The following is a 256,477-nucleotide window of genomic DNA, read 5'->3' as shown; positions in this document are numbered from 1 at the left end:
AGCTTAGGTTTCTCCAACCCGGTCAGTGTCTGCTGAGGTGTTAAGTGGGAAAACTTGCTCATGGCAACCACTCACAGCTCAGCTTCTTTTTGAACAGCTCTGGTGAAATGAAAGATGCTTTGTAATTTGGTTGGTGATACACACATAAATTCAGTTTTATATATAGAGACTAGCTGAAGAGCCTGGTGCTGCCTGGGCATAGTAAGCAACTACAGTTATAAAAAATTATATCTATATATATATATAGCAGAGTGTAGATCCCCACCGACTTTACATAGCCAAATTCACTGTAATATCCATCGTCCCTTCAGCCAGAGCGACCGGACTACTACCCCATAATATCCCACATCATCCCGTCAGCCAGAGCCACCAGAATACTTCCCCTCCCCTAATATCCCATGTCAGCCAGAGCCACCGGACTACTACTAATATCCCACATAATCCCATCAGAGCCACCGGAATACTATCCCTAATATCGCACATCAGCCAGAGCCACTGGACTACTACCCCTAATATCCCGCATAATCTCGTCAGCCAGAGCCACTGGACTATCCCCCTAATATCCCGCATCATCTCGTCAGCCAGAGCCACCGGACTACTACCCCTAATATTTCACATCATCCCTTCAGCCTGGGGTCAGAACCAGAGCGCTGAGTGGAACGGTCCTAACTTCCATACCGGGGATCCCTTTATTAAGAGAGGCCTGGCGCCAGAACCAGAGCGCTGAGTGGATTTGCCCTGACTTCCATACCAATGATCCCTTTTATAGAAGCCTGGGTTGAGAATCAGTGCTGAGGGATTTACCTTAACTTCCATACCGGGGATCCCTTTAAGAAAGCCTGGGATCCGAACCAGAGCGCTGGATGGATTTTCCCTGGCTTGCATACCAATGATCCCTTTAATAGAACCCTGGGGTCAGAATTGGAGCGCTGAGGGATTTGCCCTAACTTCCGTACAGGAGATCCCTTTAAGAGAGCCTGGGGTCAGTACCAGAGCATTTGAAGGCAATTGCCCTGACTTCCATACCGAGGATCCCTTTAAGCGAGACATGGGGTCAGAACCAAAGCACTGGATGGATTTGCCCTGCCTTCCATACCGGAGATCCCTTTAAGAAAGGCCTGGGGTCAGTACCAAAATGCTGAGTGGATTTGCCCTAACTTGCATACCAATGATCCACGGGAGGAGAGGATTCATTTCTGTCATGTGCTCTGTACTCCTTTCTGGGGGGCAGACAATGGCTGGGAGCTTATGTTCCCGGGGATGCTAGATTTCTCCCACCATGTTAGTGTCTGCTGAGGTGTTGTCAAGTGGGAAAACTTGCTCATAGCAACCAATCACAGCTTGGCTTCTTATAACCAGCTCAGGTGAAATGAGAGATGCTTAGTGATTGGTTGCAAGGAAAACTGTTGCTCATAGCAACCAATCACAGCTCAGCTTCTTTTGAACAGCTCTGGTGAAATGAAAGATGCTTCGTGATTGGTTGGTGATACACACACACACACACCCTTCGCAAGCACAGATTCAGTCGTGTTTTTTTTTTTATGCACTAATGCTACGGCGGTGCAGCTGTACAGGGGCCCGTCACCAGCGACGACTACTTCGGTTTGCTATGTGTCCTCGGATGCACATTTAGATGAAATGTATTGCAGAGAACCAGTCACCTCCCTGCATTGCAATACACACTGCTGGCCGATCAGAGGCCGGAAGCTGACGTCGGCGTGCACCTGACTGGGGCGCATGGCAGTGATGCTTTGTGCCATGATGGGGATGCAAAGTCTACTGCCAGCTCCCACAAAGGCTGTAGAAGAGGACGCATGGGGAGGGTGAACAGTATTTTGTTTTTAATGTATTACAAAACAGGTCACATTATAGCAGGTTGTGGGACATTTATATCAGGATGGGGGGGCATATATTCCTAGAAGGAGGCAAGGGTGAGATACGTTATCCTAGGAAAGGGCCCAGTATGGGGGATATTGCTGGAAGGGGTGTCCCTTATGTATCATCCTCTCTAGTTATTTATTGGGCAATCCCTTATTATGGTATTTTGTGTACAGTGTCACACATGGTACTGTGTAATAAGGGATGGCAATATACATAGAGTAGACTATTCTTCAAGGACTTACATCACCGAGCCAAGAAGTCTCAGTGACTCGTATCTGCCATACACCTATATACATACATCATGATCTCATGGCACACAGAGGCTGTACTGTAGTCTTTGTATGTTGCTTTAATGACTCACTGAACATGGCTCAGCATTGTGCACAAAAGCAAAGCCAACCCTCTGAATTGCTGAGGATATGACACCAGGTTCTGATGTCCGATATCTACAATATGACTTTAGGATAGGTATATACAGGCTGGAAAATTAAAATTTATGGGAGCTGCCCCATAGATTAATAGTCTGAGTGCTATGCAATGTTTTATCACATAGCACTCATCCGTACTCCTCGCAAATGTGACCCCGGCCTAAACCACAGTTACCCAAATTTCTGAAGAGCACAGACCCCATATTCTCTACCTCCTCCTCCTTGGTGCAGCAGGAATCCTGAACCACTAGTAGTTGAACCTTTCACATTCTGGCAGTGAACATAAAAGTTGTCCTGTAAATAAATGGAAATTTCATATCCTGGTGGTCTGATCTTTGAAAGGACAGGCTGCTGGGACCATTACCCATCACTGTTCCTTTCACTGCCTTTAAAAGTGAATGTACTCTATTCACACAGAATTTTGGAACCTCTGTACCCCAGCAATCGTATATTTTCTTTCTAACCTGTGAATTGTTTATGGGACAAACCCTTTAAATCCTGATGGTGTTAGTTAGGGATTTAAGTTTTCTATTTTTCTGTAGGTCAACTATAACGTCACCATTTTCCTACCAATATCAGTGAGCAAAAAAACTAGCATCAATTTATAGTCGAGGTGTTGGTGCCAGGAAAGTTGATATTGGTGGCTGGTTATCTAATTCCATGCTGACTCTTGTTATTTGGACATGACACTTACAACCACGGTCATGGCACACTGAGCCGTCGGGTAAGGCCAGGTTCATACTGCGTTAAGGCAGCTCGTTCCACGCATAGCGTTGACGGGCTGCGTTAACACTATAGCATAGCGCGATTGCATTATACTATACCGCTAGCGCAGATGCTTCATCTGTGCTAGCGGTGACGGAGCCCCAGACTCTGCAGCCCGCGTCCGAGACTCCGTCACAGAATGATGGCACATCGATTATGTCATGCGATAGCGATGCACCCGATAATGGGGGTTAATGGCAGCGTTAACCAACTGCGTTACACCGCGTTATACCGCCGTGTAATGCAGTCCGTCTAACGGACTGCCATAACGCAGTGTGACCCCAGCCTAACATTTCATTTTTACACCTCCCAGTCAGTACGGGATGTTGTCATAAGGATAGACTCGCAGTGTTCCCCAACTCTAGTCCTCAAGAGCCACCAACCGGTCATGTTTTCAGGATTTCATTAGTATTGCCCAGGTGATGGAATTATTGCCTGTGCAGGTACTGCAATTATCACCTGGGCCCTACTAAGGAAATCCTAAAAACATGAACTGTTGGGGAACAACGGATAGAGTATAAATTACACTTGGGTAAATATTAAGTGCATTAGTCCTTAATACTTATTGTGTTACCCTGTTTACTTGAATTTGCCGATTTGTCTTCCTTCCTTAAAGTACCGTTACACTAAGTGACGCACCAGCGATCCCAACAACAATACGACCTGGTAAGGATCGCTGGTGCGTCGCTACATGGTCGCTAGTAAGCCGTCAAACAGGCAGATTTACCCAACGACGCAGCAACGATCCAACGATCTGTATAACGACCTCAGCGGGTCGTTGGGACCTTGTCACACAGCAGCGATTCTGACGACTCCCGCCCAGGACAATCAAACAGGATCAGCGACATCGCAGTTGGGGCCTGGTCGCCGCTACGTGTCATACGTAGTGAGATCGCTGGCATGGTCGCTGTTGCATCACAACATCGGTGACGTTTCAGCGATCTCGTTAACGATCTCGCTATGTGAGACGGGGACTTTAGAATAATGCTGATCCAAATATCCCGTGTCTTCATGTTGTTATCGCTGGTAATATGATATCCCCACAACCTTAGCTAATATATTACAGAAATTAATGAGACTCTGCCACCAGGTTTTTGCAACCTCATCTGAGAGCATTTATTAGTGGGAGGAAAACGGACAATGTAAAAGGGTCCCAAACGTGAAAACCTCCATAGGTTATAATGGATACGTGTTCTGTTAGTGAAAATCAAAGCTAGAACATGTGCATGAAAAACGCATGCCTGAATGAGCCCTAACGATTATTTTTATGGTGGCAAAAATAAATATATTATTATTTTTTATTAATGATCTTTCATCAATACAATTAAGCCCCCGTCACACATAGTGATCTCGCTAGCGAGATCGCTGCTGAGTCACAAGTTTTATGATGCAACAGCGATCTCACCAGCGAGGTCGCTGTGTGTGACAGCTATCAGCGACCAGCCCCCCTGCCGGTATCGCTGATCGTTGTTGGAAAGCCCTGGACATTTTTTTGATCGCTGGTCTCCCGCTGGCCAGCACGCATCGCTGCGTGTGACAGGCGGGAGATCAGCGCGCTGGTAACTAAGGTAAATGCAGGGTTTCTGCAGCGCGCGTCGCTTAGAAACCTGTGTACCTTAGTTACCAGCGCGCTGATACAGGGAGCTGGTAACCAAGGTACACATCGGGTTTCTAAGCGACACGCGCTGCTTAGAAACCCGATGTTTACCTTGGTTACCAGCTCCCTGTATCAGCGCGCTGGTAACTAACATACACAGTGACACACCCGCTCGGCGTCGCTGATCGCTGGTGAAGCTTTCTGTTTGGCGGCTCACCAGCGATCCTGACAAGTTGATATCGTTGTCGGGATCGCTGGTGAGTCGCTATGTGTGGCGGGGCCCTTAGACTCGTTGCATATTTTATATACAGATAAATGCTACAATTCTGGTTTGGGTAAAACTCGTGACGGCTGCGGGGAATCAGTAGTTTCCTGCTCAATCACTAGGACATGCAGCACCGTCAGTGTCCCTCCCCACTTCCACTATTGTGCTCTCCATTTCTGCCTAGTCATGCCGCTCTTGTCATCTGTGCACTCCCCGCTGAGTCATGATTACATCCAGGAGTGAAGAGAACCTCTCATAATTGTGCAAAGAACCCAATTTAGGCTACGTGCACACGTAGTTTTCGGTGGTGCGGAATTTTCTGTGCGGATTTTGTAAAAACCGAAGGTCAAAAAGTCCTGCTGTTTACCTGCAGTTTCACACCTCTACAATGGAGGAGATGTGAAACCGCAGCGGATTCCGCACAAACAATTGACATGCTGCAGATTGTAACCTGCAGCAAATCCGGGCGGAAAAATCCGCAGCAGAATCTGCACCGTGTGCACATAGCCTAACTGCCACAAAATGTTTTCACGCCCTAAGGCGAGTGCAGGACATCTCACGAAGATTCCATAGCTGCATTATTACACAGCGGTCAGTGATTTATTATAATCCATGCTAGAAATCGTCTGTATATACAGCTGCTTCTCACAAAATCAGAATATCATCGAAAAGTTACTTTGTTTCAGTTCTTCAATACAACAAGGGTCTTGCTCGGGTCGGGAGAGCTGCGGTGGTCCGCACGTCTGCGGGAGCCCTGAGACTAAATCCTAACTGCCATGGCCTTTGTCTGTTGGATTAATATAAAATGGCAAGGTAAAAAAAATCTGTGACATCAGGGACACACGGATGTCCAGTACGGCCCAATAAAAGTGCACGGATGCCATATTATGACTCCCAATGTTTTGGGGTTTTTTTTTTTTTGCCGGAACCCAAGAGGAAATTGGCTTCTTTATTTTTAATAAATCCGCATAACGTCAATTTCTGTTCCAAAAACGCAGGTTTTGTGCTGCAGATTTTTTCCCTTTAATTTAAATAGGGATTTAAATTTTGTTGAGTCTCCGGAGGGTACAAAAAAAAAAGTGCAGAATAAATGCTTCAGATTTCACCTTGGAAGATCTGCACTGAACACACAATGGATAATAATGAGACCTGACATTTAAGGCTATGTGCACACGTTGCGGATTCCGCTGCGTTTTTTCCGCGCGAAAACGCAGGTAAAACCGCAGGTAAAGTGACCTACGGTTTTCCTGCGGTTTGGTCTGCGGTTTTGCCCTGCGGTTTCACATTAGCGCTTTTTAAGCGCACGCACGGCCGGGGGTAGCTCCGCCCCCGAGCCGGCTCTCTGCCCGGCGTGCCCGCCCCTTGCTTGTAGCGCCGCCTCCTAGCGGACAGCGGCGCCTGCGATCGGCGCACCCTATCTTTAGCATAGGGTGCGCAGATCGTGCGCAGGCCGTGCGCTAGTTGCGCTTTGACCTGCGCTGCGCACTTTTGACGGTGCGCCGTGCGCGCCAAAATCAGAAAAGTTCGATTTTGGCGCGCACGGCGCACCGTCATGAATGAATGCAATAACAATAATAATTAGTATTACAGATTAGGGGATTGCTAGTCATGCACTTTCTTGCAATTTTGTAAAGCGTTTGGAAAAAACTCTTGACTTTCAGTAATGTGACCCTAGAAATGTTCCCTTAGGCTGTGTGCACACGTTGCGGATTCTGCTGCGTTTCCGCATCGTTTTTGCCGCTGTGGAAACGCAGCAGTTCCGTTGACCAAGTACAGTACAATGAAACCCTATGGGGTTTCAAAAACGCTGTGCTGACGGTGCGGTTTTTTCCGCGCGGTTTTGCTGCGATTTTCAAACCGCAGCATGTCAATTGTTTGTGCAGTTTCCGCAGCGGTTTCACACCTTTAACATAGTAGAGGTGTAGAGGTGTGAAACCGCAGGGCAAAACCGCAGACCAAACCGCAGGAAAACCGCAGGTCACTTTACCTGCGTTTCCGCGCGGAAAAAACCGCAGCGGAATCCGCAACGTGTGCACACAGCCTTAGGTGCCTGTGTGTGACCCCAGCTGGCAGAGGAGGGAGTGTGCACGCCGCCTGCAGGACGCTCCGCCCGATCTCTGGCTGTGATTGGCTGCACACAGATGACGTCACTCCCCTCCCCAGCCTATAAATCCCGAGCTCCAGGGTGCGGAGAGCAGACGATCCCTGACTCTGAGCAGAGTTCTTGCGTCAACAGTGCTTGAACGGAACCCTCTCCGAGTCCTCGGCTCCAGACTCTCAGCTCTTCAATACCTGAAGACTTTTGCAACCTTTTTGCGCCACTAAAACCACCAAGAAGCAGCAATGGAATCCCAGGTGCGCCAGAGCTACCACCGCGACTGCGAGGCTGCCATCAACCGCATGGTGAACCTGGAGCTCTATGCCTCCTACACCTACCTCTCCATGGTGAGTGCTCTGCATCGTCTCCTGTCCATGGTGCCGGCGTCTTCTCTGCATCCGTAGCATAGAGCGGCCATTACTGAGCTTCCCCTTCTCTCGTGGTCTCCACCTCTCCCTCTGTCCTTGTGTTGCAGCCATTGTAGTAAGTCTCCGTTGTGCTTCTAGTCCTCTCCCTCCCCAGAGTGATGAGCTCACTGCTGGGTTCTCTGTACACTCCCTCGTGTGATGCACAGCAGTTCTGTACATGATGACTCCATGGAATCTCCTCTCTACAGTTCACAGTAGCTGTTCTGTAAACCCTGAACTAATCAAGGAACATTGTAACAATCTCTGGGGCTTCTACTAAAGCTGTTGGGTCCTTTCTGCAAAATAAGAACACCCCAGTAGTCAACTGCACATTATCCTTACAATATGTGCACACGTTGTGGATTCTGCTGCGTTTCTGGCCCTGTGGAAACGCAGCAGTTCCGCAGACGTGGTGCAGTACCATGTTGGCCTATGGCATTTCAAATCTGCTGTGATTATTTCCGTGCAGTTTTCAAACCGCAGCATGTCAATTGTTTGTGCGGTTTCCCACCTTTAACATAGTAGAGGTGTGAAACCGCAGATCACTTTACCTGCAGATCCGCGTGGAAAAACCCACAGGTTTAGGTGTTTTTGTTTTGTGCCTCTTTGTCCATTAATTTTCTGCAGGAAAAACACTGCAAATAAAAATGCATGCTTTTTTTTTTTTTTTTTCAAACACACATTCAAGCTAATGCAAAAATGCTGAAAGTGACATGCCCTGTCCAAAAAAAAAAAGCGGCAAAGCACAATCCTGATGACAAATAACTGTGTATGAGATTCTGGAAATCTCATATGGCTCTGCTAGTACTGTAAAAATTGGCATAAAGCCCAGTGTGAACATGCCTTAATAGCTTCACACGAACATGTAGTCCTCTTCTCCATGAGTATGATGCAGTTGTTAGGCTGTGCACATTGCGTCTCTTCCCGAGTGGAAATGCTCTAAAAATGCAATGGATTACTTAAAGCAACGATAATAAACGGCATTCCTAAATTGTGCACATGCTGCGGAAACTTCCGTCTTTATTTGCGGCGGTTTCCACCTACTGACTTCCATTGAGTCACTCAGATCTGCAGCAAAAAACGCAGGAGTAAGGCTATGTGCACACCCTGCGGTCCCGCTGCGGCTTTGGCTGCAGCAGTTCTGCTGACAGTAGCATTTTATCCTATGGGACTTACAATCTGCTGTGCACATGCTGCGGATTTTTAACTGCGGAAAAGCTGTGGTTTTGAATCCGCAGAAAGAATTGACATGTCAATTGATTCTGTGGATTCTGCTGCGGTTTGCCACCTATTCCATTGTCCAGGTGGCAAAACTCAGGCCATTTTACCTGCAGTTCCGCAGATAAGAATCCTCAGACCAATCCGCAGTGTGCACATAGCCTAAAAGGCTTTTGGATTTGATGCCAAAAACGCAGCAGACTTGTCAAAGGAAATGATGTCAGGAAGTGTGTGTGTGGCTGGATAACATAGAATAGTGCCCATCTTGGTTGATGCACATCAACAATGAAGGCTGGGTAAGGAAATGACTTTTCTTTTTTATATACTTTATTTAGCTAACATCCTCATATAAAAATGCATGGAAATTCCACTGCGTTTTCTGCCAAGAGATGCAGAAATTTCCACAATGTGCGCACATATCCTTGGGGTCTGTTCCCATGGTCGGTAACACTGCAGGTTGGACGCTGCATACATCCGCAGCGTCCAGATGTTACAGCATAGTGGATGGGATTTCAAGAAACCCCATGCTCACTATACGTGCACTCTGGCCCACGGAGTGGGACATGTGGTGCGCTTCCAGACCCCAGCATGTCAGACAGACTGTTGCTCACCACTCTCTTCTTTCAGTCCTTCTACTTTGACCGTGACGATGTCGCCCTTCACCACGTGGCTAAATTCTTCAAGGAGCAGAGCCATGAAGAGAGGGAGCATGCGGAGAAGTTCCTGAAGTACCAGAACAAGCGTGGGGGTCGCGTTGTCCTACAGGACATTAAGGTGAGATTTTGTGCTCATCTCTCCTCATGTAGAAAGTAGACTTAAACCTACACTAATATGTATTAATTTTGTCAGGAATGGAGCCTCGTTCTCGAGCTACAAGAGGTGAAGTGACTTTTGAGGATCATTTTGTCTTTTTCTGTCTTAGAAACCTGAGCGTGATGAGTGGGCAAACACCCTGGAGGCCATGCAGGCTGCTCTGGAGCTGGAGAAGACTGTGAACCAGGCTCTCCTGGATCTTCACAAATTTGCTTCTGACAAGGTTGACCCTCATGTAAGTGCTGCTGGAAAAACTGTCTGCTATGGAAGGTGGACTACACCGCCCTACCCTCTGATATGGTGTGTCCCCTGTTGTACTCCTCGTGTATGCAGCGCACACAACAACCTGTATATTCTGCACACTAATATTTGCTACTACAGTCTTAGAATGCTTATGGCCGAAGCTTCCCATTTCTATACTTGCTTCATCTTGTAGTAAAACTTCTCAGTTCAGTATTTGAAAAGCATGGCTGGTTAATTCTGAACTTGGTGCTACACTGGTTTTGATATTGTTGTAGCAGGGCTCTATTGAAGTTGATTAGGATATTGTAGCCAAGACTAATTCATCTGGACAATTTGGCTTTTTTGACAGCAGACAGCTGTGTATTATCAACTTGAGCTATATTGTTCCCATAATGGGGCTAGTAATTGCATATGAATGACCGACCTCTTCTCTTCCAGCTCTGTGACTTCTTGGAATCTGAATACCTGGAAGAACAGGTGAAGGCTATGAAGCAGCTTGGAGACTACATCACCAACCTGAAGCGCCTTGGGGTACCCCAGAATGGCATGGGCGAGTACCTGTTCGACAAGCACACCCTGGGAGAGAGCAGCTAAGATGTCTCCTTCCTGGATACCACCAGTCTAGTCTGCATCTCCTTGTCCATCTGGAATAACTAATGCCCCCTGAGATGCTGGGCTTCTCAAACCTGATGTGATCTTCGTTCCCCGATCAGACATGACTGTGCTTGTCAGCAAGCTTTCCAATAAAATCTTTCTGCATTTCAGCATGTGTCAAATCTCTAGTTTATGCAGAGGTAGCCTTCAAATGTGTGATTATTAAGCACATTGGGGGGGGGGAAGGGGGTGAAGCAATTGATCAGTGATTGGGGAGGGGTTTTGCTGCCAGAAAAGTCAATGGCAAACGGTTGGCACATACCCTAAGGCAAAGTTCACATGAGTATATAAAACAAAAAAAATAAATATCCAGAAATGCTCACAATTGCTTAATTTTATACATCAGTTATTTAAAACCAGCTGAGGAGCCCAGCGCTGCCTGAGCACAAACAACTACGGTTAGTTATAACAAATTATGATTATATAGATATAAAGCTGATTGTAGAGCGCCGCATTCACTATAATATCCCACGTCAGCCCGAGCTACCGGACTACTACCCCTAATATCCCACATCAGCCAGAGCCACTGGACTACTACCACGAATATCCCACATCCCGTCAGCCTGGTGTCAGAACCAAAGCACTGGATGGATTTGCCCTGAATTCCATACCGGAGATCCCTTTAATGGAACTCTGGGGTCAGAACCACTGAGCTGAGTGGAACGGTCCTAACTTCCATACCAGGGATCCCTTAAACAGAAGCCTGGGGTCAAAACAAAAGCGCTGGATTTGCTCTGACTTCCATACCAATTATCCATTTAAGAGGGAAGATGTGCCTGCATGGGATAGAGGATGTGTGAGGTGTGTGTATATGGGCACGGGAGGGGGGATTCATTTGTCATGTGCTCTCATCCGTTTTGGGGGGCAGACAATGGCTGGGAGCTTATGCTTCCAGGGATGCTAGATTTCTCCCACCCAGTCAGTGTCTGCTTGTAGAGCCCCATCCACTTTACATAGCCACATTCACTATAATATCCCTCATCGTCACTTCAGCCAGAGCCACTGGACTAATAACCCACATAATCCCATCAGAGCCACCGGAATCCTACCCCTAATATTGCACATCAGGCAGAGCCACTGGACTACTACCCCTAATATCCCGCATCATCTCGTCAGCCAGAGCCACCGGACTGCTACCCCTAATATTTCACATCCCTTCAGCCTGGGGTCAAAACCAGAGCACTGAGTGGAACGGTCCTAACTTCCATACCGGGGATCTCTTTAAGAGAGGCCTGGCGTCAGAACCAGAGCGCTGAGTGGATTTTCCCTGACTTCCATACCAATGATCCCTTTTATAGAAGCCTGGGTTGAGAATCAGAGCGCTGAGGGATTTATCTTAACTTCAATACCAGGGATCCCTTTAAGAAAGCCTGGGATCTGAACCAGAGCGCTGGATGGATTTGCCTTGACTTGCATACCAATGTTCCCTTTAATAGAACTATAAAACATAACCTTTAATGATTCCTTAAAAACCATGCATCAAATCTAGACAAACATGTGCCAAAGTGCAATTGTGTAGTGCTCTATTTAAAAACAAACCGTTATGTACTTTATGAGGTACCATATGGCCCTAGACATTATCGTATTTCTTGTCCAAATATTTACCTGGACTCTCCGACCATATGGGCCTTATACATATATATTCATATGCCAAAGGGCCTTTATGTCATCAGAATTATTACTTGTTAGACATATACTCAGCCCGTATACAAATAGCATAGCGTGTGTACAGCACCGGTCAAATGCATAAACATAAAATCACCTCATCAGCAATTTATATCTATTTATGATACCACTGTAGAAACTGAAACCGCTGTACTTATCTTTGGACGCTTCTATAAATAGCGGATGATCAGGTAAGGTCCATCTGAAAACCCCAGAATGCATGCAACAAAATAATTGAACAAATTCCACATTATACATAATTTGCAGATGGTACCCTGATTATTTTTCTTTTTCTTTTTTCTGTTTCTTTCCCTACGATGGGGTAAAGAATTTGTTTTTATTCACAAGATAATCCTTGACAATGTCCATAATATGGGTGTTGGCGTTTTGTACTGATTCATAACGCCTATGCAATCATAAAATGACTTAATAATTCAGATCCCGTATAAGTAATGATAGGGGGACGCAATCAACATTTTGTGATTGAGTAAATGAAGCCGCACTATTAGATTGATGTAGTAAAACAAAGTGAGCGGCTCCTAATGGTACGTGATGGTCAGGTGACTGCGTAGACCAATCACGCAATATTTTGATATGCAGACCGACAGGCCCGGTTACGCCCAGGAAGTGGGGCAGGGTAGGGTCGGTTCCTGTCCCAACATGACGCGCGGCGCCTGTTTAGGAAAACCCAGGAAGTGGGGCAAGTTTCCTGAGCAGATGCCGGCGTCATGCGCAAACCGGAAGTACTGAACGGGGCAACCGGAAACGGCAATAAGCCGCGGTATGCCGCGATTTATAAAAGGCAGCTATTTCACAATGGGCGAGCTATGCGCCAGAAAAAGATGTCACAATACCCCTGATGAGTCAGACATTGATGAAACGCGTTGGGTGACAATTCTGGAGATCGGGTCATGATTCTGGGGTTTTCAGATGGACCTTACCTGATCATCCGCTATTTATAGAAGCGTCCAAAGATAAGTACAGCGGTTTCAGTTTCTACAGTGGTATCATAAATAGATATAAATTGCTGATGAGGTGATTTTATGTTTATGCATTTGACCGGTGCTGTACACACGCTATGCTATTTGTATACGGGCTGAGTATATGTCTAACAAGTAATAATTCTGATGACATAAAGGCCCTTTGGCATATGAATATATATGTATAAGGCCCATATGGTCGGAGAGTCCAGGTAAATATTTGGACAAGAAATACGATAATGTCTAGGGCCATATGGTACCTCATAAAGTACATAACGGTTTGTTTTTAAATAGAGCACTACACAATTGCACTTTGGCACATGTTTGTCTAGATTTGATGCATGGTTTTTAAGGAATCATTAAAGGTTATGTTTTATAGTTCATGATATACCAATTTGCTACCTCTAAATATCTGACATTGGTTTTGAGATACCCCTGCTATATATTTGTAATAGTTGGACATGGCAGGATTTCTTGTTACAGGAATAGACACCAATCAGTGGATCAATGAAGCGAAAGATGTATTTTCAGATGGTACCTTTACACAGAAAAAGTACATACCCTCTTTCAGTGCTGCTTTTAAAGAGTTGACCAAGGTTTATAAAGAACAGGTCACTTCGTGGTGGGAGGTACAGAGCTTGGAAAGTTATATAAAAGCAGGAATAGTTCCCCGCCATCTTAGAATATCAATTAACTTTGGTTATAGATATAAGAATACAACACTATTGGCCAAATTAGAGAAAGAAGCAACGGATAGCTCATTGAAACTTATGAAAATACTCCTTGAGGAGGAGAAGTGTATGTTAAATAACATTAATGAACGTTTGAGAGAGCAGATAGAGGTTACGAAGAAATTTTCTGCAGAGGCCGAGTTTACGGTGAAAGAATCTAGTCTACAAAACATTATAGAAAAATTTCAATATCATCTGAAAGAAAGAAAGCATAAATATTTTATCCGGGATTTACAAGAATTCAGGGATAATAAAGTATATTCAGTGTATTACGGAAAAACCAACAGATCGCAGGAGACAGATATATCATCTTCAGAGGCTGAGTTTTCTGATTCAGAAACGAGGTACAAACCTGGAAGAGGGAGAGTAAGGGGAAGGGGGAGTTTACGTGCGGGGAGAGGATCTGGTCGAGGTTCCCCACAGAGGGATCATTTTTTAGACACAAGCTACCCATTAAGAAACAGGTTCAACGGCAGGAACCCCGTATAGACAATCATATAATTAACCTTTCCTCGAAATCCCTAAGTAAAGAACAGATGGCGGTTCTCAGTAAGGGGATGTCTTTTGTCCCAACATCAGATCTTGAATGTTTTGAAACGATTAAGGATTTACAGCTCTTCATTCGTAAACTTAAGTGGAAAAAACATTTCATTAATATGGATAAAAAAAGCTGCACTGAATTGGGTATAGAGGGAGACCTACTTAATGATGTGAGATTTTTGTTCAATTTGGGGGATATGAATCCCAACGATTTGGGTGAGGGACCATTCACACAATTAAAAAATAAGAGCAAACAAATGCCACCTATTAGCAACGATATAGGGGCCCTTGACATATTTGCCAACCTGGTATCTAGAGATATCAAGGAATTGGATAATGGGAAAAAAAGACGATTCCATAACCTTACCAAGTCTGAGATGGATGGGCTTCTGGAGCTAGAGAGAGATGATACTATAATAGTGAAGCCCGCAGATAAAGGGGGAAATATAGTATTGATGGATGTAGCACAATATAAAACCATGTGCTACTCATTGTTAGATAGATCTATGGGATATGAAAGAATGGAACATAACCCCACTAACACTTTCTTGAATGATCTTAAGAAGTTGGTGAATGGGGCCCTCCAAGCAAAACTCATTGATAAAAATGAGAAAGAATTTTTGATTCCACAACATCCGACTGTGGCAACATTCTATGCTCTGCCTAAGATTCATAAAGGCCTTTCGCCCTTGAAAGGCCGACCGATTATATCGGGTATAGGAAGTCTAACCCAAAATCTGGGTATATATGTAGACAAAATTCTAAGACCATTTGTTACATCACTTAGTTCCTATACAAGGGATACCACCGACCTTTTATTGAAACTCGACCACATCGAATTGGACACCGATATGATATTGGGTTCAATAGATGTAGAAGCCTTGTACTCATCCATTCCCCATGATAAAGGTCTGATGGCTGCGGACTATTTCCTAAAGACAAGGGGCGTCCAATGTAAGAGACATAACCTGTTTGTTATGCAAGCCTTGGAATTCTGTCTCACAAAAAATTTTTTTCTTTTTGATGGCAGGTTCTTCCATCAGCTCAGGGGCACTGCGATGGGCAATCCCTGTGCGCCATCGTACGCTAATTTGCTCCTGGGCTGGTGGGAGGAAAATGTCGTTTTTGGTGAGCAGGTTGATGTGGCGGAGGACAAAATAGTGCTATGGCTCCGCTACATCGACGATGTATTTGTTATTTGGAGAGGTGATGAGAACAGTTTCAGAACCTTTGTGAAAGATCTTAATATAAATGATATTGGTCTTAGCTTCACATGTGAGGTTAGTGTGAATAGACTACCCTTTCTGGACATAGTCATTAAGAGGGGAGAAAATGGCCGTATAGTTACAGAAACATACAGGAAACCTACCTCTACGAACTCCCTTCTAAGATGGGAATCCAGCCATCCAGTCCCCCTGAAAAAAGGTATTCCTAAAGGCCAGTACCTACGCATGAAAAGGAACTGTACTGAGCAGAGAGACTTTAAGAGACAAGCAGATGATCTTAGATCTCGTTTTCATGAACGAGGATACCCAGATGACATTCTTAAAGGGGCTTATAAATCTACGGTAGAGAAGGAAAGAAAAGAACTACTTATACCCAAACAGCAAACCAATGAAGACAATATCATAAGGTTCATCACCACTTTTTCCAATGGGGCAAATGAGCTGAGAGCCATTATGAACCGACATTGGCCAATTCTATGTATGGACAAAGATCTTGGAGGCTTGATCTCGGATAATCCACAAATTACATTTAGGAGGGGCCGCTCCTTGAGGGATAGGTTGGTCCGCAGTCATTATACCCAGAGAACCTCATACAGCCCAACATGGTTAGGTACACAGCCGAAAGGCTGTTACAGATGTGGTAGCTGTAAATATTGTACCTCTATTCACCAAAGTAAAGAATTTCAGAGCAATGTTACAGGAAAGATCTATCGTATTGGTCAATTCATTAATTGCAGATCAATAGGAGTGGTATATAAAATCACCTGTAGTTGTGGCCTTGAATACATCGGCAAGACAAAGAGGGAGTTGAGGGTGAGGGTAGGTGAACACCATAGAGATATAATTCTTAAACGTGATACACCGGTAGCCACTCATGTCAATCAAAGACATAAGGGTGATGTGAAGGCGGTCAGTTTCATGGGCATAGAAAAGGTCCCCCAAAATCCAAGAGGAGGTGATTGGGATAAACGTATACTCCAAAGAGAAGCATATTGGATTTTCTCATTACAATCTGTATATCCCAAAGGACTTAATGAGACACTATCCTTTTCTTCCTTCTTGTAGGGAGTTTTAATAGGGCTTTTTAGCTCAGGGAGAGCCGACGAGGAGTGGGGGCGCCATTGCGCAGGAATTTAGGGTGCCAACCTCCGCGTGAGGTAGGGAACAGTCAGTTAGGGACATTTAGGGCCAGATCTAGTGGGCACCCTTTCTATAATTCCTACAGATACATGGAGGTTGGTGGTATCCCCTATTATGCATGCAACAAAATAATTGAACAAATTCCACATTATACATAATTTGCAGATGGTACCCTGATTATTTTTCTTTTTCTTTTTTCTGTTTCTTTCCCTACGATGGGGTGTAAAGAATTTGTTTTTATTCACAAGATAATCCTTGACAATGTCCATAATATGGGTGTTGGCGTTTTGTACTGATTCATAACGCCTATGCAATCATAAAATGACTTAATAATTCAGATCCCGTATAAGTAATGATAGGGGGACGCAATCAACATTTTGTGATTGAGTAAATGAAGCCGCACTATTAGATTGATGTAGTAAAACAAAGTGAGCGGCTCCTAATGGTACGTGATGGTCAGGTGACTGCGTAGACCAATCACGCAATATTTTGATATGCAGACCGACAGGCCCGGTTACGCCCAGGAAGTGGGGCAGGGTAGGGTCGGTTCCTGTCCCAACATGACGCGCGGCGCCTGTTTAGGAAAACCCAGGAAGTGGGGCAAGTTTCCTGAGCAGATGCCGGCGTCATGCGCAAACCGGAAGTACTGAACGGGGCAACCGGAAACGGCAATAAGCCGCGGTATGCCGCGATTTATAAAAGGCAGCTATTTCACAATGGGCGAGCTATGCGCCAGAAAAAGATGTCACAATACCCCTGATGAGTCAGACATTGATGAAACGCGTTGGGTGACAATTCTGGAGATCGGGTCATGATTCTGGGGTTTTCAGATGGACCTTACCTGATCATCCGCTATTTATAGAAGCGTCCAAAGATAAGTACAGCGGTTTCAGTTTCTACAGTGGTATCATAAATAGATATAAATTGCTGATGAGGTGATTTTATGTTTATGCATTTGACCGGTGCTGTACACACGCTATGCTATTTGTATACGGGCTGAGTATATGTCTAACAAGTAATAATTCTGATGACATAAAGGCCCTTTGGCATATGAATATATATGTATAAGGCCCATATGGTCGGAGAGTCCAGGTAAATATTTGGACAAGAAATACGATAATGTCTAGGGCCATATGGTACCTCATAAAGTACATAACGGTTTGTTTTTAAATAGAGCACTACACAATTGCACTTTGGCACATGTTTGTCTAGATTTGATGCATGGTTTTTAAGGAATCATTAAAGGTTATGTTTTATAGTTCATGATATACCAATTTGCTACCTCTAAATATCTGACATTGGTTTTGAGATACCCCTGCTATATATCCCTTTAATAGAACCCTGGGGTCAGAATCGGAGCGCTGAGGGATTTGCCCTAACTTCCGTACAGGAGATCCCTTTAAGAGAGCCTGGGGTCAGTACCAGAGCATTTGAAGGCAATTGCCCTGACTTCCATACCGAGGATCCCTTTAAGGCTAAGTGCACACGTACCAGAACTCTCGCGGAAATTACCGCGAGAATTCCGGAATTCCAGTCCGCGGGAAAATCGCAATTTAAATTCCCGCGGAAAAACTAGCATTTTGCAAGCTTAATTAGCTTGCAAAATGCTAGCGTTCTCCAAGCGATCTGTAGCATCGCTTGGGGAACTGATTGACAGGTAAAAAGTGTGACCAACTTTTTACTACTGAGGCCGCCTATGCGGCATCAATAGTAAAAGATAGAATGTAAAAAAAAAATAAAAAATGGTGTTATTCTTACCTTCCGACGTCCCGCGCATCCGTTCCCAGTAATCCTTTGCGAAAATGCCCGCGATGACGTCAGTTCTCGCGGGATCGCGACGTCTCGCGGTAATTCGCGATGACGTCGCACGAATGACCGAGACTTCGCGATCCCGCGAGAACGGACGCCATCGCGGGCATTTTCGCAAAGGACTACTGGGAACGGGAGCGTGGAGAGAGGCGGGAAGGCTGCGCGGGACGTCGGAGGGTGAGAATAACAATATTTTTTATTTTAAATTCTATTTTTTACAGGGATATTGTACCCAAAGCCCAGAGGACAGTCTCCTCTCCTCCGGACCATGGGTACCATCCGCAATTGTTCTGCTTACTTTCCGCATGGTGGGCACAGCCACATGCGGAAAGTAAGCGGAACAATGCATTCCTATGGGTGGGGGATCGCCGCGATTCCGCAAATTAATGAGCATGCTGCGGTTTTTACCGCGAAGCGATTCCGCCGCGGTAAAAACCGCAGCATTAGTACAGCATTGCGGAATCCCATAGGAATGCATGGAATGCTTATTTTTCGCATTTTCGCTGCAAAATTGCGCGGTTAAAACCGCCGCGGAAACACGAAAAAAAGCCACGTGTGAACTCAGCCTAAGCGAGACATGGGGTCAGAACGAAAGCACTGGATGGATTTACCCTGCCTTCCATACCGGAGATCCCTTTAAGAAAGGCCTGGGGTCAGTACCAAAACGCTGAGTGGATTTGCCCTAACTTGCATACCATTGATCCACGGGAGGGGGGATTCATTTCTGTTATGTGCTCTGTGCTCCGTGCTCCTTTCTGGGGGGGCAGACAATGGCTGGGAGCTTATGTTCCTGGGGATGCTAGATTTCTCCCACCATGTTAGTGTCTGCTGAGGTGTTGTCAAGTGGGAAAACTTGCTCATAGCAACCAATCACAGCTCGGCTTCATTTAACCAGCTCTGGTGAAATGAGATGCTTAGTGATTGGTTGCAAGGAAAACTGTTGCTCATAGCAACCAATCACAGCTCAGTTTCTTTTGAACAGCTCTGGTGAAATGAAAGATGCTTCGTGATTGGTTGGTGATACACACACCCTTCGCAAGCACAGATTCAGTCTTGTTTTTTTTTTTTTATGCACTAATGCTACGGCCGTGCAGCTTTACAGGGGCCCGTAACCAGCGACGACTACTTCGGTTTGATATGTGTCCTCGGATGCACATTCAGATGAAATGTGTTGCAGAGAACCAGTCACCTCCCTGCATTGCAATACACACTGCTGGCCGATCAGAGGCCGGAAGCTGACGTCGGCGTGCACCTGACTGGGGCGCATGGCAGTGATGCTTTGTGCCATGATGGGGATGCAAAGTCTACTGCCAGCTCCCACAAAGGCTGTAGAAGAGGACGCATGGGGAGGGTGAACAGTATTTTGTTTTTAATGTATTACAAAACAGGTCACATTATAGCAGGTTGTGGGACATTTATATCAGGATGGGGGGGCATATATACCTAGAAGGAGGCAAGGGTGAGATACGTTATCCTAGGAAAGTGCCCAGTATGGGGGATATTGCTGGAAGGGGCGTCCCTTATGTATCATCCTCTCTAGTTATTTATTGGGCAATCCCTTATGGTATTTTGTGTACAGTGTCACACATGGCACTGTGTAATAAGGGATGGCAATATACATAGAGTAGACTATTCTTCAAGGACTTACATCACCGAGCCAAGAAGTCTCAGTGACTCGTATCTGCCATACACCTACATACATACATCATGATCTCATGGTACACGGAGGCTGTACTGTAGTCTTTGTATGTTGCTTTAATGACTCACTGAACATGGCTCAGCATTGTGCACAAAAACAAAGCCAACCCTCTGATTTGCTGAGGATATGACACCAGGTTCTGATGTCAGATATCTACAATATGACTTTAGGATAGGTATATACAGGCTGGAAAGATGAATTACTGCAACACTTTAACTCAGTTGGAAGAACTTCTCCAAGGCTGGAGTCGCACTAGCGTATGGCATCGGATGTAATATGCTAATGACCCTCGGCTCCTGCTCTGCCGCGAGCGGAAGCTGAGTGTCTTGCGACTGTGCTCCGAGCCTCTCGCACAGAGGATTGGAGCACAACTGCAGAGAAGGCAGAGAAAAGAATTTCTCTATCGCCTCCACTTTCGGCATACAGCACTTAGATGATATCCGAGTGTGCTCTGTCACTCGCACCCATATGCTTATATGGGTGCAAGTGCGCCAACACTCGGCCGAGTGTTGGTGCAAATCGGAGCATGCTGCGACTTCACTCGGATGCTGAAAACGGCCGAGAAAAATAACATTTATGGGAGCTGCCCCATAGATTAATAGTCTGAGTGCTAGGCAATGTTTTATCGCATAGCACTCATCCGTACTTCTCGCAAATGTGACCCCGGCCTAAACCACAGTTACCCAAATTTCTGAAGAGCACAGACCCCATATTCTCTACCTCCTCAGAGAATGGTTGGTTGCTCAGGAATCCTGAACCACTAGTAGTTGAACCTTTCACATTCTGGCAGTGAACACAAAAGTTGTCCTGTAAATAAATGGAAATTTCATATCCTGGTGGTCTGATCTTTGAAGGGACAGGCTGCTGGGACCATTACCCATCACTGTTCCTTTCACTGCCTTTAAAAGTGAATGTACTCTATTCACACAGAATTTTGGAACCTCTGTACCCCAGCAATCGTATATTTTCTTTCTAACCTGTGAATTGTTTATGGGACAAACCCTTGAAATCCTGATGGTGTTAGTTAGGGATTTAAGTTTTCTATTTTTCTGTAGGTCAACTATAACATGTCACCATTTTCCTACTATTATCGGTGAGCAAAAAAACTAGCATCAATTTATAGTCGAGGTGTTGGTGCCAGGAAAGTTGATATTGGTGGCTGGTTATCTAATTCCATGCTGACTCTTGTTATTTGGACATGACACTTACAACCATGGTCATGGCACACTTAGCCGTCGGGTAAGGCCAGGTTCATACTGCGTTAAGGCAGCTCGTTCCACGCATAGCGTTGACGGGCTGCGTTAACACTATAGCATAACGCGATTGCGTTATGCTATACCACTAGTGCAGATGCTTCATCTATGCTACAGGGCTGTGGAGTCGGTAAGCCACAGTTGCGACTCCGACTCCTTGATTTTATCAGGCTCCGACTCCGACTCCTTCATAAATGGCCAATTCATAACAACAAATTTACTGTTGTAAAATATTAAACATCGTGCTTATTCAGTTTCTCACCATCATATAAGTAATCAGACCACTTAGAGCAAAAACGACATTTATTAGATTACAATTAGAATATAACAAATAACTTTTATAAACTTTTCTAAACTGTAAGTAAATATGCAATAAACACTTTTATGCAGTTAATAAGAAGAAATCTATAAATTTGTCCTCAGAAAAAGTATTGCCTCTGTCAGATCCTCCTTCATGGATGCCCTCAAATCTGATCTAATTATTTTGAGAGCAGAGAACAACCTCTCTACACTAACTTGTGTTGGTGGCAAAGCAGTAACCACTCGGGCAACATCTCTGACAATGTCAGGATACAGAGGAATCGCTTGTTGCACTGTTATTTTTGATGAACGGTCAAATTTCTCAATTTCTTTTAGTGCACATGAAAAATTCTGCTGAAATGTACTGGCTATGTTCCTTGATGGGGATGACTCTTCTTCTATGCGGGAACGCTTTGCACGGTCCTTGTGATCCAAATATTTTTCGAAATTAAATTCTTCATCAGTTGATGATGAGGGTGAAGATGTGGCAGGACGACCAAATTCTTCTTGTTCCTCCTGACTGTTCTGCAACCCTTTCATCCTTACTGCTATTTCAAACAGAGCTTCTTTTCCTTTACTTAGCTATTGATCATCTAGAAGAATCCGATGCATTGGGTCTACATAAACAGCTGCCAAAAGAATGTTATTTTGTAATAGTAGCTCCTCTCTCCGTTTCATTGATGTAGCAATGCCACTTGCAATTAACCCTCCTCTTTGGGACAGGCGAAACATCAGGTTCTTCCACTCCTTTAAGAAAATACCTGGAGTTAAGTCCTCTGCTTGTAATTTTTTAGTCACTGTAAATGGGTGCTCTAGCAATTTTTCCAGCTCAGTCACCTGATTCCACTGACTTTCATTTAGCGTCAGTTGAGGGTAGCCATGTCTACAAGAAAGGTTTTCAGTTCAACCAAGCGCTGAATCATTAAGTAAGTACTGCCCCATCGTGTGGCTTGATCAATAATTGCCCCTTTTCCAGCACGTCTTTTCAAAATTGAGTCAACTTTAGAGGTTCTGGCAACAGTAGCCAATTTTCTCACCTTGCCAATCAGTGCAGCAGTATGTCCTTCTTGCAGACTGTCTCTTATAGCCAGCTGTATCGTATGCACAACACAGCGCATGTGATGAATGAAAGAACATATTGACACAGTTTCAACAAGATCATCTAAACTATCATGTTGCTGTTCATCTGAAGCAACTTCAGTTTGCTCCTCAGTTACAATACTGTGTTCCTCTATTTCAAACATTTCTGTGTCTGTGGACCCAGAATGTTCTTCTAGCTGCTGGTCACCATCATTACTCTCATTCATTAGCTTAATAGTACTTATCATATTTGAAGCATTGTCAGTTACGACAGAAAGAACTTGCTCTTTTTTAAGTTCATAGTCTTGCAGAACCTTTTCCACCAAGACCTGGAGAAACTCACTGGTGTGATGAGCTTTGGTGTCTTTTACTGCCAATGTCTTGGTAACTATTTCATTTTTGTCACAAACAAATCGGACATTGATGGCAAAATAGTTCACTCTGTGACGTGTGCAGGATCCATTTTAAGAAACAGAAAGCGTCCCTTGAGAGTTTTTTTAAGTTCTTCCTTTTGTTTAAAAGCTTCTTCGATTACTAATTTTCTAATACTCTCTCTCTCCAGAGAAACACCAAGCTTGCGGGCCATTTCCCCATTCAGACACATAAAAGCTGGTCGTGAAAATAATGAAACAGGCACACTATCCTTTACAACAAGCTCTATGATCTGTTTTTTAAATGTATCTACTGTCATTGTCACAGTAACTTTGTCACTGACAAAATATCTTGCAACTGATGGCTGCAAAGTTCTCTGCTCCTTTGTTTGGCTGGAAGAGCTGGGCACTGGTTCATTGGTTTGGATGCAGTCTTTCTCATCCACTGCTTTCAGTACTTCTGGATGAAAGCGCTGTAAATGTCTCTTTAGATTAGAAGCTCTGGTAGGAGCATTTTTATCTTTGCCTGAATATGCACTCATCTTGGCTTCACAGCATTTGTTTTCGTCTGGATCATTTGTCATACACTGACAGACATAATGTTTTCTATCTTGAGTGATGGTGAAATGTTCAAATACAGCTGATTTAATGTGATGCTTCTTTGACATTCTCAGGTTTTTAATTCTGCATTCACAATCCAAATGACAATTGTTTTTCCTAAAAACAATTGTACAAAATTATTGCCAGGTCGTACAACTGATATAGTGGTCAGTAATACTGTTATTATTCCTCATGTACTCACAGTTAAATGACGCAAAGTTTGTTGAAAGGATAATACTTCTTACAGTCTTCCTCTTCTGAGTAGCAGGCAGCTGTGAGATGCTTGGAAGACGCACACCTAGTATGATCTAGTCTAGAGGAGGAGCTTTACTACTAAGAATTTGCAACACATTTTCACTTTCAGTTTCATACATTGTAAGTAGGGGGGTTGGGGCAGCATGAGGTTAACCAAGTATAAGATTAGATAAGGGCAGTGGAGAACAGTGACACACAAGAAGTAAGAAATGTCTCTATCTCCAGCAGAACTGATTATCACTGTTCTTCATAGTTTGATAGAACATATATATTTGAGTAACATTTATAAAATTCATATGAAAGTTCAATTATGAAATATTAATACATTTTTTTTTAAAGCTGGAGTCGGTACATTTCTTCCGACTCCAACCAAAACTAACTCCGACTCAGACTCCGACTCCACAGCCCTGCTGTGCTAGCGGTGACGGAGCCTCAGACGCTGCAGCCCACGTCCGAGACTCCGTCACAGAATGATGACACATCGATTATGTCATGCGATAGTGATGCACCCGATAATGTGGTTTAATGGCAGCGTTAACCAACTGCGTTACACCGCGTTATACCGCCGTGTAATGCAGTCCGTCTAACGGACTGCCATAACGCAGTGTGACCCCAGCCTAACATTTCATTTTTACACCTCCCAGTCAGTACGGGATGTTGTCATAAGGATAGACTCGCATTGTTCCCCGACTCCAGTCCTCAAGAGCCACCAACCGGTCAGGTTTTCAGGATTTCATTAGTATTGCCCAGGTGATGGAATTATTGCATGTGCAGCTACTGCAATTATCACCTGGGCCCTAATAAGGAAATCCTAAAAACATGAACTGTTGAGGAATGGAGTTGGGGAACACTGGGATAGAGTATAAATTACACTTGGGTAAATATTAAGTGCATTAGTCCTTAATCCTTATTGTGTTACCCTGTTCACTTGAATTTGCCGATTTGTCTTCCTTCCTTAAGGTACCGTTACACTAAGTGACGCACCAGCGATCCCAACAACAATACGACCTGGTAAGGATCGCTGGTACGTTGCTACATGGTCGCTAGTAAGCCGTCAAACAGGCAGATTTACCCAACGACGCAGCAACGATCTGTATAACGACCTCAGCGGTCGTTGGGACCTTGTCACACAGCAGCGATTCTGTCGACTCCCTCCCAGGACAATCAAGCACGATCAGTGACATCGCAGTTGGGTCTGGTCGCCGCTACGTGTCATACGTAGCGAGATCGCTGGCAAGGTCGCTGTTGCATCACAACATCGGTGACGTTTCAGCGATCTCGCTAACGATCTCGCTATGTGAGACGGGGACTTTAGAATAATGCTGATCCAAATATCCCGTGTCTTCATGTTGTTATCGCTGGTAATATGATATCCCCACAACCTTAGCTAATATATTACAGAAATTAATGAGACTCTGCCACCAGGTTTTTGCAACCTCATCTGAGAGCAAAATAATGTAGGGGCAAAGGTCTGGATTGCAGCGATGTGTCACTAAGCCTCTTTTTAGTAGAGGTTAGTGATGAGTGAACGTGCTCAGATAAGGTGTTATCTGAGCACGTGCGTCCATTAATAGAGCATCGTTGGCGTGCTCGAATACTATGTTTGAGTCCCCGCAGCTGCATGTCTCATGGTTGTTCAACAGCCGTAACACGTGCAGGGATTGCCTGTTTGCTAGAACAGCAGTGAGACATGCAGCCGCGGGGACTCGAACATAGTATTCAAGCACGCCAAAGATCTCACGCGCATGCTCGGATAACACCTTTTCCGAGCATGTTCGCTCATCATTAGTAGAGGTGTCTCTAAGCTTCTCTAGTTTTCTAGGCATGCACAGAACTCAAAAAAACAATTGCAGCCTGCAACAAAACATTGCAAATATTTCCAAAAATGTTGGATTTTCAGTCTCGACATCAACGCAAGTCACATGCGTCTGCGATGTGGGTGCGATTTGGCCTTTTTTTAATATTTTACAGCAAAATCAGAGCTTTGAAATAGTCACATGACAGCAAGTCGCAGACAAGTTGGATGGATGTTTTTGATCATATGACCTGTCTGAGAATTGCTGTCACACGACACACATCGCCATGTAGCCCCAACCGGAGGTGTCCGTTTTTGTAATTTTTTTTTTCATCTATGAAACTCACTGATGAAACATTGATGGTAAAGACTGCAAACACTGATGACACTAGTATAATTTTTTTGCACAGGTGCAAAAATCACCGATGTCTGAATGAGACTTAAGGGCTGATTCATAAGTCCTATTTTTACATACTAGTGCAATCCGTGTTTTTCACAGCTACCACCCGTACCTTTGACTGCCTATGGGGCCATTCACATGTCCATGATTTTTTGTGGGCAAAGAGGTCAGCAGAAAATCATGGAGACGTGTCCGATTTTGATCCGAGGGTCAGATTAAAATTGGCAATGCTAGTCTATGGGTTCGTGAAAAAAAATCGGACGGCACTCGGATGATAATTGAGTGTGGTCCGATATTCACGGACTGACAGAATGGAGAAGATGGAGACTTTTTTTTTTACTGTTTCTCTACGTAAGAGAAAAACTGATAACACTCCGGACCACAGTCTGATTAGAATAATTTGTCCATTTTTCTCATACGTGAAAAAAATCAGACGTGTGAATGAGCCCTAACAGAGAGATTTTTACTTGTGACTTTCCCCAGGTACAAATTTGGTGTGATGCTATTTTTGCAAGGTTGTAAATGTGCCCTCCTCCCTCCCCGAAAACCCTCACTGACCCTTCTAAATAGGCCTTAGGCTGAGTGCACACTTTGCTTTTTTCCGCTGCGGAATCGCCGCGAAAAAGCAAAAAAAACCCATCCCATGCAATCCTATGGGATTCCGCAATGCTGTGCTAATGCTGCGGATTTTTCCGCTATGCGATTCCACTCATTCTATTTGCGGAATCGCGGCGATTACGCACCCATAGGAATGCATTGATCTGCTTACTTTCCGCATGTGGCTATGTCCACCATGCGCAAAGTAAGCGGATTAGGTGCGGATGGTACCCAGGGCCTGGAGGAGAGGAGATTCTCCTCCAGGCCCTGGGTAGCATAATCCTGTAGAAAATAGAATAAAAATAAAAAATAGTGATATACTCACCCTCCGGCAGCCCCCGGAGTCCTTCCCATCTCTCCCCACGCTCCCGGCATCTTCCGATCCCAGTAATGCTTTGCGCGAATGACCGCGATGACATCGCGCTCTCGCGAGCGAGACATCATCTCAGGTCCTTCGCGCAAAGCATTACTGGGACCGGAAGATGCCGGAAGCGCCGCAGAGCAGATTGGGGGCCGTCATAAGGTGAGAATAACAATATTTTTTTTATTTGTTATATTATTTTAACATCCTACCGATCACATTCCAAGCGATGCTAATCGCTTGTAATGCGCAAGCTTTCCGCAAGCAAAAAACGCTTGCAAAACGCTTGTTTTCCATGGGAAAACGCATGCAAATTTGCATGCGTTTTACCCGCGGCGGGAGTGAGGAAATGTTGCAGAAATTTCCGCAGCATTTCTGCTACGTGGGTACATAGTCTTAGGCCGGAGTCACACTGGCGAGGAATACGGGAGAGTGAGAGGCGCTAAAAGCACGCATTAGACACGGACAAATGATTCTCTATGGGGTCACTCGCACCAGGCGTATATTTCTCCTCCGTATCCTACGCTCCGTGCCACTCGCAGCATGCTGCGATTGTCAGCGTACTACGCCCGTAGTACGCCAATGCAAGTCTATGGGTGCGCAAAAAATACGGATTACACACTGACCACACGTGTGACCTGCGAGCAATACGCAGGTCTTTTGGCTGGTGAACAGGAAATGGGCCAATCCATCATCAGGAAGCCTAGACATGCAAATGAGCTCAAAAAGCGCTCCAGACATCCAGGAAGTACGCCTCCACGGAGTACAGCAGCAGCATGGCGTCCACATATATTAATGTAGAGATGCTCATTGTGCTGGTGCAGGAGCGTCCAGAAATATGGGACCCACGCGACGCAAACTATGCGAACCGCACAAGAAAGGAGGCGCATCTGTCGCCAGATGTACCATGACTTTGGTGACAGACCACGTGATGAGCAGCATAAAATTCATAAGTGCAACCATAAAAATATAATTAACGTTAGCGCGCGCTATAAAATGAATCTACAATCAGCCCCCCCCCCTTCCTGTGCATGTACTTTTATTAGCCTCATGAGGCCGTTACATTAGGATGTGACACGTGGCTTCACACAGCCATAATTACGGGTTAGGCCACAAGCTCCTCATCCTCCTAGCCACTAAAATTAGTTTCAGGTGAGCTAATGAGACCCTGGGTATCGGCCCAATTACATATGCCACCATGGGTAGAACGCACACCCCATAAGGCCCCATGCCTAGACTACTGTTTGAAAATGTGACCTCTCAAATATGTGATTTTGACAATCTTTCCTGTCACATTGCAGTGGAAGATGTGATGAAACGGTGGAGAAGCATCCGGGACCAGTACCGCCGGGAACGCCAGCAGCGGTCCAGGAGTGGGGATGCTGGCCATGTAAAGCGCAAATATATCTACTATGACCGGCTGAACTTCCTCGCCCCAATTCTGGCTCTGAGACCGTAAGTACATACCTCACACCACATGACACAAAAACATTACACAAATACTTTACAGGGACAAAAATATTGATGTATTTTTGCCTCTGTTCTATTTCATAACAGAACTCAATCCAACCTTACGGATCGAAGAACGGCCTCAGAGGCAGAGCCCATTATAGATCCTGTAGGGGATGAGGTGGCTGGCCCATCTTCTCCCCCTACAAGAAGGATGGCTGAAGAGGAGGCATCACCAGAACACACAATGGCTGCTCTACACAACACACCACCAGGACGGTCTGCAGCTGCAACCTCACCCATCCTGGAAGAGATGGGCAACTTGAGCAGCAGCCCAACTGCCCAGATCAGGCCCTCCCCACAGGCTGCTCTAGCATCACGGCGAATAAGAAGAAGGCGCCAGGTCACCATTCAAGAGAGCAGGACCAATGTGGACACTGGGGTGCTGAATTACTTGTCCAGAGTCACTACAGATGATGGTGAGGAGGCCTATGCACGTAGCCTCACCCTTTATCTCCGTGCCCTTACCCGTGAGGTCAGGCTCCGTATTAGGGGATGTATTCAGATCCTGCTTGATGCAAGCACCCCCCCAATACCCCATATGAGGTGTTTGAATTTCTGGAGAGGTGGCAGCTCTCACCAAGAAATTTAATGCGCATGAGACCATCCACACAGATGCTTGCTCAAGCAGGGTCTGAACAGCCCCTAATACGTGGGCCAACACCTCAAGCCCTTCCTCCCCCTACCCATCCTTCTATTCCGCAGCCCCAAATGTCTTCCTCAAGCCAACCCCACCAATATGGCCACTTGTACCCACCCAGTGTTGGAGGCTGGTCCCAACCTGGTTGGGGACGATCTGGCTATCTTGGTGGGTATGAGCCACGGGCCTACCATAGCCCACAAGAAGCCCCTCACCATCATCATTACTCTGGCCAGTATCACCAACAGGCCCAGGAGGCTGGACAACAGCATCATGGGCAACAGTATGGCCCCACACAGGGCGATGTTGCCCACAATGTCCAGCAGCACCCACAGGCTGTTCCTCCCCGTTCCCCTTCCCCTACATATGAGGATTTATGAATCAAAAATTTGGAGATGTCCAGTTACATGTAACTGGTGCTTCTAATCTAGACAAAAAAAACAGGTGTTCTCCTTCACCAACATTTAGAACATAATTTAACACTCACATTTTTAAACAATGTTTTCCAAACATATGAAACAATCCATCATGACAGGCAACGCTACCTCATGCCTTTCACACAGATATTACATGTGTGTATAAAAGAGAATATTTAAATGCGCTATACTGTTACCTGAAAGGATGAAAATACACTAATCACTTGTTAATGCATAGGAAAGGCGTGCTTGCCTTTAGTTAAGTAGTCAACTTTGTTATTAGCATTCTCTAGTAAACCAACTTGAGGCGACCAGCATTCACAATATCACGCTCTCTCTATGTCTTAACAAGTGAGTTTTATATTTTCATCCTTTCCAGTATAGCATGCTTAAATATTGTCTGTTCTACAGACAGGTAATATCTGTGTGAAAGATGTGAGGTAGCCTTGCCTGTCATGGTGGAATCTTTCTATGTTTGGAAAACATTATGAGGAAATGTGAGTGTTATCTTATTGACTATATTTAGGTGATGGAGCTCACCCTTTGTTGCCTAATCAAGGTTAATGTAGGCATGCAGCAATGTTGTTATTGCATAATGTTTTTTGCAGTTTTTTTCTGTAATGTTAATGTTGCACCAAGTTAAAGAAGGCACAAAGGGTCATTTTGGCCATTGCCAAATTTGTGTTATGGCAAAATTATGTTTGCCTTTAAGCAAAACAAAAAAAAAAAAAAGGCAAAACTAAAAATTTGTCTACTCTAGTTAACGTCTCTGTGTGATTTTACACTATCCCTCACAACATACTAACAGACACCAACCAATGCAATGAAACACTCATAGAATCATAAAGGCTTGAGTAATATATATTTAGACACACTTTTAAAAAAACAAATTATAACATAGACACAGCATTCTCTTGCCAAGAAGTTGCCCCCTCAGGTGAGATAAAGTAATTTGTGAATATATCACGCACTTTGAGGCCAGAGAGCGGTCTACGTTGAGGGATGATAGGTGGTCTCACCCTGCGCACATTGTCCGGCCTACGCACAACACCATCAGAGGAGGAACAATCATGTATCCTGGTGAAGTTATGCAGAACAACACAGGCTTTCACAACTTCATTCACATTTTGCTCACTCAACTGAATGGCAGACTGGAGTACCCGCCATTTGGCACAAAGAATCCCAAAGGAACACTCCACCAGTCGCCTAGCACGTGATAGGCGCAAGTTAAAAATTCTGCGCCTGTGGTCAAGGTTGCTCCGGGGATATGGCCTCATGACATTACGTGATAACTGAAAGGCCTCATCTGCCACAAGGACATAAGGGACTGATTGTTCGGGGGAGCCTGGTAGCTGGCGTGGTGGTGGTAGATCCAACTGGTTGGTGCGTAGCCGCCAACCCATTATGGAAGTATTGAAGACTCTAGAGTCTCCCGTCCTTCCATAGGCCCCAATGTCAACAATTATAAACTTGTATTGAGGGTCTACCAGAGCCAACAATACAACAGAAAAGTATTGCTTATAATTGAAGAATTGGGAGCCTGAGTTCGGCGGCTTACGCACCCTGATATGTTTGCCATCCAGGGCCCCAATACAATTTGGAAACTGGCAGTCCTCCTCAAAGTCCCTTGAAATCCTTAACCAGTCTTCCATCCTGGGCTCGGGTAGGACCACCTGATGGAGTCTTGTCCAGATTTCTGCACATGTAGACCTCACTATGCCTGAAATGGTTGACTTTCCAATGAGAAACTCATGGTGGAGGGCGGCATAAGACAGGCCAGTGGACAGGAAGCTGTAGAACAACAGAAATAGTACAGGTTAGAATGACTAAAGTAAAAAAAAATCAGTTACATGCCGACCAAACTTGGTAGGAAATGAGAGAGAACAACACACACATATTTGGTGGCACAATGACTAAGTGATATGCAGTACATATTAGATGTAACATTCTGCTGTGTCAGGTGAAACATATTTTGAGTAAGATGAGGGTATTAAACTTTGTCCAAGAAGGCCAGAAAACATAAATTAACACACACATTATGAACATAGAGAATGTGGTTGTGTAGTACATACCGTATTGTGAGTAGAAGTCGCTCCTCTGCAGATATGGCTTGGCGCATCCTAGTGTCCTGAAATGTGATCCCAGGGCGCACTGTCTCCAAGAGGCGATCAAATGTGGAAATGCTCATGCGACAGTACTGATAAAATTTCTCCGGATGCTCCCGCAGAGACGAATAGAGGCGGTGAAAATGACCTCTTGTGAGTCGTTGCCTCAAAAGTGGATGTACCCACATGCGTCTCCTCCTCCGCAGATCCACTATCACAGGATATGGTTGGCCAAAGCGCCGTGACAAAAGCCAGGTAAAGAGAACCTGCTCGGTTGTATTGAATGTCAGACCCTCTGCCATGCTGCACAAAACACCAACACACCTCGTGAAAGCAAGGTGCCAAATGTACAGAATGTAGGCATCCACCTGTTTCTGAGTGTCTAAATAGGGTGCAGGCTAATGATTTAAATTGTTTGCAGGCCTCAAAACCGTTAAATGTCCATTTTGCAAGGCTGCGAGAAAATCTCGCCATACGGATGCCACACGGATTACATACGGATGCACACGTGCGCAAAATACGCGACCTCACCTTGCTTACGGATGACCTACGGACCACTATTTAGTGGTCATTCATCCGTATTACGCAAGTAAAATACGGAGCGTATTTTGCGCAGGTTAGTGTGACTCCAGCCTTAAGTTATAATTCAGGAAGACAACTAATATGGGCCGCCATCTCAGCTTTCACAGAAACTACAGTATATTTATTTTTCCCAAAACCCTGAAAACATGTACGCCAGCTGTCCCAAATTTGCTGGGATTGTCTCTGAGGTGTCCCAAATCTATTTGCCATTTTGGCAACTATGTAAAAACAAAACTTGCTTAGCTTTATAGAAAGTGGCGTAACTTGAAGCTTGTGTAAAATCTCGCACAGGGCCCCAAATATCACTGGACTTTAATAGCATTGGTATTCTCATATGGGCCAAAGGGACCCTTTGGGGCCCCTAGGCTTAATGGCCCTGCACCCACTTTAGTTATACATGTAGGAACACCAGTTTGTTGTTTAGGGCACTAGAAACATTGGGTAACAACCAGTGTGTGAGCTGTCATGACGGACAGAACAGGACAGAAGATGGCGATTCTAGGACTTTTATTTACAGAGAATTATTTTTCTAAATTCCCATTAACTTGTACGATTAGACCAGTCGTATTTCTGATATATAGAAAAATGCTGCAATTCACGTTTGGTAAAACTTGTGACAGGCACGGAGCAGCAGCTGCTAGGCCTCAGTTTCTTCTTAGTCACCATGACAACCAGCTCACGTCAGATCCCTTATTATGTCCTCCAGTTCTGCCTAGTCATGCTGGCAGAGCGCTCTGCACACCACACACTGTTCCCGGCTGCGTTCTGTGCTCCGTCTGCTGAGTCATGTTTACACTGATTGTTATGGAAGTCCACTAGTTGTTAATCAGACTCCCTCATAATCAGTGAGGCCCCTCTGCCTCCATTTCAGTGGGTCACTTATTCAGAACAGACAAATGGCATGACCAAACTGACATGTGAACAGAGCCTAAGAGAAAGCACTACATACTTTAAGGTCAGTCACATGAACGACTTTAAAAACGAATTAAAGAAAAGTATTTTTTTTTAAATATAACACATTTCCTTGGGGGATAGGGGGTTGAATAATGGACTGCTAAAAAGGGCTCAGGGAATGCTAATGGTCTAAGGAGCACAGGATATCTGCATTAGGCCGGGGTCACACTTGCGAGAAACTCACGTCTCAATACCCGGCACTCGGGACCGGAGTGTGCGGCTGCATGTATTTCTATGCAGCTGAGCTCTCCGGTCTGAGTGCCGGCAGCAGTGCCAGGTATTGAGACGCAAGATTCGTGCGAGTTTCTCGCATGTGTGACCCCGGCCTTACCCTAAGTGCTGGCAACCCGCTGGATGCCACTGGATGAATATGAAATAGCAAGGAATACTGGGTCGCCCTCCCAGGGCTGTGGGGTACTCAGTACCGGGCCCGATGAGCTTCAATGGAAGATGTCACGGCAGCTGGGACCCGGCCTGTGGCCCTGGGCGCCCACTGTAACCAAGGGGGAAATGTTCAGTATGCTTATGATGATTAAAGTTTATGAATGAATGAGTTGTGACGCCACCTGTGGTGTTCGGCAATGAAGGTGTTAAGCCGACGCTGCAGACAGATCCTCTGGGACAGATGGTGGGGTGCAGCAATGATGGTGTAGCCCTCCACAGGCAGGGCTGTAGTCCCAGGGCAGTGAGATGAAGTGACACTTGTGTAGTGTCGGGCGCAGGGCTAGACACAAGGATGTAGCAGTGCTGGGTGTGTTGACGCAGGAATAAGTGGAGGACACCAGGGCATGTAGTTCCAAAGCTTTACTCACAGTCTGTTGCAGGTACAGGTGCCCACCTCGGTGCCGTGTCCGGGGCTCAGCCAACTTCCAGGCAAGATGAAGCACTCCTTTCCAACACTCCGCCAACATATATGCCTTTTCTGAACGTCTCTGTCTTAGCGCCTTTAGTGAAGTACTCACAGTACTGAGTTACACTGGAGTTCCTCCTGTCAGATGTTCCTATGAACTCTACTTGTACGGCAGACAGCTGTAGCATGCTTCGGGGACTCCTTACTACCTAGTCCCGGCTCACTATCGATGCTGTTGTGCCCCCAAGTCTGGTGTGGGAATAAAGTGGTGACAACTTCTATTCCTCCGGTGTCTGCTGCAGGACCATTAGTATCCATACAACCTCGGGGACCGGACCTCGGCCTCGCGCTTAGAACTTGGAAAGGTTCTCCTCTAACCCTAATCCTTAGTTCTCTTCTTCTCCTCACGTTCCATACTAATCCTTTAATTCTTATGGAGAGTCAGGCTTTCTATCAAAGTTCCTTTCCTGTGTGCCAGCGGACCGAGGTCACTGAGGTCGGCTGCAGCACCTCCTTCATCCATCCCACTCAGGGGATCTTCACTCTTCCTCTGACTCTGTCAGACTGACTAAATCCAAAACTCTTCCCGTTCTTTTGATGCAACCTAAACTCCACCCGCCTCCCAGAACGCTTCGTGTTCCAAGCAGGGAGCCACCAAAGGGTGCTTTGCTACACTACTGTGTTGTGTGGGATGCATGTGTTGGAGCGTGGTCAGGTGTCTCCACCTTACCTGGATGGTGGGGTACCACACCTCAGGAGGAGGTGCAGTACCTCCGTGGCGACTGAAACCTCAGGGGCGCCACAATAAAAATCTCTATGAAATCAGAGACACACAGATAGACTGTATAGCCTATAGCATATTATGGCTCCAAACTGCTCAAAGGTTGTACGGAGCCTTAAAGGGTTGTCCTTAGGGATGAACGAACCCAAACTGTAAAGTTCGGAGTTCATGCTGGACACCTAGAATCCAGTTCTGAACTCCAAACACAGACTCTTTCCAGGAAGTCCATTTTGCTGTGAAGGTTCGGTGCCGAATAAAGTTTGTTGAAAATCTGCAGCACAGCCAATCAACAAGCTATTAGACTGTGGGCACTTCCAAAGCCATCAAAAACTGGCCGATGCAACACGTAACCAGACCTGTATAAACACCGAATCCAGGTTGGCACCACCATTGTACTCTGATTAGAGTAGGGAACATGAGAATTAAGTCATTTAAAAAATTACATGGGGTCCCCCTACTTTTAATAACCAAGGGAGAGAAGACAGCTGTGAGCTGGTCTTATGCTGGCAAGGGGACAATATACTGACGTCATCGCCTGTGAGACATGACCACCAGTAACCTATGAAGCATCATTCTCAGATTGACGCTTCATAGGTTACCGGGAGGAATAGTTGGACGTCGTGGGAACCACAATGAATTACGTCGAAGCTGCAGGGATTATTTTTTAATAAGAAATGGTTAAACCAGGGAATGTGTGGAAGAATCTTTATTCAAATAAACTTCTTTTTCCTGTGTGTGTGTCTTTTTATTTTTAAATATCGAGTTAGTAATGGGGGTGTCTAATAGACACCGCTCCATTACTAACCCCTGGGCTTGATGTCAGCTGAAATCAACCCAAAAAACTATCACCCCAATTGCCACTGCACCAGGGAAATTGGTAGAGATGAGGCTAAGCACCAGAATTGGACCATGGACCTTCCCAGCGTATAAATATTAGCCCCCAGCTGTCTGCTTTGCCTTAGCTGGTTATAAAAAATATGGGGGACCCTACGTCATTTTGTTTTGGGTTCCCCATTTTTAATAACCAGCCATGGCAAAGAAGACAGCTGGGGACTGATGTTAATAGGCTAGGAGGCTCCATGGATATTGGCCTTTTCCCAATCTAATAAGATCAGCCATCAACCTCCCAGAAAAAGGCACAATTCCTTTCCCAACATAATAAGACCAACTTACCGCTGTTTGCCTTTCACTTGGCTGGTTATTAAAAATAGAGGGACCCCAAGTTGTTTAATTTATTAACAAGTACATTAACTACAAACACAAGGCACTGCTCTACTCATCCACTTGGACCTCCGCCTCCTGGTTTAAGCTTATTATTTTTTCTATTTTGTAATCTACGTTATTTTAAGTCATTTCCCTATTTATATTTGTTTGCAGGGCAATTGTCCTGCTCCTGCTCTTACCCCCATTTTTCTTCCTTTTGCAGCTCCCTAGCCCTTACTATGACAATTTTAAAGCCATTTTACAGCACCAAAGTTCAAGTCCCCATTGACTTATATGGAGTTTGGGGTCAAAATCTTGTACCTGAACAGAACTTTGGACTAAAATTCGTCTGAATCTGACTGACCCGAACATCCAGAGGTGACTCATTCCCCGTTGTCCGGTCTATTGATAAATGTCTACAGTCACACTGTCTCACTGCAGGCTTCCGAATCCTCACGGCATGCGCACTGTGTGCTGTGAGGATTCTCCGGTGTTTAGGGCTCATACTCACATGCGTGAAACTCGGACGAGTCTCGCACGTTAATACCTGGCACTGCCGCCGGTACTTGGATCGGAGCGTTCAGCTACTTGCATTTCTATCCGAGTGCCAGCGGCAGTGCCGGGTATTGACGTGAGAGACTCGTCCGAGTTTCTCGCATGTGAGCATGAGCCCTTAGGCTGAGAGTGGGCGGTCATGTGACCGCATGTATGCGTTTTGCATACTTCTGGCCACATTCCAACTAGACGTGTTTGAGTTCACTCGTATTGAGCGAGGCCAAGCACATGACCTGCAAAAAGAAATGGATGGCACTTGGATACCCTCCATATATAATATGAGTGCTGTCTACTTTTTACTGTTCACTGGATAAAGGCTCGGTTTTTTTTTTATTTGATAATAAAATGATTGGAAAAATAAACACACGGACTTTAAATGGCTGAAATTTGGATTCAGCACACGGTCCATACTTTTATCGTATGCAAAACGAAATAATAAAAAGAAATGCATGTCTGAATTAGGTTTTAAGACACAAATACATAATAGACTAATGACAGCAAAACCCAATATTGCCAAGTTGGGCCGACAATCTAATATGTATGGAGGCTCTAGACAATTGATTGCCAGAGAAGTTAAAGGGGCCGTACGGCCTTAGCCTATGTTCACTGTTCACACTAGGCGGTTTTTTCAGTGTTTTTTTTCTGCAGCAAAACTTACTCTCTTAGGGCAGTTTCACACGTCAGTGTCTCCGGTACGTGTAGTGACAGTTTTCTCACGTACCAGAGACACATTCTCAAGAATGTGTCTATGCAGGTGTCAGCGTGTTTTCACAGACCGTGTGTCCGTGTGCAAAACACGCTGACATGTCCGTTTTTGTGCAACAGCACGGATCACACGGACCCATAAAAGTCAATGGGTCCGTGTAAACACGTACCGCACACGGATGCTGTCCGTGTGCTGTCCGTGTGCAATCCGTGTGCGTTTCTAAAAGTCAAAGGGTTAACATTGAAAATAAAATTTCAAAAACACGGACACGGACAGCACATGGATGGTACACACGGACATACGGATACCACACGGACACACGGACAAGGATAGCTCCGGTACCGGAATTATCTGGACGTGTGAAACTGCCCTTAGCAGTTAAGAAGCTGCAGAAAAAGGGTTTTTTTTGTTGTCATGTTACATTTGTCTCTTGTGCATGCTGATAAAGATTAGTGCAAAAAAATATCTGACTCTACTTCATCAAGTTTTGGCACAAAACAACACTGCAAAACCTGATACCTGCGTTTTTCGCAGTTTTTTTTTCACCATCCATTACTTTCAGTGGATGAAAAACACTGAACAAAACACTGAAAGAAGTGACATGCTCTATTCTGCAAAAACAAGCAAAAGGACAAAATACTGAGGAAAGAACACAGCTCTGTGCATGCTACTGTAAAACGTTGCTGAAAATTTGCATTAAAAAATGCTGAAAAAACACTTAGTGTGAACATAGCCTTAGGCCGGGGTCACACTGGCGAGGAATACGGATGAGTGAGAGGCGCTAAAAGCACGGATTACACACGGACCACACGTGACTTGCGAGAAATACGCACCAGGTGTCTTTTAGCAAAGCCGGCAATTCAGTGCGCTATACAGTAAACTCACACTGACAGGTTTAATAAAGAAACGAAAGAATAGATATATACACATAGAATACATACATATATATATATCAAATGGTGACATTAACCCTTTGTTAGATTAACCCACTCGCCACCACTATAGGGCAAAGGGAAGCCCACGCATTTTTTAACAACGAATTAACCCCTTAACCCCTTGCACACAAACCCTCATCTAATTATTAGTCAAGGACATATTAAAAAACATGAAATGCTTTACTGAATGTAAACCATGTGTCATTTCATGTCGGGTTGGGGAAGGATTTCATAGAAGCTGGCAATTGAAAAAGCGGCTATTCTGCTATGAAGAACTCTGTGTCTCAATGATTTGTGTGTATGTGTATATATATATGCATTCTATGTATCTATTATTTCGTTTCTGTTATAAACCCTGTCATAGGGCTCCATTATATGTCCATTTTGCAAGGCGGCGAGAAAATCTCGCCATACGGATTACATACGGATGCAGACATGCGCAAAATACGCGACCACACCTTGATTACGGATGACCTACGGAGCACTATTTAGGGGTCATTCATCCGTATTACGCATGTAAACTACGGACCGTATTTTGCGTCGGTCAGTGTGAACATAGCCTTAGCCTTAGGCTTCAAGTCCCCAGTCCCTCTGTATGCTGTGAGGACTCTCCAGTGCTGATGCCAGGAGCGGTGGGAACTCTACTGCAAATATGTCTTTGCATACCTGCAGCCACCTGCCGACTAGATGGACCCGGCTCGCTTAATGCAGGTGCACTGAGGGAGACTGGACACGTCTAGTCAGATTGTTGCCGAAAGTATGAAAATGAAAATCACATACCTGTGTTCACATGAGCGCTCGCTCCCGGAGCCGCCACCAGAGAATCCTCACAGCCCACAGAGGGACTGGGAACTTGAAGCCTAAGGCCGCACATCCCCTTTAACGTCTCTGGCAATAAATTGTATGAGGTTGGACATCCCCTTTAAGGATCCAGAAATTCTAATAGTGGACTGTCTGAAGATAAACAGCTGCCAGACATCTCTGCCAAGATAGCCGATGGTGGAACGATCATTCGGCTGACAGCCATCTTTACTCTGTACCAGCTGTATTTCTGCAATATACAGTTTGCTGCAAAAACATATGGAAAATGTCAATATTGCAACATTTATTAATCTCCACTTATCTCAATAGCTCTCTATGGCACAGAGACAACCTTGGTAATAATAATACCTATAATAAATGTGACCCTAGAAATGTTCCCTTAGTGCCTGTGTGTGACCCCAGCTGGCAGAGGAGGGAGTGTGCACGCCGCCTGCAGGACGCTCCGCCCGATCTCTGGCTGTGATTGGCTGCAGACAGATGACGTCACTCCCCCCCCAGCCTATAAATCCCGAGCTCCAGGGTGCGGAGATCAGATGATCCCTGACTCTGAGCAGAGTTCTTGCTTCAACAGTGCTTGAACGGAACCCTCTCCGAGTCCTCGGCTCCAAACTCGCATCTCTTCCATACCTGAAGACTTTTGCAACCTTTTTGCGCCACTAAAACCATCAAGAAGCCGCAATGGAATCCCAGGTGCGCCAGAACTATCACCGCGACTGCGAGGCTGCCATCAACCGCATGGTGAACCTGGAGCTCTATGCCTCCTACACCTACCTCTCCATGGTGAGTGCTCTGCATCGTCTTATTCAGCTGGAGGACTATAGGTCCCATCCTGCCCAGGTGGCTTAATGCATTGTTCATGGCTCCCCCATGTCTCAGCATTCCCAGATGTAACAAGGTGACTTCTTGTAGCTCCATAGCAGATATCTGGCCAAAGGCTGTGCTCTTCTGTGGGGCCTCTCCGGCCTCCATTGTGGCTGTAGTGCTCCCAGCTATCAGCTCCCTGCAGAGATCTCTAGCACCACACCCTGATGTGGCAGCTCAGCTGATCCCTGCACCCTGGAGTATAAATGTGTTACACACAAGCCCTTCTTATGCTCTGGGGAGGAGACCTCCTGATCATCGCCCTCACAGCTGGCAGAATGTAACAATGTCTACTGAACAGTTACAATGTTGCAGAATGTAGGAGGCTAGAGTTGGTTTATTTTCTTCTGTCTAGGTGTGTGTGGGGGTGTTTTTTTTTTTTTTTTTTTTTTTTCTTCTTAGTTTTAACAACAGAAACCCCCTTAAACATAGGTTACTTATTCAAATGGCCAAAATCGACTGCCCACTCTGCCAGTTCTGATGCCCAGAACCCATTTGGACCAGGCTGGAGAGACCTGGGTTTGATGTGGGGTCCCCTGTTCTATATGTCTGCACTGTGGTATCAGTGGCCCAAAGTCACTTAACCCTTTCATTAATGCCTGTTGGTGCCCATTTTGGGGCCAGATTTATAATTTTTGTTGCTCTTTAAGTGTATTCACATCAGGACACCTCACTGCATTATTATTGTGATGGGGGGGGGGGGTGGTTTGTGTTAAACCTATAAGGGTATGTGCACATGTTGCAGATTTGGCCCTGTGGATCCGCAGCAGAATTAGCTGCATTGTACGATACCATTATAATCAATGAAAAACAGTGACACGCTGCAAGTTTTTCCATGTGGATTTTGTGCGGTTTTAAATCCGCAGCATGTCACTTCTTTGTGCGTTTCTGCAGTGTTTTGACACCTGTTCCATAATGGGAATCGAAAACTGCACACAATCTGCAGGAAAACACAGGTCTTTTTACCTGTGGGTTTAGCTGAATCTGCAATGTGTGCATGTACCCTTAGAAACCAAAATTGGCCTCGTGCAAGGTTTCTCTGTTCCTATTTTAATGTTAATCTCCCCCACCCAAAAAAGTGCGTATATATATATATATATATTAGTCCTCTTCCCATAGTGATGTAATTACACTTCCTTATCTTTACAAGCTAGTAATAAGGGATGTTTGCCACTAAAACTTTTTTTTTTTTTTTTTTTCAGTCCTTCTACTTTGACCGTGACGATGTCGCTCTTCACCACGTGGCTAAATTCTTCAAGGAGCAGAGCCATGAAGAGAGGGAGCATGCGGAGAAGTTCCTCAAGTACCAGAACAAGCGTGGGGGTCGCGTTGTCCTACAGGACATTAAGGTGAAATTTTAGCTTATTGCACAGGCTAGATATACAGTATACTAGGTCTGTGCCTAATGACCGATGCAGGAGATATCAACCATAGGGACCCAATGTTTAAGGGAGGGGGTGATTTGTATAACTGACTTGTCTTGACATGTAGGCTCATATAAGAGGGCGGTAGACCACTGAAGGACTCGCTTGTGTAGATGTGAACATTTTGCCATGGATAGAACCTCAATCTTGGAGTATGTGCACATGTTGAGGTATATTTGATGCAGAAATTCTTTACTTCTTGGCAGGGGAAAATTGCTGTGTAAAAAGCATGCGTGTGGGGGTGTTTTTTTTTTTTTTTTTTTTTTTTTTTTTTTTGTGTTCAACCTCCCCCACTCATTATTATGAGTGAAAGCTGTGGCAAAAAAAAGCTGAAAGAATTAACATGCTGCTGACTCGAACCTGCAAGTCAAAGATGAGTAAAGTGTGCATGAGACTTCAGGATTCTAATTCACTTTACTGGTGTTAGGAAACCATCCAGGCTTTGACCTCCAAGTCCCCTAAACTTCCACATCTCATGAGTGATTCTGAAGACCACTTTGATCTTTTGTCTTTTGCTTAGAAACCTGAGCGTGATGAGTGGGCCAACACCCTGGAGGCCATGCAGGCTGCTCTACAGTTGGAGAAGACTGTGAACCAGGCTCTTCTTGATCTTCACAAATTAGCTTCTGACAAGGTTGACCCTCAGGTGAGTATCCCTTCAAGCCTTGTATCTTTTTTATATTTTTTTTTTTTTTTTTTTTTTTTTTTTCCCTGCTTGAATTTAAGTCTTCAATTTTAGAGCTAGTAATGACTTATCAGTAACTGACCTCTCCTCTTCCAGCTCTGTGACTTCTTGGACTCTGAATATCTGGAAGAACAGGTGAAGGCTATGAAGCAGCTTGGAGACTACATCACCAACCTGAAGCGCCTTGGGGTACCCCAGAACGGCATGGGCGAGTACCTGTTCGACAAGCACACCCTGGGAGAGAGCAGCTAAGATGTCTCCTTCCTGGATACCACCAGTCTAGTCTGCATCTCCTTGTCCATCTGGAATAACTAATGCCTCCTGAGATATGTTGGGCTTACTTAACCCTGGTGTTCCCTGATCAGATGTGACTGCTTGTCTGCAAGTTTTCCAGTAAAGTCTTTCTGTATTTCAACACACGCTTAACTTGTGTTTATTTACTCTTGTTTGCTTTGTAGCAGTAACCTATAAAGGGAGTCTTTCAGCACAAAACGACTGTTCAAACCAAGAACAGACACCTGGGGCACCAATGGTTCAGTGCAACTTCCCTCCTACTTGTCTTCCATCTTGCTCTACCCTCTTTGCTTCACAACTCCAGCAATTGACAGGAGCCAGAGGAGGATGGAAATGGATGCAGAACAATTGGGTGGGGAGCCCCTGTGCTTGGTTTGAACAGCCAGTTTTAAACACAGGGTAGGCAGCAAAAAAGCTGCTAAAATCAGTGCTGCAGCCATATAACCTGGGATTTTACTTTGTGGCTTAACTACAGTTCACCTAATCTAGGTGTTACACGTCAGAATTAACTTGGCTACGTATACCGAGAATTTATAGCATCACAAATTGTCTTGAGAGCCGGAAGTTGCAACATAGAGGGGAGGGGGGAGGAAATATGGTCATATAGCCATTGCGAGAAGAAATAGGAATCGGTGAAACAAGGCAGAGAAGTTGTACAAGCTATACGAGTGTAACAAGTTGCCATCTGCAGTTTCTGATGTTGGTCCTTCCACATCAGTCCTGCTGTAGATGTCACCTCTTTAAGCTCATAAATCTATAGTCAGGCTGGGAATTGCGGCTATAATGCAGCTTTAAGGGAATCTGTCAGTACAGAACGACTGCTCAAATCAGGTGTCTGCACTTTATTTGGCCATACCGTGATGGAGCACCTTCCCACCTGCTTGTTCTCGGTCTCTCTACACTTTCCTGCCTCTATAAAGCCAGTGCTGTCAATGCAGGGAGGGTGAAGATTCAGATTCCAGTTTTGTGTAAGGCCTGTTTCACACTTCCGTTTTTTCAAATCCGTCAAAATCCGTTGTTTTCCGTAAAAAAACGGATCCGCCATTTTTTGCAGGATCCGTTTTTTTTGTCCCATAGACTTCCATTACAGTTACCGCGGATCCGTCAAAAAAACGGATCCGTTTTTAAAAAAACGGATCCGTTTGTATCAGTTTCCGTCAAAAAAATGGAAACTGATCCGTTTGGCGGACACAAAAACGGAAGTGTGAAACAGGCCTAAGGAAGAGACTAGCCGTCAGCTATTACAGAAGCGATGGTGTCAGACTGCTGTCATATCTTCCAAGTGACTTGTAGAAGGATATAACAATGTCTCTCCGTCAGAAGATCATCTCCTCCACCCCCCCCCCCCCACCACATCTCACCAAACTGTTTGAGTATAGTAGTCTTTGGCATACTTCCCCCCCCCCCCAGTAACAATGATTTTCAACTCTTATGGCAGTAACTATATCAGGTATACAAATAACCAATGGAAACCACCTACTATAGATCTGATCTGTAGGGGAACACCACTGGGACCCCCTACTAATCACAAAGAATAGGGATTACAAAGTCTCTTGCATGTCTGACCACCTCAACATTCACTGTCTGGAAGAGTGGTGGTGACGCATCCCCAGCAATCGTATATTCACATTCTGGCCTATGGATGTTGTGAGACAAGCCCTTAATCATTAGTCCATTATTGTGCAGTGTGTGGTACTGGACTGTAGTTTGGGGTTTAAATTTTCTAAGCCTTAAAGGTGGCCATAAAATATTCCCACAAATATCATTAAGCAGAAATATCACTTTATATTCAAGCTGTGTCAGAAAAAATTGGTATTGGCGGTTGGTTGCCCGATTCTGTCCTGACTTGGGCAAGACAATCCTGGTAATGATGCCCTGGGGTGACATTACCTCTTCACACCTACCAACCTGGACGCTGCATTGTTACAATAATGGCTACCCTTGTTAACTGGACTCCAGTCATGTAACAACATTTTGAAGTTCATTATTCTTGTTTTGAGGACTACTTACTTGGTCGGCCATTTGATTCCACTGCCAGCATTACATAGTAAGTTTCAGGACACGGACCACCTGACTGTTTGGCTCTAGATACTAAGCAGTAGGGTAGTCTATGGCTTATCCCTTAACACACAAACCATTTTGCTGACAGACTTCTATAGATTCCCAAATCTTTCGTAACAACCATGAACATTACATATAATACCTGAGGAAGGATGTAGGTGTTAGAAACTTTTTCCCTTCATCACTAATCCAAAAGATGGAAGGAGTGGTATAGAAAGCCAGGAGTGACTAAACACCAGCTAGAAGTGAAGTATAATTGCTGGTTGGATAACAAGATATTTTCCCTTCACCCATGACAGCACACTTTTATATACGGGTGCTGTCATGGGTTCCGGGAAAAACCGGCTACCCGTAAGTAACCATGGTGGTTTCACTTTTTTTTTTTTTTTTTTTTTTTTTTCCCCAAAGGGTTATTCCTATCAACATTCAGAATTTGCAAGTGCTATGCTCTTTGCTTAGGAAACCAGACACCACCGATAGACTTGGCGTAAGTCCGATATAGACGGGACTGATCGAGGACAGTGGTAAATATCTAAACTAGCATATCACTAATTGCGATATGTCCCAGGTCCTTAAGTGCATAAAGTCCTATAGTGCAAGACCTTCTATACCCATTATTCACAGTATGAAGCCGATGGTTAATGGTCAATAACCTAAAAGGCATATGGTGCTAGTAAATGACATGACTAAAGACAAAAGTGCATATTATCCTATGGTACAGCACCTTTGATTCTTGACATGCGTTTCACCGTGGCTTCTTCAAACTGATGAGTTAGGGTTAAATATGAGGAAAAATGCAGTTTTAAGAGTCTGAGTCACAACTTAAACATTTGACGAGTAACTAAAAAAATATCCAGAAGTTTCTCAATGTCCTTCAGGAAATATTCGGGAAAGACATCTGATGTTCTCAATAATTCCCGACAGACTTTACTTCTGTCTGTTACTTTTTATTCTTTCCTTAGGTATTTGACACCTCTGACCTTCCAGTAGGGGTAGTAAACATACTTACCGGTGGACGGGACCATTTGTCCAAATACCTTGTGGAGCACCAAGATATACAAGCCATGTAGTACTTTGGATCTGAGCAGGTAATGCACTTTATTCTTCTGTCTTTTTCCATTCCATCTTGTGGTATTCACCCCGGTGTCATAAGTTCTGTTTATACCGAAATCATGATGGCAATTCGAGATCGATTTTCTAAATGAGAGATGGTTACCCCTACACATCAGGGGGACATATCTGCGATGGTTACTTCTCCACACCAGGGGACCATATCTGAGATGGTTACTCCTCCACACCTAGAGGTCACACCTGAAATTGTTACTCCGCCACACCAGGGAGTCCTATCTGAGATGGATATCCCTCCAGGGGGTTATATCTGAGATGTGTAAAATAAATTGCAGAAGGCACTAGTCACTTCCATATTTTATATGACTCACTCATTCAAGTCTATGGGTGACGAAAGAAAATTGCATCCCATGTGGATCATCTGTATAGTATATACATTGCATTTATTAAAATAGGAAACTGTATTTGGTCTTGTACATTATAAATCCTGTCTGCAGCAACCAGGGTCATATTCCTGTCCAAACGCTACAAAAATGCCTCCACTCTGTTCCAGTCATTGCACCAGTTCCCCATCCGCTATAAAATACAATATAAAGTTATCACTCTCACCCACAAAGCTCTCCCCTGTTCTGCTCCACCCTAGATCTCCTCCCTCATCTCTGTCTACGCCCTACCCATGCGCTCCATTCAGCTAATCACCTAAGACTAAAGCCCCCGTTACACACTGCGATATCGCTAGCAATATCGCTATAAAGTCACCGATTTTGAGACGTTGCAGCGATATTGCTGCATGTGATACTTACCTCCGACCGGCTCCCCCGCTGGTTATCGCTGATCGCGTGAGAAGCTGCTGGATCATTCCTCGTCGGTCACTTCCTGCGGCGCTTCCTGCTGTGACGACGAGCGACGCGTGGAGCCGGGCGGGAGGACGCAGGATCGCCGCGTCTGACAGGTAAGTAGCGATCCCTGTCCCCAGCGATGTCGCTAGTGAGATCTGCCTGAGTGGCAGCTCACTAGCGACCACCTAGCGATGCACCAGCGATCCTGACTGCGTCATATCGCTAGTCGGGATCGCTGGTGCATCGCTAGGTGTAACGGTACCCTAATATCTTCCGAACCTTCCACTCCTGTCTCCAAGAATTCTCTCATGCTGCTCTAATTCTCTGGAATGCACTACCCTGGAAAATTTGATTCTTATAATGTCTGATATTGTCTGCCCATGTCCCCTCTGAAAGGTCTGGTGCTATAGGAATAAAAATGATTACTATTATAAACTGTTCATGTATATAAATACGGATGTCCCACGGATGTAAAATACAAACACACAGATGACAATATGGTTAAAAATCTTGAGGTTTCTTTACCAAAATTGGACAATTTTTCATATCCTTGTTTGACCCCAACCAAAATCTGTATTCTCCTGTCCTCAATCTTCTGCCTCCAAATCGAAAGTGGTGCAAAACTGTCTTATTTAACATGTCATTAATGGACTTTTGGTTTATTGTATGGAAGATATTATGAAGTTAGTGTAATGGGAGGAGGGTAGGGAATAACTTGCTGATAACTGATGGTTCAACCATTTGGACCACCAGTGATGCTGAGATTGGAGCTTTGTAATCCCATCTTGAATAGAGAAAGGAACATGCCTGATTTCAGCTCTTTTCATTGACAATGAGACCGCTAAAAATAGCAGACTGCTGTACAGTCATGGCCAAAAGTTTTGAGAATGACACAAATATTAATTTTTACAAAGTCTACTGCTTCATTTTTTCTAATGGCAATTTGCATATACTCCAGAATGTTATAAAGAGTGATCAGCTTAACAGCAATTACTTGCAAAGTCAATATTTGCCTAGAAAATGAACTTTATCCCCCAAAACACATTTCAACATCATTGCAGCCCTGCCTTAAAAGGACCAGCTAACATCGTTTCAGTGATTGCTCCATTAACACAGGTGTGGGTGTTGATGAGGACAGGGCTGGAGATCAATCTGTCATGATTAAGTAAGAATGACACCACTGGACACTTTAAAAGGAGGCTGGTGCTTGGCATCATTGTTTCTCTTCTGTTAACCATGGTTATCTCTAAAGAAACACGTGCAGTCATCATTGCACGGCACAAAAATGGCCTAATAGGGAAGAGTATCGCAGCTAGAAAGATTGCACCTCAGTCAACAATCTATCGCATCATCAAGAACTTCAAGGAGAGAGGTTCCCTTGTTGCCAAAAAGGCTCCAGGGCGCCCAAGAAAGACCAGCAAGCGCCAGGACCATCTCTTAAAAGTGTTTCAGCTGCGGGATCAGCCACCAGCAGTGCAGAGCTTGCTCAGGAATGGCAGCAGGCAGGTGTGAGTGCATCTGCACGCACTGTGAGGCGGAGACTCTTGGAGCAAGGCCTGGTCTCAAGGAGGGCAGCAAAGAAGCCACTTCTCTCCAGGAAAAACATCATGGACAGACTGATATTCTGCAAGAGGTACAGGGAGTGGACTGCTGAGGACTGGGGTAAAGTCATTTTCTCTGATGAATCCCCTTTTCAAATGTTTGGGACATCTGGAAAACGGCTTATTCGGAGAAGACCAGGTGAGCGCTACCACCAGTCTTGTCTCATGCCAACTGTCAAGCATCCTGAAACCATTCATGTGTGGTGTTGCTTCTCAGCCAAGGGAATGGGCTCTCTCTCAGTCTTGCCTAAAAACACAGCCATGAATAAAGAATGGCACCAGAATGTCCTCCAAGAGCAACTTCTCCCAACCGTCCAAGAGCAGTTTAGCGATGAACAATGCCTTTTTCAACATGATGGAGCACCTTGCCATAAAGCAAAGGTGATAACTAAATGGCTCAGGGAACAAAACATAGAGATTTTGGGACCATGGCCTGGAAGCTCCCCAGATCTTAATCCCATTGAGAACTTGTGGTCAATCATCAAGAGACGGGTGGACAAACAAAAACCTTCAAATTCAGACAAAATAAAAGCATTGATTTTGCAAGAATGGACTGCTATCAGTCAGGATTTGATCCAGAAGTTGATTGAGAGCATGCCAGGGAGAATTGCTGAGGTCCTGAAGAAGAAGGGTCAACACTGCAAATATTGACTTGCTGCATTAACTCATTCTAACGGTCAATATAACCTTTTGTTACTCATAATATGATTGCAATTATATTTCTGTATGTGATAAAAACATCTGACAAACACACATAAAAACCAGAGGCCAGCAGATCATGTGAAAATATAATATTTGTGTCATTCTCAAAACTTTTGGCCATGACTGTACTTGGCTTCCTCCAGCAGTCCCTTAGACAATGAATGAAGGAGGGGGAGGGTGCTGGTGAGGAATAATCCTCAGCCCCCAAGTAAAGAAATGGGTCAAAGACTAGAGGTCACGTTACATTTAGCGATGCACCAGCGATCCCGACAACGATACGACCCGGTCAGGATCGATGGTGCATCGCTAAATGGTCGCTAGTGAGCTGCCAAACAGGCAGATCTCACCAGCGACGTAGCGATGCTCGGTGGTCGTTACTTACCTGTCAGATGGCAGTGATGATGACGTCTTCCGCCTGCGTCCATGCGTCGCTTGTCGGCGCCAGCGGGACTCCAGCGAGAAAACGGCCCAGGACGTTCTCGCGCAATCAGCGATATCCAGCGGGGGGGGGCGGTCGGAGGTGTCGCATGTAGCGAGATCACTATTGCGTCACAAAATCGTTGACGCTTTAGCGATATCGCTGTGTGTAAAAGGCCCTTTAGGTAACAGGTCCCTAACGCCTCACCTCTCCTGCTCTGGTGGCTACTTCCACTAGAATTATTACCTTTTTCACCCAAGAATACCAGCAAAATTAAAAAGTGGAGTATTTTAGGAGTGAGGCTCAACAAGAATGTGTTTTCAAAGATAGATATAGAATTTTTCATTGATTGCAGAACATTTACACAATATGAGGGACAAATAAAGACATTCATCCCTGACATCCTATATTTTAAATTTCAGACTCAAGGATGGTCATGGAAACTAATATACCTTAATTATAATGGTGGCTGTTTAGTTTCAGCCAAGGTGTCCAACATTTGGCTGTTATCCTAATGGAAACTAAACAGACCCCATTATAGAGAAAGGGATACATCTGATTGCTTTTATGTCCCTCTTGCGACAAATACAGTTTGCAACAAAACTGGTGGTGGTTCTGGTGCCATATTCCTGTACAGATAGTGGTTCTGGTGACATATTCATGTATGGATAGTGGTTCTTTTGATGTATTCATGTTGTGGTGGTTGTTCTAGTGATATATTCATCAGCAGAACCATCATCAGTACGTGAATACAAAACCAAAATCATCATCAGTACAGAAACAGAACACCAGAGCCATCAATAGTACATAAAAATGGCACCAGAAGCATCATCAGTAAATAAATAGGTCACTAGAACCACAATCAATACTTGAGTACAGCCTCCGAACCACCACCAGTAGATAAATACATCCCAAGAATCACCATCAGTACATGAATACATCATCAAAACCACTATCAGTACATTAATGCATCACCAGACCCTCCATCAGTACATGACTGCATCACCAGAACAATTACCAGTACACAAATACATCACGAGAACCACCATCATTAAATACAACATCAGTATCATCATCAGTTCATGTAAATGTTACCAGAACCACCATTAGTACAATCAATACATCACCAGAGCCACCATGAGTATGTGGTAATAGCAGGTACACAGGATGCAGTGACGAGACGCGAGAGAGATATGACTTTAACCCCTTTCTGTCATGTGACGAACTATCCCGTCCATGTGCCCTGGGACTTAATTCCCAGGGACGGGATAGTACGTCACAGCAATCAGCAGCGCCCACGTGGTGAGCGCTGCTGATCGCGGCCGGGTGTCAGCTGATTACCACAGCTGACACCCGGCACAATGTGTCATGGGCGGTCACGGACCGCCCCCGACATGTTAACCCTTGCACACCGCGATCAAACACGATCGCGGTGTACCGGAGGTTAAAGGGAAGCATCGGCAGGGAGGGGGCTCCCTCCGTGCTTCCCTGAGTCCCCCCACAGCAGCGCAATGTGCAGCATAGTGATGTGTCGTTCATGAACGATCCAATTCAAAGTGCCGGCTCCCTGCTGTGAACGAAATGAGCCGGCTCTGCAGGGAGAAGGAGCCGTTTTTTGTTTTTTTGTCCTGGCGCCTCAGCAGCTTATCAGACCCAGCTTACTGAAGCCTGACTGTGACTCATCTGGGGGAGGAGCAGTCAGGAGAGGACTGTGAATAAATGCAGGGGAGTTAACCCTTCAGTCCCAAATATACACTGCCAGTTCCTCCATGGCATGGAGGGACTCAGCACATTGTCCATCTGCAATGACCTGTGCATTACCTTTAGTCCCGAATAAAGATCTACTTTACTGGCCCCTCATCCATGGCGTATACATACAGTATATGGTATGTGTTTGGTATATCATCTTCTCATAGTGTTAGGCCAGGTTCACATTGCGTTAATGGCCCTGCGTTCAACGGGATCCGTTACATAGCAAGCGGCACTAACGCTATGTAACGGACGCGTTAACGCACCCATTGGCCGCAATGTTACTAACGCATCCAAACGGATGCCAAAATCGGCATGATGCACTACTTCACGACGCACCCACAAATGCTGCAGACCGCATTCCAGGGTACGTCATGAAGTAACGCATCATGCCGATTTTGGATGCGTTAGTATCATTGCGGCCAAAGGGTGCGTTAACGCATCTGCTACATAGCGTTAGTGCTGCTATGCAACGGATCCCATTGAACGCAGGGCAAGGAGGATTCAGGACACTACAGGGAGGAGGATAGACGACGTCAGTTGTTGCTGCTAAGAGCTCTTACTCACTAACGAGAGAGTCGCACCAATTCTTGTGCATGTCTCTCGCATGGAAACCTGGCACTGCCACCAGCACTCGGACCGGAGCGTGCGGTTACATGTACTTCTATGTAGTCACCCCCTCCGGTCCAAGTGCCGGCGGCAGTGCCAGGTTTCCATGCGAGAGACTCACACGAGAATCACGCGAGTCTCTCGCAAGTGAGTATGAGCCCTAAGGGTAGCGTAAGTAATATAAAGTGATTTTAGGCAAAACCTGTGGAGAGATCAGGTCCAGCTCCAATCATTATATAGGGTTAAGCTGGTATCACACTTGCATATTTAGAATGCACACGGATCCGTTTTCGTCTCCATTGACTTTCAGTGGTGACGGATGGGACTTACATGTGCATCCAGTTGTCACCGTTTTCCCACACATCCGCATATCTGCATATTTTATCAGATGCACAAAAACGCAACTTGTTGCAGTTTTGTGTCATCTGAAAAACATACAGGCACAGGGAGACGCACGGACGTCTGGAATTAAAATGGAGCTCTATGGAGCACGGATCCAGGACAACATGGATCCATGTGCTTCCGTGTGCAGGAATCCGTTTTGCGGCACTGAGCATGCTCAGAAGCGAGGGATGTGCTGTATGGGACCAGTATGCAGACATAATATAGACTATGTCCACATGCTGCTCTGTCATACAGTGATCTTTCCTGCCTCACTAGAAGGGCTTGTGCCCTGTGTTATAGTGTGGTAATGATAATAAAATGTATTGGGAGCATGTATATAACATGGGGGCACCTGGTTAGGGGCTGCACGAGTGGGGCTGCGTTCACACTAGCGTTGTGGTACGGTGCGTTGTGAAGCGTAGCAATCCTGATCCAGATTAGATCTCTATACTTAACATAGGGATGCACGGACCTGCGTTTTCATCAGGATGCATCATGTGCACCGACACATATCACAGCATTTACTAATTCACAAAGCACATGAACAAAAAAATGCCACAATACATGGTAAGGCTACAACTGAGGAGCCGGGGCCTGATCACAAGAGCTGACAATCTGAGGACACAGCAATGCTGAATAACAGTCTACACTGCATTAATAGATCCTTATACAGGGGTATAATGAGGCCTCACTGTACAGGACAGCACGGAGCGAGGAGCCGGGGCCTGATCACAAGAGCTGACAATCTGAGGACACAGCAATGCTGAATAACAGTCTACACTGCGTCACTAGATCCTTATACAGGGGTATAATGAGGCCTCACTGTACAGGAGAGAGCGGAGCAGAGGCCTAATCACAAGAGCTGACAATCTGAGGAAACAGCAATGCTGAATAACAGTCTACACTGCATCACTAGATCCTTATACAGGGGTATAATGAGGCCTCACTGTACAGGAGAGACCGGAGCGAGGAGCCGGGGCCTGATCACAAGAGCTGACAATCTGAGGAAACAGCAATGCTGAATAACAGTCTACACTGCATCACTAGATCCTTATACAGGTGTATAATGAGGCCTCACTGTACAGGAGAGACCGGAGCGAGGAGCAGTGGCCTGATCACAAGAGCTGACAATCTGAGGAAACAGCAATGCTGAATAACAGTCTACACTGCATCACTAGATCCTTATACAGGGGTATAATGAGGCCTCACTGTACAGGAGAGACCGGAGCGAGGAGCAGGGGCCTGATCACAAGAGCTGACAATCTGAGGAAACAGCAATGCTGAATAACAGTCTACACTGCATCACTAGATCCTTATACAGGGGTATAATGAGGCCTCACTGTACAGGAGAGACCAGAGCGAGGAGCAGGGGCCTGATCACAAGAGCTGACAATCTGAGGAAACAGCAATGCTGACTAACAGTCTACACTGCATCACTAGATCCTTATACAGGTGGAGAATGAGACCTCACTTTACAGGCAAAGACCTAGAACGATGACTGTGGAAAACGGATTTCTATTTAAAAAAAGAGCCGTTTAAAGAGCCAAAAGAGCCGGCTCTTTATGGTGAGCGGAGCCGAATGAGCCGGATCACCAAAAAGAGCCAACTTCCCATCACTAGTGCAGCGCTGCTGCGGGGGGGGGGCTCTTTCCCTGCCGGTCCCCAGATCCAAGATGGCGACCGGGGCCTGCAGGGAGCTGGCTTCCTCAGTGCCTGCAAAGCGCAGGCAAGGAGGAAACCTGCACACTGCCTGTGACAGGTTGCTGATATGTCACAGTGATCTGTGATGTGACAGATCAGCGATCTGTCACAGGACAGTGATGTCCCACCTGGGACAATGTAATAAAGTTAAAAAGAAAAAAAGTGTAAAAATAATTTTTTAAAAATTGCTAAATAAATTAAAAAAAAAAATAAAATTCCCTAATAAATTCATATTTTGGAAGAAATAAAAAAAAACAATAAAAGTACACATATTTGGTATCGCCCCGTCCATAAAGACCCGCCCTATAAAACTGTCCCATTAGTTAACCCCTTTAGCGAACCCCTTAAAAAATAAAAATAAAAAACGAAGCAAAAAATGATTTATTGTCATACCGCCGAACAAAAAGTGCAATAACGCGTGATCAAAAAGACGCATATAAATATGCATGGTACCGCTGAAAACGTCATCTTGTCCCGCAAAACACGAGCTGCCATACAGCGTCATCAGTGAAAAAATAAAAGTTATAGCTCGCAGAATAAAGCGATGCAAAAATAATAATTTTTTATATAAAATTGTTTTCATTGCATAAAAGCGCCAAAACATAAAAAAAGACCTAAATGAGGTATCGCTGTAACCGTACTGACCCGAAGAATAAAACCGCTTTATCAATTTTACTGCAGGTGGAACGATGTAAACGCACCCCCCAAAAGAAATTCATGAAACGCTGGTTTCTGTTCATTCTGCGTCCCAAAAATCGGAATAAAAAGCGATCAAAAGATGTCACATGCCCGAACATGATACCAATAAAAGCGCCAACTCGTCCCGCAAAGAATAAGACCTCACATGACTCGGTGGGTCAAAATACGTAAAAATTATAGCTCTCAATATGTGGTGATGCAAAAACTACTTTTACAATAAAAAGCCCCCCCGTTATCACCCCCTTAGTTAGGGAAAAATAATAAAATAAAAAAAATGTATTTACTTCCATTTTCCCATTAGGGTTAGGGCTAGGGTTAGGGCTGAGATTAGGGTTAGGGGTGTGTTGGGGTTAGGGTTGGAGTTAGAATTGGGGGGTTTCCACTGTTTGGGCACATCAGGTGCTCTCCAAATGCAACATGGCGTCTGATCTCAATTCCAGCCAATTCTGCGTTGAAAAAGTCAAATGGTGCTCCTTCCCTTCCAAGCTCTGCCATGCGCCCAAACAGTGTTTTACCCCCACATATCAGCGTACTCAGGACAAATTGGACAACAACTTTTGGGGTCCAATTTCTCCTGTTACCCGTGGGAAAATAAAAAATTGGGGGCAAAAATATCATTTTTGTGGAAAAATGGGGTCACTTGTGGGGAGTTTCAATAGTTTAGGTACATCAGAGGCTCTCCAAACACACATGACACCCACATAACATTCCATCAAAGTCTGCATTCCAAAACGTACAGTAGTTTTCTCCCACATATGAGGTATCAGTGTACTCAGGACAAATTGGACAACAACTTTTGGGGTCCACTTTCTCCTGGTACCCTTGGGAAAATAAAAAAAATGGGGACTTAAAGATCATGTTTGTTGAAAAAATACGATATTTTTTCCTTTTGGTCTAGTTTCCAAAATGGGGCCACTTGTGGGGGGTTTCCACTGTTTAGGTACATCAGGGGCTCTCCAAAAGCAACATGACACCCGCAGACCATTCCATCAAAGTCTGCATTCCAAAACGTCACTACTTCCCTTCCGAGCCCCGACGTGTGCCCATACAGTAGTTTTCTCCCACATATGGGGAATCAGCGTACTCAGGACAAATTGGACAACAACTTTTGGGGTCCACTTTCTCCTGGTACCCTTGGGAAAATAAAAAAAATGGGGACTTAAAGATCATGTTTGTTGAAAAAATACGATATTTTTTCCTTTTGGTCTAGTTTCCAAAATGGGGCCACTTGTGGGGGGTTTCCACTGTTTAGGTACATCAGGGGCTCTCCAAAAGCAACATGACACCCGCAGACCATTCCATCAAAGTCTGCATTCCAAAACGTCACTACTTCCCTTCCGAGCCCCGACGTGTGCCCATACAGTAGTTTTCTCCCACATATGGGGAATCAGCGTACTCAGGACAAATTGGACAACACCTTTTGGGGTCCAATTTCTCCTGGTACCCTTGGGAAAATAAAAAAATTGGTGACTCAAAGATCATGTTTGTGGAAAAAATACGATTTTTTTATTTTCACTCCCGGGCGTTATAAACTTCTGTGAAGCACTGGGGGGTTCAAAGTGCTCACCACACATCTAGATAAGTTGCTTGGGGGGTCTAGTTTCCAAAATGGTGTAATTTGTGGGGGGTTTTCACTGTTTTGGTACATCAGGGGCTTTCCAAACGCGACATGGTGTCCGATCTCAATTCCAGCCCAAAACGTCAAATGGCGCTGCTTCCCTTCTGAACTCTGCCATGCGCCGAAACAGTGGTTCCCCCCCACATATCAGGTATCAGCGTACTCAGGACAAACTGCACAATAACTTTTGCAGTCCAACTTCTCCTGTTACCCTTGGTAAAATAAAAAAAAATTGAATCTAAAGTATTTTTTTTGTGAAAAATAGTTAAATGTTCATTTTTTTTTTTTAAATATTCAAAAAATTCCTGTGAAGCACCTGAAGGGTTAATAAACTTCTTGAATGTGGTTTTGAGCACCTTAAGGGGTGCAGTTTTTAGAATGGTGTCACTTTTGGGTATTTTCTATCATATAGGCCCCTCAAAGTGGCTTCAAATGTGATGTGGTCCGTAAAAATAAAATGGTGTTGCAAAAATGAGAAATCGCTGGTCAACTTTTAACCCTTATAACTTCCTAAGAAAAAAAAATTTGGGTTCCAAAATTGTGCTGATGTAAAGTAAACGTGGGAAATGTTACTTATTAAGTTTTTGTGTGCCATATCTCTGTGATTTAAGGGCATAAAAATTCAAAGTTGGAAAATTGCGAAATTTTCAAAATTTTCGCCAAATTTCCATGTTTTTCACAAATAAACGCAAGTTATATGAATGAAATTTTACCACTAGCATGAAGTACAATATGTCACAAGAAAACAGTGTCAGAATCACCAGGATCCATGGAAGCGTTCCAGAGTTATTACCTCATAAAAGGACAGTGGTCAGAATTGTAAAAATTGGCCTGGTCATGAACGTGCAAACCACCCTTGGGGGTTAAGGGGTTAAACGTTAACTTTTATAGATAAATGCCGTTAGGGCTATTGTTACGCAACCAACAGAATAACAGTAGTTGTCCTCGCAGGGAGCCAATACACATAAACAAGGATTGGGAGAACACGACTAATCCGGCAAAGACCAGTCACTATAGGGCCGCGGAATGGCCGACTACGGGTCCTTGGTCACTATGTATCACTTTTCTGTCCTGACGTCCCTCGGCGTTCTGTTCCGCGGTGTGTCTGCGTCGCAGTCACTGGGCCTAGCCACTGAAGATCTGGCGTAGTCTTCAGGCAATCCGACGCCCAGGAGGCGCAGGGGCACAACAGGTCCGCAGAGAGTTCTTTGGCGGGATGTCCCCCAGCGGAGGCAGTGGGATACCGCCTGGGAGTGGGAGAGTGGAGGTCGCAACTCCCTGACAGGGACTGGTAGCGGCGGAGATAAGTGGCGGTTGATAGGCCACAGGCGCAGTCTGAGGCCGCACTGGAGGATCCGCAGCGGGCACAGGCCCAGTCCCTACCGCGGACTGGAGCGGGGCGGGTGGCAAAGGAGGAGTCACCGCCGTGGTCGGGAGTGAAGCGGCGGTGGCTGCGGGCAGCAGCGAGGAGGCCACAGCCACGAGCTGGAGTGAGGCGGCGTCGGCCACGGACGGCTGCGAGTAGGCCGCAGCCGAGAGCTGGAGTGAGGCATCAGTCTTCTTTTGTCGGTAAGCTCGGTGCCGTCTCCCTGCGGTCCACCGAGAGTCTCACTCCTGTCGCTGTCCTCCTCTCTGGTAGCTGCTCGTGGCTCTCGCTCTCTGGCCCTCACCAAGTCTCCACCTCCTTCTCCCTCATTCTGCTGACTCACACAGTCTGGCCCTCTCCGCCCCTCTTCTCTGGACGCCTCCCCCAGCTGCCTTGTCAATCTCAGCGGTCCATCCCCTAGCTCTGCTCCCTGGAAACAGATACCCCAGGAACCTAGAAGACGGTCCCCTCGATTCCGGCCCAGGTACTCGGCGGAGGCCTCTCCTCCTACAAGTACATGACTACGTCACCAAGCTTAGTATAGCAATCAGTTGTAATGTCAAGTCAGGCCCATACACATTTGTACATCACGAAGCTACAACTCCAAATATGTCTTTAACAATGGTAAGGAGATGCTGAGAATCATTATAAGTCACTCTCAGACTGGGGACCATACAGGAACCACAGTACTGATGAGACATCGTCAGTATCAACAAGTAAACATTTACATCCGGGTACCATATAGGTGACATCTCTGATTGAGTCATTGCTTTTTTTCTTCTCCATCTTGTCCAGATGCCATGATGACTTTTCACATCTGCAGCTCGTCTCTGCAGACTTCCCTCTTTTCTGCTCTTCTGCAGCAAAACCCCAACACAGTGCCCTTAAAAATAAAAGTGCTATTAAAATGACCTCACAGTCAGCCCCTCTTGTAATGTCCCCACAGTCAGTTGTTCATAATGTCCACACAGCCAGCCCTTCACAATGCCCCCACATATAGCCCCTCATAATGTCCCCACGGTCAAACGCTAATAGGGTCCCCACATCCAGACCCTCAAAATGTCCCCACAGCCAGACGCTAATAAGGTCCCCACATGTAACCCTCATAATGTTCCCACAGCTACACCCTCACAATGTCTCAGCCAGCCCCTCATAATGCCACTAAATCCAGTCCCTCATAATGCCCCCACAGTCAGCCCCTCACAATGCCCCCACATCTAGAAGCTCCTAATGTCCACACAGCTGGCCCCTCATAAGGTCCCAACATCCAGCCCCTCATAAGGTCCCCATATCCAGCCCCTCATAAGGTCCCGACATCCAGCCCCTCATAAGGTCCCGACATCCAGCCCCTCACAATGCCCCCACATCTAGAAGCTCCTAATGTCCACACAGCCGGCCCCTCATAAGGTCCCAACATCCAGCCCCTCATAAGGTCCCGACATCCAGCCCATCACAATGTCCCCACATCCAGCCCTTCATAAGGTCCCCACATCCAGCCCCTCATAAGGTCCCCACATCCAGCCCCTCATAAGGTCCTGACATCCAGCCCCTCATAAGGTCCCCACATCCAGCCCCTCACAATGTCCCCATATCCAGCCCCTCATAAGGTCCCAACATCCAGCGCCTCATAGTGTCCTTACAGCCAGCCCCTCATAAGGTCCCCACATCCAGCCCCTCATAATATCCCCACAGTCAGCCCCTCATAGTGTCCCCACAACCAGCACCTATTGTGATGGTCCTCATTTATTGACATAAGATAAATAAAAAGCTTGGCTTCCCTCTTCTATATGGTAGAGCAGTGAGTGGTGGATGTCGCAATCACTACAATGCGCCATCCAACGTCCCCTGGGTATGCCATCTCCTTCAGTGTGCAGGCCAGAAGCAGCCTGTGTTCTGCTGGAGTTCCCGGCAGAGCAGGAAGTTGTCACCACAGCTCCTCTGCTCCTGTCCCAGACAGCACTCACAGCAATTGTATTCTCGTCTGACAGATGCAAGTACAATTGAGTGCAGGGAGGCAGCGACGGCAGGAACGCAAGCGTAGAGAATGGTGAGCGGTGTCAGTGACTGACACTGGTCCCCCGTGTGCCTGCGCCCTGGCCGTCAGTGTGCTGAATGCCTGCGGTGGGACTGGGAGGTGCCAGGCGGCTGCAGGCATTCAGCAATGTTATAGTTCTTTTTTCCAAAGGGCGCCTTCCTCAGAGAGGCAAGAGGTAGCACCCTAAGAAGGTGCCTACCCCTTGTCCTGGCCCTGATTAGAAGTATACAGTCTGCTGAATTTTCGGAGCCTGCAGACTTATAAAATGCTCATCCTGAAAATATTATTACTAAATTATAACAACCTAGTGGTCACAAATTTTCCATCAAATCATTATTGATACAGATGAGGCCACCAGTGCCCTTCCACAATGTGCATTATTCCGGGGCTTCCACCTCTTTTCTTGGGCGGCTCTATCAATTAACTTTCATGGAATTTAAGTTAAGTCAACCACAGTTTATTCTCAGACAAGAAAATAGGTCTTTTATTTTTCACAATACAAATGTGATGGATTCTCACACAGACACATGTAGCATAAACAGCACCCAACAGAGAACCATAATTTTTTTTGTTTGTTTTCATACAACACTCATTTATGATAGGTGAGCCCTATACACATGTCCATTGCAGATAACTAATTAATTATATAAATAGAGGATGGTGATTCGCATATTCCTCTATGAGAAAGAGTTATTGTAGGACTTTCTGTTATGTCACAGCACATACAGCATACAAAGGTGATGAGAACACTGGTCAGCATCTCAGATGCTCCCGGCAGCATCTCTCATCAGACAGATCAACACAGGACTGGATCTTAGTTCTCTGTTGAAATTTTGAGTTATGGGAACATGAATTCTTTACTGCGGGGAATTACCTATGACCTTATGTCCTATGCTAGGTTCTCATAGCACATTTTTTCATTTGTACTAAAAAACTAAATGCACAGCACAGACACCAGATGGATCCCATTAGAATCTTCAGACGTGCCTCCTCCAGACAAGTTTAAGCCAACTGATGAAATCACCTTGTGAGTAACAGTACATAGAAAGCTACAGAAACAGTCTCGCAAGCACCCCACACATGCAGCCTAGTTATGAGTGTCAATGTACGTAGAAAAAAGCAATCGGCACAGCTGCTCCACTACCATATGTCTCAGACTCCCTGAATTTCACCCACAAACAGACGCTGAGTAAGCCCAACAGAGCTCTGCCTGTGGAGGGCTATACCACCATTGCCGCAACACACCATCTGTCCCGGAGGATGTCTGCAGCGTCGGCTTAACACCTCCCTTGCCGAACACCACAGGTGGCGTCACAAACTATTCATTTAATAACATTCAAACCACAACATCTTCCTATTTACTTGGGCGCCCAGGGCCATGGTCCGGGTCACCTCCACTGCGACACATCCCCCTGATACCAGCCCGGTACCGAATACCCCGCAACTCAGGAAGGGCGACCCACAGCGATCTCACAAGATCGCTATGTGTGACGGGGGCATTACACCTTCATGTAAGGAGGCACGTAGTACAAGAGGTAATTTAGTGATTATAATACACATGATGATGGTCATGTAGATAACAACAAGGAATCTGTTCTGTTTATTTTTCCTCTGTGATAAAGGGTTATTTTTGATTACAGGACATTCTGCTGAGTCACTTTTACAAGGTTTCTGCTGAGTCATGGATTGTACAGTATACATAGGGCATGAGAACGCCGGTCACATCTCAGATGCTCCTGTCACCATCTCATATTGGACAAATCAAGAAAAAACTAGATCTCTGTCTTCTGTCCAAATTCTGAAAGGGGTTGTCCAGGCTTAGGGTTCAAATCTGCAGTCATCTTACAGTGGGTACGGAAAGTATTCAGACCCCTTTAAATTTTTCACTCTTTGTTTCATTACAGCCATTTGGTAAATTCAAAAAAATTGCATTTTTTTTTCTCATTAATGTACACTGTGCACCCCATCTTGATTGAAAAAAACAGAAATGTAGAAATTTTTGCTAATTTATTAAAAAAGAAAAACTAAAATATCACATGGTCATAAGTATTCAGACACTTTGCTCAGATATTCATATTTAAGTTTTTTTTTTAGTCAAGATGGGGTGCAGAGTGTACATTATTAATGAGAAAAAATTAACTTTTTTTAAATTTACCAAATGGCTGCAATAAAACAAAGAGTGAAAAATCTAACCCCTTTCTGCCATATAATAATAATAATCTTTATTTTTATATAGCGCTAACATATTCCGCAGCGCTTTACAATTTGCACACATTATCATCACTGTCCCCAATGGGGCTCACAATCTAAATTCCCTATCAGTATGTCTTTGGAATGTGGGAGGAAACCGGAGAACCCGGAGGAAACCCACCAAACACGGGGAGAACATACAAACTCCTGACGTACTATCCCGTCCATGTGCCCTGGGACGGCCGGGTGTCAGCCGATTATCACAGCTCACACCCGGCATTATGTGTCAGGAGCGGTCACGGACCGCCCCCGACACGTTAACCCCTGGCACACTGCGATCAAACACGATCACAGTGTACCGGGGGTTTAGGGAAGCATCGGCAGGGAGAGGGCTCCCTCCGTGCTTCCCTGAGACCCCCGCAGCAGAGCAATGTGCAGTGCTGCTCCGGGGGCCTCCTTCCCTGCAGGTCCCCGGGTCCAAAATGGCAGCGGGGGACCTTCAGGGGCCTGCAGGGAGCCGGCTTCCTCATGCCTGCAAAGCGCAGGCACGAGGAAGCCTTCTGCACTGCCTGTGACAGATCGCTGATCTGTCACAGCGATCTGTGATGTCCCCCCTGGGACAATGTAATAAAGTTAGTTAACCCCCTTAGCGAACCCCTTAAAAAATAAAAATAAAAAACAAAGCAAAAAATAATGCTTTATTATCATATCACCGAACAAAAAGTGCAATAGCGCGCAATCAAAAAGACGCATATAAATATCCATGGTACCTCTGAAAACGTCATCTTGTCCCGCAAAAAAAGCCGCCATACAGCATCATCAGCGAAAAAATAAAGTTATAGCTCGCAGAATAAAGCGATGCAGAAATAATTATTTTTTATGCATAAAAGCGCCAAAACATAAAAAAAAACATAAATAAGGTATCGCTGTAATCATACTGACCCGAAGAATAAAACCACTTTATCAATTTTACCGCACACGGAACGGTGTAAACGCATCCCCCAAAAGAAATTCTTGAAATGCTGGTTTTTGTTCATTCTGCGTCCCAAAAATCGGAATAAAAAGCTATCAAAAAATGTCACGTGCCCAAAAATGGTACCAATAAAAACGTCAACTCGTCCCGCAAAAAATAAGACCTCACATGACTCGGTGGGTCAAAATATCGAAAAATTATAGCTCTCAAAATGTGGTGATGCAAAAACTATTTTTACAATAAAAAGCGTCTTTTAGCGTATGACAGCTGCCAAAAATATAAACCTGCCACAAATAGTAAATCAAGCCCCCCTTTATCACCCCATTAGTTAGGGAAAAATAATAAAATTAAAAAAATGTATTTATTTCCATTTTCCCATTGGGGTTAGGGCTAGGGCTGAGATTAGGGTTAGGGGTGTGTTGGGGTTAGGGTTGGAGTTAGAATTGGGGGGTTTCCACTGTTTGGGCACATCAGGTGCTCTCCAAATGAAACATGGCGTCTGATCTCAATTCAAGCCAATTCTGCGTTGAAAAAGTCAAATGGTGCACCTTCCCTTCCAAGCCCTGCCATGCGCCCAAACAGTGTTTTACCCCCACATGTAGGGTATCAGCGTACTCAGGACAAATTGGACAACAACTTTTGGGGTACAATTTCTCCTGTTACCCTTGGGAAAATAAAAAATTGGGGGCAAAAATATCATTTTTGTGGAAAAAAATGATTTTTTTATTTTCACGCCCGGGCGTTATAAACGTCTGTGAAGCACTTGGGGGTTCAAAGCGCTCACCACACATCTAGATAGGTTCCGTGGGGGGTCTAGTTTCCAAAATGGGGTCACCTGTGGGGAGTTTCAATAGTTTAGGTACATCAGAGGCTCTCCAAACGCACATGACACCTGCAGAACATTCCATCAAAGTCTGCATTCCAAAACGTCACTACTTCCCTTCCGAGCCCCGACGTGTGCCCATACGGTAGTTTTCTCCCACATATGAGGTATCAGTGTACTCAGGACAAATTGGACAACAACTTTTGGGGTCCAATTTCTCCTGTTACCCTTGGGAAAATAAAAAAATTGGGGACTAAATGATCATGTTTGTGGAAAAAATACGATTTTTTTATTTTCATGCCCGGGCATTATAAACTTCTGTGAAGCCCTTAGGGGTTCAAAGTGCTCACCACACATCTAGATAAGTTCCTTAGGGGGGTCTAGTTTCCAAAATGGTGTCACGTATGGGGGGTTTCCACTGTTTAGGTACATTCGGGGCTCTCCAAAGGCAACATGACACCCGCAGAGCATTCCATCAAAGTCTGCATGCCAAAACGTCACTACTTCCCTTCCAAGCCCCGACGTGTGCCCATACAGTAGCTTTCTCCCACATATGAGGTATCAGCGTACTCAGGACAAATTGCAAAACAACTTTTGGGGTCCAATTTCTGCTATTACCCTTAGGAAAATAAAAAATTGGGGGCAAAATATAATTTTTGTGGAAAAAATATGATTTTTTTATTTTCACACCCGGGCGTTATAAACTTCTGTGAAGCACTTGGGGGTTCAAAGTGCTCACCACACATCTAGATAAGTTCCTTATGGGGTCTAGTTTCAAAAATGGGGTCATTTGTGGGGGGTTTCCACTGTTTAGGTGCATTAGGGGCTCTTCTAAGGCAACATGACACCCGCAGACCATTCCATCAAAGTCTGCATTCCAAGACGTCACTACTTCCCTTCCGAGCCCCGACATGTGCCCATACAGTAGTTTTCTCCCACAAATGGGGTATCAGCGTACTCAGGACAAATTGGACAACAACTTTTGGGGTCCAATTTCTCCTGGTACCCTTGGGAAGATAAAAAAAATTGGTGACTTAAAGATCATGTTTGTGGAAAAAATACGAATTTTTTATTTTCACGCCCGGGCGTTATAAACTTCTGTGAAGCACTGGGGGGTTCAAAGTGCTCACCACACATCTAGATAAGTTCCTTAGGGGGTCTAGTTTCCAAAATGTGGTCACTTGTGGGGGATTTCCACTGTTTAGGCACATCAGGGGCTCTCCAAACGTGACATGGCGTCCGATCTGAATTCCAGCCAATTTTGCATTGAAAAAGTCAAACGGCGCTCCTTCCCTTCTGAGCTCTGCCATGCGCCGAAACAGTGGTTCCCCCCCCCCCACATATCAGGTATCAGCGTACTTTGGACAAATTGCACAATAACTTTCTCAGTCCAATTTCTCCTGTTACCCTTGGTAAAGTAAAAACAAATTGGACCTGAAGTAATTTTTTTGTGAAAAAAAGTTAAACATTCATTTTTTTTTTAAACACTCAAAAAATTCCTGTGAAGCACCTGAAGGGTTAAAAAACTTCTTGAATATGGTTTTGAGCACCTTGGGGGGTGCAGTTTTTAGAATGGTGTCACTTTTGGGTATTTTCTATCATATAGACCCCTCAAAGTGACTTCAAATGTGATGTGGTCCGTAAAAATAAAATGGTGTTGCAAAAATGAGAAATCGCTGGTCAACTTTTAACCCTTATAACTTCCTAACAAAAAAAAATTTTGGTTTCAAAATTGTGCTGATGTAAAGTAAACATATGTGAAATGTTATTTATTAAGTTTTTGGTGTGCCATATCTCTGTAATTTAAGGGCATAAAAATTCAAAGTTGGAAAATTGCGAAATTTTCTAAATTTTCGCCAAATTTCCATATTTTTCACAAATAAACGCAAGTTATTTGAATGAAATTTTACCACTAACATGAAGTACAATATGTCAAAATAAAATAGTGTCAGAATCACCGGGATCAATTGAAGCGTTTCAGAGTTATTACCTCATAAATGGACAGTGGTCTGAATTGAAAAAATTGGCCCGGTCATGAACGTGCAAACCACCCTTGGGGGTTAAGGGGTTAAAGGGGTCTGGATACTTTCTGTACCCTCTGTATGTGACTGCAGATGTGTGAATCCTCAGTGTGTGTTGTCCGGATTCTCTGTCGCCATCGCCGGGAGCACAAGTATGCGATTTGCATGGATGCGGCCACATGCAGAATAGAGAGGCAGTACTGGGCCGCAGGCCTTAAAAGGAAGGCCGACATGACAGGGTTGAGTGGGAATATAGTGAGCTGGAGTTAGGGATTAGGATGGCACTACGGGGTTAATGTATTTGGATAAGGTGGGGGCTAATGCTGGGATGAGGGGGAGGCGGGGAATTATCATTATAAAGACAGTGACCATCTTAGTGTGGCAACCATTTTAGGTTCCCCACATAGTGACAAGAAGCTGTGGGGTCTCTTCTGTAGAACCTTAATTATGGAGGTGGAAACAATGCTGCAACAACCGAGGTATGCTGAGGAGTCGCTGGGTGCTAGCTGGATGCAAGCTGCCTTCCAAGGCTTGCTACAGGGAGCTGTGACCGGGTCACCTCAGGCACTGCAGGATGGATGTCGGCCGCAGAGAGCTAATTCTCAAGCATACCTTAGTCCGCAGGTCCCCTTCTGGTTCAGCACTGCATCAGGAGCCCCTACTGGGACCCTCCGGCTCGGGGTGTGAGCTGTAAGCCGGCAGCTCACGTTACGAGAATCGGGAGGAATCCGATTAGGTGGTGGGGCCTGCAACGGAGGACGAGTCGGCCTCCCTCTCTACATCGTCACAGAAGGCTTACGGTCCGGGTGCGGCGTGTAGGGTCGAGCTGGACCGGGCTGGGGGGTGGTCCCTCTGTGTACCGCGCAGTGACGTACAGACACAAGATGGAGGCAAGTTTCGGGTGCAACAGGTCCAAGTTTATTCTCTTGCCGTCCACCTGACGGCCTCACAGCACACCACGATCCTCTTCAAGGCTCTCCGGTTACAGAATACATCAACATACCATACTTTTCGCCGGGGACGTATATTTACGCACCATCCATTTACACTTAGTGACGCTCTGGCAGCTCTGTCACCGTGGCTGCCTTAGGCCTGTACACCAATGGTAATTTTACTGATCAAACGTCGTTCCTTATACGGTACCCTCCACCCGGAGCCTCATCTATACTGCGGTACTTCGTGTCAGGACCACCCCCCTGACTTCCTTTCTCCTCAGTCCCCTGGTTAGGTTCTCCTCACAGTGCACCAACTGTCACAGTCTCCTCGTCACTTGAGCTCCCCCTGGGGACTGGAATCTTCTGGAACCCTCCTGTCAAATTTATAACTTTCCCGGTTCCCTGTAACTCCGCCCCCCATGACCAACTGTTTCTTAGCCCTAAGCTGATGTCAAGTCCTATGCTCACACTCCTCCCTGCCCTCTAATGTCAATTCCAGGTACTGCACGTCACCTACACTTTCCTAGCTGTTTTCCCTTCTGTCATGACTGACATCCTGCCTGACAAGTGCAAACCCCTTTGAGTCCGTCCGGCAGGTCACCTTCCCTACACGGCGGACGCCCTGTCGGGTGGCAGATCCGCTCGGCATGGTCAGGAGGATACAGTGAGAGGGACGGGGACCTGGTACGCAGGCCCCTCAGCGAGGATACCATCGCGTGCGGCAGCCAGCTGGCACCACCCATTCAGTGGCAGAAGCGGCGCTTCAACAAGATGGCGGGCAGTGTCAGGCTGGCCTGGGGGCAAAGAGCAAAGGGGAGCCTGATGGAACATGCAGGCAGCAGATCGATCACCAGGATGGCATGAAGCATTAGGACACCGCAAAATTTCGTGGACCAGCACGAATAGATTCAACCGGATTCAGGATCTGCGGCTGCTGGGATCACAGCACCCAGGCAGCCAGGTGAGACTGATCATTTTTTCCTTATTCATAACCCTTTGCTAGCCTTTTATGAGTGTATGTGTTAGAAATTTTGTTTTATTAAGGGGGGCTAGCAGAGGCATAATGTTTATTTTGCATGGGCTACGGAAGTTTGTCCGGTTATAGGGATCTGGGATCCATACGGTATTTAGTCAGGTTATGGGGATCTGGGATTACTGCGGGTTATGGGAATCCGGGACTCCTCAAGGCAGGGTAGTGCTAAGGATAGGTGTTTTTAAGGCGATATGAGTGGATGAGATACATAAATCCAGTTCAGCATGAAGTGTAGCCCATTTGTGAAGGCAGGAGGCGAGGAGGAAAGAGTGGATTCATTGCTATTAGATGAGTATGCTAAGGGTGAGGTTTGTGTTTGAGGGGACTTTGGGGGTGCACTTGAAAGATGGGTTAGGGGACACGATTTGGAAAGTACAATATGTTGAGATATTTTCATTGCTTCAAGTGGAACGTTTTAATTTAGACAAGGTGAGGTGAGGATAAAAAGAGGGTTAATTTAATTTGGACAATCTTCTCTAATGGGTACAGTTATCCACTATACTAGCTATCATTATTTACGAAAGGTCCCCGGAGAACTGCTTGGGATTTGTGGTTACATGAATGTGATTGGTGAGGTTTTTTTAGGCTAAATATGTTGAGCAGTTTCGGCAGTGAAAAGCAGGATAAGGGCCCCGGGTAGGCTGGGGCATAGGAAACAATCGTTTCCTGTATGCACCAGGACTTTGTAACAGTCAGGAGACTCGGTGGCAATGGAGAAAGGGTCGTGTTTATTATTTAAGTAGGTCATGGGGTGGTAAAGTGTTTCATGGGAAGAAAGCAAAGGGGATAATGATGGAATTGAAAAAAGGGTCGAGGTCATTGTGTCAGGAAGAGAGACTTCCTAAATAGGTGTCTTAATAAGACGGCAGTCCACGGGTAAGAGAGGGTTTTAGGGACGGTTTTCAGGATTCCTCTTGTTGACGTTAAAATTTGGTTGTCTACCGAAACTTGAAGTGGGATTTGCTTTCTAAACAATTACAGTGGGGAAAAAAAGTATTTAGTCAGTCAGCAATAGTGCAAGTTCCACCACTTAAAAAGATGAGAGGCGTCTGTAATTTACATCATAGGTAGACCTCAACTATGGGAGACAAACTGAGAAAAAAAAATCCAGAAAATCACATTGTCTGTTTTTTTTTCATTTTATTTGCATATTATGGTGGAAAATAAGTATTTGGTCAGAAACAAGCAATCAAGATTTCTGGCTCTCACAGACCTGTAACTTCTTCTTTAAGAGTCTCCTCTTTCCTCCACTCATTACCTGTATTAATGGCACCTGTTTAAACTTGTTATCAGTATAAAAAGACACCTGTGCACACCCTCAAACAGTCTGACTCCAAACTCCACTATGGTGAAGACCAAAGAGCTGTCAAAGGACACCAGAAACAAAATTGTAGCCCTGCACCAGGCTGGGAAGACTGAATCTGCAATAGCCAACCAGCTTGGAGTGAAGAAATCAACTGTGGGAGCAATAATTAGAAAATGGAAGACATACAAGACCACTGATAATCTCCCTCGATCTGGTGCTCCATGCAAAATCCCACCCCGTGGGGTCAGAATGATCACAAGAACGGTGAGCAAAAATCCCAGAACCACGCGGGGGGACCTAGTGAATGAACTGCAGAGAGCTGGGACCAATGTAACAAGGCCTACCATAAGTAACACACTACGCCACCATGGACTCACATCCTGCAGTGCCAGACGTGTCCCACTGCTTAAGCCTGTACATGTCCAGGCCCGTCTGAAGTTTGCTAGAGAGCATTTGGATGATCCAGAGGAGTTTTGGGAGAATGTCCTATGGTCTGATGAAACCAAACTGGAACTGTTTGGTAGAAACACAACTTGTCGTGTTTGGAGGAAAAAGAATACTGAGTTGCATCCATCAAACACCATACCTACTGTAAAGCATGGTGGTGGAAACATCATGCTTTGGGGCTGTTTCTCTGCAAAGGGGCCAGGACGACTGATCCGGGTACATGAAAGAATGAATGGGGCCATGTATCGTGAGATTTTGAGTGCAAACCTCCTTCCATCAGCAAGGGCATTGAAGATGAAACGTGGCTGGGTCTTTCAACATGACAATGATCCAAAGCACACCGCCAGGGCAACGAAGGAGTGGCTTCGTAAGATGCATTTCAAGGTTCTGGAGTGGCCTAGCCAGTCTCCAGATCTCAACCCTATAGAAAACCTTTGGAGGGAGTTGAAAGTCCGTGTTGCCAAGCGAAAAGCCAAAAACATCACTGCTCTAGAGGAGATCTGCATGGAGGAATGGGCCAACATACCAACAACAGTGTGTGGCAACCTTGTGAAGACTTACAGAAAACGTTTGACCTCTGTCATTGCCAACAAAGGATATATCACAACGTATTGAGATGAAATTTTGTTTCTGACCAAATACTTATTTTCCACCATAATATGCAAATAAAATGAAAAAAAAACAGACAATGTGATTTTCTGGATTTTTTTTCTCAGTTTGTCTCCCATAGTTGAGTTCTACCTATGATGTAAATTACAGACGCCTCTCATCTTTTTAAATGGTGGAACTTGCACTATTGCTGACTGACTAAATACTTTTTTTCCCCACTGTATATAAAGATGTGGCTTTGGGTAAAAGGGCTGGACTGTTTAAATAGGCTCTCCTTCAATAATTTGAGGGTTTCAACGATTTGTGTGGTGGTAAATGGAGCGGCCTAGTACATTTAAAGAAATTCATCACAATTCTTTTACGTAAAGGTCATCGGTAACTGAGGGTATCGACACTCAGTTGGGTTTGGTGTTGTACACTTCTTTTGTTGCTGCTATGGATTGGGTACGGTTGTGTTGAAAGGGAACTAGGCCAAAATGGATAGTATGCATTGGTTGGGTTGTTTTGGGGGATTGGGTCTCTTTGTTGATCATTGTCTACTTATGGGGTGTCCCCTTTCATGTTCATATTCTTGTGACGCTTGGTTTGTTTTTTGGAATGGTCGCTTACAGAGATGTTTGTTTTCAATTCCTCTATTCATTAATTGGATTAATTTTTGGTCGCTGGTTTGGCGCAGGATCCTGATTGCTCATTCTATTACGGACAATGGAGAGGATGGCCAGGAAGTTTCGGCCCCTTAATTGGCCCAAAATACGGTGGGCCCTGTGAAAGTATTGAGTTTTTCTTGGGTATCAAATTGATACAATTTGCGTTGGACGGCAGGTCGCCGGTTAAAATGATGGTTGACATGAAGGCAGAAGTGAGTCGGGTTAATGATTTGCAGATGGTGACATTGCGTGAGGCTCAATCTCTACTGGACAAGCTAATTTTGCCTGTAAGATTATGTCGTTGGGCAAAGCGTTCTGCCGTTGGCTATCTATGGCGACAGTGTCTACGCATTTGTTTGCCTCAAAAGAGAGTTGTATAATAGCAGGTCCATCTGGATTGCACTGGTGGATTTAGGTCCTTTTGTTGGCTTGACGGGTCAGCATGGTTTCGGTTTGTAGATTTCAGTTTGGGTGGTTGGTAGAGTCAGGGCCAAATGTTGGGAGTAATAATGGTCTGGCGTATAATCGGGTTTGGTGTGGTATTCCCAATCATTGTGGAACTATCATTGTAGGTTAATGGAGTTCTTTTCAGGGTGGAAGATTCGGTTTGGTTTTGATTTCAAAGGTTTGGGAGGATAGGCCCCTAAAATTCCTTACCTCCTCCTGAGCGGCCGTTGGACAGGGTGTTACAGCATTTGGTTTGGTTGGGCCTAATTTGACTTGTGGTTATCAGCTGAGGTTGGGCGCGGCGTGAGATAGGGTCCCGTCACACTTAGCAATCTCGCTAACGAGATCGCTGCTGAGTGACAACTTTTGTGACACAACAGCGATCTCACCAGCGAGATCGCTGTGTGTGACAGCGATCAGCGACCGGCCCCCCTGCCGGTATCGCTCATCGCTGCTAGAAACCTCTGGACATTTTTTTCGTCCCTGATCTCCCGCTGGCCAGCACGCATCGCTGCGTGTGACAGGCGGGAGACCAGCGATCAGGTGTAAAATAATAAAAAAAATAGCGACCACTTAGCGATGCACCAGCGATCCATATCGTTGTCGTGATCGCTGGTGCATCGCTAAGTGTAACAGTACCCTAAGGGTATGGGACAGAAGTTGGCCGGTGTTTTATCTTGTACTTACTGATTTTGTCAATCAGCTAGTGGATGTCTGTTCCTCTTCACAGGAGTTACCTCCTTTTCAGGGCGCTTTCCCGGCAACCTTATTTGGGTTTTTTTTTCAATTGAGGGAGTTAGTCAGTCCTTCTAGATTTCGGGAAGGAGTGCTGTAGAAATGGGATGCGAATGGGTTTGAGAACAGGGGGACGACATTTATCCGTACCTCCAAAATGGATGTCGAAGGCAAAGGTTGCAAAGTAATGTTGTTTAAAGTGGTTGGTTTTCCTTATATGTCCAGTGGATTTATAGGAAGAGTTCTTTCTGTGTATAATTGGCACGTTGGGTGCCCTGTTATTGGTACATAAAAAACGGCTCGTTTCTGTCACATTTTCAAAAAACCAATGTCGTAGACAAAGGTTGCAAGGTAAGGTTGTTTGATGTGGTTAGTTTTCCTTATATGTTAAGTGGATTTATATGAAGAGTTCTTTCTGTGGATAATGGGCGCGTTGGGTGCCCTGTTATTGATACATAAGGATGGTTATTTTCTGTCACATTTTCAATTTGAGGCAATAAAAGAGGTGTTTGGACTAGGAAGTTATCCTTTCTGAGGATTACAATGGGCATTAACTTCTGATGGGAGCAGCCATAGAGACAGTCAGGAGAGGCTTAGGCTGGGAAGTGACGAAGAGGATCGGTCGTTGGGAGTCTGTGAGGTTCTAATAGTACGTTGGTCCAGCGTTGATTTTGTTTAAGTATGGATAACTGCGCTGGTGGATTATGGGACGTTCATTTGTCTTCTGGGCAGCATTGAGGGCAGCGGTCTGCCTAGATAGTTGGCAGCTTGGGTGCCAAGGAATCTAGCGGTCTCACGGTGGATCAGAAGGTGGGGGGGATGGTTTATAAACAGCTACGCTCCGAATTTCAAAGATTTGTTTGCTTGGGTCCAAGCTTCAGATGTACTGGCAATACATCTAGGAAAGATTGGTTTTTGGAAAAGGCCCTACAGGGATGTGATTAAGGATATGAAGTTTAATATGTTGCAGCTATGGCTATGTCTCCTAAGTTTTGGTGGTAGGGTATGATATCGTTTTCGGAAAGGTGTGGCATGGAGCGAGGTCTGTTCAGTGAATGAACAAATCTGGGATCAAGGTGAATAAAGCAGTGTCCTGTCTTTCATGGCAAGGAATGGGGAGGTTGTGGTGCACCACACGGATTTGGAATTTGGCAAACGGGGTATTTTGGAAGAGGAACAAGATCCGCCTAAACAGGGTCCGTTTGGATACGTGGCATTTGGTGAAACCAGAGGACATTAAAAAGAGTCTCGGAAGTGTGGAGGGGCATAAATGTTTGAGGGATCAAAACATTTATGTTGGTGGCGTGGGGGGGAGGTCCTCGAAGTTGGTGGTGCTGGTAAATAGCGGTTAAGGGGGGGGAATCTCAAGAAGTCCTGGACTCCCCCCTGGGTGGATTCAAGTGGACGGGTAATTGAATTATCCCGCGGAAGGGATTAAAGTGGACCCGTGCTTAATGGTAATGGAAACTGGCCAGGTGGGTTGATATGTGTCTCTGAGCTGGTGCTTAGCGGCTAGAGGCAAGACTCGACCTGGGGACCAAGTTGGGAATATCAAATCTGAGTTTTATTGTTTGGGGCTTCGAGGACCACCCCTTCTGGGACGTTGTGTTTAAAATGTTATGTTATATGTTTAATAAAAGGCTGCTGTGGCCAATTTATCCAAATACCTCTGGAGTGTTCATTTTGTTGGTGTATAAATCGATAGGGTTGGGTGCCCAATAAGAGATTTAAATAACTAGGTACGGAAGCTCACATGAATCACGAATACCCATTTGTCAAGACATGCATGGCATGGCTCAATACAAGTTAATTGAGTTAGGCTGGACACGTCTATTTGGAAAGTGTCCGAAAGTATGAAAATCGCTTACTTGTCGTTACATTCCCATTGCTGGCACTGAAGAATCCTGACAATGCGCAGTTAGGATTCACAAGTCTGCAGACTCGTAGAGTAACTTCGGACTTGAGCTCCAAGTCTGGACAACCCCTTAAAGTATTGCAAACATATTTACTCCAGTGTAGGTACTTGTGCCGACTGGGGGGTGGTCCCTTTTTCGCCGCAAACAGACTGGAGACAGAAACCGATGCACGTTCAACAGGTCTTCTTTATTGGTCGTCCTCCCGACGACCACAGCAACACAACAGCCTCTGTACACACAGGCCCGAGTACCTTTTACCTCCTTCTCTTTCCTCAAATTGACGTCCTTCGCGGCTCTATCGCTATGGCTGCCCTAGGCCTACCACCACAGGGCTTCACCTGTCCGAGTCTGTCCGTCTGGTACCCCTGGGCTTCCTCTGTCCCGGGCCACCCCCCTGACCGTCTCTTCTTCCAGTCCCCTCTGGAGCTCTTCCTCTTTCTGTCTTTTCCTCCTTCAGTCTCTTCCTTTGTTCAGCTCCTCTCCCTGGACTGGCTCCCTTCTGGAATTCTCTCTCCCTATTTATTTCCCTCTCGAGTTCCCGTAACTCCGCCCACCATGACTAGCCTTAAGGCCCCGTCTCACTAAGCAATCTCGGTAGCGAGATCGCTGCTGAGTCACAACTTTTGTGACGTAACAGCGATCTCACCAGCGAGATCTCTGTGTGTGACAGCGATCAGCGAGCGGCCCCCCTGCCGGTATCGCTGATCGCTGGAAGAAACCTCTGGACATTTCTTTGGTCGCTGGTCTCCCGCTGGCCAGCACGCATCGCTGTGTGTGACAGGCGGGAGACCAGCGATCAGGTGTAAAAAATAATTAAAAAAATAAAAAATATAGTTATTCTCACCTTCCGATGTCCCGTTCAGCCATCCCGCCTCTCTCCACGCTCCGGTCCCAGTGATCCTTTGCATGAATGACCACGAGACTTTGTTATCCCGCGAGACTGACATCTCGCGGTCATTCGTGCAAAGGATCACTGGGACCGGAGCGTGGAGAGAGGAAGGATGGCTGAACGGGACGTCGAAAGGTGAGAATAACTATATTTTTTATTTTGATACTATTTTCTACAGCGATAGCCAGCGATGCCGGGCGCTCGGCATCGCTGTGCTGATCGCTGGTGAAGCTGTCTGTGTGACAGCTCACCAGCGATCACATAGCGACTTACTAGCAATCCTGACACCTTCATATCGGTGTCGGGATCGCTGGTGAGTCGCTTAGTGTGACGGGGCCTGGGTACGTGCACACGCTGCGGATTCCGCTGTGTTTCCGCAGCGGTTTTGGCCGCTGCGGACCCGCTGCGGTGTACAGTACCATTCAAATGAATGGGAAAAAAAACCGCTGTGCCGACGCTGCGGAAAAATCCGCGCGGATTTGCTGCGGTTTTGAATCCGCAGAAAGAATTGCATGTCAATTCTTTCTGCGGAAACCGCTGCGGGTTCCTATCTCCACCATTGTGGAGATAGTGAATCCGCAGGACCAAACCGCAGGCAAAACCGCAGATAATCCGCAGGTCTTTTGACCTGCGGATTATCTGCGGTTTTTGCAAAATCCGTGCTGATAAATCCGCAGCGGATTCCGCAGCGTGTGCACGTACCCTTAAGCTGCTAAGTCCTTTTCTCACAGCTCCCTGCCTCCATCTTGTGGCCAATCCTTAGTACTGCACCGTCTCCTTTTTCTGCTTTCCTTTGTCTCCCCCTAGTGGCCAAAACCCAGTACTTTACCATCTTTTCCCTGTTTCTAGCTGTCTCCCCACATATTATACACCAGTTCACATCAAGTACATTTATTGTACATCTTGTATTCACCTTGCTGCTGCAGACAGGTCCATAGGTCAAGTGTGAACATAAAAAATGAACAGCATCCACTCCGGGTGAAAAAACTCCAAAGTTTCTTTATTCTGCCATCAGTACGTCAGTACAATGTTTCGACGATAGCGTGGTCTTTTTCACTTTCATTTTTTATGTTCACACTTAAGCTGTTGGTCCTGCTGGGTCCCGGGACTTTGGAGCGTGCATCCTATTGTGAAATCTGTGTGCTGTCGGCTGCATTTACATGTTTAAGGTCCATAGGTCAGTCCACTTCCCTACACCAGGGATAGATGATAACTTTCCAATTGCCAGGGTTCTGAGGGATCTCAAGAACTAGGGCTCTGAATAGTCCTGTGTGAAAGGAGTAGGGGTCGATCAGGAACCCTACGGCTCCATTCATTCAATTGAAGCAAACGGTCCTGGATATTGATAGATGACATGGTGACTGCGCGTCACTATGTGTTAGATGTTCATACCTGAATAGCAAAGGGTTCCCTACAGTAGTAGTTAATAATAAAAGATAGCACGACGCCCTGTAAGCCATACACCAATCTTTTCTTCATGACCTGACGTGTTCCATGAATTATTGATCATGGATAATCTGACGTCATGTAATACAATGGGTGTTACATTAACTATTTCTTTGCTTACAGATCGGATAGTAACACTGAATTGTAACTCACAGAGCTTTGCACACAGTATTATGACATCCTCAGCTTCCCTTCATCCATTTCATTAGTTAAAGTGTATCTGTCAGTTTACTTTTTATTTCATAAAAAATACACGAGAGGATAAGGAACTTTGTAATGTATCTTAACAAGAAATCTGCTTTTTTCTCCTCCTGGACTCATCTTTCACTCCCAATATTTTAAATTCACGGGCATAATCTGTCTTCAGTGAATGTGGATTATCCAGATTTTTCCTATTACTTAGACAGGAGAATGCAGCTGGTGCTCATGATGTTCTATGGAGAGGAGCTAGAGTTCTCCTGAAACGATAATTACACTTTATATTAATAGACATTATTACACTACAAGATTAGTGTAATAACTAAGATTAGAATTTGGTCATCATCAGAGCTCATGTTAATGAATTATTTTTAAAAAGTGGATACTTATCTAGGTTTTGTATTCAACGCATTTCAGGGGTATCACACACTTCCACTTTTCCTGGGGAATAAGCTTAGGCATAAATATTTATATGCACACTGATATGGAAAAAGAGTTGATGTTCTATGGTTTATTATCTCTGACAAGGAGGTAAATGTGTGATAACCTGAAGCGCGTTGATACAAAATATTGTCTCGTATTTCCTTTATGTATTTAAATTCATTGCCCTGGAACTACAGCGACTGATAAAGTCTGAGGTCAGGCTGATCTTTGAAGTTACAGTAACTAATTTCTTTTCAGGCCAAAAAAAATTTTTAATAGAGGAAATGGAAGGAGGTAACAGCAAAGCGTTGTCGGTAGGTGAGCCAACTAGGGGGTGGTCCTCTTACTGCCGCGAACAGACTGAGACAGAGACTGACGTGCGTCCAACAGGTCCTCTTTATTGGCTGTCGTCTCGACGACCCGCAGCACCACACAGCAGCTGCTCGACTCTGCACACAAGCCCGGGTACCTTTCACTTCCTTCTGTCTTCCTGTATGACGTCCCTTGCGACTCTTTCACTGCGGCTGCCCTAGGCCTACCACCACAGCTCGTCACCCGTCCGAGTCCATCCGTCTTGTGGTAACCCAGGCTTTCTCTGTCTGTGGCTTCTCCCATCAGGGCCACCCCCCTGTCTCTGTTGTCAGTCCCTTCCGGAGCTCCTTCTTTGTCCACTTCTCCCTTTGGTGTCTCCTCTCCTGAGCTCCTCTCCCTGGACAGACCTTCTGGAACTCTCTTCTCTTTCTTATATATCCCCTCTCTGGGAATTCCCCTCTAGAGCTCCTGTAACCCCGCCCCCATGACTTTGCGGTTTCGTAGCCATAAGCTGATGTTAAGCCCTGCTCTCACTGCTCCCTGCTCCCATCTTGTGGCCAAACTGCAGTACTACACCTTCCTCCATTTCTGCTGTCCTTGGTCTCCCCCTAGTGGCAAAAACCCAGTACTTCAATATCGTTCTCCTCTGTCTAGCTGTCTCCCACCTTCATATACAGCAGTCCATGTCCAGCACACCGTACATTAACCCTTCCACTGCAGACAGGTCCATAGGTCAGTCCACTTCCCCTACAGCATCATGGTCCCAAATTTTATCACCATCCGTAAATAAATAGGGGTTATGCCAGTCTGCATAAAGCAATAATAGACATTAAAACAAACACTATGCATGACTCACTCAATGTTGTGTGTGCAATGATGACAAGAAGGTTGTTGCAGTAGTCTAGGTGGGAGATGAAGAAGACATGCAGGAACAAATTTATTTTAACACAACATTCAGATGTGTACACAAAGTCATCAGCCATTGTGTTATCCTCATTCATCCTTGTTTCTGTTCCATGAATTATTGATTTCTAGATTCTTGAGTAGTCCAGTAACACAGAAGCCGAAATACTATCATGCAATGTGATACCACTTGTCATGGCGCTGTGTTACATTGTTGTGTAACCTACTATAGAATATCACAGTTTAATATGTAATGTTACAAAACATCACTCGCCCTTTATGCGCAGTTTTGCCGTCCAGCCTCATTTACTTGGATGGGGTTGAGGTGTAGGGCTAAGGCTACACAGTGACTAGTGGCCGTATAACATATGATCACAATGCCGGGCTGCTACACTGCAAGATAAGAAAATGAATACAATAATCCCAGGGCAGTGGGATATTCTCAACATTGCGGCTTCCCGGGTTTTGCCTTGCCAGGAGCTAGCACGCGCGCGCTCCCTCAAGGTTTTGCCCAGTTAAAACAAGTTATTACGTATTTATAGGATGGGTGACAACTTACTGATTAGTGGTGGGGGACAACAGGTTGCCCCTGAACCAATCAGCAGAACGAGGAAAAAGGTTTCCCCATTCTGCTGATCGGAGCAGATTCCGGTGGTTGAATCTTCACCGAACACCAAATGTGGACAATCTACTGTAAGCAGTGCAAGGATAAGCCACCGGGATCCTGTCCTTTGGACAAGTGTCCAAGTCTGCAGTGACGTCAGAAACATCATGAAGTGACCTCATCATTCTGCTGGATGCTGGGGCATGGAGCTGATTGGTTCTCAAGGACTAAATCATTTTTTTTACTATGAGCCCACAAAAATTAACATGCAGGTAGTTGCTAACTAGTTGGCTTAGAGCGGTCACTGACCGCTCCTTCTGGTGATTCAGCTGCTCCATGTCAACAGACCAGCTCTTCTTATTCCGGGCTGCACTGTTGATGGAGCTTGACTGCCGATGTCATGATTGACAGCTGGTTCCCCGCAGTTATGCAGTGGGGAGCCGGCTGTCACTTAGCATGATGTCATCAGTAGAGTTGAGCGAAACAGGTCGGTCAGATTCAAAAGCCGCCGACTTTCGCCAAAGTCGGGTTTCATGAAACGAAACCCGACCACAGTGTGAAGTTGGCCATGCGGTTGGCGACCCGAGCGCCAAAGTCGGGTTTCGCCGAATGCTTGCACGTGACTTTTTTCAGCCAATGAGAGAAGCGTAGCGTAGCGGGAGCGTAGCTGGAGAGAGAGAGAGAGAGGTAGAGGGAGGAGAGAGAGAGAGATTTCGCCGCCTCTAGGGTTAAAATTCATGCCAGGTGTGTTTACAGTCCTCCACTCACTGCCGACTTTTCTCCCCATTGACTTGCATTGGGTTTCATGTTTCACAACTTTTCCCGACTTTTCCCTATGGTCGGCCGATTTCGTTCGACTCGACTTTTGAGAAAGTCGGGTTTCATGAAACCCGACTCGACCCTAAAAAAGGCAAAGTCGCTCATCTTTAGTCATCAGCCATGTCCCGTCGACAGAGCAGAGTGGAAGAGAAGCTGACCGGCAGAGATCTGTGCTGGGAAGAACAGGCAGGAAGTTATAGCTCTTAGGCCCATCATAAAAAAATGAATATAATCCTGGATAACTCCTTTAAATGTCTCTTTTTAGCTGAAATTCTGCAGTGTATTGAAGTAAAATATTCCTGGTTAAAATGATAGATCCCGTGTCTGAGTCATGCAGCCCATGATTCAGGCAGAATGTATCTACTGTCAGGTTGCATCTAATTGTAAATAGTACAAAAATCCTAGCTAGTAGATTATATCCCTCAAATGTTCAATGAAACAGATAATAAGTCACAAAATGTTGGGGTGGGGAGTGGGGTCTTTGAAAATGTGCAGCAAGATGCCCACATACAGTATTTTTCACCAATTATAGTCACTTACTTGGAGACACCGGATGGTGACGTCGGTCTTGGTCGTTTCGGCTGGTCATGTCTGCGTGCATGCCACCCTGCCTCATGGGCATTTAAAGGGCCTGTGCCCCTAAAAATGTTTTTTTTTCTTCTTCTTTCTCTGGGACCCACCAGGCATTTCGTCGGTATCCCGCCAGGCCAGTCCGACACTGGTGGGTACAGTTTGGTCCCAATGTTGGCAGCAGTTATTAGTTGGGTCACTTCACGTTGTCCATGCTTTGGCTGCATTGACATGATGTCTGTATGGATTTCAATTCCTGGACCGACAGTGGGTCTTCTGATCCGAACTAACAACCTTATATATGTAGTCTACTACTGGACTCTTCTAATGATGAGGACCCTGCATTGTGAGCCTCCAGTTTGAGGGCATTTATGGTACATCCATTCGTCTATGGTACATCACTGGAGACAATACATCCCTATTAAAGTGAAACCTCCACCAATACATACAAATACATACTAGGGGCTCATACGCATTTCAGAAAAATACGGACGAGTGCAATCCGATAAAAAATCGGATTGCACTTGGACAAATGTTATTCAATGGGTGACATCTCATCTGCGATTTTTTTCTCAGCTGAAATCGGACTGACAAATAAAATTGAAGCATGCGGCGTATTGCTGCGTATCTCGGATGAGACTCGCCAATGCAACTCAATGGATGCGAGAAAAAAAAATATATATGTGTGTTTGTGTTTTGAAGAATATATAGTTTTAAAATGATGTATAAAGGACATACTGCTGTATGTAAAAGCTCATGTTAAAATCGCATGTCACACGGATGTTTCATTTAAAAATTGCACAGAAATCGCATGACACTTGTCCATTTTTTCGGTACAGAAATCGGACCTTTTTTTCTCACATATCGGTATGAGCCCTTAGAAGGAGTGTCTGGATTTGTGGTAAAAGTCTGTATTCGCTTTATTTGACTGCAGACTTGAGAATCCTCACAGCGCACAGTCAGGATTCTCCAATGGCGGGAGCTGGCAGGCATGTAACCGCAAGTATGTGATTTGTATACATGCAGTCACATGCCGACTAGACTTGCTTAATACAAATAAATTGAGAGAAGCCAGAAACGTCTAGTTGGAATGTGTTCAGAAGTAAGCAAATGGCATTCATGTATTTGTGGTCACAAGTTGGCAGCAGAGAAACCTCACTGTGCACAGTGCGCACTGTAAGCATTCACAAGTCTGCCGTCACATAGAGTGACTGCAGACTTATACCCCAAGGCCGGACAACCCCTTTAACACAAACACATCATAGGCAAGCAAAAGCAAACATTAAAGGTATACAATGTATGTAAAATATTGATGTAGTCACCAAGCCTCTAGAAGGATACAATGAGAAAGCGGGGACAATCTGCTGCCAGATGTCTTTTCAACAAATTATTGGGCATGATGACATCCAACATGTCTAATACTCCTTATCACAGACAGGAGAGGGTCTGCTGTTCCTTATACACACGAGATGGTCAGCCAAGCTCGCAAGAATTGAAGGAAATTTACCCAACGTATCAGGGCTTTATAACTTTCATTTTAAAGCAGTTTTCTGGACTGTAAGGAAAAGTTTGCAAATTTGTGAATTGTGACAGTGTGCCAAGCGCACACACTGTTATGATTCCGCTGTATTACAAGCATAAGATGCCGGTCATATGGCCACTTTTATGCAATTTTGAGACTTGTGGTCATGTGCCAACTAGATTCTCCTACAATTTTCTCAATGTTTCTTTTTAGCTCAGAAAACATCTCTAATAGAGGAAATGGAAGGAGATAGCAGCGAAGAGCTATAACTTCCTGCCTGTTCTTCCCAGCACAGATCTCTGCCGGTCAGCTTCTCTTCCACTCTGCTCTGTCGACGGGACATGGCTGATGACTAGAGATGAGCGACTTTGCCTTTTTTAGGGTCGAGTCGGGTTTCATGAAACCTGACTTTCTCAAAAGTCGAGTCGAACAAAATCGGCCGACTATAGGGAAAGGTCGGGAAAAGTTGTGAAACATGAAACCCAATGCAAGTCAATGGGGAGAAAAGTCGGCAGTGAGTGGAGGACTGTAAACACACCTGGCATGAATTTTAACCCTAGAGGCGGCGAAATCTCTCTCTCTTCTCTTCTCTCTCTCCCACTCCCACTCCGCTTCTCTCATTGGCTGAAAAAAGTCACATGCAAGCATTCGGCGAAACCCGACTTTGGCGCTTGGGTCACCGACCGCATGGCCGACTTCACACTGTGGTCGGGTTTCGTTTCATGAAACCCAACTTTGGCGAAAGTCGGCGGCTTTTGAATCTGACCGACTTGTTTCGCTCAACTCTACCTGCAGCCGATCCTATGCATTGATTGCTGTGACCTCCATGGATCGGACTTTGTTTCCAACAGATCCCACAGGTACTCAATCAGATTTTGATCTGGGGAACTTGGAGACAATGCATCACCCTAATCTCACTCTCATAGTCCTCCATTACTGAACAGTTTTGCAGTGTGTGTTGTGGGCAGTAACCTAACAAATGGCACTGCCATTTAAGTGAGGCAGTCACTCCCCTCCTAAAGTTCAAGTTAAGCACCATACAGTGGCTCAGTGGTTAACACTGCTGCTATGCAGCTCTGGGGTCCTGGGTTCAAATCCCACCAAGGACAACATCTGCAAGGAGATTTTATGTTCTCTGTGGGTTTCCTACGGATTTTCTGGATTCATCCCACAGACACACTGATTTGGAATCTAGATTGTGAGTCCTAATGGGGACAGTGATGATGGTGTCTGCAGAATATGATGGTGTTTTATAAGGAATGCATAATAAATAACGCCATGCCAGGATTCTGATGTCCAGTATGTGTTCCAACGCTTTGCAGGATGGCTTGTCATGAACCTAGATTAGGTGAATATATAATGTTTATTATTTGAATTAAAATGTGTTGGGTCATTGTAAAGTGTGGGTACCCCTCATATATTGTAGGAACTACTGTGGGGGGGGGCCCTCATACATTGTAAGGATTACTGTGAGGCCCCTTTATGCAGTGTGAGGACTACTGTGGGGTTCATTATACTATAGGAGAGCTGCAGGCCCATCACACCGTGTATAGGGGAACTGTGGGCCCATCATACAGTGTATAGGGGAACTGTGGGCCCATCATACAGTGTATAGGAAAGCTGTGCATAAGGGGACTCTAAAGGCCCCTTTACATTTAGCGATCCGCCCAGCGATACGACCCGGTCAGGATCGCTGGTGCATCGCTAAATGATCGCTAGTGAGCTGCCACACAGGAAGATCTCACAGCGACGCAGCGCACGATACTTACCTTTCACACACAGCGATCCAGACATCCTCCCGCCCGCCTCCACGCGTCGCTCGTCTCACACAGCAGGAAGCAGACGATGAGAAATGGAGCCGCGCGATGAGCGACAGACAGCGGTTGAGCCGGTCGGAGGTATCACACATAGCGATATCGCTAGCTATAACGTCACAAAATCAGTGATGTTTTAGCGATATTGCTAGCGATATCGCTATGTGTAAAACCCCCTTAAGAAAGCTTATCAGCTTTCAGTTCCTATACTGATGTCTACCACTATATGTCACCATATAGCGGTAATATTAGTGTTGGTCTTTCTATAGAGATTATTTTCAGTAACAGCGCAGTCATCTGCTGAGTTTCTCCTAATTCCACTATTAAGGTGCGTTACCCAGCTGTAATCAAGGATACCTGGTTAGGGGCCCACTCAATGTTTTGCCGCCTCTGAGCTGAACCTCTAGCTACACCTCTGATTCAGGGTAAATAAGCAAGGACAAATGTTCTGAAAATTTAACCAAGTGTAACTCATCCTCCTTCCTAATTGCGACAGTGTAGCGCCCTTGTTAAAGATGTGAAGAGGGAATGTCACATCAAGGCTCAGGACATCATTACCAGGATTGTTTTGCCTGAGTCAGGACAGAATTGGGCAACTAACCACCAATATCAACTTTCCTGACACCCCCAGCTTGAATATAAAGTGATACCATTTCTGCTTACCGATAAAGGTGGCCATAAAATATTCCCACAAATAAGGCTTGGAAAATGTAAACCCCCAGCTACAATCCAGTACCACACTGCACAATAATGGACTAATGATTAAGGGCTTGTCTCAATATCCATCACCCATCCACAGGCTAGAAAATGAGTATACAATTGCTGGGGGTACATGACCACCTCTTTTCCAGACAGTGAATGTTGAGGTGGCTGGACATGCATGAGACTTTGTAATCCCTATTCTTGTGATTGGTAGGGGTCTCAGTGGTGTTCCCTGTTGTGAATTCACTTTCTGGCCTACCTCTGGTTACTACTGAAGGTAGTGGAACTGGTCAAATTGACAGAGGGGTTGCGAGTTCTCTTTCTGGGCTCCCTCTGGTGGTTACTGGAGGTAATGGAGCTGATCTGATTAACAGAGGCTTGCCACCTGATGAGGATGACGATTGGAGATCTGGGGTTTCAGACTGGGATTTAAGACAGCCGACTCCCTCTATCCCTGCTGGTGATTTTCTTCCTTAGTTTCCAGCTCAGTCCCTGCATGTTCAGCTAAGTGTTCATTTGCTATTCTGATTACATTTGATCTGGTTTCATCTATCTCAGTTTTGTGTGGTCAGCCAGCTCTGGCTGGGGCTGTGCTGAATCACCATCCATATGTTACTGCTTGTGCCAGTTTGTTTTTGTCCCTTATTAGATTGGTCTCTTTTTGCTGTGCTTTCAGAATATACCAGAGTGCTGATATAGTGGGCGAAGTCGTGCGACTTCAGTATTCTTTGCATCAGACGTGTTGGACTTTTTTGCAGGGTTTTTTGCGTGAATGCAGACAGTGTCTTTCCTGTCCTGTCTAGTCAGTGTGGGCCCCATCATTTGCTCAGTCTATTTTCCTGCCTGCATGTCAGGATCCTGTCAGCGTCGGCAAACTGCCACGGCTGAGCAGGGTAACTTACCCACACTACGGGAGGGCCCGGGGTCCGATACTGCAGTGAAAGTTCAAGCAGACAGGACCTGCGACACTGAAAGTAGAAAAGGAGTACAAGGACCTACGATCATGTGACTGCAGGGGGCGGGGCTTAGCGTTCTACTGCTGCAGACGATGTAATATACTTACTTCAGGGATACGCAGGTCAGACAGGGAGAGGTCATACACTAAAAGGGTGGCGCGGTAACAGGAGGGACGAGCAGAGAATGGTCAAGTCACAGGCAAAGAGTCATACACAGAGAGGGTAGCACAGTACAAGAGGGACAGGCAGAACCGGATCAAAACCAAACAAGCAACAAGTTATCAGGCACACGTACGCAAGGGTCAACTAACTCAGCCGAGGGCAGGAGTATAACTGACACAGGACCTAGGTTGAGTGGCCACTAAATAGCCGCCCTCTGCCAGAGAGAGGCAGAAACAATTAACCCCTCTCTGACCAGGACAGGCCAAAGACAAAACCCATCCTGGATTATGACACTGCGTTTGTGTTTTCATCTTGTCTCACCGACAATATATGTTTGGGGGGGGGGGGGGCGCGTGCCATCTATTCCTTTGGGGCAGTTTAGATTTCCCCTTTCTAGCTTTAGGCTTAGTTAGCTCTCCGGCTGTGCCGAGGCGTCTAGGATCATCATGGGCACGCTCCACGGCTACTGCTAGTAGTGTGGATAGGATCAGGGGTCTGCAATCTGTTTAGTTACCAACCTCTCTGGTTTTCTGTGGCTTAGCTTGATCTTGCTGTCCTCCTCGGTGACCTAATCGTAACAGTTCCCCCTACAGATCAGACCTATGGTAGGTGATTTCCATTGTTATTAGTACACCCGATATCGTTACTGCCATGATAAGAGTTGAAAACCCATCGTTACTACTAGTGGTTCAAGTTTCCTGCTACGCCATTGATTCTCCAGCGGGAAGAGAGAATGAGCCAAAGAAAACTATACTCCAGCAATTTGGCAAGATGTGGTCTAGGGGGAGATCCTGAGAAACATTATTATATCTTTCTACAAATCACTTGGTAGATATGACAGCAGTCTGCCACCATCACTTCTGTAATGGCTGAAAGCTAGTCTCCTTCATACACATCTCATTACTGCACCCTACCACCGATCAACAGCCTTCTCCCCATTACAGGTTGCCCATCAGCACAGAATGATTGTTCAAACCAAGCCCAGGCACCCCAGCTTCATGGTGTGGACAGACATTTAAGTACACCTTCCCACCTGCTTTTTTTGTCCCTTCTATTTTTACCCCCCCCCCCCCTTTGACTGACCGCTCCAGTTTGATTTATACCAACCCAGCCTTGTAGTTGAGCCACAAAATAAGATCCCAGGTTATATGGCTGCAGCACTGATTTTAGCAGCTTTTTTGCTGCCTACCCCGTGTTTAAAATTGGCTGTTCAAACCAAGCACAGGGGCTCCCCTGGTAAATCAATGCATCTTCCCACCTACTTGTTCTGCATCCATTTCCATCCTCCTCTGGCTCCTGTCACTTGCTGGAGTTGTGAAGCAAAGAGGAGGGTAGAGCAAGATGGAAGACAAGTAGGCAGGAAGTTGCACTGAACCATTGGTGCCCCAGGTATCTGTTCTTGGTTTGAACAGTCGTTTTGTGCTGAAAGACTCCCTTTAAGGCCCCGTTGCACATAACAATGTCCCAGCAATCTCACCAACAATCCGACATGGATGGGATCACTGGGACATCGTTAGTTTTTAAAAGGGAATACATGTTCACTAAGTGTCTGTATATGCCTTTGTTTATTTTTAAGTTTGATATGACATCGTTAGACAGCCCCTCCAGCGATCAGGACCAGTGATTGAGCTGGTTTCCAATGTAAACATCAGGTATCCAAGAGCTGCGCGGCTCTTAGTTACCCAATGTTCACGTTGGAAACCAGCATCGCCCATCTCTCGCTGCCACATGCAGCGATGCATGCTGGTCAGTGGGAGACGAACAAAAAAAATAAAAAATAAAAAAAACAAAACAAAACAGCCCTGGATGATTCTGCACAATCAGCGATACCTGGCAGGGAAGGGGGGGGGGGGGGGGTCGCTGATCCCCAGTCACACAGCGATATCGCTGGAGAGATCGCCGACGCATCACAAAGTCAGCGATCTCGCTGTGTGACGGGGCCCTTATAGGTTACTGCTCCAAAGCAAACGTGAGATTAAATAAACACAAGTTAAGCGCATGTTGAAATACAGGAAGACTTTACTGGAAAACTTGCAGACAAGCAGTCACATCTGATCAGGGAACAAAGATCACACCAGGTTTGAGAAGCCTAACTTCTCAGGGGACATTACAGTTATTCCAGATGGTAAAGGAGATGCAGACTAGACTGGTGGTATCCAGGAAGGAGACATCTTAGCTGCTCTCTCCCAGGGTGTGCTTGTCGAACAGGTACTCGCCCATGCCGTTCTGGGGTACCCCAAGGCGCTTCAGGTTGGTGATGTAGTCTCCAAGCTGCTTCATAGCCTTCACCTGTTCTTCCAGGTATTCAGATTCCAAGAAGTCACAGAGCTGGAAGAGGAGAGGTCGGTCATTGATATAGAGTTACTAGCCCCAAAACAGAAAATGTTTAAAATCAAGCCCAACATAAAAAAGATACAAGGCTTGCAGGGATACTCACCTGAGGGTCAACTTTGTCTGAAGCCAATTTGTGAAGATCCAGAAGAGCCTGGTTCACAGTCTTCTCCAACTGTAGAGCAGCCTGCATGGCCTCCAGGGTGTTGGCCCACTCATCACGCTCAGGTTTCTAAGCAAAAGACAAAATCATTAAAGGGATGGTGCCATCAAAAAAAAAAAAAATAATAATGTTTCAAATTCCATAAATGTTATCAGCAGTTTATAGTTTAATAAATATGAAGAATTTTAGAAGTTTAGCATTTCCACTTTTAAAGACAATTGGGAGCAGCCACTGAAGTGTGACACAAAAACCTAGTATACAACTAGCTCACATAAGTGCACTGCAGTAAATATGGGCTGAATCTGATGACATTTAGGAAAAGTAAGGAGCCATTTTGTTGGTGACTGCAAACATTATACTAACAAGTAGACAGTCAGAATGGGAGATATGGTGGAGGGAGCAAGGTGACAGCAGCACAGTATTCCAAGAGAGCAGTGTAATGGCCTATGAAATGCTCTGTGCCATTGACACCCTCTACAAGATAGCACATTCCTCTGCTGAAGTGTGGTCATGTGGTTGGTTTCATGCAGCAGAATACAGAGGTGCTGGCTTTACAGCAGCCATCATTTATGATGGGGGGTGAGGAGATCATCACGCAGACCATGGAAATCCTAGTCTATGAAGCTTCTGTGACAACATTGACCGACTCAGGTTGAAGCAGAGGTCATGAGGTCGGTGTTGGGCACTCCCACCATGAAGGGTCACCTCTGAGGTCTTGTTCTAGATCAGGGCTCTTGTGTGGCCTCAAGAAGTGCTCTGCCCTGAACAGGATGCAGCAGTGTGATGATCTCCCTGCTGTACTCTGAACAAATCAGCAGTGAACGGTGATCACAGCCTGTACTGTAGTACTAATTACAGGCTGCGATCACCGCTCCTCGCTGCAGATACTTACCCCAGACCCTCACTTCTCAGCAGCTTCTCCCCAGCAGCTCTTGCCACTGCACACACTGAGCACGATGACAGGGAAAAAGACAAAATGGCCACGATCTCCTCCCACAACTGTGACCTGGACACCCCAAGTCACAGCCAAGAGGAGCAGCCTCAATGCAAGAGATGCTGTCAAGTGTCAGATTGCATTCTCTTACGCCCATGTCTACCATAAGTGGGGTGTGCAAGTGTTGTGCTCAGACACTTACGCCACCACTAACGGAAGTGGCAGCCCCCAGGGGCAGGAAATGGGGGGGGGGGGGGGAAACAAAAAACACCCCCACAAGCATCCACAAACATTTCTCCCTGCCAAGAGATAGAGATTTCTGTAGCAAATATACTTCACATTCCCCAAGATTGAGGTTTTATCCATGGCAAAACATTCACATCGACACAAACAAATCCTTTGGTGATCTGCTGCCCACTTATATGAACCTACATCCCACCTTAAATAAACCAATTATACAAATCGCCCCTCCCATTGGGTCCCTATGGTTGATGCCTCCAGCATCTGTCATTAGGCACAGACCTAGTGTATAGCTAGCCTTAGCAATAAGCTACAATCTCACCTTAATGTCCTGTAGGACAACGCGACCCCCACGCTTGTTCTGGTACTTGAGGAACTTCTCCGCATGCTCCCTCTCTTCATGGCTCTGCTCCTTGAAGAATTTAGCCACGTGGTGAAGGGCGACATCGTCACGGTCAAAGTAGAAGGACTGAAAGGAGAGAAGTTTTAGTGGCAAACGTCCCTTATTACTAGCTTGTAAAGATAAGGAAGTGTAATTACATCACTGTGGGAAGAGGACAACTTGTTCTTGGGGGGGGAAAAAAAAAACCCACACTATATGGGTGGAGGAGATTTTACCAACATTTACACAATAGGAACAGAGAAACCCTGCACTAGAACATTCTGTTTACTAAACATTGTTACAAAGTTGCAGATGTGAGAGGTAAAGAGTGAGCGATGATCAGGAGGTCTCCTCCCCAGAGCATAAGGAGGGCTTGTGTGTAAGGGCAGTTTCACACGTCAGTGTCTCCGGAACGTGTAGTGACAGTTTTCTCACGTACTGGAGACACATTCTCAGGAATGTGTATGCAGATGTCAGCGTGTTTTCACGGACCGTGTGTAAAACACGCTGACATGTCCGTTTTTGTGCAACAGCACGGATCCATATAAGTCAATGGGTCCAAGTAAACACGTACCGCACACAGATGCTGTCTGTATGTGTTTTTGAAAGTCAAAGGGTTAACATTCAAAATAATTTTTCAAAAACCACAAATAATAATCTTTATTTTTATATAGCGCTAACATATTCCGCAGCGCTTTACAATTTGCACACATTATCATCACTGTCCCCGATGGGGCTCACAATCTAAATTCCCTATCAGTATGTCTTTAGAATGTGGGAGGAAACCCACGCAAACACATACAAACTCCTTGCAGATGTTGTCCTTGGTGGGAGGACCTCCGTATGCACACGGACACAGATAGCTCCGGTACTGGAATTATCTGGACGTGTGAAACTGCCCTAAAACACATTTATACTCCAGGGTGCAGAGATCAGCTGAGCTGCCACATCAGGGTGTGGTGCTAGAGATCTCTGCAGGGAGCTGATAGCTGGGAGCACTACAGCCACAATGGAGGCCGGAGAGGCCCCACAGAAGAGCACAGCCTTTGGCCAGATATCTGCTATGGAGCTACAAGAAGTCACCTTGTTACATCTGGGAATGCTGAGACATGGGGGAGCCATGAACAATGCATTAAGCCACCTGGGCAGGATGGGACCTATAGTCCTCCAGCTGAATAAGACGATGCAGAGCACTCACCATGGAGAGGTAGGTGTAGGAGGCATAGAGCTCCAGGTTCACCATGCGGTTGATGGCAGCCTCGCAGTCGCGGTGGTAGTTCTGGCGCACCTGGGATTCCATTGCGGCTTCTTGGTGGCGCAAAAAGGTTGCAAAAGTCTTCAGGTATTGAAGAGATGCGAGTTTGGAGCCGAGGACTCGGAGAGGGTTCCGTTCAAGCACTGTTGAAGCAAGAACTCTGCTCAGAGTCAGGGATCATCTGATCTCCGCACCCTGGAGCTCGGGATTTATAGGCTGGGGAGGGGAGTGACGTCATCTGTGTGCAGCCAATCACAGCCAGAGATCGGGCGGAGCGTCCTGCAGGTGGCGTGCACACTCCCTCCTCTGCCAGCTGGGGTCACACACAGGCACCTAAGGGAACATTTCTAGGGTCAAATTACTGAAAGTCAAGAGTTTTTTCCAAACACTTTATAAGACTATAGGAAAACGTATGACTAGCAATCCCCTAATCTGTTATTATTGCCTAGGTTGTCTCTATGCCATATGGAGCTATTGAGATAAGTGATTAATAAATGTTGCATTATTCTGGCATTTTCCATATATTTTTGCAGCAAACTGTACAGATCTACATTGCAGAAATACAGCAGGTACAGAGTAAAGACGGCTGTCGTTTGAGCATCAGCTATCTTGCCAGATATCTTTGGTGGCTGTTTATCTCCCGGACAGTCCAATATTAGAATTTCTGGATCCTTAAAGGGGTTGTCCGACCTTATACGATTTATTGCTGGTGCCGGCATTGGGAGCGAGCGGTCCTGTGAACATAAGTATATAATTTACATACTTTCGGCAACATTCCGACTAGACGTGTCCAGTCTCACCTCTGCATTAAGCTAGTCGTTGTCCATCTAGTTGGCACATGATCGCATGTATGCAAATGACATATTTGCAGTCGAGTGCCCACCGCTCCTGGCATCGGCACTGGAGAATCCTCACATCGTGTACAGTGAATGGAGACTTGAAGCCTAAGGCTATGTTCACACTAGGCATTTTTTTCAGCATTTTTTTCAGCATTTTTTTAAGTGCTTTTTATGGAAATTTTCAGCTGTGTTTTACAATAGCATGCACACAGCCTGTGATTTTTTGTCCTCAGTATTTTGTCCCTTTGCTTGGTTTTTGCAGAATAGAGCATGTCACTTCTTTCAGCGTTTTGTTCAGCGTTTTTTACCCACTGAAAGTAACAGGTGGTGAAAAAAAATCCAGAAAATACACAGGTATCAGGGTTTGCAGCGTTTTTTTGTGCCAGTAGAGTCAGATTTTTTTTTTTTGCACTAAACTTTTTCAGTATGCACGAGAGACAAATGTAGCATGACAAAAATGCAGCAAAAAATGCACCAAACAGCAAAAATGCAGCAAAAAATGCAATAAAAACCAAGCAAAAAACTGAAAAAATGCCTATTGTGAACATAGCCTAAGGCCATACAACCCCTCTAACCTCATCTGGCAATCAATTGTCTAAGGCTGGAGTCACACTAACCTGCGCAAAATACGGTCAGTATTTTACATGCGTAATACAGATGACAGACCCCTAAATAGTGCTCCGTATGTCATCCGTAATCAAGGTATGGTCGCGTATTTTGCGCATGTCAGCATCCGTATGTAATCCGTATGGCGAGATTTTCTCGCAGGCTTGCAAAATGGACATATAATGGAGCCCTATGACAGTTTTAATAAAGAAATGAAAGAATAGATATAGACACATAGAATGCATATATATATATATATATATATATATATATATTCCATGTGTCTATATCTATTCTTTGGTTTCTTTATTAAACCTGTCAGTGTGAGTTTACTGTATAGCGCACTGAATTGCCGGCTTTGCAAAAAGACACCTGGTGCGTATTTCTCGCAAGTCACATGTGTGGTCCGTGTGTAATCCGTATTTTTTGCGCACCCATAGACTTGCATTGGCGTACTACAGGCATAGTACGTTGACACGGAGCGTAGGATACGGAAGAGAAAAATACGCCTGGTGGGAGCTGCCCCCATAGAAAATCATTTGTCCGTGTGTAATGCGTGTTTTTTACGCCTCTCACGCTCCCGTATTCCTCGCCAGTGTGACTCCGGCCTAAGGGTGTATGCGTTGCAGATTCTGCTGTGGAATTTTCCGCCCAGATTTTGGTAAATCCGCAGGTAAAATGACCTGCGTTTTACCTGCAGATTTAGGCCGGTTTCACATTTGCGCTTTATAGCGCAGCGACAGCCTGCGCACGGCCGCCGCTAAGCCCCACCCCCTGCCGGCTCCCTGCCCGCCCCTTCCGGTCATCGCCGCCTACTAGCGCACATGGACGCTTGCGATCTGCGCACCCTATCTTTAGCACAGGGTGTGCAGACCGTGCGCTGTCCGTGTGCGCCGAAATGCAACATGCAGAGAGAGAGAGAATTTTTTTTTTTTTTTGTCCGGCACCCAGAAAGAATTTCGGGTTAAATTAGTGTCTGGAGGATCCGCCAGAGAAAAAAACGTTGCAAGCTCCGTTTTGAAATCTTTGAGGATGGTGACGGACAGCAACTTTTGGCGGATCCTCAAAAAAAACGGATGCAACGGACAGCAATCCGTCACAATCCGCCATTAATGGAAGTCAATGGGGAAAAAAAAAGGATCCTCAAAAGAAAATTGAGGATCCGTTTTTTTCAAAACCTGGCAGATTGTGACTGTAAAAACTGAAGTGTGAAAGAGGCCTAAGCCTCTTTCACACTTCAGTTTTTTGCCATCAGTCAAAATCCGCCAAAATTTGAAAATGGCGGATCCGCAAAAAATGTGTAAAAACGGATGCAAGCTGATGGAGCGGATCCGTTTTTTTAAGGATCCGCTATACCGATTTTAGTGCGGATCCTCAACAAAACTGATCCGTTCCATCAGCTTGCATCCGTTTTTCACATCCGTTGGATCCGTTTTCTTGCGGATCCGTTTTTCCTCTCCTCCAAAATGGGATGCTCCCAAATATGATTCGCTCTTGGAAAATGCTCTCAAATGTGATTGGATACTGGAAACTAGGGAGAAATATATCTAGGGTGTTGTGATACAATTTCTTTGAAAGGTTTTAGAGCTAGTGGCAGCGATGGAAGGAGTTAGTGCGGGTCTGGAAGGAGTTATTGCGAGTATTGACAGCTTCTGTGTGGAATTGGATCTTCACTTGAATCGGTTGGCAATTATTGCTCTCCAGAGGGAGAAAAGAAGATTGCGAATCCTGCGTATGAGGAGACGGCGCCAGTGGATTCATCCCATTAATGCGCAGAGGTTCACCCGTGGCGTTTTTTCCACATTGTACCTGGAATTGAGGGATAATCCGGACAAGTTCTTCAACTACGTGCGCATGCGGCTGGAATTCTTTGAGATATTGAGGATCGTGTTGGAGAACAAATCCGGAGAAGGGACACACAAATGCGGTTTTCTATATCACCGGCGGAGCGTTTGATGGTGACCCTTCGGTAAGTTATCTACCTTTTAAAATGTTTCAGATTCTGCAGGATTTTATTGTTATGTTATGGCTTGTAGTTTGTATTAATTTTACTTTTTTTCCATTTTTTTAACAGATTCCTGGCAACTGGAGAATCCTTCACCTCCCTCCATTTCCAGTTCCGGATTGGGATTTCAACTATTGCTGGAATTGTACAACAGACCTGCCGGGCATTGTGGGATTCTCTACAGGAGGAATACATCCCAGAGCCAACACAGGAGAGGTGGCTGGAGATTGCCGACAAGTTTCAACAAATCTGCCAGTTTCCAAACTGCATCGGTGCCGTGGATGGCAAGCATATCAGGATTGTGAAACCCATGGGATCTGGTTCACAGTTTTACAACTATAAGAAATACTTTTCTATTGTGCTTATGGCCATTTCGGATGCAAACTGCAAATTCATTGCCGTGGACATCGGTGCATACGGTCGTTCTAATGACTCTCAGGTATTCAAGATTTCCACCATGGGCCGTCGCTTGTATGGAGACAATTTTGACTTCCCACCTCCAAGACCACTCCCTGGAACAACAGGCCCACCAATGCCTTTTGTGTGCGTTGGCGACGATGCTTTTCAGCTTTCTAAACACCTACTCAAACCATACGGTAGTCGTGGATTAACACACCGGAAAAGAATCTATAACTATCGTTTAACCAGAGCGCGCAGAGTGGTGGAGTGTGCGTTTGGAATTTTAACTGCCAAATGGAGAGTCCTGTTAACGGCCATGAAAATGAAAACAGAGACTGTGGATGAGGTGGTGAAGGCCTGTGTAATCCTGCACAATTTTGTCCTTTCAAAGGAACCAGTTTCCATCGATGAAAATCTGTCTGGAACCACCTTCTGGGATTATGAGCAGCAAACTTTTCGGAGTACTGGCTCAGTGGCAAGAATCAGGGACACCTTTGCAGACTATTTTGTGACACCAGAGGGACAAGTGGCCTGGCAAGGTGACATGATATAATTTTCTATACCAATTGTAACTTTTTTTTTTTTTTTTTTAAACTGAAATTTTACCAAGTGTTTGGTTTTCCCAAGCATTGTTACCATTTGTTTGGTTTACCAATTTTTTTTTTTTTTTTAAGTTTTACACTTTGCAGTGTTACCAATTGTTGGGTACCAAGCGTAAAGTTTTACCAGTGTTACCAATTGTTGGGTACCAAGCATAAAGTTTTACCAGTGTTACCAATTGTTGGGTACCAAGCATAAAGTTTTACCAAGTGTTGTTTTGCACTTACAAATGTTACCAAGTGTTGGGTACCAAGCGTAAAATGTGACACTTTGAAATTTTACCAAGTGTTGTGTACCAAGCGTTTCACACTTTGAAATGTTCACATGTGTTGTGTACCAAATGTTGTGCTACCAAGTGTTTTTTTGTACCTTGTACACCACCGGTGTACTGTGAAATATTGTTGTGTGTTGTGTTACCAAGTGTTGTGTTTACCTTTTACAACACTGGTGTAATTTGAATATTTCAAAAGAAAGAAGCAAAAAAGAAACACAATAAAGTTTTTTGAAAAAAAAAAACAGTTTATTTCTGAATTTTTTTTTTTGGTATATATTACCTTTTTTGTAACTTTTTTTTGGTATATATTACTTTTTGTAACTTTTTTTTTCTTGGTATATATTACCTTTTTTGTAACTTTTTTTTTTTTTTTTGGATAACAAAACATTTTGGATAACAAAACATCACAGAGTGTGATAATGTTGGGTGGAGATAGTATTGGAGGGGTTAACAGGGTCGACCACATCGAGGGGGGGGTAGAGGACTGGGGAGGGAGTTGGTGAGGACCAGAAGTGGAAGGGGGGTTTAACACATGTGGTTGGGACGGGAGTGGATGGACAGACGAGGTTTGTGGGTACATTGAAGGTGTATGTGGGGGTGGGTATGGTGAGGGCATTGGGGTATAATGCAATGGGGAAGGAAGGTACTGGGATGAATGGAATGGGGAACTAGAGAAAGGAGAGGGAGTGGTAGGAGGAGGGACGGCTGTATGATGGATGGTGGTGGAAGGATGGACGGGGGAAGGATGGACAGAGGGAGGATGGACAGGGGAGGATGAGATGCTTCAGCAAGCACTTCCACTAGAGCATTCTGACAGGCTTGCATCACAGGCATCTGCTGGTGAGTACTTAAACCTTCCATTTGCCGGACAACAGATTGAAAAAAGGTATGTCTCGGTGTCTGGTTTGATTCTAAATTCATCTGTTCCATGTATCTTCTGAGTTCCATGATACTTTGATCATGGTCATCCCAGAAGATAACCGTTCTCCATAAGTGTGGAAACCGTGCTGGACAGATGAGTTTAGACTCAAACAGTCAGACAAGGTCATCCTTTCCTGACTCCTCAGACGCTGCCGGCCAGAACCAAAAGTTAGTCGAGATGTTGCGGCAGTGTCTGAGGGGTGGGGAACAGGGAACAAGTCGTCACCAGCAGCTTCATGTGATGAAGTCTGCCCTGCTGCTCCAGTGCTGGTGGAGGGGATAGAGGGATGAGACAAGAGGGTAGGTACAGAGGGGTCGGATACCTCGATGTGGTCACCGGTGGCGGTCTCACTAGGGATCACTCCAGAGGGACGCAACTCTGATGCAGACTCCCGAGTGCTGCAGATGGTGCTAAAAAAAAAAAAAGGAGAAAAAATATATTAAAAATATTGATATTTAATTTAAGTCTGCTGAAAAAAAATTTGGTTAAACATTTCTACTACAAAAATGGTTTGGGGAATATTTACCTTCTGCACACCATTGTTGATCGCAGGAACGCCAGGGCTTTGTAGTTTTTGTACTGGGGTTGTCGGCGTCCTCCCGATCCACTCGGGGTCTGCATCTCTTTGTTGTAGTCCCTCTTGAAGCGATCCCGGAGCGACCGCCACCGTATGATAACCCTGTCACCTGTGAAGCAAAAAAAAAAAAAGGGGTTTAGTATTCGACACTTCACATGCTGGAATATAAGTTACTGAAGTTGTAATACTTACGCACAAATTCCCTGTCCCTCGCATTGAGTTCCTCCCAGTTCTCAATAACTGAAGAGCAGACCTCATCCCAGAGCCGTCGGGTGGTTGGTTGGTCGGCGTGTAGACGATTTGCCATGTTCCACTGCGGCTCCCGGTTTTCCACCTCACGGATGAGTTCGTCAGTATCAATAATGATCCCCTCATCCATATATCTCCGGGGAGCACGCTGTGAAACCTGTGAAGATAAAAAACAAAACAAAACAAAAAAAATTACATTCTATTTAAACACATGATGTTCATTTAAACAATTATCCAAATAGGGTTACTTACCTTTTGCCGACCAACAGATGCATCACCTTGACGACCCTGGGATGTCCTGGGAGTCACTCTAGTGCGGGCACCGGATTCTGAAGACTGTGGTAAACAAAAAAAAAAAATTTGTTTGGATGGATGCGTAGTTATTGTGTGTGCACTGTGATGAATGTTTGTGTTGGGTGTAGCATTATGTATCTGTGTATGTGCACACCCCCTCCTTGCGTCTCTCCACCCTGCACGTCTCCTCCTGGAAGCTCCTCTGAATCATCTTCCTGTTAAAACATAATACATGGATAGTGTTTTTAACCCAAAAAAAAAATTTTTTTTACCTCAGCTCGCTGATGATGTGAGGGGGAGCTTTCAGGAGAAGACATTATGGTTTGGGGCAGCTGCGTTGGCAGCTGCGGTGCTTCCTGAAGTGATCTGCAAGTATAAAGACACTTGTTAAGCTACTATACAAAGGATCATAATAAGCTTTCAGGCCTTTATACTTACAAGGAAAATAAAGGTTGGCTGGCCGTCTCTGCTGCGGCCTGTCCGACCATCTCCGCTGCAGCCCGTCCGACCGTCTCCGCTGCGGCCTGCCTCACCGTCTCCGCTGCGGCCTGGCTGGTGGTGCTTGCTGAAGTGATCTGCAAGTATAAAAACAATTGTTAAGCTACTATACAAAGGATCATAATAAGCTTTCAGGCCTTTATACTTACAGGGAACCTAATTGTTGCCTGTACTCTGCCGCGGCCTGGGTGTTCGTCTCTGCTGCGCTCTCACCTTTCCTCTCTGCTGCGCTCTCTTTGAACATCCCTTCTGCGGTCTGGCTGGCCGTGTCTGCTGCTTTTTTGGTGCCTCTTCATTATTAAGTGATCTGCAAGTATTAGGTGTGCCATGCGCGACAAAATGCAACATGCTGCATTTGGCGCACAAGGGCACACCTTCAAAAGTGCACAGCACACTGTAAAATCCTGCCAGCGCACCATCTGCGCACCCCATACTAAACATAGGGTGCGCAGATCCCATGCGTCCATGTGCGCTAGTAGGCGGCGATGACCGGATGGGACGGGGATTAGCGGCGGCCGTGTGCGGGTCATCGCTGCGCTATAAAGTGCAAATATGAAATCGGCCTTACACCACACAATCACAGCATAAAAAATACAATATAATTACAGTTGTATGAAAATAAAATGCAGTACACATGCAACAGAAAAAAAATAAAAATGGAAAAAAAAAATAAAAAATGCATTACACACACACACACAGGCCATACATACACACACACACACACGCTCCAGGGGTCTTGCAGGTGGTAGACTTGCAGCTGGGCAGGCAGGTTTTATAGCTCTAGTTCAATCTTCTATCAGGCTGCAGTCAGATATCTTGCTTGGTGTCTTCAGTGTTGCTGGTGCCGGATTGTCTGGGCCCAATTACACCACATACCATACACCACTCAATCACAGCATAAAAAATACAATATAATTACAGTTGTATGAAAATAAAATGCAGTACACAAGCAACAGAAAAAAAAAGTATGAAAAAAAAACAGACATGCAACACTCGCAGACCACACACTAGCAGGCCATACACACACACACAGAAATGTCATAAATAGGTATACTCACACTTGTAGGTGAGCTGGTACTGGCAGGCTTGGTGGGTGTCCTCTGGCAGAGGCTTGGTGGGTGTCCTGGCAGGCTTGGTGGGTGTCCTCTGGCAGAGGCTTGGTGGGTGTCCTGGCAGGCTTGGTGGGTGTCCTGGCAGGCTTGGTGGGTGTCCTCTGGCAGAGGCTTGGTGGGTGTCCTCTGGCAGGCTTGCTGGCTGACACTGCATGTCTGGGCCCAATTAGCCCACCTTATATAGTTTTGGGACTGTCTGGAAAAGTATCTTTTTTCTGGGCATGCCCAGTGCGATTTTGCGGATCCTGCCGGCGGATTCCGCAAAATCGCGGATCCCGGCGGATCCGCCGCCCATAGGCGCCCATTCTACCGCATGGCGGATTACGGCGGATCCGCCGTCATCCGCCATTTTGACGGCGAAAAAAAACGTTACAAGCTCCGTCCCCCTCAGACAGAATTTTGCGGATCCGCCGAGTATCGGACGCAACGGACGACCATCCGTCAAAATCCGCCACTAATGTATCCCAATGGGGAAAATGGCGGATCCGCAACAAGAAAAAGCGGATCCGCCATTTTCAAATTTTGGCGGATTTTGACTGATGGCAAAAAACTGAAGTGTGAAAGAGGCCTTAGCTGTGTCCGCCTGTTGTGCCTCAGCCGTGCTCGCCTCAGTCGTGCCCGCCTGTCTGTGCCTCAGCCGGACCAGCTAGCCAGTGCCCCAGCTGTGCTCTCTGTGCTTCCTTGCACTCACGCTGTCCTTGCACTGTGCATTGCGTGCCCTCCTGGCACACGCAGGCCTTAGCCAGCTCCTTGGCATACCTCCCCGTGCTTCTCTATAGCACACGCAGGCCCTGCCATGAACCCTGGCGTGCCTCCTAGCATGCACAGGCCCTAGCCTGTACCCTGGCGTGCCCTCTAGCATGCACAGGCCCTAGCCTGTACCCTGGCGTGCCCTCCTAACACGCACAGGTCCTAGCTTAAACCCTGGCATGCCTCCTAGCATGCGCCCTGCCTTGAACCCTGCCTTGGACCTTGGTGTGTCTCCTACCACGCATCCTGCTTAGAACCCTGCCTTGGGCTTTGGTGGGTCTCCTAGCACATATCCTGCTTAGAACCCTGCCTTGGACGCTGGTGTGTCTCCTAGCACGCATCCTGCCTTGAACCCTGCCTTGGACCTTGGTGTATCTCCTAATGCACACCATGCCTTGAACTCTGGCGTGCTTCCTTGCCTGAGCCCTGGCTTGCCTGCCGGATGCCCGGAGCCTGCCGATCGCTGCCAGAGGTCCGGAACCTGATGACTGCGGCCTGATGTCCAGAGCTGATGTCCGCAGCCTGATGTCCGTAGCCTGTCGATCGTTGCCAGATGTCCAGAGTCCGATGCCATCTAGCCCTTGCCGGAACCCTGGCGTGCTACCTAGTATGTGCCGTGCCTTGGACCTTGGCGTGCCCTCGCACGCCCCTTGCTATGCATCACTTTGTCCTCGTAATTATGTCTTGCACCTGTTGTTACCCTGAAACCACGCTTTAATGAAGATATCCTGTGACCAAGCTTTGTCTTGTCTTGTATCCTGCATGTTCCCTGTTGCCAGAAACTCGCACTTGTGTCTTCCTTGAGCCGGTCGTCTGGTTCCAGCAATCGTGGTGACTCACCCCCTTGGTCTTGCCCCTGACACTCCCTGTATAGGGGGTGGTTCCTCACAAGGACAGCTCACCCTAGGTGGGTGGGTGCCACGACCCAGAGGGTCCACTCTAGAGATCGACTCAGCAGAAGCTGACTCAGTCCCAGGTCAAGGGTTGGCTTTTTAAGGATGGGCGTGATTGTGACATGTTTGAAAGCAGAAGGGAAGGTATCGGACGTTAGTCATAGGTTGAAGAGGTGGGTTAGGGATGGGATAAGTGTGGTGGTGAGGTTGGGGAGGAGGTGGGATGGGGTCAAGTGCACAGGTTGTGGGGTGCGATTTGGAGAAGAGACGATTAAGTTCCCCTTCAGTGATGTTGGAGAGGGAGGTTATGGGGTTTGGGCATTGGTCTGGTGTTCAAAGGGGTTGTGGTGGTTGAACAATGAAGACTTGCCTTGTTTGGTTGATCTTATTTTTGAAGTGTGTGGCAAAGTCTTCAGTAGAGATGAGGGAGATTGGAGGGGGCAGTGATGGGTGGAAGAGGGAGTTGAAAGTTTTGAATAACTGTTTGGGGTTGGAGGTTAGGGAAGATACAAGGGTTGTGAAGTAGGCCTGTTTAGGAGAGGTGAGGGCAGATTTGAAAGCGAGTGTTGCCTGTTTGAATGCAGTGATGTTGTCTTGCGAATTTGTTTTCTTCCAACGCCACTCTGCAGCCCTGGACCCTAGCCGGAGCTTTTTAGTGGTGTTATTGCGCCAGGGTTGTCTGTTGGTACGTTGCATTCTGCCATGAGCGAGAGAGGCGACAATGTCAATAGCTGATGCGAGAGTGGCATTGTAGAAAGTAGTGGCAGTGTCTGTGTCGTGGAGTGAGGATATGGATGCCAGTGGTAGAGTAGAGTCAGAGAGCGTGTGGGTGTCTAGGTGTGCAAGGTTTCTGCTGGGGTGCGCATGTTGCTGGACATGGGTGGCAGGAGAGGACAGGGATGAGAAAGTGAGTAGATGGTAGTCAGAGGGAGATAGGAAGTGGTGAAGTTAGAAAAAGAGCAGAGATGGGTGAAGACCAGGTCTAATGTATGTCCATCTGTGTGGGTGGCTGAGGAGGACCACTAAGTAAGTCCAAAGGATGAAGTAAGGGACAGGAGTTTGGAGGCTGCTGACTGAAGGGTATCAGTGGGGATGTTGAAGTCACCCATGATGATAGTGGGGATGTCAGTTGAAAGAAAGTGAAGAAGCCAGGTAGAGAATTGGTCAATGAAGGCAGTGGTCGGGCCTGGAGGTCGGTATATGATGGCCACTTGGAGGTTGGAGGGAGAATAGATGCGGACAGAGTGGACTTCAAAAGAGGGGAGGATTAGGGAGGGAAGAGGTGGGATTGGGTTGAAGGTGCAGTTGGAAGAAAGGAGAAGACCCACTCCTCCACCATGTCTATTGCCAGGGCGAAGAGTGTGGGTGAAGTGGAGGCCACCGTAACACAGAACAGCAGGGGAGGTGTTGTCAGAGGGTGACCTTTAATGCCTGCTTGCGGTCATCTACTGCAACATTTCCTTTAATGGTATACAACAGTGCCTACTGAATGTTTGCTAAATTCATCTGTTGCATTGTACTCGATACTTACTGCTGAAAATCCATGTTGGGGCCAGTAGAGGACTTTGCCACACACTTCAAAAATAAGATCGACCAAACAAGGCAAGTCTTCATTGTTCAACCACCACAACCCCTTTGTACACCAGACCAATGCCCAAACCCCATAACCTCCCTCTCCAACATCACTGAAGGGGAGCTTAATCATCTCTTCTCCAAATCGCACCTCACAACCTGTGCACTTGACCCCATCCCACCTCCTCCCCAACCTCATCACCACACTTATCCCATCCCTAACCCACCTTTTCAACCTATCACTAACGTCCGGTACCTTCCCTTCTGCTTTCAAACATGCCACAATCACGCCCATCCTTAAAAAGCCAACCCTCGACCCAACCGCTATGTCCAGCTATCGCCCAATATCACTGCTCCCATTCGCTTCCAAACTCCTGGAGCTGCACGTCCGCCCTGATCTTTCCTCCCACCACTCATCTAACTTGCCCTTTGACAACCTACAGTCTGGTTTCCGCCCCCATCACTCCACTGAGACAGCCCTGATCAAAATGACTAACAACCTACTTACAGCCAAAGCAAACGGACAATACTCTATACTCCTACTTCTAGACCTGTCCTCTGCATTCGACACGGTTGACCACTGCCTACTACTACAGATCCACTCCTCCTTTGGCATCAAAGATCTCGCTCTATCCTGGATCTCCTCATACCTTTCCAACCGCACATTCAGCGTCTCCCACTCCCACACTACCTCCTCATCCCACACTCTCTCTCTGTTGGAGTCCCCCAAGCCTCTGTTCTAGGACCCCTACTCTTCTCAATTTATACCCTTGGCCTGGGTCAACTCATTAAGTCCCATGGATTCCAGTACCACCTTTATGCTGATGACACTCAGATCTACCTCTCTGGCCCAGAGGTCACCTCTCTGCTGTCCAGAATCCCAGAGTATCTATCAGTCATATCCTCCTTCTTCTCCTCTCGCTTCCTCAAGCTCAATGTGGAGAAATCTGAACTCATCATCTTTCCTCCATCTCACAGATCTTCTTTACATGACCTATGTATCACAATTAATGACATCACGCTTTCCCCAGTACCGGAAGTCCGCTGCCTTGGAGTAACCCTTGACTCTGCCCTGTCCTTCATACAGCACATCCAAGCTCTTTCTACCTCCTGTTGCCTCCAGCTCAAAAATATTTCCAGAATCCGTCCTTTCCTCAACCCTCAATCTATTAAAATTCTTGAGCATGCCCTCATCATCTCCCACCTCGACTACTGCAACATCCTTTTCTGTGGTCTCCCTGCTAACACCCTTGCAACTCTGCTGCCCGACTAATTCATCTTTCTCCTCGATACTCCTCCGCTTCTCCCCTCTGAAAATCTCTTCACTGGCTCCCATTCCCTCAGCGTATCCAATTAAAATTACTAATACTGACCTACAAGGCCATCTATAACCTGTCTCCCCCATATGTATCTGAACTAATCTCCCGATACCTTCCCTCACATAATCTCCGGTCATCCGAAGACCTCCTTCTCTCCTCCACACTTATTCGCTCCTCACCCAACCGCCTCCAAGACTTCTCCCGATTAGCCCCCATCCTCTGGAATTCTTTGCCCCAACATGTCCGACTATCAACCACATTCGGATCCTTCAGACAGAACCTGAAAACCCACCTCTTCAAGAAAGCCTACAGCCTGCAATGACCCTGCTACCTCCTTACCACTACCGGAGATATCACCTCAACCAACACCGGAACTGCTGCATCCCACCAACCCACTGTCTCCTTCCCCACCATCCTGTAGCATGTAAGCCCGCAAAGGCAGGGTCCTCTCCGCTCTGTATCAGTCTGTCATTGTAAGTTTGTTTACTGTAAGTGATATCTGTAATTTGTATGTGTTACGGGCTGGCGGAACGCACCCAATAAATAAAGATGAAGTAATAGAAGAGGTGCGTTCGCAGCCCAGGCCCACCGTGCAGAGGTGACTAACTGCTGCTGAATAATGAGGGAAAGGCGTGTAGGAGGAGAGCCGGACACCAATGAGTAACCACTGAGTCGGTGCTAGCAGGCACGAGCTCCGTTACTTTGCGTAACACGTACCAACCGGCAAACAACCGCAACGTGTTAGTGTCACAGGTCAAGGTGGTGTGAACCACTGGTTGCAACGTGTGCAGTGTCCGCCCTTATGGACGCCACTAACCAGCCTAACAACGGTGCTGGAAAGCTCACACACGGCGCTACTGTAGCGCACGCTGCAGTAGCAGTGGCCAAGGAGGCCTATACTGGCCGACGCCGGAAGCACTAGCGGTAGATGTGGAGCAAGACTGCGGTGCTATGCAGTGTTAGAGCTAATGTGCTGACTCTAATTCCTAACCCTAACTCATACATAATATCCAAGGAGGGGGGAATTATAATGCGTCAGACACCAGGCTCATTCATCCATCACCATACATACACTAAATTCATTAGCCTCAGAGTCTATCATAGCGCATAGCTGGGCGGCCATGTGAGCCTTTTATAGCTGTGCCCTTCCGGGACCTTCCTGATCCTCCAGATTGACCAATCAGAACTGGAGAAGGACCTGAGCATGTGACTCCCAATCCCCAATAGGAGATCGTCTCATGAGCATGCTCAGTAGACTGAAGGAAGGACTTAGACTCTGGAGTCTTTTGATGCTGGACAGGTTGCATTGCCATAACTGGACCAAAGGTGGCAGCAGCAACTGAGCTTACAATGCTGGTGTGGGCAGAATGCCGAGATCGTGGATTCTGCTGAGCAGGCTCCACTGCGGCCAGAGGGGAATAGGAGACCGCCGACGGCAAGGCTCGGTATTCCCGCTGTGCAGCGCCCGGAACCTGACGCCTAACAGTATGTAACCCCTTCTCATGTACCGCACCATGGAATCAATGGTGCTATAGAAATAAATAATAATAATAATAACAGAACACAAATAGGAGGCTAGGAGAAAAAAAATAATAAAGGCCCCCTTAGATGAAGGGATTGAGGGTAAACTGATTAAATTTGCTGATGACACAAAGCTAGGAGGGATAGCTAATACTAGAGAAGAGAGAGAGGATTCAAAAAGATATAAATAAACTGGAGCAGTGGGCAGCAACGAACAGAATGGTTTTTAACAATGAAAAATGTAAAGTACTACATCTGGGCAATAAAAAGGAAAAAAGCATATACAGAATGGGAGGAATAGGGCTAAGCAACAGCACATGTGAAAAAGACTTGGGTATACTAATAGATCACAGACTGAATATGAGTCAACAGTGTGATGCAGCAGCAAAAAAGGCAAATGCAATTCTAGGATGTATTAACAGAAGCATACAGTCTAGATCACGTGAAGTCATTATTTCCCTCTACTCCTCTTTGGTCAGACCTCATCTGAAATACTGTGTCCAGTTTTGGGCACCACATTTTAAAAAAGACATCAACAAACTGGAGCAAGTTCAGAAAAGAGCGACCAGAATGGTGACGGGTCTGCAAACCCTGTCTTATGAGGAAAGGTTGCAGGTTGTGGGAATGTTTAGCTTGCAAATGAGAAGACTGAGAGGAGACTTAATAGCTGTCTACAAATATCTCAAGGGCTGTCACATTGTAGAAGGATCATCTTTATTCTCATTTGCACAAGGAAAGACTAGAAGCAATGGGATGAAACTGAATGGGAAGAGACACAGATTAGATATTAGAAAAAACTTTTTGTCGGTTAAAGTGATCAATGAGTGGAACAGACTGCCACGAGAGGTGGTGAGTTCTCCTTCAATAGAAGTCTTCAAACAGAGGCTGAACAGACATCTGTCTGGGATGATTTAGCGAATCCTGCTTTGAGCAGGGGGTTGGACCAGATGGTCCAGGAGGTCCCTTCCAACTCTACGATTCTATGATTCTAAACAGTTTTTGAAGGCACTCAACAGTGAGGTTGTTCCAGGCCCGGATTGGTAATCTGCCGAGGCGGAAAGATTCCTAGTGGGCTGGCGGCTCTGTAGTACAAAGTTGGCCGCCGGTCCTTTAAAACGTCTTACAAAAGACCCTGTGTGCATGCGCTCCCTCGCTTGCATGTGGCTGCGGCCCTTGTCAGCGCGTGCACTCGTGCGGCTGCAGCTTTTATCAGTGTGTGCTAGCATTAAAGTGCACTGCGCACATGGGTCGCCCTCCCAGGGCTGTGGGGGTTACTCGGTACCGGGCCCGTTGAGCTTCAATGGGAGATGTCACGGCAGCTGGGACCCGGCCCGTGGTCCTGGGCGCCCATTGTAAAAGGAGTTGTTGCAGTGTGCTTATGGTGATGAACACCTGTGGTGTTCGGCAATGGAGATGCAAGCCGACGCTGCAGACAGATCCTCTGGGACAGATGGTGTGGTGCAGCAGTGATGTTATAGCCCTCCACAGGCAGGGCTGTAGTCCCAGGGCAGTGTAGGTGAAGTGACACTTGGATGGTGTAGTGTCAGGTGCAAGGGATGTAGCAGTGCTGGGCTGGTTGGCGCAGGAATGAGTGGAGGACACCAGGGCATGTAGTTCCAAAGCTTTACTCACAGTCTGTTGTACAAACAGGTGCCTGCCTCCGTGCCGTGTCCTCCGGGTCAGGGACTCAGTCAACCTCCAGGCCAGATGGAATACTCCTGTCCAACACTCCGCCAACATGTGCCTCTCTGAACGTCTCCTCTTATAGCGCCTTTAAATGAAGTACTCCTAGTACTGAGTTACACTGGAGTTCCTCCTGTCCGATGTTCTTATGAACTCTACTTGTACAGCAAACAGCTGTAGCCTGCTTCGAGGACTCCTTGCTACTAAGTCCCGGCTCACTATCCAGTTGCTGTTGTGCCCCCAAGTCTTGTGTGGGAATAAAGTGGTCACTACTTCTATTCCTCCGGTGTCTTCTGCAGGACCATTAGTATCTATACAACCTCGGGGACCGGGCCCCGGCCTTGCGCTTAGAACTTCTAGGAAGGGTTCTCTTCTAACCCACGTCCTCTGTTCTATTTTACTCCTCACGTTCTGTACTAATCTTGCTTTCTATGGAGAATCAGGCTTTCAGTCTATGTTGCTCTCTCTTTTCCTTGCCTGTGCCAGCAGACCCAGGTCACTGGGATCTTCTGCAGCACTTCCATTGATCTATCCCTCTCTCCGGGGGATCTTCTCTCCAACTCCCTAACCAACTAACCTCCAATCCTAAACTCTTCCCGCTCTTTGTAATGTAAACTCCACCCACCTCCCAGCACATTTCGTGTTCCAAGCAGGGAGCCACCAATGGGTGCTTTGCTATACTCCAAGCAGGGAGCCGCCGAAGGTGCTTTGCTGCACTACTTTGTGGTGTGGGGTGCAGGTGTTGGAGTGTGGCCAGGAGTCTCCACCTTACCTGGATGGTGGGGCACCACACCTCAGGAGGAGGTGCAGTACCTCTGTGGCGACTGAGCCTCAGAGGCGCCACATACACAGGCCCATCATTCAGAAATGTGAAAGTTTGAAAGGACAACCATGGTGCACACAGGGCTCTTCTGTCTGACGCTGGCCAGTACCAACGTCAGAGCATCCCTTTTTGTTTCGTGCTCTACTCACCAGTCCCAGCCAGGGATCTGCTCTTCTGCACACCCGACGATGGACTCACCTCAGCTATTCATCCCCCCCCATCTCAGGGACCTGGGTGAGTCCCAAAATGGAAACTTTTTTTATATATGGGACATTTTTAAGCTATTAATATGGGCATACAGGTAATAGAATGGTTAGAATAGTCCTACCTGCATGCTCATAGCTGCGGTCTTGTGGAGAAATTATCTTTTATTTCTTTATAGTAATGAGATCTTACAAGCTCTGGGGCATGCGGTGTCTGCTAGAAAACTCTGCATCCAGTGATCATTTGTGCACCACCCTCCCACCATCAGCATCACAGTGTCCTGTGAGGTATACTGGTAGCCTAGGAATCCCACGCATGCGCCCTGCAATAGCGTGATTATACTTACCTTTTCCGCCATTCTATGGGCATTGGCTTCATTGTTCTTCTGCGCCGGCGAGTGACTTACACTTCAGTCCTGTATATACTCTTGACCTGTATGTATACACTGCACATTACCACTCCTCCTGTCCTGTATATATACACTGCACAGTACCACCTCTCCTGGCCTGTATTTATACACTGCACAGTACCACTCCTCCTGTCCTGTATATATACACTGGACAGTACCACTTCTGTCCTGTTGTTGAAGAGGTGACAATGGACTTTGGGAGGGTCAATATTAGTTTAGTATTGTAAGGGGGTGAAGTACAGGAAGAGCCGGGGGAGGGTTGCCTCCTGTGCTCTGTGCACGGAACCATTGCGCAGGACAGCAGGTTCCCCGGGGGACACTAGATGAGCCGGGAACACGAAGGGAGCAGGGCAGAGAGCAACTGACAGGAGAGGACGCTGACACAGATGGGGAGATAGAGAGATCTCCCGCTCACCAGAGACCGAGGGACCGCGCACAAAGACTGCAGACCGTGAGTACGTGAAGCCGGGAACTGCAGTGTCAGCAAAGTTGCACTTTGATCCCTGCAATAAGACTGTGCCCTGCCAAGACACTGCGCTCTGTGATAAGACTGTCCCCTGCAAAGAGACTGCAAGGCACAGTCTCATCACAGAATGCAAAGAGATTGCCTTCCATGACAAGACTGTCCCCTGCAAAGAGGCTGCGCCCGCCGACTGGGTTGTGACCTGTTTAGAGAGACTGTCCCACCAACAGAGTTCCGTTAACCTTGGTGCAGGTGCAGAGCCCCTGATTCCGGTGAGAGAGCATCGCTGCGGAGTTGGAGAGAAGGATTGGGAGCAGAGGGGATCTCTTTTGCCTCACGCCCCTCTGGCTCCTGCATTAACCCCTCATAGCTCGGTTGGACATTGTTAAAGACACAGGATAGAGAGTACTACAGACTACAAGCACTGCTGGTGATTCGGCGCCAACGTGGGAGAAGAGTGACCCTTCAATCAAGACGCCTTCAGACTGATTAGTTCCTTCATAGGAAAACTGCTTCTAATGCTGTTTTATACTGTTTTATGCCTTTTGCCTGTTTCCATAACTTGTTCTCATAAAATTCATCTTTGCACTGTTATTTCGTCAGTGTTATCCTCTGTAAATAAACCTCCCTTTAACTGTTGGGCCGTCTGTTCCGTGGTGACACTCAGCTCCTGCACTTTATTACACTCGGCGTAGTCAGCAGGATGTCACACGAAGGCGCGGAAGGGGCGGACCAAGCAGTCAGGGATGGCCACAGGACTAGCATTTCTATGGGAGCCATATTGAATAATCTGCCGAGGTTTACTGGAAACAATGTGATGTTGTGGAGCTGGATGGAGAAAATTCAGGGGCTGTTGCGGATGCACCCTCTGGCACCAGCATTAGAGGCAGAGATAGCATTGAAGGCCTTAGAGGGGGAGGCACGAGACTCTGTCATGCATAGGCCCCCCCAGGAAAGAAACACTCTGGACAAGGTGCTGCGCATACTTGAGGAGACACGTGGGGACCCCACTGACGTAGGGGAACTTCGTATGTGACTGCTTCACTGGGTGCAAAGAGAGGGGGAGACCGTGACTCAGTTCATCAATGCCCTACAAGAACTCCATACTGCTATTAAACGGAAGGACGGGGTAGGCATAGGGTCAGTAGCCATGGTGCTCAGGGATCAGATGAAGCAGGCTATGCGAGAGCGCCTGCAGGTAAAGCCAGACATGACCTTCTGTGAAGTTGGTAGTGAGGCGCGCACGTGCGAGCAGGAACAGGAAGTGACAAGTCTGGTGGAAAAGGTGCAGAGTGGGGAGGCAACCACCACCGCAGACAAAGTCCTCCGATGGGTAGAAGACCTAAGAATGGAAATCAGCCAGTTCCGTGAAGAAATGGCGGCTTCAAGGAGGGCCCCGGCAGAGGCCTGGTCCATTGGTGCGCGATAGAGGAGCTGTTCCCCAAAGAGAAGTTGCAGCTACCCAGAGGAGGCATCCCCTCACATGCTATACCTGTGAAGAGCCCGGTCACATTGCCCGGTGGTGTCCCCAGCGGAACCGACCATCCCCGCGGCCGCCGTTAAACTAGGTGGCTCTGAGCACAAGGGACACCGCCCGGAGCGTGAAGAGCAGAGGAGGAGTGATGAGTCCCACCAACCTTGTTTCCACGTGCCCCCTGGTCTGGGCCGAAATCAATGGGGCGAGCAACAGGAGAAAGCATTTCAAGCCTTGAAGAAAGCCCTGACAGAGGCCCCTGTGTTGGCCTATGCTGACTTAAAACAGCCGTTCATCTTGCATACCGATGGGAGTCTACAAGGACTTGAAGCAGTGCTTTCGTAAATGCAGGACGGGAAGGAGCGCGTATGTATTCTATGTGCGAGGTGCGCGGAGCAGAGCCGCGTGTGTACGAGGTGCGCGGAGCGGAGCCGCGTGCGTACGAGGTGCGCAGAGCAGAGCCATGTGTGTACTGAGTGGAGCTGTGTGTGTGCGAAGCATACAAAGCGGAGCCGTCTGTGTATATGAGGTGTGCGGAGCCGTGCGTGTATGAGGTCAGTGTATGGTGGGGAGCATTCATATCTCCCAACAGTCCTGGATCCAATGGGACAGTCCCGATTTTGAGAGTCTGCCCCGCGGTCCCGGCTGGGAGCTTCCTTTTCCTGCAGACACAGGAGTACACGGCGGGGCCCCAAAGAGCACTTTAAAACTCACGTGTTGTTTCACTGGAAGTGACGTGCTGGAAGCTGACTGGAAATTAGGTAATTTCGGGAGGAGATTGTGACAGAACCATGGAGGCACTTCAGGGAATTCTCCAGATCCATCACCGTGTCCTCCTCCGACTGTGCAGACAGCGGGATCGCCTTGGAATCGGGGATGCCGGCCATGTGAGCGGATCATGATATGTCCTGCACCGGGAGGCTCAGGTGGGCACTACAATGGGAGTCGGGCTGCTATAGTATCTTTATAGAATCTTTCTTTCTCTGTTTCTTTCTTCTGTTCTTTCGTTCCCTCTTTAATCTTTCTTTCTCTCTCTGTTTCTTTCTTTCCCCTCTCTTTCTCTGTTCTTTCTCTCTCTGTTCTTTCTCTCTCTCCTTTCTTTCTTTTCTCTCTCTGTTCTTCTTTCTTTCTCTCTGTGCTTTCTTACTTTCCCCTCTTTCTTTTTTCCTCTTTCTTTCTCTCTCTGCTCTTCTTTCTCTCTCTGTTCTTCTTTCTCTCTCTGTTCTTTCCCCTCTCTTTCTTTCTCTCTCTGTTCTTTCTCTCTCTGTTCTTCTTTCTCTCTCTGTTCTTTCTTACTTTCCCCTCTTTCTTTCTCTCTTTGCTCTTTCTTTCCCCTCTTTCCCCCTTTCTTTCTCTGTTCTTTCTTTCTCTCTGTTCTTTCTTTCTTTTCCCTCTTTCTCTGTTCTTTCTTTCTCTCTCTATTCTTCCTTTTTCTCTCTCTGTTCTTTCTTTCTCTCCCTGTTCTTTCTTTCCCTCTTTCTCTGTTCTTTCTTTCTTCATTTCTTTCGCTCTCTCTCTCCTTTCTTTCCTCTCTTTCTTTCTCTCTCTCTGTTCTTTCTTTTTTTCCCCTCTTTCTTTCTCTGTTCTTTCTTTCGCTCTCTGATCTTTCTTTCCTCTCTTTCTTTCTTTCTCTCCATGCTCTTCCTTTTTCTCTATAGATCTATCTATTATTTATCTGTCTGTCTGTGTAAACATTCTTCACTGGAGTAAGTAAAATAAGAGGTTGGACAAAGAAATTATATTACAATTCATTTTTTTTTGTGAAATAATAGATCTTTATTTAGGTTACAAAAACGCATACAAATCCGCATGAAAATCTGCATCAAAAACGCACCAAATCCGTGTGGATTTTCTCATGTGTTTTCTGCCAAGAGATGCAGAATCCGTGCAGAAAATTCCACAGGCAAATCCGCAATGTGTGCACATACCCTTTTTGTAGAATCTGACACACTGACCATACACCAATGGCACGATACCATTTTTTCAAGTAAGTGTTTAAACACGGACATATGAATAAGGCCTTATTCAGAGACTGGGCAGTAACAGAATAATAAAATCCATATTGTAATCCCACAATGTCTGCTGAACATGGTATGGGGAGAGTTTATAGTTCAAGTTAGTACACAGACACCATACTTCTTGCTGTTAACCAGTTATTGCTTTCTTGTCCACCTCACTGCAGTGTCAAAAGAGGAAGACAGCGAGACAGGCAGCAACATCGCATCAGAGAGCTCTTGACTTCGAAATAGAACATCCTCAGATCCTGGTATTGTGACATAATATTAAGAATAATATTTATTCATTGATATTATGCTATTAAAGGGAACCTGTCACCTTGCTTTGCCGCTATAAGATGCGGCCACTGCCTTTAGGGGCTTATCTACAGCATTCTATTATTCTGTAGATAAGCCCCCGATCTAACCTGAAAGATAAGAAAAACAAGTATTATTATACTCACCCGGGGGTGGTCCGGTCCGATGGGTGTTGCAGCGATTTTTGCCATACGCGGCAGATCCTGCAGTATTTCCACATCTGCCACGTAACGGAACACTTACAGCAACACTGCGTTCGGCCTCATTCATTCCCTATGGGACTTGCGAACATGTGCTGCACTTGCGGTTTTCCACTTGCAGTGAAACAAAAAAACACTGCTAGCAGCATTTTTTTCCGTTGCTGCAAGTACAGCATTTGCCGGATGGCAGCAAGTGCCGCAAATGTCCGCAAGTCCCATAGGATGCGGAAAAACTGCCGGATCTGCCGCGAATGGCAAAAATCGCTGATTTGACAGTAGCCTAAGTCACTGACGACAGTGTCTGCATTAGTCATACTCACCAATGGAGAAGGCAGCACTAAAAGTGTCTAGGGCAGCACAAACTCTAAATACGGCCCTGGATCCGGCCCCACAGAGCATTGATCTCACATCATCCAGTCAGTATTGGATTACATCAAGGATTTGCACACATAACATCCACAGAAGATCTGGGGTTAGTTCTCCAAGATGTTTGGAACAACCTCCTTGAAGTTCCTTCAAAAACTGCATGCAAGTATCAAGAATAAGTGATGCTTTTTGGAAGACAAAGGGCGCTCCACCAAACATTGATATGATTTTGATATCTCTTTTGTTCATTTATTTTGCATTTTGCTAACTGAACAAATAGTAAACTATTAACACTTCTATTTTTCATTAATTATTCTGGACCTTTTTTTCATCATACCTGCTGAAAACTTTTGCACAGTCCTGTATATGTAATGCCTGCAGCCCATAACCCTCCCAGCCTGATGAAAGTTGACATCACCAGATCATGTTTCCAGCAATATATCGCCATACACATCTGCTAACGTATCTGACATGTAGATCTTGGAGTGATTACACCGGCCACGTGAAAACAGCGAAAATGAGCAAAGATTAACCGGAGATCAATGCTTCAAGGGCGCCTGCGGTGCAATAATAATAAATATTGGAGCGGACACTACTTTTCCATTTGAGAATTAATCTCTAATCGATTCAGTTTCACAAGCAACAGAGTCGGGTAACCCTTGTTCTGTTTACACTGGAACAAGACCAAAAAGGCACCAATGTGAACTGTTCTTAAAGAAACACTTCTGGAAAATCTAATACACAAGTATATGTGTATTATTTTTTACCTGGAGTGCTCCATTAAAGGAGTTATTTCCATATTGGAAATAGATGATATTGCTGGATAGAGCTTGTAAAAACAATCAGTTTTGCAATTTATTGTTTGTTAAAATTTGCAACCGTTCTTGAGATATTAAAACTTTTCTTTTGTTTCCAAGTTGTTGCCTAGGAAACCGACCACTGCTGCTGTCTAACTTATAAGCATTGAGATGAAGCTGGCCGGAATTAGGACTTTAACCACAGGCTTCAGCGATCCTGACCAGCTTCAAAGTGATGTTTTCAAGTTTAAAATAAAAGAGTTTGTAAGCACTGCACATGTTCTGTTATCTAGCAGCGGTAGTCGGACTCCATGGCAACCAGCTGGAATCAAAAGAAAAGTGTTAATATCTCAAGAACGGATGAAAATTTTAAAAAGCAGTAAAATGCAAATTTGCATGTATTTACAAGACCTATCTGACAAATACCTATTCATGAAGATGGAAATTACCCTTTAAGTAGTATGACTTTTTTATACAAAGGTCCATTCCTGAAATCTATATATATAAAATTGAATGTATGTGTGTATCACCAACCAATCACGAAGCATCTTTCATTTCATCAGAGCTGTTTAAAAGAAGCTGAGCGGTGATTGGTTGCTATGAGCAACAGTTTTACTTGCAACCAATCACTAAGCATCTTTCATTTCACCAGAGCTGTTTAAAAGAAGCTGAGCTGTGATTGGTTGCTATGAGCAACAGTTTTCCCACTCAACAACACCTCAGCAGACACTGACCTGGTGTGAGAAATCTAGTATCCCCGGGAACATACTGTAGGCACCCAGCCATTGTCTGCCCCCCAGAAAGGAGCAGAGAACACATGACAGAAATGAATCACCCCCTCCTTCCCATATACCCATCACACATCTTCCATTCCATAGGCACATCTTCCCTCTTAAAGGGATCTCCGGTATGGAAGTCAGGGCAAATCCATCCAGTGCTTTGGTTTTGACCCCAGGCCTCTCTTAATGGGATCCCCGGTATGGAAGTTAGGACCGTTCCACTCAGCGCTGTGGTTCTGACCCCAGGGTCTCTTAAAGGGATCATTGGTATGGAAGTTAGGGCAATTCCACTAAGCGCTCTGGTTCTGACCCCAGGCCCCTCTTAAAGGGATCCCCGGTATGAAGTTAGGACCGTTCCACTCAGCGCTGTGGTTCTGACCCCAGGGTCTCTTAAAATGATCACATTGGTATGGAAGTTAGGGCAATTCCACTAAGCACTCTGGTTCTGACCCCAGGCCTCTCTTAAAGGGATCATTGGTATGGAAGTTAGGGCAATTCCACTAAAGGCTCTGATTCTGACCCCAGGCCCCTCTTAAAGGGATCCTCGGTACGGACATGAGGGCAAATCCACTCTGCGCTTTGGTACTGACACCAGGCCTCTCTTAAAGGGATCTCCGGTATGGAAGTTAGAGCAAATCCCTCAGCGCTCTGATTCTGACCCGTCTTCTATTAAAGGGACCATTGGTATGGAAGTCAGGACAAATCCATGCAGTGCTTTTGTTCTAACCCCAGGCCTCTCTTAAAGGGATCCCCGGTATGGAAGTTAGAGCAATTCCACTCAGCGTTCTGGTTCTGACCCCAGGCTCCCTTAAAGGGATCCCTGGTTTGAAAGTCAGGGCAATTGCCCTCAATTGCTCTGGTACTGACCCCAGGCTCTCTTAAAGGGATCTCCTATATGGAAGTTAGGGAAAATCCCTCAGCACTCTGATTCTGACCCCAGGATTCTATTAAGGGATCATTGGTATGCAAGTCAGGGCAAATCCACTCAGCGCTCTGGTTCTGATCCCAGGCTCTCTTAAAGGGATCCCCAGTATGGATGTTAGGGCAATTCCACTCAGCGCTCTGGTTCTAACCCCAGGCCCCTCTTACAGGGAACCCCAGTATAGAAATGAGGGCAAATCCACTCTGCACTCTGATTCTGACCCCAGGCCCCTCTTAAAGGGATCCCCGGTATGGAAGTGAGGGAAAATCCACTCTGCGCTTTGATACTGACCCCAGGCCTCTCTTAAAGGGATCTCCAGTGTCATGATCTGAAGTTATCTGACAGTTTTAAAAGCACAGAGTGAACTTTTTTTCCTTTTGGCAAGTTGCAAGGTGACTTGACTGTCCCTGGTGGTGGTTAGTGGTATTGCACCTTAGGTTTTCAGTTTAAAGTTCTCTGTAATTATGATTCAGGTGTGGGGCTCTATAAATGAGTCTCAGGGTGTGTAATCACGGCTGGTGATACTGATTCATTCATTCATTGATTCTGAGTTGGTGAGAGCCTGGTGGAAGGATGGAGCTGAGGAGGAGTCCTGCGCAGCTTAGCCAGGGGGGACGTGTGTCAGCTATGGTGTCTGGACGAAGGGCTGGCATGGCGTGGTGGGGTCGCAGTGATGGTGACGGCAGGAAGTGTCTGCATGGACTGGTGGAGTGGCGACTATGGAGAGTGGCACTCACCATGTGGGACTTGGCTGCTGAGCTGGACTCAAGCATGCTTGACTTCGTGTCAGAAGCTGAACTCATCCTTGGGACTCTGTTACTAAGCAGCAGCAACTGGTGGTGGACTCTGCTCCAAGGCTGCACTTTGGTGAAGGATCCTGTTTATGGTGATGGATCCGGGTGGAGGAGAAGACGCACGCAGGTGGAGGGCTCTGTTGCAGGAGCATAAGCACAGAGCATAAAGCTAAGTGGTGTCCCCCTGTATTGTTTTTTTCCCTCATGTGTGTTGTTAGTGCAGTGGTGGGATTAGTTTCCGCACCGACCAATTCCCTAGTGAGGGTTTAGGGTCAGGGCGAGCAAGGGCGTTGAGGTACGCGTGCGGCGCCCGGTGCGGAACCGGCATAGGGAACGTTAGGAGTGCAGGGACACTGGCTCAGGGGAGCTCAGGAGGTCTCCAATTCCCTTTTCCCTATCGCAGGGCCCACCATTGTTGATGTTTCCCAGGTCCCCCTTATTATTTAAATTCGCCGTACTGGAGGCGGAGTTTCCAGAATTTATATTAACGTGTAATACCTAAATTCGCCAGGTGGAGGCGGTGTATCCATCTGCACGTTTTATTATTTAAATTCGCCCCACTGGAGGCGCTGTATCCAGGGTCACGTGTGTTATGGGTTCGCCGTGCGGAAACATCTGCGTCCAGACACGCGTGACCGTGACATCCAGTATGGAAGTTAGGGTAAATCCCTCAGCACTGATTCTCACCCCAGGCTTCTATTAAAGGGATCATTGGTATGGAAGTCAGGGCAAATCCACTCAGCGCTCTGGTTTTGACGCCAGGCCTCTCTTTAAGGGATCCCCGGTATGGAAGTTAGGACCGTTCCAATCAGCGCTCTGGTTCTCACCCAAGGCTGACGAGATGATGTGGGATATTAGGGGTAACAGTCCAGTGGCTCTGGCTGACTGGATGATGCGGGATATTAGGGGTAGTGTTGGGGAGGGCTGAATTAACCCTTCATGGTTGACCAAGTGATTTCCAAATTAATCCACAAGATGTTGCTAGCAACTGAGAATGACCAGATTGAGACGTGTGCATCTGTATGGGAGGATCAAGGCAGATCGCTAACCCCATTTATTATGTCACCTCTTTTATAGTATTTTGCTTAATTATGCAAAGTACACAGCTACCAATAGCATCGTCGTAACACATTTACTTTATAAGCCAACAGTATTGCAAGAAAACCGGAAACTACATTCATGTCCCTAGCTACGTGACATAGAGAATAGAATAGCACATTCATCAGGGTCCAGGGGCTGGCTGGCACTTTTCAGCCTGGGAGGCAATCACAAGGCAGTGGCCCTCCAGTTGCGGTGCTTTTGCCCTGCTTATCTTTGGCCGCTGCATTAAAGAAGCAGGGATAACAGGCTTTAAAAAGAGGGTGGTACATAGATATGGGAACAGAACAGAGCTAGCTGCATATATATGGAAGCAGAACCAAGCTTACTGCCTACATAGATACTGTAACAGAAGCAAGCTGACTACATAGACACGAGACCAGAACCAAGATTGTTAAGTTTGGTGTGGAATTATATCCAATTTGGCTTTAGGACAATTCTTTTTGTGTTTTTTCATTTAAGACAAATTAAATGAAGATAATAATAACAAAGAATTTGTGTTTGCAATAATTTTCAGGAAGAAACTGAGTATTATCTGACAGAATTGCAGGGGTGTCAATACTTTTGGCCACAACTGTAAATAAGGAAACGGACTGGAGCTTACTACAGAGATATGGGAGCAGAACCAAGCTTACTATAGAGATATGGGAGCAGAACCGAGCTTACTACAGAGATACGGGAGCAGAACCAAGTTTACTACAGAGATATGGGAGAAGAACCAAGCTTACTACAGAGATATGGGAGCAGAACGGAGCTTACTACAGAGATATGGGAGCAGAACCAAGCTTCCTATAGAGATATGGAAGCAGAATCGAGCTTACTACAGAGATATGGGAGCAGAACCGATCTTACTACAGAGATATGGGAGCAGAACAGAGCTTACTACAGAGATATGGGAGCAGAACCAAGCTTACTACAGAGATATGGGAGCAGAAAAGAGCTTACTACAGGGATATGGGAGCAGAACCGACCTTACTACAGAGATATGGCATCAGAACCGAGCTTACTACAGAGATATGGCAGCAGAACCGAGCTTACTACAGAGATATGGAAGCAGAACCAATCTTACTATAGAGATATGGGAGTAGAACCAAGCTTACTACAGAGATATGGCAGCAGAACAAAGCTTACTCCAGAGATATGGGAGCAGAACCGAGCTTACTCCAGAGATATGGGAGCAGAACCGAGCTTACTCCAGAGATATGGAAGCAGAACCGAGCTTACTACAGAGATATTGGAGCAGAACAGAGCTTACTGCAGCAATATGGGAACAGATCCGAGCCTACTACAGGGATATGGGAGCAGAACTGAGCTTACTACAGAAATATAGGAGCAAAATGGAGCTTACTACAGAGATATGGGAGTAGAACAGAGCTTACTACAGAAATATAGAAGCAAAACGGAGCTTACTATAGAGCTAAGGGAGCAGAACTGAGCTTACAACAAAGATATGGGAGCAGAACCAAGCTTACTGCACTGATATAGATCAGAATGGAGAATGCACCAGAGATATGGGAGCAGAACCAAGCTTACTGCACTGATATAGATCAGAATGGAGAATACACCAGAGATATGGGAGCAGATGTGGGGAAGGTGACTTGACAGACAGACTTGACTGGAAGTAGGAGGGGACGATTTGTGCACTACAGACGGAGATTTGCAATGACAGAAACGTAACAGCAGGGAAAGACAGAAAAGGGAATGCAGTACCGAAATTTGACCACAAGATGGCAGGGGGGAGTGTAGTTCGGGACTTAACATCAGCTTACGGCTATAGAAACTGCTTAGTCATGGGGTGCGGGGAGATAGGAATCCAGGAGGGAAATTCCCAGTGAGAGAGGGGATAAATAGGACAGGTTGGCGTTCCAGAGGCTAGGCTAGTCCCGGGAGGAGCTCAGCAGAGGAAGACTCAGAACAGAAGATGGAGAACGGTGAAGAGCTCGACCAGGGAAGTGACAGGAGAAGACAGTCAGGGGGGTGGCCCTGACACGACGTACCGCCAGACAGACGAGGCCCGGGAGTACCAATTGGACAACGACCTCGGGCAGGTGAAGCGCTGGCGGTAGATTGGTCTAGGACAGCCCCAAGGAAAGATCCACGAGGGACATCATCACGACTAAAGGAAAGGTGAAAGGTACCTGGGCCTGGAAACGGAGAGCTGTAAAGGAACTGTGGTGCATGGCTAAGGTTGTCAGGAGGACGGCCAATAAACCCGGATCTGTTACAACTGAATTCTGCCTCTGTCTCGTCTTTGCATCGTCCGGTCATGGTAAGCAGTGGAACCACCCCCCAATCCGGCCCCCTACTACATAGAAAGGAGCATACTACAGATATATGGGCGCAAAACCGGGCTTACTACTGAGATATGAGAGCAGAACCGAGATTACTACAGCGGTATGGGAGCAGAACCAAGCTTACTACAAAGATAAGGGAGCAGAACCTAGCTACCTACAGAGATTTGGAGCAGAACCAAGCTTACTACAGAGATATGGGTGCAGAACCAAGCTTACTATAGAGATATGGGAGCAGAACCAAGCTTACCACAGAGATATGGGAGCAGAGCAAAGCTTACTCCAGAGACATGGGAGCAGAACCGAGCTTACTCCAGAGATATGGAAGCAGAACCGAGCTTACTCCAGAGATATGGAAGCAGAACCGAGCTTACTACAGAGATATGGGAACAGAACCAAGCTTACTGCAGAGATATGGGAGCAGAACCAAGCTTACTACAGAGATATGGTAACAGATCCGAGCCTACTACAGAGATATGGGAGCAGAACTGAGCTTACTACAGAAATATAGGAGCAAAACGGAGCTTACTACAGAGATATGGGAGTAGAACGGAGATTACTACAGAAATATAGGAGCAAAACGGAGCTTACTATAGAGCTATGGGAGCAGGACTGAGCTTACTGCAGAGATGTGGGAGTAGAACGGAGCTTACTACAGAGATATGGGAGCAGAACCAAGCTTACTACAGAGATATGGGAGCAGAACCGACCCCTATGAAAAAATAATGGAACCTGGGTGCCCCTATCACTAACTAATAATGTCCCCATTTATAACAAATAATGTCCTCTCAGTGCCCAAAATGCTCTGAATACACAGAATGATGGCCCTACATACCACAAAACACAATACGATGGTCCCCAAAGCCCTTTATTATACATTGAGGACCCAAGATCTCCCTATATATGGTAAAATGGCTACATAGCCCCTATATAAAATAAGATGTTCCCATTGCCCCTAAATATAGTATGATGGTCCCCAATGACCCTATATACAGCATGAAGGTCCCCACTGCTCCCTGTATATAGTATGAAATCCCCACTGCCCCCTATGTATATACAGTTGAAACCAGAAGTTTACATCCACTATATACTGTATAAAAACACAAATCTGCATGTTTTTCTCTATCTGACATGAAATCAAAATAAATCTTTCCCGATTTAGGTCATATGTGTCTTTTTATATAGTGTATGGGAACTTCTGGCTTCAACTGTATAGTATGATGGCCCCTCTGCCCTGTATATATAGTATGAAGGTCCCCACTGCACCAAATAAATAGTTTGGTGGCCCCAGTTGCCCCCATGTATATAGTAGGATGGTCCCAGTTCCCCCATATATATATATATATAGTATGATGACCCCAGTTCCCTCATATATAAAGTATCATGGCCCCACAGCCCCATATATATATAGTGTGAAGGCACCAGTTCTCCCCATATATATAGTAAGACATCCCCAGCTCACCCCATATATATGATGACCCCAGCTCCTATATATATATATATATATATATACACTCACTGGCCACTTTATTAGGTACACCTGTCCAACTGTGTGTTAAGACTTAATTTCTAATCAGCCAATCACATGGCGGCAACTCAGTGCATTTAGGCATGTAGACATGGTCAAGACAATCTCCTGCAGTTCAAACCGAGCATCAGTATGGGGAAGAAAGGTGATTTGAGTGCCTTTGAACGTGGCATGATTGTTGGTGCCAGAAGGGCTGGTCTGAGTATTTCAGAAACTGCTGATCTACTGGGATTTTCACGCACAACCATCTCTAGGGTTTACAGAGAATGGTCCGAAAAAGAAAAAAAATCCAGTGAGCGGCAGTTCTGTGGCCGGAAATGCCATGTTGATGCCAGAGGTCAGAGGAGAATGGGCAGAGCTGATAGAAAGGCAACAGTGACTCAAATTGCCACCCGTTACAACCAAGGTAGGCAGAAGAGCATCTCTGAACGCACAGTGCGTCGAACTTTGAGGCAGATGGGCTACAGCAGCAGAAGACCACACCGGGTACCACTCCTCTCAGCTAAGAACAGGAAACTGAGGCTACAATTTGCACAAGCTCATCGAAATTGGACAGTAGAAGATTGGAAAAACGTTGCCTGGTCTGATGAGTCTCGATTTCTGCTGCGACATTCGGATGGTAGGGTCAGAATTTGGCGTAAACAACATGAAAGCATGGATCCATCCTGCCTTGTATCAACGGTTCAGGCTGGTGGTGGTGGTGTCATGGTGTGGGGAATTTTTTCTTGGCACTCTTTGGGCCCCTTGGTACCAATTGAGCATCGTTGCAACGCCACAGCCTACCTGAGTATTGTTGCTGACCATGTCCATCCCTTTATGACCACAATGTACCCAACATCTGATGGCTACTTTCAGCAGGATAATGCGCCATGTCATAAAGCTCGAATCATCTCAGATTGGTTTCTTGAACATGACAATGAGTTTACTGTACTCAAATGGCCTCCTCAGTCACCAGATCTCAATCCAATAGAGCATCTTTGGGATGTGGTGGAACGGGAGATTCGCATCAGGGATGTGCAGCCGTCAAATCTGCGCCAACTGTGTGATGCCATCATGTCAATATGGTCCAAAATCTCTGAGGAATGCTTCCAGCACCTTGTTGAATCTCTGCCACGAAGAATTGAGGCAGTTCTGAAGGCAAAAGGGGGTCCAACCCGTTACTAGCATGGTGTACCTAATAAAGTGGCCAGTGAGTGTATATATATAGTAGAATGGCTCCAGTTCCCCCATGTATATAGTAAGATGGCCCCAGTTCTCCCATATATATAGTATGATGACCCCAGTTCCCTCATATATATAGTATGATAGCCCCAGTTCCCCCCTTGTATATAGTGAGATGGCCTCAGTTCCCACACATATATATATTAGGATGGCCCCAGTTCCCCCACATATATAGTAGGATGGCCCCAGTTCCCCCACATATATAGTAGGATGGCCCCAGTTCCCCCACATATATAGTAGGATGGCCCCAGCTCCCCATGTATATAGTATGATAGCCCCAGACGCCCCTGTATATAGTATGATAGCCCCAGACCCCCCCTGTATATAGTAGGATGGCCCCAGTTCCCCCATATATATATATAGTAGGATGACCCCAGTTTCCTTATATATAAAGGATGATAGCCCCAGTTCACTCATATATATAGTATGATGGCCCCAGCCCCCATATATACAGTATGGTGGTCCCAGTTCCACCCCATATACATAGTAGGATGGCCCCAGTCCCCATATATACAGTAGGATGGCCGCAGTTTCCCCCCATATATACAGTAGGATGGCTGCAGTTTCCCCCCATATATACAGTAGGATGGCCGTAGTTTCCCCCCATATATACAGTAGGATGGCCGCAGTTTCCCCCCCATATATACAGTAGGATGGCCGCAGTTTCCCCCCATATATACAGTAGGATGGCCGCAGTTTCCCCCCATATATACAGTAGGATGGCCGCAGTTTCCCCCCTATATATACAGCAGGATGGCCGCAGATCCCCCCCATATATATAGTAGGATGGCCCCAGTTGCCCCCGTGTATATAGTAGGATGGCCGCAGTTTCCCCCCATATATATAGGATGGCCGCAGTTTACCCCCCATATATATAGTAGGATGGCCCCAGTTGCCCCCATGTATATAGTAGGATGGCTGCAGTTTCCCCCCATATATATTGTAGGATGGCCGCAGTTTCCCCCCCATATATATAGTATGATGGCCCCACAGCCCGTTCATATAAAAAATAATAAAGTTTATACTCACCTCATCTTGATTCCTGGCACCGCGGCCTCCGTGTCCTCTTCTGTACTGGAGCGGCGCGAGACAATGATGTCATCGCGCCGCCTGCGTGCACATCACAGTCTGTCTCATAAGCCGCAGACCGCGGCCAGCAGCAGCTCAGGGCTGACATCAGTGTACCACTCAGAGTACGCTGATGTCTCAGCCGCAACTTGTGAGTGAGACAGACTGTGATGTGCACAGCCGTGTCATATCACAGCACAGCAGCCAGTCGGCTGCACGCAGTTCACTGTGCAGGGCCATCAGGCAGCCGGTCCTGCACAGCTGCTGGGGGAGCAGCCCGGGGGGGCATATGCCTCCCTGCCACCCGGCCCAGCCCGCCCCTGTCAGTCTTGTTCGGACTGGGACAGTCAGGTTTCACTACAGCCGTGAAATTTCTCCTAGTTACAAAATTTAACTTGTAAACAACAAAATGGCGTCGCAAGCACAAAAATGGAGTGTTTGAGAACAAGATGTCCCGTAAATCTAAATACTGTACTTCACAATCCCCCTAGATAAATTTTGTTAACTAATATGCAGCATCAGAGGTGCTATCCCAAGCTAGCAGCTTGAGGGGTACTGGTCTTCACATGGCTGATACCGTGTTATCAGTCATGCTGTTGCGGCACACCCATCCCCCTGTATACTACAATTTACGAATAACAATTTTTGATGACAGTGGTGGAGATCTTTTGAAGGTACCATGCGCTTGGCTTCAACATCTTCATCAAGTAACCGTTTGAGATCAGTGTAGAGAATAGCAGGGGCGACGACGCCTTTGGTATCATCATTAGCTGTCCTAGTGCAGAATTTCCTAATACATACAGAAATACACCAAAGTTTTAGTATCACATATGCAACAAGGATACAGGCAGCAATGTGCAACAAGCTTTGTAAGATCCCAGCTATCCAGCCCCCAATTCCCTTAAACCAACTGGCTGGATTGAGAAAGGAGAAGGTGTCTGACCACCAACTGTCCTTATTACGATCATTGTCTTTATCATATTGATCTCTGAGCCTTTGAATATCTTCTAACTTTAACTTCAACTTTTACCAATAATAATATGGAAAATGCAGAAAACCAAAACATTATGCCCTCATTTTTGCTATTGGCTTGTTGGGTGATGAGGAGGACTTGATAGGTACCGTCATACAATGGTTCTAGTCCGTGCTTCCTGACATGCCTTTTCATGACTACCAAATCATCAGGCTTCAGGTTATAACAGGTGTCGGTTTCTGCTGAATCTGGAAAAGAAGAGGAAACGAGAGCATGGGTGTTAGCAAGATTTTTACTAAGCTGAATAACATATTGAACAGCACGGTCAGTTTCTTCTGATAACTGCTGAGGCTGGAAATTTGCAACTGGGGGCCTAGAACCAAACAATATCTCATATGGGGACAGGCCATGTTTTGCAATAGGCGTAGTACGAATGTGGTATAACACAATGGATAGGAGCTCTGGCCATGGAGCCGTAGTCTCCTGCATCATTTTGGTCAATTGTCCCTTCATTGTGCCGTTCAGCCTCTCAACTTTCCCACTGGATTATGGATGGTATGGAGTATGGAGTGCTACAGTGGATCCAAGCATTGCCAGAACTTCTTGCACACATGAGAAGAAAAGGCCAGACCTTGATCACTTTCAATAACTTCTGGAACCCCATATCTGCATATGACTTCCATCACCAGTTTCTTCGCTGTGGTTTTTGCAGTCATGTTGGTAAGGCCTCTTTCACACTTCCGTTTTTTACAATCAGTCAAAATCCGCCAGGTTTTAAAAAAAAAAAAAAAAGTCTCTCTCTCTCGCAGCATGCATTCACATCAGTTAAGAACGGATCCGCTTCTCCGCCTTTTTGGCGGATTTTAACTGACACAAAAAACTGAAGTGTGAAAGAGGGCTAACAGGGAATGCTTCCGGCCAACTGGAGAACATGTCAACAACAACCAAACAGTATTCATACCTTCCAGACTTAGGTAATGTGATATGGTCCACCCGGAGCCTTTGGAAAGGATAGTCGGGCTTAGCAAGATGCTTCGGGGGTACACGTTGAAGTTGACCAGGATTGTAGGTCTGACAGATATTACAGGCACGGTTGAGCGCTGTCAAAACTGTGGAAATTCCTGGGGCCCAGTAGAATTTTTGCACCAGTGCGAGGGCCTGATTCTTTCCTCGATGTGTAGGCCCATGTGGCAATAGCAGGGTACATCCGCTTAGGGAGACACACGAGTTGGTCCTTTTTCCAGAGACCATTATCCATTCATGCCCCATCAGTCTTCCATTGCTTCACCTCTTCCTTTGGAGACATTCTCTGCATCATCATTAAGCGGTCTCGTGGGGTCCGACTGAAAACTTCAGTCTGTTGTAGATCATCAGGTTCTTGTAGCATCAATGCTTCTTGTAACTGTTTACGCTGAGAGCATGTGGTCACCATAGCTACTATGGTTGGTTCAACAGGTAAAAGAGCGGTGTCTTTTGCTTGCATATCCGCAAAAGCGTTGCCAACAGTCTGTGGACTGTTCCTAGGACCGTGCGCCTTAACTTTGATAATGGCCACCTGAGTAGGTAATTTGATCGAATCAATGAGGGTTTTAACAGCTTCAGTATTTTTCACTGGGGTTCTGGCAGTAGTAATAAACCCTCGATTGGCCCATAGAGCCCCAAAATCGTGACCAATACCAAATGCATACCGTGAGTCCGTGTATATATTAGCCTGTCTGTTCTTGGCCAAAGTACATGCAGTAGACAGAGCCTGGAGTTCTGCTTCTTGTGCTGACTGTGAGGGCAGGAGCACAGCTGCTGCACTACAGTGTCCTCTGTGGTAACAGCGTATCCCGTGTGGAATCTACCAAACTCATCAGCATATCTTGTACCATCCGTGTATAACACCAGATCAGGATCTGGGAGTGGATTTTCGCTGACATTTGATGGAGTAGCTGTTTCTTCAGTCAGAAGTTGGGAACAGTCATGTTAGAAGTAATCCTCATCACTGCCATCTTTCTTGGGGACCGGCAGTAAAGTAGCGGGGTTGATTGTAGTACAGTGATGCAACTTGACATAGTCAGGCAAAAGGAGTGAACACTGCAGCCGTAAGTGTCGTTGCACAGTCAAATGTCTTGGTTGCTGAAGGCTCAGTATTGCTGCAATATCATGCGGGGCAAAAATGTGCGTTTCATGTCCAAGAATTATGTCTGCAGTCTTGTCAAGCAACGAGTGAGTGGCGTGAACTGCCCTCATGCAACTTGGTGATGCTCGGGCCACAGGGTCAAGGCGGGCCGAATAATAACCCACTGGTCGTTGCCTATTGCCATGTGATTGTGTAAGTACCCCTGCTGCGTGTTCTTCATTCTCAGACACATACAAATGGAACGTTCGAGTATAGTCTGGGATGCCCAAGGCAGGGGCGGAAGCAATGAGCCGCTTTAACTCAGAGAAAGCGCGATGGAGGATTTCCATACAAACCGGTGATCTTTCCTTATAGCTCATTATGCCGTCTTTCAAGGCGTTGTAAAGGGGTTGCATTATGCGGGATGCATCCGGTATCCACTGACAATAATAAGTACATAGTCTAAGAAAACGCCGGAGTTCAGTTTCATCTTTTGGGAAAGGAAGGGAGCTGACAGCTATTTTTCTTTCTTCTGTGAGGTGTCCGACACCCTGAAGGAGACAGTGACCCAAGAATATCACTTGACCAAGGCAGAACTGAAGTTTCGAGGCCGAAACCCGACAGTTCATATCTGCCAGATACTTGAGGAGGCTAAGGGTGAGTGCAGATGGACTTTTTAGCCCTGCGGATTTTTCCGCGCAGAATGGAAGAAATCCGCAGGTCAAATGACCTGCATTTTTCCTGCGGATTTCTTCCATTTTTCCTGCGGTTTTCCACTGCGGTTTTCCCCCTGCGGATTTGGTGACAGGGGAGATGGAAAACCGCACAAAAGAAGAAGTAACATGCTGCGGATTTTGTACCGCAGGAAAACCGGGCGGAAAAATCCGCAGCGTCTGCACAGCAGGTTTTTTTTCATTGATTTTAAGGCTACTGTACAACACAATGCGGATATGCAACGTTTCTGCGCAGTTAAATCCGCTGCGGATCCGCTGCAAATCTGCATGGTGTGCACACATCCTAACAGTGGCAGCAATGGCTTCCTGCTCTGTTCGTGCACACAACAAAAGATCATCCACATATTGAAGCAGTGTGACCTGGGGGTGATTTAACTGCCAAGGCAAGAGACACTTGCTCATGTTTTTTGCAAACTGGTTGGGACTGTTTTGGGCCCCTTGTGGCATAACTGTCCTTATTAACTGTCGTTCCTGATAAGTGAATGCAAACAGAAACTGGCAATCTGGGTGTAACAGAATGCTAAAGAAGGCATTGCTAAGGTCGATAACTGTAAACCAAGCAGCATCCTGGGGTATTTGGGACAAAAGAGTATGTGGATTAGTCACCACTGGAGTTTCCAGAAGAGTAGCTGCATTAACTGCCCATAGATCTTGAACCAGCCGGTACACGGGGTTGGCCAGGTGGGGTCTTTTTCTTAACGGGAAACAAGGGCGTATTACATGGAGAAACACAGGGTACCAGAGCACCGTTATCAAGTAACGTTTGTATTTGTTCCTGGAGGCCCCGCTCCTGGTCATATTTCAAAGGATATTGATGGACTTTGGGAAAAGGGGCACCAGGTTTGAGAAACACTTTTACTGGTTCTACAGGCATTTTCCCTATATCATTTGGCCCTTTTGACTAAAGTTTATATTGTATCTCTGAGAGGTATGGGGTGAGTCGTTGATCCTCAAGCAATATTGGGGGTGGATCTGAGCCTATCAAGGCCATCATAACCGTGGAAACGGCATGCAAAATACAGATTTCCTCACTGTCTTCATCTGCATAGGGATTATGTAACACAAGAACCATCTGACCATCATTTTGGAATTGTATTCTGGAGCGGAACTGCGATAATAAATCTGTTCCTAGTAAATTTACTGGACATATGGGAGAGATGACGAACTGAGCAGTAACCTCGGGGAAGGGTCTCGCAGGGATTGGTTTTGTAAGAGTATGTTTATTGAGTCTGCCATCTAATCCGATTAAAACAACGGGGGTATGACAATCTCTCTGTAAGTTGCAGACGAGAATTGGCGCGGCGGAGCTGGGGAGTAAGGTTCCCAGTCATAGGATTGGAAGAGATATTGGAGTAGGGAGCTGAGTTTGCTGTGTGTGCCACTGATAAGATACAAGCTGTGTGTTCACAGCTGCGGTGGGGGCTGAGATTGGAGGGGGAAGTGGTGGGGGCTGAGATTGGAGGGGGAACTGGAGCAGCTGCAGCTGCTGGTTTACTTTTTTTTCCTGCTAATGCAGAGTGGGTTAAATTCTTCTGAGAACTTTTTTCTACTTTTAATGCATTGTCTGGAGTCTTTCTGGCACATTACTCTGTCACTTTCTCAGTTCCACAGTCACTTACTTGCACCACAAAACATCCAGTCCTTGTCATAATAATAGACAATTTTCCTTCTTCAGCATAGCAATAACAGAAACAATCAGAATTCACTTCCTCTGTTCTTCCTAACACCTTCATCACACAATTCATGTGCCAAGCCACAAAATTCTTCTTTTTCTTCCACGGAAACATAATTCTCTCCTTTAGAGCTAAATATCCTTACTTCAGTTGTGCACAGTACTGGAGTGGCCGTTCAGTCTGTTCCACTGGGTCTATCCCCCTCTGGGATGCCCAAAATTACAACGCGGCACTCAGTGAAAGGAGGAGGGTGTCTCAGACTATCCCTCCGGACACTCTGGTTATATATATATATATATTCAATTCAAAGAAAGCCCAGATGAACGGCACCAAGGCTCTAATCCACCAGCAACAAGTCGAGGATCAATCACAGGCACACAGTGTGTAAAACACTGCTGGGAATAATGGTGCTCAGCATCAGAAAAAACATGCTAAATTTGTAAAAGAAGAAAAAAGATGCGGCAATCACCCAGATTTGCAGTGCAGTGTTTCTTTATTCAACCACTAAAGGTCACACAATAAAGGACGGGCAGATAACATGAGGCATGCGGGGAAAAAGACGGACGACAGCCGTTTCGCGTACACAGATGCTTCAACAGGTCCAGGTCCAGGATATTTTGACTATAAAGAGAGTCACAATCACTGGTCAATCCGGGGTGTCTGTCCCTTATGAGGTACGGTTCGAACGCTGGGCCCCCAACAGGACTGCACCTCTATATAATTCCACCCAAGAATCACCCCACCATCAAGGACAAACCTCAGATCCTTTTTGCAGCAACAAGCACAGGAAAACCACACCAAACGGTCAGTCTGTACAGTATAACTGCCAACTTACCGTGGTTGTCATGGGGGATGATCAGTCCCAATTTTCCAGCACCTGTGTCCGGTCCGAGGGTCCTTTGTCTTGTTGTCCTCCGGGGGCAGAGGCGTCCCTATTCGGGGGCCCCCACGTTGGGCAGCCAGCTGTGAGGGAGGGCTAAATTAACCCTTCACGGTTGACCAAGTGATTTCCAAATTAATCTAAAAGATGTTGCTAGCAACTGAGAATGACCAGACGGAGAGGTAGCCTCTGTATGGGATTATCAAGGCAGATCGCTAACCCCGTTTATTATGTCACCTCTTTTATAGTATTATGCAAAGTACACAGCTACCAATAGCATCATCGTAACACATTTACTTTATAAGCCAATAGTATTGCAAGAAAACCGGACACTACATTCATGTCCCTAGCTACGTGACGTAGAGAATAGAACAATAGCACATTCATCAGTGTCTCATATCTTATATCTTGTTCGGACTGGGATAGTCTGGTTTCACTACAGCCGTGAACTTTCTCCTAGTTACAAAATTTAACTCGTAAACAACAAAATGGCGTCGCACGCACAAAAATGGAGTCTTTGAGATCAAGATGTCCCGTACATCTAAATACTGTACTTCACAGTAGTATTCCGGTGGCTCTTGCTGATGGGATGGTGTGGGATATTAGGGGTAGTAGTCTGGTTGGCTCTGGCTGACGGGATGATGTGGGATATTAGGGGTAGTTGTCCAGCGGCTCTAACAGAATGATGTGGGATATTAGGGATAGTAGTCCGGTGGCTCTGACGGAATGATGTGGGATATTAGGGGTAGTAGTCCGGTGGCTCTGACGGGATGAGGTGGGATATTAGATTAGTAGTAGTAGTCCGGCGGTTGTGACAGGATAATGTGGGATATTAGTGGTAGTAGTCCGGTGGCTCTGACGGGATGTGGGATATTAGGGGTAGTAGACCGGTGGCTCTGACGGGATGATGTGGGATATTAGTGGTAGTAGTCCGATGGCTCTGGCTGATGGGATGAGATGGGATATTAGGGGTAGTAGACCGGTGGCTCTGACGGGATGATGTGGGATATTAGTGGTAGTAGTCCGATGGCTCTGGCTGACGGGACGATGTGGGATATTAGGGGTAGAAGTCCGGTAGCTCTGGCTGATGGGATGAGGTGGGATATTAGGGGTAGTAGTCCGGTGGCTCTGGCTGACGGGATGATGTGGGATATTATAGTGAATGTGACTATGCGAGGTGGGCGGGGCTCTACACTCAGCTTTATATATATATATATATATATATATATCATTATAATTTGTTATAACTAACCGTAGTTAGTTACTATACCCGGGCAACTCTAGGCTCTTCAGCTAGTATTTAATAATCATAGCTAATAGTGGCTATAAATATTAGATAAAAGCTGACATCTGCAGGGTTAGGCTTGCCATGTAGCTTATATAGCTGATGACTCAACTCTCAGTAGCGTAAAAAAGGGTTTAATAAAATATGACATTGTGACCATTTATTTTGCTCAAGATAAAAAAATTGCTTACTAGTTTGGTTCCTTTAATAAGTCTCTGCCAGATATAAACCAGCAGAGAAGAGCTCAGAATACAATAGATAATAATAATAATAATAATCTTTATTTATATAGCGCCAACATATTCCGCAGCGCTTACAGTTAAACAGTTTCAAACACAACAGTCATAAGTAACAACGTTAACAATACAATAATTAAAGCGAAATAAGACGACCCTGCTCGTGGGAGCTTACAATCTACAATGAGGTGGGGAAGAGTCTTGAGGAGATCATTTGCATATTCCCAGTGCCTTCTGGGATAAGTGAAGAGTCTCCGCGAGCTCAACGATCACTGGGTTTTGGCCGTTGCAGCTGAAAAGAGGAAATCGGAAAAACCGCGCGCCGTGGCTCATCTTTCATCGTTTTTAAGAAATCTCAAGATGGAAGAGGCCAGGAGCCATTTGGTGAGCTGCATTTCTTGCTACATGTTCACAGATTTACCAGTGGAAAAGCCAAACTTCACATGCCACAAATGCAAGCTTGTGTCCCTGTTGGAGGAAAAGTTGCAAAATCTCGAAGAGAGGTTAGCTACGTTGAAGATCATTAAGGAAGGTGAAGAGTTCTTGGACAGAGCAGAATTATCTCTTCATGTTACAGAAAGAGAAGAAATTCGAAGTGCACCTGAAGAAACAGAGGAATGGAGACATGTGACCCAGAGAAGCAGGAGGATCAGGAGGCAGTCAGCACCCATACTGCTCAGAAACCAGTACCAGGCTCTCACGCAGGAAAACGATGAAGAAATACATCAGGATAAGACTTTGCCAACAAACAGCAACCTTGTACGCCCTCAGAGTCCTCCTGGATGGAGAAAGAAAAATGTTGTGAAGAAGAAACGGAGAGTGGGGGTCATGGGGGATTCCCTGCTGAGAGGAACAGAGGCCGCTATCTGCAGACCGGATATAACTACAAGAGAAATGTGCTGTCTTCCAGGTGCAAAAATTAAAGATGTGTCTGACAGGATATCAGGACTCTTCAGACCTACAGATGACTACCCATTCCTGCTACTACATGTGGGGACAAATGACACAGCAAGAAACGACCTGGAAATCATCTGCAGAGACTTTGAAGACTTAGGCAAGAAAGTGAAAGAACTGGGAGCGCAGGTGGTCTTCTCTTCCATCCTCCCAGTGGATGGCCATGGAACAAGGAGGTGGAATAAGATTCTGCAGGTGAACAACTGGCTACGTCGATGGTGCCGTCAGCAACGATTTGGATTTCTGGATCACGGAGTGAACTACTTATACGATGGACTACTTGCTAGAGATGGGGTGCACCTTACGAAGACTGGAAAGCATGTATTTGGAAGTCGCCTTGCTACACTTGTAAGGAGAGCTTTAAACTAGAACAACATGGGAAGGGAAGCAAAAGACCAGAAAAAGCCATACACCTGACAAATGCTACCGAGAACTCTGCTATTAGAAGTGGAAAGGAAGAACAAAGACGAAAGAATCTAATTAATAAAAATAGTGGAGAAAGAGAAACCAATCACAAACTAAAATGTTTCTATACTAATGCACAAAGCATGGGCAACAAACAAGGAGAATTGGAACTACTAACACAGGAAAAGAAATATGATGTCATTGGAATCACTGAAACTTGGTGGGACAATACACATGATTGGAATACAAGACTAGAAGGATACAACTTATTTGCAAGAAACAGACTTGATAAACGAGGAGGGGGTGTCGCATTGTATGTTCGAAACGCGTATATCTGCACAGAGATTGAAGCTTCAGAGACTGGGAGTTCTGTGGAAACTGTTTGGGTAAGAATACAAGGACAGAACAATGGAAAGGACACCATTGTAGGCATTTACTACAGGCCGCCTGTGCAAGCCGAAGATATAGATGAACTCTTTATGCATCAGATGGCCAAGTTCTCCAAAAAATATGACATAGTTGTCATGGGAGATTTCAACTATCCAGACATTTGTTTGGAATCTCTCTCTGGCAAAACTAACAGGTCAAGGAAATTCTTATCCTCTCTTGCTGACAACTTTATCTTCCAAAAGGTAAGGGAGAAAACAAGGGGAACTGCTACCTTGGATCTAATCCTTATAAACAGGGAGGAAATGGTTGAGGAGGTAAAAGTGGCTGGGACCCTAGGAGGTAGCGACCATGCTATTTTAGAATTTTGGATAACTAGAGGTGGAAGACCTGTGAAGACTCAGACGTCAAGGTTAGATTTCAGAAAGGCAGATTTTAAGGGATTCAGAAAGAGAATTGGAGGGATCCAATGGCTGGATATCCTTAAAGACAAAAATGTCCAGGAAGGATGGGAAATCTTGAAAAATGAAATTCTCAAAGCACAGTTGTTAACAATTCCGAAAAGAGGGAAGAATAGGAAGCATTTAAGGAAACCAGGATGGATGAACACAGAACTTAAGCACATGCTAAAAAGGAAGAAAAAAATGTTTATAAAATGGAAAGAGTGAGGCATATCTAAAGAAGAATATAATGCTGTCTGCAGAACCTGCAGGGCACAAATCAGATTATCTAAAGCTGAAAATGAACTGAGGCTTGCAAGAGATGTCAAAAGCAATAATAAAGGATTTTGGGGATATGTCAAAAGAAAAGTCAAAGATGCTATAGGATTTTTACAGGATGAAAATGATGAAATGGTAAGACAGGATGTTGAGAAGGCTGAACTTTTAAATTCCTATTTTGCATCTGTTTTCTCTCAGAAAGGAAATGCAACATCAACTGTTATTCACTGTCCTATTAAGGGAATAGAAGAATCCAGGATATCTATAAACAGAAAGATAGTGAGGAAACACTTAGCTAACCTAAATGAATTCAAGTCTCCAGGTCCAGATGAATTACACCCCAGAGTACTGAAGGAGATAGCAGAAGAAATTTTTGAACCCCTCTCCATAATCTTTGAAAATTCTTGGAGAACAGGAGAAGTGCCAGAAGACTGGAGAAGAGCAAATGTTGTTCCTATCTTCAAAAAGGGGAAGAAGGTGGACCCAGGCAACTATAGGCCGGTGAGTCTGACTTCTATACCAGGAAAGATCTTTGAACAAATTATTAAACAACATGTATGTCAATACCTGGATAAGAATGAAGTGATTAAACAGAGTCAGCATGGGTTTCTAACTAATAAGTCATGTCAGACTAACTTAATTTCCTTCTATGACGGTATCACTGATTGGGTGGATCAAGGAAATGCTGTAGATATAGTATATCTTGACTTCAGCAAAGCATTTGACAAAGTCTCTCATACAATCCTTATTGAAAAAATGACTAAGTATGGAATGGACAAGGCAACAGTTAGGTGGATTCATAACTGGCTTAGTGATCGGACCCAAAGAGTGGTCGTAAATGGCTGCACATCCAGTTGGAAGAATGTCTCAAGTGGGTACCACAGGGCTCTGTCCTGGGCCCTGTATTGTTCAACATCTTTATCAACGATTTAGATGAAGGAATTGAGGGTAAACTGATTAAATTTGCTGATGACACAAAGCTAGGAGGGATAGCTAATACTAGAGAAGAGAGAGAGAGGATTCAAAAAGATTTAAATAAACTGGAGAAGTGGGCAGCAACTAACAGAATGGTTTTTAACAGGGAGAAATGCAAAGTACTACATCTGGGCAATAAAAATGAAAAAAGCATATATAGAATGGGAGGAATAGGGCTAAGTGACAGCACATGTGAAAAAGACTTGGGTATACTAATAGATCACAGACTGAATATGAGTCAACAGTGTGATGCAGCAGCAAAAAAGGCAAATGCAATTCTAGGATGTATTAACAGAAGCATACAGTCTAGATCACGTGAAGTCATTATTTCCCTCTACTCCTCTTTGGTCAGACCTCATCTGGAATATTGTGTCCAGTTTTGGGCACCACATTTTAAAAAAGACATCAACAAACTGGAGCAAGTTCAGAAAAGAGGGACCAGAATGGTGACCGGTCTGCAAACCCTGTCTTATGAGGAAAGGTTGCAGGATTTGGGAATGTTTAGTTTGCAAAAGAGAAGACTGAGAGGAGACTTAATAGCTGTCTACAAATATCTAAAGGGCTGTCACATTGTAGAAGGATCAACTTTATTCTCATTTGCACAAGGAAAGACTAGAAGCAATGGGATGAAACTGAATGGGAAGAGACACAGATTAGATATTAGAAAAAACTTTTTGACAGTTAGAGTGATCAATGAGTGGAACAGGCTGCCACGAGAAGTGGTGAGTTCTCCTTCAATGGAAGTCTTCAAACAGAGGCTGGACAGACATCTGACTGGGATGATTTAGCGAATCCTGCTTTGAGCAGGGGGTTGGACCAGATGGCCCAGGAGGTCCCTTCCAACTCTACGATTCTATGATTCTATGATTCTATGATTCAGATACAAAGCACAGGTTTGTATTTACAATGATGTATTTACAATGATGGTCCAGTCATCTTCAGGGGGTGGGGGTTAGATGGAGATAGTGAATGGGCTACACACACACAAACATAACATGACTTTGATTACTGAATGTGATAGGCCGCTCTGAACAAATGTGTTTTGAGCGAGCGCCTAAAACTATGCAAATTGTGGATGGTCCTAATATTTTGGGGTAGAGAATTCCAGAGAATTGGCGCAGCACGGGAGAAGTCTTGGAGTCGGGAGTGGGAGGTACGGATTAGGGCAGAGGTTAGTCGAAAGTCATTTGCAGAGCGCAGCGGTCGGTTAGGCCGATAGACAGAAATGAGGGAGGAGATGTAAAGGGGTGCCGCACTGTGGAGAGCTTTGTGGGTGAGAACAAGTACTTTGAATTGTACCCTGTAATGAATTGGCAGCCAGTGTAACGACTGGCGAAGAGCGGACGCGTCTGAGTAACGATTAGTCAGATGGACAACCCTGGATGCTGCATTAAGGATAGACTGGAGAGGGGAGAGTCGAGTGAGAGGGAGGCCAATTAATAGAGCATTACAGTAGTCCAGGCGGGAGTGGATCAGGGCGACAGTGAGAGTTTTTGTTGTTTCCATGGTGAGAAAAGGGCGGATTCTAGAGATTTTCTTTAGGTGTAAGCGGCACGAGCGGGCAAGAGATTGTATATGGGAGGTGAAGGAGAGATCAGAGTCAAACATAACACCCAGACAGCGCGCCTGCTGTCGGGGTGTTATTATGGTGCCACCCACAGAGAGGGAAATGTCAGATTTAGGGAGGTTGGTAGATGGTGGGAGCAGAAGAAGTTCAGTTTTGGATAGGTTGAGTTTCAGATAGAGAGCAGACATGATGTTGGAGACTGCAGACAGACAGTCAGTGGCGTTCTGTAGTACAGCGGAGGTAAGGTCAGGGGATGATGTGTACAGTTGTGTGTCATCAGCATAAAGATGGTACTGAAAGCCAAATCTGCTGATGGTCTGTCCAATTGGGGCCATCTAGAGAGAGAAGAGAAGGGGGCCAAGGACTGAGCCCTGAGGTACCCCAACAGTGAGAGGAAGAGATGAAGTGGAGCCAGAAAACAGAACACTGAAGGAGCGGTCGGAAAGATAGGAGGAGAACCAGGAAAGAGCAGTGTCCTTAATGCCTAGTGACTGGAGCCTAGAGAGTAGGAGAGGATGGTCAACAGTGTCGAAAGCTGCAGAAAGGTCGAGAAGAATGAGCAGAGAGTGGTCACCATTACGTTTTGCTGACAGAAGGTCATTGGTCACTTTGATGAGTGCAGTTTCTGTCGAATGTAGGGGGCGGAAACCGGACTGTGAAGGGTCTAGGAGGGAGTGAGTGGAGAGGTAACGGGTAAGGCGGGAGTATATCAGGCGCTCCAAGAGTTTAGAGATGAAGGGGAGATTGGAGACTGGTCTGTAGTTGTTTGTGCAGGATGGGTCGAGGGTGGGTTTCTTTAGTAATGGAGTAATGATAGAGTGTTTGAAGGAGGAGGGGAAGATGCCAGAGGAGAGGGAGAGATTAAAGATTGTAGTTAGGTGAGTTGTGACGACTGGAGAGAGAGACTGGAGGAGATGTGAGGGAATGGGGTCGGTTGTGCATGTAGTCGGACGAGAAGAGGAGAGGAGCCTGGAGACTTCTTCTTCTGTGATGGGATCGAATGTGGAGAGTGAGCCAGGGGAAATGCAGGGAGGGATGGGAGTCACTGAATTTGGTGATTGGGAGCGGATTTCCTGACGGATATTGTCTATTTTCTCTATAAAGTGGGAGGCAAGGTTATCAGCGCAAATGTCTGTGATAGGGGCTTGTGCTTTTGGACTGAGGAGGGAGTGAAAGGTGTCAAAAAATTTCTTGGGGTTGTTGGATAGTGAGGAGATCAGGGTGGTGAAGTAGGTCTGTTTGGCGAGGTGAAGGGCAGAGTTATATGTCCTTAACATAAATTTGAAGTGTATGAAGTCTTCTGGTGTGCGTGTTTTCCTCCATAAGCGTTCAGCACACCTAGAGCATCGCTGGAGAAATCGGGTTTGCGATGTGAGCCAGGGCTGTTTCACTCTGTGTTTGGAGGTTCTGAGGGTGAGGGGAGCTACTTGGTCAAGGGTGCTTCTAAGAGTGTCAATGAAGTGATGTACAGCCAGATCAGGACAGGACAAAGAAGAGATTGGGGACAATGATGAGTGTAGGGAGTCTGAAAGTGTATGAGGGTTAATGGCTTGTAGATTTCTGACTGAATGGTAGGTAGGAGGGTGCTGGGATGAGCGAGGATTTGTGAGTGTAAAGGAGAGAATGTTGTGGTCAGAGAGGGGAAGCGGTGAGTTATCTAGGTAGGAGATTGAGCAGAGCTGGGCGAAAACCAGGTCCAGGGTGTTACCGTCTTTGTGTGTTTCAGAGGTTGAGAGCTGAGAGAGGCCTAGAGAAGTGGTTAGTGATAGAAGCTGGGATGCAGATGTGGAAGTGGGGCTGTTAATGGGGATGTTGAAGTCTCCCAGGATAAGGGTTGGTAGTTCTGAGGACATGAAGTGCGGCAGCCAGGCAGAGAAATGGTCCAGGAAGTGGGTGGGTGAGCCTGGGGGCCGGTATATGACCGCTACTCTGAGGGAGAGGGGACGAAAGAGCCTGATGGTGTGGACTTCAAAAGAAGGGAATGAGAGTGATGGAACATGGGGGATGACCTGGAAAGTGCATTGTGGGGACAGGAGTATGCCAACTCCACCACCAGGTCTGTTTGTCGGTCTCGGGGAATGGGAGAATTGTAAGCCACCATGGGAAATGGCAGCAGGAGAGACAGTGTCAGAATCCTGAATCCAGGTTTCCGTGAGGGCCAACAGATTCAGAGAGTTTACCAGAAGAAGCTCACTGACAAATCCTTAGTTAACTCATTCTGCAGCGCAATGCAGAAGTTATAGAAGGAAAAGGTGCAACATTTTTCATGAAAACCCTTTTGCAAAATATTTTTCTGGATCAGAATACATATATTTATATAAAATTTGCCTCCAAAGGTGTTAATATCCTTAAAGGGGTTGTCTGGCGAAAGCAAGTTATCACATATCCACAGGATTGTGGATTGCCTGTGGGGGTCCGACCACTGGGCAGAATGGAGAACATTTATCTGAGTTACTACGGAGGGGCAGTGCGCAAGGGACCATTTGACTTTTTCTGGCAGCCAGATAGAAAATGAATGGAACGCTGATTGGGAATGTAATAAAGAAAAAAGTGTCCCATCAGAGATAAAAATTCGCCGATTTGCCGATTGATGCAGGTCCCAGCGGTTTTGTGAGTAGGTGATACACTTATTTAAGTCGGACAGCCCCTTTAAGAGAAAAAATGCAGTGCCAGTGATGACCACCAGATGGCGAGAGACTCAATGCTCACTGAACCTTCTTACACAGTATAATATAAAGCTTTTATCTTTTATGCCAATCATGTACCCAAAGAGGTCTTAAATTTAATCTGAAAAGTAAAAGTGCAGCGGTCAATAGAAGTTTCTTTTGAATAACTATCAACTTTAATTTTTGCATTTTTTTTACTCTTCTTTGGTAACCCCTCTATTAAATTTTGAGCAAAGATGGTTATATTTGAACTTTTCCTAAAAAAAAAAAAGAAATCAAAAAGAGAGAACAAAAATGTATTTTTGCTCACAGCTTCTTTTTTTTATTGTCATCTCAAAGAGCATAATATGTTTGAAACTTTTTATAAATCTGCTTTTACATGCAAGATATTCTAGGCGTCATCAAAAGAATGAAATTATATGGAAAAGTGTCCAATATTGTGATCACATGAGCGCAGTGATCAATCGTCATGTATCATTACAGAGGTCTGATGCCAGAGGGTTAGGCTGAGGTCACACTTGCGGGTGTGATGTTAGAAACTCACGCACGAGTCTCGTGGCTCTATACCCGGCACTGCCGCAGACACTCGGGACCAGAAATACATGCAGCCGCACACTCCGGGTCCGAGTGCCGAGTATTGATGTGAGTTTCTCGCATCACACTCCCAAATGTGACCCGGCCTTAAGATTTAACTCTTTCCATATTGCACAGAGTCCGGTGAATATTCTCTTTAATGTCCGTTTACTAAACTACAAGCCAATCCGAACAATATGAGCTAATGAAATGGCTGGATTGTGATTTTGGAGGACTCCACCCAGTGAGTGTATAAACAGCCAGGGAGCAGCAGCTTGTGCTTCAGAGCAGAGCGCCCTAGGAGTTCCTAGTTCTTCCTGCAACAAGTGCTTGAACGGAATAGGAATCCTCTGTGCTAGACCCACCGTACTCCTCATCTCCGGAACTTCATCTTACTCACTGTGAAAGAAGCAACTACTACAACCATCATCATCATCACCATGAGCTCCCAGATCTGCCAGAACTACTATGAAGAAAGCGAGGCTGGCGTCAACCACACCGTCAACGTTATTCTTCAGGCTTCCTCCACCTACCTGTCCATAGGGAGTATGAGCACGCTCTCTTGAGCTGTTGTGGAACCACAAGACAAAGCATGCCGCATTGCCAGGGCTTGTAATTTCTAATATATGGTGTCTGTAGACTCCAAATTCCGTGCATGACTAATGTGATTCCCCAGTGATTACTGTCCCTCTGATTATAGGTGCAGAACTAAGTGACACAATATACTGTAGATGGAAATGTAGCTTCTTTCCCAGTTTTTCTGATAACACTTCCGAAACCGTCCTGGAGGACCAGATTTAGGGCCCCGTCACACATAGCGATCTCACCAGCGAGATCGTTGTGTGACAGCGATCAGCAACCGGCCCCCCTGAACATTTTTTTGGTTGCTGGTCTCCTGCTGGCCAGCACGCATTGCTGCGTGTGACAGGCGGAAGATCAGCGATCAGCTGGTAACTAACGTACATATCGGGTATCTAAGGGATGTGTGCCCGATGTGTACCTTAGTTACCAGCTCCCTGCATCAGCGCGCTGGTAACTAATGTACACAGCGACGCGCGTGCTCGGCATCGCTGTGCTGATCGATGGTGAAGCTGTCTGTTTGACAGCTCAGCAGCGATCACATAACGACTCACCAGCGATCCTGACACGTTGATATCGTTGTCGGGATCGCTGGTGAGTCGCTATGTGTGACTCCATCCAGGGCCGGTGTCAGCACCTGGGCAAATGCCGGGGCCCTGGCTCACGCTGTCTGGGAATCGATACCCGCGGCCGCCGCCACGCCCCCCCATTTACCGAGCTCATCTTCACCCTGCCAGAGACCCCACCGGCCACCGCAGCCCTGATAAATCCCAGCAATGTCAACGCTCCTGCTGGGTTCTCTGCAGCACAGGACCTGCGATGAGGTCACATGATCAGGGTATGCAGGATTTGGCTGTGCTGGTTGCCATGCTGCTGGATGAGGTGAAGTTTATTATGTGTGGGGTCAGAAGGGGTTTACAGGGGGATGTAGCAGAGCTGTGTGTGTATACAGGGTGTGGGGAGCAGAGGTGTGGGGAGCGGAGCAGAGCCATGTGTGTACGAGGTGTATGGAGCAGAGCCATGTGTGTCTGAGGTGTACAGAGCGGAGCCGCGTGTGTCCGAGGTGTACAGAGCGGAGCCGCTTTTGTACGAGATGTGGGGAGCGGAGTCGCGTGTGTATGAGATGTGGGGAGCGGAGCCGCATGTGTACGAGGTGCACGGAGCGGAGCCGCGTGTGTACGAGGTGTGGGGAGCGGAGCAGCATGTGTGAGCGGAGCCATGTGTGTACGAGGTGTACGGAGCAGAGCCGCGTGTGTACAAGGTGTGGGGAGCGGAGCAGCGTGTGTCTGGGGAGCAGAGCCGTGTGTGTAAAAGGTATGGGGAGCAGAGCCGGAAGTGTACTGAGTGGAGCCGTGCGTGTACGAGGTGTATTGTGGGGAGCATTCATACCTCTCAACCGTCCCAGGTCCAGCCGGACAGTCCCGATTTTGAGAAAGAGACAGCCCCAGCCGGGAGTTTAGTTTTCCCACGGACCCAGGAGTACACAGCGGAGCCCTGAGGAGCACTTTAAAACTCGCACGTGACTTTCTACCGGAAGTGTCGTGCTGGAAACTGACCGGAAATGAGGTTTTGGGAGGAGATTGTGACGGAACCATGGAGTCACTTCAGGGAATATTTCAGATCCATCATCGTGTCCTCCGACAGCGTGAACAGCGGGATCGCCTTGGACTCGGGCATGTCGGCCATGTGAGCGGATCATGATATGTCCTGCATCGGGATGCTCAGGTGGGCACTACAATGGGAGCCGGGCTGCTATGGTATCTCTATAGAATCTTTCTTTCTCTCTGTTTCTTTCTCTCTCTCTGTTCTTTCTTTCTCTTTCTCTCTGTTCTTTCTTTCCCTCTGATCTTTCTTTGTTTCTCTTTCTTTCCCCTCTTTCTTTCTTTCTCTCTATTCTTTTTGTCTCTCTCTGTTCTTTCTTTCCTCTTTCTCTTTCTCTTTTCTTTCTCTCTCTGTTCTCTTTCTTTCCCCCTCTTTTTCTTTCCCCTCTTTCTCTGTTTTTTCTCACTCTCTGTGTTCTTTCTCGCCCTCTCTGTGTTCTTTCTCGCCCTCTCTGTGTTCTTTCTCTCCCTCTCTGTGTTCTTTCTCGCCCTCTCTGTGTTCTTTCTCGCTCTCTCTCTCTCTGTCTGTTCGTTCTTTGTTTCTCTTTCTTTCCTCTTTCTCTCTCTCTTTTCTTTCTTTCTTTCTTTCTTTCTGTCTCTCTGTTCTTTTTCTTTCCCCTCTTTCTTTTTTCTCTCTCTCTGTTCTTTTTTTTTTTTTCTGTCCACTCTTTCTTTCTCTCTCTAATCTTTCTTTATTTCTCTCTGTTTTTTTTTCTCGCTCTGTTCTTCCTTTATTTCTCTGTGTTCTTACTCTCTCTCTGTTCTTCCTTTCCCCTCTTTCTTTCTCTGTTCTTTCTTTCTCTTTCTCTCTGTTCTTTCTTTCTCTTTCTCTCTGTTCGTTCTCGCTCGCTCTCTGTTCGCTCTCGCTCGCTCTCTGTTCGCTCTCGCTCGCTCTCTGTTCGCTCTCGCTCGCTCTCTGTTCGCTCTCGCTCGCTCTCTGTTCTCTCTCCTTCCTTTCTTTCTCATCTTTCCTTCATACATACACTACTAATCAATAGCCTCCTTCACATGAACGTGTTTTGCCACTGAGCGTGTGTCTTTGTGGATCACATGCGTGTCGTGTGATCCACACGGAAACAAATCCGTTTTCTGGCCAGCACCACGGATGCCACACGGCATGAATCGTGGTATGTGTTAAAGGGGGCCCACTGAGACTCTTTCGCCCGGGGCCCTCAAAAACCTGGAGCCGGGCCTGACTCCAGCTATAGTTCTATCTGCATTAGGCCTCTTTCACACATCAGGTTTTCGCCGTCAGGCGCGATTCGGCGCTTTTGACAAAAACCAGATCCGGCGAAATGCAATGCCAGATTCGGTTTCCCCCCCATTGACGTGCATTTGCCCCGGATCGCGCCGGATGGCCATGCGTTTCATCCGGTTTTCGCCAGATCCGGCAATGTGTTGCGATCCGGCGTCTGGAAAAAACGGCTACTGTAACATTTTTTGTCTCCGGCGAAAAAGCCGGACACGCCGGATCCGGCGTGTCCGGCTTTTTCAAACAATGAAAGCCTATGAGCGCCGCAATGCGCCGGATCCGGTTTTTTTGGTCTGAGCATGCTCAGTAGCTCTGCCCACAAGACACATATATAAAAGCATGACAGTGGGACCCTCAGCCACACCCAACATGCCACCCAAGACAGCAACTAGGCGCAGGAGAAGGCAGGAGACCACTGCAGCAGCACCATCAGCACCACCCCAAATGGAGCAGCATGCTGAACAACGGGAGGGGAGTCCAGCAGCAGATGAGAGACGGTAATTATCAAATCCCCCATTCCTCCAAACTAGGGCCATGGAATATCAAGATATTCATTGCCCCTTTGTTTCTCTTTATTCAACAGACGCCCAAGAGATGCAGCAGCAGCAACAGTGGCAGCACTGGAAGCACTGGCAGCAGCAGTACCACCACCCACAGGCATGGAGTCTGGCCAGCAGGAAGACAGCACATCTTCTTCTGGGAGCCCTCCCTCACATCGTCAGCGTTTGACGGTAAGTTTTTATTTCCAAAATCCATCATCTCTGTAATATATGTCTATTCATTGCCTTTTATTTCAAAACAGGAATCACAAGATGAAGAGGAGCTCCCAGAAGAAGAAGGAAGGGGTGGACAGACACTTGGAGTGGGCTCACAATTGGTAAGTTTTTTGCATCAAACGCAGAAACACAACATCACACTACACACAACACATAGAAAACAATGTTCTGCAGACCACACACAGCAAACAAATGCCTACATCCAAAGACATAACATTTTTTGTTTTCTTCTCTAGTCTTCCCAATCTGGTGCTCGGCCAAGAGGTCCTCGCAGTGCCTCCCAGGGTCGTCGGCGACAGCAACGCGGCGGTCACCAGCGTGTAAGTATAAATATTTTTGCTTCGTTTTTTTGCACTTTTTATTTCATTTCTTTTGTGGAGGCTAATTATGTTATTTTTGTCTTTTTCTTTAACAGCCTTCACAGCGTGCTCCCGACTCTGACGGTGAGGATGGAGGGATTGATGTGGACCACCTCATCGATCTCATCAGAGAAAGGGAGCCGCTATGGCTAAACCAGTGTTTCCCGAACTCCAGTCCTCGTGGTCCCCACGGATCATGTGTTCAGGATTTCCATTTACTATGGAAATCCTGAAAACATGACCCCTGGGGACCATGAGGACTGGAGTTTGGGAAACACTGATGTTGTATACTAACCACTCCTTTCTCGTTTCAGGGGACAGAATTGTGAAGCGGTGGCGGTCTGTGAGGGATCGTTTCAAGAAGGAGTTCAATAAAGAGATGCGGGCCCTGAGTGGATCTGGAGGACGCAGGAGCAAGTACAAGTACGCACGAGCCCTGTCGTTCCTCCGGGAAACAATGGTCACTAGAAGGTAAATATTACACACCACATGTGAAAAAAAATGTTTAGATGTAACTTTTTTTTTTTCAGCCAGGGCCATACCATGTCACTATTTTAATTGTTTTTTTTCTCTTTATTCCACAGCACGGTGAGCAGCACTCAGGAGCCTGCACGATTGGACCCTTCTGAGGCGATCCCTGAGGAGACCGGCACCGAGGGACACTTCGACCGCCCCGGTACATCTGCACCTTCCCAGCCTTCCCACACATTCGACCCATCTGTCCCATCCACCAGCACAGGAGCATCGTGGCCGCCTACATTACATGAAGCTGCTGGTGAGGAGATCGATTTCCCTTTACCCCACCCTTCTGCCCCTGCCACCTCTAGTACACCTGCGGGTACTGGGCGGCAGCGGCAGAGGGGTCAGGAAAAGACTTATGCGCCAGAGTTCTTGCATCTGAATGCATCTTTCCAGAACTGTCTAAAAGTCTTGTCAGAGCAAATCTCCGCAGGCTTTCAGCAGATCAACTCCAGCATTCTGGAGGTGAAGACACTTCTGCAAACCATGCATTCAGAAGCAAGATCTTCGCCAAACCACACCTTTTTCAGGTCTGTTGTGGAGCGCATGGAAACGCTCTCTCCTACCCAGCAGATGCATGTAATGCATTCATGCCACGCTGCTCTCCAGCAAGTTACCTCCCAACCTCCTCCTCCCACCACAGTAGTTCCTCCACCTGCACCCCCTCCAGCCACTTTCCATCCTCCCCCTCCTATTACATACCATCCTCCTCCCCAGTACCAGACATCGCCCCGTACCAAACTCCTTCCCCGTACCAAACTCCTTCCCCATACAACTTGCCATCAACATCATCTGCTCCTACAGTCCCTGCCCAACCCTCCACTCCACCGCCCACCACCTCTTCTGCCTCCCACATGTCCACCCATTCTGTAGCTTTTTCCACACCTTCACCTCTAACTGTTCCTTCCCCACCACGATCCCAGTCCTCTCTCCACACTCCCAGTGTCGAAGTGTCCCGCAGCCCCTCCAGCAGTATTTCCACCCCACACTACACCGAGTTATAATGTTTTTTGTTGTAATAAAAATGCCCATTTGGTTGGTTTCAAACATTTATTAAAAAAGTTTTTTAAACTTTAAAAACATTTTCCAAAAAAAAAAATATTTTAAATAAAAGTTAAATTATCGTTTTACAATGGTTGTCTGTCATTTCTTTCTGCGGCGAACTATGTTTAAAAAAAAAAGGTTAAATACAGGGTATTTCAAAGGTAAAAAGGTATATAACTGTGGGTAAATTTTACCTTTTTGCCACAGTTGTGTTCCTGGTTGTGTTTGAAGCAAAGTATTTCACCTAAAAAGTTGTGTTTATTGTTGGTGATTTCCTAACAATGTACACAACTTTTGTTACAAGGTGAAATACTTTGCATAAAACACAACCAGGTACACACCTGTGGCCTAAAGGTAAAAATAGTAAGACCATGACAAGATAGCCAACTTTGGTTGGCAAAGGTATATACTGTTGGTACAGAAGGTGCACAAATCTTTCACACTCTGTCATCCTGCCAGTGTACTCTGCCTTGAGGTGACAAAGTATAGTGCAAAATTGTCCCTCATTACTGAAACCGTCACAGAACTTCTAGTGGTAATGTCATGGTAATCTTGCAAGGTGGTTTCTTCAGAGGTGTCCTCAATGGAAATGGGTTCCTTGCAGATAACAAAATTGTGGAGTACCACGCAAGCTTTGATCACCTCGTCCACAGTTTCTGTCTTGAGGTTGATCGCAGTCAATAGGACCCGCCATTTGGCTGTCAGAATACCAAAGGTAAATTCAACCATTCTTCTTGCTCTTGTGAGGCGGTAATTAAAAATGCGTTTTGTTCTTGTCAATCCTCTGCTAGAGTACGGTTTCAAAAGGTGTTCTGACAGCTGGAAGGCTTCATCCCCTACACAGACAAATGGCATAGGTGGACCAGATATTTGCGGCAGCGGTCTAGGGGGTGGGAACTGGAAGGTGTTTCCATACAGACAGTTTGAAAACTTGAGAGTCATTGGAGCGGCCATAGGCCCCAATATCAACAGCAATAAATTTGTATTCCGCGTCAGCGATGGCCATGAGGACAATTGAAAAATATTTCTTGTAATTGAAATATTCCGATCCCGATCCGGCTGGCTTTACAATGCGGATATGTTTCCCGTCCACAGCGCCCAAGCAGTTCGGAAACTGACATATCTGTTGAAACTTTTCTGAAATTCCAATCCACCTCTCTGTTGTGGGCTCTGGTAAAAACTCTTCAGCTAAGGAGTCCCACAGTGCACGGCATGTGTACTTCACTATTCCATATATGGTGGAAATCCCGAGTCTGTACTGGAAATGCAGTGACGAAAGGGATTCTCCAGTTGCAAGAAATCTGTGGGGAATTAAAAAACAATCAATTAGTTTAAAATCACAGCTTTACATACCAAAACTCAGCTATAACACTTGGAGATACAAACTACCACCAACAAGATTGCAGTGAAAGTGTGCTCTGATGCAAGCACATCCAATAAATGTGGCTTACCTTAAAGTCACCATCAGACGCTCTGCGGGTGAAAAAGAGAAGCGGCAATAGGTGTCTGCTTTTCTTATGAGGTGTGCAATGCGCTCCACCAAGTAATCAAAATTCTCCATTTTCATCCGAACATATCCAAAAAATGTATCCGGGTTTCGTCTAAGGTCCATGCAGAGTGTATAATAGACCCCACGCGTCATTCTCTTGGCTGTGATGAGGTGGATCCACAAACGTCGTCTACGATGCCTGATGCGCTGCTGTCTCGCTCTCTCCTTCTCCAGAACAATCACCCTCAAACGATTCGCCTCCGCTGTAAAATCCGCCAAATTCTTCAAAATATTTCCAATCACAACATCCATCTTCGCCAGTAACTTGCTCTTCTCTCCAACCTGCACTTTCTCCTCTACAACCTGTCAAAGAAGGGCTGTAGGAACACGCTATATATAGTTTTTCAGTAGCCAATCCCGTTCGGAAGGCCACAAGGGTCAATTTTAAAAACCGGATCCGGCGTAATCCGTCAAAAAACGGAACAAAAACCGGATTAACCGGATGAGACGGATCCGGTTTTGTCTGTCAAGAACAAGACGGATCCGGCAGAAAAACGGATCCGTCACATCCGGTTTTACGAAATATTTGCCGGATCCGGCGCTCCGGCACGACGCCGGATCGCGCCTGACGCCGAAAACCTGATGTGTGAAAGTAGCCTTACTGACCTCCTTACATTTTCCTTTTCTGGCAGTAGTGCCCATACATCCATCAAGATCAACTAACTTAATGTGTGCTCCTTATTAGTGAGGCTGGAAGTTCCACTCACTTGCAAGAAAGTGTCTACAATGCATGATCTCCACATTTTGGTTCCTCACAATGTCACATTTTCTAATTCTGCTCTCAAAGAAACTCTTCCCTTTTTTTCATAGGGATTCTTTTTTGACCGGGACAATGTGGCATTGACCAAGTTATCGAAGTTCTTCTGTGAGCAGTCTGAGGAAAAGCGAGAACAGGCTGAGAAGCTTCTGAAGTTCCAGAACAAACATGAAGGACGGATTGTTCTTCAGGATATCAAGGTAAGAATGTCTGAGACTTGTAGACCTTGTGGGATAGATATATGTATTTTCATTATTCCCAGCAGATGTTTAGTCCTCAAAAGCCACCAACAGCTCCATTGTTTCAGGAGTTTCTTAGTATGGCCAAGGTGATAATTGCATCACCTCACACAGACAGTAATTTCATTACCTGGGCAATTCGAAGGAAACCATTATCTGTTGGCTCTTGAGGACTAGAGTTGGGGTACACTGATTTAGATAATAACACTTATTCTGTATTATTATTATTATAGCACAAACTTGGCAGAATTTACCATGGAGGGAATATAACATTTTGGAATGTTATCCATGGCTAGAAGTTGTTTGGCCATTAATGGAATATTTTGTTGTTCATATTTGCTTTAGAAACCGGAGGCTGATGAATGGGGCAATGGCACCCATGCTATGGAATATGCCCTGAAACTTGAAAACGGCGTCAATCAGGCTCTTCTGGACCTCCCACAAGATTGCTACTGACCACACGGACACTGCTATAACATACATAATACCACACGTTCATTTTAGTAAATATTCTTCATGAATGAACAATCCATGGATCCTCTCACCTCCATATTGTGCAGTTCTTGGAAACATATAACCAACCAACTACTCTGTCACTCCATTCCCCCCCCTCTTTAATGGGGTGTGTTCCAACACAAGCTACATATTAAGGTGGTGCCCAGTCAGCGCTCACTGTCACATTATTGGAAAGGAGAATGGTGACAGTTGTTAAATTGGTGTGCCGTTCTTGTGCATCTAAGACAGGTTTTTACAAGGGGTCTTAATATTTTCAGAAGGATGTTCACATGCTAACGCTATTTCCATAAACCCCCTTGGTATGGCCACGTTACAGTCTTTATGGCAAAAAGTCACTTATTTATTTTTATATATAAACCTTCCATAAAACATAGGAGGGAAGCCTGACCCAATTGTATTTGGGCTGTCCTGCACTTGGCTCCTCCATCTTACATTACAGCCAGCCATGCTGCCTGCCAAAATTACCCCCTCGAGAAGCCATCAACAGGGCCGGTTTTAGGCAAAGGGGGGCCCTAGGCAAAGTTTAAAATGGGGCTAACATATTTCACATCACACAGAAGCATTTCAATTTTATTTACATTCGCTGAGTTCAGGACACTAAATGAGTGTGATCAACAAAATTTATGTTGTTCAACACTAGTTTCCCGGCCTATTTCTACCATCTGAGAAAGAATGATGGGGACAGAATAATCACTAACGGATCAATAACGGATCACCATACAGTATCATGTTATCAGCAGCACATCTATAGTTTACGCCCCATAGTCCTCCATATAATATAATGTGCCCCATAGTCCTCCATATAGTATAATACACTCCTCAGTCCTCCATATAGTATAATACACTCCCCATAGCCCTCCATATAGTATAATACACTCCTCATAGTCCTCCATATATTAAAATACACTGCTCAGTCCTCCATATGAATGTCCTCAAGCGATGTGAGGAAACAGTTTTGTAAACTAGCCATTGGCAAAGCAGCTGGGCCTGATGGCCTCAGTCCACGTGGCCTAAACGTGTGTGCAAACCAACTGTGTAATGTCTTTCAGCTCCTGTTTAACAGGAGCCTACAATCCCAGAGAATACCAGTGCTGTGGAAGACCACCTGCCTGGTGCCGGTTCCCAAGATCACCTTTCCAACTTCCCTACATGACTATCGTCCAGTGGCCTTAACATCGCATGCTATGAAGTCGTTGGAGAGAATAGTACTTGCCTACTTGTGCCCGAGGGTGAGGGCCTACACTGACCCCCTGCAGTTTGCGTACCGGCAGAGATTGGGGGTGGATGATGCTGTAGTATCTCTGCTACATACAATGCATTCATTCTTGGACAATAATGGAACTGCAGTGTGCGCCATGTTCTTTGACTTCTCTAGTGCTTTCAACACCTTACAGCCGCTCTTATTAGGAAAAAGTCGACTGATATGGCAGTGGATGAGGGGATGGTGAACTGGATAAGTGACTACCTGACGGACAGGCCACAGTTTGTAAGGATGGGGGAGGTGGTATCTGGCAGTGTACGAAGCAGTGTGGGAGCCCCTCAGGGTACAGTGCTGTTACCCTTCCTCCACATTGTATACAGCTGACTTTCAGTATAAATCCGATCTTTGTCACCTCCAAAAATTCTCAGATGACTCAGTGATTGCAGGGGGTATTGTGGGGGCAGTGATTGTAGGGGGTATTGTGGGGGACCGGGGTGAGGAGGAATATAGAAGGGTGGTTTCTGACTTTGTGGATTGGTGCCAGACTAGCTGTCTAGAACTAAATGTAAAGAAAACCAAGGAGATGGTGGTGAGTTATAGAAGGAGAAAGGGTGATTACTTACTGATCACTATTGCTGGCCAGGAGGTGGAGAGGGTTGAGACCTACAAATATTTGGGGGTTCACTTTGACAGCATACTTGATTGGAGGTGTCATACAGAGAAGATTAAAAAGAAGGGAATGAGCAGACTGTACTTTCTGCGGCAGGTCAGCTTGTTCAATGTGTGCAGTAAAATGCTGGAAATGTTCTACGAGTCCGTTGTAGCAAGCGACATCTTTTTTATATCATCTGCTGGCGCAGCGGTGTGCGAGTAGCTGACGCTAATAAGCTCAACAAACTTATCAAGAAGGCAAGTGCAGCTGTTGGCCTCCATCTTGACTCATTTGAGGAGGTAGAGGAAGATAGGATTCAGAAGAAGTGCGGGGCTATAATGCACAATAATACACCCCCACTATACGGGCTGTTCTTGAATCAGAAGAGCACATTCAGCAGCCGTCTAATCCTACTAAAGTGCAAGAAGGAGAAATTCAGGAAATCGTTTGTGCCTACTGCTATGGGGATGTATAATAATTCACTAAGGGTGAAAGATAGCTATGACCTAGGGCTGGCACACTAATGGAAATGATCAGAGATTTGTGTACCTTTGCTTGTTACGTATTGTGGTTAGTCATGTGCAAGATCTGTGTCTGGTAATTACTCTATGTAATGCTGTTTGTAATGTAGTAATGCTGTTCTTAATGTTTTGTTTGTAATGCTGTTTAACGCTGCTGTGATACCATAATTTCCCTCGGGATCAATAAAGTGTATCATATCGTATATAGTATAATACACTCCTCATAGTGCTCCATATAGTATAATACACCGCCAGTCATCCATGTAGTACAATTTATTTCCCATAGTATAATGCACCCCATAGTTCTTCACATAGTATAATGTATTCCCCTTAGTGCTCGATACAGCATAATGCAGCCCACATAAAGTGTAAGGCAGCCACCCCATAGGGTATAATGCAGCCACCCCACAGAGTATAATGCAGACCCGCCATACAATATAATGTAACCATCCATACAGTGGAAAATAATGCAGCCCCCGGTTCTTATAGTATAATGCAGCCACCCCACAGAATCTAATGTAACCCCCATAGAATATAATGCTGCCCCTCCATAGAATATATGGCAGCCCCCTCACAGAGTATAATGCAGCCCCCCATAGTATATAATGCAGCCCCTTATATAGTATAATGTAGCCCCTCCATAAAATACAATGTAGCCCTCCTCATATAGTACTGTGTAATGCAGCCCTAATAGAATATAATGTAGCCCCCTCATAAAGTATAATGCAGCCCCCATACAATATAATCTAGCCCCCCCATAGAATATAATGCAGCCCCCCCATAGAATACAAGGTAGCCTCCTCATATAGTATAATGTAGCCCCCTCAGAGCATGATGTAATCACTCCTATAGACTATAATAAATATAATACAGCCCCCCATAGAATATAATGTAGCCCCGAATAGAATATAATACAGCCCACCTTCCCATAGAATATAATGTAGCCCCCCATATTATATAACACAGCCTCCCCCATAGAATGTAATGTATAATGTACCCCCCATGGTATATAACACAGCCACATAGTATATAGCACAGCCGCTTAGTATATAACACAGCCCCACATGGTATATAGCACAGCACCACATGGTATACAGCACAGCACCACATGGTATATAGCACAGCCCCACATGGTATATAGCACAGCCCCACATGGTATACAGCACAGCCCCACATGGCATATAGCACAGCCCCACATGGTATATAGCACAGCCCACATGGTATACAGCACAGCCCCACATGGTATATAGCACCCCCTCCCAGCACAGCACCATGGTATACAGCACCCCCCAGCACAGCCCCATGGTATACAGCATCCCTCCCCCAGCACAGCTCCATGGTATACAGCACCCCCCAGCACAGCCCCATGATATACAGAACAGCCCCCCCAGCACAGCCCAATGGTATACAGCACGCACCCCCCCAGCACAGCCCCCCCAGAATGGCCCCACGGTCCAGTACTCACTGTTGCATTAAAAAAAGACAAACAAAACTCTCCTCACCTTCTCCGTGTCCGCGCTGCTCTCGGCTCCTGTCTCCTTTCCTGCTCTGCCTGGCACACAGTGAGCGTGCGATGACATCATCGCACACCTGCTGTGTCAGAGGCAGAGCGGGGAATGATGGGAAAGGGAGCGTCGGCTGACGCTCTTTCCTCCATCATTGCTTTGAACTGTACCGGCAGTCGCCGGTATAGTTCAATGCGGCAGCGGCGGGGGGGGGAGTCGGCGCCGGGGGCAGGCAGGCCGAGGCCCCATAGCGGCTGCATGATGTGCCGCTAGCTGGGGGAGCGGGGGGGCCCTAGACAGCTGCCTGGTCTGCCTGCCCCTAACGCCGGCCCTGGCCATCAGCCCAGTTTGTCTGATCCATGTTAGTACCTGGGCCCAAACATCTAGGAAGGTTATATGATCCAACATCCTTCCATATGACAGTTCTACCCCTGTTGTAAGATATAAGTGGTGGACTGCCTTATCCGAGCACACTCGCTCATCACTAGACTTCTACTCTCTGAGACTTTTAGATCTTTCCTCAGTTCAGTTTCCGTTGCATTGATGTTCAGCAGATTGGAAGATGTTGTGGTTCAGGGAAGCTGCTCAAACGTCAGACTTTGTCTATGACACACTTTTTTGGGGACAACTGTTCCATTGGCTGTTACCAGTGACTTCACTATGTAATAAAATGTCTCCTACCCATTCCCCACACAGATGTGTGATTTCTTGGAGGATGAATATCTGGAGAAGGAAGTGGAGCTGATGAAGAAACTGGGAGATCACATTACTAACCTGAAGCGCATGAAGGCAGCAGAATTTGGCATGGGAGAATACCTGTTTGACAAGCTGACCTTGGTTGACTAACATGTGGTCTCCTTTACAAGAGCTGTAGTGTGATAGCCGGAGAGAGGGATGGAGGCTTTGCAGTGAGAGACTCTCTAAAAAGTCAGAAATAATAATTAAAAAAAGTCCAGCAAACATTGTCCTGTGTGGTGTAAAAGCTACTTCTTCAATAGGGCACATCAATTTGGAAACTGCTGGGGAACCATGAGGTGTAACACATAGGATGCATGGATGTAACAGTTCTGCCATGTCTGGGTGTTGTGTGGAGAGAGGCATTTTATAAAGAGACTAGCTGAAGAACCCGGCGTTGCCTGGGCATAGCAACCAACTGTGATTAGTTATAACAAATTATAATGATTATATTGCACATAAAAACATTTCACATCATATATTCAACACTACAGATTTGCAACACAAATTAACTAAACGATTACCCAAGTATTGATAGTATTTTATTTTCAACTCATTCAAGAGCCTTTTGATAAACAACATGTGTATCTAACCCTATCCTGTGTGATGTCCGCTGAGCTGTGTACCTAATTCTCTCCTGTGTGATACTTTCTGCTGAGCTGTGTATCTAATCCTATTGTGTGTTACTGACTGCTCAGCCGTGTATCTAATCCTATCCTGTGTGATACTGACTGCTGAACAGTGTATCTAAATCTATCCTGTGTGATACCGTCTGCTGAGCCGTGTATCTAATCCTATCCTGTGTGATACTGACTGCTGAGCTGTGTATCTAATCCTATCATGTGTGTTACTGACTGCTCAGCCGTGTATCTAACCCTATCCTGTGTGATACTGACTGCTGAGCCGTGTACCTAGTCCTATCATGTGTTACTGACTGCTCAGCCATGTATCTAATCCTATCCTGTGTGATACTGCCAGCTGAGCCGTGTATCTAATCCTATCCTGTGTGATACTGACTGCTGAGCTGTGTATCTAATCCTATCCTGTGTGATACTGACTGCTGAGCCATGTATCTAATCCTATTCTGTGTGATACTGTCTGCTGAGCCACGTATCTAATACTATTCTGTGTGATACTGTGTGCTGAGCTGTGTATCTAATACTATTCTGTGTGATACTGTGTGCTGAGCTGGGTATCTATTCCTATCCTGTGTGATACTGACTGTTGAGCTGTGTATCTAATCCTATCCTGTGTGATACTGACTGCTGAGCTGTGTATCTAATCCTATCCCGTGTGATACTGCCAGCTGAGCCGTGTATCTAATCCTATCCTGTGTGATACTAACTGCTGAGCTGTGTATCTAATCTTATCCTGTGTGATACTGACTGCTGAGCCATGTATCTAATCCTATTCTGTGTGATACTGTCTGCTGAGCTGTGTATCTAATACTATTCTGTGTGATACTGTGTGCTGAGCTGGGTATCTATTCCTCTACTGTGTGATACTGACTGCTGAGCTGGGTATGTATTCCTATCCTGTGTGATACTGACTGCTGAGCTGTGTATCTAATCCTATCCTGTGTGATACTGTCTGCTGAGCTGTGTGTCTAATCCTATCCTGTGTGATACTGTCTGCTGAGCCGTGTGTCTAATCCTCTGCTGTGTGATACTGACGGCTGAGCCGTGCATCTAATCCTATCCTGTGTGATACTGACGGCTGAGCAGTGTATCTAATCCGATCCAGTGTGATACCGTCTGCTGAGCCGTGTATCTAACCCTAGCCTGTGTGATACTGACTGCTGAGCCATGTATCTAATACTATTCTGTGTGATACTGTGTGCTGAGCTGTGTATCTAATCCTATTCTGTGTGATACTGTCTGCTGAGCCATGTATCTAATACTATCCTGTGTGATACTGTGTGCTGAGCTGTGTATCTAATCCTATCCTGTGTGATACTGTGTGCTGAGCCATGCATCTATTCCTATCCTGTGTGATACTGACTGCTGAGCTGTGTATCTAATCCTATCCTGTGTGATACTGACTGCTGAGCTGTGTATCTAATCCTATCATGTGTGATACTGACTGCTGAGCCGTGTATCTAATCCTATGCTGTGTGATACTGACTGCTGAGCCATGTATCTAATACTATTCTGTGTGATACTGTGTGCTGAGCTGTGTATCTAATCCTATTCTGTGTGATACTGTGTGCTGAGCTGTGTATCTAATCCTATCCTGTGTGATACTGACTGCTGAGCTGTGTATCTAATCCTATCCTGTGTGATACTGACTGCTGAGCCATGTATCTAATCCTATTCTGTGTGATACTGTCTGCTGAGCCATGTATCTAATACTATTCTGTGTGATACTGTGTGCTGAGCTGTGTATCTAATCCTATTCTGTGTGATACTGTCTGCTGAGCCGTTTATCTAATACTATCCTGTGTGATACTGTGTGCTGAGCTGTGTATCTAATCCTATCCTGTGTGATACTGACTGCTGAGCTGTGTATCTAATCCTATCCTGTGTGATACTGTGTGCTGAGCCATGCATCTAATCCTATCCTGTGTGATACTGACTGCTGAGCTGTGTATCTAATCCTATCCTGTGTGATACTGACTGCTGAGCCGTGTATCTAATCCTATGCTGTGTGATACTGACTGCTGAGCCATGTATCTAATCCGATCCTGTGTGATACCGTCTGCTGAGCCGTGTATCTAACCCTATCCTGTGTGATACTGACTGCTGAGCTGTGTATCTAATCCTATCCTGTGTGATACTGTGTGCTGAACCATGCATCTATTCCTATCCTGTATGATACTGACTGCTGAGCTGTGTATCCAATCCTATCCTGTGTGATACTGACTGCTGAGCTGTGTATCTAATCCTATCCTGTGTGATACTGTGTGCTGAGCTGTGTATCTAATCCTATCCTGTGATACTGACTGCTGAGCTGTGTATCTAATCCTATCCTGTGTGATACTGTGTGCTGAGCCATGCATCTATTCCTATCCTGTGTGATACTGACTGCTGAGCTGTGTATCTAATCCTATCCTGTGTGATACTGTGTGCTGAGCTGTGTATCTAATCCTATCCTGTGATACTGACTGCTGAGCTGTGTATCTAATCCTATCCTGTGTGATACTGACTGCTGAGCCATGTATCTAATACTATTCTGTGTGATACTGTGTGCTGAGCTGTGTATCTAATCCTATTCTGTGTGATACTGTGTGCTGAGCTGTGTATCTAATCCTATCCTGTGTGATACTGACTGCTGAGCTGTGTATCTAATCCTATCCTGTGTGATACTGACTGCTGAGCCATGTATCTAATCCTATTCTGTGTGATACTGTCTGCTGAGCCATGTGTCTAATACTATTCTGTGTGATACTGTGTGCTGAGCTGTGTATCTAATCCTATTCTGTGTGATACTGTCTGCTGAGCCGTTTATCTAATACTATCCTGTGTGATACTGTGTGCTGAGCTGTGTATCTAATCCTATCCTGTGTGATACTGACTGCTGAGCTGTGTATCTAATCCTATCCTGTGTGATACTGTGTGCTGAGCCATGCATCTAATCCTATCCTGTGTGATACTGACTGCTGAACTGTGTATCTAATCCTATCCTGTGTGATACTGACTGCTGAGCCGTGTATCTAATCCTATGCTGTGTGATACTGACTGCTGAGCCATGTATCTAATCCGATCCTGTGTGATACCGTCTGCTGAGCCGTGTATCTAACCCTATCCTGTGTGATACTGACTGCTGAGCTGTGTATCTAATCCTATCCTGTGTGATACTGTGTGCTGAGCCATGCATCTATTCCTATCCTGTATGATACTGACTGCTGAGCTGTGTATCCAATCCTATCCTGTGTGATACTGACTGCTGAGCTGTGTATCTAATCCTATCCTGTGTGATACTGTGTGCTGAGCCATGCATCTATTCCTATCCTGTATGATACTGACTGCTGAGCTGTGTATCCAATCCTATCCTGTGTGATACTGACTGCTGAGCCGTGTATCTAATCCTATCCTGCGTGATACTGGGCTCCCCCTGCAGTCTGTGTCAGAGGGTGGTCTGTGTTGGCACGGTAATAAATTGTGTTATTTCCAGCTTTACAGAAGGACTATAACACCATAGAAATGATAAGAATAATAGGCAAAACTGTTTGGTGAATTGGAACGTGCGGGGTTAAAATTTCTCCTCACAACATAGCCTATGATGCTCTCAGGGTCCAGACATGTGACTGTGCAAAATTTTGTGGCTGTAGCTGGACAGAGCAGATGCCAATCCTGGACATACACACACACATACACAAATTGAGTTTTATATATTAGATTGAGGAATAAATTCCTAATTAGTTTGGAATAGTTCTTGGTGGTGGAGAGGTTTCTTTAATCGGAGATTATAGAAGATGCAGTGGTCAGGAGAAGATTAAGCACAAGTAGGTAATGAGCTTGGTGGTACAACTTTGCATACAACAGGTTAACTTAAAGGGGTGGTCCGGTCTAAAAACTGAGTCTGCAGTCACTCTGACTTGTGAATGCTCACATTGCACTTTGTATTCTCCAGCGAGTAGGTGCTTCAGAGCAGAGAGCCATAGGAGTTCCTAGTTCTTCCTGCAACAAGTGCTTATGTAAGGGAGGGACAGAACTGTAGTCGTGACCTGAATTACTGCAGCATCTATGTCCAGTCCTTCCCATACAGAAAACTACTCTTCTCTTCAATGTACCTGCATCTCCTAATTCAGCTTCCTCTGGGCACTTCCCAGGCGCCAACGGTCCCGTCTTCCAGGCGACCCCTGAGACACAGTCCGAGTTAACTTTAACATTTCCTTTACTGAATACTTCACACGTTACTTTTACAGTTGGTACATCATGACATTTACTTGTTTCCTCATCTTTCCCTTCCTGGCTGTCGCTTCTGTGCAGTACATGCCCGCACCGAACCGTCCTAGACTGCTCCCCAGTTCCTTCCTGGCCTGACCTCGCCATGCTGACAATTCTTTCTGCCTGTTTCACCCCAGACTCGAAATCATAAGTCATCAGGTTTGATTGCCTCTGGTAAAGCATCCAGCCCATCTGTACCGATTTCGTCGAAGCTCCAACTTCCTTCATCTCCTCTGTCAACCGACTCCTGCCCTAAAAGCATCTGCCCAGGCGATAAGTCACCACATCTTTCCTTTCCTGTTCTGGCCCACTGCTATGACACATAGTGGCCATGGGTAATTGGGCTGCAGCACTTTAACGTTGGGTGGCTGCCAAACTGTCCGGGCCTATAGCCCATGTGGACACTAGGGCACCCTGGCCCCGTCTGACTTACTGTAACTTCCTAGCAACTTCTCTCTTTCAACCTGGCAGCCCCTCCTACAATTAACCCTCTATAAACAGCTATACCTATAAGACCCACTAGTATGCCCCATCTTGTGGCCCACAACAGAACTACACTTACCTTATGTATAAGAACTATCTACTAAAGTCCCCAAAAGGATGCACTGACTTACCCTAAGCTGTACATAAATATCAATGTACATTACTTTACAATATATACAGTGTAATATTTCTCAAGAGCATGGTAACACATATACAAATGTTGTAGTTCCAGTAAAGTGGGCGGTAATACATTTTCATATGTAGCAGTACTACAAGCATTCAACATATACATTATCAAAATTAGCAATATGTAAACATTAACAAATCAACGGCAAATAGAGGAAGGGAAGCAAGAAGGACATTATATCTCACCCCCTTACACTTGTGTGAATGGGCCAGGACGGTAGTCGTAGCTGAGGACACCAGGGCTCTGGTGTCCTGAGCTCCTCCCATAGAAAATCTACTAGCTTCTACCGGCGTACCTGTTTGAGGTGCTGGTCCACGGAGAGGGATTCCACTGCGGTACGACCCAGATCCTGCACACTTGGTTCCAGTGCTCAGGGTTTAAATAACGGACACAGATACGGGTTCTGATGCCAAATCAACGATTTTACTTTCTTCTTCAATGGTCCTGGACACATCAGTTACATTACAGTCCACACAGCATTCCTCCTGCACTTTCCCTTGCTTACTTTCTACATCCTCACACACATTACGGGGTAGTACCGCCCTTGACAGTACCACAGCATCACTCCTGTAGGACCTCACGAAATAGGGGAACCCGTTCATCCGTTTCGCCCTGGATTTGCAAGCTTCAGCCCTATTAAGGATCTGCCACATGGTGAACACTTTGCGCCCTGCACAACTTTTGGACCACGTTTCCCTTTCCGTTCCTGCTGCTGCCATAAAGTACAATTTCCCAGGTGCTCCGGTCTTTCCCAGCACCCTTCTGACTGTGCCCTTGCTTCTCTTCTTTAAACAACGTTGCGTAGCTGCTATGGTGTCCTGGGCTTGGAGCCCTTGTGGACACTTTGGGCTCGCTCTCCCTTCTGCCTTATTCCTATAACCTACACTTGCTTTACCCATAGCAGTTCCTCCTACAGTTAACCCTTATGTGAACTACCTATCGACTATACTTAACAAGGCCCACTAGTATACCCCATCTAGTGACCCGCAACAGAACTACGCTTACCCAGTCTGTGGAACTATATACTAACAGTGGCCTCCACTATTGAACCCGAAGGATGCACTGACTTACCCTAATCTTATACATTAATATACAGCATACAACACAATACAATACATTACAATATGGTAACACATAATGTGGCAGTAACAATGAACAGGAAGTAATACACTGTAGTGTAGCAGTATCGAAGAATCATAATATCTGTACATCATTTATAATATATGTTAATATTAGAACTCCTCTGTGCTAGACCCACCGAACTCCACCTCATCTCCAGAACTTCATCTTATTCCCTGTGAATTTCTGTACTGAATAAAGCATCATTTGCTGTACAACATGAGCAGAATACACTGAGAACATCGCTGCTTATTTTCTGGTGCATTGCACGGCCCTGACTGTGGATGGGTGAGGAACATTTATAGCTACTACAAGGGTATGTCCATAAGAGTCAGCGAATAGTGCGGACTTGCTACAGATATAAAAATTTGTCTGGTGAGAGTTGATTTCCACGCTGAAAACATGCAGCAAAAAAGATCACTGTGCCACCAGGCAGCTGTGGTATAAAGCCGCAGCATGATCGTGCCATGTGAACTGTCAGGAACACCGCACTGCACTTGCTCACTGAGCCTGTGTCCTGAGTAAGACAAACTGCTCTAAGATATCTGTGGAGCGGGCAGCAACAGTGAAGATGTGTGCTTCAGACTCACAGGACCTGAAGCACGTGACTGCTATGGGCATGGCCTAAACTCCAGAGAGCTAGGAGCTGCAGGAAAACTCCTAGAAAGGTAGCTACGGGACAAAGTTACCAAGGGGCATAAACAGGGACGTAAACCAGATCAGACCGGGGTCAAAGCACGAGATAGCACGACAATACCAAAGGATTTAGACAGAACGGATAGTCAGGACGTAGCCAAGAAGTCAGAAACCAGAGAAACAGATATACAGTACAGAATCAACAGGCAAACTCACAACGGTGGACAGAACCAGGTCAGAACCATAAAAGCAAGCTAGAAGACAACGAACAAGCACAGGCAGACAAGGGTCAACACACTCGGCCAAAGGCAAAAGTATGACAGGGATTGGAGTTTCCCAGGGCTATATGAAGCTCTCCCTGAATCAAAGAGAGGCCACAATGATTAACCCCAGGCATGCAGGTCAAAGCCTGCACTGAGCTCAAGACATTAACCCCTGACGTGCAGGTCAAAACCTGCACTGGGATCATGACATGAACATAGCCTAAGGCTAAGTTCACATGTGCGTATATGTGTTCAGCGTATCATCTGCATGTGCAAATGCATTCCAAAATGCATGCTAACGCAGCATTTTTTATCTGCATCATCTTACGCATGATGCCAAAAAACGCTGCGTGTGCATGCGTTTTTGCATGCGTTTGCTGTTTTTATGTGCATGCGTTCGATAGGACAATGCTTTTCCAGGAGAATTTCCTTGACACAAGCTACGTCCAATGGGTGTGTCTCATGGAAATTCTGTATATAGACCCTCGTACCGATGAAATCCTCATCTTTTGCTGCTGTATCCAGCTGCAAAATGGATCTTCACATGGAGAGCTTATATCGTAATCTGGATTTGGGCTTGGCTTATGCCTTTGCTGTTGCTTGTTATGAAGAAAGAAGAAGAAAAAGACGGAAAAGACGTCGTCGTTGCTACTGTCAACACCCCATTGTTAAAGTCAGAGAAAGCCATGGAGCCTACCACTTGTTGTACTCCGAGCTGCGTGCAAACCCAGCGTTTTTCGACTACACAAGGATGTCGGAACATAACTTCGATGACTTGCTGCAACGTGTCCGAGGATCCATCACCAGGCAGCAGTGGCGTAGCAACTGTTTGTGGCGCCCGGGGCGGTCGAAAAATTTGCCGCCCCTTTGGTCGTTGATAATCCAGAAGCATCTGAAGAGCCCACACTACACTCAAAGATCTAATTTTTAGTCTGCTAATTATCACAGTAATGCACCATTTGTAGCATCGCATAGTGACATCACAGAGTGCTGCCCCATTAATGGCATGGCATAGTGACATCACAGAGTGCTGCCCCATTAATAGCATCGCATTGTGACATCACAGAGTGCTGCCCCATTAATGGCATGGCATAGTGACATCACAGAGTGCTGCCCCATTAATGGCATGGCATAGTGACATCACAGAGTGCTGCCCCATTAATGGCATGGCATAGTGACATCACAGAGTGCTGCCCCATTAATAGCATCGCATTGTGACATCACAGAGTGCTGCCCCATTAATGGCATGGCATAGTGACATCACAGAGTGCTGCCCCATTAATGGCATCGCATAGTGACATCACAGAGTGCTGCCCCATTAATAGCATCGCATAGTGACATCACAGAGTGCTGCCCCATTAATGGCATGACATAGTGACATCACAGAGTGCTGCCCCATTAATGGCATCGCATAGTGACATCACAGAGTGCTGCCCCATTAATAGCATCGCATAGTGACATCAGAGTGCTGCCCCATTAATGGCATCGCATAGTGACATCACAGAATGCTGCCCCATTAATGGCATCGCATAGTTACATCACAGAGTGCTGCCCCATTAATAGCATCGCATAGTGACATCACAGAGTGCTGCCCCATTAATAGCATCGCATAGTGACATCACAGAGTGCTGCCCCATTAATGACATTGCATAGTTACATCACAGAGTGCTGCCCCATTAATAGCATCGCATAGTGACATCACAGAGTGCTGCCCCATTAATGGCATCGCATAGTGACATCACAGAGTGCTGCCCCATTAATAGCATTGCATAGTGACATCACAGAGTGCTGCCCCATTAATAGCATGGCATAGTGACATCACAGAGTGCTGCCCCATTAATAGCATCGCATAGTGACATCAGAGTGCTGCCCCATTAATGGCATCGCATAGTGACATCACAGAATGCTGCCCCATTAATGGCATCGCATAGTTACATCACAGAGTGCTGCCCCATTAATGGCATCGCATAGTGACATCACAGAGTGCTGCCCCATTAATAGCATCGCATAGTGACATCACAGAGTGCTGCCCCATTAATGGCATCGCATAGTGACATCACAGAATGCTGCCCCATTAATGGCATCGCATAGTTACATCACAGAGTGCTGCCCCATTAATAGCATCGCATAGTGACATCACAGAGTGCTGCCCCATTAATAGCATCGCATAGTGACATCACAGAGTGCTGCCCCATTAATGACATTGCATAGTTACATCACAGAGTGCTGCCCCATTAATAGCATCGCATAGTGACATCACAGAGTGCTGCCCCATTAATAGCATCGCATAGTGACATCACAGAGTGCTGCCCCATTAATGGCATTGCATAGTGACATCACAGAGTGCTGCCCCATTAATAGCATGGCATAGTGACATCACAGAGTGCTGCCCCATTAATAGCATCGCATAGTGACATCACAGAGTGCTGCCCCATTAATAGCATGGCATAGTGACATCACAGAGTGCTGCCCCATTAATAGCATCGCATAGTGACATCACAGAGTGCTGCCCCATTAATGTCATCGCATAGTGACATCACAGAGTGCTGCCCCATTAATGGCATCGCATAGTGACATCACAGAGTGCTGCCCCATTAATGGCATCGCATAGTAACATCAGAGTGCTGCCCCATTAATGGCATCGCATAGTGACATTAGAGTGCTGCCCCATTAATGGCATCGCATAGTGACATCAGAGTGCTGCCCCATTAATGGCATGGCGTAGTGGCATCAGAGTGCTGCCCCATTAATGGCATTGCATAGTGACATCAGAGTGCTGCCCCATTAATGGCATGGCATAGTGGCTGGCCCCCTGCCCCCCCAGAGAAGGATAAGGCTGCTGTGCCCCCTCTGCCCCCTGACAGGGACACCACAGCTCCATTCTGAAGACCATTACCATCTTTTCAGTTAGCCATTAAAAGGTATCAACCACTGAGGACTCTCAATTCTGAATATTTTTCTATCTACTGGCTAACACGGTACAAAGATATACATCTTTCCTATACTATATTTCGGATGTTGGACCTGTGGCATGGCAAGACAAAATGGATTAAGCCGCTAAAATGTACCTGTAATGTTAACATGTACCTGTAATGTTTGCTGACTGAAATAATAAAACACCTCTAGTGAAACACCTGTTCCAAGTTTCCTCAACAATACAATACATACGTTTTTTCGGCGACGGCGCATAAAGAGACAAAGAACACACAGTGATTGTGCAAACAAAAGCAAAATTTTATTTAATAACAATAAAAAATTAGCTTTGAGGAATGTCGGGTGAAATATTATGGACATGGGGGTGTGGAGCTGGGATGATTGGCTACCATGTGTGGATGATGAAGGGGTTCCAGGGGAATGGTGTACAAAATGCGTGGGTCTGGGAGGTCAGGGATGGGAGTAGACACATTAGGAGTGGAAGCGTGGGAAGGGAGAGACACATTGGAAGGGAGAGACACATGGGGAGGTGAGGGTGGAGGTGGTAGGACAGTTTTGGGGGTACGTTTGCTGGTCCTAATCTTTTTGGGTTGCTGTGCTGAACTGGTACTCGCCTTCTGTTTGCTTCTTTTTTTTCTTTGGGAGGGTGGGAGTGGTACTTGTATTTGGAAATCTTTTGAGCAGCACCACTTTGAACTAGCATCTCCTCTCTCATGTCCTTATTGAAGCGATCCTTCATCGAACGCCAACAGACTTTGACTCTGTTCCTTGTGAAGGGGAAAAAAAAAATATGTAAAACAATGCACCACAGGTTCACTGCCACATCACGCCACATTGCAATACTTACAAAAATCCTTTCTGACTTGTGGCGTGGCTTTGTCCCAATCATCCAACAGCGATCTGGCCACTTCATCACATAGCTGCCGAATGATCAGTGTCCGAGTGCCGCTGATCCCAGGTGTCCCATAACGGAACTCGCTCCTGCACCAATGTTATTAGGAGGTCTTTGTCAATGGTGGCTTCACGATGTGGAACCTAGAAATCAAAGAAACACATAATATAGTTGTAAAGATAAAACAAAAAAGAATACTTACACGCTGTCTTTCCACCTGAACTTGGGCCTGAGTCTGCTCCTGCTCTGCCGCACTGGAATTGTTCTGTAAAGAAAATACATGATTTTACCAATGAGAAAACCAAAAACAAACAACTAATATCCTAAAATAAAAAAGTAAAAAATAAATTGCAAAAATTGCATGAAGGTAGTAATAATAATAAGGGTATTTAGTAAACACAATTTTGATCAAAAAAATGTACAAGCCATCCCGCCACATCAAGGCAACCCTTGTGGGACAGTCCTAACTCTTGTATTTAAAACCTTTCCACTTGTCAAGTGACGTTAATGTGAACAAGGACCATGGAACTGAACCACCAGTAATAGCATAGGCCAGACAGGATGGATTTTCCAACTCAGAAACAGGGCGGTCACACCCTTATATGCCGAAGAAGAAAGAAGAAAATTCGGCACCACTGCTGCCACCTTGATGTGCACTATAGTGCGGTACAAACTCAAACACCTGGGCTGCACACCAGCTACCCACAGAACGGGTGCACAATCCAGAGAAAAACATGTATAGCTACGTTGTATAAAAAAGAACAAAAGGGGTGGCATTCACCGTTCTGAAGAAGTGAATTTATTTTCAGATAAAAAGCACACCCTTATATGCACAGAATGCACATTGAGCTAAATGAGAAACTAGGTCTGAGCTGAAAAAGTAACTTAATGTGTATGCAAAATGTAAATGCATATAATTAATGACCTTTACACAGAGAAAACCAAAAACAAAAAACTAATATCCTGAAATAAAAAAGTAACAAATAAATTGCAAAAATTGCATGAAGGTAGTAATAATAATTCGTCCCAATACTCAATCAAAAACTGGCACTTCAAAATAAGAATGAAAAAAACAACAACTAACAGACTTATATCATCAAGTAGCCGAGAAAAGAGATCCAGTATAATTAATTTAAAAATTCAATTTTTATTAATATATATTAAAAAATAAATTAAAATAATAAAAATGCCCAGTAGGAGGTAGTAAAAACACCATATAAATTCAGAGTCACCATAAATTAGATAAATATGTCCTTAGAATAATTGAATTATTCAAACAGCAGGGCTACAAAGATAAATGTATCTAGAATTAACCACTATGCCAATCAAAAATAGATATCAGGTAAAAAAAAGTACAATTGACAATATGTAAATATGTTAAGGTACCTATAATCACATGATGACAGTATCAAATATAGGATTTTTACAGGATGAAAATGATGAAATGGTAAGACAGGATGTTGAGAAGGCCGAACTTTTAAATTCCTATTTTGCATCTGTTTTCTCTCAGAAAGGAAATGTAACATCAACTGTTATTCACTGTCCTATTAAGGGAATAGAAGAATCCAGGATATCTATAAACAGAAAGATAGTGAGGAAACACTTAGCCAACCTAAATGAATTCAAGTCTCCAGGTCCAGATGAATTACACCCCAGAGTACTGAAGGAGATAGCAGAAGGAATTTTTTAACCTCTCTCCATAATCTTTGAAAATTCTTGGAGAACAAGAGAAGTCCCAGAAGACTGGAGAAGAGCAAATGCTGTTCCTATCTTCAAAAAGGGGAAGAAAGTAGACCCAGGCAACTATAGGCCGGTGAGTCTGACTTCTATACCAGGAAAGATCTTTGAACAAATTATTAAACAACATGTATGCAAGTACCTGGATAAGAATGAAGTGATTAAACATGAGTCAGCATGGGTTTGTAACTATTAAGTCATGTCAGACTAACTTAATTTCCTTCTATGACAGAATCACTGATTGGGTACTTAATTTCCTTCTATGACAGAATCACTGATTGGGTGGATCAGGGAAATGCTGTATAGTATATCTTGACTTCAGCAAAGCATTTGACAAAGTATCTCACACAATCCTTATTTAAAAAATGGCTAAGTATGGAATGGACAAGGCAAATGTTAGGTGGATTCATAACTGGCTTAGTGATCGGACCCAAAGAGTGGTCGTAAATGGCTGCACATCCAGTTGGATGAATGTCTCAAGTGGGGTACCACAGGGCTCTGTCCTGGGCCCTGTATTGTTCAACATCTTTATCAACTATTTAGATGAAGGAATTGAGGGTAAACTGATTAAATTTGCTGGTGACACAAAGCTTTGAGGGATAGCTAATACTAGAGAAGAGAGAGAGGATTCAAAAAGAAATAAATAAACTGAAGCAGTGGGCAGCAACTAACAGAATGGTTTTTAACAGGGAAAAATGCAAAGTACTACATCTGGGCAATAAAAATGAAAAAAGCATATACAGAATGGGAGGAATATGGCTAAGCAACAGCACATGTGAAAAAGACTTTGGTATACTAATAGATCACAGACTGAATATGAGTCAACAGTGTGATGCAGCAGCAAAAAAGGCAAATGCAATTCTAGGATGTATTAACAGAAGCATACAGTCTAGATCAAGTGAAGTCATTATTTCCCTCTACTCCTCTTTGGTCACACCTCATCTGGAATACTGTGTCATTTTGGGCGCCACATTTTAAAAAAGACATCAACAAACTGGAGCAAGTTCAGAAAAGAGCGACCAGAATGGTGACCGGTCTGCAAACCCTGTCTTACGAGGAAAGGTTGCAGGATCTGGGAATGTTTAGCTTGCAGAAGAGAAGACTGAGCGGAGACTTAATAGCTGTCTACAAATATCTCAAGGGTTGTCACATTGTAGAAGGATCATCTTTATTCTCATTTGCACAAGGAAAGACTAGAAGCAATGGGATGAAACTGAATTGGAGGAGACACAGATTAGATATTAGAAAAAACTTTTTGACAGTTAGCGTGATCAATGAGTGGAATAGGCTGCCACGAGAGGTGGTGAGTTCTCCTTCAATAGAAGTCTTCAAACAGAGGCTGGACAGATATCTGTCTGGGATGATTTAGCGAATCCTGCTTTGAGCAGGGGGTTGGACCAGATGGCCCAGGAGGTCCCTTCCAACTCTACGATTCTATGATTCTAAATCCTACATATGGCATATTTTAATACCTATAATCTCAATCTCAATCCATATACTATCAATTGTATTCACATCATGTAAATAAATAAACCATGGATATCAATCCTAAGGAGAGCACCCGGATAGCAAATAAACCAACAACATATAAAGAGCCTGAAAGCTAAGTTACCTCATATAACAGGACAACAGTGACTCCGAGTGGCACGACCTCCTCCACCACCACCACCATGTCCTGTTACATTTATCTTTGTAGCCCTGCTGTTTGAATAATTTAATTATTCTAAGGACATCTTTGTCTAATTTATGGTGACTCTGAATTTATATGGTGTTTTTACTACCTCCTACTGGGCATTTTTGTTATTTTAATTTATTTTTTAATATATATTAATAAAAATTGAATTTTTAAATTAATTATACTGGATCTCTTTTCTCGGCTACTTGATGATATAAGTCCGTTAGTTGTTGGTTTTTTTCAATATATTAATAAGCAGTTATAAAATGCACCATACTCCAAACATACTCCCTTGAGGAAGCGAGAGTCACACTCTCGAAAAGCTCTTCGGGTCTGTTGTCACCAAGTGGACAGGAGATTCTATATATATGGATAATTAACCTTTCACATTTTTATAACTGCATAGTTAATGCTTGGCACATTGTAACAAATATAGCAACGCATCACTCATGTTATCTATGTGATTTTTATGGGTGGATTGGTCTAGTCCCAATACATGTGGGTGATTTATGACTTTTTCTGCCTTTCCTTGTGATGTTAATTGTGAGCGCTGCCTCTTATATATATTTTAAGCATACTATGTTGTCCTGATCTAGTCTGTGACTGCGGTTCTTTCTATTATCTTTGAGGATCACACTGTTTTATCCATATTTGATAATTAAACAAATTACGTTTATTAAATTATTTTATGTGCTATGGACAATACTCTTTAGTCCTGCTTCTAGACCTGTCCTCTGCTTTCGACACAGTTGACCACTGCCTCCTACTACTGATTCTCTCCTCCTTTGGAATCAAAGACCTCGCCCTAACCTGAATCTCCTCATACCTTTCCAACCGCACAGTCAGTGTCTCCCACTTCCACACCACCTCCTCATCCCACCCTCTCTCTGTTGGAGTCCCCCAAGGCTCTGTTCTAGGACCCCTACTCTTCTCAATCTATACACTTGGCCTGGGGCAACTCATAAAGTCCCACGGATTCCAGTACCACCTTTATGCTGATGACACTCAGATCTATCTCTCTGGCCCAGACGTCACCTCTGTGCTGTCCAGAATCCCAGAGTGTCTATCAGCCATATCCTCCTTCTTCTCCTCTCGCTTCCTCAAGCTCAATGTAGACAAATCTGAACTCATCATCTTTCCTCCATCTCACAAATCTTCCTTACCTGACTTATCTATCACAATTAATGACATCACTCTTTCCCCCGTACTGGAAGTCTGCTGCCTCGGAGTAACCTTTGACTCTGCCCTGTCCTTCAGACAGCACATCCAAGCTCTTTCTACCTCCTGTCACCTCCAGCTCAAAAATATTTCCAGAATCCATCCTTTCCTCAACCCTCAATCTACTAAAATGCTTGTGCACGCCCTCATCATCTCCTGCCTCGACTACTGCAACATCCTTTTCTGTGGTCTCCCTGCTAACACCCTTGCACCTCTCCAGTCCATCCTTAACTCTGCTGCCTGACTAATTCATCTCACTCCTCGCTACTCCTCCGCTTCTCCCCTCTGCAAATCTCTTCACTGGCTCCCATTCCCTCAGCGTATCCAGTTCAAATTACTACTGACCTACAAGGTCATCTATAACCTGTCTCCCCCATATGTCTCTGAACTAATCTCCCGATACCTTCCCTCACGTAATCTACGATCCTCCCAAGACCTGCTTCTCTTCTCCACACTTATTCGCTCCTCACCCAACCGCCTTCAAGACTTCTCCCCAATATCCCCCATCCTCTTGAATTCTTTGCCCCAACATGTACGACTATCAACCACATTCGGATCCTTCAGACAGAACTTGAAAACCCACCTCTTCAAGAAAGCTTACAGCCTGCAATGACCTCCGCTACCTCCTCATCACTACCAGAGATATCACCTCAACCAACATCGGAACTGCTGCAACCCACCAACCTACTGTCTCCTTCCCCACCCTCCTGTAGCATGTAAGCCTGCCAAGGCAGGGTCCTCTCCCCTCTGTATCAGTCTGTCATTGTAAGTTTGTTCACTGTAAGTGATATCTGTAATTTGTATGTAACCCCTTCTCATGTACAGCACCGTGGAATCTGGTGCTATATAAATAAATAATAATAATATATTTACCCTAAATAAAATATTTATATATTCTTTGAGATACATTATGACTCATGTTCTCCTTGTTTGTTAATGATTTTACCACATGTGTCATATTGACAGTCAGTACTTACCAATCAGTAGCAAATGTACTCACTTCATCAGTCTCCTATCCGCTCTGGGAGGTATGCTCTTCACTGGAGGATATCTTTGATGAGGAATACTGCTAGAGAGACAGAAGTGAGTACAGACTGCAGTGAGAGAAACAGACAGACATTTCCATAGCTTCTATACTTACATCCTGAGTGAAATCCAGAGTCTTGAGATCAGCAAAGCAGTCTTCAGAGCAGCAAAGCAGTAAAAAACACTTCAGGAGGCTTGAGAGTACTGGACTTCCAGTGCCCACAGACTCTTTTTATACAGCTTTGTTTTGGGGGTGGCTAAAACCAGTTCCTGGGCCTGCTCATTCTGAAGTGCGCATGCGTATTGAATGCAAGCATACACATGTCTGTTGTGAATTCTCTCTCTGGCTTTACTGAAGGTAGTGGAGCTGGTCAGATTGACAGAGGGGTTGCGAGTTCTCTTTCTGGGCTCCCTCTGGTGGTTACTGGAGGTAGTGGAGCTTATCTGATTGACAGAGGCTTGCCACCTGATAATGAGGAAGACGATTGGAGATCTGGGGTTACTGATTGGGATTTAAGACAGCTGACTCCTTCTATCCCTGCTGGTGATTTTCTTCCTGTTCCTTCTGAGGTCTGATGTCTCCTGCTCTTTCCCTGCATGGTTCAGCTAAGTGATTCATTTGCTATTTTGTTTGCATTTGATCTGGTTATGTTTATCTCAGCTTTGTGCGGGTCAGCCAGCTCCGGCTGGTGCTGTGCTGAATCACCGCCCATATGTTACTGCTTGTGCCAGTTTGTTTTGTCCAGTTATATTGGTCTCTTTTTGCTTTGCTTTCAGAATATACCAGAGTCAGTCTATTTTCCTGCCTGCGTTTGTGTTTTCATCTTGTCTCACCGACAATATATGTTTGGGGGCTATCTATTCCTTTGGGGTCTGCTCCGGGGCAGTTTAGATTTCCCCTTTCTTGCTTTAGGCTTAGTTAGCTCTCTGGCTGTGCCGAGGCATCCAGGATCATCGTAGGTACGCTCCACGGCTACTGCTAGTTGCGTGGACAGGATCAGGGGTCTGCAATCCGCTTAGTTTCCAACCTCTCTGTTTTTTCTGTTGGTTAGCCTGGGCCTGCTATCCTCCTCAGTGACCCATTCATAACAGAATCACCAGCCTAACTGAAGACTCTAGGGTACTCTAAAGAAGGAAAGAATAAAAAAAAAAAATGTGTCAGAATTTTTTTTTGTATTATTTTTTCCTCTGTTTTGCTCTGGGGCTGTAGGAGGATATTTTTCGTCTAAATGGAGATTAAGCAATTGTCTGATCGTGTTGAGCAGCTCGCTGCTGAAGTGCGGGGAATTTCTGCCTATCTCGCTCAATCATCTGCTCTTGAACCAAAAATCCCTAGTCCTGATGTGTTTTCTGGGGATCGGTCTAAATTTTTGAATTTTAAGAATTGTAAACTATTTTTTGCTTTGAAACATATCTCATCGGGGAGCTCTGTGCGGCAGGCTAAAATTGTCATCTCTCTGCTTTGCGGCGATCCCCAGGATTGGGCCTTTTCTTTGACACCCGGAGATCCTATTCTGACTAATGTGGATGCGTTTTTTCAAGCCTTGGGGTCGTTGTATGATGAACCTAATGCTATTGATCAAGCTGAGAAAACCTTATTGGCATTGAACCAGGGTCAGGATTCTGCAGAGTTATATTGTCAAAAATACGAAAGTGGGCGGTCCTTACTAACTGGAATGACAATGCCCTAGCAGCTCTCTTTCGGAAGGGTTTGGCAGAAACTGTAAAAGATGTTATGGTGGGATTTCCTGTTCCCTCTGGTCTTGACGACTCTATGTCACTGGCCATTCAAACTGATCGGCATTTACGTGAACGTAAAACTACACGAGAGGGGTTGCTGCCTTTCGAACGAACTTCTGAACCAATGCAATGCGATAGGGTTTTGTCTAGGGCGCAACGTCAGGAGTTTAGAAGGCCCAATAAGTTGTGTTTTTTCTGTGGGGACGCCTCTCATATTATTGTTGTCTGCCTTAAACGAGAAAAGCGTTGCTCACACATTTGCGCTGGGCAGTGTACAGCCTAAGTTCCTATTGGCGATTACCCTGATCTGCTCCTTGTCTACATTTTCCGCTAAGGCTTTTGTTGATTCAGGAGCAGCTTTGAATCTGATGGATTTGGACTTTGCTTAACATTGTGGTTTTCCCATGATACCCCTGCGGACTCCTATCCCTTTGCGGGTTAATGATGCTACTCCTTTGGCGGAGAATAAACCCCAGTTTTGGACCCCGGTGATAATGGGGGTCACCCCGGACCACCAAGAAAATTGTAAATTTTTGGTGTTGCACAATTTGCATGATACTTTTGTTTTGGGTTTTCCTTGGTGGCAAACTCATAATCCTGTTTTAGATTGGAAATCTGTGTCTGTGGTGAGTTGGGGTTGTCAATATGTTCTTAGTGACACTCCTGTTTTCTCCACCTCTCCCCAGTCTCATGATATTCCTGACTATTTGGCTGATTTTTCTGATGTATTCAGTGAGAGTAAGTCTGCGTCTTTGCCTCCTCATAGGAGTTATGACTGTGCAATTGAGTTAATGCCCGGGTGTAAATTTCCCAAGGGTTGGCTTTTCAACTTATCGGTACCCGAACATGATGCTATGCGATCTTATATCAAGGAGTCATTGGAGAAGGGTCATATTAGACCATCCTCTTCACCTTTAGGTGCTGGGTTTTTTTTTGTGGCCAAGAAAAATGGTTCATTAAGGCCATGTATTGACTATCGTTCCTTTAACAAAATCACTGTTAAATATCAGTACCCATTACCCCTGATTTCTGATTTACTTTCCAGAGTTAAAAGTGTCTGTTGTTTTACCAAGCTTGACCTCAGGGGGCGTATAATCTTATTCGCATCAAGCATGGGGATGAATGGAAGATGGCGTTTAATACTCCAGAGGGACATTTTGAGTACCTGGTGATGCCTTTTGGGCTCACTAATGCCCCTTCTGTCTTCCAGTCTTTTATGAACGATATTTTCCGGGACTTTGTGGATAAGTTTTTCATCATTTATCTGGATGATATTTTGATCTTTTCCAGTGATTGGGATTCTCATGTGGAACATGTCCAGACTGTGTTCCAGATTTTGAGGGAAAATTCTTTGTATGTTAATGAATCGAAGTGCCTCTTTGGTGTATAGAGGATTTCATTTTTGGGATTCATTTTGTCCTCATCTGCTATTGAAATGGACCCGGCCAAGATACAGGCCATTTATGATTGGGTTCAGCCCACTTCTTTGAAGGCTCTCCAGAAGTTTTTGGGTTTTGCTAATTTCTACCGTAAATTTATAAGTAATTTTTCTGGTATTGTTAAACCACTGACTGATTTGACCAAAAAGGGCGCTGATGTGAATTGCTCTCCAGGGGCAGTTTCGGCATTTCAGGAGCTTAAGCGGAGATTCACTTCTGCTCCGGTTTTACGGCAACCTGATGCCTCACTCCCATTTCAGGTGGAGGCAGATGCTTCTGAGATTGGTGCAGGAGCCGTTTTGTCCCAAAGAGATCCAGTGACTTATAAGATGAAACCCTGTGCCTTCTTTTCTCTAAAATTCTCCCCATCTGAACGTAACTATGACGTAGGGAATCGGGAGTTGCTGGCCATGAAATGGGCATTTGAAGAGTGGAGACATTGGTTGGAGGGAGCTAGACATCAAGTTGTGGTCCTCACCGACCACAAGAATTTGATTTATCTTGAATCAGCCAAACGCTTGAATCCTAGACAGGCTAGGTGGGCCTTGTTTTTCACGCGTTTTAATTTTGTGCTCTCTTTTCTTCCGGGCACTAAGAATGTTAAGGCGGACACCCTTTCTAGGAGTTTCTTTGTGGATTCTCTTGATGTGACCGAGCCTACTACCATTCTAAATGAGGGTGTAGTTCTTTCTGCCATCTCACCCGACTTGAGACGTGCCCTGGAGGAATTTCAGGACAAACCTGAGCGTTGCCATATGGGAAAATTGAATGTCTCTGACCAGTGGAGAAAAAGAGTGGGTCGCCCTCCCAGGGCTGTGGGGTACTCGGTACCGGGCCTGATGAGCTTCAATGGGAGATGTCACGGCAGCTGGGACCCGGCCCATGGCCCTGGGCACCCATTGTAACAAAAAGGGAATGTTCAGTGTGCTATGATGATTAAAGTTTATGAATGAATGAGTCGTGACGCCACCTGTGGTGTTCGGCAATGAAGATGTTAAGCCGACGCTGCAGACAGATCCTCTGGGACAGATGGTGGGGTGCAGCAATGATGTTATAGCCCTCCACAGGCAGGGCTGTAGTCCCAGGGCAGTGAGATGAAGTGACACTTAGATGGTGTAGTGTCGGGCGCAGGGCTAGGCACAAGGATGTAGCAGTGCTGGGTGTGTTGACGCAGGAATAAGTGGAGGACACCAGGGCATGTAGTTCCAAAGCTTTACTCACAGTCTGTTGCAGGTACAGGTTCCCGCCTCGGTGCCGTGTCCTCCGAGTCAGGGGTTCAGCCAACTCCCAGGCAAGATGAAGCACTCCTTTCCAACACTCCGCCAACATATATGCCTTTTCTGAAAGTCTCCCTCTTAGCACCTTTAGTGAAGTACTCACAGTACTGAGTTGCACTGGAGTTCCTCCTGTCAGATATTCCTATGAACTCTACTTGTACGGCAGACAGCTGTAGCCTGCTTCGGGGACTCCTTACTACCTAGTCCCGGCTCACTATCGATGCTGTTGTGCCCCCAATTCTGGTGTGGGAATAAAGTGGTGACAACTTCTATTCCTCCGGTGTCTGCTGCAGGTCCATTAGTATCCAAACAACCTCGGGGACCGGACCCCGGCCTTGCGCTTAGAACTTGGGAAGGGTTCTCCTCTAACCCTAATCCTTAGTTCTATTCTTCTCCTCACGTTCCATACTAATTCTTTCCTTCTTATGGAGAGTCAGGCTTTCTATCAAAGTTCCTTTCCTGTGCCAGCGGACCCAGGTCACTGAGGTCGGCTGCAGCACCTCCTTCATCCATCCCACTCTGGGTATCTTTACTCTTCCTCTGTCAGACTGACTAAATCCTAAACTCTTCCCGCTCTTTTGATGCAACCTAAACTCCACCCGCCTCCCAGCACGCTTCGTGTTCCAAGCAGGGAGCCACCAAAGGGTGCTTTGCTACACTACTGTGTTGTGTGGGATGCAGGTGTTGGAGCGTGGTCAGGTGTCTCCACCTTACCTGGATGGTGGGGTACCACACCTCAGGAGGAGGTGCAGTACCTCTGTGGCGACTTAACCCTCATCCAGGTATTTTTTGGTACCAGAGATTTGGTAAGTCGGTCTTTTTCGTGGCCTGCCTTATCTCGTGATGTCAGGAATTTTGTGCAGTCCTGTGGGACTTGCTCTCGGTCCAAGCCCTGTTCTCCTTCTAGTGGGTTGTTGTCCAGTTTGTTTCCAGATTTTGGAGAGCTTTTTGTTCCAACTGGGAATTCAGTTGTCTTTCTCCTCTGCATTTCATCCTCTGACCAATGGGCAGACTGAGAGAACAAACCAGACTTTGGAATCCTATTTGAGATGTTTCATATCTGCTGATCAGGATGACTGAGTCTCATTGTTGCCCTTGGCCGAATTTGCGCTAAACAATAGGGCTAGTTCTGCCACTTTTTTGGTGTCGCCCTTTTTCTGTAACTTTGGTTTTCATCCTCGATTTTCTTCAGGGCAGATGGAATCTTCGGCCTGCCCAAGTGTGGATTCTGTGGTAGAGAGAATGCAGCAGATTTGGGACCAAGTGGTGGATAAGTTGTCCCACTCTCAGGAAAAAGCCCAACGGTTTTCCAACCGGCATAGGACCATTGGTCCCTGGTTTAAAGTGGGTGATATGGTTTGGTTGTCTTCAAAGAATATTCCTATGAAGGTTGCGTCTCCAAAATTCAAGCCAAGATTCATTGGACCTTATAAGATTTTGGAAACCCTTAATCCTGTTTCTTTCCGTTTGGCTCTTCCAGTTATGTTTAAGATTCATAACGTGTTCCATAAATCCTTGTTGAAGAGGTTTGTAGAGCCATTAGTTCCCATGGCGGCGCCTCCTGACCCTGTATTGGTTAAAGGTAATTTGGAGTATGAGGTAGAGAAAATATTGGATTCTCGTTTGGCTAGACGGAGACTCCAGTACTTGGTCAAATGGAAGGATTATGGCCAGGAGGATAATTCTTGGGTCTCTGCTTCTGACATTCATGCCGAAAGATTGGTTCGTGCTTTTCACCGGGCCCATCCTGACCGGCCTGGTGGCGTGGATGAGAGTTCGGTGACCCCTCCTCAAGGGGGAGGTACTGTTGTGAATTCTCTCTCTGGCTTTACTGAAGGTAGTGGAGCTGGTCAGATTGACAGAGGGGTTGCGAGTTCTCTTTCTCGGCTCCCTCTGGTGGTTACTGCAGGTAGTGGAGCTGATCTGACTGACAGAGGCTTGCCACCTGATAATGAGGTAGACGATTGGAGATCTGGGGTTTCTGATTGGGATTTAAGACAGCTGACTCCCGCTATCCCTGCTGGTGATTTTCTTTCTGTTCCTTCTGAGGTCTGATGTCTCCTGCTCTTTCCCTGCATGGTTCAGCTAAGTGATTCATTTGCTATTCTGTTTGCATTTGATCTGGTTTTGTTTATCTCAGCTTTGTGCGGGTCAGCCAGCTCCGGCTGGGGCTGTGCTGAATCACAGCCCACATGTTACTGCTTGTGCCAGTTTGTTTTGTACCCTTTTATATTGGTCTCTTTTTGCTTTGCTTTCAGAATATACCATAGTGCTGATATAGCGGGGGCGAAGTCGTGCGACTTCAGTGTTTTTGTGCATCAGACGTGTTGGACTTTTTGCGGGTTTTTTTTGAAGGATTGCAGACAGTGTCTTTCCTTTCCTGTCCGGTCAATGTGGGCCCCATCGTTTGCTCAGTCTATTTTCCTGCCTGCGTTCGAGTTTTCATCTTGTCTCACTGACAATATATGTTTGGGGGCTATCTATTCCTTTGGGGTCTGCTGCGGGGCAGTTTAGATTTCCGCTTTCTTGCTTTAGGCTTAGTTAGCACTCCAGCTGTGCCGAGGCGTCTAGGATCATCACAGTTACCCTCCACGGCTACTGCTAGTTGTGTGGACAGGATCACGGGTCTGGAATCCGCTTAGTTTCCAACCTCTCTGGTTTTTCTGTGGCTTAGCCTGGGCCTGCTATCCTCCTCGGTGACCCATTCAAAACACATGTCCTTGCATACCAATGTGTTCCCATAGACAGTAATGCGTTGTTTTGACGCACTTCATCCGCACTCGTCCACATGCATATGGCTGCGTATATTTAACGCCTCAAAAAATGCAGCATGTTGTGTTTGCCGGACCCCGCCGCACACCGCGAAATGATGCATATGCATCCGTAAGCATGCAAACGCATGTTCCTGTGTACACCATGTTAAAGATATGTACGCATGACGCATGTGGATCTATGCATATCAAACACTGCGCACACAGACGCAAATGTTAAACCAGCCTAAAGCTGTCGCTCTCATGTTCCACCTCAGTTCTCCATATTCAGACCTCCACCACCAGTCTTTTTAAGCTCCAGACTTTATTTTACAATGAAAAAGTTTTACAAACTCTTTAACATTTCACAAAACCTGCTTTTTGTAATACATCCCTGGCTGAAATCTTAGGCCAGGACAATGTTTCTAGGGTCTTCCTCGCATTTCTGTTGGAAGCAATGATGTAGCATCCCATTACATTAGGTAACAGCAGCGCGTAGGACTGACAAGATGTCATCGCAACAACCAACTATTGCCCACCAGACCATGTTGTATTGGAGGGCAGCAAGGAACATTCTGGAATAGAATGTGAGAAGGACTAGTTAAAGAGAACCTATCACTTGCCGAAAATAGCTTTTCTGGTGCAAATGCAGATTTTTTTTCTTTTGTTCATGCTCTCGATTCATGATATATGGTACTCTCTTCCATGTCTATAAATAGTCATATTATGCAAGTGGGTGTGGTTCAAAACTCCTCCCATGAGGATCGTTCCAGGTTGCACTAACAAGTCCGATTTTATATAGAGAGCAGAGGAGGCTCAGGAGTGGAGAGGTGCATGAACAAATGAAAAACGCCAGATGCTGGAGAACAGTGATGTATACACCAGGTAAGAAATTAAAATAGTTTACGGTAAATGTTAGGTTCTCTCTAAAGAGAACCATTATGAAAAATATGGCTTGTTTAAATCAGGTTTCTACAAAGTTATTTTTTTTTAGCCAATAAAATATATATTTACAAAAAACCCTTAAAATTAGTATTGCCATAATTGTACCAACTTGGAGAATTATTTTTGCCAAGTCATATTTACTGCACACAAAAAAAAAACAGAATTTCTCCTCACTTGAAATTTTATTTTTCATTTTTTTTCTTTACCAAATAATGTACTGCAACGGTACAGTATTTTGCAGATTATAAGACTCACCCCAAATATTGAGGAGAAAAATAGGAAATTTTTTTTTTTTTTTTTTTTTAATAAAATGGTGATGCCTTTTATAAGCCATGCGTCTTATTGCTTACCGGGGTGGTGGCTGTGGTGACGCGGGGTCCCAGGGTCACTGCTACTTGAGGCAAGAGTGGTGCGTTGCTGCAGGCCGCAGGCTGGGATGAAGGGGTGTTGTAATGTGCGCTGCTGTGGGTGAAAAAGGCTGTGGTGCTCTGTGATGCAGCGGGCTTCGCTGGCATTTTGTGAAAGCCTGGAGCCCTCTGCACATCCATTACTGCGATGTGGTGGCCGCCGGAAAATTGGCCGCCAGGGGTGGCGCATGCACATATTGAGCTCTCGGCACCAAGATCTCGGGTGCCGAGATCTCAATCTCAACATGCATCGCTCCCAACTGCCATTTTCCCAGATGCCACCGCATCACAGTAATTTATGTGCGGGGGGCTACAGGCTTTCACAAAATGCCGGCGGAGCCCGCTGCACCACAGAGCACCACAGCCATTTTCACCTGCAGCAACGTACGTTGGAACACCCCCTCATCCCGGCCTGCAGCAACGTGCCACTCTTGCCTCCTCCAGCAGCGACCCTGAGACCTAGCTCCACCATGTAAGGTATATCTGCATTATAAGACTCACCCCCACTTCCCCCCCAAATTTGAGGGAAAAAAGTGCATCTTATAATCGGAAAAATACGATATATTTCAAAATTACAACTCGTCATACATAAAACAAGCCCTCATATGGCTGCGTAATGAAAAAAATATATAAAAATCACCAGGTCTTGATGGGGTCAAATAATCTGTCACATTGGTAGAGTTCTCGCAAGTCTACTACTTTGTCACAGCATACAGTTTCAAACTCACTGATTCTATGTTTAGCTAAAGAAAACAATTGGAGCTGGACCACAGAAGCCCGTTGCTTCAAATCCGATGTTGGATCCAAGGAGTATCGTTTCTCCTTGTGGAAAGTGACATGTCTGGCATATTAGTGTGAGGAGACCAAGGTCATTGCCTGGAAGCCTTATTTTTGGCGCATGAGACGCATGCCTGTATGTAGTCTTTGACGTCACGAGCCATATGCGGCCACCAGTACGTCCATGCTAGAAGCTCAACTGTCCACTTGGTACCAAATTGTCCACCCACCTTGGACACGTGAGCCCAAGAGAGGACCTCCAGATGCAAACGGGCCGGGACACAAGTCTTGCCCAGGGGTACAGACTCAAGGGTGACCGGAGCCACTGTCCTCAGACTCTCCGATGGTACGATTAACCGAGGCTCCTCCTCCTCCGCTGATACCTTGGAGCGAGAGAGTGCATCGGCTCGGACATTCTTCTCACCGGAAAGGAAATGTAGGGTGAAGTGGAACCGAGAGAAGAAGAGAGACCATCGAGCTTGGCGAGAATTTAACCGCTGAGCGGTTTGGAGATAGACCAAATTTTTGTGGTCAGTGTAAACTTGGAAGGGATAGCGAAATTCCATTCAGAAAAGGCCAATTTCATGGCTAGCAGCTCCATGTCCTCAATGGAATAGTTCCTCTCCGCGGGTGAGAAGGTCTTGGGAAAGAAGAAGCAAGGATGCTTCCGACCTTGAGCATCCTTTTGGAACAGGACTGCTCCAGCGCTGACGGATGAGACATCCACCTCTAAAATAAACGGCTTATCCACATTGGGGCGATGTAAAATGGGAGCACTATCGAAGTGAGACTTGATGGAGAGGAAGGCCTTAGATACCTCCTCAGACCACAATTTAGGATTCGCTCCCTTCTTGGTGAGGGCAACCAAGGGAGCTACCAAAGTTGAAAAGTGCGGGATGTATTGGCGGCAATAGTTAATAAATCCCATAAAGCACTGAACCGCTTTATGGGAGTGAGGCTCCCGCCAATCCATTACCGCCTGCAGTTTGGTAGGATCCATGGCCAACCCTTGGGCCGAGATGATATAGCCCAGGAAAGGCAACGACTCCTGCTCAAACATGCACTTCTCCAACTTGGCATATAGGGTGTTTGCCCGTAGGAGATCGAAGACTTTGCAAACCTCTCTCCGGTGGGACGCCAAATCTGGAGAAAATTGGAGAATATCATCCAGATAGACCACCAAAGAAGAGGAAAGCATATCTCGATAGATATAGTTTACGAAGTCTTGGAAGACAGCCGGGGCACTACATAGTCCAAAGGGCATGACCAGATACTCAGAATGGCCATCCCTGGTATTAAAGCCGTCTTCCACTCATCTCCCTCACGTATGCGTATCAGGTTGTAGGCTCCCCGCAGATCGAGTTTGGTAAATACTCTTGCTCCCCGCAACCTATCGAACAGCTCCGATATCAGGGGCAGAGGGTACGTATTCTTAACGGTGATGGCGTTAAGACCCCTGTAATCGATGCAAGGCCGCAATTCACCGCTCTTCTTCTGCACTAAGAAGAATCCTGCCCCTGCTAGTGACACCGACTTCCTAATAAATCCCCTGGCCAGATTCTCCTTGATGTATTGTGACATGGCCTCCGTCTGCGGGGAGACAGGGGATATACACGACCCGGGGGAGGCTCTGTACCAGGCAAGAGGTCTATAGGACAGTCGTAGGGGTGGTGCGGCCGGAGAGTCTCTGCCGCTCTCTTGGAGAACACATCAGCGTACTGCTGATAGTGTTTAGGGAGCAAAGAGAGATCTGTGGGAGCCGCAGTGGCAGCAACCTGAACGCAGTTGCTCAGACATCTACCCTCACAGAACTTACTCCTACTAAGAATTTTCCCCGAGGACCACTCAATATGGGGGGAATGGCAACGCAACCATGGAACTCCCAGGAGAACCTGATCAATACCCTCGGGCATAATAAGGAGGGACACTGTCTCGTGATGGGACGGAGACAGAGAGAGTCTTAATGGAGCAGTCTGATGGGTAATCTGCGAGGGTAATGTCGAACCATTCACCACTCTGATGGTGACCGGCTGAGGTAGCATAACCAAGGGGATTGCGTGCTGGAGAGCGAAGGCTGAGGACATAAAATTACCCTCCGCTCCAGAATCTACGCAAACCTTCACCGCCAGAGTGGAGGAGCCGAACTCCAGCACCCCCTTTAGCTTGGAGGAAAATGGTGTGGTGTCTGGTAGCCCTCCTGCTGTTGCCACTAGATGTGGCGTTTCTCCGAGCCCTGTGGGCACCTATTGGCAAAGTGACCAGACACTCAGCAGTGAGCGCGAGCCATGGAGGTTCGAGCTGGGTGGAACTTAGAGCCCGTGTGAGGCACCTCCATAACCACCAACGACTCGGACGCTCGATCGGATGGCTCCAGAGCTTTAGAGAAAGTTGGAGCCAACCTAAACCTCTGTCTGGACTGGGAGCGCTCCAACACTCGCTCTAAGAAGCGGAGATTTATACGGGTGGAGATGGTAATGAGCTCCTCCAGAGTGTCGGGAACCTCCCGAGTGGCCAGAGCGTTATTAACGTGGTCAGCCAAACCCCTCCAAAAGAATAGTATGAGGGTCTTATCTGACCATTCCAACTCGGAAGCCAGTGTCCGAAAACGAATGGCATATTGGTTGACCGGGGATGAACCCTGTGTCAGAGCCAACAGCTGGAGCGCGGTATCGTGTGTGATCCGTGGTCCCAGAAAGACCTGCCTCGGAGAGCCTAGGAACTGAGAGGCTCTCTGAACCACAGGTCACCATGCTCCCACAGTGGGGTGGCCCACTCCAGAGCCCTGCCAGCCAAAAGGGAAACGATGAATCCGACCTTAGCCTGCTCAGAAGGAAATCGCATGGCCAGCAGCTCTAGCTGAATAGCACACTGGCTCACGAATCCCCTACAGAAGGCACTATCGCCCGAGAACTTCTCGGGTAGCGGGAGGTGGGATAACATCGGTGCAGGGATGGAAGTGGGAACACGGGAGACAGCCTCTGCGGCTGCCTGAGCCGCGGCCGCAGTAACATTCGCAGCTGAGGTTGAACGCTCGAGAGCAGCCAGCCTGCCCCCCAGCTGCCGAATGTGCTGCAGTAGCTGCTGTTTCTCTGCCATTACTAGCCAGACCCTGGCGCTAGTATAATGTTAGGGCTGGCGGAACGCACCAAATTATACAATAATAGTAGGTGCGTTCGCAGCCTGGGGCGACCGTGCAGAGGTGGTACACTGCTGCTAGATAATGGCGGACGCTCAATATGGCGGTATAATGGCGGAACACACGTGGGTTAAACGTCACCCGGTGTACACAGGGCGAACTCTATTGCTTCACAGAGCCGCCGAACCACTAAACACAAATACCGAGCCTGTTCAAGCTCACAGAGTTCGGGGAGATGAACGCTCAGTATATGGTCACAGGACTCGGGCCCAAGGACACAAGGCCAGCGTCCCTCTAGACCTACTGAGCGTGCGGTGTCGCAACCGCGAACGCCGCTTACTGAGGCTGACTGCAGCGGAGCGACAGTGACTGCCGCGGTACGATAGTGCCCTATAGTAGGCAACACCATCGGACGCTAGTGCTGTGGACTGATGTGCACTGTGGCCTATAGCTTAGCCACTGACTGGCGCTGACTCTAATACTGATACCCTAACCACATGCATAATATCCAAGGGAGGGGAATCTTAATAAGTCATTCACCAGGTACATGCATCCGTCATCATCCACACGTATAGCAACTAAAGGCTATACTAGCGCATGGCCAAGCGGCCATGCGAGTCTTTTATAGCCGAGACCTTCCGGAACCTTCCAGATACCCCTGATGGACCAATCAGAACTGGAAAAGGATCTGAGCATGTGACTTCCGATCCCCAATGGGGAATCGTCTCATGAGTATGCTCAGTGGAGCGACGGAAGGACTTAGATTCTGGAGTCTTTTGCTACTGGCCAGGGTGCAATGTCATACCTGAACCAGAGATGGCAGCAGCAACCGATCCCACGCTGCTGGTCTGGGCAGAGCGCCAGGACCGACGAGACTGCTAAGCCGGCTCCACTGCGGCCGAAGGAGAACGGGAGACCGCCGAGTGCAAGGCTCTGGATTCCTGCTGACACAGTGTTTGGTCCATATGTCAGTTTTTTGGGGATTTTTTTTCCTTGTATGGAGGGTTCCTAACGTAAATGGTCAGAGCTAGGATGTCAATTGGATGGCGCCTCTGTCCTGGCCATGATAGACTAGTATTGGTGAGATTGATCGGTTCAATTTCAACCCTGCACCAATTTCACTAGTAGCATAACTGGAGGACTTTACCCCCTTATAAAGGGAAGGTGCCGCAATTTTTATTTTTGCATCAATAATTATTGATTGTATAATCAATTCTTTTTAATACAGAATTAAATTTGGTGTTTTTTCAATTTTTATTTATTTCTGCCTCTGATGAGGAGCTGCCCATTTAATTTGCTGTTGTGGAAGTGTCTGAGCGCGACACTTATACACTGCAAATACGGCAGTCCTTGGCCACATGAGATTGCAGATGGTGTCCGAGTTAGGGGTTATCTAGGGCCCTATAGGGTCAGCTGCCAAGGAGTGGGGGTGACAAAACGATCCCCCTAGGGTGCCAACCTCCACCACTAGGCAGGTGTAAAGGGCCCGTTACACTAAGCGATATCGCTAGCAATATCGCTATAACGTCACTGGTTTTGTGACGCAGCAGCAATTTTGCTAGCGATATCGCTATGTGTGATACTTACCTCCGACCGGCTCCCCCGCTGTCCATCGCTGATCGCGCGAGAACGTCCTGGGCTGTTTCTCGTCGGCCGCTTCCTGCTGTGGAGATGAGCGACGTGTGGACGCGGGCGGGAGGACGTCTTCATCGCCTCGTCTGACAGGTAAGTAGCGACCCCCGACCGCTGCTATGTCGCTGGTGAGATCTGCCTGTGTGGCAGCTCACTAGCGACCACTTAGCGATGTACCAGCGATCCTGACCGGGTCATATCGTGGACGGGATCGCTGGTGCATCGCTAAGTGTAACGGTATCCTAAAGCACAGGAGCATAATTAGTAGGGTTACTAAGTACACACTTTAGGTCTTATCTTCTTCTGCGTTGTTTGCATTTGTATGTAGTGCTTGTTTGTAGGACCATTGTACCAATATAGGATATTTTTAAATTTGCCTAAATAAAAATTGTACATTTTAAAGTAATTAGGTCTATATATGATTTCTGACCTTCTGAGACCTCACAAATAATGGTAAAAATACCTAAACTTCATTCTTCCTTATCCCTTTGTACATACCCAGAAGGGGACTGGAGGAGTGACATCACACATTTGAGAGAACCCCATCCCAATTTACTGCAGTCGTAAAGCGAGCTAGCGGTTCACTAGGTTTTCATGACAAGTTTCAGTAGCTGCTTCTCCTAGTGTTTAAAAGTGGAAAATATCAAAACTTTAGTTATTTTTCATATTTTATAACATAAAAAGTTATTATTTAAATAAAAATTAAAACATTACTACTTTACATTTTTTTCAATTTTTTTTTAAGGTACCCGCCCTGTAAAGAGATTCAGACCGTAGATTCACTGTGCCCCAAACCATGGGCAGCATGATTCAGACACTGACTGCGTTATTACAGAAATCTTTGTTAGGCCAGGTTCACACTAGCGATGAATACGGACGAGTGCTATGTGATAAAACATTGCATATTACTCGGAGCACTGTTAATGTATGGGGCAGCTCCCATCACGTTTTTTTTTCTCGCCCGTAGGATACGGGCGAGTGAAATCGCAGCATGCATTGATTGGGGCTCCCTTGCACCCATATAAGTCTATGGGTACAAGTGACACAGCGCACATCACTCAGATATCATCCGAGTGATGTGCGATATACACTGACCCCGGCAATGGAGGAGATGAAGAAATTACTTTCTCCGCCTCCTCCGCTGCTGTGCTCCGATTCTCTCTGTGCGAGAGGCTCGGAGCACAGTCGCATGACACTTGGATGACTCTCACAGCAGAGCAGGAGCCGAGGGTCATTAGCATATTGCATTGGATGCCATACGCTAGTGTGACCCCGGCCTTAAACTATGAAAAGCAGGCCAGGGAGAAGCAACTGGGGAGCGGCCCTGGACTAGTCATCTGAGACACACAGGGCCTGATTCACTATTTCGTACTTTCAACTGTTTGGGCATCCCAGCGTCTGACCTCTGTGACGTCTCAGCGCAGAGGTTGAAATTACATCAATACAGAGCGCCCTCTGTGCCAAGTAGTGCAGAGTATCAGAAAATGCTGAGGAGACCAGAGCAATGGGGAATGGGGAGCAGTGAGTATTTGATTATTTATTTTGTATGTTTGGAGCATTATATGGGGTCCATTATACTGTATGGAACAATATATGGGGCCCATTATACTGTATGGAGCAATATGTGGGTCTCATTCTGTATGGAGCAATATATTGGGCTCATTATATTGTATGGAGCAATATATGGGGCCCAATATACTGTATGGAGCAATATATGGGACCCATAATACTGTATGGAGCAATATGTGGGGCCGATTAAACTGTGTGGAGCAATATATGGGTCCCATTATACTGCATAGAGCGATTTATGGGGCCCATTTTACTGCATGGATCAATATATGGGACCCATAATACTGTATGGAGCAATATGTAGGGCCGATTATACTGTATGGAGCAATATATGGGGCCCATTTTACTGTATGGAGCAATATATGGGGCTCATTACTGTATGGAGCACTATATGGGGACCATTATACTGTATGGAGCACTATGTCAGGCCGCTTAAACTGTATGCAGCAATATATAGGGCACATTATACTGTATGGAGCATTATGTGGGGCCATTATTCTCTATGGAGCACTTTGTGGGGTCCATTATACTGTATGGAGCCCTATGATGAGCCCATTATACTGTATGGAGCACTATATAGTAACATAGTAATTAAGGTTGAAGGGAGACTTTAAGTCCATCTAGTTCAACCCATATCCTATCCTAACTTGCCCTAACATGTTGATCCAGAGGAAGGCAAAAAAAACCCATGTGGCAAACAGTAAGCTTCACATTGGGGAAAAAAATTCCTTCCCGACTCCACATACGGCAATCAGACTAGCTCCCTGGATCAACGCAACACTAAGGAAACTAGTGTATATACCCTGTAATATTATACTTTTCAAGAAAGGCATCCAGTCCCCTCTTAAATTTTAGTAGGAAATCACTCATTACAACATCATATGGCAGAGAGTTCCATAGTCTCACTGCTCGTACAGTAAAGAATCCGCGTCTGTTATTATGCTTAAACCTTCTTTCCTCCAGACGTAGAGGATGCCCCCTTGTCCCCGTCACAGGTCTAAGAGTAAAAAGATCATTAGAAAGGTCTTGGTATTGTCCCTGCATATATGTATACATTGTAATAAGATCACCCCTAAGCCTTCGATTCTCCAAACTAAATAACCCCAAGTGTAATAACCTGTCTTGGTATTGCAGACCCCCCAGTTCCCTAATAACCTTGGTCGCTCTTCTCTGCACCCGCTCCAGTTCAGCTATGTCTTTCTTATACACCGGAGACCAGAACTGTACACAATATTCTAAGTGTGGTCGCACTAGTGACTTATATAGAGGTAAAATTATGTTCTCCTCCTGAGCATCTATGCCTCTTTTAATGCATCCCATTATTTTATTTGCCTTTGCAGCAGCTGCCTGACACTGGCCACTAAATGTGAGTTTGTCGTCCACCCATACACCCAGGTCTTTTTCAGTGACAGTTTTGCCCAGTGTTTTACAATTAAGCACATAATTATACATCTTGTTCGTTCTACCCAAGTGCATGACCTTACATTTATCCTCATTAAAGCTCATTTGCCATTTATCAGCCCAAGCTTCTAGTTTACATAAATCCTCCTGTAATATAAAATTGTCCTCTTTTGTATTGACTACCCTGCAGTTTAGTGTCATCTGCAAATATTGAAATTCTACTCTCTATGCCCCTTACAAGGTCATTAATAAATATGTTAAAAAGCGGGCCCAAAACTGACCCCTGTGGTACCCCACTGCTTACCGTGACCCAGTCTGAGTGTGCTCCATTAATAACCACCCTTTGTTTCCTATCCCTGAGCCAGCTCTTAACCCACCTACACATATTTTCCCCTATCCCCATTGTTCTCAGTTTATGTATCAACCTTTTGTGTGGCACCGTATCAAAAGCTTTTGAAAAGTCCATGTACACCACGTCCACTGCATTCCCTTGGTCCAGTCCGGAACTTACTCTTCATAGAAGCTTATCAGATTAGTCTGACAGGAACGGTCCCTTGTAAACCCATGTTGATATTGGGTCATAAGTTTATTCTTCTCCAGATACTCCAGTATAGTATCTCTTAGAAAACCCTCCAGGATTTTACCCACAGTTGAAGTTAAACTCACTGGCCTATAATTTCCAAGTTCAGTTTTTGTCCCCTTTTTGAATATTGGCACCACATTTGCTATACGCCAGTCCTGTGGTACAGACCCTGTTATTATGGAATCTTTAAAGATTAAAAATAATGGTCTATCTATGACTGTGCTTAATTCCTGCAGTACTCGGGGGTGTATCCCATCCGGGCCCGGGGATTTGTCAATTTTAGTGATTTTTAGACGCCGCCATACTTCCTGCTGGGTTAAGCAGGTGACATTTAATGGACAATTTTTATCCCTGATCATGTTATCCGTCATGGGATTTTCTTGTGTAAACACTGTCGAAAAAAAGTCATTTAGCATATTGGCTTTTTCCTCATCCTCCTCCACCATTTCACCCAGACTATTTTTAAGGGGACCAACATTATCATTTTTTAGCTTCTTACTATTTATGTAGTTAAAGAATATTTTGGGATTATTTTTACTTTCTCTGGCAATGAGTCTCTCTTTCTCAATCTTTGCTGTTTTGATTTGCTTTTTACAGAATTTATTTAATCTTCTGTATTTAGTTAATGCCTCATCACTACCTACTTGCTTTAATTAATACAGCTCTATTTAGCCATAGTGGTTTCCTCCTATTTCTAGCATGTTTATTCCCATACGGTATATATTGTGCACAGGTCCTATTCAGGATGCTAATAAACGTCTCCCATTTTCTTTGTGTATTTTTATGTCTCAGGATATCGTCCCAGTTAATTGCACCAAGATCATCTCTCATCCGTTGGAAATTTGCTTTCCTGAAGTTTAGTGTCCTTGTAACCCCTCTACTACACATCTTATTAAAGGATACATGAAAACTTATTAATTTGTGATCACTATTACCCAAGTGACCCCCAACCCTTACATTTGATATGCGGTCTGGCCTGTTGGTTAATATTAGGTCTAGCAGTGCCCCCCCTCTTGTTGGGTCCTGAACCAGTTGTGAAAGGTAATTGTCTCTCATAGTTGTCAAAAACCTATTACCTTTGCTGGAACTGCAGGTTTCGGTTCCCCAATGTATTTCAGGGTAGTTGAAGTCCATATGGCGCCATTATTCTATATGAGGCACTTTGTGGGGTCCATTATACTGTATGGAGCAATATATAGGGCTCATTATACTGTATTGAGCACTATGTGGGGCCCATAATACTGTATGGAAGACTATGTGGTGCCCATAATACTGTAAGGAGGACTATGTGGTGCCTATAATACTGTATGGAGGACTATGTGGTGCCTCTAATACTGTATGGAGGACTATGTGGTGCCCATAATACTGTATGGAATACTATGTGGCACCCATAGTACTTTATGGAGGACTATGTGGTGCCCATAATACTGTATGGAGGGCTATGTGGTGCCCATAATACTGTTTGGAGGGCTATATTGGGCTCATAATATTATATGGAGGACTATGTGGTAACCATAATACTGTATGGAAGACTATGTGGTGTCCATAATACTGTTTGGAGAGCTATATTGGGCTCATAATATTGTATGGAGGACTATGTGGTGTCCATAATACTGTTTGTAGGGCTATATTGGGCTCATAATATTGTATGGAGGGCTATGTGGTGCCCATAATACTGTTTGGAGGGCTATATTGGGCTCATAATATTGTATGGAGGACTATGTGGTGCCCATAATACTGTATGGAAGACTACGTGGTACCTATAATACTGTGTAGAGGACTATGTGGTGTCCATAATACTGTATGGAGGGCTATATTGGGCAATTAATATTGAAAGGATTATGTGGTAACCATAATACTGTATGGAGGACTATGTGGTACCTATAATACTGTGTAGAGGACTATGTGGTGTACATAATACTGTATGGAGGCTGGAGGGCTATATTGGGCATTTAATATTGTATGAAGGGCTATGTGGTAACCATAATACTGTAAGGAGGACTATGTGGTGTCCATAATACTGTATGGAGGGCTATATTGGGCAATTAATATTGTAAGGAGGACTAAATGGTGCCCATAATACTGTATGGAAGACTATCTGATGTCCATAATACTGTGTGGAGGGTGATATTGGGCAATTAATATTGAATGGAGGACCATGTGGTAACCGTAATAATGTAAGGACTATATACTTTTGTAAGGGCTGCAATTTTGTGAGATATTCTGTTCTGTGACCCCGTCGAATATTAAGGGTTTTTTTTCCGCATTTTTAAAGACTTTTTTTTTATCTTTTGGCATTCTTTGAAGTTTTTCCAGCAAATTGTTCAAAATGGCAGAAAAAGTCGATGAATTTTGTGCGAAAAAAAGCAAGAATTGTATTTCTGTCTATGACCTTTTAGCCAAAAATACTTCGCAAAATGTTGCAAATTTTGAGCCCAAATTTTTAACATACATATAATCACTCCAGAGAAGGACTGGAGAACAGTTGCAAGAAACGTTGCTAACTTTTAAAAAAGTCAGAATTGGTTATTTAGCTGAAAACGTTTAGAAAATCAAAATCACGCCCACAATGATGAACATAAAAAACAAAACAGGCAAACACAAAGTGTTGAAAAACACTTGAAGTAAGGCAGGGATCACACATGTTAATACCTGGCACTAAGGAGCAGAGCGTGCGGCTCCATGTATTGCTATGCGGCCGCACGCTCCGAGCCGGGTATTAACATGCGAGATTCGGCCATATTCCTTGCATATGTGATCCCGGCCTAATAATAGAATAAGACACTAAAAACGTAGAAAATAAGAAATGCGCTCAAATGCAAAAGTAAATCGTCCCGGACTTTAAATGTATGTTTTCTCTGAAACACGGCAGTCTCAGATTAACACATTCACGGCTGCAAATAACATTCAGTGTGTGTGTGATGCTGCCCGTGGTTCTGGCATAATGAATCTCCTATCGGGGTCCCTTTAACTGGGTCGACCACTTGAGATAAGGAAAATATGGCTGCCTTCTTCCAAAAATAGAGCCGCTCCTGAATCAAGGTTGTTTCTTGTATTTCAGCTCCGTTCCATTGACATGAATATTGCATAGAAGCAATATCACACACAACCTGTAGAGTGGGGTGGTGCTGTGTTGGAAGACTTTTTTTTTTATTCCAGGACAACCTATTTCATGACTGAAATGCTGGGTCTATAGTGACCCCCATATCACTTTGTTACACTGTCACTTGACATCCCTATAGACAAACATCCAAATAGAAAATGAAGACAGCGCCTCAAAAGTTGGTGAAAAATTCCTTCAGTTTCTTTCTTCTGCCCTCTGTGGCGACGTTTTGATCTTACATGATCTTTTTCAAGCAGAATAAAGAAACTGAAAGAATTTTTCACCAAATTTTGAGGCGCTGTCTTCATTTTCTATTTGGATGTCTGGATATTTTCCGGGAAGGACCCTCTGGAATTGACGTGCGCCTCTATTATGGGTAAAGTTGACCCCCTATTGCTATGAGGTGCTGTGAATTTTTTATTCTTTGATTATCCCTATAGACACAAGTTATTGTCTACAGAGACCACTGGGACCCGGACCTATCGGCAGAACGGGTCCCTATTATCCCCGTTACAATGGTGCCATGAGCTTTTTGGAACACTGCTCCATTTATTCCCCATGGGGCTGTACCTGACTCTTTCCATCAGCATCATAGGAAAAGAATGGTGCAGCGGTCCAGCACACGCACTGAAGATCCATGATCATAGAAGCCCAGTCGGTGCAGGACCCAGTGGTCTACAAGTCATCAGCTAGCCTGTGGCTCAGTGATCACGTGCTCCCACTGGACAACTCCTTTCAATAAGTTGTATTGTTAATTTGGTCCTTTTGACCTTAATATTTTGACACCTGTTTGTATTTCAGAGACTCTCCTGCTTTTGGGAAAAGTGTGAATAAAGGCTTAGAGTGTGGTGAAAGTCTGAAAAATCCTGTTTTTGCCACTTCCCAAAACTGCGTGCTTACTAGGGTGACCGGATCTCATATGGGGGGGAAAAAAGAATCTTGTTCGTCTGGACCCCACAAAACGATTCCCCTTTCCAGATATTGAGAGAGCCAAAATTTGAGCTCGATCAAACGACGTTAACCCGTGCCGCTCGTCGCTCAAAGTTTGAAAAAATCCAAATTGAGGTATTTTAAGATTTAGGTATTTTGCATAGTCTGTTAGACTATAAAGAATGTGACAACAACATTGCAGAAATAGCCCTGACCAAATTTTCGAACCATTTGTAGTATTTGAATGCAGAGTTGGTGGGATTATCGTTTTTTGATCCCACCATTACAGACAATGAAAAGTTGTTAATGGCTAATAAATTGCTCAGTAGCACAGATGAACCATCAGAGCACGCTAACCTACATGAGTTGATAATTTTACATAGTTATCTAATCTATTCTAGAGCTTTTGTTAAAGTAGTTTTTGAAACGTCAGAATATAATGCTCGGCATTTGCTTACAACTTGCAGGACATATTGCTTTTGTTCTTCATCTTTTGTCAGAAGGTCGTTAAAGTCGGTTACTTCCTACCTCTTTTAATTTTTCTTTCCTAACTTTTGGATTTACAACCCTAGCGTGCTCTGATGGTTCATCTGTGCTACTGAGCAATTTATTAGCCATTAACAACTTTTCATTGTCTGTAATGGTGGGATCAAAAAACGATAATCCCACCAACTCTGCATTCAAATACCACAAATGGTTCGAAAATTTGGTCAGGGCTATTTCTGCAATGTTGTTGTCACATTCTTTATAGTCTAACAGACTATGCAAAATACCTAAATCTTAAAATACCTCAATTTGGATTTTTTCAAACTTTGAGCGACGAGCGGCAGGGGTTAACGTCGTTTGATCGAGATCAAATTTTGGCTCTCTCAATATCTGGAAAGGGGAATCGTTTTGTGGGGTCCAGACGGACAAAATTCCGACATCGATTTTTTGCGGTCACCCTAGTGCTTACTGATGCGACAGGATGGGAGGCACATGGGGATTTATATCATTATCCACCCTGCTTTACATTAGTGCTTACAAGACCTTTTAAAAAGTAAACACTGCACATGCTCGACCACCGCTGCTGGACTGTAGCCTTGAAAATTAGCATTATTAATTAAAATTGTTCAAGAGGTTTGTTTTTTAAATAAAGCAGCAAGATGAAAAGTTGCCCATTAAAAAAAATTTGATCCAATAGCAATGTTGAGATTAACCTTTGAAACTTTCTGCGAGAAGCGGCAGGTGCTGGCAACATCAGTGGTGAGAAATTAAAAAATGGCCAAAACGGATTTAGTAACAAATATTTTATTGACAATGCGACGCTGGTAGAAATAGGTGGTTCTTTTTTCCCCTAATAAATTTCATGTTTCCTTTTTTATGGCCTACAAAAGACATTCTGGAGCAACGAGAGGTGGGTTATTACAGAAGAGGATTCAGCTTAGCGAGTGCTTGTTGAACAGGTACTCTGCCATGCCGGGGTGGTTGCTCCACAGCTTCTTCAGGCTGGTTATATGATCCCCGAGCTTTTTTATGGTCTCTGTACTTTCGGACAGAAATGGAGACTCCAAGTAGTCAGTCATCTGCAGAAAAGAAGAAAATGTTGAACACTAAAGGGGTCATCTAATGAAAACAGCATTCTGATGCATTGTAGCCACAAGCAAAACAAACTTCAAAAATTCACTTTTTTTGCTCAACTCCCTACACAGATCCTGAAGATGCGACCCATGTCTGTGGGACATATCCAGAGGAAATGCCATACATTTCTCAACTGTGAATACCGCTAATGATACACAGAGGCTTCCTTGCTTTTTCCAAGCCAATCACAAGACAAGAGTCATTTTCCCCATACTCTCGAACATAATTACTTTTCCTACAAGACTAGATCTTTTTATCGTGAAGTCACACAAAGAGCTGGCTTCAGGTAGCGGAATCCCTGGTGTTTGTATGGTACAAGTCCAGTGGGCGGTCCTAATAGTGATTGGCAGCCATCTCTGCATGAGAAGCCATAAAGTGAAGACTGACCCATCAGTAGGACCACCCACTGGGGAGCCATCAGGAGGACCAACAGGAATTTCAAGTTAATAAAATTGACGTTTCACTGAAGCTTCACACAAAAGTGTCAGTCATTCTGATCCGCTCTTCCTGTCTAATGATCAGATCACATTTTTCGACAGGCCAGGTTTCCTTTAAGTTCAAGTGTATACAGAATCCACGCGATAGTGGGAAGCTTTAATGACAGATTCTTACATGAGGGTCATTTTTATCCCCTGCGACACGATGTAGATCCAGCAGAGCTTGGTTCACAGTCTTCTCCAGCTTCAGCGCAGTCTGCAGAGCTTCCAAACCATTCGTCCAGTCATCCTTTTCTGGTTTCTAATAGAAGAGATGAAAGATCAATGTTGTGTGCAGCCACTAAGGCTGAGTGCAGACGGAGTTTTGAGCCCTGCGGATTTTTCCGTGCAGAATGGAAGAAAACCGCATTTTTCCTGCGGATTTCTTCCATTTTTCACGCGGTTTTCATGCGTTTTTTGTGCGGTTTTCCATTGCGGTTTTCCCCCTGCGGATTTGGTGACAGGGGAGATAGAAAACCGCACAAAAGAAGTAACATGCTGCGGATTTTGTACCGCAGGAAAACCGTGCGGAAAAATCTGCAGCGTCTGCACAGCGGTTTTTTTTTCCATTCATTTTAAAGGTACTGCACATCACAATGCGGATATGCAACGTTTCTGCGCGGTAAAATCCGCTGCGGAAACGCTGCAAATCTGCATCGTGTGCACATGGCCTTAATGGTGTAGTGTGGGCGATGGTGAAAAAAAAAAAAAAAAAGTTGCATTGGCAATTGTTAAGATCTGGGGCCATGTACTTGGCACGGACGTCTGGCTGGGAGTTCTGGATATCCAGGAGAGTTCCAGGATGCCATGTGCAGGGGCGGACATATCATTGGTGCAACCTGTTGTAGGGGAGTGGGTCCAGGAAAATGGACCAATCGTATCTCTGGGCTGGAACTAGGAGGGCTGTCACCTGTGTTACCGGGGGGCATGATTGCAGACCAGGATCGACCTTTAACCAAGCAGAAAGGGGGTGGGTCGACTTTAAGACGGGTGGTGCAGGAGAACAACAGAGGCTGGGAGGGGAGAGCGACGAGCGATAGGTGGGAGGAGCCTAGCAGACTTACTTCCGGGAACGCGAGTCAGCACTTCGGAGAGACGAGACAGGACCCGACCTGACCGAGTAGAAGGCCCTGACTGCGCACCCGGAGCAGAAGTCTCTCCCCGAGCCGCTGCAAGACGCGGGAGGTGCATCGTCAGGTGCGGCACCTCCCAGGCACCAGATGGCTTTTCACCGCAGGCAGTTCAACCACCGCCAGCAACCGCCACATCGAGCCCCTCTGCAACCTCCGCTCTGCCTCACACCGCAGCTGCGGCCTCCACATCGAGCCCCGCGGCCGCCTCCGCTCTGCCTCACACCATGGCTTTTGCCCCGTACTGTTTATTCTGTGTAGGATTTTGTATTAGTGTTTTACTTCCCTGCGTAGAAAACTCTGTCAGATTTGATCTATATAAATATACAGGGGTGGGACTACCGCGGTCGCAGGGGACGCAGCTGCGACGGGGCCCGGAGTGTTTAGGGGCCCGATCGCGGAGCTGCAGCCGCTCATTGGCTGTGCAGCTCCTTGCTTTGAGTGGCTGCCAGGCTGCATTTGGCTTGATGCGATGGCTGCACACAGGACCTGTGATGAGGTCACAGGAGGGGAGGAGTCGGGGTCACAATCAGGAGCCTCGTGTATGCAGGAATCTGCCGTGCTGGCTGTCATGGTGCACTGCTGGATGAGGGTAAGTTTCTGTGTGGGTTCAGGAGGGGTTCACAGGGTGGATGTAGAAGAGCCGCGTGTGTGCGAGGTGCACGGAGTGGAGCTGCGTGTGTACGAGGTGAGCGGAGAGGAGCTTCGTGTGTACGAGGCGAGCGGAGAGGAGCCGCGTGGGTACGAGGTGAGCGGAGAGGAGCCGCGTGGGTACGAGGTGAGCGGAGAGGAGCCGCGTGGGTACGAGGTGAGCGGAGAGGAGCCGCGTGGGTACGAGGTGAGCGGAGAGGAGCCGCGTGGGTACGAGGTGAGCGGAGAGGAGCCGCGTGGGTACGAGGTGAGCGGAGAGGAGCCGCGTGGGTACGAGGTGAGCGGAGAGGAGCCGCGTGGGTACGAGGTGAGCGGAGAGGAGACACGTGTGTGCGAGGTGTACGGAGCGGAGCCGCATGTGTACGAGGTGAGCGGAGCCGTGTGTGTACGAGGTGAGCGGAGAAGTGTCTGTACGAGGTGTACGGAGTGGAGCCGTGTGTGTACGAGGTGTACGGAGTGGAGCCGCCTGTGTACGAGATGAGCGGAGCTGTGTGTGTACAAGGTGTATGGAGAGGAGATGTGGGTGTATTTTGGCATTGGGGGGCCCTCATTTGAAAGTTCGCACCGGGGCCCATAACTTTGTAGTTACGCCACTGTAAATATATATATGGAACCTTGGATCCAGGCGCAAAACTATGATGATCTACCTAGAATGATATCCCTATCCATGTAATATATAAACATAGTTATTATCACTGTTAAACATAGGACATTAAACAAATGTTCCACTATTTTGCATTGACTCATTTCTTAATAACAGCACTCATTGTCCATCCTCCCCTCTTTCCCCCTTCCCCATTAACCCTAACTTAGTTGTGTTAAGACTGTTAGTCTTAGCTTTATAAAACTATAGAATATGATAATAAGGATATTGTATATTTTTCCATTTATCCTCTCACATAAGTCCCCCTGCGAGGGGACCCTTGTGCTCTGATATCAATGTCTTTCATGTTAAAAGATATTCATGTTTTCAATAAAATCGTTGAAACATATATATATATATATATATATATATATATTTGAGTTTAACCATTGCTCTGCCTCCTGCCCGTCACTGCAGCCCACGTACCTGCTAGTTACCACACTGTGCAGCAGGGCCTAAAAGCGAGGGGCCAGTTTCCACCTCTATATCAGAACAGTGCATTATGATGAGTTGTTGGACTGCAAAGGGCCCATATATTGTTCTTGCACATGGGCCTCTTCTGTCTGTGTCCGCCAGTGGCCATGTGCTAGAGCAAGAAGCCGACCTGACAAATTGGGATAAGAAAACGTAAAATGGGGAAAAAAAATTTTTTTGTTGTAAGCCATGTAGATGAAGTCTCCAGATCTACTCTTAGGGCCCCGTCACACATAGTGATCTCACTAGCGAGATCGCTGCTGAGTCACAAGTTTTGTGACACAACAGCGATCTCACCAGCGAGATCGCTGTGTGTGACAGCGATCAGCGACCGGCCCCCCTGCCGGTATCGCTGATGGCTGTAGGAAACCGCTGGACATTTCTTTTGTCGCTGGTCTCCCGCTGGCCAGCATGCATCGCTGCGTGTGACAGGCGGGAGACCAGCGATCTGCTGGTAACTAACGTACACATCGGGTATCCAAGGGATGTGCGTCCCTTAGATACCCGATGTGTACGTTAGTTACCAGCGCGCTGATGCAGGGAGCTGGTAACTAACGTACACATCGGGTATCTAAGGGACGCACATCCCTTGGATACCCGATGTGTATGTTAGTTACCAGCTCCCTGCATCAGCGCGCTGGTAACTAACGAACACAGCGATGCCACGCGCTCGGCGTCGCTGTGCTGATCGCTGGTGAAGCTGTCTGTGTGACAGCTCACCAGCGATCACATAGCGACTCACCAGTGATCCTGACACGTTGATATCGTTGTCGGGATCGCTGGTAAGTCGCTATGTGTGACTCCAGATTTAAATGGTTACTACTGGCACTCTGAGATAGCGCAAGACCAGGTCATGGTTTACTAGTTAACAGAAGAATAGAAAAACATGACTCAGCTCTTAAAAAGATAGCTCCATCAGGGGCAGACACTACGCCCTTGCAAGAAGCGAGTTATGGGTCCTTGTCACAATCCTGCAGAGGTCATCATTTAAATGGCAAATGCGCAGAACACATTTCTGCAGTAGTTACATGTCCGGCATTAATCCCCCGCACAAATCAGCCAACATCGAATATAATGGCCGCCGTGTCACCTCGATGCTCTGGAGAAAGACGCGTCCTCCTCTCTGGTTCTGATACTTGATGAGCTTTTCTGCGTGTTCCTTCTCCTCCTCTGAACGCTCGTGGAAAAACTTGGAGAAATTGGCAAGTGCTACGTCATCGCGGTCAAAATAGGAGGCCTATTAGGAGAAAAGAACGAAGAGAGTGTTACGTGACCGTGGAGTGAATGTAAAGGTTACACACCATAGTAGTCAATGGGGACTGGATTACAGATCTGTAACTAGGCCGCATAAAAGAATAAAGACCAGCAGTCGGATCTAGATTGAGGCAGCCTGATAGTTATAGTTCTATAAAAGTGGATATTACCTCCAGCCTAAAAAAGTAGAAGAGCAATATTTGGTATTGTCTTGTAACAAAATAAAACATATTTATCCCACACAGTGAATGGAATTATACAATATATGTTTATATTATTCTATAAATATAATTAATAAATGACTAAGGTGACTGTCTCCCCAAAAATAAAGATTAGAAATCCATATTGACCCCAAAATAGTACTAATATACAGTAAGTTCCAGCTTGCATCGATCTTGCAAGATTGAAAGAGGAGCCCACTGAGTTGGTCAGTCTCAGACTGGCTCACCAGGGAACAGGAGAATCCCCTGGGGGGCTCCTGTGCAGGATTTCCCCTATATGAATAGTAGTTGGTACAATACACTTATTCCACTAACGTACAGACTGAAACAACATCTCAATCAACAAAACTACCCAGAAGCAGAGAAATGAGACAGAGGAATGTAATATTTGCATGAAGCTGAACCGTGGCCCCCAGAGTCAATGTTACTGGTGGGCTATTGGCACTCCAGTCCAACGCTGGAGATGATCATCCACATAAACCTGCAGTCAGCCCTGACTTGAAGGATACATTTTAGTACATAAAAGTTATTTTTTATTTTGTATCTACCCATAGAAGTAAATATCGTTCTGTAAAACGTCGCACTGGATCACAAAGTGGCTGCAGAACAGGGTTTCCTTATACGATCAAAGGACACAAACCGAACACAACAGTAAACTAGACGGCAAAGGAAAACGAGGGATTAGCAAGAACACATGGCCCTTTATTGGGACACGAAGTGAATTAGTCACGGGCAGGCGGGGGCTTACCATAGACAGGTAGATGTAGGAGCTGTGGTACTTCAGGTTCACAGTGCGGTTGAGGCCTGCCTCACAATCCTGGTGGAAGTTATGCCTGATCTGAGACTCCATGATTATCTGTACAATGCAGGCAGATGAATGAAGAGTTGAGGGGCCCCTCCCCCATTATATAGAGGCTGCAGGGGTAGGAAGTCCCTCCTAATACTCAGTGCCCCCTCCCATCCACAGAAGCACTGCTCTGATAGTAAGCACAGCACACATGTATGCTCCAGATCAGCTCCAGACCTGCTCAATATCCATTAGTGTCATACAAGTCAATTGTTTTCAAGTTTCTTTATATATAAATATTCATCCTTTTTTATATTTTTAATTATATATTTTAGTTGAAGGAAGGTGTCGTGTGTGTGAACACTGCGAAATTCCTGTTTTTTTCATGCATGCCTGCAGCCCATGATGTGCGAGTGATTACGTGGACCTGAAAACGGGGCGTTCAAACTTTGGAAAGACTTCTCATTAGGGGTCACGCTTGCGAGAAACTCGAACGAGTCTCGCGTCTCAATACCCGGCACTGCCGCCGACACTCGGACCGGAGCGCTCAGCTGCATAAATACATGCAGCTGCACACTCCGGTCCTGAATGCCGGCGGCAGTGCCGGGTATTGAGACGAGAGATTCGTTTGAGTTTTTCGCTAGTGTGACTCCGGCCTTACTTTTAACTCCCTCCTCTGCCCACCACTGCCTCCTCCAACCTCCCTCATCTCTGCTGAGAACTTTGCCACACACTTCAAAAATAAGATTGACCAAACACGGCAAGTCTTCATTGCTCAACCACCACAACCCCTTTGTATACCAGACCAATGCCCAAACCCCATAACCTCCCTATCCAACATCACTGAAGGGGAGCTTAATCGTCTCTTCTCCAAATTGCACCTCACAACCTGTGCACTCGACCCCATCCCATCCCACCTCCTCTCCAACCTCACCATCACACTTATCCCATCCATAACCCACCTCTTCAACCTATCACTAACGTCCGGTACCTTCCCTTCTGCTTTCAAACATGCCACAATCACGCCTAGCCTTAAAAAGCCAACCCTCGACCCAACCGCTATATCCAGCTATCACCCAATATCGTTGCTCCCATTCGCTTCCAAACTCCTGGAACAGCACGTCCACGCTGAACTTTCCTCCCACCTATCATCTATCTTGCTCTTTGACAATCCACAATCTGGTTTCCGCCCCCATCACTCCACTGAGACAGCCCTGACCAAAATTACGAACGACCTACTTAAAGCCAAATCAAATGGACAATACTCTATACGCCTGCTTCTAGACCTGTCCTCTGCGTTGACCACTGCCTCCTACTACAGATCCTCTCCTCCTTCGGCATCAAAGACCTCGCCCTATCCTGGATCTCCTCATACCTTTCCAACCGCACATTCAGCGTCTCCCACTTCGACACCACCTCCTCATCCCACCCTCTCTCTGTTGGAGTCCCCCAAGGCTCTGTTTTAGGACCCTACTCTTCTCAATCTATAGACTTGGTCTGGGGCAACTCATAAAGTCCCTCGGATTCCAGTACCATCTTTATGCTGATGACACTCAGATCTACCTCTCTGGCCCAGATGTCATCTCTCTGCTGTCCAGAATCCCAGAGTGTCTATCAGCCATATCCTCCTTCTTCTCCTCTTGCTTCCTCAAACTCAATGTGGACAAATCTGAACTCATCATCTTTCCTCCATCTCACAGATCTTCCTTACCCTACCTAGCTATAACAATTAACGACATCACACTTTCCCCAGTACCGGAAGTCCGCTGCCTCGGAGTAACCTTTGACTCTGCCCTGTCCTTCAAACCGCACATCCAAGCTCTTTCTACCTCCTGTCGTCTCCAGCTCAAAAATATTTCCTGAATCCATCCTTTCCTCAACCCTCAATCTACTAAAATGCTTGTGCACGCCCTCATCATCTCCCACCTCGACTACTGCAAAATTCTTTTCTGTGGCCCCCCTGCTAACACCCTCGCTCCTCTCCAGTCCATCCTTAACTCTGCTGCCCGACTAATTCATCTCTCTCCTCGCTACTCCTCTGCTTCTCCCCTCTGCAAATCTCTTCACTGGCTCCCATTTCCTCAGCGTATCCAGTTCAAATGACTAATACTGACCTACAAGGCCATTTATAATCTGTCTCCCCCATATGTCTCTGAACTAATCTCCCGATACCTTCCCTCACGTAATCTCCGGTCCTCCCAAGACCTCCTTCTCTCCTATACACTTATTCACACTTATTCGCTCCTCACCCATCCGCCTCCAAGACTTCTCCCGAACTGCCCCTATTCTCTGGAATTCTTTGCCCCAACAAGTCCGACTATCAACCACATTTGGATCCTTCAGACGGAACCTGAAAACCCACCTCTTCAAGAAAGCCTACAGCCTGCAATGACCCCGCTACCTCCTTCTCTCTCACCACTACCAGTGATATCACCTCAACCAACACCGGAACTGCTGCAACCCACCAACCTACTGTCTCCTTCCCCACCATCTTGTAGCATGAGAAGGTACTGTCACACTTAGCGATGCACCAGTGATCCCGACCAGCGATATGACGCTGTCAGGATCGCTGGTGCATCGCTAAGTGGTCGCTAGTGAGCTGCCACACAGGCAGATCTCACCAACGACATCGCTGGGGACGGGGGTCGCTACTTACCTGTCAGACGAGGCGATCCTGACGTCCTCCCGCCCGGCTCCATGCTCGTCGCTCGTCTCTCCACAGGAAGCGCCGCAGGAAGCTGATGACGAGAAACGGACCAGGACGTTCTCGCGCGATCAGCGATAACCGGCAGGGGAGCGGGTCGGAGGTAAGTATCACACACAGCGATATCGCTATAACGTCACATGTTATAGCGATATTGCTAGAGATATCACTTAGTGTGACAGGCCCTTAAGACTGAAAGGGCAGGGTCGCTCTCCCCTCTGTATCAGTCTGTCATTGTTAGTTTGTTTACTGTAAGTGATATCTGTAATTTGTATGTAACCCCTTCTCATGTACAGCACCATGGAATCAATGTTGCTATATAAATAAATAATAATAATAATAACAAAAAAGGGATTTTCCCATGAATGACATATGACAAGATCACTTGGGATCCCAGCATTGGGATCAGATATTTTTGATCTGTCGTTTGGAAAGGTGAAACATTTCTATCATGGGAAAACCTCCTTAGACTACGTTCACAAGTTCAGTATTTGGCCAGTATTTTACATCAGTATTTGTAAGGCCAGGTTCACATAGCGTTAACACAGCCCGTTCAACATATAGCGTTAAAGGGCTGTGTTAACGCTATAGCATAACGCGATATGAGTGGATATCAGTGGATAACGGCATGTCGCGAACGCATGCCGCTTTACGGCATACGTCGCGATGCGCCACATAATGGGGGTCTATGGCGGCGTTAACGGACTGCCATAACACAGTGTGACCCCAGAAGTGGTGACGTGTTTGTATTAGGCTGGGGTCACACCCGGGCACTGCCGCCGACAGTCGGACCGGAGCGGGCGGCAGCATGTATTTCTATTTCTCGCATGTGTTAACCTAACCTTATATTTTTCCTCTGATTGTTCCTCTCCTGCTTTTGGCTTACAAATACTGATGTAAAATACTGACCAAATACTGAACCTGGATAGAATTTTTTAAGCGGATCCGCTTCAAAATCCAATTCATACATCTCTGTATGAACATATCCTAAGGCCATAGGAAAAATGCTGTTTTTTTGTGTGCGGAAAATCTGCTACTATTAAGAGCTTATTCACACATCCCATTTTTCTATGTACGAGAAACGCGGACTGATTATTCTGATCAGACTTTGATCAGAGTTTGGTCCGAGTGTCATCCATGTTTCTAGTACGTGGAGAAATTAAAAAAAAAAGTTTCTTACCCTTCTCTGTTCTGGCGGTCCAGTGAAAATCGAGATTATCTGAGTGTGGTCCAATTTTTGTCACAGACCTATTGACTTGCATTGCCAATTTTTATCTGACCCTCGGATCAAAATCGGACATGCTTGCGATTTTCTCTCTGTCCGTGAATAATAATAGTTCAAGCAAAATGGATGTGATTTCATGGATACTCGTATAAATATTGCTTTTAAAGACGCTATTAAACTTTGCCTTTTTTCCCTCTAAGTAACTATGAGGAGCCTGAAAAATGCATAAAAAACCACAATTTTTTTTAAAGTTCAGAATCGTAGCATTTCTGCACTAAAAATCAACCAAAAGCTGCGTCAAATCTCCATCAAAAATGCATAAAAAATGGGAAGATATAAAAAAAAAACAGCTGCACCATCTGGCCAGTCCTAAATAAGACCTATTGCCTCATTCAGGCGTCCAATTTTTATGTGTGTTCATGAAAATATGTTTGTTTGTTTTTTTTCCAAAAGTGTGCTGGATATGATATTCTTCTATGTGTAGGATTATCCATTATCTCATATGCAAGAAAAAAATAAAAAAATCTACAAGCTTCTTCTATGGCTGAGTTTAATCAGCGATTTCAATCAGAGTTTTTCTTGTACATAAAGAAAAAAAAAGTTTCTCCACCTTCTCTTGTCTAACATTCTATGAAAATCGAACTGCACTCTGATGTCATCCAAGTGCTGTCTGATTTTTTTCATCAACCCATAGTCTTACATTGTGAATTTTGATCCATCACTCGGATCAACATTAAACATATGTCCACACCATTTTGTACCGAGCGTTCAGTCCACGGAATGTGTGACCCTATTCACTATCATAGGTATGAGTGCTATTCGTAAAAAAAACACAGATAGCACTCGTACTCCAAAAATGGACATGTGAATGAGGATTTAGGGTATGTGCACACGTTGCGGATTCTACTGCGGATTTTTCCGCACAAAATCAGCATCTCTTGGCAGAAAACGTTCGTTTTTGACATGGATTTCATGCGGTTTTTCAGTGCGGTTTTGCCTGCGGATTTGTATGCGTTTTTGTAAGCTAAATAAAGATATGTTATTTAACAAAAAAAAAAAGATTTGTGATGTCATTTCTGTCCAACCTCCTCTTTTACATTGGTCCAACCCACACTCCATTACACACACAGATAGACAGATGATAATAGAGATAGATAGATAGATTCATATATCTATCTATATCTATCCATAGATATATCCGTAGATATTTCCATAGATATATCTATAGATATTTCCATAGATATATCCATCGATATTTCCATAGATATATCCATAGATATATCCATATCCATGTTTATTAATGAACAATATATTTCATTAAAAAAAAATAAAAATGGTGTGGGCTCCCGCGCAATTTTCTTCACCAGAGGGGGAAAGCCAACCGGCCGGGGGGCCAATATTCGTAGCCTGGGAAGGGGGTAATACCCATGACCCCTTTCCAGGCTATGAATATCAGCCCGTAACTGTCTGCATAGCCTTTACTGGCTGTTAAAAAAAAAATGACGTGACTTGGTGTAAGAATACTGTACGATATGACGTAAGGTTCCCTGAGCATCACACTACAGATGAGACCCTGCCTGTCACACAGCTGCAAGCCCCCCCCCCCCCGGCTCACACACAAAACCAGTCTCACCTGAATCCCCAGTGTGAGCTCCTTCCTGCCTCACGGCGGGGGGTCTCTTTGTCTCTGAACCATGTGCTCAGCTACTCTCATAGAAAATAACGTAGATCTAATCATTCGGTCATAAAACGCGGCGCATTTATGATAGAAACATGAAAATTACATTTCTGCAAAATGCACGAAACCAGCGTTCTGGCCCATAATTTTCACAGTTCCAGCACCCACAGAAACCGAGAACTGGATTCCTCCTAAACGGCGTGGCATAACTACTGCATATTTGGACTTGAATTACACCCTCCGATAGCTTAAAAAGAATGATACCATGTGCGTGTTTATACGAGGTACCCTCTGCGAGATATAGTCATTATAAGTTTTGCAGTCAGAATTGTAACTCCTAGAGCAGGGGGAGGAACATCCCTAGACCGCCTCTTTCGTGATGTCACAAACCCAAAGCTATAAGGTATTCCCTCCCGAAAATTGGTCACTCGAGCTGGAGGTTTGATGCTAAAAGGACCCCAGATGCAATGCGACGTGTGGCCCCGCCTCCCCACATGGTTAGCCTAAAGACCATTAAGCAACTGTAAGTGTTGATCTCTATGTTAATCCCATTTATTTTATATTTCTATTGTACATACCTAATGTCTCAACTTTGTAACATCTTTTATCTGTGTAATCACTGCCCCCCTTTTGGGGAATAAATTATAACTTCATTAGTCTGTCTTCATGCTCTAAAAATGAACACGTGCCTTTAAGAAAATTGCTACTGAATTGGGTTGGCTTCGAACCCCTCTATTAAGTTTATAACTTAATCAGAGAAACTCTGGAGCTGGTGGTGGCAAAGTGTGGTCTGGGCCCTGGGTACTGCTGAGAGTGACCGAAGGGATTTTATAAGCTAATTGGGTGGCTGCGGCCAGAGCATTTTATAATTCCCTCACTGCAGCGTGCCGGGTGGCCAGACCTCATTGAAGCAGCCGGCCGGTAACCAGTTATGCCAGGTGTAGTTCCCTGACTGACCTGAGGGTAAGGGGGGCGCTGGAGAGCTGAAGTGGAACTGAAAAGTTTCGTGAAGTATTGTGGGCAATGGTGGGACAACCAAAATAACCCCCCTGCGATAAATTGTTAGGGCAAGACTAGCTTGCTGTTTTTTTTATCACATGGTGCCAGCGGTGGGATAACTAAGATAAGCCCCCCTGTGCCTGTGATAGCCGTGTGTCGGCAGTGCATCGCATCCCTCCCTCCGTGACACACCAGTGTCAGCGGTGGGACTGTGACATATTGGTGGCAGCGCGGTGGGATAATCATAGAGCATTAGTGATCTGGTTTGAGCAATCATTCCTCTCACTAAAAACCTGCACGACGGTAATGCATTTAGAGGAAAGCATTTACAGGCGAAGGCATGGTGAAAGAACTTTCGAAAAAATATGGTCCGCCTGGATGGCGGTGATATGATTGCTAAGACTCTCAAGTATACCCGGCATAAGGAGTATTGGGGGAGGGGGGCATGGCTTTGATTGTATTACTACAAGATATGTGAATTGTTACATGTATATTGATATCCACTGTTTATTGTTTAAAATCTTGTGAAACCTAAATAAAAATAACTGGTTTAAAAAAAAAAAACCTGCACGATTCCAGCGGAGATCCTGCGTCATAGGTTTTAGAGAACAGACTCAGTGTTTACTAGTCCTGAGACAACTGTGTGTACTTGCAAGTATCCCCTCCCTTCTCTTTGTTTTTCTATCCTTTTATTTGGCAACCGTGGCTGCAAAAGGAGAACGTTGGTACATCCAGCAGAAAAAGGGAACTCTTGCTGGAATATGCACGTACCGGGGCCTTGATGCCACGAACAAAAACAGAGACCAACTGATCGCGGCTCTGGTGCAGCTGGACAACGCCCAGAGCCCAGCGAGCGCAGAAGCCGGCCCAAGCCGAGATGGTGCTGCAGCCGAGGTCCAACCACCGTATGCTGGCCCCACATGCAACCAGGGCAGGTTGGACCCCTACCTGCAAGCGGCCCTGGACGAACTCTCTGCCGATGACTGTGATGGACGTCTGAAGCTGATCCAGCAAGCTAAGGAGAGAGCGGAGCAGAGAGCCGAGCGGGAGGCTGAGAGAGCCGAGCGTCAAGCCCAGCGACAGGCCCAGCAGCGGGAGACCAAGAGAGCCCATGATCTTGAGATGCTCCGGCAGGGGGGGAACACCCTCCATAGCCCGAATCAGTGAGCCCAACAGCGCTCAGAGTCCGAGACCCCGGCCAGAGCATTTTCCCGTGATGGAAAAGGACGGAGACTTGGACACGTTTCTGCGGGCCTTTGAGAAAGCCTGCAGACAGTACCATCTGCCTAGAGGACAATGGGCCAGGTACTTGACCCCAGGGCTAAAGGGCAAAGCTCTGCAGTTGTTTGCTTCTCTGCCTCCAGAAGAAGATGACAACTATGTGGCCATCAAGCAGGCCCTGATCGCCAAATACCGGCTGACACCTGAGGTATACCAAAAGAAGTTCCGGAACCTCCAATGTGGCCCACATGATAGTTATAGCGATGTGGTGCAAGGACACAGGACCCACTTTGACCAGTGGATCCATGCACTGTCAGTTGATTCCTTTGAGCTGCTATGGGACCTGATGATCAAAGACCAGTTCCTGCATTTTTGCCCAGCTGAGGTCCGGCAGTTCATCCTGGACCGAGAACCAACGAATGCAAACAAAGCCGCGCAGATTGCCGACAACTATGAGGCCAACCGGAAGCCAGAGACACTGAGGCCAGTCACCACCAGCTGGAGAAGAGATAAGCCTGCAACCAGCCCCAGTGCCCCTGCCAGCCGTCCTTCTGGAGGCCCTGTCCCTGTTGCCAACACCAGGTCTACTATTGACAGTCACCAGTGTTACAACTGCAGATGGACTGGTCAAATCAGTGCCACCGTCCAGAAAGGCAGAACAACCCCCCAGCCAAGGCCTCTGGGCCCAACGCCTCTGTTCTTTTGGTGGGAGGTGTGGTTGGGAGGATTACCGACAACGTTCAACACGTCCAGGTGGGGCCCATTTTGCTACAGGCCTCAAGGACACCGGGGCAGAACGAACCCTCATCCATTCTGGACTGGCGGCCCCTGAAGAGTTTATTGAGGGGAAACCCCTGACTGTCACCGGAATCGGGGGCACCCGCTGTCCCTTGCCAGTGGCCCGGGTATTTCTTGATTGGGGTGCTGGGAGCGGGGTGAGGGAAGTGGGAGTGTCCGTGAACCTGCCCACTGATGTTTTATTGGGGACTGATTTGGGGAGGATGGTTGCCTACTACGTCCCTGACACCCCTCCACAATCTGATAATAAGGGTAACGTTAACCCTGATGATGATGATGCTGATGAATCTGTGGCGACTGAACCTATTAACTATTTCTTTGAAACGGTAGATGTGTCCACAGGTACCGAAGTGTTCTGCCGAGTGAGACGGCTGAGGAACCCCTAACAGGAGCAAGTGTCGGTGCTCAAGGAAATGGGGAGGTGCATGGGAACCGTGAGAGAGGTCATGCCATGCAACCGACCAGTGCCACCGAGGAAGGTAACTGGCCCATAAGTAGCACTGCTCCTGAAGTGTTGGGGGTGGATGGGGAGGTAGAGCCCATAGCAGAGCCGACTGGTGGGTCTGTAGAAATCTCCGGGGAGGCAGCATACATAGCCACTGTCACAAGCAGTCAGATTGCCCGGATCGCAGGTAGCGCCCTGCCTTCTGGACCCTCTTCAGCTACAGGAGAGTCTCAACCAGAGGTGAACCCAGAGCAGGTTCCAGAGGGACCCAGTGAGGAAGGGACCCTGACATCACTTCTGGCAGCCTCCAGCCAGTAGTTCAAGGCCGCTCTGCACTCAGATGCGAGCCTGGAGAAATTGAGAGACCTCGCCGAGACGCCCACCTCCGGCACTGATAAGGAGAGGGTGTTCTGGGAACGAGGAAGGTTGTACCGGGAGACAGTACCCAGAGAATCCCAAAAGGAGTGGTTGAGGGAAAGACAGCTGATCATCCCCTATCGGTTCAGAACTGAGTTGTTGCGGATTGCCCATGAGATTCCACTCGCTGGTCAGCAAAACTAAGGCATGGCTGTCTCAACACTTCTATTGGCCCAAGATGGGGACAGATGTAACAAACTACTGCCGCACCTGTACCACCTGTCAAAGAGTGGGTAAGGCGGGGCCTGCTCTTAAGGCTCCCCTTATCCCTCTGTCAGTGATAGAGCCTTTCCAGAGAATCGCGGTGGACATTGTGGGCCCGCTGGCTGTCCCCAGCAGCTCTGGAAAGCAATACATTCTCACCGTGGTAGACTACGCTACCCGGTACCCAGAGGCTGACGCTCTGTCGTCAACCAGGGTGGATAAGGTGGCTGATGCACTGATGACCATCTTTTCAAGGGTAGGATTTCCCAGGGAGATGCTTACCGATCAAGGGACCCAATTCATGTCTCGCCTAATGGAGGCTCTCTGTGAGAAAATGCAGGTGAAGCACCTGGTATTGAGTGCGTATCACCCACAGACCAATGGTTTGTGTGAACGCTTCAACGGTACCCTCAAACAGATGCTCCACATGCTGGTTGAGACCCAAGGGTGTGACTGGGAGCGGTACCTCCCACACCTGCTGTTCGCTTACAGAGAAGTTGCGCAGGCCTGGACGGGGTTCTCCCCCTTCGAGCTCCTGTATGGCAAGCGAGTCCAGGGACCCCTTGGGTTGATAAGAGAATCCTGGGAAGATGAGCCAAACCCCTCTGAAGTGTCCATCGTGGATTATGTCATGCGCTTCCGTGACAAGATTCAGACCTTGACGCAGTTGGTGCATGACAACATGACAAAGGCTCAGGCTGACCAGAAGCACTGGTACGACCAGAACGCCCGGAAGCAGACCTACCAGGTGGGTCAAAAGGAGTGGGTGCTGGTCCCCGTACCAACGGATAAACTTAAGGCAGCCTGGGAAGGCCCATACGTCATCCACGAACAGCTCAACCCAGTCACGTCACGCTTGACCATGCTCGGGGTAGGCGCAAGGCCTTTCACGTCAACATGCTGAAGGTTCACCACGAACGTGAAGCCTGCGTCCTACCGGTCTGCAACCTGCCCGAGGGTGGGGAGGAAGATCCCCTCCTGGACATTCTGGCCCAAGCCAAGGCCAATGGGTCCATTGAGGACATGGAGGTAAGTGCCTCCTTAACCGTACCCCAGCGATCGCAGTTGTTGGACACCCTGGAACCCTTCCGGGCCGTGTTCATCAACCGACCTGGGAGGACGATTTAGCGGTTCATGAGGTGGACACCGGTAATCACGCCCCACTACGGCGAACACCTTATCGGATCTCTGAGGAGGTGCAACAGGTCATGCGCCAAGAGAAGAATGAGATGGTACAGCTGGGGGTGATTCGACGGTCAAAAAGGGCGTGGGCCTCGCCTGTAATCCTCGTGCCTAAAAAGGATCGGACCACCCGGTTCTGCTTGGACTACAGGGGGCTCGCCATCACAACCTCTGACGCACACCCGATGCCGCGCATCGAGGATCTGCTTGAGCAGTTGGCGAAAGCAAAATACATATCCATCATGGATCTGAGTTGGGGATACTGACAGATTCCCGAGCCCTGAGGTGCAGGAGAGATCCGCCTTTATCACCCCCTTTGGACTGTATGAGTCCACAGTCATGCCCTTCGGCATGAAAAATGCCCCTCCACTTTCCAGCGGATGGTCAACCACCTACTCCAGGGACTGGAGTAGTATGTGCTGGCGCACCTGGATGACATTGCCGTCTTCAGTTCCACCTGGGAGGAACACCTTCAGCACCTCCAGGAGGTGCTCAAGCGTCTTCACCAGGCAGGCCTGACAATCAAGTCGGGAAAGTGCCAGATGGGCATGAGCGAGGTCCACTACCTGGGGCACCGGGTAGGCGGGGGTTCCATGAGTCCAGAACCAGAGAAAGTGGATGCAATCACGTCCTGGCCCACCCCCAGGGCCAAGAAACCGGTTGATGTCCTTCGAGGACAAACCCGCTGATGTGCTCACGGACGCGGGCCAACAGGACCGACCTCCTTATCCCCCTCTAAAAGGGGGAGGTGTAATGATACTGAACGATATGACGTAAGGTTCCCTGAGCATTACACTACAGATGAGACCCTGCCTGTCACGCAGCTGCAACCCCCCTTCCTCCCCCCCTCGGCTCACACACAAAACCAGTCTAACCTGAATCCCCAATGTGAGCTCCTTCCTGCCTCACGGCGGGGGGTCTCTTTGTCTCTGAACCATGTGCTCAGCTACTCTCATAGAAAATATCATTCGGTCATAAAACGTGGCGCGTTTATGATAAAAGCATGAAAATTACATTTCTGCAAAATGCACAAAACTAGCATTCTGGCCCATAATTTTCACGGTTCCAGCACCCACAGAAACCGAGAACTGGATTCCTCCTAAATGGTGTGACATATCTACTGCATGTTTGTACTTGAATTATACCCTCCGACAGCCTAAAAAGAATGATACCATGTGCGTGTTTATACGAGGTACCCTCTGCGAGATATAGTCATTATAAGTTTTGTAGTCAGAATTGTAACTCCTAGAGCAGGGTGAGGAACATCCCTAGACCGCCCCTTTCGGGATGTCACAAACCCAAAGCTATAAGGTATTGCCTCCCGAAAATTGGTTATTCGAGCTGGAGGTTTGATGCCAAAAGGACCCCAGATGCAGAGCAACGTGTGGCCCCCCCCTCCCCACATGGTTAGCCTAAAGACCATTAACAACTGTAAGTGTTGATCTCTATGTTAATCCCATTTATTTTATATTTGTATTGTACATACAGTGAGGCAAAAAAGTATTTAGTCAGTCAGCAATAGTGCAAGTTCCACCACTTAAAAAGATGAGAGGCGTCTGTAATTTACATCATAGGTAGACCTCAACTATGGGAGACAAACTGAGAAAAAAAAATCCAGAAAATCACATTGTCTGTTTTTTTTTCATTTTATTTGCATATTATGGTGGAAAATAAGTATTTGGTGAGAAACAAGCAATCAAGATTTCTGGCTCTCACAGACCTGTAACTTCTTCTTTAAGAGTCTCCTCTTTCCTCCACTCATTACCTGTATTAATGGCACCTGTTTAAACTTGTTATCAGTATAAAAAGACACATGTGCACACCCTCAAACAGTCTGACTCCAAACTCCACTACGGTGAAGACCAAAGAGCTGTCAAAGGACACCAGAAACAAAATTGTAGCCCTGCACCAGGCTGGGAAGACTGAATCTGCAATAGCCAACCAGCTTGGAGTGAAGAAATCAACTGTGGGAGCAATAATTAGAAAATGGAAGACATACAAGACCACTGATAATCTCCCTCGATCTGGTGCTCCACGCAAAATACCACCCCGTGGGGTCAGAATGATCACAAGAACGGTGAGCAAAAATCCCAGAACCACGCGGGGGGACCTAGTGAATGAACTGCAGAGAGCTGGGACCAATGTAACAAGGCCTACCATAAGTAACACACTACGCCACCATGGACTCAGATCCTGCAGTGCCAGACGTGTCCCACTGCTTAAGCCTGTACATGTCTGGGCCCGTCTGAAGTTTGCTAGAGAGCATTTGGATGATCCAGAGGAGTTTTGGGAGAATGTCCTATGGTCTGATGAAACCAAACTGGAACTGTTTGGTAGAAACACAACTTGTCGTGTTTGGAGGAAAAAGAATACCGAGTTGCATCCATCAAACACCATACCTACTGTAAAGCATGGTGGTGGAAACATCATGCTTTGGGGCTGTTTCTCTGCAAAGGGGCCAGGACGACTGATCCGGGTACATGAAAGAATGAATGGGGCCATGTATCGTGAGATTTTGAGTGCAAACCTCCTTCCATCAGCAAGGGCATTGAATATGAAACGTGGCTGGGTCTTTCAACATGACAATGATCCAAAGCACACCGCCAGGGCAACGAAGGAGTGGCTTCGTAAGAAGCATTTCAAGGTCCTGGAGTGGCCTAGCCAGTCTCCAGATCTCAACCCTATAGAAAACCTTTGGAGGGAGTTGAAAGTCCGTGTTGCCAGGCGAAAAGCCAAAAACATCACTGCTCTAGAGGAGATCTGCATGGAGGAATGGGCCAACATACCAACAACAGTGTGTGGCAACCTTGTGAAGACTTACAGAAAACGTTTGACCTCTGTCACTGCCAACAAAGGATATATCACAAAGTATTGAGATGAAATTTTGTTTCTGACCAAATACTTATTTTCCACCATAATATGCAAATAAAATGAAAAAAAAACCGACAATGTGATTTTCTGGATTTTTTTTTCTCAGTTTGACTCCCATAGTTGAGGTCTACCTATGATGTAAATTACAGACGCCTCTCATCTTTTTAAGTGGTGGAACTTGCACTATTGCTGACTGACTAAATACTTTTTTGCCCCACTGTACCTAATGTCTCAACTTTGTAACATCTTTTATCTGTGTAATCACTGCCCCCTTTTGGGAAATAATTTATAACTTTATTAGTCTGTCTTCATGCTCCAAAAATTAACACGTGCCTTTAAGATAATTGCTACTGAATTGGGTTGGCTTCGAACCCCTCTATTAAGTTTATAACTATCAGAGAAACTCTGGAGCTGGTGGCGGCAAAGTGTGATCTGCTGAGAGAGACGGAAGGCTGCGGCCAGAGCATTTTATAATTCCCTCACTGCAGCGTGCCGGGTGGCCAGACCTCATTGAAGCAGCCGGCCAGTGACCTATTATCCCAGGTGTAGTTCCCTGACTGACCTGAGGGTAAGGGGGGCGCCGGATAGCTGCAAGTTCCAAAGTGGAACCGAAAAGTTTCGTGGAGCATTGTGGGCAGTGGTGGGACAACCAAAATAACCCCCCTGCGATAAATTGCTAGGGCAAGACTAGCTTGCTGTTTTTTTATCACATGGTGCCAGCAGTGGGATAACTAAGATAAGCCCCCCTGTGCCTGTGATAGCCGTGTGTCAGCAGTGCGTCACATCCCTCCGTTCGTGACATACCGGTGTCAGCGGCGGGATCGTGACACTTGCTAGAAAGCATTGGAGGACACGCACCAATTTAACGAATCTCTTTAAATGACAACATTTGCAGGAAGGGGAGGGAGGGAGGGGTGGGATAAGGGAAAAGGTGGAATTATGGTTTAATGTCATGAACATACTTTAATTGTTTGTACCCCTTTTCCTTGTTATTAAATTAATAAAAACAGTTTAAAAAAAAAAATGACGCGGGGTCCCCCTATATATTAAAGCCAGAAAGGCTACGCAGACAGCTGCGGGCTGATATTCATAGCCTAGGAAGGGGCCATGGATATTGACCCCCCCCCGGATACAAATACCAGCCCGCAGCCACATCAGAAATAGCGCATCTCTAAGATGCGCCAATTCTGGCACTTAGCCCCTCTCTTCCCACTCCCGTGTAGGGGTGGGATATGGGGTAATAAGGGGTTAATGTCACCTTGCTATTGGAAGGTGACATTAAGCCCTGTTAATAATGGAGAGGCGTCATTATTAATCTTTTGAAAGGGTTAAAAAAAACCCACACACATAAGAATAAAGTATTTTAATGACATAAAACACAACACGGTTTTAATATTTTTATTGCACTCCCAGATCCAAGCGACGCCCTCGGTTTCCTATAATAAAAAGTAAAAAAAATAAACCAACCGTATACTCCCTGTCCGACGCAGTCCAATTAATAACGAGTGTCCCATGACTATTTCCCCCATAGAACAGTGACATCAGGTGATGTCACTGCTCTATAGGGCCTCCCAGTGATGAACTGAAAGGAGATAATGGCTCCTGCAGTGCATCACTGAGGTTACCTGAGTTTAGGGTCTCACTTTACAGCAATGCTGCGTGGCGTGAGAATTAGGCTATGTGCCCACGTAGCGTTTTATTCCGAACACTAAAAACCGGACTGCTACCCAGAAATTGCGCGTTTTTTTCCGTGCGATTTCACCGCGATTATGTTCGCGATTTTCGCGTGCGATATTCAAGCACTTTCCAAGCGATTTGAAGAATCGCTTGGAAAGTGATTGACAGGTTGGTCACACTCGTCAAACATAGTGTTTGACAAGTGTGGCCAGGTTTTTACTATTGAGGCCGCCTATGCGGCCTCAATAGTAAAAGATAGAATGTTAAAATGCTAAAAAAAATTAAAAAATCGGGGTATATTTACCTTCCGGCGTCCCGCGCTGCATTCCCGGCCTCAGCGTTCCCAGTAATGCCTTGCGAGACCTGTGATAACGTTGGTCTCGCGTTGCTATAGCGATCTCGCAAGACCGCTAGAGTCACGCGAGACTATGTCATCACAGGACCGTGCCGCAAGGCATTACTGGGAACGCTGAGGCTGGGAATGCAGCGCGTGACGCCGGAAGGTAAATATACCCCGATTTTTTATTCTTTTTTTTACAGGGGTATGGTACCCAGGGCCTTGGTACAGTCTCCTCTCCTCCACACCGTGGGTACCAACCGCACATGAGACGCTTAACTTCCCGCATGGTGGGCATAGTCACATGCGGGAAGTAAGCGATTCTCATGTATTCCTATGGGTGCGGAATCGCGGCAATTCTTTGCGATTCCGCACAAAAGAATGACCATGCTGCGATTTTTTCCGCAATGCGATTGCGCCGCTGAAAAAGGGGCAGCATTAGCACAGCATGTGCGGAATGCCATAGGAATGCATGGGGGGCGTTCTGTACACGATTTTTAAACGTTTTCGCAGCGTTTTCGCGCCGAAAATCGCGGCAAAAACGCTTAAAAATCGCTACCTTGGCACACAGCCTTAGGGTTAGGGTTACGGGACCTCTTTACCGGCGGCAGAGGGATACACAGCGGAGGATTACCTTCACCTGTCATTTCATTGCTTGACCCCCTGTAGAGCAGTGACATCACCCGAAGTCAGTGTTCTATAAGGGAAATCGTCATGGGACACTCATTATTAACTGGACTACAGCAGAAAGGTAAGTAGAGGTTGGTTTGCTATTTTATTTTTATTAAAGGAGACGAGGGCATCGGGGAATTAGATGATTGGTAAGTATGCACTCTATATTATGTGTTGTATGTTATATGTATGTTCTGTATGTTATATGTTGTATGTTTTTTTTTACATTCAACACATTAGCCAGATGATGGGACAACTACTGTCCCATCATTGGCTAATGTGTCACTCACTGTCAGTGTAGCAGGCATAGCCCAATGAGACTTGTAGTCCCATCGGACGATGCCTGCATACACATACACACACACACACAGCCCCGCAGCCCCCCCCCCCACAGCCCCACTGACCCTCTGGACAGCTCAATGACCCACGGACAGCCCCGCAGACCCCCCTCACAGCCCCGGCAGCCCTCGGGACAGACCCCCGGACAGCCCAATGACCCCCGTATAGCCCCGGCAGACCCCCGCAAGACCCCGTACAGTCCCGGCAACCCCCGCACACCCCCCCCATACACACACATAGGTCCATACACGCACACAGTCACCATCCAACTCCGCTCACACTCTTTCCTCCTCCCGATCTGCAGCGTTTCATCCGCAGCAAAACCGCAGATCTTGTTCAGACCTGCGGTTTTGCTGCGGATGTGCCGGACTCAATGCAAGTCAATGGGTGCAGAAACGCTGCAGATCCGCACAAAGAATTGACATGCTGCGGAAATTGAACCCGCAGTGTTCATACTGCGGATTTTTCTGCAGCATGTGCACAACGTTTTTCAATTTACATAGGATATAATGGTACTGTACAACCCAGGAGATTCTGTTGCGGACCCGCAGGGCCAATCCACTGTGGATCCACAGTAGAATACACAACGTGTGCACATACCCTTAGGGTTCAGGTTTTCGGGTATGAGCGTTACACGTTTTTCACAAATAGCACTTGTACTTAGTACAGTCTGGGGGGGCCGTGCACATGTTTGTGATTTTTTTAAGGACAGAATGATCCATGTAAAATTGCTGAGACATGTCAGATGTTGATCTAAGTGTCGGATCAAACTCCACACTGAAAGTCTATGGGTCTGTGAAAAAAAAAAACAACAGCACCTGGATGCTATCTGAGGGACTGATAGATAGGAGATAATAGGGGAACTTTTTTCCTCAGCAGAGGAATCAAACTCTGTGAAACTCTGATCAAAAAACGCCGATGAAACTCCGATCGACTTTCTTAAACAAGAAAATCATTGACGTGTGCATGAGCCCTTGAACACTGAAAAATAGAGAGCATTCAGATGACACATGGATGGCATCCGAGTCCTATGTTTTTTGTTTCCACTGACCCAGTCACTTGAATGGGCAAGATTGATCTGCAAATCGGATCAAAAACGATGTCTTCATTTTTTTTCAGTCAGTCCAGGAAAAAAAATCAGACATTTGAACATGCTCACAGTCTATAATTTGTACGTGTTCTATCCATGAAAAAAACACAGATAGAACATGTACATGAAACACTGGCTTCTGAATGAGACCAAACTCAGACCTCTTGTCTTCAGGGACTGCGCAATTCCTTCCCAACACCAGCCAGTGCCAAGATGCCGTATACCTTGTCGTTGCCACATAATGTGGGATGTAATATGTACATATTGCTAATTGATAATGTTTATGACAAATGCCTGCGGTACTGCTACATAGTAACATGTATTATCGCTCGTCATTTATGGTATTGCTACAAGTATATCTGTGTTACCATTCTGTAGAGGACTGTTTTATATTGTCTTATGGTCCTTTGGTATAATATGTGTGATTAATGTTTATGTACAGTTAGGGTAAGTCAGTGCATCCTTTTAGGGGGAACATTAGAGGAGGGCACTTTAGTATATAGTTTACATAGTTATGGGTAAGTGTAGTTCTGTTGCGGGCCACTAGATGGGAGGCATACTAGTGGGCCTTATAGGTATAGCTAATAGGATCTTTATAGAGGGTTAATTGTAGGAGGGGCTGCCGGGTAGTTAGAGGGGAGCTGGTAGGAAGTTAGGTCAGACGGGGCCAGGGTGTCCTAGTGTCCACATGAGCTATAGGCCCAGATTGGCAGCCATGCAACGTTCAAACGCTAAAGCCCACATTACCCACAGCCAGGGCCGCCATCAGGGCATTACTGCCCTGACTGGCGTACGGGGCCCGGTCAGCAGAGGGGGCCCGCCATTGGGCCCTGTCTCTTCTGATGATCGGGCCTCAGCGGCAGGATTTTGCCGGTGCAGTAACTGAACCCTGCGTCCGAGATGCAGGGTTTAGTTACACTCTATTGCCGTGCGGGCCCGGACCCACATGGCAATAGTTAAAGCTGCTAGCCAATCGGAGGCTGACAGCTGACGTTAGCGCGCACGTCGCCAGCGTCTGACGTCATTGTCATTTGCCGTTGAGTGCGCGCTTTCAGCCTGAAGAGAAGATCGCTCGCCGCAGGAGCGCAGCAAGGTAAGGAAAAAGGTTGTTTTTTTATTTTTATTGAAAGCAGCAAGCCGGCAGGATGGTGACAAGTGTCCATCCTGCCAGGGGCAGAATGGAGACAGGGGGCAGGATGAAGGATATGGAGGCATGATTGGAGACACAGGGGGCATGATTGGAGACACAGGGTGCATGATTGGAGACACGGGGCAGAATGAAGACACGGGCAGGATTGGAGACACAGGGGGCAGGTTGAAAGATATGGGGGCATGATTGGAGACACAGGGGGCAGGATTGGAGACACGGGGGCAGAATGAAAGATATGGGGGCAGGATTGGAGACACAGGGGGAATGATTGGAGACATGGTGTGTGATGGAGACTGATGGGGCAGGAATATGGGGCAGGATGGAGACTGATTGGGCAGGATGGAGACTGATTGGGCAGGATGGAGACAGATCGGGCAGGATGGAGACAGATGGGGAAGGATGGAGAAAGATGGGACAGGATGGAGACAGATGGGGCAGGATCAGGGGGCAAGAGGGAGAAAGATGGGGCAGTTTCATGGGGCTGGATGGAGTCAGATGTTGCAGGTTCATGTGACAGATGGGGCAGGATCATGGGACAGATGGGGTAGGATAATGGGACAGATGGGGCAGGATAATGGGACAGTTGTGGAAGAATCATGGGACAGATGGGGCAGGATGGGAAGATCATATGGGGCAGAACGGATACTCATGAGGGCAGGATGGGATAACATATGGCTGGAGCCAGGAATGAGACACACGGAGGGCCAGGATGGGGGATATTATTACCATAGGGGCTAATTAAGGAATATTATTACTGCAGTGATGTATTTATTTTATTTTTTGAGTATACTGTTTTAAATGGAGGGGCGGTCCTGTTACTGTGCAGAGTGATACTATGTTGCCTTTTTTTCTTCATTTGGTGTAGTGTAGAAGTTGAGAAAAAAATAAGTAATGTGTTCTGCAAGCGGTGCTCTAGATAACTGTGTTAATTCCTGCAGAGACGAGCCATGGCTGGAAGAAGTGACATCGATCTGTGCTGGATGAAGATGAAAGACTTCAACTAGAGGCGTCACTGGTGAGTCAATGTGTTAGCTATACACTGATATTATACACTGTATACTATATACAGCGGTCCTGTGTACAATGTCACCAGTGATCATTGTATTACCTTTAGGCTGGAATCACACTACCATGTGTGATGCGAGAAACTCGCACGAGTCTCTCGCATCAACATCCGGCGCTACCGCTGGCACTCAAGACCAGAGCTGCAGCTGCATAGAAATACATGCAGCCGCAGCTCCAGTCCTGAGTGCTGGCAGCAGAGCCGGGTGTTGATGCCAGAGACTCATGCGAGTTTCTCGCATCACACATGGTAGTGTGATCCCGGCCTTACACTGACACTGCATACTAAGTACAGATCTCCTGTGTATAATGGCACATATGGTGATATTAGTATTGTGTTTTTTTAATTACTGATCAGTATTGTAGTATTCAGTCACAAACTGGTGGTAATATGTTGTCCGGCCATGGTGTGGTAGTATTCGTTCCTTGTATGTGGTATTATTGGTCACCATGTAGTGTAATATGTGGTCTGGTCAAGGTGTGGCGGTATTTGTCCCTTGTATTTGATATTATTCGGTCACTGTGGTTTTAATATGTGGTCTGGACATTTTGTGGCGGTATTTGTTCTTTGTATGTGGTATTATAGGTCACTATGTGGTGGTAATATGGTATATGCTCGTGGTACAGTGGTATTTGTCCCTTGTGTGTGATATTATTGGTCATTTTAAAAATTTAGAAATATACCTAAATTGTATTGCATATTTTAACAAATGTTTAATAGGTTAGAGTATTAGAGTAGAGTAGGGCCCGGCCAAAAGAGACTACCATGTCGTGGTGGTGGCGGCTTAAAAAATCTTTTGGCCAAAACAAAAGGTGCTGGTTATATGTGTGATCTGGTGATGGGAACCGTTAATGTGTGATTGGTGAGAAGTGGAGTTTTTTCAAGAGAGAGTGGTGGGGATGTGGACAGTTTGAGGGGTGAAGCCTGGGCGGAGTCTCAAGGGGGCCCCGAAAATTTTGCCAGTATGGGGCCCCGAAATTCCTAGTGGCAGCCCTGCCCAGTATGTCATAGCAGTGGGCCAGTGCAGGAAAGGAAAGATGTGGTGACATCGCCTGGGCAGATGCTTTTAGGGCAGGAGTCGGTTGGACAGCTGAGATGAAGGAAGTTGAAGCTTTGACGAGTTCGGTACAGACGGGCTGGATGCTTAACCAGAGGCAACCAAACCTGGTGAGTGATGATTTCGAGTGAGGCGAAACAGGCAGAAGGAATTGTCATCATGGCGAGGTCAGGCCAGGAAGGAATTGGGAAGCAGTCTACGACAGTCCGGTCCGGGCATGTACTGCACAGAAGCGACAGCCAGAAAGGGAAATATGAGGAAACCAGCAAATGTCATGATGTACCAACTGTGGATGTAACGTGTGACGTATTCACTATAGAAAGTGCTAAAGTTAACTTGGACTGTGTCTTCATTACTGGGGGTCGCCTGATAGAGGTACCGTCATTGCCTGGGAATTGCCCAGAGGAAGCTGAATCTGGAGATGCTGGTATGCCAGAAAGAAGAGTACAATTTTCTGTAGGGGAAGGACTGGACCTAGTCAGCTTTACTACCTCCGGCCGCTCCTGTTCTGGTTCTTCACTGTGGCCTCTGATCTTTAGTCACTGACTTCAGGGGTGATGTCATGACTGCAGTTCTGCAGCCAATCACTTGTCTTGGTGACCCAAGCTGGCGCAGCTTCTAAGCTCAGTGATTGGCTGCAGTAATGATGAGAGTGATCACTACTACCCTGAATATTCCACATCTAGCTCTGGAAGTATAGGAGGCGAAATACACAGAGAGCAGATGTCATAATGTCACCTCGGGCACCAAATGACATTACGTTACACTTGTTATAGGGCTCAGTCTGTGATGGGGGCACCAACATTGTGTACAGTATGTCCTACACAACATAGTACGGAGAGAAGACTGAAGACGGGGACACAGAGCTGCATGGGACACAAAACCGCAGGGGACACAGAGCTGCAGGGGACACAGAGCCGCAGGGGACACAGAGCCATGGGGACACCACAGAGCTGCAGGGGACGCAGAGTCGCAGGGGACACAGGGTTGGAGAGCAGCAAGGTTTTGTGTAAAAGGAAAAAACAGAGGAACAATGTTCAACAAGTAGCCAGGCAGCTCCAGGACCAAACCAGGAGGTGGGCCTCAGCCATCAGTGGCCACTATTTGCATGGAATGGCCCACATTTACCAACTGTTCTGCAGCCACTTACTGACCTTTTTCCAACACCTCCATTGTCCTCGCAGTTATTAGGCCACTACTGGAATGATTTCCTGATTACACACAGGACGCTAGGTACAAACCATGTCTGCTGCCATCATCGGACACAACCAGAGTCCTGTCCCGGACAAGTGGCCTTAACAATTCGTCTAAGTGGGTTTAACCAAGGGTCTGTCACTATAGGAGAACCATGTGCTTGTAATGTGGACCAGTAACACCAGAGTAATATTCTTGGGGCACAGGGATGTACATGCAGCGAACCCTCTCAAAAAAGAGAATTGGACTCTGACATTCTCTAAGCAATAAGTACCCACACAATTGGAGGGAGGAATTGCTGGTCCTCGCTGCACCATGGCCTGTGGCCAATGGTGGCCACTCATAGACTACAGTAAGGGCCTCGTCACACACAGCGACTCACCAGCGATCCCTACAACGATATCACCTTGTCAGGATCGCTGGTGAGCTGTCAAAGAGACAGCTTCACCAGCGATCAGCACTAGCGATGCCGAGCGCGCGGCGTTGCTGTGTACTTTAGTTACCAGCGCGCTGATGCAGGGAGCTGGTAACTAAGGTACACATTTGGTTTCTAAGGGGCGCGCAGCACTTAGAAACCCGATGTGTACCTTGGTTATAAGCTCCCTGCATCAGCGCGCTGGTAACTAAGTTACATATCGGGTTTCTAGGCGCAGCGCGCCCCCTTAGAAACCCGATGTGTACCTTAGTTACCAGCTCCTGCTCGCTGGTCTCCCACCTGTCACACGCAGCGAAGCGTGCTGACCAGCGGGAGACCAGCGACCCCAAAAATGTCCAGACATTTCAAGAGCGATCAGCGATACCCGGCAGGGGGGCCGGTCGCTGATAGCTGTCACACACAGCGATCTCGCTGGTGAGATCGCTGTTGCGTCACAAAACTAGTGACTCAGCAGCAGCTCGCTAGCGAGATCGCTGTGTGTGACAGGGGCTTAAGTTGGTTCTCAAGATTACATGAGGAGAAAGAATCTGAAGGCCACATACCTTCAAGAAAAAGATCTCATACAGGCACAATACCTTCTGGAAATAGACTTCACAGGGGCACGGTACCTTCAGGAAAAAGATCTCATACAGGCACGGTACCTTCAAGAAATAGATCTCATAGGGGCCATGGGACCTTCAGTAAAAAGATCTCATACGGGCACATTACCTTCAAGAAAAAGATCTCATATGAGCACGGTACCTTCAGGATAAATATCTTACACGGGCACGGTACCCTCAGGAAAAAGATCTCATACGGGCACGGTACATTCAGGAAAAAGATCTCATACGGGCACGGTACATTCAGGTAAAAGATCTCATACGGGCACGGTACATTCAGGAAAAAGATGTCATACAGGCACGGTACCTTCAGGAAAAAGATCTTATACGGGCACAGTACCTTCAGGAAAAAGATCTCATACAGGCACGGTACCTTCAGGAAAAAAATTTCATACGGGCATGGGACCTTCAGGGCAAAGATCTTATACGGGAATGAGATCTTCAGGAAAAAGATCTTATACAGGCACGATACCTTCATGAAAAAGATCTCATACGTGCACGGTACCTTCAGGAAAAAGATCTCATACGGGCTTCAGAACCTTCAGGAAAAAGATCTCATACGGGCACGGTACCTTCAGGAATAAGATCTCATACGGACAGGTACCTTCAGGAAAAAGATCTCATACAGACAACGGTACATTCAGGAATAAGATCTCATAAGGGCACGGTACCTTGAATTATGACGAACACAATAATATTTTCCATACAATTCTACTATGTTATATTCAAGATCTTAAAAAAAAAGTTTGGTCTTTAGAAGGTATAAAATGAGTTCAATACAACCTCAGGTGAAGAACACCACATGACGAATTACACTGGGTTATCATTTATTTAACAAAAAATAGACTTAAATGTAGAAACAGTGTGTGAAAAATTAAAGGGGTTCTCCAGTGACAACAAGCTCCAGTCTACAGGAAGCGTTATCCCCTTTAGAATAGAGCGGAGATGCACATGCTCAAATGCTGCTCCACTCATTCCATATGAGGCAGCCATGCAGGGTTTAGGTTCGAAGCTGTAGTGGATGGTGAGATATGGAGCCTGAAAGTCACAAGTTCAAAACAGTGTTACCCTTTTGCCCCTCAGTGTACACAAATTGTTTTCCTGAGTTTCTAATCTATTATTCATAGATTACTGAGTAATTGCATTACACTATTCATCTAGGGATTCCTATCTGTGGGGGGTTTGTTATCGTAATACACAAGAGTGTAGACAATGCAATTCATTTCATTGCAATGCAATTACCTCCAAGTGATGCAAACACTCTGCAACAATGGTTGAAAAGAGAGAAAGAAGCAGCTTTCAGACTTAGATGATGCATTCACCATACAATAATTTAAAAAGACCAAAATAGATCCTCAGAAAGAAAGAAACAGAGTAAGGATACCGTTACACTTAGCTATGCACCAGCGATCCCGACAATGATATGGATCGCTGGTGTATCGCTAAGTGGTCGCTAGTGAGCTGCCACACAGGCAGATCTCACCAGCGACATAGCAGCGGTCGGGGGTTGCTACTTACCTGTCAGACGCAGTGATCCTGATGTCCTCCCGCCCGCGTCCACGCGCCGCTCATCGGCGCCACAGGAAGCCCAGCAGAAAGCTGACGACGAGAAATGGTCCAGGACGTTTTCGTGCGATCAGCGATAACCAGCGGGGGAGTCGGTCGGAGGTAAGTATCACATGTAGCGATATCGCTAGCAATATCACTATAACGTCACAAAAAACAGTGACGTTACAACGATATTGCTAGCGATATCGCTATGTGTAATGGGCCCTTTGGCCAGTTTCACAATTGCGTTCCTTGGAGCTGCGCACGGCCGCCGCTAAGCTCCGCCCCTGCCACGCCTCCTCTGGTCAGCTCCGCCTATGGGCGCATGACGCTGCATGTGACCTGCGCACGGCCTGCATACCCAATGCTAAAGATAGGGTACGCAGGCCGCATGCAGCGTCATGCGCCTATAGGCGAACCTGACCAGAGGAGGCGCGGCAGGGGGCGGAGCTTAGCGACGGCCATGCGCAGCTCCAAGGAACGCAAGTGTGAAACCAGCCTAAGCTGCCTTTTTCTCTATGGTTTCATTTTTTGCTTTTCTTTTTTAATTTCAAATCTCCTGCTGTAAGGATAAATTATATCTATTATATCTATTAGCGAAATGTTACGTTAGTCAATGGAAATATCTATTTTCATTCTCATTATTTTAATTTAAGCATTGATTTAAAAAAGAGACAGAAAAAAGGAAGATGAGGAGAAATGAGAGAGATTGTGATTATGGAAAAGGAAGGGAAGAGGAAGGCAAGGATAAGTTCCACAAACTGGTTAGAAGGAAGGGAAAGAAAAGGAAAAGAAGGTGCTATGGAAAGGAAAATAAAGAAAAGATGGAAACTGAAAAAAGATCATTTCAACACTGTTAAATCACGGGAAATCTGTAGAAAATATCATTCAGAAATGTCTTAAGTTCTAATATGTTGACTTATGACTTGCCCAAGATACATGTCTTGAGGCTGCAAGTGGGCTCCAAACTCCTGCACCATCACCAAATATGACACTAACTATGACAGTAATCTATAACAGGGAATCAAATGATTGTTTCTGTCCACGGCCCGTGTGAACATGTCTGCCGATCAGGTCACAAATGCTTCTTTCTGATTTGATCAGATCATTTATGTAGACGTTTAATCTTTGACGGCAGCACATCACTCTATGTAATCTGTGATGTGCTGCTGACAAGGATGAGCGTGCATGCGAAAAACTATTGCACACAACTTGTCGTCGTTCATCTATGTACAATGCCAACACAAGATTCTTGTAAATGGAGCTAGAAAAGCGTTGTCCAACTTATTTCTGATCAGGACATATTTGGGCAGAAAATGGACCTGAAGGAATCAAGTAAGTCTGGATTTCAGAGATAGCAGTCGCACCAGTCCCTGGTCTCGGAGGGAACCCAAGGGTTTGTAAGAACACCAGATACCAGAAAACCAGACGGGGGCAACAGAAGGGGCTAAGAAGAGAGATGTTGTACTGATTATTATTTATACATGTGTTGTGTAGGAAAGTCTTTTATAAAAATGTAACTGTATGCGGTGTGGAATGCAGAAGCCGCTCCTGCACGTTCTCACATGACTGACATCTGAACTTTGCTGCATTGTTCAATTACAACTCACAACGTGACAATCTGCACAGCTCTACTCTATAGTCATGAGAGGTGAGCAGTATAGAGAGGTGAGCAGTATTGAGGGGTGAGCAGTATAAAGGGATGCGCAATATAGAGTGGTGAGCAGTATATATGGGTGAGCAATATAGAGGGATAAGCAGTGTAGAGGGCTAAGCAGTGTAGAGTGGTGAGCAGTATAGATGAGTGAGCAGAAACCGGAGCACCCGGAGGAAACCCACGCAAACACGGGGAGAACATACAAACTCCTTGCAGATGTTGTCCTTGGTGGGATTCGAACCCAGGACCCCAGCGCTGCAAGGCTGCAGCGCTAACCACTGAGCCACCGTGCTGCCCCTGTATCCGTCTGCTATCAATGGTATGTCCCCTGGCTGCAATACCATCATCACCCATCTTTCCTGAACCTCAATCACCCCTGTATCTGTCTGCTATCAATGCTTTATATGTCCTTTTGGATCTATTTTTTTTTCCTTCCTGACTTCTAATTAATCCCCTCCTGTGTCTGTGACCAGTCTCCCTGATGCCCCTCCCTCCTGTTCTCACCTGGCCTGTTTGATGTGCAGTTAAGTTGCTATAAATTCAGTCAGTGGTCTGTCTTGACCTTGGTCTGTCTCTATTAGGGATGTCTCCTTAAGGATAACAATAGAAATATGCCAGAAATGAGCCAGCAGTGAACAGAAGGTACGACTAACCACTGTGCTGTTTTAAAATATACTAAATTTCTTTCTCTTTTCTCCACAATTACTCTTACCATGCTGACATATGGCGAAGGCGTGGTACAGTTCATGATCCAAAGCATACCACATCATCTGTTAAACACGGCGGAGGCAGTGTGATGGCTTGGGCATGCATGGCTGCCAGTGGCACTGGGTCACTAGTGTTTATTGATGATGTGACACAGGACAGAAGCAGCCGAATGAATTCTGAAGTATTCAGAGCTATACTGTGTGCTCAGATCCAGCCAAATGCAGCCAAACTGATTGGTCGTCGTTTCATACTACAGATGGACAATGACCCAAAATATAAAGCCAAAGCAACCCAGGAGTTTATTAAAGCAAAGAAGTGGAATATTCTTGAATGGCCAAGTCAGTCACCTGATCTCAACCCAATTGAGCATGCATTTCACTTGTTAAAGACTAAACTTCAGTCAGAAAGGCCCACAAACAAACAGCAACTGAAAACCACCGCAGTGAAGGCCTGGCAGAACATCAAAAAGGAGGAAACACAGCGTCTGGTGATGTCCATGAGTTCAAGACTTTAGGCAGTCATTGCCAACAAAGGGGTTTTCAACCAAGTGCTAGAAATGAACATTTTATTTACAATTATTTAATCTGTCCAATTACTTTTGGTTCCTTTAAAAACAGGGTGGCACATGTTAAGGAGCTGAAACTCCTAAACCCTTCATCCAATTTTAATGTGGATACCCGCAAATGAAAGCTGAAAGTCTGAACTTCATCAGCATCTGAAATGTTTTGATTAAAATTCATTGTGGCAATGTCTAGAACCAAAATTAGAAAAATGTTGTCTCTGTCCAAATATATATGGACCTAACTGTATATGTGTGCGTGGGGCTATATAATATATATATATATATATATATATATATATATACACACACACACATACATGTAGCTTTGATGCCATGAAAGGAGGGGGGCCCAGACACAGTTCTTGCACAGGGGCCCCAAGCTGCCAGTGTGCGCCCCTGTCGCTCCTCACACAACCGCCTCCAAGACTTCTCCCGAATAGCCTCTATCCTCTGGAATGCCTTGCCCCAACACGTCCGACTATCAACCACACTCAGATTTTTCAGACGGAACCTGAAAACCCATTTCTTCAGGAAAGCCTACAGCCTGCAATGATCCCCGCTGCCTCCTCACCACTACTGGAGCTACCGCCTCATCAACACCTGCATCTGTAATTTGTATGTAACCCCTTCTCATGTACAGCACCATGGAATCAATGGTGCTATATAAATAAATAATAATAATACAGAGGGGTAAGCAGTGTAGAGGGGTGAGCAGTGTAGAGGGGTGAGTAGTGTAGAGGGATGTGTATTATAGAGGAGTGAGCATAATAGAGATTTGATCAGTAATAAGGGGTGAGCAGTGTGGACACGTGAGCAGTATAGAGGGGAGAGCAGTATTGAGTGGTGAGCAGTATAGAGGGGTGATCACTGTATAGGGATGAGTGATGTAGACAAGTGATCAGCGTAGAGAGGTGAGCAGTATAGAAGGGTGAGCAGTATAGAAGGGTTAGGAGTACAGAGGGGTGAGCAGTGTAGAGGGGTGAGCAGTATTGAGTGGTATGCAGTATGGAGGGGTGAGCAGTATAGAGGGGTGAGCAGTATCTATCACAATTAATGACATCACGCTTTCCCCTATACCGGAAGTCTGCTGCCTCAGAGTAACCTTTGACTCTGCCCTGTCCTTCAAACCGTACATCCAAGCTCTTTCTACCTCCTGTCGCCTCCAGATAAAAATATTTCCACAATCCGTCCTTTCCTCAACCCTCAATCTACTAAAATGCTTGTGTACGCCCTCATCATCTCCCGCCTCGACTACTGCAACATCCTTTTATGTGGTCTCCCTGCTAACACCCTTGCACCTCTCCATTCCATCCTTAACTCTGCTGCCCAACTAATTCATCTTTCTCCTCGCTACTCCTCTGCTTCTCCCCTCTGCAAATCTCTTCACTGGCTCCCATTCCCTCAGCGCATCCAGTTCAAATTACTAATACTGACCTACAAGGCCATCTGTAACCTGTCTCCCCCATATGTCTCTGAACTAATCTCCTGATACCTTCTCTCACGTAATCTCCGTTCCTCCCAAGACCTCCTTCTCTCCTCCACACTTATTTGCTCCTCACCCAACCGCCTCCAAGACTTCTCCCGGATAGTCACTATCCTCTTGAATTCTTTGCCCCAACATGTCCGACTATCAACCACATTTGGATCCTCAGACGGAACCTGAAAACCCACCTCTTCAACAAAGCCTACAGCCTGCAATGACCCCGCTACCTCCTCACCACTACCGGAGATATCACCTCAACCAACACCGGAACTGCTGAAACCCCCCAACCTACTGTCTCCTTCCCCAACATCCTGTAGCATGTAAGCCTGAAAGAGCAGGGTTCTCTCCCCTCTGTATCAATCTGTCATTGTTAGTTTGTTCACTGTAAGGGTACCGTTACACCTAGCGATGCACCAGCGATCCCGACCAGCGATATGACGCGGTCAGGATCGCTGGTGCATCGCTAGTGAGCTGCCACACAGGCAGATCTCACCACCAGCGACATCGCTGGGGACGGGGATCGCTACTTACCTGTCAGACGCGGCGATCCTGACGTCCTCCCGCCCGCATCCACGCATCGCTTGTCGGCGCCACAGGAGGCGCCGCAGGAAGTGACCGACGAGGAATGGTCCAGGAGCTTCTCGCGCGATCAGCGATAACCAGCGGGGGAGCCGGTCGGAGGTAAGTATCACATGCAGCGATATCGCTAGCAATATCGCTGCAACGTCACAAAATCGGTGACTTTACAGCGATATTGCTAGCGATATCGCAGTGTGTAACGGGGGCTTAAGTGATATCTGTAATTTGTATGTAACCCCTTCTCATGTACAGCACCATGGAATCAATGGTGCTATAGAAATAAATAATAATAATAATGAGTGATGTAGACAGGTGATCAGTGTAGAGAGGTGAGTAGTATAGAGAGGTTAGCAGAGTAGAGTTATTTAGGGTGAACAGTATAGAGGGTTAGCAATATAGAGCGGTATGTAGGAGGTGAGCGGTATATAGAGGTGAGCAGTACAGAGACCATGACCCCTGCACCCTCTATCGCTGACACCCTTTACTTTGAGCAGCCTGGAGTTGGCGATGCCCCTGTATAATGACCACTGTACACTGCTTTACACTTTTTTGCCATCTAAAGACGTTTGTGTCACCCTCTGAAGCTGGACAATTCCGCCAAACTCAACAGATCGGTAGTGGAGAAAAAATGTGCCCAATCAAGTGTACCATAGAGGGGAGAAACATTAAGACCCTTCCCAGAAAAGACCCCAGGATTTGATCTGCTGCACTCGGCAGTGGCTGCCACACAGTGAATGGAGTCGTGCTATCCAGCTGTTCAATGTTTACATCCAGCCGCCACCGGAGCTAATAAGAGCAGACTGGTGGGTGCCGGGTGTTGGACCCCAATACTCTGATATTGATGAGTTACCCTCTTCGTCAGGGACGAAGAGGGGTGACACCCCTTGAAACGCGTCAGATTTGTGCCCTATCGCGCACCTGTCCTTGCTTCCCTGTGAAGCCACAGAAGCTCCGCCCCACGCTGCAACCCTCAGCAGCACTACCGGCCGGAGCGCGCGAGGTGTCGGCATCCTCCACGAGCTGACTGATTGCCAGCATCTCCACCGCTCACCAGCATCACCCAGCCTGCTCATCCGAGCACCAGGCTGCACAAGTAAGCGTACCGCACGCAGCATCCAGTCTTTAGAGAGATCTATTTTAACCCCCAATATAATCTCCGGTGGCTCCACGAATTGAGCCGTCATCACCTTAAACCCACACATGCTGCCTCTGCTTATACCGCAGTAAGTTTATAACATATGTGGTCCAACATATACTGTATACTCCAGTTTTGGGCATTATACCCATTAATGATTGTGTCATCCCCTTAAGCCTAACTTCTCTACCAAAGCACACCGACAGACAGCGCTCTGATTTCTGCCCCCTTGTTACAACCTGTACCCATCATTTTTTCCCAGGGGATTTTTTCCGGACATTAAGATCCATTAGTAAGTACTGCTATCCCTAAGCTAACACATTGTTATTATACAAGCATATTCTTTCATCATTATTTTCTTTTATAATTCTCATTACTGTTATTCCATTAGCATCATCTACAAACAGATGAAACACAGATTTGTTTCTTGAATAAGCTCTACACCAACTCAATTACCGAGTGAGTATTCAGCTATTATTTTTTCTTACTATCTCAGTACAGAGCGGTGATTCGTTATTATAAATTTCAGTAACTGTTGGACAAGCAAAGAAACATTTCTTGTTCTAAAAGGCGGAAAGTGACTTGCCCATACGTGGTTACAATGGATAAAGAGATCGAAATGTAAGCAGATCCTTCCCCCTTCCTGCTCACCCCTTTAAGTGTTTATAGTGGCCGACCTGAGTCACATAACAATGTTCCTGGAAACATCCATGTGATATGTGCTTTGCATACACATATTTGCCTGAGCTAAGTCCAGCGCACACAGACCTTTGGGTTCATGGAAACTACAGCCCATGTCTTAGTTAATGGGGCCTATTTAATAATAATAATAAGATTCCTGAAATCTTACAAGTTTTGCTGATACTGTAAAAGGCTGTTTTTATTTGCATGAAAAAAATGCTGCAAAAAATGCAACGTGCGTACATAGTCGTGCTACAGCACTCTATGTATAGCATTTTTTCTTTTTACAGTGTCCTCCCTTATTACACAGAGCGTTTTTTTTCCTTTTGATATTAACCCCGTTTACATTACACAATGAGTCGTAAGTGTTTTGAATCATAACAATTATCATCTCGTGTTGTAAGAATTCCTATTATGGCGAACAATATCGAGATGCAATGACATGGAAACCGTACAATAAGGACGTACACATTGTATCTTACCTTGTGGTCAAAGAGCAGCTCAAAACCTGTTCTTTCTCACATCCTAATTAGTCTACATCCACATCCTGTCCAGGTGGTATCCCCCCTAATGGTTGTGAAACAATGGGACATGTCTTGTGGTTTCAGGGGTCTTTGTACTTTAAGATCCTGTAAATATTGATCGGAGTCTCCTGATTAACATTAAGTGTTCGCTAGTGAGCTGCCACATAGGCAGATCTCACCAGCGACATCGCTGGGGACGGGGGTCGCTACTTACCTGTCAGACACGGCGATCCTGCGTCCTCCCGCCCGGCTCCACGCGTTGCTCGTCGTCACAGCAGGAGGCGCCGCAGGAAGCTGACGACGAGAAACAGTCATGAACGTTCTCGCGCGATCAGCGATAACCAGCGGGGGAGCCGGTCGTAGGTAAGTATCACACACAGATATATCGCTAGCAATATCGCTACAACGTCACTAGTTATAGCGATATTGCTAGCGATATCTCTTAGTGTGACAGGCCCTTAAGGCTATGTTTAAACACAGAGTTTTTTGCAGGAACTTTCTGAAATCTTGTGGCTTTCGCTGGTACTGTAAAAAGCCATACCGCAGAAATACCGAGCTCCCATAACAGAGACAAAAAAAAGAACAGGCGAACACGTAGAGAATAGACTTTAAAAAAGGCGCAAATGGAAAGATGAATATGATGCAGAGAAAAAAAGGATTATTTGCGTTTTTTTGCAACTTTTTTTAAGCAAATTAGCTTTTTTAAAGTATGGTGGTTGTCTCTCTGTTAGGGGGCTCCGTGTCTCTCTGTTACAGGGTCTCGGTATTTCTGCGATATGGTGGCTGTGTCTCTATTATGGGGTCTCAGTGTTTCTGCGGTATGGGGGCAGTGTCTCTATTATGGGGTCTCGGTGTTTCTGTGGTATGGTGGCTGTGTCTCTATTATGGGGCCTCCGTGTCTCTCTGTTACGGGGTATCGGTATTTCTGCGGTATGGTGGTTGTCTCTGTTAGGGGGCTCCGTGTCTCTCTGTTACGGGGTCTCGGTGTTTCTGCGGTATGGTGGCTGTGTCTCTATTATGGGGGCTCCATGTCTCTCTGTTACGGGTTCTCTGTGTTTCTGCGGTATGGTGACTGTCTCTATTATGGGGGCTCCATGTCTCTCTGTGTTACAGGGTCTCGGTGTTTCTGCGGTATGGGGGCTCCGTGTCTCTCTGTTATGGGGGCTCGATATTTCTGCAGTATGGTGGCTGTGTCTCTATTATGGGGGCTCCGTGTCTCTCTCTGTTACGGGGTCTTGGTATTTCTGCGGAATGGTGACTGTGTCACTATTATGGGGGCTCCGTGGTCTCGGTGTTTCTGCGGTATGGTGGCTGTGTCTCTATTATGGAGGCTCCATGTCTCTCTGTTACGGGGGGTCTCAGTGTTTCTGCGGTATGGTGGCTGTGTCTCTATTATGGGGGCTCCGTGTCTCTCTGTTACGGGGTCTCGGTGTTTCTGCGGTATGGGGGCTCCATGTCTCTCTGTGTTACGGGGTCTCGGTGTTTCTGCGGTATGGGGGCTCCGTGTCTCTCTGTTAGGGGGGCTGAGTCTCCCTGTTAGGGGGGCTCCGTGTCTCTCTGTGATACGGGGTCTCGGTATTTCTGCGGTATGGTGGCTGTGTCTCTATTATAGGGCTCCGTGGTCTCGGTATTTCTGCGGTATGGGGGCAGTGTCTCTATTATGGGGTCTCGGTGTTTCTGTGGTATGGGGGCTCCGTGTCTCTCTGTGTTATGTGGTCTCGGTGTTTCTGCGGTATGGGGGCAGTGTCTCTATTATGAGGTCTCGGTGTTTCTGCGGAATGGGGGCAGTGTCTCTATTATGGGGTCTCGGTGTTTCTGCGGTATGGGGGCAGTGTCTCTATTATGGGGTCTCGGTGTTTCTGCGGTATGGGGGCTGTGTTTCTATTATGTGGTCTCGGTGTTTCTGCGGTATGGGGTCTCGGTGTTTCTGCGGTATGGGGTCTCGGTGTTTCTGCGGGATGGGGGCTGTGTCTCTATTATGGGGTCTCGGTGTTTCTGCGGTATGGGGGCAGTGTCTCTATTATGGGGTCTCGGTGTTTCTGCGGTATGGGGGCTGTGTCTCTATTATGTGGTCTCGGTGTTTCTGCGGTATGGGGGCTGTGTCTCTATTATGTGGTCTCGGTGTTTCTGCGGTATGGGGGCAGTGTCTCTATTATTGGGTCTCTGTGTTTCTGCGGTATGGGGGCAGTGTCTCTATTATGGGGTCTCGGTGTTTCTGCGATATGGGGGCAGTGTCTCTATTATGGGGTCTCGGTGTTTCTGCGGTATGGGGGCTGTGTCTCTATTATGGGGTCTCAGTGTTTCTGCGGTATGGGGGCAGTGTCTCTATTATGGGGTCTCGGTGTTTCTGCGGTATGGGGGCAGTGTCTCTATTATGGGGTCTCGGTGTTTCTGCGGTATGGGGGCAGTGTCTCTATTATGGGGTCTCGGTGTTTCTGCGGTATGGGGGCTGTGTCTCTATTATGGGGTCTCGGTGTTTCTGCGGTACGGGGGCTGTGTCTCTATTATGGGGTCTCGGTGTTTCTGCGGTACGGGGGCTGTGTCTCTATTATGGGGTCTCGGTGTTTCTGCGGTATGGGGGCAGTGTCTCTATTATGGGGTCTCGGTGTTTCTGCGGTATGGGGGCAGTGTCTCTATTATGGGGTCTCGGTGTTTCTGCGGTATGGGGGCAGTGTCTCTATTATGGGGTCTCGGTGTTTCTGCGGTATGGGAGCTGTGTCTCTATTATGGGGTCTCGGTGTTTCTGCGGTATGGGGGCAGTGTCTCTATTATGGGGACTCGGTGTTTCTGCGGTATGGGGGCAGTGTCTCTATTATGGGGTCTCAGTGTTTCTGCGGTACGGGGGCTGTATCTCTATTATGGGGTCTCGGTGTTTCTGCGGTACGGGGCAGTGTCTCTATTATGGGGTCTCGGTGTTTCTGCGGTACGGGGGCAGTGTCTCTATTATGGGGTCTCGGTGTTTCTGCGGTATGGGGGCAGTGTCTTTATTATGGGGTCTCGGTGTTTCTGCGGTATGGGGGCAGTGTCTCTATTATGGGGTCTCGGTGTTTCTGCTGTATGGGTGCAGTGTCTCTATTATGGGGTCTCGGTGTTTCTGCGGTATGGGGGCAGTGTCTCTATTATGGGGTCTCTGTGTTTCTGCGGTATGGGGGCAGTGTCTCTATTATGGGGTCTCGGTGTTTCTGCGGTATGGGGGCTGTGTCTCTATTATGGGGTCTCGGTGTTTCTGCGGTATGGGGGCAGTGTCTCTATTATGGGGTCTCGGTGTTTCTGCGGTATGGGGGCAGTGTCTCTATTATGGGGTCTCGGTGTTTCTGCGGTATGGGGGCTGTGTCTCTATTATGGGGACTCGGTGTTTCTGCGGTACGGGGGCAGTGTCTCTATTATGGGGTCTCGGTGTTTCTGCTGTATGGGTGCAGTGTCTCTATTATGGGGTCTCGGTGTTTCTGCGGTATGGGGGCAGTGTCTCTATTATGGGGTCTCTGTGTTTCTGCGGTATGGGGGCAGTGTCTCTATTATGGGGTCTCGGTGTTTCTGCGGTATGGGGGCTGTGTCTCTATTATGGGGTCTCGGTGTTTCTGCGGTATGGGGGCAGTGTCTCTATTATGGGGTCTCGGTGTTTCTGCGGTATGGGGTCTGTGTCTCTATTATGGGGACTCTGTGTTTCTGCGGTATGGGGGCAGTGTCTCTATTATGGGGTCTCGGTGTTTCTGCGGTATGGGGGCTGTGTCTCTATTATGGGGTCTCGGTGTTTCTGCGGTATGGGGGCAGTGTCTCTATTATGGGGTCTCGGTGTTTCTGCGGTATGGGGGCAGTGTCTCTATTATGGGGTCTCGGTGTTTCTGCGGTATGGGGGCTGTGTCTCTATTATGGGGTCTCGGTGTTTCTGCGGTATGGGGGCTCTCTCTATTATGGGGTCTCGGTGTTTCTGCGGTATGGGGGCAGTGTCTCTATTATGGGGACTCGGTGTTTCTGCGGTATGGGGGCAGTGTCTCTATTATGGGGTCTCGGTGTTTCTGCGGTATGGGGGCAGTGTCTCTATTATGGGGTCTCGGTGTTTCTGAGGTACGGGGGCAGTGTCTCTATTATGGGGTCTCGGTGTTTCTGAGGTACGGGGGCTGTGTCTGTATTATGGGGACTCGGTGTTTCTGCGGTATGGGGGCAGTGTCTCTATTATGGGGACTCGGTGTTTCTGCGGTATGGGGGCTGTGTCTCTATTATGGGGTCTCGGTGTTTCTGCGGTATGGGGGCAGTGTCTCTATTATGGGGTCTCGGTGTTTCTGCGGTATGGGGGCTGTGTCTCTATTATGGGGTCTCGGTGTTTCTGCGGTACGGGGGCAGTGTCTCTATTATGGGGTCTCGGTGTTTCTGCGGTATGGGGGCTGTGTCTCTATTATGGGGTCTCGGTGTTTCTGCGGTATGGGGGCTGTCTCTATTATGGGGTCTCGGTGTTTCTGCGGTATGGGGGCAGTGTCTCTATTATGGGGACTCGGTGTTTCTGCGGTATGGGGGCAGTGTCTCTATTATGGGGTCTCGGTGTTTCTGCGGTATGGGGGCAGTGTCTCTATTATGGGGTCTCGGTGTTTCTGAGGTACGGGGGCAGTGTCTCTATTATGGGGTCTCGGTGTTTCTGAGGTACAGGGGCTGTGTCTGTATTATGGGGACTCGGTGTTTCTGCGGTATGGGGGCAGTGTCTCTATTATGGGGACTCGGTGTTTCTGCGGTATGGGGGCTGTGTCTCTATTATGGGGTCTCGGTGTTTCTGCGGTATGGGGGCAGTGTCTCTATTATGGGGTCTCGGTGTTTCTGCGGTATGGGGGCTGTGTCTCTATTATGGGGTCTCGGTGTTTCTGCGGTACGGGGGCTGTGTCTCTATTATGGGGTCTCGGTGTTTCTGCGGTACGGGAGCAGTGTCTCTATTATGGGGTCTCGGTGTTTCTGCGGTATGGGGGCAGTGTCTCTATTATGGGGGTCTCGGTGTTTCTGCGGTATGGGGGCAGTGTCTCTATTATGGGGTCTCGGTGTTTCTGCGGTATGGGGGCAGTGTCTCTATTATGGGGTCTCGGTGTTTCTGCGGTATGGGGGCTGTGTCTCTATTATGGGGTCTCAGTGTTTCTGCGGTATGGGGGCAGTGTCTCTATTATGGGGTCTCGGTGTTTCTGCGGTATGGGGGCAGTGTCTCTATTATGGGGTCTCGGTGTTTCTGCGGTATGGGGGCAGTGTCTCTATTATGGGGTCTCGGTGTTTCTGCGGTATGGGGGCTGTGTCTCTATCATGGGGTCTCGGTGTTTCTGCGGTACGGGGGCTGTGTCTCTATTATGGGGTCTCGGTGTTTCTGCGGTATGGGGGCAGTGTCTCTATTATGGGGTCTCGGTGTTTTTGCGGTATGGGGGCAGTGTCTCTATTATGGGGTCTCGGTGTTTCTGCGGTATGGGGGCAGTGTCTCTATTATGGGGTCTCGGTGTTTCTGCGGTATGGGGGCAGTGTCTCTATTATGGGGTCTCGGTGTTTCTGCGGTATGGGAGCTGTGTCTCTATTATGGGGTCTCGGTGTTTCTGCGGTATGGGGGCAGTGTCTCTATTATGGGGACTCAGTGTTTCTGCGGTATGAGGGCAGTGTCTCTATTATGGGGTCTCAGTGTTTCTGCGGTACGGGGGCTGTGTCTCTATTATGGGGTCTCGGTGTTTCAGCGGTATGGGGGCTGTCTCTATTATGGGGTCTCGGTGTTTCTGCGGTATGGGGGCAGTGTCTCTATTATGGGGACTCGGTGTTTCTGCGGTATGGGGGCAGTGTCTCTATTATGGGGTCTCGGTGTTTCTGCTGTATGGGTGCAGTGTCTCTATTATGGGGTCTCGGTGTTTCTGCGGTATGGGGGCAGTGTCTCTATTATGGGGTCTCTGTGTTTCTGCGGTATGGGGGCAGTGTCTCTATTATGGGGTCTCGGTGTTTCTGCGGTATGGGGGCTGTGTCTCTATTATGGGGTCTCGGTGTTTCTGCGGTATGGGGGCAGTGTCTCTATTATGGGGTCTCGGTGTTTCTGCGGTATGGGGGCAGTGTCTCTATTATGGGGTCTCGGTGTTTCTGCGGTATGGGGGCTGTGTCTCTATTATGGGGACTCTGTGTTTCTGCGGTATGGGGGCAGTGTCTCTATTATGGGGTCTCGGTGTTTCTGCGGTATGGGGGCTGTGTCTCTATTATGGGGTCTCGGTGTTTCTGCGGTATGGGGGCAGTGTCTCTATTATGGGGTCTCGGTGTTTCTGCGGTATGGGGGCAGTGTCTCTATTATGGGGTCTCGGTGTTTCTGCGGTATGGGGGCTGTGTCTCTATTATGGGGTCTCGGTGTTTCTGCGGTATGGGGGCTGTCTCTATTATGGGGTCTCGGTGTTTCTGCGGTATGGGGGCAGTGTCTCTATTATGGGGACTCGGTGTTTCTGCGGTATGGGGGCAGTGTCTCTATTATGGGGTCTCGGTGTTTCTGCGGTATGGGGGCAGTGTCTCTATTATGGGGTCTCGGTGTTTCTGAGGTACGGGGGCAGTGTCTCTATTATGGGGTCTCGGTGTTTCTGAGGTACGGGGGCTGTGTCTGTATTATGGGGACTCGGTGTTTCTGCGGTATGGGGGCAGTGTCTCTATTATGGGGACTCGGTGTTTCTGCGGTATGGGGGCTGTGTCTCTATTATGGGGTCTCGGTGTTTCTGCGGTATGGGGGCAGTGTCTCTATTATGGGGTCTCGGTGTTTCTGCGGTATGGGGGCAGTGTCTCTATTATGGGGTCTCGGTGTTTCTGCGGTACGGGGCAGTGTCTCTATTATGGGGTCTCGGTGTTTCTGCGGTATGGGGGCTGTGTCTCTATTATGGGGTCTCGGTGTTTCTGCGGTATGGGGGCTGTCTCTATTATGGGGTCTCGGTGTTTCTGCGGTATGGGGGCAGTGTCTCTATTATGGGGACTCGGTGTTTCTGCGGTATGGGGGCAGTGTCTCTATTATGGGGTCTCGGTGTTTCTGCGGTATGGGGGCAGTGTCTCTATTATGGGGTCTCGGTGTTTCTGAGGTACGGGGGCAGTGTCTCTATTATGGGGTCTCGGTGTTTCTGAGGTACAGGGGCTGTGTCTGTATTATGGGGACTCGGTGTTTCTGCGGTATGGGGGCAGTGTCTCTATTATGGGGACTCGGTGTTTCTGCGGTATGGGGGCTGTGTCTCTATTATGGGGTCTCGGTGTTTCTGCGGTATGGGGGCAGTGTCTCTATTATGGGGTCTCGGTGTTTCTGCGGTATGGGGGCTGTGTCTCTATTATGGGGTCTCGGTGTTTCTGCGGTACGGGGGCTGTGTCTCTATTATGGGGTCTCGGTGTTTCTGCGGTACGGGAGCAGTGTCTCTATTATGGGGTCTCGGTGTTTCTGCGGTATGGGGGCAGTGTCTCTATTATGGGGGTCTCGGTGTTTCTGCGGTATGGGGGCAGTGTCTCTATTATGGGGTCTCGGTGTTTCTGCGGTATGGGGGCAGTGTCTCTATTATGGGGTATCGGTGTTTCTGCGGTATGGGGGCTGTGTCTCTATTATGGGGTCTCAGTGTTTCTGCGGTATGGGGGCAGTGTCTCTATTATGGGGTCTCGGTGTTTCTGCGGTATGGGGGCAGTGTCTCTATTATGGGGTCTCGGTGTTTCTGCGGTATGGGGGCTGTGTCTCTATTATGGGGTCTCAGTGTTTCTGCGGTATGGGGGCTGTGTCTCTATTATGGGGTCTCGGTGTTTCTGCGGTATGGGGGCTGTCTCTATTATGGGGTCTCGGTGTTTCTGCGGTATGGGGGCAGTGTCTCTATTATGGGGACTCGGTGTTTCTGCGGTATGGGGGCAGTGTCTCTATTATGGGGTCTCGGTGTTTCTGCGGTATGGGGGCAGTGTCTCTATTATGGGGTCTCGGTGTTTCTGAGGTACGGGGGCAGTGTCTATTATGGGGTCTCGGTGTTTCTGAGGTACGGGGGCTGTGTCTGTATTATGGGGACTCGGTGTTTCTGCGGTATGGGGGCAGTGTCTCTATTATGGGGACTCGGTGTTTCTGCGGTATGGGGGCAGTGTCTCTATTATGGGGTCTCGGTGTTTCTGCGGTACGGGGGCAGTGTCTCTATTATGGGGTCTCGGTGTTTCTGCGGTATGGGGGCTGTGTCTCTATTATGGGGTCTCGGTGTTTCTGCGGTATGGGGGCTGTCTCTATTATGGGGTCTCGGTGTTTCTGCGGTATGGGGGCAGTGTCTCTATTATGGGGACTCAGTGTTTCTGCGGTATGGGGGCAGTGTCTCTATTATGGGGTCTCGGTGTTTCTACGGTATGGGGGCAGTGTCTCTATTATGGGGTCTCGGTGTTTCTGAGGTACGGGGGCAGTGTCTCTATTATGGGGTCTCGGTGTTTCTGAGGTACGGGGGCTGTGTCTGTATTATGGGGACTCGGTGTTTCTGCGGTATGGGGGCAGTGTCTCTATTATGGGGACTCGGTGTTTCTGCGGTATGGGGGCTGTGTCTCTATTATGGGGTCTCGGTGTTTCTGCGGTATGGGGGCAGTGTCTCTATTATGGGGTCTCTGTGTTTCTGCGGTATGGCGGCAGTGTCTCTATTATGGGGTCTCGGTGTTTCTGCGGTACGGGGGCAGTGTCTCTATTATGGGGTCTCTGTGTTTCTGCGGTATGGCGGCAGTGTCTCTATTATGGGGTCTCGGTGTTTCTGCGGTACGGGGGCTGTGTCTCTATTATGGGGACTCGGTGTTTCTGCGGTATGGGGGCTGTCTCTATTATGGGGTCTCGGTGTTTCTGCGGTATGGGGGCAGTGTCTCTATTATGGGGTCTCGGTGTTTCTGCAGTATGGGGGCAGTGTCTCTATTATGGGGTCTCGGTGTTTCTGCGGTATGGGGGCTGTGTCTCTATTATGGGGTCTCGGTGTTTCTGCGGTATGGGGGCTGTGTCTCTATTATGGGGTCTCGGTGTTTCTGCGGTATGGGGGCTGTCTCTATTATGGGGTCTCGGTGTTTCTGCGGTATGGGGGCAGTGTCTCTATTATGGGGACTCGGTGTTTCTGCGGTATGGGGGCAGTGTCTCTATTATGGGGTCTCGGTGTTTCTGCGGTATGGGGGCAGTGTCTCTATTATGGGGTCTCGGTGTTTCTGAGGTACGGGGGCAGTGTCTCTATTATGGGGTCTCGGTGTTTCTGAGGTACGGGGGCTGTGTCTGTATTATGGGGACTCGGTGTTTCTGCGGTATGGGGGCAGTGTCTCTATTATGGGGACTCGGTGTTTCTGCGGTAAGGGGGCAGTGTCTCTATTATGGGGTCTCGGTGTTTCTGCGGTACGGGGGCAGTGTCTCTATTATGGGGTCTCGGTGTTTCTGCGGTATGGGGGCTGTGTCTCTATTATGGGGTCTCGGTGTTTCTGCGGTATGGGGGCTGTCTCTATTATGGGGTCTCGGTGTTTCTGCGGTATGGGGGCAGTGTCTCTATTATGGGGACTCAGTGTTTCTGCGGTATGGGGGCAGTGTCTCTATTATGGGGTCTCGGTGTTTCTACGGTATGGGGGCAGTGTCTCTATTATGGGGTCTCGGTGTTTCTGAGGTACGGGGGCAGTGTCTCTATTATGGGGTCTCGGTGTTTCTGAGGTACGGGGGCTGTGTCTGTATTATGGGGACTCGGTGTTTCTGCGGTATGGGGGCAGTGTCTCTATTATGGGGACTCGGTGTTTCTGCGGTATGGGGGCTGTGTCTCTATTATGGGGTCTCGGTGTTTCTGCGGTATGGGGGCAGTGTCTCTATTATGGGGTCTCTGTGTTTCTGCGGTATGGCGGCAGTGTCTCTATTATGGGGTCTCGGTGTTTCTGCGGTACGGGGGCAGTGTCTCTATTATGGGGTCTCTGTGTTTCTGCGGTATGGCGGCAGTGTCTCTATTATGGGGTCTCGGTGTTTCTGCGGTACGGGGGCTGTGTCTCTATTATGGGGTCTCGGTGTTTCTGCGGTATGGGGGCAGTGTCTCTATTATGGGGTCTCAGTGTTTCTGCGGTATGGGGGCTGTGTCTCTATTATGGGGTCTCGGTGTTTCTGCGGTATGGGGGCTGTGTCTCTATTATGGGGGCTCCGTGTCTCTCTGTGTTATGGGGTCTCGGTGTTTCTGCGGTATGGGGGCTGTGTCTCTATTATGGGGTCTCGGTGTTTCTGCGGTATGGGGGCTGCGTCTCTATTATGGGGTCTCGGTGTTTCTGCGGTATGGGGGCTGTGTCTCTATTATGGGGTCTCGGTGTTTCTGCGGTATGGGGGCAGTGTATCTCTGTTAGGGGGCGCTGTGTCTCTCTGTGTTCTGAGGTAAGACACGAGCTATAAGATCTTATCTCCACACGTCAGACATGGAGGTTTTTCTACTCCTCACCATGACTGATATTAGTCGATCACAACCGTAAAGTGAGACCTCGGCTTTCCCCTGGAAATCACATCCAAACTCCGGTCATTTCTCGTCATTTCTTCATTCTCCTCACGTCACCGTTACGATATGTAGCACGTGATATTTCCGTCCCGTCTCCTTGGTAACAAGGGCTCTCCCCACTATCGTACGAGCCGCACGTCACGTAATTTCCCGACGACCACGCCTCCTGCTCGCTCATTGGTCCGTTCGGAATCCTATATAAGCACCGCTCCGCTGCTCTTTCGTCATTTAACGCCTGAATCACAAACACGACGATAAGAGACCCGTAGCGTCCCGATGACCAGGCATGGCCGACACTGATAGCTGCCCTCCGCACAGTCGCCGCCTCTCCCTAATGTGCTGTGTCCTGAGCAAGAGACTAGTCGGAAGAGCTGAAGTGCGACCCGCCGCTGCCTTCCACCGGAATATTCAGGAGCCTCCCGCCCAGGTGACCGCCGCTAACTTCTGCTGGAGCGCCGTGGTGTCAGGCTGACAGCGCCTTCTGGTATGTATGCGAGGTATTGCTGGGATTTGTAGTACTCCTGACCGGATGTGACTTGTGTTTAGGTTCTGGGGTTGTTACAAATCGGTGACGTGACTGTTTACTTCCTATGGGGCTGATGTGCGCTCATTCATTGATGTTAGGGTGTGTCCCTTTACGTAGGGCAAGTAATGGGGGTGGAACAAGTTGCCCCTTCTCCACATGATGACCTGACTGCTGGGGCCTGCACTGACAATGTGGCCCTCTTATCCCTGGCAGTGACTGCTGCTCCATTTATTTTCTATGGGGCTACTGGGCTTGGTTTTTCAGTAGCCCCCATAGAGCTAGGGCTGTGGTACGGAATACACTACTGTTCCACTGTAATGGGGATCAGTGTTCCCCACTGTGGTCGCTGGGGGTCCTGTGGGTAGAACACCTGATGACGCCATTTCATAGCGGAACTTCACTCATATCTGGGTAAGGTGTGCCAATGACTCCTTACCTTTCTATAGCAGAAGTGAATGGCACGTCTGGCTGGGTCACGTGTGACTGGCACATGCTGCACTGGTGTAGTCCAGGCTGTGATAAGTACTCATAACTGTGGTAACACGGGTGACTGAGCCATTATTCCCCCTCTGACCCCAGATTTGTATAGCACTTCTGTCTGATCACTCACAACCCACCAGACTGCCTGTAATCCAGAAAATGCCAGTCTGAGTGTAGGTTAATAAACTAGGGTGGTCTCGGCGCTCTGTTCTCTCAGGGACCTTTGTCTGGCTCTATTCATACATTGCTCACGACCCTTTTCTAACTTGCCCCTTTTATTTTAATTTTTTTTTATAGTATTTTACAGAATGGGACTGGACAACCTAAACTTCTCCTTATACTGGAAAAACTTGACTTCTCCGAGCCGCTGGCATAGAGGCACGGCTTCTCAGTTTGACATCCTGAAGGATCATCCACAGTTGCCGGCTGTCCTCGCAGACTTTGGGTCAGACGTGGTTTTAGTCACAATGGCCGCCAGGATCGTGCATACCATTATTTCCCTGGGCAAGAACTTGCTGCAGAAGCGCACCTTGTACTGGACAATGCTCCCTCACATATTCTTGAGCAAGGCTTTGCGTGCCGTCGTGGAGCTGTGCTGGAGTGTTCTAGACGCTCTGTTACCACTTCTGATGAGCATGTATGTTTACAAGAGGGTGGCCATGTCTAGAAGTGAGCAGCCAATGAATATGGTCACTAAGTGTCACTGGGAAGGTCCGATGGAGCTGGAGAAGATGATGGATGGGGAGATCTGCAGTTTAACTATGGAGACGGCAGAAGACATCACAAAGGAGGTGGACAGTGAATGTGAGCAGATGTTGAAGGAACAGCTTGTAACATCTTGTACCAACTCAGTCATGTCCATGGTCTGCATGCCAACCAATGAGATGGACTCCTTCAAGGAGTCTGAAATGGACAGTGTTAAAGGTTTAGATGTCTCACAAGAAGAGATCTCTATGGACAGCGGTATGCAAGAGTCCTGGACTCCAGGGTCCAAGTGTGAAGAGGACCTCGGTGCAGAAAGTGATTGGTCTGACGAGGACTCTTGGGATGAAGAGAGTAATTCATGCCAGGAAGACAATGATGACCTGTGGGCATCCTTCTGTTGCACCGATCCGTATAATCCGCTCTCTTTTGCCATGCCTACAAAAGGTCCCAAGCGGTCAAATAAAGAGGTCTCCATTGAAAGTGGTAAAACACAACAGATCCTGGGTAACTTGGACTGTACTGAAGCTCGTGATGTCAAAATGGAGTGTGGGACTGTTACTGAAAAACCAAAACTGAAGACTAAGCTGTGTAAGAAACCAGTGCTGTCTGGATACAAGTCTACTCACAAGTGCACGCTGCCCAAGCAAGAGACCAAGGAGGAAGCGGACCACAGCGCCAAGAAAGTAAGTGATAAGATATAGTAGGTGTGATCCTCCAAAGTAAACTGTTGGGAGGCTTGCTTTGCCCCTTTTTTCACTTATCCGCCTAATTTGGGCATCTTGGGAGTGAGGGGGGAATTTAAGCACCTTAATGTGTCTGCCACACCCCTTTGTACCTAAAGGCCCCGTCACACACAGCGATATCGCTGATTTTGTGACACCACAGCGATATCGCTGTGTGACATGTATCAGCGACCGGCCCCCCTGCTGGGTATTTCTGATCGCGCACGAACATCCTGGGCCAGTTTCTGATCATTGGTCTCCCGCTGGCCAGCACGCATTGCTGCGAGAGCTGGTTTCCAATGTCAACAGCAGGAATCTAAGAGCTGTGGGGCTCTTATGTACCTGCTGTTTACGTTGGATACCAGATTGCTCGCTGGCCCTGATCGCTTGTGGGTCTGTCTGTGACAGCTCACCAGCGATCAGCTAACTATGTCCCAGCGATCCCATCCACGTGGGATCGCTGGGACACTGATGCATGTAATGGGGCCTTTATTTGACCACAGATGGCTCAATTTGTGTACGTAGGGATGGTAGTCATCTCATGACCCGGTAACGGCATTGGGGTGCTGTATACCCATCTGACAGCATTCTCTCAAACTCTTGAGGGTTGAGTAAGCAGACCCCCTCTGCGTACAGGAAAGGTGGTGGCCAAAAATATACTATATTCAGTCCCTGATGTCTTTGCTGTGAGATAACTAGAGCAAGTCAGGGAAGAAATTCATTTTTTTTTTTTTTTTTTTTTTCTACCTGGGGACTAGTCTTGGCGCTGAGATCTAAAGTTTCAGGTCGTTGCATAAGGTCTCGTGAGGCATGATGCCATCTTCTGAAAACAATTAGGTGATGGATGGGAGAAGTCAGGGAGTAGACAGTTGGGCGATGGCCACGTGACTGTGGCCATCATCATGACTTGACTCATTAATGGTGTAATGACTAATTATCGCATGGTGTGGCCTGTCCTCCCCAGAGACTCATAGCCCTGCTATGTATAGACTCTGATAATTAAGTTTTATTCTATAACTTGAATCTTTAACCCCTTCTATTTCAGGTGCGCTTCTCATCCAAAGTTACCGTCCACCCTATCATTACCTGGAGCTTTGCTCACAGAATGGCCCGGAAAGGACCATGGGAAGTGTACGCCCGAGATCGCAGCCGCTTCCAAAGACGTATCGCCGAGACAGAGGCTGCCATTGGCTTTTGTCTGAAACCTCATCACAGAGAAAACATCTGGGCTGGATTATTTGCAAACTCCACGTATCCAGTTATGGACATGTAAACTCTTCTGTCAGATTTGGGATTTTCTATTTCTTTTTGCACTCATCTGTAGTAATCTTTTACTTTGCACTGGGTCTGGGTAGGAAGTTCAGTTCTGACAGTATTATTGGGAGATCTTATTCATTAGTGGATGGCTTGAGGCTATGTTCACACTTAGTGTAACTCTCGCGGAAATTACTGTGAATTCTGAATTCCGTGGGAAAAAACGCATTTTAAATTCCTGCAACTTTCCTGTGGAAAAACTAGCATTTTGCAAGTGTAATTAGCTTGCAGAATGGAAGCATCACTTGGAGAACTGATTGACAGCTTGGTCACACTAATCAAACATGGTGTTTGACGAGTGACCAACTTTTTACTATTGAGGCTGCCTATGCGGCATCAATGGTAAAAAGATAGGATGTAAAAAATATTGTTGTTCTTGCCTTCCGGCAGCCTTCCCGCCTCTCTCCACGCTCCCAGTAATCCTTTGCGAGAATTACCGCGATGACATCCGTTCTCGTGGGATCGCGACGTCTCGCGAATGACCGTGAGATCGGATGTCATCGCTCACAAAGGATTACTGGGACCGGGAGCATGGAGACAGGCGGGAAGGCTGTGCGGGTGATAATTTTTTTTTTTTTTTTTTTTAATCCTATTTTTTACAGGGATATTGTACCCAGAGGACAGTCTCAACAAATGTTCTGCTTGCTTTTCGCATGGTGTGCACAGCCACATGCGGAAAGTAAGCAGAACAATGCATTCATATGGGTGTGGGATTGCCGCGATTCTGCTAAATTAATGAGCATGAAGCGATTCCGCCGCAGTAAAAACCGCAGAATTAGCACAGCATTGTGGAATCCCATGGGATGCTTATTTTTTGCGACAAAATCGTGCAGTTAAAACCGCCACAAAAACACCACGTGTGAACATAGCCTGAAAGTGTTATTTATTTTGCATTAACTCCATGTACATGTGTGCCAGAAAGCACCAAAATGTGACCTATTTTATGTTCTGATTACCCAGAAATGTTACTGATCATATCCCAATACAATGCAAAAAAAAAAAAGGCACATCATTTACTAGCGAAGTGGCTCAGGGAGTGGCCTTGTCTGCATCTACCTCACCCTGCCCGTACTTGGGCCATTACATGGGCATTGCTGTAACGTGTGTTGAAATTTAACAAATGGCAGCTCCAAACAGATGGACATTTGCAGTAATGTACTCCAAATTCCTGGGATCAGCAGTAAATCTGACCACTATCCACTTTGTTTCCTAAGAAAGTTGTCACAAATCACCTGTGCCAAACTGCATTTTTTCTACTCCAGAAAACTCAAATATTGTACCCCTCATGTATAATCTCTCCAATCTATTTGTATAAGCCCTATGTAGCAATGATTGTTTGCTGTGCCCCCTACTGGGGAGATTTATAATTGGTTGCTTCTCTTCGGTTAGGAAGGTTTGCAACGTTTTATTGTTTTAGTTTATAAATAAATATTTTTGTTATCCTGTTATGGTGATTTATTATAGTCTGTCCCTTGGATGCTCAAGGCCATTTCTGACTTTCGTCTCTACACTGATTTGGTTTCCTTAATGGTTTGTGTGGCCTTTATGCTTTAAGTGTCTTGTTTATTACTAGTCATGAGGCTTGGTCAGTGCTACACAGATGTGCTGCAGTTCCTGAGTGTTGAGCCAAGACATCCAGTCCAGCATGTAGCACTCCTCTTTGACTACATATGGTGTCTGCTGGGGGCTAGCCGACTGTGGCATTGGGCATATCCTGGGGGGTGGCTGGCTGTCTGCAGCACTACAACCTGCACAAAGGTCCTGAGGAAGAGCAATGTGGCATCTGATAAAGAGCGCTAGGGATATGGCTGCTGGCATGGGAATTTCAAAGCTTTAGAGATGTGACACTTTGGCATGAGGTTCTGAACCTGCTTGTCCCAAGGGGGATTAAAGCTTCAGTTTTTTGTAAAACCGAATATACAAGTGACCAGTAAGGCGTTAAGTCAATGTCCGCATCGGTCGCGAGTCTGGATAAGCCTTAATCTCTAGTGGAAGCAATAAGATATAGTATGCAGGAACAGTGAGCTGTCAAGGGGAATCTGCAAAAAGTCCCCTAAACCCCACTTATAAGGACTTGGCCCCTATAAACATTGTCACTCCTGTTAGTATAGGTTTTTAGTGGTTTAGTTGCAACACTAAAATTTGATATGCAAATAAAGCTTTGGTGTACTAGCTATAAAAGCAAGCACTGTCTTAAAGGGGGATAACCACCTCAAAGATCCTACTCCAATTAATAGGTGTGGTAATATTAGGAAATGCCTCCAGTTAGAAATGTTGTTTTTCTGACATGCTAGGATTCCTCATGTGTAGGCATTGCTGGATCTTGGGTATCCTTGGTTAAGACCACTTATGGTGACAGGCATCCATGTTACAACCACTAACAACTAGCTAACTAAGGGCCTGCACATGAGGAAAGAGGACTAATGACTCAAACTATATACTACATTTCTAATTGGAGGTATTTGCTATTACATACTACACATTGGCACAGGATCTTGGAGATGGAAATGTCCCATTTATTTTGCAAAGCCACTAATTCAGTTAATTGTGGCTCCTGGCTGCAAAATTGAGACCACCAGCCTGACTCTGGCATTGACTCCATGCGAGTGGTTAGCATAGGTCAGACTGGCTGTAGCAGTCACACCTATTCTTGATTAATGAATACTGGGAAGGCAACTAGAGCAGGAGAGACCATTGAAAATTACAAACTATTCTGCAATGTTCCCAACCTAAAACTTCATGGAGTGTATGTTTTAAAGTGTGGTATGTTCACACTGGCTATTTACCTTACCAAACCTAACAAAATGAGCAAACACCCTGAAGCAATTGGTGCATAAGGAGGTAAGTGTCACATGTAGCGATCGCTAGTGATATCGCTGTTGCGTCACAAAATCGGTGACACTTTAGTGATCTCGCTATGTGTAAAGCCCCCTTTACTTGTGCATACTATTCATATCTGAGGCTTTGCTTATGCAAGAAGATGACAATGGGACTCCTCTTTGAATACTACAAGAATTGTTTTACACAATTTAGATTCAATTCTTGATTTTTAGCTACATTGGATGAAATTCTCAATATATCTCAGATGTGCATGGTCTTGGATAGCAAGAGGAGTGTACTTACAGCAGTTTGGGCTAGTACATGTTGGCATATAGAACTATATAATCTGCTATACATTCCCATGGAAAAGGGGGACTGTAATGGGGTTATCTAGCACCCCTCATACTGGCAGGGAGTGTTCTGCTGACATCACATTGGGATTAACCACTTAATGACCAGGGGTATTTCTGGTTTTGAATGTAATTTTTGCTCCCCGTCTTCTCAGAGCCAGATCTTTATTTTTTTTGGTCAAAATGGCCATGTGAGGGCTTGTTTTTTGCAGGACGAGTTGTACTTTTGAACGACACCATTGGTTTTACCATGTCATGTAACAGAAAATGGGGAAAAATTGCAAAAAAAAAGTGCAATCCCACACTTTTTTTTTTTTGCTAGATTCACTGAATACTAAAACTGATCTGCCATTTTGATTCTCCAGGTACCTATGATTTCAGACATCAAGCATGTCTAGGTTCTTTGTCTAAGTGGTGAAAAAAAAATTCCAAAGTTTGTTTAAAAAAAAAAAAGTTGCTGTTTTCCAAGACCCGTAGCGGGCCATTTGGGGGCTTTTTTTGTGAGCTGATCTGACATTTTTTCCGTTTTGGTGCAGATACGATCTTTTGATCGGCTATTATTGCAGAGTTGCAGCGACCAAAAAAAACCATGTAATTCTGGCGTTTCGATTTCTTTTTTTCTTGCTACGCAGTTTAATGATTTAATGAATTCTTTTAACATATTGATCAGGCGATTCTGAACACGGCAATGCCAAATGTGTAGGTTGGTTTTTTTTTTTTTTTTTGAATAGGGCAAAAGGGGGTTAATTAATACACCCTTAACAGGTAAAATAACTATACATAATACCGACATATGGGGTTTTTATTGCTAACTGTGCACTTGTCAAACCCAGCTTTTCTAAGTAGCCCTTTGGTGCATATGGGGTTTTATGTTAGTGGCTTCCCATTTGTCTAGGAAATAACTGAACTGGTTTCAGTGGTGTTTTTTCTCTACCGCTTTTTTTCAATCTTGCTGGCCCACAGTCGTTTTGTGCTTTATTTGCTACTTTCCTCCCTATTATTGGAGACCTTGCCCTTTGATCAGCAGGGGGCAGCGCTGCTAATCGCGGCCAGGTGTCAGCTGATACATAGAATCATAGAATCGTAGAGTTGGAAGGGACCTCCTGGGCCATCTGGTCCAACCCCCTGCTCAAAGCAGGATTCGCTAAATCATCCCAGTCAGATGTCTGTCCAGCCTCTGTTTGAAGACTTCCATTGAAGGAGAACTCACCACTTCTCGTGGCAGCCTGTTGCACTCATTGATCACTCTACCCGGCACTATGTGTCAGGGGCAGTCACAGACCACCCCTGGCACACTGCAATCAAACACGATCGCAGTGTACCGGGGGTTTAGGGAAGCATCGGCAGGGAGGGGGCTCCCTCCGTGCTTCCCTGAGACCCCCAGTGCAGTGCAATGTGCTGTGCTGCTCTGGGGGCCTCCTTTCCTGCAGGTCCCTAGATCCCATATGGGAGGCGGCTTCCTCAGTGCCTGCAGAGCACAGGCATGAGGAAGCCTTGTGCAGCACTTGTCAGATCGCTGATCTGACAGTGCTGTGCAAACTATCAGATCAGCGATCTGACATTACAGTGATGTCCCCCTCTGGGCTAATGTAATAAAGTTAAAAAAAAAAGTGTAAATTTATAAAAAATTCACTAAATAAATTAAACAAAATATTCCTAATTCATTTTTTGGAAATAAAAAAAAATACACATTTAGTATCACCGCGTCTGTAACGACCCGCCCTATAAAACTGTCCCATTAGTTAACCCCTTTAGCAAACACCATAAAAAAATAAAAACAAAGCAAAAAATGCTTTATTATCATACCACCGAACAAAAAGTGCAATAACGCGCGGTCAAAAAGACGGATATAAATAACAATGGTACCGCTGAAAACGTCATCTTGTCCTGCAAAAAAACGAGCCGGCCTGAGGTCCTCTCAGGAAAATAATAATCTGCCTGAATCTGGGCTCCCTATAGCCCATCTGCTCTTACTGGAGGCTGGGGTATATTGGAAAGGTCCTGGAGGACGATCCCCATTAACCCTGAGCCCACCCGGTGCCTTAGGGTGAGGACACTCGCGGCCTAGCTACGGGCCAGGGGCCTACCTGGGTCACATCGCGGGGGTGGCGGGTCCGGAGGCCTCCTTCCTATGACCGGGAACCGATGGTGGGAGAAAACCGGATACTTACCCCTTGCTGTCATCTGGCAGTGGCGTGGAGGGAGCTCTCTCCTGGACATCGGGCGCACAGAGAGACCGCGGGGTTTGCTGCGTCCTATACATCCGGCGGAGCCGCGGCCTGGAGTGGGCGGGCGATGTGAGCGGTGACTGATCCGGCGGTGACGCCAGGAGTGTGGCAAGGAGGAGGTTGACTGCGTGCTGTGTCCTGGAGGTGGGTGACTTGCTGGAGCTGTGGGGACGCCCGGGACCATCCTGGATTGCGGGAGGACAGCAGGAGCCAGGTGTTGGCCACTTGTAGGATCCTCCCTGCTCAGCAGAGCACCTGAGGGGATTGCAGGAGCCTTGCTGTCTCCCAGCCCTGACTGTTAGAGGGCTGTGTGTTATATCTTGTCCCCAGCTAAAGGAGAAGCTACAAAGAGACTGTAAGAGTTAATACAATCTCCATGGATACCTTATTTTATGTATAAAGATGTGGACTCCCTCTGCTGGCCATTTGACACAATTGCCCATACTTAAAAAGAAGGGAGAGGGTTTTTTTTTTTTTTTCCCTTTCCCGTTTTGGGATGTTGCTCTGACTTATAGGCTCATGTGCCCCCGTTCTTGTGGTATTAAAGGGGTATTGCAGCAGAACTGCACCAGAGGCATACTCTGTTCCATAAAATTTACCCCATATCTTGCTAAAATCCAACACGGAGGGCATGGACGATCCTGGTGGACTATGATTATGGAACACTAGATCTGTCACCACGGGCACAAATATGCACCCAAATACAACCAACAAAAAGAAAGGTCCTCCAATGAGGTACAAAGATATATTTTTATTCAATACATTAGATGATAAAAATTGACACGGCAACCATATAGAAATAGGATAGCAAATAAAACACGGGGACCCTGGGTGACACACCACTTTGGTAAATATAATCTCTTTAATAGCTTGTCATTTAAAGCCATGGAGACATTTTTTTTTCCATATCTGGTCTTTTCAATTTATTCACATCATTGCCCTTCATTTAAAGGTTTTTTTTTTTTTCCTTTCTAAGGAGATCAGTTATAGGAAAACCAACACTGCCAGTATGCTATGTATCACTATGTTCAAGAATTTTCATGATGGATTAATTGCTGTATTTTTCTATATATAAAAAACTGTTATGTATTACTGTGTATGAGTACAGTGTCTGTTGCAATATGAGATATATCTACATATTTTTTGCACTAAGCGCTTTATGCATTTTTGCACATATTTTGTGATGCATTTTTTTGACTACATTGTTTCTTTGGCTATAGGAGACATATTATATGATACATTCTCATGATATCAGGCACTTTATGTACTTTTTGCACAGTCTTAATTTTCTATCATCTGCTACTTCATGTGCCATAATTGATTTTTTTATGTATTGTGTGTTTTTTTTTGCTATCCTATTTCTATATGGTTGCCGTGTCAATTTTTATCATCTAATGTATTGAATAAAAATATCTTTGTACCTCATTGGATGACCTTTCTTTTTGTTGGTTGTATTTGGTTTCACGGTCCTCCGTGTTATAACCCTCATTCTCCTTGTTTTGGACAAATATGCACCCACCTATATGAGTAATTGGCATGCGATAACTTTCAGAACGCAGGAGGTCTCTGAGCAATGCGTCCCAAAAAGTCTGTTTCGTCAGAAAACAATACCCGTCCGATCACACAACTGATGACTCAACGTACAAAATGAGGTAGTCACACTATGTCAGCGTCGCAATCAACCTCACTGAACACCGGGAGCTCCCCCCAGAGGTCACAGCAAACTAACTTGACTACTCCAACAAACATGATTCCAATGACAATGGAGGAGCTCCTGGCTACCATTCAGAAAACGTTCAGAGCCGAATTATCCTCTGCTGTAAGCAACTTCACACAGCAGTCCAGGATATTGCTCAAAGAACCAACGATTTGGAAAGAAGAATGGATGACACAGCAGATGCCACTTAACATAATAGAGAGCAACTACAGGAACAAGATGCTAGACTCGAGTTCCTAGAGCTAAAGTGTTGAAGACTTGGAAAATCGATCTCACCGAGGTAATATCAGAATTAAAGGACTACCAGAAAGTACCTCCAATTTAATGGAGGTTGCCTCAAACCTCTTCTGTACCCTCCTGCCCCAAGCAGATCCTAATTCTTTAAAAATAACCAGAAGTCACAGGGCTTTGGGAGGTCCCAAATCTGATGCCTCACCTAGGGACATTGACCTTAAAATGCATCATGAGGAATCGAGAGACCTGATTCTATCCACTGCTCGAAAACTGTACAATTTACCAGGTGTCCCAGATACTGTATCTCTGTTCCCTGACATCTGCCCGGCAACCTTGATAAGGAGAAAAGCCGTGAAAGACATAACTCTGGCCTTAATAAAAGCAAAGATTAAGTACAGGTGGGGATTCCCACATGCTTTAATTTTCTCCTATGGCAACACCACCTATTCTCCAAGAAATCTCGAGGAAGGGAGAAAAGCACTGGAGAAAGCAGGCATCCCGATTTCTGATTTCAGAGACAGAGACCACACAGAGAGTGGATGGAAGTTTGCCATACCAGACTCAATAAATCACAGCACAACAAATAGCCCATTTCTTGAGTCGACTATCGACGAATGTGCTGGAATATTCTCAAAGAACGACCAAAATGCTGAGTTATCGTTCTGATAGTGTTGCTATTTGATGTTTTTAATGACAATTTATGAATACTATTGTTTTCTTTTTCTACTAGTGGAGTAAGTATGCCACTCCATTTTGGGCTATTACTGCCTCTGGTCCTACAGATAGTGGACCAGCACATTATAGCCCACAAATTGATCATTGGTTGCGACCATTTTTCTTGTTGTATTTTTTTTACCTTCCCTTCCCTCTTTTCCCTACAAGAGTGTCGATGAGATGTAAAAATATTTTTGGATATGTGACTAAGGTGAAAATGCCTGCTCCAGGCCGTAGTTTAATTAAAAATTTCATTAGAGTCTCTTTATGCATACTTAATGTATAAGGTAGTATCACACAATGTTAGGGGATTCAATTCCCCGATAAAAAGAAAACGTGCCTTTATTGATTACCAGAAACATTCCCTTGATGTGCTATTCCTACAGGAAACTCATTTCTCTAATAACTCATCTCCCAAATTTTTCCATAAGCTCTACTCGAGATTTCTTCTTGCTACTCATGATAAAAAAATGAGAGGTGTCGTCATATTGCTGCATAATTCTTTTCCATTTGTGCAGGAGGGTTTGGTTGCGGACACAGAAGGTAGATATATAATCCTTTGGGGCACGATCCAGGAGAACTGATTCTGTCTTGTTAACTGCTATGCACCCCCGACACTTCAAATGAAAACAATTAAATCTATTGCAAGATCCCTAAGGTCTATACCCTATTATACTATTATATGGGGGGGGCGATTTTAACCTGACTGTAAACCCAACCCTTGATAGATCTAATAAGGGGAGGCCTGACATGACAAGGAGGGAAAAAAACACTATCTTTGATGGTATCTTGCAAGCTCATCATCTGGTGTATACATGGAGTCTCATGGACAGTCCAGAGGCTATACCTATTTTTCTAGAGCTTTCCATTCATACTCCAGGATTGACTGGATTCTAACTAATTCGGAAAACATACCATCATTGATGTATTCCAGATATGTCCCCTCCTCTTGGTCCGACCATGATAGCGCACTCTGTGTTTAAATTAGGCATGAAGACTGCACGCCTGTATACGTAGAGACTGAATGAATCCTTGCTTTCTGACCCTCAAATGCGAATAATGGTCGAACAAGAGCTCAAGGCCTTCTTCCACCACTCTAATATCACCCCGGACACCTCTATGGGTAATATATGGATGGCCCATAAAAAAATATATCACCGGTGTACTCATTAGGATAGCATCCCAAAAAAAAGAGGAATCGTCTTAAGGAGCAATTGACTCTCGAGAATGAACTTTATAAATTAGAAACCGCCAATCAGTCACACCCCTCTCTATACTTAACTAAACAAATCTATGACTTAAAACTACAACTAAATACTTTGCTCTTTGCGTACGAGTTGTTAGCAATCAGGTGGATGCAAGCCACATTCTATCGGTTCTCTCATAAAATGGACCGAATGCTTGCCTGAAAATTAGAACAGAAAGAGCGATTAAACTCTATCTTCTCCATAAAAGACGAACAATCCCAAACTACTTTTAACCCGAACAAAACCTACAAAATATTTCAAACTTATTATCAAAAACTATACACTGATAGTACGAATTTTTCATTGCCCAAATTGGATGACTTCCTAACTAATATACCACTACCTTCCCTAACTCCAGCTTACGCTGCTACCTTGCATTCTCCTATCACTGGAGAGGAAATCACATCTACTATAAATCATCTAAAAGCTGGGAAGGACGGGCTGACCGCATTATACTATAAAAAGTTTTCAAATATTTTATTAAAGCATATACAAACATACTGCAATAATATGCTAACTGGCCAAACAATGCCGCTGGAATTCTATACGGCACATATCACTGTCATCCCAAAACAAGGGAGAGACCCATTGCGCACAAAAAACTACAGGCCAATATCCCTTTTGAACGTGGACCTCAAGATTTTCTCCTCCATAATAGCCGATAGAATTAATAAATGTCTGCCTGGTCTTATCCATAAAGATCAGGTTGGATTCATCCCAACTAGACAAGCCCCGGATAATATCCGTAAAAACCTAAACCTCATACATAATGCCAACAAACGTAAAAACCCCTTAACTTTGCTAGCTTTAGATATAGAAAAAGCTTTCGATACCATCACTTGGACATACATGTTTAATATCTTGCGTAAAATGGGGATTTCACAATTAATCGATTCACTTAAACTTCTATATTATACCCCGGTTGCTTATTTAAAATTACCTTCGACCACTCCAGAGCCAATAGTTATCAGCAGAGGAACCAGGCAAGGGTACCCTCTATCTCCGACCCCATTCGTTTTGGTGATGGAACCACTGGCGCAGAAGATCCATCTGCACCCCGATATCACAGGCCAAACAATAGGTAGACATGAATACAAGGTCAGTCTGTTTGCCGACGACCTTCTTTTCACTTTGACAAACCCCCATATATCCCTACCTAATCTTTTAAATACACTTAAATCCTTTGAGGAAATCTCAGGCTTAAAGGTCAATATCGATAAATCAGAGATTATGTTTCTGAACACCCCTCCTGCTGAACAAAGCTCAATAGTAGAGAACTTTCGTTTCCGACATGCAAAACATTATATTACATACCTAGGAATTAACCTTACATTATCTAAATCCACGCTATTTAAATATAATTATGCTCCCCTCCTCCGAAAACTAACGCAATCTTTGTCAAAATGGTCCTCCCCATCTCTTTCCCTTTTGGGAAGGGTGAACTTGATTAAAATGGTTACTTTACCTCAATTTCTGTATCTTTTCCGATCCTTGCCTATTTCAATACCTCTGATGACATTCAAATTGATACATTCGCACGTGGTACGTTTTATCTGGAATAATAAAAAGCCCCGCATCTCCCAGCAAATCCTGTTTAGACACAAAAGACAGGGAGGAGTTTCGCTACCAAACTTTACTCTCTATTATAAGGCAGCTCAGATCGCCCAGCTGGCAGGGGTAAATGAGGAACACACACCCATATGGCCACAAATAGAAAACTCCCAAACAGCACCTTACTCCTTGGAGAGTCTAATTTGGGCCACGGAGCCTTTACCGAAAGATCTGGCTCTACATTCTCCGTATACCTTTCACTCCCTACAAATCCAGGGCTGTGGAGTCGGAGTCGTGGAGTCGGTGCTCATTTTGGTGGAGTCGGAGTCGGAGT

General features: G+C 46.1%; 5 protein-coding genes and 1 long non-coding RNA gene across 8 annotated transcripts; 4 read left to right on the top strand and 2 right to left on the bottom strand.

Annotated features, from left to right (window-relative positions):
• The first annotated feature begins 7,122 nt into the window (after positions 1 to 7,122).
• Positions 7,123 to 10,479, top strand: LOC141085500 (ferritin heavy chain B-like). The gene is made up of 4 exons (XM_073570912.1): positions 7,123 to 7,381; positions 9,287 to 9,433; positions 9,582 to 9,707; positions 10,154 to 10,479. Exons 1-4 carry the CDS (start codon positions 7,280 to 7,282, stop codon positions 10,307 to 10,309), a joined length of 531 nt encoding a protein of 176 aa, XP_073427013.1. The 5' UTR covers positions 7,123 to 7,279; the 3' UTR covers positions 10,310 to 10,479.
• Positions 10,480 to 39,748: 29,269 nt separating this feature from the next.
• Positions 39,749 to 42,614, top strand: LOC141085498 (ferritin heavy chain B-like). The gene is made up of 4 exons (XM_073570910.1): positions 39,749 to 40,009; positions 41,293 to 41,439; positions 42,035 to 42,160; positions 42,296 to 42,614. The coding sequence occupies exons 1-4, from the start codon at positions 39,908 to 39,910 to the stop codon at positions 42,449 to 42,451; spliced, it is 531 nt and encodes a 176-aa protein (XP_073427011.1). The 5' UTR covers positions 39,749 to 39,907; the 3' UTR covers positions 42,452 to 42,614.
• A 2,363-nt stretch (positions 42,615 to 44,977) lies between these two features.
• On the top strand, positions 44,978 to 153,073 carry LOC141085499 (uncharacterized). Of its 2 annotated transcripts, none has more exons than XR_012231319.1 (3): positions 44,978 to 45,642; positions 147,533 to 147,679; positions 152,810 to 153,073. It is a non-coding gene; the product is annotated as an uncharacterized lncRNA (long non-coding RNA). The 2 variants fall into 2 exon arrangements; XR_012231320.1 differs by lacking the exon at positions 152,810 to 153,073 and adding an exon at positions 148,064 to 149,873.
• Positions 86,747 to 90,251, bottom strand: LOC141085497 (ferritin heavy chain B). The gene is made up of 4 exons (XM_073570909.1): positions 89,994 to 90,251; positions 88,736 to 88,882; positions 87,183 to 87,308; positions 86,747 to 87,073 (listed from the first exon to the last, which is right to left on the bottom strand). The coding sequence occupies exons 1-4, from the start codon at positions 90,093 to 90,095 to the stop codon at positions 86,918 to 86,920; spliced, it is 531 nt and encodes a 176-aa protein (XP_073427010.1). The 5' UTR covers positions 90,096 to 90,251; the 3' UTR covers positions 86,747 to 86,917.
• Positions 153,074 to 192,870: 39,797 nt separating the features above from the next.
• Positions 192,871 to 241,620, bottom strand: LOC141085496 (ferritin, lower subunit). 2 transcript variants are annotated; one of them, XM_073570908.1, is made up of 4 exons: positions 241,482 to 241,620; positions 197,681 to 197,827; positions 193,829 to 193,954; positions 192,871 to 193,161 (listed from the first exon to the last, which is right to left on the bottom strand). In XM_073570908.1, the coding sequence occupies exons 1-4, from the start codon at positions 241,482 to 241,484 to the stop codon at positions 193,015 to 193,017; spliced, it is 423 nt and encodes a 140-aa protein (XP_073427009.1). In that variant the 5' UTR covers positions 241,485 to 241,620; the 3' UTR covers positions 192,871 to 193,014. The 2 variants fall into 2 exon arrangements, with proteins under 2 accessions (XP_073427009.1, XP_073427008.1); XM_073570907.1 differs by lacking the exon at positions 241,482 to 241,620 and adding an exon at positions 198,814 to 198,953.
• Positions 241,621 to 241,749: 129 nt separating this feature from the next.
• On the top strand, positions 241,750 to 246,730 carry LOC141085495 (uncharacterized). Its single transcript, XM_073570906.1, has 3 exons — positions 241,750 to 242,019; positions 242,839 to 243,929; positions 245,014 to 246,730. The coding sequence occupies exons 2-3, from the start codon at positions 242,850 to 242,852 to the stop codon at positions 245,239 to 245,241; spliced, it is 1,308 nt and encodes a 435-aa protein (XP_073427007.1). The 5' UTR covers positions 241,750 to 242,019; positions 242,839 to 242,849; the 3' UTR covers positions 245,242 to 246,730.
• The last annotated feature ends 9,747 nt before the right edge of the window (positions 246,731 to 256,477 follow it).

Source organism: Dendrobates tinctorius, unplaced genomic scaffold (genome assembly GCF_039654945.1).
Source record: "Dendrobates tinctorius isolate UK_male_01 unplaced genomic scaffold, ASM3965494v1 ptg000028l, whole genome shotgun sequence".
Taxonomy (NCBI): Eukaryota; Metazoa; Chordata; class Amphibia; order Anura; family Dendrobatidae; genus Dendrobates; species Dendrobates tinctorius.
Note: the sequence above shows the minus strand (reverse complement) of the source record. Positions and strands in the feature narration are given on the sequence as shown.

What these genes read in the sequence shown, in the direction of transcription:
- LOC141085500 (XM_073570912.1), top strand. Translation starts at nt 7,280, where the DNA reads ATGGAATCCCAGGTGCGCCAGAGCTACCACCGCGACTGCGAGGCTGCC. An exon ending in TTGTCCTACAGGACATTAAG is followed by an intron (nt 9,434 to 9,581) that starts GTGAGATTTTGT and finishes TTTCTGTCTTAG; the next exon opens with AAACCTGAGCGTGATGAGTG. An exon ending in CTGACAAGGTTGACCCTCAT is followed by an intron (nt 9,708 to 10,153) that starts GTAAGTGCTGCT and finishes CTTCTCTTCCAG; the next exon opens with CTCTGTGACTTCTTGGAATC.
- LOC141085498 (XM_073570910.1), top strand. Translation starts at nt 39,908, where the DNA reads ATGGAATCCCAGGTGCGCCAGAACTATCACCGCGACTGCGAGGCTGCC. An exon ending in CCTACACCTACCTCTCCATG is followed by an intron (nt 40,010 to 41,292) that starts GTGAGTGCTCTG and finishes TTTTTTTTTCAG; the next exon opens with TCCTTCTACTTTGACCGTGA. An exon ending in TTGTCCTACAGGACATTAAG is followed by an intron (nt 41,440 to 42,034) that starts GTGAAATTTTAG and finishes TCTTTTGCTTAG; the next exon opens with AAACCTGAGCGTGATGAGTG.
- LOC141085497 (XM_073570909.1), bottom strand. Translation starts at nt 90,095, where the DNA reads ATGGAATCCCAGGTGCGCCAGAACTACCACCGCGACTGCGAGGCTGCC. An exon ending in TTGTCCTACAGGACATTAAG is followed by an intron (nt 87,309 to 88,735) that starts GTGAGATTGTAG and finishes TCTTTTGCTTAG; the next exon opens with AAACCTGAGCGTGATGAGTG. An exon ending in CAGACAAAGTTGACCCTCAG is followed by an intron (nt 87,074 to 87,182) that starts GTGAGTATCCCT and finishes CTCCTCTTCCAG; the next exon opens with CTCTGTGACTTCTTGGAATC.
- LOC141085496 (XM_073570907.1), bottom strand. Translation starts at nt 198,915, where the DNA reads ATGGAGTCTCAGATCAGGCATAACTTCCACCAGGATTGTGAGGCAGGC. An exon ending in CCTACATCTACCTGTCTATG is followed by an intron (nt 197,828 to 198,813) that starts GTAAGCCCCCGC and finishes TTCTCCTAATAG; the next exon opens with GCCTCCTATTTTGACCGCGA. An exon ending in TCTTTCTCCAGAGCATCGAG is followed by an intron (nt 193,955 to 197,680) that starts GTGACACGGCGG and finishes CTCTTCTATTAG; the next exon opens with AAACCAGAAAAGGATGACTG.
- LOC141085495 (XM_073570906.1), top strand. Translation starts at nt 242,850, where the DNA reads ATGGGACTGGACAACCTAAACTTCTCCTTATACTGGAAAAACTTGACT. An exon ending in CGGACCACAGCGCCAAGAAA is followed by an intron (nt 243,930 to 245,013) that starts GTAAGTGATAAG and finishes CTTCTATTTCAG; the next exon opens with GTGCGCTTCTCATCCAAAGT.